We start from the raw sequence: 288,358 nt of genomic DNA, 5'->3' as shown, positions 1-288,358 counted from the left end.
TTGGGTCAGGGGTCCAGCCCATGCCCAATCAGTTTTGAGAAATGTGATGGCACCATGACTACTAAATACATTACTTACTTTTGCAGAGTCTATGAAAGCAGCACTGCCAAGAAACAGAGTGTTGGCTGGGCACCTAGTCACCCATCCTAATTGTGATATAGTAGCATCCAAAATGTGTGTGTGCATATATATATATATATATATATGCACACACACACTGGAAAAAGCTTAATGGCAATAAAGTGGTATCATATGTGAAAAATGGCTAATATAAAATAGTTATTGGCTTCTAAGCAATGAATTAGGCTTCTCACCCTTGGAGAGTCTATTAAAATGCAGATGACACAGCTCCCTCCAGAGATCTTGATTTCATGAGGTAGCAAGAAGGAATCAATACATTTTTACTTTTATTTTTTTAATTTGAGAGAGAGAGAGAGAGAGAGAGAGAGAGAGAGAGAGAGAGAATCTTAAGCAGCTTCCACACTTAGCACGGAGCCCAATATGGGACTTGATTCCACAACCCTGGGATCAATACTTTTTAAAAACCTCTTCAGGTGAGTCCATTGAAAGTGGTCCACATCCCTCAGTTTAAGAAGCCCTGGTTTCTCAGCTGAGTATTAACACACATTCAGGTGTAACAAGTGGTTAGCGGTGAAGAATTTCTTTGATGACACTTAGTTACAGTAATGTACAAAGACACCTGACTTTCCCATAGTGACTGGAACAGGTTAGGTAGTGAGAATGAATTGTGTCTTCCGTCTGAGCTTTGACTGGGATTTAGTGATATATCTGTGTATAAACAGTTCAGCAGCCTATTCAGGGAAAACCCAAGTGCTTTCATTTTCCTAGATGTAGTTCCTGTCTGAAAAATAAAAAGTAAGTTAATTATGAAATAACATGGTCATATTAATAATGCCATACCAGTCAGCACTACGGTGAAACATGCCAGGGTTGATTACATTAGCTTGCCTGGGAGGATTGATACTAAACTGTCAGGAGCGACATAAAAGAACTTGCAGCACCATTATTCCTACCTCACAGGAGCATCATCAGAGAGGATCATTTAATTCCTTTCATCCTTGTTTCCAGGGTTTCATACCTTCCCGAAAATGCTAATTTTAAAGAGCACAGATTTAAAATTTTTCATCCCCCAAGTTAAAAATATACTCTACCTTTGCAAGCTTGCTGTTTCGTGTGGTTTCAGAATGGTTTCAGGTTAGCTGTTGGGCCAAATATCTACCTTACAACACCCAGGGTTCAGGATGTTTTACTGGATGGAAAAAACAAAGCAGTTGAGGAAGAACAAAATTAAAAAGAAATTAAGATATGAGCTTTGTACAGCCAAGTACATCATCTTCTTTCCACATGAAGCACAGAGGGTGGTTTTTCCAGGCGCACACAGGAGCGTGGCACCTGTGTTCATTTAAATGATTACACATTCAACAAAATTTGAATGTGTGATGTGCAATCATTTGAATCACTCATTATGCATTAAAATAAACTGACACAAATACAACTCGTTCTCTGCTGCTTTTGAGAAACTAAGTAAATTAAACGAGAGAACGAAATGAAGGTGAGGCTAGGCTGAAGGTTTGACATACAATAGAGTCAGAAATTTCAGAATTCATGGTTTTTGACTGTGATCAGATAACTCTCAGTGCTGGCGTGCAATTAGAAAGGCAGCAAGAGGAAGAACTGTGTCTGTTCCTTGTCCTGGACCACCACACTTGGGGCTCCCAGACCACTTCTCTCTGGGCTTTGACACTAACTCAGAGGACCACATAGCAGAAAGGGAAACAGCAGGGAAAAACAGCTTTAAAAAAATCAAGTGTAAAGAATGTAGTCTGCCAGCAAAGTCCAGGTGTCCCCCCCACCCCCACCCCCGGCCCGCTCTCCCATTATAATTATTTGTGATCACTGTCTCTTCTTTTTTATGGCTAATGATTTCTATACCCCACTTGAATGGGGGCATCTGACCCTATCAGTCCACTGAAACTGTGTTTTCAAGGTTTGTCACTCTGACAAATCCAAATTTCCTTCTTACCTATCTTGACCTGTCAGCATTGGAGATGGATAACACCCTGCCTTCTACCTGAAACATCTTCTCTTACCTTCCACAATAACACACAGTTGTAAATTTCCTCTTTTCTCACAACCTTTTCTTCTGAGCTTTCTCCTCCTCCCATCCTGATCAGTGTTTAAATGATTGACAAGTGCCAGAGCTTGGTTTGGGATAATCCTCTTTTCTCTCTCTAGGAGATCATATCCAGTCCTATACATGCATGCAGATGAATCCAAACTTACATATGTAGGTCTAAAAGCATCTTTGAATTCCACATTTATATATCCAATGCTTACTTAATATCCTAACTTGGAAGTCCTATTAAAATCTGAAATTTAAAATGTGATGAAAACAGAACTCTTAAATTTATACCTACCTCCTTAAACAATATCCTCTCCATCCATCTAGTTGCTTAGGCAAAAAAATATGGGTCATTCTCAACTCCTGTCTTTCACTCTCTTTATTGCACATTCAATTCATTAGCAAGCCCATTCAAGACTACACCCAAATGTTTCCTAATCCATTGAGCTCCATTTTCCTTCAGCTATTACAGCTACCAGGTTTGTCTCCATCTAGTAGTAATTTTCTTTCCCCCCAATTTTCTCTATCTTTACTGATATCACCCTTGTCCATCACCATCATATTTTTCCTGACTACTATAATTACCTTTTAATTGACCTCCTAACTCTGCAACCAAAGGGGTCCTTTAAAAAACAATTAAGTTTTTACATTTCCTATAGTAGCTTCCTACTATATTTAGAATAAAACTTGAGCTTGTCATAGCCTACAAAGCCTTAAGAGATCTATTTCTGAGTTCCATGACCATATTATCTATAATTCTTAATTTTACAGAATGTTCTTTTAAAAACTTAAACCAGATTTTGTCATTCCCCAGATTAAAAACCTTCAAAGTTTAGTAATCCTTACCACATTGTACAATGTTATGTCTGTTAAGAATATTTTTGGCTCCAAGAAATGGAAAAACTAATTAATGGTGTCTTAAACAAAAAGCGATTAATTTTTCTCAAAGAACAAGAAATCCTGAGTAGGCAGTTGGTGGTATTGGTGCAGCTGTTTAATGATTCTTTTTTTTCTCCCATCGTTAGTATGGTGGTGTTTGATCTTGTGCCTATTCTCTTATGGTCCCCAAATGGCTCTTGTAGTTCTAGACATCACATATATTTCATCCATGTTCAAAGCAAGAAAAATGTAGAAGAGATAGAAGCTGTGACAATAAACCCATTCCTGCTCCAGGGCCGTTGCACTTATCATTTCTCCTGCTGGAATGTTTTCCCCAGATTTGCATATGGTTTGCTCCTTGTAACTATTGAGGTCACAATACAAATATCTCAGAGAGAAGAGTTACTTATCCAAAGTAGCACCTCTTACTTTAACTTCTGTTTGTTTTTCTTATTAAAATCTATATTAGTTTTCTAGGGCTGCTGTAACGAAGTATCAAAGACCAGATGGCTTAATGTCTTCCTTCAGGCTGCTGTAAGAAAAATACCATAGACTGCGTGGCATACATTACTTAAATTTATTTCTCACAATTATGGTGGCTGGAAAATCCAACATCAAGGTGGCCATTGATTTGTTTCCTGCTGAGAACCCTCTTCTTGGTTTGCAGATGGACACCTTCTGGTTGTGTCCTCACACAGCAGGGAGAGAGAAAGGAAGGAAATTCTTTCGTGTCTCTCCTTATAAGGGCACTAATCCTACCACGGAGGATTTTTCTCTTGTGCCCTATTATCTGCCAAAGGCCCCATCTCCAAATACCATCACACTGGGGGCTAGGGTTTCAACAGATGAATTTGGGAGGTACATATTCAGTCCATAGCATTCAAACAACAGAACTTTATTGTCTTATAGTTCTGGAAGCTAGAAGTCCAAGATCAAAGTGTTAGCAGGGATGATCCTTCCAAGGGCTGTCAGGGGAAGAGCTGCTCCAGGCCTCTCTCCTTGGCTTGTAGATGGCCATTGTCTCCCTGTGTCTTCACATTGTCTTCCCTTTGTAAGTGTCTGTATCTAAATTTCCTTTTCTTATAAGCACATCGGTCATATTAGATTAGGGTCCACCCCAGTGACCTCATTTTAGCATGATTACTGCTGTAAAAAAATTACCTATCTCCAAATAAGATCATGTTCTGAAGGATTGGGGGTTAATAATTCCACACATGGATTTGGGAAGAGGGCACAGTTCAATTCATAACAAACTCAATAAATATGTGCTGAACAAATGGGTAGATTTAAATCAAAGCCACCATTTACTGAATGTTTACAATGTGTCAAATGCTACCTGGAGCAATTGACCCTTTCTCCTTTTATTCTGACAATAATCTGGTGAAGAAGGTATTACATATGTTCTCTTTTAGAAATGGGAAAACCATAGCTAGAGATATAGTGAGTAGAAGAGCAGTATAGTTGGGGCAAGGAAGAAAATAAAGACTGGGATGTTGTTAGCAAAATACTGAGGAAACCTCATTTGAGACATTTTCATTATCTTTGGCCATATTAGATCATGATTAGACAAGAAGACTGCTATAGTGAGTTTAGACAGAGATCAGCAAACTGGTTTCTGTAAAATACTTATGTTAGCCTTCCAAGTCATGTTGTTTCTGTCACAACTTCTCTGTCATTGTAGTATGAAGCAGCCATAGATAATACATAAACAAATGACTGTGGTTGTGTTCCAATTAAACATTATTTATAAAGCCAGTGACCAGACAGATTTGGCCTATGGCCCATAGTTTGCTAAAGCCTTGGTTGAAGAAGTTTTTACTTTGATTTTCTTTCCTTTTGTTTTCCTAAAAGTAAATTAATTTTATGAATATAGAAAAGCTATGCTGACCTGCTGTCTTTGAGATGCCCAGGATTATCTTCCCTCTTCTAGAGAGAGTTGTACCGAACAATTTAAAACCCGAGAGGTACTCAGAAAGTCCACAACTGTCCTCTGAAATGCTCTCATCCTCTGGGAAATTTTTTTGTCACTTCATGTTACAGTGTGAACTTCTTTCCTTTGTGATGGTGGGAGAGAGCTGTGGGGACAGAGGAAAAGTCCAAGGGACAGAGATGCAAAAGCTAGCAATCCTGAGTTCCATTCCTGGCTGAAAGACGGACAAACAACTGGCTTTGGTGCCAATTACTTCAATTCTCTATGGGTTGTTTTGTTTCCTGAAGAGATCAGAAAACATCTATCTAAGGCTAGATAGTCCTTATTTAATCTTGGAGGTAATCTGGGTAAATATACTTGATAAATAGGCAGGGTAAGAGTAACCTGATTTAGGGGTGCTAAGAATTCTCCCCTGTTGCCTGAACATTTATGTATTTTCAACTTGTGAATCCGGTGTTCCTTGTCAGGCTTTGATGAGTTTCTTGTATTTTCTCTTGATTGTAGATAGACCTTAAGAACTCAGCCTAGGTTTTTGTTTTCGTTTTTTGTTTTTTTCCCCCTCTCTTCTGACATCTGCCCTATTCCATTGTAATCCATGGAGTTCTTCTTTTTTCAAGTCTGGACTCCAAGCAAGATGGAGTTTCCATCTACCCCAACATTCACCGCCCAGTAGTGGCATCCTTGTGGGCCCACATCCATCACATTTTATGTGCTTTACTTCTAAAGCAGCCTGGAAACAAGACCTAACAGAAGTGAACTTGGGAGTTTATATGATAAGATAAAGATCTTATAATAGTTGACCCTGCTCTAAGACTCCTCCATGTTTTCATTTTCATTTGAAAAAAACTTATTTTTTTCTTAATACAACAGTAACATGTGGCAACGTGTTAGATTAATACCCTGAAAACCCACCCAACTCAAAATTCCTAGAAATCCTAGCTTAAATATAACAAACATCCTTGAAACACACAGCTGAAATTGTAAGAATATAAGAGAAATCTCCAGGGTCAAAAACAAACAGGGACTAGAAACCTGGGTGGTTCATCCTGAAGTTTGTCCTGAAGAAACACTGACTTCCTAGGGAGTGTCTGTGAGTTCTAATAATCTGTAGGCTTTCATTTTAATGGTTGGACAGGAGATACAAGATGAGGCTTCAGAGCCATGCAGGATTGGAGAATTGAAACTTAGAGAGTTCTCCACAGCTGAGACCTCAAGGGATACATTCTGAAGGAAGAAATGAACTAGGAAAAAATCCACCTGCTGGCAAACAGAAATGAAAATGACACTTGTTTATTATGGCCTAAGCTCCAGATTAAAAAAAAATGTAATTAAGGCCTTCCCACATGTGGGTGTGGGATTTGAATTTATACTACCTGAATATCTAGGAAATCCTAGTCTGAGGAATTAAAGTGGTTCTTGTTCGAGAGGACTCCAGGGCACCTGGCAAAAGCAAATTCACATTCCCCATGAAGGTTTGTCTCCTTACTCAGATTCTACAGGATTCTTACAGATTAAATCCCAAATAAGACTTCATAGTTCAAAATTTCAAAACACATAGGAAATGGACCATTATGTATGACAATGTTAGCAGATACAACAAAAGCAAAACTAGATACCCAAGACCTTCTAATATGGAATTATTACATGCAGGATATAAGTAGATTTTAATATATCTTTTTGCCAGTACAACACTGGTTACTGTACGTTTAAATTCAAGTGTATGAAACCTCTAACTATGCCTTTCCACTTACTGGTGTTCTCTTCAATTTCTTTCAGTAATATTTGGGTTTCAGTGTATAAGTCTTTTACTCCTTAGTCAAGGTTATTCCTAAATAATAACATACTACTTCTACTACTAATAATAACATAATAATAATAATTATAATAATAATAACATACTTAGTCAAGTATGTTATTTGTTTTACAAATAGCAACTGATTTTTGTGTGTTGATTTTGTATCCTATAACATTGCTAAATATACATATTTTAATTTTCTTGTGTGTCTGTGGAATCTTTAGGGTTTTCTCCGTACAAAATCATATTGTTTGTGAACAGAGGTAATTCTACTATTGGATGCTATTTATTTCTATTTTTTGCCTAATTGCTCTGGCTAGGATTTCCAGTACTATGTTGAATGAAAGTGAATGAAATAGGTACACTTGTCTAATTCCTGATCTTAGAGGAAAAGCTCTGTCTTTCACCATGAAATATGTTAGCTTAGCTGTAGGCTTTCAGAATATTGTCTTTATTATGTTGTGGTAGTGACCTAATACTGCTAGTTTGTTGAGTGTTTATATCATGAAAAGGTGTTAAAATTTCATTAAATGCCTTTTCTGCATCAACTGAGAAAATCATAAGATGCTCTCACCCCTATTCTATTAATGTGATATTTACATCAATTAAAATTTTATTTGTTGAACCATCCTTGCATTCCAGGAATAAATTCCATGTGGTCATGGTATGTAATCTTTTTGATGTGCTGTTAAATTCTGTCTGCTAGTATTTTCTTGAGGATTTTAGCAGCAATATTCATCAGGGGTATTGGTCTTCAGTTTTCTTCTAATGGTCTTTGTTGAGATTTGGTATCAGTGTAATGCTGCCCTCATAGAATAGGTTTAGAAGTCTTCCCTCTTCTTCAATGTTTTGGAAGATTTTGAGGAGTATTGTTAATTTTTCTGTGTGTTTCTATAGAATTTGTCCACTTTATCTGAGATTATCTAATTTGATGTATAATTGTTCATAGTATCCTCTTATCCTTTTTATTTCTGTAAAATCTCTAATGTCCCCTTTGTGATTTCTGATATTAGTTATTTGAGGCTTTTCCATTTTTTAAGTCACTCTAGCTAAAGTTTTGTCAATTTTGTTGAACCTTTAGAACAATCAATTCTTGGTTTTATTGATTTTTCTTCATTAGTTTTTTGACTCTATTCTTTGTTCTGATCTTTATTATTTCTTTCCTTCTGCTAGCTATTGGTATGCTTTCTTCTTCCTTTTTTTTCCTTCCAATATAATTAACACACAATATTATGTAGTTTCAGGGGCGCCTGGGTGGCGCAGTCGGTTAAGCGTCCGACTTCAGCCAGGTCACGATCTCGCGGTCTGTGAGTTCGAGCTCCGCGTCAGGCTCTGGGCTGATGGCTCGGAGCCTGGAGCCTGTTTCCGATTCTGTGTCTCCCTCTCTCTCTGCCCCTCCCCCGTTCATGCTGTCTCTCTCTGTCCCAAAAATAAATAAAAAACGTTGGAAAAAAAAATAAAAAATAAATAAAATAGGAAAAAAAAATATTATGTAGTTTCAGGTGTACACTATAGCGATTCAACATTTCTATACATTATTCAGTGTTCATTGTGATAAGTGTATTTTTGATCCCCTTCACCAATTTCACCCATCTCCCAACCCACTTGCCCTCTGATAACCACTAGGTTGTTCTCTATATTTAAGAGTATGGGGGTTTTTGTTAGTTTATCTTCTTTTCGTGGTTTGTTTTATTTCTAAAATTCCACATATGAGAGAAATCATATGGTATTTGTCTTTCTCTGACTTGTTTCACTTAGGATTATACCCTCAGGATCCTTGGGGCAAATGGCAAGATTTCATTACTTCTTATGGCTGAATAATATTCCATTGTGTGTATGCACCCCACATCTTCTTTATTCATCTATCATTGGACATGTGGGTTGATTCCATTATTTGGCTATTGTAAATAATTCTGCAATATACATAGAGGTGTATATATCTATTCAAATTAGTGTTTTCATTTTCTTTCATTAATTACCTAGTAGTAGAATCACTGGATCATATGGTAATTCTATTTTTAATTTATTGACAAACTTCCATCCTGTTTTCCACAGTGGCTGCCCCAGTTTGCATTCCCACCAACAGTGCATGAAGTTTCCCCATTCTCTACATTCTCACCAATACTTGTTTCTTGTGTTTTTGATTTTAGTCATTCTGACAAGTGTGAAGTGATAACTCATTGGGATTTTTATTTGCATTTCCCTGATGTTGAGTGATGTTGAGCATCTTTTCATTTGGCTGTTGACCATCGTATGTCTTCTTTGGAAAAATGCCTGTTCGTGTCTTCTGCCCATTTTTTTACTTGGATTATTTGTGGGGTTTCATATATTTTGGGTAGTAATCCTTTATTGGATATGTCATTTGCAAATATCTTCTCCAATTCAGCAGGCTGTCTTTTTGTTTTGTTGATTGTTTCTTTTGCTGTGCAGGAGCTTTTTATATTGTTGTTTTCCCTGCAGTTTATTTTTGCTTTTGTTTCCCTTGTCTCAGGAGATAAAGCTAGAAAAATGTTGCTATGGCTGATGTCAGAGAAATTACCACCTGTTCTCTCTACTAGGATTTTTAAAGATTCATGTCTCACATTTAGGTTTTTAATCCATTTTGAGCTTATTTTTGTGTATGGTGTAAGAAAGTGGTCCAGTTTCATTCTTATGCATGTTGCTGTCCAGTTTTCCTAATGCCATTTGTTGAAGAGACTATCTTTTTCCCATTGTGTATTCTTGCCTTCTTTGTCAAAGCTTAATTGACCATATAATCATGGGTTTATTTCTGGGCTTTGTATTCTGTTCCATTGATCTCTGTGTCTATTTTTGTGCCAGTAATATACTAATTCAATTACTATAGCTTTGGAGTATATCTTGGAATCTGTGATTGTGATACCTCCAGTTTTGTTCTTTATAAAGATTGCTTTGGTTATTTGAGACCTTTTGTGGTTTGATAAAATTTTGTATTATTTGTTATAGTTCTTTGAAAAATGCTATTGGTATTTTGGTAGGGATTACATTAAATCTGCAGATCATTTTGGGTAATATGGACATTTTAACAATATTTGTTCTCTCAATCCTTCAGCATGGACTAACTATCTCTCCATTTTTTTGTGACATCTTCAATTTCTTTCATCAGTGTTTTATAGTTTTCAGAATATAGGTCTTTTACCTCCTTAGTTAAGTTTATTCTGAGGTATTTTATTATTTTTGGTGCAATTGTAAATGAGATTGTTGTCTTAATTTCTCTTTCTGATGCTTTATTATTAGTGTATAGAAATGCAGCAGATTTCTGTAAATTTATTATGTATCCTGCAACTTTACTGAATATATTAATACTGCTAATTGTTTTTTGGTGGAGTCTTTGGGATTTTCTAAGTGTAGTATCATGTCATCTGCATAGTAACACTTTTACTTCTTTCCCACCAATTTGGAAGCCTTTTCTTTCTTGTCTGATTGCTGTGGTTGGGACTTGCAACGCTATCTTGAATAAAAGTGGTGAGAGTGGACATCCTTATGTTGGTCCTGATCTCAGAGAAAAAGCTATTTTTCACTATTGAATATGATGTTAGCTGTGGGTTTTTTCAAATACAGCCTTTAACATGTTGAGTATGTATGTTTCCTCTAAACCTATTTTGTTGAGAATTTTATCACAAATGGATATTGGATTTTGTCAAATGCTTTTCTCCATCTGTTGAGATGATCATATGACTTTTATCTTTCATTTTTTAATGTTATGTATCACAATGATTAATTGGCAGATATTGAACCATTCTTTCATCCCCAGAATAAATTCCACTTGATTGTGGTAAATGATCCTTTGAATGTATTGTTAAATGTGATTTGCTAATATTTTGTTGAATATTTTTACATTTGTGTTTATCAAGAATATTGACTTGTAGTTTTCTTTCTTTTTTTCTGGTGTCTTTGTCTGGTTTTGGTATCAGGGTAATGCTGGCTTCATAGAATGAATTTGGAAGTTTTCGTTCTATTTTTTGTAATATTTTGAGAGGAATAAATATTAACTTTTTAAAAAATATTGGGTAGAATTCACCCGTGAAACAATCTGGTCCTAGATTTTTGTTCATTGGGACAATTTTGATTACCAATTAAATTTTTTTTTACTAATATGTTCATGTTTTCCATTTCTTCCTGATTCAGTTTTGGAAGATTGAAAGCTTCTAGGAATTTATTCATTTGGTCTAGATTGTCCGATTTGTTGGCATATAATTTTTTGTAGTAATGTCTTATAATTCTTTATATTTATGTGGTTTTGGTTATTCTCTTTCATTTCTTTTTTCTTTTTTTTAAGTTTATTTATTTATTTTGAGAGAGACAGAAACAGCATGAGTGGGGGAGGGGCAGAGAGAGGGAGACAGAGAATCCCAAGCAGGCTCTGCACTGCCAGCATAGTGCCTGACACAGGGCTTGAACTCAGGAAACTGTGAGACCATGACCTGAGCTGAAATCAAGAGTTGGGGGGCTTAACTGACTGAGCCATCCAGGCTCTCCTCTCCTCTTTCATTTCTGATTTTATTTAGAGTCCTCTTCCTTTTTTTCTTGATGAGTCTGGTTAAAGGTTTATCCATTTTTCTTACATTCTCACAGACCAGCTCTTGGTTTCATTGATACTATTTATTTATTTATTTATTATTTACATTCTGATCTTTATAATTTTCTTTTTCTACTAACATTGGGCTTTGTTTGTTCTTTTTCTGGCTCCTTTAGGTGTCAGGTTGGATTGTTATTTGAGATTTTTCTTCTTTCTTGAGGTAGGCCTGTACATTCCCTTTTAAAATTCCCTTTGCTGCATCCCAAAGAGTTTCGGTGATCGTGTTCCATTTTCCTTTGTCTCCAGGTATTTTTTTGTTCCCTGTTTGAGTTTTTTTTTTAACCCTTTGGTGGTTGAGTAGCCTGTTGTTTGGCCTGCACATGTTTGTGGGTTTTTTCCAGTTTTTTTCTTTTTCATTGATTTCTAGTTTCATATTGTCGTGGTCAGAAAATATGCTTGATGACTTCACTCTTCCTAAATTTATTGAGGCTTATTTTGTGGCCTAACCTGTGATATGTCCTGGGGAATATTCTATGTGCACTTAAAAAGAATGTGCATTCTGCTGTTTTTGGATGGAATGTTCTGTATATATTTAAGTGTATCTGGTCTAATGTGTCATTCCAAGCCACTATTTCCTTATTAATTTTCTGCCTGGGTGATATATTCATTGGTTTAAAAGGGGTGTTAAAGTCTCCTACTATTAATGATTACTGTCAGTTTCTTCCTTTGTATTTGTCAATAATTGCTTTATGTATTTAGGTGTACCTAAGTTGAGTGTGTAGATATTTATAATTGTTATATCCTCTGGTTGGATTCATCCCTTTATCATTATGTAATATAATGTTCTTTTTTGTTAGTTACAGTTTTTGTTTTAAAGTCTATTTTGTCTAATATAAGTTTTGCTGCCCCAGACTTTTTTTTTTTGAACTGGCTTCCTTTCTGAACTATAATTTTCTAGAGTGGTAGACTTCCTTTATCTTTTGTGACTCTACTGTAGGTTTTTGCCTCATGGTTATTTTATGTCTTACATATTGCATCTGATAGATTTAACACTTTACACTAACAACTTCAGCCACATTTTAAATCTCTGCCATTTTATTTCTCCTCCTTTTATGTTTTCATGTCACAAGTTACTTCTTTTTATATTGTGTATCTATTAACAAATTATTGTCGCTATCATTATTTTTAATGCTCTGTCCTTTAATCTTTATTGATTAAGTGGTTAACATTCCATCATATTATAACATTTAAGTATTCTGAATCTGACTATACACTTACCGGTATGTGTGTTTTGTACTTTTTCATATGTTTTCACTTACTAATCAGTGTTTTTCATTTAAGCTTGAAGAATTCCTTTCAGCATTTCTTGTAAGGCAGGTCTAATGTTGATGAAGTTCCCCAGCTTTTGTTTGTCTTTTAAAGTCTTTATCTTTCCTTCATTTCTGTTCTGCTGGGTAAAGTATTCTTGACTGTCAGGTGTTTTTTTTCTTTTTCTTTTTTCTTTAGATAATATATTCCCACACTCTCCTGTACTGTACAATTTCTGCTGAGAAATCTTTTGATAGCATTATAGGGGGGTCCTTTGTAAGTTACAAGTTTTTTTTTTTTTTTTTCTCTTGCTGTTTTTAAGATTCTCCCATTGTCTTTGATTTTTGACACTTTTATTGTAATGGGTCTAGGAGAAGATCTTTTTAAATTGATTTTGTTTAGTTACCTATGAGCTTCATGGACTTGGATATCCACATCTCTCTCCAGACTTTGAAAGTTCTTGACCATTTTTATTTTTTTATTTTTAAAAAAAATTTTTTTTAACATTTTATTTATTTTTGAGACAGAGAGAGACAGAGCATGAACGGGGGAGGGGCAGAGAGAGAGGGAGACACAGAATCGGAAGCACGCTCCAGGCTCTGAGCCATCAGCCCAGAGCCCGACGCGGGGCTCAAACTCACGGACCGTGAGATCGTGACCTGAGCCGAAGTCGGACGCTTAACCGACTGAGCCACCCAGGCGCCCCGACCATTATTATTTTAAATAAGCTTTGCACCTTCTTGGTTTCTTCTTATTTCTCCTCTGCTGGAGCTCTAATAATTCTCAAATAGTTTTTTTGATGGTATCCTATAGATCATACAGGCTTTCTTTCCTTGTTTCCTCTTTTTTATTTTTGCTCCTCTGATTTAGACAATTTTAATTGATCTATCTTGGGCCTCACTTATTCTTCTGCCTGGTCAAGTCTATTGTTGAAGCTCTTGATTGAATTCTTTTTTTTTCTTTAATTAATTAATTAATTTTTAAATTTACATCCAAGTTAGTTGGCATACAGTTCAACAACAATTTCAGGAGTATATTCCTTAATGTCCTTTACCCATTTAGCCCATACCCCCTCCCACAGCCCCTCCAGCAACCCTCTGTTCTCTATATTTAAGAGTCTCTTATGTCTTGTCCCCCATCCCCGTTTTCATATTATTGGTTCTTCCCTTCCCTTATGTTCATCTGTTTTGTATCTTAAATTTTTCATATGAGTGAAGTCCTATGATATTTTTCTTTCTCTGACTAATTTCACTTAGCATAATACCCTCTAGTTCCATCCATGTAGTTGCAAATGGCAAGATTTCATTCTTTTTGATTGCCAAGTAATACTCCATTATACACTCCATATACTCCACTTGCCATTTGCAACTACATGGATGGAATTAGAGGGTATTATGCTAAGTGAAATTAGTCAGAGAAAGAAAAATATCATAGGACTTCACTCATATGAAAAATTTAAGATACAAAACAGATGAACATAAGGGAAGGGAAGAACCAATAATATGAAAACGGGGATGGGGGACAAGACATAAGAGACTCTTAAATATAGAGAACAGAGGGTTGCTGGAGGGGCTGTGGGAGGGGGTATGGGCTAAATGGGTAAAGGACATTAAGGAATATACTCCTGAAATTGTTGTTGAACTGTATGCCAACTAACTTGGATGTAAATTTAAAAATTAATTAATTAATTAAAGAAAAAAAAAGAATTCAATCAAGAGCTTCAACAATAGACTTGACCAGGCAGAAGAATAAGTGAGGCCCAAGATAGATCAATTAAAATTGTCTAAATCAGAGGAGCAAAAATAAAAAAGAGGAAACAAGGAAAGAAAGCCTGTATGATCTATAGGATACCATCAAAAAAACTATTTGAGAATTATTAGAGCTCCAGCAGAGGAGAAATAAGAAGAAACCAAGAAGGTGCAAAGCTTATTTAAAATAATAATGGTCGGGGCGCCTGGGTGGCTCAGTCGGTTAAGCGTCCGACTTCGGCTCAGGTCACGATCTCACGGTCCGTGAGTTTGAGCCCCGCGTCGGGCTCTGGGCTGATGGCTCAGAGCCTGGAGCGTGCTTCCGATTCTGTGTCTCCCTCTCTCTCTGCCCCTCCCCCGTTCATGCTCTGTCTCTCTCTGTCTCAAAAATAAATAAAATGTTAAAAAAAATTTTTTTTAAAAATAAAAAAATAAAAATGGTCAAGAACTTTCAAAGTCTGGAGAGAGATGTGGATATCCAAGTCCATGAAGCTCATAGGTAACTAAACAAAATCAATTTAAAAAGATCTTCTCCTAGACCCATTACAATAAAAGTGTCAAAAATCAAAGACAATGGGAGAATCTTAAAAACAGCAAGAGAAAAAAAAAAACAACTTGTAACTTACAAAGGACCCCCCTATAATGCTATCAAAAGATTTCTCAGCAGAAATTGTACAGTACAGGAGAGTGTGGGAATATATTATCTAAAGAAAAAAGAAAAAGAAAAAAAACACCTGACAGTCAAGAATACTTTACCCAGCAGAACAGAAATGAAGGAAAGATAAAGACTTTAAAAGACAAACAAAAGCTGGGGAACTTCATCAACATTAGTATATATATTATATATATATATATTATATATATATATTAGTATATATATTAGTATATATATATATATACCACATCTTCTTTAACCATTGATCTGTCGATGAACATTTGAGGTCTTTCCATACTTTGGCTATTGTTGATAGTGCTGCTATAAACATTTGGGGTGCATGTGCCTCTTTGAAACAGCACACTTGTATCCTTGGATAAATACCTAGTAGTGCAATTGCTGGGTCATGGGTAGTTCTAGTTTTAATTTTTTGAGAAACCTCCATACTGTTTTCCAGAGTGGCTGCACCGGTTTGCATTCCTACCAGCAGTGCAAAAGAGATCCTTTCTCTACATCCTCACCAATACATGTTGTTGCCTGAGTTGTTAATGTTAGCCATTCTGACAGTTGTGATGTGGTATCTCATTGTGGTTTTGATTTGTATTTCCCTGATGATGAGTGATGTTGAGCATCTTTTCATGTGTCTGTTAGTCATCTGGGTGTCTTCTTTGGAGAAATGTCTATTCATGTCTTTTGCCCATTTCTTCACTGGATTATTTGTTTTTGGGGTATTGAGTTTGATAAGCTCTTTATAGATTTTAGATACTAACCCTTTATATGATATGTCATTTGCAAATATCTTCTATTCTGTCAGTTGCCTTTTAGTTTTGCTGATCAATTGAATTCTCAAGTTAATATATTCTACAGTTCCAATTTCTGTTTTGTTCTTTTTTATGTTTTGTTTGTTTGTTTATTAAATCTCCCAAACTTCTCATTTTGTTGTTGTATTGTTCTTTTGATATTAATTGTTTATCTGTATTATCTTGCAATTCTCTGATTATCTTTAGAAGAATTATCTAATATTCTTTGTTGGACAATTCCTAGATTCTCATTCATTTAGGGCCACTCTCTGGAGGTTTACGTTTTTCTTTTGGCCATGCCATTTTTATCCTGATTCTTTGTAATTCCTGTAGCTTTGTGTAGGGCGCTGCACATGTGAAGAAGTCACCTCTTCCAGACATTATGGACTGTTTGGGGTAAGGGAGGACTTTCATTTGCGTGTGAGGACACACTGAAGTGTGCTGTAATCCTAGCTTTAGTGGTGCAGGGGCATGTGGTGGCGATGGGTCTAAGGAGGTTTGATATCTTTTTGGCTCAAGCCAGTGGGGTCAATAGCTTTGAGAACTGTGGGGTCCTTGGCAAGTACTGCTAGTGATATGCGGTGGCTACAAGGACCATTGGAGTCCTCAATGATGCCTTTATGTCCATGGCTAGGGACCAGAGCAGGTAGCAGTGGTGGCTAGAGCCAGTGGTGTGCACACACAGCTGGGGGACCAGCTGCAGGTGCCCATAACATGTCAGGGGAAGGTTGCAGATACACACACACAGTGGTAGGAGCAAGAGTCAGGGCAAACTATAGGCTGCCCTGGCTATCAGTGTGATCTTCTATGGCTGCGCGATCCCCCCCTGGGCATGTACACTGCAGTGGAGGCCAGTGATGTGCATCAGGTCTGCAGTGTGCAAGTGTACAGCTGGAGGGGTTAGCCCCACATACACTCATGGTGGGGGGGGGGGGTCAGCCATGGGAATCTAGGTTGATGTTTGGTATTCCTGCAGTCACAGGGGCTTTGATTGGCTGCCAGTGCTGTTCCTGGGCAGGAGAAAGGATCAGGGAGGGACTCAGTTGACTGGTACCAGTGAATCCAAATACATGTGGGATGAAAACTGGTGAAATCTGTAAGAGGCCCACAGCAGAAGTGTTGGCGATTGGTTCCTTCTTCCATGTTGAAGGATTCAAGGTTTATCCATAAAGCAGGTCACTGTGAACTGTGATCATTCCTTTTGTGTGACTGCTACTGCTTTTCTTCCTTGTTCCTAGCCGTCCCTATATAGCTCATCCTATACCCCATCTATGTGGGGTAAAACTGAAGTGAGACCTTCATGTGGTGCCTCAAAAGGCTAGAAAAGCTGGTCAGTCACCCTATTAACATTTTTCCAGTGAGAGAAACTCTTTCTGGTTGTGAAATTCTCCTTTGGCATTGAGCAATGCTGGCTTGGGGGTGGGATGATGCAGACAAAATAACTCTGTCTTCCTTCACTTTTTGTGTAGTTATTTTCAGGACTTCTGTTCCACTTTGTTGCTAAGGTTTCTTGAGTGGACTTCAAAGTTCATGGTTTTGTTCATGGATAGCTGTCTAATTATTGATTTTTGTGAGGGGTTGGAGGTTGGGGTCTCCTACATCACCATCCTGGTGATGTCACCTCCATGTTTTTTGCATGCCTTTGGAATTTTGTTGAAAGTTGGGCATTTTAGTCCCTCAAACACAGCAGTATTGAGGCCAGGAAATTTGGAATTCCAAGAATCTGGGCTACAGAGTGACAGAAACCTCTCCAGCAGTCCACAGGGACAGCTTGGCGGGCCACAGGTGCATGATTGCAAATTGGGAGAGATAAAATGGGTGCCATAGGCATGGAGAGGAGGGATCCCCTTCTGTGGAGAGACAAAGGAAGATAAAGAGAGGCTATGGAAGTGTAGGATTGTACTTGGACAAGAGAAAAACCTCTCCAGACCATGAACCAGGGAATAGAAAAACCATAGAAAGAACCAATTTTATAGCTTTCAAACAGCCTTAAGAGTGATGATCCAGGGTTGTGGGACTTTCTCCAGACTGGGGCTGACTGCTCTGTACACCTGCCTGGGGGGCAGGGGAGCCAGCCTTTGGCTGGGTAGCAAGGTCAGAAGTGCAGTCAGAGAGAGCAGTCCCCTCCTTGAGTGCTATAGGAAGAAGGTATATAGTCACTCCAAGGACAAAAGACCCTGCAGGTGCCTGTGAGACAGAGAGACCCTTTGTCAGCTGGGCAGAGTGGCACAACGCTGGAACCAGGGTGTGTGGAGTGGGATCCTTTAAGACATTGGGGTTTGAATCCCAGTCAAGTGCCTGGGAGGCTGAGGAGACTGTAGAGCAGGACAAACCAGCCTTCTCAAGCCTATGGGGCACTGTGAGGAAGGCCTGAACAGAGTGGTCTGGGACACCAGATCCAGAAGAGAGACTGGCATGTCACCATTTCTGTCTCTCCATCACCAACAAGGTGGGGTTTCAGGGAATGGACAGCAGGTCCAGAGTGGAGGCAGGACCAGCCTACACCAAACCACAGCCCTCCATGCCTGGTGACTGCGTATCTAACAGAGCAAGAGTGACACTGACCAAACCAGATGGCCCCTCCTCCAGACCTGTGCAGCCACCAGTTCCAAAGCATCATCAGATAACGGTCCAGCAGTTTTGCATTTTCTGATTTGATTCTTGGTTAATTCCTATGTGTGTGTGTGTGTGTGTGTACATATATACATATATATGTATATTTATATAGATATACATAAACTTATATATATATATATATATATATATATATATATATATATATACACATATAAATTTTCTTTATTTCTTTTCTTCTTATTTCTTCCCTTCTTTCTTCTCTATTCTGGTTGTTGGTTTGTTTAAGCAGACATTTTGAATCTTCTCTTCTGTACCTCCTTTATTTTCCTCTCTCTCTCTGAATTAAGCCATATAGTTTTCCTGGTTCTCTACCTGGTCAATTTTTTTTTCTTTTCTTTTTCCCCACCCCTCTCATTTCTCTCTTTGTATGGGGTAAGGCTTCTTCCACCACCACCCCCCTTTAAAATTTTTCCAAGTTTATTTCAATGAACAAATCAAAGCACACCTGATAGAAGGTCCAAACCACCACTACGAGTAGGGAGATGAAGCAACCAGAGTCACAACAACAGAGAGAATGCAACACACTCCAAAAACACCTCCTGTAGAGCCAGACCCTGGACAGTATGTGACCCCTTTTTAATATACTAATGCTCACAGGTGCAGAACACATAACAAGCCATTAAAACATGGGGTGGCCAACTTCAGCTCAGGTCATGATCTCACAATTCATGAGTTCCAGCCCCAATTCGGGCTCTGTGCTGACAGCTCAGAACTGGAGCCTGCTTCAGATTCTGTGTCTCCCTCTCTCTTTGCCCCTCCCCCACTCACACTCTGTCTCTCTCTTATTGAATATTTAAAAAAACATTTAAAAAAATTTAACAAGCTATTAAAACATGTAAAGGACAGAAAACTAGCCAAAATAGTAAAACAGGAGGACTCTCCTCAAAAGACATTCCAGGAAGAAATGGCAGCTAAAAAATTGCTCAAAACAGATACAAACAATATATCTGAGCAAGAATTTAGAATAATAGTCATAAGATTAATAGCTGGGCTTGAAGAAAGCATAGAAGACAGTAGAGAATCTATTGCTGCAGAGCTCAAGGAACTAAGAAATAGTCATGGCAAATTAAGAAGTGCTATAAATGAGGGGCAAGATAAACTAGATCAAGTGACAGCAAGAATGGAGGCCACAGAGTGGAGAATAAGTGAAATAGAAGATAAAATTGTGGGAAATGATGAAGCCAAGAAAAAAGGGGGATAAAATACTAGACCACAGGGGAGAATTAAAGAACTAAGTGATTCAGTGAAACGTAATAATAGCCACATCATAGGAATTTCAGAAGAAGAAGAGAGAAAGGGGAAGAAGGTTTATTTGAACAAATTATAGCTGAGAACCTCCTTAATCTGGGGAAGGAAGCAGACATCCAAATCCAGGAGGTACAGAGAACTCCCTTTACAATCAACAAGAATAGGTCTTCACAATGGATATCATAGTGAAGCTGGGAAAATACAAAGATAAAGAGAGAATTCTGTTGGGAAAAACAGACCTTAACCTACAAGTGTAGACACATAAGGGAAGTAGCAGACCTATCCACTGAAACTTGGCAGGCCAGAAGGGAGTGGCAGGAAATATTCAATGTGCTGAATAGGAAAAATATGCAGCCAAGAATCCTTTATCCAGAAAGGCTGTCATTCAGAATAGAAGAGATAAAGGCTTTCCCAGACAAACAAAAACTGAAAGAGTTCATGACCACTAAACTAGATCTGCAAGAGATCCTAAGGGGGACTATGTGAGTGTGCAAAGACTACAAAGGATCAGAGACATCACCAGAAGCATTAAACCTACACATAACACAATGACAATAAATCCATATATTTCAATAATAACTCTGAATGTAAATAGACTAAATGCCCCAATGAAAAAGACATAGGGTATCAGAATGGCTAAAACACCAAGATCCATCTATATATGTTATCTACAAGAGTCTCATTTTCGACCTGAGGACACCTTCAGATTGAAAGTGAGGGGATGGAGAACCATCTATCATGCTACTAGAAGTCAAAAGAAAGCTGGAGTAGCTATATTTATATCAGACAAACTACATTTTAAACTAAAGCCTGTAACAAGAGATGAAGAAGGGCATTATATAATAATTATGCTGTCTGTCCATCAAGAAGAGCTAACAATTGTAAATGTTTATGCCCCCAACTTAGACCACCAAATATATTAATTAATCACAAACACAAACATTCTTATTGATAAGAATACAGTAATGTCAGGGGATTTTAATACTCCACTTACATCAATGGACAGATCATCTAGGCAGAAAATAAATAAAACAATGGCCTTGAATGATATACTGGATCAGAAGGATTTGATAGGTATATTCAGAACCTTTCATCCAAAAGCAGCAGAATATACATTCTTCTCTGGTGCACATGGAAAATTCTCCAAGATAGATCACATACTGGGTCATAAAACATCCCTCAATAAATATAAAAGAATTGAGATCATACCACACATATTTTCAGATCATAATGCTATGAAACTTGAAATCAACCACAAGAAAAAATTTGGAAAGCCTCCAAATGCATGGAGGTTAAAGAACATCCCACTAAAGAATGAATGGGTCAACCAGGAAATTAAATAAGAAATTAAAAAATATATGGAAGAAAATTAAAATGAAAATACAATAATCCAAACCCTTTGGGATAGAGCAAATACATTCTTAAGAGGAAAATGCATCGCAATCCAGGCCTATCTCAAGAAATAAGAAAAATGCCAAATACAAAACCTAACCTAACACCTGAAGGAACTAGAAGTAGAGAGGCAAAGAAACCCCAAAGCCAGCAGAAGAGAAATAATAAAGATTAGAGCAGAAATAAACAATATAGAAACCAAAAAACAAAAAGAAAACAAAAAACAAAACAGTAGAATAGATCAATGAATCTAAGAACTGGTTTCTTGAAGGAATAAAGAAAATCAATAAACTCCTAGCCAGACTTATCAAAAAGAAAATAGAACCCAAATAGATGAAATCATGAATAAAAGAGATCACAACCGACACCACAGTAATACAAACAATTATTAGAGAATACTACAAAAAATTATATGCCAACAAACTGGATAACCTGGAAGAAATGGACAAATTCCTAGACACCCACACACTACCAAAACTCAAACAGGAAGAAATAGAAAATTTGAACAGACCCATAACCAGCAAAGAAATTGAAGCAGTTATCAAAAATCTCCCATCAAATAAGAGTCCTGGGCCAGATGGCTTCTCAGGGGAATTCTATCAGACATTTAAAGCAGACTTAATACCTACCCTTCCCAAGCTTTTCAAAAAAATAGAAATGGAAGGAACCCTCCTGGACTTATTCTATGAATTCAGCATTACCTTGATTCCCAAACCAAAGATCCCACTAAAAAGGAGAATTACAGGCCAATATCTCTAATGAACATGGATGCAAAAATTTTCAACAAGATACTAGCAAATAGAATTCAACAGCATATAAAAAGAGGGGCGCCTGGGTGACTCAGTCAATTGAGCATCCCACTTCAGCTCATGTCATGATCTCTCAGCTCATAGGTTCAAGCCCCACATCTGTGTGTGTGTGTGGGGGGGGGGTGCTGACAGCTCAAAACCTGGAGCCTGCTTCAGATTCTATATCTCCCTCTCTCTGTACCCCTCTCCCACTCCTGCTCTGTCTCTCTTTCAAAATTAAAAATAAACAAAAAAACAGCATATAAAAAGAATTATTCACCATTTTCAAGTGGGATTCTTTCCTGGGCTGCAGGGCTGGTTCAATATTTGCAAATCAATCAATGTGATACATCATATTAATAGAAGAAAGGATTAGAACCATATGATCCTATCAATAGATGCAGAAAAAAAACATTTGACAAAATACAGCATTGTTTCTTAATACAAACCCTCAAGAAAGTCAAGATAGAAGGCACATACCTTAACATGACTGAAAAGCCCACAGTTAATATCATCCTCAATGGGGAAAAACTGAGAGCTTTCCCCCTCAGATTAGGAACGCAACAGGGATGTCCACTCTCACTACTGTTGTTTAACATAGTGGTGGAAGTCCTAGCATCAGCAATCAGACAACAAAATGAAATATAAGGCATGGAATTGGCAAAGAAGAAGTCAAACTTTTGCAAATGACATGATACTCTACATGGAAAACCCAGAAGACTCCATCAAAAGACTCCTAGAACTGATACATGAATTAAACAAAGTCACAGGGTACAAAGTCATAGTATAGAAATCGGTTGCATTCTTATACACCAATAATGAAGCATCAGAAAGAGAAATAAAGAAACTGATCCCATTTTCAATTGCACCAAGAATGATAAAATACCTAGGGATAAACTTAACCAAAGATGTAAAAGATTTGTATGCTGAAAACTATAGAAAGCTTATGAAGGAAATTAAAGAAGACACAAAGAAATGGAAAAACATTCCATGCTCATGGATTGAAAGAACAAATACTGCTAAAATGTTCAACAGTACCCAAAGCAGTCTACACATTCATTGCAATCCCAATCAAAATTGCACAGCATTCTTCTCTGAGCTAGAACAAACAATCCTAAAATCTGTATGAAACCACAAAAGACCCCAAATAGCCAAAGTAATATTGAAGAAGAAAATCAGGGCAGGATGCATCACAATCCCGGACTTTAGCCTCTACTATAAAGTGGTAATCATCAAGACAGTATGGTGTTGGCAAAAGAAAAAAAAAAAAGAAAAGAAAAAGAAAAACAAACAAAAACACAAAAACAAACCACCAGACACGTAGACCAATGGAATAGAACAGAGAACCTAGAATTGGACCCACAAATGTATGGCCAACTTCTTTGACAAAGCAGGAAAGAACATCCAATGGAAAAGACAGTCTCTTTAGCAAATGGTGTTGGGAGAACTGGATAGCAACATGCAGAAGAATGAAACTGGACCACTTTCTTACATGATACACAAAAATAAACTCAAAATGGATGAAAGACCTAAGTGTGAGACAAGAAACCTTGAAGACCCTAGAGGAGAAAGCAAGCAACAACCTCTTTGACTTCAGCCACAGCAATTTCTTACTCAACACATCTCCAAAGGCAAGGGAAATAAAAGCAAAATGAACTATTGGGTCCTCATCAAGATAAAAAGCTTCTGCACAGCAAAGGAAATGATCAATAAAACTAAAAGGCAACTGACAGAATGGGAGAAGATATTTGCAAATGGCATATTGGATAAAGCGTTAGTATCCAAAATCTATAAAGAGCTTATCAAATTCAACACCTGAAAAACAAATAATCCAGTGAAGAAATGGGCAGAAGACATGAATAGACACTTTTCCAAAGAAAACATCCAGATGGCCAACAGACACATGAAAAGATATTCAACATCGTTCATCATCAGGGAAATACAAATCAAAATCACATTGAGATACCACCTCACACCAGTCATAATGGCTAAAATTAACAACTCAGGAAACAACAGATGTTGGCAAGGATGTGGAGAAATGGGAACCCTCTTGCACTGTTGGTGGGAATGCAAACTGGTGCAGCCACTCTGGAAAACAGTGTGGAGGTTCCTCAAAAAATTGAAAATAGTACTACCCTATGACCCAGCAATAGCACTACTAGGAATTTATTCAAAGGATACAGGAGTGCTGATTCGCAGGGGCACATTTACCCCAATGTTTACAGCAGTGCTGTCAACAATAGCCAAATTATGGGAAGAGCCCTAATATCCATCAACTGATGACTAGATAAAGAAGATGTAGTTTATATACACAATTTAATACTACTTGGCAATGAGAAAGAATGAAATCCTTCCATTTGCAACAACATGGATGGAACTGCTAAGTGAAATAAGTCAGTCAGAGAAAGACAGATATCGTATGTTTTCCCTCATATGTGGAACTTGAGAAACTTAACAAAAGACCGTGGGGGAAGGGAAGGGGAAAAATAGTTTTTAACAGAGAGGGAGGCAAACTGTAAGAGACTCTTAAATACAGAGAACAAACTGAGGGTTGATGGGTTTGATGGGGGGCGGGTCATGGGAGAGAGGGGAAAATGGGTAATGGGCATTGACAAGAGCACTTGTTGGGATGAGCACTGAGTGTGGTATGTAAGCAATGAATCATGGGAATCTACTCCTGAAGCCAAAGAACACTGTATACACTGTATGTTAGCTAACTTGACAATAAATTATATTTTTTAAAAATTGGGCATTTTAAAAAACAGCCACTTCTCCCAGTCTTTGCTGACTGGATCCATGAGGGAGATTTCTCCTAATAAGGCCAGGGAAATTATGGTCTTAAATACCAATATTAAAAAATTACTGAAGGGGCGCCTGGGTGACTCAGTGGGTTAAGCAGCTAACTTCAGCTCAGGTCATTATCTCATGGTTCATGAGTTTGAGCCCTATGTTGGGGTTCTGTGCCAACAGCTCTGGAGCCTGCTTCAGATTCTATGTCTCCCCTCTCTCTGTCCCTCCCCTGCTCATGGTCTGTCTCTCTCTCTCTCTCAAAACTGAATAAATATTAAAAAAATGTTTTTTAATTAGTGAGGTAAGCAACACAAATCTATTGTATGTAAAATGATGCCTTCCATAAAATATACACAATTTGTTGAGTGAATTGTCAAATGAATCTAACTGAAGAAATTATGTAGGGAAAAATACAGACTAAACTCAAAGAAAATAGCAATAAGATATATTTAATATAAAATAAAGACATAATAGAGTGAGTCAGCAAAGTCAAAAGCTGGTTCTTTCAAAAGTTAATTTCATGGACAAACCTATGTCAAAAAATGGCAGTCAAATCATATCCTGCATACCCTGGTACTTCTTGCTTGCACTTAGGTTGAATGAAAATGAGAGTCAGCATTTACCTTTGAGAGTTTGTTTGAGAGCCCAAATTCAGGGGAGCCTGGGTGGCTCAGTTCGTTGAGCATCTGACTCTTGATTTTTGGCTCAGGTCCTGATCCCAGGATCATGAGATTAATACCCATGTCGGGTTCAGCTCTGAGTGTGGAGCCTACTTAAGATTCTGTCTCTCTCTCTCTCCTGCTTGCACACACACACTCTCTCTCTCTCTCTAAAATAAAATTAGATAGATAGATAGATAGATAGATAGATAGATAGATAGATAGAGAAAAGCTTAAATTAAAGTGCCCATATGCCCAGAAAGACTCTCCTTTACCATTTTCCCGTGAATAGGGAGTAACAAGGTGCTTAAATCATGATAGCCCTGCTTAAGCTACATTTTGGTTGGATCTGCTTCCAATGAGAGGGACCAAGTGGGTTTCAGTCATGAGAACCACACAGCAGATGTGCTCAGGAGTTTGTTCAATAAAGCATTTGTACATGGGGGTTAAGAGCTTCCCAGATCCACTTCATTAGCCTTTTACTTTGGCCTCTACACGTCCTTTAAAAAAATCATTGTGTCAACTTACCTCAGAACCCACCTGTAGCTGTATATTGGACTGTGACTCATTTCATTGGTGGAGAGGAGCAACATCTATAGTAAAGACATTTTCTCTCAGCTCACAATTAGGACTTCTACCCGCTCGGCCATTGTACCAAGCCAACATCTCCTGCTCTTCCCATCTTGATTTAGTATCTTGCACGATCAACTGTCATTTCCACTTTAACCTTATTTTACTTTCTTAGGTATGCTTTCTAAATCTCTTGGCTGGAAAAATCTGATACCAGGGAAGGTTAAGGCATTCATTCATTCATTCATTCACTCATGTGTTTAGTCAACAACTGTTTAGTGAACATCTCCTCTCTGCCAGGTCTGCTATAGATACAATAATGAATAAATACATTGTCCTCCTTGTTTGAAGGAAATATATTTCATGAGACTGTTCCCTGTGTATGGCTTGTAGGACCAACGTACACTATGTTTTGACAGCCTCTAAACAGCATCAGGTTTTGTAGTTCTGACCACTTTTTGCGTGCTAGTTCAGTATATTAATGGTCACATTTCGTCCCTTGGGACCCCAGAATTTCTAAGTAAAACAGCCTGTAATCCAACATATATACACAAATATGTGCTTAATGTGGCAGGATATACAGAGGAGACTACACCAGGCTTTATCTAACCATGCAGCCCAGGACAGACAGCTAGGAAATAAAGATCAAGAACTCAGCAGGTATCAGTCAGGGATAAGGGGTTTGTCTGAGCAGAAGCACCAATAGAGCACTTGTGTTGGAGCCCAAGCTTCAGTGAGGGGCCTTGACATTGACCAGAAGATGGATTTCACATGCACTGAGAGGAGAAAGTTTGCATTGGTCTTTTCTGCCACCCTCACACTTCGAGTTGTACTGCCCAAGTTAAATGTGAATGCCATGGTTGGCTCTGATTCAAAATTTTACTGTTATAAAACAGTGATTCTTATACTTTTTGGTCACCAAACCCCTTCATACTCTTAAAAAAGTATTGGGAACCCCAAAAAACTTCTGTTTGTGTGATTTGTATCTATTAATATTTAGTGTATTAGAAACCAAAACTGAGAAATTAAATTTTTTCCTTAATTTCAAAATAACAATAAGCTCACCGCATGTTTTAATGAAAAATAACTATTTTTCAAAATAATGTGAGAAGAGTACATTGTTTTATATTTTTAATGTCTGACTTAATAGAAAGCAGCTGGATGCTCATAACTGCTCCTGTGTTCAATCTACGGCTGTATCTCACGTTGTGTGGCCTCTGGAAACTCCATTGCATACCGAGAAAATGAGAGTAAAAAGGCAGATAATGTGTTTGTATTATTGTAAAAGTAGTTTTGCCTTTGTAGACATCTTGAAAAGGTCTCAAACCCTCCTAGACTACACTTTGAAAACCTCTGTTGTAGAATCTCAAGGCTGGCAAGATACTTTCAATGTATATCAATACTTCTCAGACTCTTCCACCCAAGTTCTAATGAAGAGAGAAAAGGAAAGGCATAACCCAGGGGTCTAGATGAAGCAGCTCAACAAAAGTATGAAATTCCTCTGAATTTTGTTATTTGCCATTACAAATTCATTAGCATTTTACATGCAATTCTATAACATACTTGTGTTTGTTTTAATATGGCCATTTCTTCCCTAAACATTGATACCCTCACCTCAAAGAAGATGCCTTGTATTCATCCTGTGGTTTTTTAAACTGCCTGGCACACTGAATCCAGTGTGAGACATTAGGGACTTCAAAGTGACATTGCCTGCTAGGAACAAATAACCCCATTTAATGAATTAGGAAGCTAGAGCCTAAGAGGTTAAATAACTTAGTGAAGATAAAGATGAACCAAATGAAAGGAAGCAAAATTTGTTTATTCAGAGCTTGCTATAGCAAAGGAGTCAGCCACTGTTTACTTGTGTTTTGGTAGAGACTTAAAGGCAGAAATAGGTGTAAGAAAGCTTTATAGTGGAAAAATGGGAAGACTTCAGGTGTGTGTGCGCTAATTGAAGGCTGTTGGTATGGGGAAGCTGGAGGTGAGCTAACCCAAAGTGGAGCATCCTATGTGGTTGGTTAGAGTACATATTTGGCTTTCTCTGATCGGTCCTAAGTTAAATGTAGGGGTAAAAATTAGAGAAGCTGTCAGTTATTAATCAATTTCCTGCCATTTGGGACTGATTGTTTTAGGGGTCATTGTTTAGCTTTCTGGACTGTCACTAGGGATTGTCTGACTTCCTACAAGTGTGGTTGGCTTCTTGGTATGATTATTGTGGATAAAGGGTTGGTTTCCCGGACCAGTTGTTATAGGTGTGGGTCAGAGTTTTATTTCTATATATGGCCTGGCCATTGTCTATTTGTACACTCATCTCTCAACTTGATGAAGCTTCTAGGGCTAGTCAATGGCAGATCCAGGATTTGAACCAAGGTCCTCTATTTCTAAATCTTATTTGCTTTCCCATACCCCACATGGACTTCCTGGAATCCAGATAAAATAATCAGTAGTATCTTGTACACAAATATTGCCTTCATTTGTTTCAGTGACTTTCTGTTATATTCTAAAGGTATTTGTTGTCTCTAATAAAACATATTTTTGGTGATGTCAACTATATTCTTGAGATACTTTGATGACTAGATTAAAATCCTAACTATACCCCAAAGTTTCTGTTCCTTTCTCTCATCATTTACAATGCCCAGAAAGGGAAGAGATGGTAGGGGAATAAATTTGCCCCAGGCCCTGGTTCACAGAAGACAAAGATTTGGTTTAGTTGGGATGGTTTAGCATGGCAAGACAGTTCTTGAGAAAAGAGAGACTGAAAATAAATGTTTGTAAGAGACTGGTCATCCAGGCTGTATTCCTCGGCTACGTTAAAGGTGGTTTGTGTCTTTCTATCAGGTGCAGTAGGTGGCAGAAAACAGAAAAACTAATATTAATCAATTAGGTGCTTGTGAATGAATAGACATGTTAAACAGGACAAGTTTTGGAAAACAATGATACTCTGGTGTTGTGGAGGCTAACAAATTATAAAGGTTTAGAGCTGTAAATACAACAGGAAAACCCAGGGAGAAAGCTCTAAAGAAACATGCAAGGACTCATTCCTCTTAGGAATTCACCATCAAGTGTTAGGGATTCTACTATTCACATTGAATGAGTGATAGAACTTCAAAAGCTGGTATGGACAAGTATTATCTGGGAAAACTTTTATTCTAGGTTTTCAGGGCAATCTCCTATATTAAAACAAGAATGGTAATGAAGTGATTTATCCTTGGGAAGAAGATCGAAGTCCCAAGAATATGTTACTCTGCCTTATTATTAATGAAGGTGAGCATTAATGTGATGGTTTGTTCTGGGTCCCAGTGAGGCTCCTGGTGTTGTATCTGCCTTACTGCCCCCAGTGAAGTGGGCAATTTAAACAATATCCTGGGAGCTGCTCCTTAATGTTTACTTTTATTTTCACGTACAACCAAAATGGAGTTTTTTTTCATAGTTACATCCAGCAGCTTTCTCGTAGCAGAAATGAGGGACAAGGAGCCTCCCACCACTTGCTGGATTTCCTACAAGATTTGCTCTTTTCCTTGTTTACTTCACTGTACTCATTAGACTGCTTGCCACCTCCTCTTCTAACCAGTTTTGGAAAAAGTGTTGCTCTGTGATTTTGATTTTGAAGATAGAGCCCCAGAATAGTAGATACTGATTGCTCCAAAGGGCCCAAAACACTGAGGGTAAAAATATGATTTGTCGATTTAAAAACAAATAGAGGACAGAAGGCCCAGTAGTGAGGTCAGCCTGTAAATCTTGGTGTGCTTGGCACTTGCAGCTTGGTCGGTACCACTGAGTAGGCAACTTATATGAGGTTTCCTTATTGGTAACAGAGACTCATCACTCTGACTCACCACAAGTGATACTGAGAGAAGAGGGCGTAATGGCAAGATATTTTGTAGTCATAAACATGCTTATCCATGCTGAACAAGGTTAGGGATCACAGTCTATCTGCTTCAGAGTTCTTGGTGCAGTGTGATCATAGCAAAGTGCCCACATGAGTGAATGAGAAATGAAGGGTAGGGTGAGGTGATCTTAGGGGTCCCTCCCAATAGATTAAATGACAAAATAAATCAAATCATGCCAGCATTATAAAAGATCCCATGTACTGAGCAGTTTTAAGAATGGGGCAAGGGGTGTATAGGGCCATCTACCTTGTTTTCTGGTAGAAAATGGAAGTGCTAGTCTTTTAAGAGCATTTGCAAAATCTGTTTCATAACCAAAGGAAAACATGTCCCCAAATAAAATGAAGTCATCATGGCCACAGCTTTTTACCCCAGGATTGTTTTCCTTCCAACTTATGCTCGAATGCCTTGTGGAATCTGAAGTCTCTGAGGTGAGGTCAACCCTCCTGTTTCCCTTACCTTGGGAATGTTGTCAAACAGCTTCCCTACTTTGAGAACTGCTATCAAACTCCTTGAATCTCAAGGTGCCTCAGCTCAAAGAGCATCTCAGAGGGGTGAGAGTTTAGACAGAAAGGAAATGAATATTCGCCAGTGGCAAAGATGAGATTCTTGCTCCCAGTTTTCCCTTCTGAAGTCTTTCATAGGTTCTCCATTTCCTATCAAGGCAAAACTCGTCTGTGTTAAGTTCACAGCTTTACACCTGGTGGTCCGATCTACTCTTCCAGAAGATTCATCTTCTATAATTACCAACCCTTCCTCCCCAATCCATCCCAATATGACTCAAGGGCTGGGGTCAGCCAAAGTAACACTTCACTGTGTTTTGTCCTACACACCCAGCAAACACTTCCCCCAACACCTTGTATTGGATAGTAACATAAAATAAACAAAGACCAACCAAGAGAGCACAAGTAAAGTCTATTCTGAGTTTGCTATGTAGCAAAGGAGCTGGCCACTACCAATTGGCTGAGACTCAATGGTAGAAATAGGAGTGAGAAAGCTTTATAGTGGAAAAAAAGGAAGGCTTCAGGTGTGCTCGTTGGAGGCGGTTGGTGTGAGAAAGCTGGAGGCAGGCTAACTAGAAGTAGGCCGTCTTATGTTATTGGTTAGGGTACATATTTGGCTTTCTCTGATTGGTTCTAAGCTGGATATAAGGGTAAAAATAGAAAACCTGTCAGTTATTAATCAAGTTCCTGCCATTTGGGGCTGATTGTTTTAGGGGTTATTGTTTGGCTTCCTGGACTGTCACTAGAGATAAAACAGTCTGACATCCTATAAGCCTGTCTGGCTTCCTGGTCTGATTATTGTAGTTAAGGGGTTGGTTTCCTGGGCTGTTTGCTACAGGTTGTGGGTCAAAATTCTATTTCTATATATGGTCTGGCCATTTTCCACTCTCTATTTAGTGTCCTAGTAACAAAGGGTAACAAGAGAGAATATGTTAGGTATCAAAAGATACCTTTGTGAAAGGTATCCTTTAAAGAGAAAAGCAGGAAAGAAAATCATAAAATAAGAAAAATAAAATAAAGAGAAGAACAGGAAAGAGAGAGTTTGTAACTCCTTCATTTATGGCCTCTTGGCCTCAGTAGGTCAGAAAACTGGAGTACATAAAAAGGAACTGGAATAAACTAAGTTTATAACTACTTTTCCAGATATTTTAAAGCATTTCATTAAGTTTGCAAGTGAAACCAGACATTCAAATTTCCCTTAAAAAGTGATGAAATTTGCTAAGTTTATGAAAACAATAGGATTTGGGTTGAACTTAAAAGTGTAAGGAGGTGTGCCTGGGTGGCTCAGTCCATTTAGCAGCCAACTCTTGATCTCAGCTCAGGTCTTGATCTCAGGTCGTGAGTTCAAGCCCCACGTTGAGCTCCACGCTGGGCATAGAGCCTACTTTAAAAAAAATTTAAGGAAAGAAGTAGCTTTTCTGATCTGTAGCTTTATTTTATATTATTTTTTTAATGTTTATTTATTTTTGAGGGAGAGACAGACACAGAGTGTGAGTTGGGGAGGGGCATAGAGAGAGGGAGACACAGAATCCAAAGCAGACTCCAGGCTCCTACCTGTCAGGACAGAGACCAACATGGGGCTTGAACCCACAAACTATAAGATCATGACCTGAGCCAAAGTCCGATGCTTAACCAACTGAGCCAGCAAGGCATCCATGACCTGTAACTTTAATACACTAAATATAATTATTAAACCCAAATCTCTGAAGTCTCTTTTGGGCAAAAAGACTACCCCAATGGCCACAACTCACACTTCCTGGGACCTCTGGAGTGGGCTGGGCTGGGTGAGAGTAGGACTTGGTTTTCCCGCCCAGCCTCTGTGAGCAGCTTGGGATTTTTCAACGTGTTGCACTGCTTTTATAATCATATACTTCCTTTGGAATAATTTTTTAAGAGCTACTTAACATTTATCTTCAATAAAATGTTGGCAGTGCGATAAATGTAAATAAACATCTGGCATAGTTCCTGGTATTTATCTGACCCCCACCAATTACACTGGGCCCTTGAACAGTACAGGAGCTAGGGGTGCCAAGACCTTGTGCAGTCGAAAATCCGTATATAACTTTCAAGTCAACAAAAAATTAATCACTACTACCCCGCTATTGACCAGAAACCTTATTGAAAGCATAAAAGCAGTCAACACATTTTTTAAAAATGTAGTGGACATACATTGTTATATTCTTTTCAGGTACACTACAAACTGATTTGAGAAATCTATACATTGTGCTATGCTCCCCACAAGGGTACCTACCACCTGTCAACATACAACACTATTAAAACATCAGTGACTATATTCCCTATGGTGTGCCTTTTATTTCTGTGACTTATTCATTCCCTAACTGGAAGCCTGTATCTCTCACTCCATTTCACCCATTTTACCCATCCCCTTCCCCCTCTCCCTCTGGCAGCCAACCAGATCTCTATATTTATAGATCTGATTCTGCTTTATTGTTTTGTTTTTTATATTCCACATATACATGAATCAGATCATTTCATTTAGCATAATTCCCTCTAGGTCCATGTATATTGCTGAAAATGGCAAGATGGCATTCCTTTTTATGGCTGAGTAATATTCTGTTGTACATACACCTCATCTTCTTTATCCATTCATCTATTGATGGACACTAAGGTTGCTTCCAAATCTTGGCTATTATAAATAATGCTGCAATAAACATAGGGGTATGGTATATCTTTTTGAATTAGTGTTTTTATTTTCTTTGGGTAAATACCTAGTAGTGGAATTACTGGATCATATAGTATTTCTATTTTTTATTTTTTATGGAACCTTGACACCGTTTTCTATAGTTGCTACGCCAATTTACATTCTCACCAACAGCGCGTGAGAGTTCCCTTTGTCCACATCCTCACCAACATTTGTTATTTCTTATCTTTTTGATTCTAGCCACTCTGACAGGTGTAAGGTGATACCCTATTATGGCGTTGATTTGAATTTCCCTGATGATGAGTGATGTTGAGCATCTTTTCATGTGTCTGTTAGCCATCTCTATGTTTTCTTTGGAAAAATGTTCAGGTCCTCTGCCCATTTCTTAATAAGATTATTTAGTTTTTGGTATTCAGTTGTATACATTCTTTATATACTTGGGTATTAACATCTCATCAGATATATTATTTGTAAATATCTTCTCCCATCTAGTAGGTTGCCATGGCATTTTGTTGATGGTTTCCTTAGCTATGTAAGAGATTTTTATTTTGGTGAAGTCCCAATTGTTTATTTTTGCTTTTGTTTCTTTTGCCTTAGGAGACATCTCTAGAAAATGTTGCTAAGATTGATGTCCAAGATTACTGTGTATGTTTTCTTTTAGGAGTTTTATGATGTTGGGTCTTACATTTATGTTTTTTAATCCATTTTGAATTTATTTTCGTGTATGGAGTAAGAAAGTGATCCAGTTTCAATCTTTTGCATGTAGCTGTCCAGTTTTCCCAGCATCATTTGTTGAAGAGACTCTTTTCCCGCTGTATATTCTTGCCTCCTTTGTCATAGATTAATTGACCACTATAATCATGGTTTCATTTCTGAGCTCTCTATTGTGTATCATTGATCTACATGTTTATTTTTGTGGTAGTACCATAATGTTTTTTATTACTATAGCTTTGTAGTATGTCTTGAAATCTAGGATTGTGACACCTCCAGCTTTTGTTCTTCTTTCAAGATTGCTTTAGCTATTCAGAGTCTTTGTGGTTTCAAACAAATTTTAGTATTATTTGTTGTAGTTCTGCGAAAAATATTGGTGTTTTGATATAAATTGTATTAAATATGTAGATTGCTTTCAGTAGTGTGGACATTTAAAAAATTTTGTTTTCATGTTTATTTTTGAGAGAGAGAGAGAGAGAGAGAGAAAGAGCTAGCGAGCACCTGAGCAGGGAAGGGGCAGAGAGAGAGGGAGACACAATGTGAAGCGGGCTCCAGGCTCTGAGTTGTCAGCACAGAGTCTGACGCGGGGCTCAAACCCACGAACTGTGAGATCATGAGCTGAGCGGAAGTCAGACGCTTCACTGATTGAGCCACCCAGGCACCTAGTAGTGTGGACATTTTAATGATATTAATTCTTCCAATCCATGAACATGGAATATCTTTCCATTTGTTTGTGACATTTTCAATTTCTTTCATTAGTGTTTTGTTTTTTAATTAAGTTTTTCATTTTTAATTCCAGTATAGTTAACATACAGTGTCATATTGGTTTCAGGTGTACAATACAGTGATTTAAGAATTCTGTATATTACTCAATATTCATCATAAGTGTACCCTTTAATCCCCATTACCTATTTCAACCATCCCTCCACCATCAGTTTTTTCTCTATAGGTGAGAGTCTATTTCTCAGTTTCTCTCTCTCTTTTCCTTTGCTCATTGTTTTGTATCTTAAATTCCACATATAAGTGAAACCATATGCTATTTTTCTTTCACTAACGTATTTTGCTTAGCATCATGCTCTCTAGCTCCATCTGTGTTGTTGTAAATGGAAAGATTTCATTCCTTTTTATGGCTGAATAGTATTGCATTGTATATATATATATACCACATCTCCTTTATCCATTCATGTATCAATGAACACTTGGACTGCTTTTCATATTTTGGCTTTTGTAAATAATGCTGCAATAAACATAGGAATGCATGTGTTGCTTTGAATTACTGTTTTTGTATTTTTGGCGTAAATACCCAGTAGTGCAATTCCTGGATTATCGGGTAATTCTATTTTAACTTTTTGAGGAAACTCCGTACTGTTTTCCACAATGGCCGCACCAGTTTGCATTCCTACCAATAGTTCATGAGGTCTCACATTTGGTCCTTTTTTCCTCTACATCCTTGCCAACACACGTTGTTTCTTGTGTTGTTGGTTTTCGCCATTTTTGATAGGTGTGAGAACATATCTCATTATAGTTTGGGTTTATATTTTTCTGATTACTAGTGATGTTGAGCATCTTTTCATGTGTCTGTTGGATATCTGTAAGTCTTCTTTGGAAAATGTCTATTTGTGTCCTCTGCTGTTTTTAATCTGGTCATTTATTTTTTGAGTGTTGAATTTTAGAAGTTCTTTATATATTTTGGATACTAACCCTTTATCACATGTGTCATTTGCAAATATCTTCTTCCATTCCATATGTTGCCTTTTAGTTTTGTTGATTGTTTTTTTCACTGTGCAGAAGCATTTAATTTTGATGTAATTCCACTAGTTTATTTTTGCTTCTGTTTCCCTTGCCCCAGGAGACCTAGCTAGAAAAAAGTTGCTATGGCCAATGTCAGAGAAATTACTGCCTGTGCTTTCTACAAGGACTTTTTGATTTCTTAAGTTTTAAAATAATATTTACTTATTTATTTTGAGAGAGAGAGAGAGTGTGTGAGGAGGGGCAGAAGGAGAGAGAGCAAGAAAATTCCAAGCAGACTTCATGCTTGATGCAGAGCTCGACATGGGGCTTGATCTTATGACTATGAGATCATGACCTGAGCGGGTATCAAGAGTTGGATGCTTAACCAGCTGAGCCACCAAGGCATCCCTTTCAAGTACTTTTATGGTTTCAGGTCTCACATTTAGGTCTTTAATCCATTTTGAGTTTATTTTTGTATATGGTGAAAGAAAGTGGTCCAGTTTCATTCTTTTGCACATAGCTGTCCAGTTTTCCCAACACCATTTCTTGAGGAGACTTTTTCCCATTATATATATGTTCCTTCTTTGTCGAAGATTAACTGGCCATATAATTGTGACTTTATTTCTGGGTTTTCTATTCTGTTTCTTTGACCTATGTGTGTATTTTTGTGCCAATACCATACTGTCTTGATCACTACAGCTTTATAATATAACTTGAAGTCTGGAATTGTGATACCTTCAGTTTTGTTTGCTTTTTCAAGATTGCTTTGACTATTCAAGGTATTTCATGGTTCCATAAAAAATTTATGATTGTTTATTTTATTTTTCATCAATGTTTTACAGTTTTTGGAGTATAGGCCTTGCTTAAGTTTATTCATGGATATTTGATTCTTTTTGGTGCAATTGTGAATGGAATTGTTTTCTTAACTTCTCTTTCTGCTACTTTGTTGTTAGTGTATAGAAATGCAACAGAATTCTATATATTAATTTTGTATCCTGAAACTTTACTGAATTCATTGATTACTGCTTTTTTTTTTTGGTGGATTCTTTAGAGTTTTCTATGTATAGTATGCCATCTGCAAATTATGACAGATCTACTTCTCCCTTATCAATTTGGATGCCTTTTATTTCCTTTTCTCATCTGATTGCTGAGGTGAGGACTTCAAGTACTATCTTGAATAAAAGTGGTGAGAGTGGAAACCCTCATCTTGTTCTTAATCTTAGAGCAAGAGCTCTCAGTTTTTCACCACTGAATATGTTGCTACTTGTGGATTTTTCATAGACAGCCTTTATTATGTTGAGGTATGTTTCCTGTAAACCCACTTTATTGAAGAGTTTTTATTATGAATGGATGTTGAACTTTGTCAAATGCTTTTTCCGTGTCTATTGAGATTATCATATGATTTTTATCCTTCCTTTTGTTGATGAGGTATATCATGTAGATTGATTTGTGAATATTGAGCCATTCTTGCACCTCCAGAATAAATGCCACTTGATCACGGTGAGTGTTTCTTTTAATGTATTGTTAAGTTCAGTTTGCTAATATTTGTTGAGGATTTTTGCATCTATGTTCATCAGGGATACTGGCATGTAGTTTTCTGTTTTTGTTGTATCTTTGTCTGGTTTTGGTACTGGGCAATGCTAGCCTTGTAGAATGTACTCAGAAACTTTCCTTCTGTTTCTATTTTTGGAATACTTTGAGAATAGGTATAAACTCTTCTTGAAATGTTTGGTAGAATGCAATTGTGAATTCATCTGGTCTGGGACTTCTGTTTTTCTGTTTTGGAAATTTGACTACTGATTCAATTTTGTTACTAGTAATTTGTTCAGATTTTCTGCTTCTTATTAATTTCCTTTTGGGAGATTGTATGTTTCTAGGACTTATCCATTTCTTCTAGGTTGTCCAATTTGTTGTCATATAAATTCTGATGGTAGCTTCTTAGAATACTTTGTATATCTGTGGTGTCTGTTGTTACTTCCCTTCCATTCTGGTTTTATTTATTTGGGTCCTCTACTGAGTCTGGTTAAATGGTCATAAATTTTATTTATCTGTTCAGAGAACCCAACCTAGAGTTCACTGATCTTTTCATTTCTTCCCTTCTTCCCTTCCTTCCTTCCTTCCTTCCTTCCATCCTTCTTTTTCTTTTTTTTTTTTCTTAGTCTTCTGTCATTTATTTTTAGTCTGGTCTTCATTATTTCCTTTCTTCTACTAACTTTGGGCTTTATTTTCTCTTTATTCTCTAGCTCCTTTAGTGGTAAAGTCAGATTGATTAATTGAAAAAAATTTTTTGCGGTAGGCTTGTATAACTATAACCTTTCCTTTTAGAATTACTTTTGCTATTTCCCAAAGATTTTGGACTATTTTGTTTCATTTTCATTTGTCTCCACATACTTTTTGATTTCCTCTTTGATTTCTTCATTGACCAATTAGTTGTTTAGTAGCATGTTGTTTAGCCTCAATGTGGTGTTTTTTCCAGTTTTTTCTTGTAATTGATTTCTAGCTTCATACTGTTGTGGTAGGAAAAGATACTTGATATGATTTCAACTTTCTTAAATTTAGGCTTATTTTCTGGCCTAATATGTGATTTATCATATAGATATATGTTCTATGTGGACTTGAAAGAATGTTTATTCTGTTTTTTGAGGGGTGGAATGTTCTGTATATAAGTGTAAGGTCATATGGTCTAATGTGTTATTCAAAGACACTCTTTCCTTATTGACCTTTTTGCCTGGGTGATCTATCTATTGATGTAAAAGGAATATTTAAGTCTCTTCCTATTATTGTATTCCTGTCAATTTCTCTCTTTTTATTGGCCAAAAATTACTTTCTGTATTTAGGTACTCCTTTGTTTGGTGTGTAGATATTTACAGTTGTTACATGTTCTGGTTGGATTGATCACTTTATCATTGCATAATGACCTTCTTTTACAGTTACAGTTATAGTTTTTGTTACAGTATTTGTTTTAAAGTCTATTTTATCTGACATAAGTATTGCTACCCTGGCTTTTTTTTCCCCCCCACCCCCACCTTCCCGTTTGCATGGAAAGTCATTTTCTATCCCTTCACTTTTAGTCAGTATGTGTCTTTAGGTCTGAAGTTAGTCTCCAGTAGGCAACATAAAGAGGAGTCTTTTTTTGTTTGTTTGTTAAATCCATTCTGTGACCCTATGTCTTTTGATGGAGCATTTAGAACATATACATTTTCTTTCTTTCTTTCTTTCTTTCTTTCTTTCTTTCTTTCTTTCTCTTTCTTTCTTTCTTTCTTTCTTTCTTTCTTTCTTTCTTTCTTTCTTTCTTTTTCATATAATTTATTATCAAATTTGTTTACATACAACACCCAGTGCTCATCCCAACAAGTGCCCTCCTCAATGCCCATCACCCATTTTCCCCTCTCCCGCACCCCCCCCATCCACCCTCGGTTTGTTCTCTGTATTTAAGAGTCTCTTGTGGTTTGCCTCCCTCTCTGTAACTATTCTTCCCCTTCCCTTCCCCCATGGTCTTCTGTTAAGTTTCTCAAGTTCCACATATGAGTGAACACGTATGATATCTGTCCTTCTCTGACTGACTTATTTCACTCAGCATAATACCTTCCAGTTCCATCCACATTGCTGCAAATGGCATGATTTCATTCTTTCTCATTGCCAAGTAGTATTCTATTGTCTATACAAACCACATCTTCTTTATCCATTCATCAATTGATGGACATTTAGACTCTTTCCATAATTTGGCTATTGTTGAAAATGCTGCTATAAACATTGGGGTACATGTGCCACTATGCATCGGCACTCCTGTATCCCTTGGGTTAATTCCTAGTAGTGCTATTGATGGGTTATAGGGTAGTTCTATTTTTAATTTTTTGAGGAAACTCCACACTGTTTTCCAGAGTGGCTGTACCAGTTTGCATTCCCACCAACAGTGCAAGAGGGTTCATGTTTCTCCACAACCTTGCCAGCATCTGTTGTTTCCTGAGTTGTTAATTTTAGCCACTCTGACTGGTGTGAGCTGGTATCTCAATGTGGTTTTAATTTGTATTTCCTTGATGATGAGTGATGTTGAGCATCGTTTCATGTGTCTGTTGGCCATCTGGATGTTTTCTTTGGAAAAGTGTCTATTCATGTCTTCTTCCCTCTCCTTCACTGGATTGTTTTTCAGGTGTTGAGTTTGGTTAAGTTCTTTATTTGCAAATATCTTCTCCCATTCTGTCAGTTGCCTTTTAGTTTTATTGATCATTTCCTTTGCTGTGCAGAAGCTTTTTATCTTGATGAGGTCCCAATAGTTCATTTTTGCTTTTATTTCCCTTGCCTTTGGAGATGTGTTGAGTAAGAAATTGCTGTGGCTGAAGTCAAAAAGCTTGTTGCCTGCTTTCTCCTCTAGGGTCTTCAAGGTCCTCTAGGTGTCTCACACTTAGGTCTTTCATCCATTTTGAGTTTATTTTTGTGTATCATGTAAGAAAGTGGTCCAGTTTCATTCTTCTGCATGTTGCTATCCAGTTCTCCCAACACCATTTGCTAAAGAGACTGTCTTTTTTCCATTGGATGTTCTTTCCTGCTTTGTCAAAGATTAGTCGGCCATATGTTTGTGGGTCCAATTCTAGGTTCTCTGTTCTATTCCATTGGTCTATGTGTCTGTTTTTGTGCCAATATCATGGTGTCTTGATTATTACCGCTTTGTAGTAGAGGCTAAAGTCCGGGATTGTGATGCATCCTGCCCTGATTTTCTTCTTCAATATTACTTTGGCTATTTGGGGTCTTTTGTGATTTCATACAAATTTTAGGATTGTTTGTTCTAGCTCAGAGAAGAATGCTGGTGCAATTTTGATTGGGATTTTATTGAATGTGTAGATTGCTTTGGGTAGTATGGAACATTTTAATAGTATTTGTTCTTCCAATCCATGAACATGGAATGTTTTTCCATTTCTTTGTGTCTTCTTTAATTTCCTTCATAAGCTTTCTATAGTTTTCAGCATACAAATCTTTTACATCTTTGGTTAAGTTTATCCCTAGGTATTTTATCATTCTTGGTGCAATTGAAAATGGGATCAGTTTCTTTATTTCTCTTTCTGATGCTTCATTATTGGTGTATAAGAATGCAACCGATTTCTATACATTGACTTTGTACCCTGTGACTTTGTTTAATTCATGTATCAGTTCTAGGAGTCTTATGATGGAGTCTTCTGGGTTTTCCATGTAGAGTATCATGTCGTTTGCGAAAGTTTGACTTCTTCTTTGCCAATTCGATGCCTTATATTTCATTTTGTTGTCTGATTGCTGATGCTAGGACTTCCACCACTATGTTAAACAACAGTGGTGAGAGTGGACATCCCTGTTGCGTTCCTAATCTGAGGGGGAGAGCTCTCAGTTTTTCCCCATTGAGGATGATATTAACTGTGGGCTTTTCAGTCATGTTAAGGTATGTGCCTTCTATCTTGACTTTCTTGAGGGTTTGTATTAAGAAACAATGCTGTATTTTGTCAAATGTTTTTTTCTGCATCTATTGATAGGATCATATGGTTCTAATCCTTTCTTCTATTAATATGATGTATCACATTGATTGATTTGCGAATATTGAACCAGCCCTGCAGCCCAGGAAAGAATCCCACTTGATAATGGTGAATAATTATTTTTACATGGTGTTGAATTCGGTTTGCTAGTATCTTGTTGAGAATTTTTGCATCCATGTTCATAAGGGATATTGGCCTATAGTTCTGCTTTTTTGTGGGGTCTCTGTCTTGTTTGGGAATCAAGGTAATGCTGGCTTCATAGAGTCAGTCCATAAGTATTCCTTCCATTTCTGTTTTTTGGAACAGCTTGAGAAGGATAGAAGCCAACTGGTCCAGGACTCTTATTTGTTGGGAGATTTTTGATAACTGCTTCTATTTCTTCGCTCATTATGGGTCTGTTCAAATTTTTTATATCTTCCTGTTTGAATTTTGGTAGTGTGTGGGTGTCTAGGAATTTGTCCATTTCTTCCTGATTGTCCAGTTTGTTGGCATAAATTTTCATAATATTCTCTGATAATTGCTTGTATTTCTGAGGGATTGGTTGTGATAAATTCATTTCATTTGTGATTTTATCTATTTCCGTCCTCTCTCTTTTCTTTTTGAAAAGTCTGGCTAAGAGCTTGTCAATTTTGTTTATTTTTTCAAAAAACCATCTCTTAGTTTCATTGATCTGTTCCACTATTTTTTTTTGGATTCTATATTGTTTATTTCTGCTCTGATCTTTATTATTTCTCTTCATCTGCTGGGTTTGTGGTTTCTTTTTTGGTCTGCTTCTAGTTCCTTTAGGTGTGCTGTTGGATTTTAATTTGGAATTTTTCTTGTTTCTCTAGATAGGCCTGGATTGTAATGTATTTTCCTCTTAGGACTGCCTTTGCTGCATCCCAAAGGGCATGGATTGTTGTGTTTTCATTTTCATTTGTTTCCATGTGTTTTTAAATTTCTTCTTTAATTGCCTGGTTGATGCATTCATTCCTCAGTAGGATTTCTTTAACCTCCATGTATTTGGAGGTTTTCCAAACTTTTTCCTGTGGTTGATTTCAAGTTTCATAGCATTGTGATCTGAAAGTGTACATGGTATGATCTCAAGTCTTTTATATTTATTGAGGGCTGTTTTGTGACCCATTATGTGATCTATCTTGGAGAATGTTCCATGTACACTAGAGAAGAATGTGTATTCTGCTTTAGGATGAAAAGTTCTAAATATATCTGTCAAACCCATCTGGTCCAGTGTATCATTCAGGGCCAATGGATGATCTGTCCATTGTTGTAAGTGGAGTATTAAAGTACCCTCCAATTACCACATTCTTACCAATTGCTTATGTGTGTGATTAACTGTTTTATATATTTGGATGCTTCTGAATTCGGTTCATAAACTTTTGTAATTGTTAGCTCTTCTTGATGGATAGACCCCATAATTATATAATGCCCTTCTTGGTCTCTTGTTAAGGCCTTTAGTTTAAAATCTAGTTTGTCTGATATAAATATGGCTACTCGAGCTTTCTTTTGACATCCAGTAGCATGATAGATGGCTCTCCATCCGCTCACTTTCAATCTGAAGGTGTCCTCAGGTTTAAAATAGGTCTCTTGTAGACAGCAAATAGACAGGTCTTGTTTTTCTTAATCCATTCCGATACCCTATGTCTTTTGGAGCATTTAGTACATTTACATTAAGGGTTATTGAAAGATATGGGTTTAGAGTCAATGTGTTATCTGTAGGTTTAATGCTTGTAGTGATGTCTCTGATCCTTTGTGGTCTTTGCAACATTCCACTCACAGAGTACCCCTTAGGTTCTCTTTAGGGCTGGTTTAGTTGTCATGAACTCTTTCAGTTTTTGTTTGTTTGGGAAAACCTTTATCTCTCCTTCTATTCTGAATGACAGCCTTGCTGGATAAAGGATTCTTGGTTGCATATTTTTCCTATTCATCCCATTGAAAATATCCTGCCACTCCTTTCTGGCCTGCCAAATTTCAGTAGATAGGTCTGCTACTACCTTATGTGTCTACACTTGTAGGTTGGGGCCTGTTTATCCCTAGCTGCTTTCACAATTCTCCCTTTATCTTTGTATTTTGTCAGTTTCACTATGATATGTCATGCAGAAGATCAATTCAAGTTACATCTGAAGGGAGTTCTCTGTGCCTCCTGGATTTCAATGTCTGTTTCCTTCCCCAGGTTGGGAAAGTTCTCAGCTATGATTTGTTCAAGTACACCTTTGGCCCCTTTCTCTCTCTTCTTCTTCTTCTGAAACTCCTATGATACGGATATTGTTCCATTTCATTGAATCACTTAGTTCTCTAATTCTCCCCTCATGATCCAGAACTTTTTTATCTCTCTTTTTCTCAGCTGCATCTTTTTCCATAATTTTATCTTCTATTTCACCTATTCTCCCCCTCCCTCTTCAACCCTCACTGTCACTGCCTCTTGTTTATTTTGCACCTCGTTTACAACATTTTTAAATTCATCATGACTATTTTTTAGTTCCTTGATCTCTGCAACAATAGATTCTCTGCTGTCTTCTATGCTTTTTTCAAGCTCAGTGATTAATCTTGTGACTATTACTCTAAATTCTTGTTCAGTTATATTATTTATATCTGTTTTGAGCAATCTTTAGCTGTCATTTATTCTTTAGCTGGAATTTCTTTTGAAGGGAATGCTTCCATTTTGTCATTTTGGCTAGTTTTCTGTCCCTTGTGTGTTTTAAAAGCTTGTTATGTGGCCTGCACCTGCAAGCACTACTATATTAAAGAGGGGATCATACACTGCCCAGGGCCTGGCCCTTCAGGAGGTGTGTTTTGGGGAGTGTTACTTTCTCTCTGTTGTGACTTTGGTTACTTTATCTCCCTACTAGTAGTGATGTTTTGGACCCTCCACCAGGTGTGCTTTGATTTGTTCACTGAAGTAGCCCTGGAAAGGAAAACAAACAAACAGAAAACAAAAACACAGAAACATACAAACAAAAAACCCAAAAACACAAAACCAGGAACACCAGCTACAAGTAAACAGGGTGGAGGTAGTACTTATCGAAGAGGCCTTATCCCATATAAAAAGTGAAATGACAGTGGTGGGGAAAAAGAAAAAAAATAAAAATTGACCAGATAGAGAAACTATATGGCTTAATCCAGAGAGAGAGAAAGGAAAATAAAGGAGGCGGGGAAAAAGAAAATAAAATTGACCAGACAGGGAAACTATATGGCTTAACCCAGAGAGAGAGAAAGGAAAAAAAAGAGCTGTAGAACATGTATTGAGAGAATGGATTAAACATGTCTGCTTAAACAAACCAACAACTAGAGTAACCAGACTAGAGAAGGGAAGAGATAAGAAAGAGAAAAGGAAGGAAGAATATATGTATATAATAAGGATTGTCTGAGAATTAAGCCAGACAATGCAACAGCACTGGTCTGAAGGAGGGTCTGTCTGGTTCCTCAGCATCCATCCTGCTCTAGTACATACACAGTTACCAGGCATGGAGGAGTGTGGTTTGGTATAGGCCAGTCCCGCCTCCACTGTGGGCCCACTGTCTGTTGTCTGAAGCCCCACTTTGGTGGCCATGGGGAGAAAAATGGCGACACCTCAGTCTCTCCTCCACTGACCAGGTGTCCCAAGCCACTCTGTTTAAGCTGTCCTCACTGTGCCGTGGCTCAAGTGAGGCAGTTTGTCCTGCTCTGCTGACTCCCAGGCCCTGGGGCTTGGCTGGGTTTCAAACTCCTGTTGTGTGTGCCCTGGTACTGGAGGAGTGCGGCTCCATGCCTCCCAATATATGGTCTCTGGCTGGTGGGCGCAGACAGTCTTTGTCCTGTTCCACATCACTCCAGGGAGGGGATCGCTTTCTCTTATTGTGGACTGCACCCCTGACCTAGCCACCGAGCCTGGGGCTGGCTGCCTTCCTCCCCAGGTGCTCGATCCGGCAGATGGCCCCAGTTTGGAGAAAGCTGTGCAGTTAAGAGATTGGATCTTTCTCCATCCTGGTCTGAGGTTTTTCTCTTGTCCATATACAGTCCTGTGCATCCCCAGCCTCTCTTTCTCTTCTCTTTATCTCTCTGCAGAAGGGGATCCCTCTCTATTCATTTTATCTTTCCCCATTTGCAATAACACACCTATGGCCCATCAGGTTGTCCTGGTGAGTTTCTGGAAGCAACTCTGTGTCTTTGCCTCCTGGGCTCTTGGAGTTCAAAGTCCTTTGGCTTCAACACTGCTTTGTTTGAGAAACAAGGGAACTTCAGATCCCCCTACTTCTCTGCCATGTTGGTCTCTCCTAGACCATTTACATTTAGAGTAATTATTTATAGGCTTGTACTTATTGCAATTTTGTTAATTGTTTTCTTGTTGTTTTTGTAGTTCTCCTCTGTTCCTTTTTTCTTTTCTTCCTTTCTTTCCTTGTGATTGATGACTTTCTTTAGTGTTGTGGTTTGCTTTTTTTCTTTTTTGCTTTAGCTTTTTGTATCTATTATAGGTTTTCAGTTTGTAATTACTGTGAGATTCATATATAACATCTTAAGTACATAGCACTCTCTATTAAGTTGATGGTTTCTCAAGTTCAAACACATTCTAAAAGAATTTCATTTTTATTTCCGCCTCCATTTTTATATATTAGTTGTCATATTTTACATCTTTTTATTGTTAGTCCCTTATCTAATTTTTTAGATAAAATTGTTTATACTATTTTTGTCATTTAACCTTTATACTAGCTTTATAAGTGTCTGCCCTACTACCTTTACTGTATGTTTGCTTTACTCATGACATTTTTTTCTTTCATAGTTTTGTTTGTTTGTAATATGGCTTTTTCTTTTCTACTTAAAGAAGTCCCTACATATTTCTCATAAGGATGGTTTAGTGATGATTAACACCTTTAACTGTTTTGTTTTTGTCTTTAGAAACACTATCTCTCCTTTAATTTTTCCTTAATGATAACCTTGCTGGGTAGAGTATTCTTGGTTGTAATTTTTTTCCTTTTAGCACATTAAATGTCATGCCACTTCCTTCTGGCCTGCAAAGTTTCTGCTGAAAATTAACTGATAGCTTTAACAGGTTTCCCTTGTATGTAGCTAGTTGCTTCTCTCTTGATGCTTTTAAAATTATCTGTCTTTAATTTTTAACATTTAATATAGCTCATGGTGTGGACTTCCTTGGGTTCATTTTGTTTGGAATTCTCCGTATCCTGAACCTGGATGTGTGTTTCCTTCCCCAGGTTAAGGGCATTTTCAGCTATTATTTTGTCAAATAAATTTTCTGTCTCTTCCTCTTTCTTCTCTTTTTGGGACCTTTATCATGCAAATGTTTGTTTACTTGATGTTGTCCAAGATCTATCTTGGCCTATTATTAAAAATTCTTTTTTATTAAAAAAATAAAAATTCTTTTTTCTTTATGTTGTTCAGCTTGGACACTTTCCATTACCCTATCTTCCAGATTGCTAGTCTCTTCTGCATCCACTGATCTGTTGATTCCTTCTGTGTATTTTTTAATTTAATTATGTATATATAATTCATTTAATTACATGCATGGTGCTTATTGTTCTATGAATAACATTTTATTTTATTTTTTAATTTAATTTAATTTTTTAAATTTACATCCAAGTTAGTTAGCATATAGTGCAACAATGATATCAAGGGTAGATTCCTTCATGCCCCTTACCCATTTAGCCCATTCCCCCTCCCACAACCCCTTCAGTAACCTTCTGTTTGTTCTCCTTATTTAAGAGTTTCTTATGTTTCATCCCCACCCTGTTTTTATATTACTGGTGCTTCCCTTCCCTTGTGTTCATCTGTTCTGTGTCTTAAAGTCCTCATATGAGTGAAGTCATATGATATTTGTCTTTCTCTGACTAATTTCTCTTAGCATAATACCCTCTAGTTCCAGTCACGTAGTTGCAAATGGCAAGATTTCATTCTTTTTGATTGCCAAGTAATACTCCATTTTGTGTGTGTGTGTGTGTGTGTGTATGTATGTACATATATGTATATATATGTGTGTATATATATACATATATATGTGTGTATATATATATGTGTGTGTGTATATATATATATATATATATATACACATACCACATCTTCTTTATCCATTCATCCATCAGTGGACATTTGAGCTCTTTCCATACTTTGGCTATTGTTGATAATGTTGTTATAAACATTGGGGTGCATGTGTCCCTTTGAAACAGCACACCTGTATCCCCTGGATAAATACCTAGTAGGGCAATTGCTGAGTCATAGGGTTATTATATTTTAGTTTCTTGAGGAACCTTCATATTGTTTTCCAGAACAGCTGCAGCAGCTTGCATTCCCACCAACAATGCAAAAGAGATCGTCTTTCTCTGCATCCTCGCCAACATCTGTTGTTGCCTGAGTTGTTCATGTTAGCCATTCTGACAGGTGTAGGTAAGGTGGTATCTCATTGTGGTTTTCATTTGCATTTCCCTGATAATGAGTGATGTGGAGCATTTTTTCATGTGTCAGTTGGCCATCTGGATGTCTTCTTTGGAAAAGTGTCTATTCGTGTCTTTTGCCCATTTCTTCACTAGAGTATTTGTTTCTTGGGTGTTGGGTTTGATAAGTTCTTTATAGATTTTGGATACTAACCCTTTATTTGATATATTTTCTGCAAATATCTTCTCCCATTCCATTGGTTGCCTTTTAGTTTTGCTGATTGGTTCCCTTTGCTGTGCAGAAGCTTTCTATTTTGATGAGGTCCCAATAGTTCATTTTTGCTTTTGTTTCCCTTGCCTCCGGAGACGTGTTGAGTAAGAAGCTTTTGTGGCCACAAAGAGGTTTTTGCCTGCTTTCTCCTCAAGGATTTTGATGGCTTCCTGTCTTACATTTAGGTCTTTCATCCATCTTGAGTTTATTTTTGTGTATGGTGTAAGAATGTGGTCTAGGTTCATTCTTCTGCATGTTGCTGTCCAGTTTTCCCAGCACCACTTGCTGAAGAGACTGTCTTTATTCCACTGGATATTCTTTCCTGCTTTGTCAAAGATTAGTTGGCCATATGTTTGTGAGTCCATTTCTGGATTCTCTATTCTGTTCCACTGATCTGAGTGTCTGTTCTTGTGCCAGTACCATACAGTCTTGATGATTACAGTTTTGTAATACAGCTTGAAGTCTGGGATTGTGATGCCTCCTGCTTTGGTTTTCTTTTTCAAGATTGCTTTGGCTATTCGGGGTCTTTTCTGGTCCCATACAAATTTTAGGATTATTTGTTCTAGCTCTGTGAAGAATGCTGGTGTTATTTTGATAGGGATTGCGTTGAATATGTAGATTCTTTAGGTATTATTGACATTTTAACAATATTTGTTCTTCTTATTCAGGGGCATGGAATCTTTCTCCATTTTTTTGTGTCTTCTTCAATTTTCTATAGTGTCTTCTTTGTGTCTTCTTCAAGCTTTCTATAGTTTTCAGTGTATAGATTGTCACCTCTTTGGTTAGATTTATTCCTAGGTATTTTATGGCTTTTGGTGCAACTGTAAATGGGATCGATTCCTTGATTTCTCTTTCTGTTGCTTCATTGTTGGTATATAGGAATGCAACCAATTTCTGTGCATTGATTTTATATCCTGCAACTTTGCTGAATTCATGAATCAGTTCTAGCAGTTTTTTGGTGGAATCTTTTGGGTTTTCCATATACTGTATCATGTCATCTGTGGAGAGTGAACGTTTGACCTCCTCCTGGCTGATTTGGATGCCTTTTATTTCTTTGTGTTGTCTGATTGCTGAGGCTAAGACTTCCAATACTATGTTGAATAACAGTGGTGAGAGTGGACATCCCTGTCTTGTTCCTGACCTTAGGGGGAAAGCACTCAGTTTTTCCCCATTGAGGATGATATTAGCATTGGGTTTTTCATATATGGCCTTTATGATCTTGAGGTATGATCCTCCTATCCGTATTTTCTTGAGGGTTTTTATCAAGAAAGGATACTGTATTTTGTCAAATGCTTTCTCTGCATCTATTGAGAGGATCATGTGGTTCTTGTCCTTTCTTTTATTGATGTGATGAATCACATTAATTGTTTTGCAGATATTGAACCAGCCTTGCATCCCAGGTATAAATCCCACTTGGTTGTGGTGGATAATTTTTTTATGTATTATTGGATCTGGTTGGCTAATGTCTTGTTGAGGATTTTTGCATCCATGTCCAACAGGGAAATTGGTCTCTAGTTCTCCTTTTTAATGGGGTCTTTGTCTGGTTTTGGAATCAAGGTAATGCTGGCTTCATAGAAAGAGTTTGGAAGTTTTCCTTCCATTTCTGTTTTTTGGAACAGCTTCAGGAGAATAGGTGTTAACTCTTCCTTAAATGTGTGGTAGAATTCCCTTGGAAAGCCATCTGGCCCTGGACTCTTGATTTTTGGGAGATTTTTGATTACTAATTCAATTTCTTTACTGGTTATGGGTCTGTTCAAATTCTCTATTTCTTCCTGTTTTAGTTTTGGTAGTGTATATGTTTCTAGGAATTTGTCCATTTCTTCCAGATTGCCCATTTTATTGGTGTATAATTGCTCATAATATTCTCTTATTATTTTTATTTCTGCTGTGTTGGTTGTGATCTCTCCTCTTTAATTCTTGATTTTATTTATTTGGGTCCTTTCCTTTTTCTTTTTGATCCAACTGGCTAATGGTTTATCAATTTTGTTAATTCTTTCAAAGAACCAGCTTCTGGTTTCATTGATCTGTTTATTTGTTTGTTTCAATGGTATTAATTTCTGCTCTAATCTTTATTATTTCCTGTCTTCTGCTGGTCTTGGGTTTTATTTGCTGTTCTTTTTCCAGCTCTTTAAGGCGTAAGGTTATGTTGTGTATCTGAGACCTTTCTTCCTTCTTTAGGAAGGCCTGGATTGCTATATACTTTCCTCTTATGACTGCCTTTGCTGTGTCCCAGAGGTTCCCTCTCTGTATTTTTTATTTCAGTTATTGTATTCTTTAAGATTTATATTTTATTCAAGTATTTACATTTTATCTTTGTTGAAGTTCTCACAGAGTTCATCAACTCTTCTATCTAGTCCAGTGAGCATCTTTATGACCATCACTTTAAACCCTTTATGAGGCATATTGCTTATCTGATTTCATTTAGTTCTTTTCCTGAGGTTTTGTCTTGTTCTTTCAAGAACAATACTAGAACTACTATTCCTGAACTACAGGGAATGATCTTGTACATGGTCATCCCTGTATAGACTGTATGCCTGGTGACTTTGGCTAGTTGGCTGGTGGGAACTGTGGTTTTTGTGGCTTTGGAGTGGGACCATGCTGGTGGGATGGCCAGAGGTGAAGTGGGCACAAACCAGGGCAGTCCTGGGGCCTCTCTGTAGAGGGATAAACTGCCCAACAGCTCAAGTGAGTGCAAGTTGGGGGGGGGGGGGTCCAGGGGCTCTCTGCACAGAGGGTGTCCCAGCAGAAGAGCTGATGCTAAAGTTGGTGCAAGACGGGGAGTCTGCATGTAGAGGGTGCCAGGGTGGCTGTGGATCGGAGTGTTCTGGTGAGCAGGGGCACTACAGCAGTGTAGCTAGGGCATGGCTGGGTAGGGAGTGGTGTCCCAGGGCACTCTGCACAAAGGGCCCCCTGGTGAGTTGTCTGGACCCAAAGTGAGAGCTGGGGGTGCCCTGGCAAGTCATCTAGAACCAGAGTGGTGTGAGCTGGGAGTGTTCTGGGGTGCTTTGCACCTGTATCACCTTTGTGAGATGGCTGGAGCTGGAGTGGGTGTTGACCAGTGTCCTACTGTGCTCCATGAAGGGGGCCACTTTGGTGGGACATCTGGGGCTGGTGTAGGTTTGGAGCTCACCGATATGGTAGGCTCACTAATGTACCCAGACCCCATCCCTGTCCACATTGTCAAGTGGAGGAGGAATGCCACTCATGGTGCTCACCAGCCTCTCCATCTCAGAGTTTCAGCAGCAACTCTATTGGGCAGAATTCTAGGACTGGATCCTTTATATTCTAGTTGCCCTTTTAAGCAGTGGTTTTCTGTGCCCCCTGGCCTTTGAGGCTGGTGGACTAGGGGTCTGGGCCTCGCTGCAGGCTGGCTAGGACACCCTGACTGCTCTTGTCTGTGCTGTCATGGTGGAGGGTGAATGCAAACCATGGGGCTCACCAGTGCCTCTGACCCAGAGAGAGTTCTAGCAGCTCCCCTGCTATTGGACAGGGTTCTAGGGCCGGTTCGTGTATTTTCTTGTTGCCTTTGTAAACCGTGGCCTTTTCTCGTGTCCAAGGGCAGATGAATCTACTCAGGGTCCCTCTGTACTATCCCTCCTCACTACGGTTTGCAATGAGGATGGCAGCTCCATTTGTTACCAGGTCATTGGGTCTCTTGCTATTCTCTTCGTGGTCTTTTGTTGTGAAAAAGTTCGTTCCATCAGTCCTGTTCTTCAGGAGAAATTGCTCTAAGATAGGTGTTGGTTTGGTGTGTCTGTGGAGGGAGATGAATTCGGGATCTCCCATATTGCCATCTTGGACCAGGACACCAAGCCCAAATAACAACGATTTTGTATGTTACGGTATTCTTAAAGTAAGCTACAGAAAATGTTAAGAAAATCATAAGGAAGTGAAAATACATTTATAGTACTGTATTTTTAAAAAATTATAAAAAAAAAATCTGTATGTAAGTAGACCTATCAAGGTCAAACAGGAGTTGTTGAAGGGTCAACTGTATTTAAGATCTCCTCATCCCCTGCAAACGAGAGGGGCTTCTTAGCTTACAAAAGGAACTTCTGGTCAGCCGTTTGCTGAACTTAAAGACTTAACGGTGAGAATAACATTAGTGCTGGTCTCAAGAGTGTCACATAAGGATCAGAAAAGACTTCTTCCTGTTGGTCCAGTTACAGAGTTTTCCTGGAAGCCCAATGAGATTTAAGCTGGCTAATTAAACAAATCAAATACATACACATATACATAGAATGAGTTAAAATCTGGGTATGTTGTACAGGATAAAAAAACATTGATTTTTATAATGAGATGTTCCTTTATTTTCTTTTCCGTAATTTCCCTTTCTGTACCCAGGGCCACAGCAGGTTCAGAGCCTTTCTGGGATTATTAGCGACTTGCCCTCTCTGAGGGGCACTGTCCCCTGCAATCATGGTTTTAGCATACAGAAGCCAACTTTATGTATTTAGAGAAAAATGCCTCTTCCTCCTTGCTGACGCAGCCTGACTCCGGCGTACCTGGTGTGGTGAGCAGAGGTGGGCTGGTTTTCAGCTCCCACCTGGTCTCAGGCTTGGTATCCTGGGCAGGGCTCAATCCCAACAACTGGTTTTTAGCAGTTGTGGCTGAAAACCCACACCCAATTTTTTTCCCAGAAAAGTCATGTTTAAAGTAAGTGTAGGCTGTGAAAAATATCATTTACACAAAAGCACACATTTGTTATCTAGGTGATGATTGAGATATATATGCTCTCCTTAAAAACACGAAGACAGAGTAGACCACAGTGCTGTTTTTAAAAATGAATTTACTAAAATGCTTATAATTATAAAAGAATATTAAAATGCACAGAAATTCACAAAACATTACAAACTTTACATCTTATGCCACAGTGTATGAAAGCATCATGTATATTTCAGTTCTTTCGTTAAGCTGCTCATACATTTTAAGTTTTCAAACATCTTAACATATAATAGGCACAATGAGAAAATGGTACAAGCAGTGTTTCAATAACAGAGCACATTCTGCCCATCCCCCCCCCCCCCCCCCCCCCAGTGAATTAATGTTTTCTGAAATCCAAGATGCACCCACGGATAATTACAAGGGAAGGCATTTGGTGACAGTTTACAAGATGGCCTTGCTTAGTTTTCAAACAAAAACGATAGCTTTCCCTTTCTATTGACACATCTAAAATATTTGAGGGATATTTAAAGGAAAATCTCCTGAGTATTTTGGTCTAATGCTTCAATGTTAAAATTCACAGGCATTACAAAAGGATATAAAATGAAACGTTCTCTAGTGGTTAACACTGGGCAGGTCTAGGGCTAGGTATTCCTTTCACAGGGGCACTGTCGCACACCCCCTTTTTCTTGGGGTGCTGCTGCTTACATTTACAGATCCAGCCCAGTGACTGCCTGCAGACACAGTCCCACATTTGTCTTCACACTGACAAGTCAGCACTAGAGTTCCATTAACACTGTGGTGTCACAGGTGACCCCGGATCCCCACTACCTCGCTGCTTAGGGGACTATTGGCAGTGTCACACGTATTTTCTGCCTTTAAAAATGTAGAGTTTTTCCCCCTCCTGTCCACAAAAGCACATTTTAAACTATGAAGGCAATTTACGAAAGATGGTTTATGAAAAACACACATGCACACTTTTTAAAGTTCTAGTTTATATACAAGGAGATAAGGCAAAAAAACATTTCCTTCTCTACGCTCCCATAAACAGTGAGTAGTTGGCAAATCCAACATGAGGAGATAGTCCTGCGCTTCAAAGAGCTGAGGTACGAGGGGCAGAAGTGACGCCACTCCGGGAGCGGCGTCACAGGTGAGCAGGGAAAGGAACAGCTGCACCCAGTCTGGGAAGGACGAGAAGCCGGGACGAAACTCCTTTCTCACTCCCTGTGCAGTCAGAGCGCGTGCGGCCTGTTGTGAGCACTCGTTCACATTGTTAACGTGATCAAGAAAGTTAGTGAAATGTTGTCCCTTGTCCATTGGGACAACGCAAAAGTTCAGGATACTGCTTTGATGAATCCTACATAAATAGTGATTTTGGTTTCTGGGTCTGTTTGAACATTCATGGCAGGCACTTAGAATCGTGGCCTTGAGTTAAGCAGCTCTATTATATCGAGCCTCTAAATCTGCTCGCTGCAACAGGTTTCCTCTGCTGCTGGGATTGAGTGGCTCGGCTCCTATGGCACTTGGGCATGTAGCAGCACCCCAGTGGGTGGCAGTCCACCCGGTAAGAACCCAGTGCCAGCCACCCTCTCTTACCCCCGGCACTCCCCCGTTACCAGTCAAGGGTGAGCGGTGAGGCCCCGTGTCTTGTCCGGAGCCTACCAGAGGGCCTTGCACCTGAAAGGCAGTAAAGCACAGTAAAGACTGCCGAGTTGAACCACCTGAAGGCAACATGTGCGTGGTGCAGGCATTCAGCGGGAAGTTACGTGCAGTTCAGGGAAGGGGTTGTGACCAAACCGCAGCCTGAGGGAGGCTGGAAGCTCAAATCAACACCAGAGTGTCTCTTCTGGATTGGGAGTGATGCGGGTCTATCCCTGCCTCTCTCCTCTGCCCGCCACTCCCCTGGTGCGTGCAGTTACAGACAAGTTACTGGGCTGGGAACAAGGGAATGGAGGCTGCAGGGAACCACCTTCACCATGGCACATGCTTTGGTATGCTCATCACTTGGATACCCGGAATCCTTGTGGAAAAGGCGCTCCCCACGCAGGGAACCCTGAGCGCCTCACAATTAGGGCACCGGTTGTACTCTTAAGCGCGTGTGCACAGCACCCTCATGTCACAGTGGCTGCACAGTGAGCGGTTCCTGGCGATGCCTGTGATCTGTGATGCTGCACCTCCTGGATCTAATGCATAAAAGGAAACTGGTGGCAAACGGATGGCCTTGTCCTTCCGGACCATTATGTTGATAAAAATGTAATTTTAAGAAACTACGTATCTTTAGAAGAGGTACATTAATTATTCTGGTCAATAGGAGTTACAATTCTATTTGAATCTATAACTTTCCCTACTTTTGTCATCTGACTCCCTTGAGATCTGCAAAGCAGTCAACACTGATTAGGCACAGAATGTTCTAAGAGTGCTCCTGGAAGATAAAAAGTGTCACTGCGGATTAGCACAAATACACTTCAGAACCTTGCTATCTTTATTCCGATCCATTAAGTGTGTTTCTTTGAGATGAAAAGATAGGCCAAATTGGAGACGGAAACTATTCCCTCTTACTAAGTGAGGTTTCGTTTTCTGTAGGGATGTGCTAACACACCGACATATTGTGAATTCTTGAGTCTATCTGCCACTTAATATGGCATTCAAACTGAAATTCTGAGTTAGCTATTTTTAATCACACAAAGGGAAGCATGTCTCATCTTTAACAAAAGTACTGTAAGGGAAAGAGAACTCTGGCACAGATTTGGCTAAGTGAAGAAATGAAACACTGCCTTAAAGGGGACCATGTGCTTGAGAACAGAAAGAAATGAAAATAATCAGACGGAGGGACAGAAATCCATTCTGCTTCAGAAGGGGTAGTTTTTAAGCACACGAAGAGACTTTTTCTGTGTTACTGAAATTCAAATTTATCAAAAAAGGGTAACATTTCTGGTTTTCCAGGTGATTAGTTTTATGCACTTCTTGATCTAAGCTTCGCACTTTCCAGTTCCTGCGTGGCTGGCTGAAACCGAAAAATAATCTATATGAAAATGGCAATAGCTAAGACTCCTATTTGCCAAAGTGTTTTCACTCAGACATCCTCATTAGTGATTCATAATATATTTTGACGGAGTTAAATTCTGTAAAGTGCTTCTCAGAACATAAAGCTCTTATTCTAATTTGGGTCGTAAATTGTTATCTACCACTTCCACCATCCTCTCAGCTATGACCCCCATATTTTTTGTCACATCTTTGAGGTGATTTTCGTGAAGAAGCTTTTGCGTTAGGTATTTTTCTCTCTTGATCTTGCTCTTCGTGCTTTTGGATACATCTGGAATTGCATAGGAGATAAAAAATTTCACAGAGTAGATGATGTGCTGTGGGAGAGAAGAAGAAAAAGGTCAGCTGCAACGAAATGGAGGGGAACCCAGAGTTCCTTCCCTTGCAGGTCATCTGGCAGCGGATCTGGACACGGGGCTGGGCATATCTACAGACATATCCAATCTCTCCCGCGCAATGTGCCTCCACCCACGAGCTCCATTGTTACTTTAAAAATTGCAAGAATACTATTTGATATGTAGAAGATAACGTGTCTAATGTCTCTGACACTCACCATGACACTGCCGATGCTGTAGTATTTTTGGAGACGTTCGTTTCCTAGCTCATTCCGGGAGCTCTTCCCCAAAGGTTAACACTACCCTATGTGTGAGTATATCTGTATCATCTTATTTTTGAGAACGAGCTTAACAAATATGTATATATCCCACAGGAATATATTGTTTAGTCTTGTTTGAGCTTTATAAAAAAGTATGGCAGTCTTTGGAAAATTGTTTTTTCGTTTAAAACTAGTTTCTAAGATTCATCAGTGTTATTGTACATTAACTGTAGTCCATTCATTACCAGTTCTGGTTAATATTCTCTTGTTTGCATACGCTATAATTTATCCATTCCCCCATCAAAACGTATTGCGCTTGTTTCTAGTGTTTGTATTAGAGAAATGATGTTGGGAATGTTTGTGCACTTGGATTCTGGAGGATATCTGTGAGAGTTTCTCAAGGGCATGACCTAGGAGTAGAAGTGCCAAGACTCTAGGTTACATGAATGTTTAAATTTCCAAGATGGTACCAAAGTATTTTCCAAACCAGTTAAACCAGCTTCCACACCCACCAGCAGTGTGTGATAGTTTCATTTGCTCTCTCTTTTTTTAAGTTTTAAAAAATGTTTATTTTTGAGAGAGACAGAACACGAGCAGGAGAGGGGCAGACAGAAAGAGGGAGACACAGAATCTGAAGCAGGCTCCAGGCTCCGAGCTGTCAGCACAGAGCCCAATGCAGGACTCGAACTCATGAACTGTGAGATCATGACCTAAGCCCAAGTCAGATGCTTAACCGACTGAGCTACCCAGGCGCCCCTTGCTTTATATTCTTGACAGCACTTGTTGTCATCAATTTTTTTTTTTTTAAACCAACACAGAGATTATAAAATGGACTTTCACTTTGGTCTTACTTTACATTTCCCTGATGACTAATGACGTTGAAGACTTTTTTATTTGTTCAGTACTCACAAATCTCTGACCCAGCAAGGAGATAGATAAGATACAATAAACAGAGTTAAACATAAGTAAGTTGTACATGGTGTTAAAGTGGTAAGAGTTTCTGTGTTATATGGGAGGCAAATTTCATACAGGTTTCATACAGATCAGTCTGGATATGCCTCAATGAGCAAAGACTTTAAGGAGGTGAGGGAAACAGCCATGCAGAAATCAAGAGGAAAGAGATTCGAAGCAGAGGGAACAGCCAGTGCAGAGTCTATGTGACAAAAGCCTACAGGCTATATTTCAAGTAATGGCAAGGCAGGAGTGGAGCGGGTGAGGAAAGGTGACTTGAGAGTGATAACAGAGCATGGCTAGACTGTGTGAGGCCTTGCGTATCACAGTGAGGACTTTGGCTTTTACTCAGTGACCTATGAAGGCAGTAGGGAGCCCAGTTAGCAGACTGCGGCCCTAAGTCAGGCCAAAAAATGGCCTAATTACCAACCTGGTGGTAGCAGCAGAGTTGGTAAGAAGTGTTCAGATCTGTGATGTACTTTCAAAGGCAAAGCCAACAGGACTGTATGTGGAGTAAGTGGGGGGACTCCCAAGAATTCTACCCTGAGCAAGCAGTGACATGGAACTGCCATGACTGAGAGGGGGCAGACTCACTGTGGACAGAACATTTAGGGCAGGACAGACAGAACATTCCAACTGAATTTAAGAAAATATGGGCACTTGGGGCAGTAGATTTATGTGTTAGATATCCAAGCAGAAAGGTCAAGTGGGCATTTGGATTCATGGGTTGAGTTCAGGAGAGAGGTGTTTCAGAGATATCTATATATCTATATACATATATTGTGAGTCACTGGCATATAGATGGCATTTAAAGCCAACGGACTGCATGAGATCATCAAGGCTGTGAGGAGAGAGAAAAGATGACAACCAAGGAATGAGCCCCAGGATCACTAAGAGAAGGAAGGGACTAGCAATGCAATTAAGAAGGGACTTAAGGTAAGAGAAAAGGCAAAAAAAAAAAAAGTGTTTTCCTGGGAGCCAAGTGAGGAGTAATAGTAACTTCAAGGAGGAGAGAATGATCAGTTTCTGTGTCAAATGCTTTGATACACTAGGTAATATGAGGGTGGAGAATATTCGAGATGAGAGGTACTAGTGTGTCTCAATTATGGAAATTATACAGTGAAGAGACAAACGATATTGTGGGAAAGAGAGGTTTTTATTTTCTATCTATTTCTGAGGTAGGTAATATTTATAGATAGGTGGATTTTCTATGTTATGTCACCCTGATATTTCTGGGATAAACCAATGTGGTCTGATGTCATCTTTAAGAAGTAGATTGCTAGATTCTGGGGCACCTGTGTGGCTCAGTCAGTTAGGTGTCCGACTCTTGACCTTGGCTCAGGACATGGTTTCATGGTTTGTGGGATTGAGCCCTGCATCAAGCTCTGTGCTGGCAGCACAGAGGCTGCTTTAGATTCTCTGCCTTTCCCCCTGCTTGCACGCATGCTCTCTCTCACTCGCTCTCAAAATAAATAAACTTAAAAAAAGTATATTGCTAGATTCAATTGGCGCATTTTAGGAAGATCTTTCCATCTATGTAATGAGTGAGACTGGTTTAGAATTTCCCTTTCGCTTTCTCCTGTCTGATTTTAAGATGTATAAGGAGTTGGAGAGTGTTTCCGCTTTCTAATCTCTGGAGGAAACGAAAACGATCTGTTCTAGGAAGTATGGTATTGCTCTCCTATAAAACCATATGGCCTAGTGTTTTCGTTATGGAAAGATTTTTCAGTAACTCAGAGTTTTGCTATAATTCTAGGTTTACAGTTATCTTCTTTAGCATTTTGAAGAGATTCGACTACTCTCTTCTCACCTCTGTGTTGCTGTTACAGTCTACTCTCACTCCAATTATAATTTTCCTGATCAGTCATCTGTCCTTGTTCTCTGGGCACTTTTACGATCTTATCTTTGGTGAGCTGCACTTCTGTCCCAATCTGTGGAAGCACGGATTTCTGTATTCTTCTTGATGTCTGTTGTGCTTTCTGCTCTGTGAACAGACACCATTTATTTGGGAAGAATTTGAGCCATTAACTCTTCAAACTGCCTCTCCTCTATGATCCATTGTTTTTTTCTTCTGTGAATCTTTTGAAAATTGCTTAATCTCTTTTCTGTATTTTCCACTTTCCTCTCTCCCTGTGAGGTGTTGGGAATAATTTTTTTCAGACCTATCTCCCAATTCATTCTGTTTTCAAACTTCTGTTTCTCAAAATTGCCTAGTACTTTTTTAGTTTCTTACTGTTTGCTCATTTTTGAATCTCTCATTTCTTTGTTTAAACGTGGTCATTCCTTATCTGATAACAGATACTCTTGAAGTTATTGAGGGTCCAAATTAGTTGCTTTTCTTTTTTTGGCTGAATCTCACTCCTGGTTTTTCTTATTTCCCCTGGTTATTGTTGATCTTTGGAAGTTCATATTTGATTATTTCAATCTGAGAAAAAACTGTGGTCTAAATTGAGGACACTTTTTTCTGCGGAGAATATACACATTTCCTTCTACGGTGAGGCAAATTGAGCACTTTGGGGGCCCCTGGATGAATCCAAGAGTCTCTAGCTCAGCTGGTCCACCTCACTTCTGACCCACTGCTGGGTCTCCTGAGCCTGTAGATGGCATCACTGATAACTGCACTTGTTCTATTTTGACCACCACACCTTTCCCCCTCCTCTTTGTGGATTCTCCTTCCTTCCAGTGAGTTCAAAAATGCAAAGGACATTTTCTTTTCTCATTAAAAAAACCCTTTATACTCATTTCATTATTAGCTGGAAATCACAGGAGTTAGACAGAATAACAGCCCAGGGGACAGACACAAAGGGGAAGCACAGTGCTTCCCCAACAGGTCTCTGCTCCACGGGTGGCCAGTGGGGGTGGAGGCAGGCCTGGGTATCTACGTGTGACGGGTGGGCCTGGCTGCTAGGGCTCAGCGGTCCTCCTCGTCCAGGGACTCTGAGTCCACCTGCACCCTCGCTCGCTCCCACACTCCCTGGCGGCGTGTGTCCAGCTGGGGGCCCTCCCACATGGCGACATCATGTAATGGCTCTTGCCCGGAGCCACACCACGGCCCCTCCTCGAAGTTCTGTCCTTCTTCCTGTTCCTTGTCCTCCCTGCTCTCCCCCTTCTGGGAGATTTAAGCTTATTCTAAATGTCTTGTAGTGAAATGGCCCCTCACGGTATCTAGTCAAACCTGATATCAGAAGCAGCAGTGTAAATACTTCGGCAACTCCATATTTAAATATAAACTAGTGATTCTTGCTGATATAGCAGATACTACAGGAAACCACTGATGCTGGTGAGCTAATGATGAATTGTTTCTTCTTCTGTTGATGTTTGTTTAATAGCTACCAAACAATACTAGAAAAATTGTCAAAGCCAGGCAGGCAGCCTATCTCACACTTTTTTCTTGCTAACAGATTCTCATTTTGTTCAGAGCAAACCAAATACCTCCTGCCCCAGCCTACTTTGCTGCTGGGAGGAACCGTGAGCTCTAGTTATTGCCAGTGTGATACAGGTGGAAGTCTGCTCTGAAGGCTTCTGGAAAAGCATTTTCTTTGCTGATGCAAAGGAACAGATACAGCTAGCCTCACCTTTCTTTCTCCTGTCTAGAACATAAATGTGTTCTCTGGAGCTGTAGCACTCACACTGCTGCCATAATGTGATGTGCCCTGAGAAAGTTTCTCGAGAGCAGAGATCACATCTTAGTAGTCTTAAATAAGACCCTTCACAGTCCATCATGCAGCCCCTGTGCCACAAATTAAAAAAAAAAAAAAAAAAAAAGGCACTCAATACTGAATTGAGAGGGACTGAATCCCCTTAGCAAACATGCGCTCACCTTTTCAAGCAGCCAATTTCATTTTATTAGAGCATTATGGGCATTCTCATGTTAAATTTGATTAATGCATGTCCTAAACTAATTATTAACAAGAGATAAGAATGTATTTGAAGTCAGAGTTGGCGACACTGAATTCTAACAAAAGGTCTGCAAATATACTACCTTATCAACTATTTCAAAGTAGACATCTCCTACCTCCATGACAATGATAAAAGCCAACTTGGCTGCAATCACGTGCCAGTAATAGATGTTGTGTTTATACTCTTGTGGGTGTCCAGGTGGGTACCGGAAATCACGATACCTGGAAACAAAATGGAAGGATATAAGGAGATAATTCTTCTTGACCAACTACTGTAAGCAAGGGCCCATTTCAAAAGAGGTCATATTTAATACAATGCTCTTTTAAGTTGGACATCATATAAATTTTCTCAGAGTTTAATTTGCTGACAAAATCCTGAAATAACTACTCCCGTAATACTTCACTTAACAGAAGATGGTAATGATGTATTCCATCTATGTGAAAACAAACAAAAGTGTTAACATTTTTTTTGCCAGTTTCATCCTTGCTTTCTCAAAAGAGTATAACTAAAACGATTCAGCGTATTTTCAGAAACAGGTTTATAAATTTATTTATATAACGTATCCTCAGGCTTCACTCAGCCACACGCGATCTCTCTCTGTAAAGAGTAGCACCCATCTGCTTGTTACACTTTTCAAACTCTTGTCCTTATGAGACGTCATGTGCTACTGCTGTTGGTGTCTTCCCTCAGGTAGCACATCTCAAATTTCCTACCTGTAATCTATTTGACCTAGAAGAGTCTAACAACTGTTTAGAATTATGTCAAGTAAAAGTAAGCAGATTCGATGTGGGATTCTCAAGAGGCTCTACAGTGTGTAAATTTGAAACACTTATTCGGGGCTTTTTTCTGGTTTCTTGGTTGTGTTGCTGAGAATTTGAACCAGAAAAGGGTTTGAGGAGTTGAGCTAAATGAGTATTTAGAGCCTCTTCTGGGTTAAGACTATGATTTAAAAAACAAACTCTTGGGGCACCTGGGTGGCTCAGTCGGTTAAGCTTCTGACTGGTTCAGGTCATGATCTCACAGTCCGTGAGTTCAAGCCCCCCATGTCAGGCTCTGTGCTGACAGCTCAGAGTCTGGAGCCTGCTTCAGATTCTGTCTCCCTCTTTCTGCCCCTCTCTCAAAAAATAAACATTAAAAAAATTTTTTTTAAAGGATTTTAAAAAACAAACTCTATGACCTATAGTGAACAAACTATCAATTAGTGATTTACTTGACATCTACTGACTACAGTTGACCTTAAGGCCATTACAATCAATGCAGAGAGCTCTGGAATACTTTCAGAGAATACTTCTGGGCTAGGCTGAGGTATTTACATTTCTCATTTTTGTATCTCTTGAAGTGAGAGTGATAGTTTGTCATCACTAAATACATCAGGTTGTGCTTGGATAACAGATTCGTCATACCAACTGAATGAACTTGTTTTTTGGAACTCCTTGCATTTCTTCATTTCTAAGATACAAACAAAACTTTTCTCTTGGATCAGTATCCCTGTAATCATTTGAAACCCTCATCTTTATATCATGTTTTATTGTTTCATTAGAAAGTTCTGACCTCTGTATTAACTTTTAGATCTTTTAAGTTTGGCTGAAAAGAAAGCTAGGAAAAAATGTCTCCAGCAATTTTATTTAGAATTACATTACAATAAAAGTCCTTTAAAAGATGAAGTGCATTTTTAAACACGTCAGCAGAACTTGCCTGCATGTGGTATGTTTTTCAAGCCCAGAATATGGATTTCCTTTGCTTCTGTTTTTGAAGTCTGCGATGTTGAAGTAGGAAAGAGTGTTGTTGATGTATCCCTCCATGGTGTAGTGGGTGTGGTCCCCATAGGGAGGGACGGAGAAGGACCAGTAATACACCAGGCGGGGGATCATGTCTGATGTGAAAGCGATGATCATGGCCTATATTGGGAGGAAAACAGTAAGGGGACATTAATTTAGAGCCTTTATAGCTAGGGTTAACAAATGTGCCAGAATTATAGTTTCATCAGTTGATTTTTTTAAAACTGAAAGATTCAGAAACTTTAATTCTTTCCTAATGGACATAGATAGTGAATGTCCTAAAGTCTTTGAGCAGCTGCTTTAAAGAATAGTTACTTCCTCTTGTCTTCAGTTCAAATAAGGGCTGTCCAGAAGTCCACCTACAATTGGAAAGCAAAAGCTGGCAAGTTGCCTGTTTCTTTTTTTTTTTTTTTTTAACGTTTATTTATTTTTGAGACAGAGAGAGACAGAGCATGAACGGGGGAGGGTCAGAGAGAGGGAGACACAGAATCAGAAACAGGCTCCAGGCTCTGAGCTGTCAGCACAGAGCCCGACGTGGGCTCAAACTCACGGACTGGACTGTGAGATCATGACCTGAGCCGAAGTCGGCCACTTAACCGACTGAGCCACCCAGGTGCCCCAAGTTGCCTGTTTCTTAAGTACAGCAAGAATAATTGTAGACCATCATATCCTGGATAACTCGAGTTGCTTGCATATATTATATATAAATTAGATTTTCATAAATTAGAATATTATACAATTCAATCAATCTTGGAACTCTACTAGATATAATTTTCAGCTCTCTTTTATGATTTAGAAGACCGTTTTGTAGAAGTAATATTAGGGTCAATATTATAATAATTTGGCCTTATACAATTCCTTTGTAGAATTTATAATTGAAATAAAACTGATCTTTTAAATCCCTTGACTCTTAAAAATAGAATATAAATTGAATAAAATATATTTCCTTGATCTAATAATGGTCTTCAAATTCATACTTTTTCCCCTAGAGTATCTTGACTTATTTATACAAGTCAACCCATAGTCTGATTTTAAACTCTCAGTATATACTTATGTATGTTGCTTCATTAGAAAACAAGAATTTTTTAAGTTAACTTTAAAACGTAGGAAGCAAGAAAGTATATTGGAGTTATTTCATTCATATAGTCAAATGTATGCCTATTTTATAAGATCTAGTGTCTAAGCTTCTAAGCTTCAAAAAGGCTAACTGGACAAAGTTACGAACATTATCATAGTTATGTTCTCAAATTAAAGGCATAAATATAGGTCAATTTTAAACGTGGGCCTGTGTCAGGCAGACCTCTATTAGGATGCAAAGCTATTATGAATTACAAATTAATGAATTTTCTCTAAAATTCTTTAATTTGGGCTTTAAAGTCTCCAATGTGTAAAACTGGCTTGAAGGAAGGAGCAAGTAAGGGATATACTTAAATCCATATTCTATGTGAATAAACAAAGTTAAATGATTCAGTGATTTATTGAGGCAGAAAGACAGGTTTTTGGCACAACGTGATTTTTAATACTATTCATCTGAACATGTGGTTTAGATGCAGAGAGACCACAAGCCAACAAACAAGGTCTCAGTCAGAGCAAGAAAAACAACTAAGGGGCTTTTCTATTGCAAAATGACCCCCACTAGTAGACCAGCTTTGTCATTTCCTCCCAAGTGTGCGTGTCTGCTTGTGGCTGGTGGAGGGGGGAGGGGGTAAGGCAAGAATATTTTACTTTACCAGATTTGAATAGTTTAAAATTTCCTGTTATCATTTAACTATAGCTTTTTACAGAATCACCTGCAGATGTGCTCCAGGAAGCTGCAAAAATTCCAACAAGGAAGATAATTCTCTTGTCTTCTGACAAGATATTTTTCCTCCTGAATTGAGCTGCTTTGAGACACGCTGCAAGAGTACAAATAAATGCAGTGTGCTTCATTTCCTATGCTGTTCTGAACACAATTTTCCATTTATATCAAACTAAATTAAAATTGGTCTTCAACGGCAGATATTGTGGCCTGATATGACCGTGTCAATTCAGCTTCTTTGCTGGGGACTAGCAGCTTTAAAATGAATGATTCGATGTCCATTCTCATCCCTGGTGGCTATTCTCTTCTTCCTACAGTTAAAAGCTCCCCTATTATAGAAAGTTAGCACTTGAGTGCCCAGTACATTTTGCAGGCACATATTAGGAGTGTGAGGGGATAATTTACATGTTTCATTCTTAAAGGCATATATACAAACATACACAGAACCTGCATCTTGGAAGCTGTAACAAATCCTAATAATATGGGAAAGAAAAGGATTGTCCACCATTCAATCAATGATCTAAAAAGCAGTTTTCCTACGGTACAAGGAAACGATGCCTAAGTTGTAAGAAGAAACAACTACTGGATAAGAACCAGCAGCACCAATTAGCAAGCACGCATGTGCCTGTGTGTGTATACACAGACACATCCACACAGAGTAGACCTAGAAACACAGCCAGTACCCCATCTGTGCTAATGGAGTGGAGCCATCCTGGGGATACTAGGAAAAGGTGCCTGACACAAGCAAACCAGAGTGCTGAGGACTGGGCAGTAAGAGTCATTTGAATTTTCTGGCTAGCTGAAGGTCAAACAAAAATGCTTTTAGTTTCAAACCTTGTTGCTAAAATTTTCCTAATGTACACAATTCCACGTTCCTGCCTTGCTTAGTGTTCTATAGCATATTTAATGTGACAGATTAATTCTTTCATGATTGTAACACAGTGGACGTTGAAGGTGTGGGTTACTTGGGTGAATAGAAAATGATACAACCTAGCAGTTGTTTTGTGTGTGTGTGTGTGTGTACAATTTGTAACTTTCTCCAAAAAGTAGGGATAACATACAATTCAGATAAACTGAGAGTTCTTGACGGGTGGTGACAGCTGGGTTCCAGATAACTTGCTTTGTTGTGTAAAACTGTAACCACAAGAATTGTAAAATTCTTGTGCCTTTAGTTTAGACACCTGTTGGAAGTCTACACAGAGTCACTATTACTGATGATGGATAATGATGATAAAACAGCAGCAGCTAACATTCCATGAGGACCAGGCTCTGTGTATTCCATGCATTAACTCACTGAAGTCCTTGGTCATCCTTTATGGTATATAATATTCTTAAAATATGCGATAGGGAATTATTCAATTTACAAACAATAAAATGAAGCTCTGAAGTGTTAAGGCCTGGCCCAAGGTCATGCAGCTGGGAAGCTACAATACTGACAGGTGGACTGAGAGTCTGGCCTGTGACTGAAATGTTCCCTCATCCAGAATGTTCCCTCATCCAGAAGACTGACCCACAGGCACTGAGTTCTGTTCTGTTTCTACAGGTGCTTGTGGGAAAAGACTGGGGACTCAGGGCAAGTGTGGCTTAACTAAGAAATGAAAACTGGGATATCATCTTTTGGGAATTGTCAGTGACCCAGGAGTAAAATGGGTAGTGAAATAAGGGAGGAAATAGCCCTAATTGTAAGCATATTTCTAAGGAAAGTGCTCATTCCCCTGCTGGGCTGGCATGGAAATTGTTCTCCCTGAAAACTCCCTGCTGGCCTGTGTTTTCAAAAAAAGGGGGGGGGGGGGGGGGGGGGTGCGGGGTGGGCAAAGAGAGACTGTTCAGATTGGTCCAAAATCTATACAGGTTGTTCTGTTCCCTCAGAGCTGGGACACATGCAGGGTATGAGGCTGCTTAGCTAAGGACTAGAGGGTGGCCAGCAAAGGCCAAGGGGACAGACGGGGTGGGGAGGAGAGATGGGATCCACCCTAAAGCCCCCCCCCCCCCCCTTGAAGAACCCTAGGAGACATGATTGGAACACACAAAGTGCGTGAACATACCTCATCATCAAATAGTCAATATTTTAAATTGATAGTTTGGAATATATAGTAAAATATGGTAGAAGGATAGTTCTTATTTGTGGGCAGTAAACACTGTAAGTGGGCAGATGTCTATTACAACAGCACTATTGTATAGCTCTTTTTATAGTCGCATCAGGATTAGTTGGTACTTACTGTTATTACTATTACTATGTTCCTGTTAAATAAAAACGTTAGCAAATGAGCAATGATAGTATCATGGTCACTCTTAGCAACTGCCTCTGTAAGAGCTCTTGACTTTGTAAATCATTAATAAATAATTACAAACACTTAAAAACATTAAAAAAATAATAACAATTACAGTTATAACAACTGTTTTTATACAGATGATAGTACCGGCATCTCCCTCCCATTAGAAAAAAATATCAAACATTTGATTCTTTAGGTAGCAACACTAATGCATTTTGGACTTTTCAAGGTCTTTACCCTGCGAAGCCTATGTTTACTCACATTGGTCACCACAGCCAGAATCGCTATTCCTTGCATGATGGGCTGCCAGGCTCCGATGCCTTGGGCTTTTTCTGGAACCATGCGTCTATACTGGGTAGTCATTTTCCATGCGTCCACTCTTATTTCCAATATATTGTTCACCAGAGCCAACAGGGGGGCCAGTGGAAAAGAGGCCACAAATAAGGTGACGAACCCAAACTGAATAACTGTCAATGGAATGGACACACATCATGGAGTGGTGGATGGATGGAAGGACAACGTATTTTCCTTTACTCTTACAAAGAAAGAAAAAGGCAAACAAACTAAATCCCAAAGAGAAAAGACATCCATGGTAATAACAATGTTCAACAAAAGACAAATATGAAATCTCTGGAAAGAAGACTAATTATAACCAGTTTCTATCACATGTATACACTTAACAGGAATAATAGACCTAAAATCTTTAATCAACTCAAGTTATTTGCTGGTATTAAAGTTGGGACACTCTCAGTATGTTACTCATTCTCTGTTGAAATAACAATGTTGGAAGATGATTCATGATTTTGGGTTAAAAAAAGAAAAGGAGTATTGTGGAAGTATCTAACAAGTTCAAAAGAAATAAGAAATGTACTTTTGGGAAGGCTATGTGTAGAGAATGTTAGAGGAAATATGCTGCAAATAGGCAAATAAGCGACCTTCCCTGAGTCTGCAAACGCCAAGTTGTCATGCCTTCAGAGAATTTGTAATATTATTACAAATCACAGAAATGTGACAAAATTATCTTAATAAGGCAAAATATAATCCTTCAAGAATTTTTATCTGGAAGTGGTTGCCATCTATGTGGTCATATTAAGTAAATATCCAAGTGAGGGGTTAGAAGTACTTTTCTCCTTGTAATTTAGGTGGCATTGCTATAGATGGGCGGCAGAGATTGGGGCAAGCTGTACCACAGGGAGGTAAAGGTTAGAAATAAGGCCAGAGATCTAAAAGAAATCTTTCAAGTAAACGAGTACAGATATGGGACTAAGGCTGTGAATGCCAGGAAGATTTACAGCCCCTTTACAGCTACTGCTCAGAACAGGGGCAGGGACCAATCAGGCGAGGAAGGGCAAGACTGTGGAGGGGTATGTAGGTAGAAGGAGCTGGCATGTTCTTCTGGTCTGAGAAGCCAGGGTATGCTGCAGAAGAACAGAGAGGGCTGGAAAGATCTGGCAGGTCCACAGGCCAGGCAAGAGCCATCGTCTTCAGGGAAGACAAACAATTACCGGAGTTGATGATATCATAGATGTTGACACCAATGCTTGGTATTATGCTGCTGACTGTGTCTATGCATCACCTACCCCTAAATGAATTCATCTGCCTGCTAGGGGCCAGGCAAGTAATAGAAATGTGTGGAGTGGGTGCAGTCAAATGTGGTAAACTGGCAAGTGCATAGCCTAATGAAATGGAAGGGACTGCATACAGTTGCCATGTTGGAATGAGGGTCCAATGTTGCCTGATCTTATTATTCAAGAGAAGCCAGAAATGAGGACTATGCAAGCAGTCAACCCAGTTAAAAATCCAAAACAGAAAAGATGTTGGACAGGGTTCCGGAAGATGGCGGCGTAGGAGGACGCGGGGCTCACAGCGCGTCCTGCCGATCACTTAGATTCCACCTACACCTGCCTAAAGAACACAGAAAACCGCCAGAGGATTAGCAGAAGGGAGTCTCCGGAGTCAAGTGCAGACCAGAGGCCCACGGAAGAGGGGCTCCTCCTGAAGTGGATCACCTAAGGAGAAGCGAGCTAAGCCTGCCCCTCCAGCCCCCGTGCACCTTGCCCACCCACCCCAGCTAATACGCCAGATCCCCAGCAACACAAGCCTGGCAGTGTGCAAGTAGCCCAGACGGGACACGCCACCCCACAGTGAATCCCACCCCTAGGAGAGGGGAAGAGAAGGCACACACCAGTCTGACTGTGGCCCCAGCAGTGGGCTGGGGGCAGACATCGGGTCGGACTGCGGCCCCACCCACTAACTCCAGTTATACACCACAGCACAGGGGAAGTGCACTGCAGGTCCTCACCACGCCAGGGACTCTCCAAAATGACCAAACGGAAGAATTCCCCTCAGAAGAATCTCCAGGAAATAACAACAGCTAATGAACTGATCAAAAAGGATTTAAATAATATAACAGAAAGTGAATTTAGAATAATAGTCATAAAATTAATCGCTGGGCTTGAAAACAGTATACTGGACAGCAGAGAATCTCTTGCCACAAAGATCGAGGGACTAAGGAACAGTCACGAGGAGTTGAAAAACGCTTTAAACGAATTGCAAAACAAAATGGAATCCACGATGGCTCGGCTTGAAGAGGCAGAGGAGAGAATAGGTGAACTAGAAGATAAAGTTATGGAGAAAGAGGAAGCTGAAAGAAAGAGAGATAAAAAAATCCAGGAGTATGAGGGGAAAATTAGAGAACTAAGTGATACACTAAAAAAAAATAATATACGCATAATTGGTATCCCAGAGGAGGAAGAGAGAGGGAAGGGTGCTGAAGGGGTACTTGAACAAATTATAGCTGAGAACTTCCCTGAACTGGGGAAGGAAAAAGGCATTGAAATCCAAGAGGCACAGAGAACTCCCTTCAGACGTAACTTGAATCGATCTTCTGCACGACATATCATAGTGAAACTGGCAAAATACAAGGACAAAGAGAAAATTCTGAAAGCAGCAAGGGATAAACGTGCCCTCACATATAAAGGGAGACCTATAAGACTCGTGACTGATCTCTCCTTTGAAACTTGGCAGGCCAGAAAGGCTTGGCACGATATCTACAGTGTGCTAAACAGGAAAAATATGCAGCCGAGAATCCTTTATCCAGCAAGTCTGTTATTTAGAATAGAAGGAGAGATAAAGGTCTTCCCAAACAAACAAAAACTGAAGGAATTTGTCACCACGAAACCAGCCCTACAAGAGATCCTAAGGGGGATCCTGTGAGACAAAGTACCAGAGACATCACTACAAGCATAAAACATACAGACATCACAATGACTCTAAACCCGTATCTTTCTATAATAACACTGAATGTAAATGGATTAAATGCGCCAACTAAAAGACAGAGGGTATCAGAATGGATAAAAAAACAAGACCCATCTATTTGCTGTCTACAAGAGACTCATTTTAGACCTGAGGACACCTTTAGATTGAGAGTGAGGGGATGGAGAACTATTTATCATGCTCCTGGAAGCCAAAAGAAAGCTGGAGTAGCCATACTTATATCAGACAAACTAGACTTTAAATTAAAGGCTGTAACAAGAGATGAAGAAGGGCATTATATAATAATCACAGGGTCTATCCACCAGGAAGAGCTAACTATTATAAATGTCTATGCGCCAAATACCCGAGCCCCCAGATATATAAAACAATTACTCATAAACATAAGCAACCTTATTGATAAGAATGTGGTCATTGCAGGGGACTTTAACACCCCACTTACAGAAATGGATAGATCATCTAGACACACAGTCAATAAAGAAACAAGGGCCCTGAATGATACATTGGATCAGATGGACTTGACAGATATATTTAGAACTCTGCATCCCAAAGCAACAGAATATACTTTCTTCTCGAGTGCACATGGAACATTCTCCAAGATAGATCATATACTGGGTCACAAAACAGCCCTTCATAAGTTTACAAGAATTGAAATTATACCATGCATACTTTCAGACCACAATGCTATGAAGCTTGAAATCAACCACAGGAAAAAGTCTGGAAAACCTCCAAAAGCATGGAGGTTAAAGAACACCCTACTAACGAATGAGTGGGTCAACCAGGCAATTAGAGAAGAAATTAAAACATATATGGAAACAAACGAAAATGAAAATACAACAATCCAAACGCTTTGGGATGCAGCGAAGGCAGTCCTGAGAGGAAAATACATTGCAATCCAGGCCTATGTCAAGAAACAAGAAAAATCCCAAATACAAAATCTAACAGCACACCTAAAGGAAATAGAAGCAGAACAGCAAAGGCAGCCTAAACCCAGCAGAAGAAGAGAAATCATAAAGATCAGAGCAGAAATAAACAATATAGAATCTAAAAAAACTGTAGAGCAGATCAACGAAACCAAGAGTTGGTTTTTTGAAAAAATAAACAAAATTGACAAACCTCTAGCCAGGCTTCTCAAAAAGAAAAGGGAGATGACCCAAATAGATAAAATCATGAATGAAAATGGAATGATTACAACCAATCCCTCAGAGATACAAACAATTATCAGGGAATACTATGAAAAATTATATGCCAGCAAATTGGACAACCTGGAAGAAATGGACAAATTTCTAAACACCCACACTCTTCCAAAACTCAATCAGGAGGAAATAGAAAGCTTGAACAGACCCATAACCAGCGAAGAAATTGAATCGGTTATCAAAAATCTCCCAACAAATAAGAGTCCAGGACCAGATGGCTTCCCAGGGGAGTTCTACCAGACATTTAAAGCAGAGATAATACCTATCCTTCTCAAGCTATTCCAAGAAATAGAAAGGGAAGGAAAACTTCCAGACTCATTCTATGAAGCCAGTATTACTTTGATTCCTAAACCAGACAGAGACCCAGTAAAAAAAGAGAACTACAGGCCGATATCCCTGATGAATATGGATGCAAAAATTCTTAATAAGATACTAGCAAATCGAATTCAACAGCATATAAAAAGAATTATTCACCATGATCAAGTGGGATTCATTCCTGGGATGCAGGGCTGGTTCAACATTCGCAAATCGATCAACGTGATACATCACATTAACAAAAAAAAAGAGAAGAACCATATGATCCTGTCAATCGATGCAGAAAAGGCCTTTGACAAAATCCAGCACCCTTTCTTAATAAAAACCCTTGAGAAAGTCGGGATAGAAGGAACATACTTAAAGATCATAAAGGCCATTTATGAAAAGCCCACAGCTAACATCATCCTCAACGGGGAAAAACTGAGAGCTTTTTCCCTGAGATCAGGAACACGACAGGGATGCCCACTGTCACCGCTGCTATTTAATATAGTGCTGGAAGTTCTAGCATCAGCAATCAGAAAACAAAAGGAAATCAAAGGCATCAAAATTGGCAAAGATGAAGTCAAGCTTTCGCTTTTTGCAGATGACATGATATTATACATGGAAAATCCGATAGACTCCACCAAAAGTCTGCTAGAACTGATACATGAATTCAGCAAAGTTGCAGGATACAAAATCAATGTGCAGAAATCAGTTGCATTCTTATACACTAACAATGAAGCAACAGAAAGACAAATGAAGAAACTGATCCCATTCACAATTGCACCAAGAAGCATAAAATACCTAGGAATAAATCTAACCAAAGATGTAAAAGATCTGTATGCTGAAAACTATAGAAAGCTTATGCAGGTAATTGAAGAAGATATAAAGAAATGGAAAGACATTCCCTGCTCATGGATTGGAAGAATAAATATTGTCAAAATGTCAATACTACCCAAAGCTATCTACACATTCAATGCAATCCCAATCAAAATTGCACCAGCATTCTTCTCGAAACTAGAACAAGCAATCCTAAAATTCATATGGAACCACAAAAGGCCCCGAATAGCCAAAGTCATTTTGAAGAAGAAGACCAAAGCAGGAGGCATCACAATCCCAGACTTTAGCCTCTACTACAAAGCTGTCATCATCAAGACAGCATGGTATTGGCATAAAAACAGACACATAGACCAATGGAATAGAATAGAAACCCCAGAACTAGACCCACAAACGTATGGCCAACTCATCTTTGACAAAGCAGGAAAGAACATCCAATGGAAAAAAGACAGTCTCTTTAACAAATGGTGCTGGGAGAACTGGACAGCAACATGCAGAAGGTTGAAACTAGACCACTTTCTCACACCATTCACAAAAATAAACTCAAAATGGATAAAGGACCTGAATGTGAGACAGGAAACCATCAAAACCTTAGAGGAGAAAGCAGGAAAAGACCTCTCTGACCTCAGCCGTAGCAATCTCTTACTCGGCACATCCCCAAAGGCAAGGGAATTAAAAGCAAAAGTGAATTACTGGGACCTTATGAAGATAAAAAGCTTCTGCACAGCAAAGGAAACAACCAACAAAACTAAAAGGCAACCAACGGAATGGGAAAAGATATTTGCAAATGACACATCGGACAAAGGGCTAGTATCCAAAATCTATAAAGAGCTCATCAAACTCCACACCCGAAAAACAAATAACCCAGTGAAGAAATGGGCAGAAAACATGAATAGACACTTCTCTAAAGAAGACATCCGGATGGCCAACAGGCACATGAAAAGATGTTCAACGTCGCTCCTTATCAGGGAAATACAAATCAAAACCACACTCAGATACCACCTCACGCCAGTCAGAGTGGCCAAAATGAAGAAATCAGGAGACTATAGATGCTGGAGAGGATGTGGAGAAACAGGAACCCTCTTGCACTGTTGGTGGGAATGCAAATTGGTGCAGCCGCTCTGGAAAGCAGTGTGGAGGTTCCTCAGAAAATTAAAAATAGACCTACCCTATGACCCAGCAATAGCACTGCTAGGAATTTATCCAAGGGATACAGGAGTACTGATGCATAGGGGCACCTGTACCCCAATGTTTATAGCGGCACTCTCAACAATAGCCAAATTATGGAAAGAGCCTAAATGTCCATCAACTGATGAATGGATAAAGAAATTGTGGTTTATATACACAATGGAATACTACGTGGCAATGAGAAAAAATGAAATATGGCCTTTTGTAGCAACATGGATGGAACTGGAGAGTGTGATGCTAAGTGAAATAAGCCATACAGAGAAAGACAGATACCATATGGTTTCACTCTTATGTGGATCCTGAGAAACATAACAGAAACCCATGGGGGAGGGGAAGGAAAAAAAAAAAAAAAGAGGTTAGAGTGGGAGAGAGCCAAAGCATAAGAGACTGTTAAAAACTGAGAACAAACTGAGGGTTGATGGGGGGTGGGAGGGAGGGCAGGGTGGGTGATGGGTATTGAGGAGGGCACCTTTTGGGATGAGCACTGGGTGTTGTATGGAAACCAATTTGACAGTAAATTTCATATATTAAAAAATAAAAAAAAAAAATAAAAAAAAAAAAATAAAAAAAAAAATAAAAAAAAAAAATAAATAAAAATTAAAAAAAAAAAAAAAAAAAAAAAAAAAGAAAAGATGTTGTTTATAATGACAACAAAAGTATAGACTATTTAGGAAAAAGTTAGTGAGAAATGTTAATAAGGTATGATAATGGTCTTAAAAAATAAAAACAAATAATGATAAATGAATGAATGGTAGGATGTACCATATGCTTCTTAATTGGGCAGACTCAACATGGGGGGACTTATATCAATTTTTTTCTGCAAAATATAATTTAGAATTCCAATACAAATTCAGTTAGTGATCCCAAATGGGTATTTTTTTTTAAAGCTGAAAGAGGATGCTAAAGTTTTTCAAGAAATATACACAAGTAAAATAATGAAAAGGAATGCTTCGACTGACAGGAGAGACATTCTGGAAGAGGATACAATAGGTCTACCTCTGAGAGATTCTAATAATGTATATTATTATGCTCTGGAATTGAAACAGTTTAGAACTAGTGCATTAATACTATGAATTAAACAGAATTGATGCAGATATTCATGGGAGTTTACTATATTATAAAAAGTGATGCTTCAAATGAGTGGATTCAAGTGTTGGAGCAATCAGCTACATCACTGGAAAAAACTGGTATGGAGTCCTCCCTTTTGACATCAAAAGAGAGATGGATTCACTGAAAAATAATGCACCAGAAAAACCAACATGGTATCATCTGTTTTGATATTCAAGCGAGAAGAACTTTGTAAGCTTTGAAATGAAGAACAAAAAAGACCTACCGATTCTGCAAGGCAATAAATACCCAATGTAAAAACAAAAATAATCCTTGCCTAAAACTTTTCCATGACCCTATATTGCTAATATGCTCTATGCTTACTTCTTCACTTTGAGTTTCTTGAAAAAGTACCTCAACTATTTCTCTGCTTATTCCCTCCTCAAAGCCCTACATCCTGCCACGGCCCTCCCTATGCTCACTATGCAGTGGCTGCAGATTTCAAAGCCAGGGTACATTTTCAGTCCTTATTTGTTTGATTGCTAGGCAGCTTTTGATATGGCCAAACATTTCCCTCTCAGTGGAATGCTTTCCCCCCTGACTTTTGTTTTACTTGAATAATTTTAAAAAGCGAAGGTGTGTGTGTGTGCACGCGTGCACGTGCTTCCACACACATGCATGCACGCACATAATTTCTTTTAAACGCTACCTGTAGTGCTCCTTCTACCTTTTCCCACTGTGCCAGCAATTAAGTGTGGTTTCAACTCTTGCCTCCCCACCCTGCCCGCTTATTTTGCATTATGCTCCTTTTAGTCAGTGTTCAAATTCCTCTTAAGCAACATTCTCACCTTCTAAGCTTTCCATGTTGGAGTAACTCTCTGCTACATTTCTTCCAACTGTTCTGCTATTCTTCCTTTGTGGATTTCTTTCCCCATTTACCCTTTAAATGCCCCATTTCCCCAGGGCCTAATCATCAATTCTGTGTCTGGCATGCCTGAATCACCCCCAGGGTCTTACCTGCAGCTTCTCTGAGCTCCTGGGGAATCCAACTTTCTAATGGACATTTCTACGGATCCATCCCATCGACACCTCACACTTGAAATATTCAACACTGAACCATTTCCTTGACACCAGCTCCTCTCCTCATATTCTACCTGCACATTCAATCTCCTGGAAATTATCTCACCAATTTTATTCCTCACCTACCATACTAGTCATCTCTTCAGCACTTGTCCAATCTGTTTCCCTGATCTCTATGCCCATACCCACTGCCTCTATTTAGGTGTGGGGATTACCTAGTTGTGTGGGTTACCTGGTGTAGCCTCCCAAAATATCCTTCTCCTACCAAAATATCTTCCATTCTGCTGCCAGAATGATCTGATCTTTGTCAACATAAACATTATATAGTTCTCTTGCTTACAAATATTCCCATGGGTAAGGATAAGTTCATTAAGGAGAAGTTCTAGTTCCCTGGATGACCACATGAGACCCATTATGACACAGTCCTTGCTTACCTGACATTCCCACCTATGGATCCTTTGTTCTCACCATACTTTGAACTGGCCAAGCTGTTTCATGTCCTTGTACTGTTAAATGTCCACCTCTTTACATGAAATGTCCATTCCCTTTACCATACTTGAAACAACTTCCATTCACTCTTCAAAATCCAATTCAAATCTCATGTGCTCTAGAAAGTCCCATCTGCATTGACTTTCTTAACAATCCACCAAATACTGACCACCCCTCACTTGGCTCTGTAAGGGCAGGCACCAAGTCTTACTTGTCTTGGTATCCCCAGCAATTGATAAGAGTATTTGGCATAGCAGGTGCTCCATAAATGTTTATCAGATGAATGAATAAAGAGGTAGGAGGCCTGCAAAAATGAGGAAATACCAATGCAGGTAGTGGGAGGAAACAGTGGAGATGAGGAAATGGAAGAACACAGGCCTGAGTCCTGGAGAAGTATAGTGGGGTGCTGAGGTGGGGTTAGCATTGGAGAAAGAGGAAAACGGGTGGGCACAAGGAAATGCTAAAGAAGAGTTGGTACTAATTCTAGTAAATTAGGTGGACAAAATAACATATGAAGGTCACTGTTTGAATAGATCTTTGAAAATTAACTTGGAGATGGAGGATGGTGAGGTCAAGTTAACAAGGATAGAGGAGGCAGGGCCAGAGACAAACAGGGCCCACTCCATCATTTTCTTGCATTTCATTTATGTCACCCGCTCCCTAGGAAGGCCTCACCAAGTTCACAAGAGACTGGGTGTCTGTGCTGTAAGTACAAAATGGTATCTTCTGGTTTTGAAGCTAGATTTTAGACTGACAGACTATCTCTCTATGTCCTGTGTCTGAATTCTCAGATGTTAAGACCAGACATCCGGGGAAGCAATTTGGTTAACAGACCAGGGTTACTTTAATAATCTCAAAGGATGGTGGGGAATTCACTAAAGATAACAGAAATTTCGCTCAAAAATAAAACCCAAAAAACATATGCCATAAAGAACTTCACCGTGTTGAGTTTGGTAAGTTCTTTATAGATTTTGGAAGCTAATACTTTATCTGATATATCATTTGCAAATATCTTCTCCCATTCTGTCAGTTGCCTTTTAGTTTAATCCAGTGAAGAAATGGGCAAAAGACATGAATAGACACTTCTCCAAGGAAGACATCCAGATGGCCAACCCACACATGAAAAAATGCTCCACGTCACTCATCATCAGGGAAATACAAATCAAAACCACAATGAGATACCACCTCACACCTGTCAGAATGGCTACCATGAATAACTGAGGCAACAACAGATGTTGGCGAGGATGAGGAGAAAGAGGATCTCTTTTGCATTGTTGGTGGGAATGCAAGCTGGTGCAGCCATTCTGGAAAACAGTATGGAGGTTCCTCAAAAAACTAAAAATAGAACTACCCTACGACCCAGCAATTGCACTACAGGCATTTATCCAAGGGATACAGGTGTGCTGTTTCAAAGGGACACATGCACCCCCATGTTTATAGCAGCACTATCAACAATAGCCCAAGTATGGAAAGAGCTTAAATATCCACCGATGGATGAATGGATAAAGAACATGTGGTATATATATACAATGGACTATTACTCGGCAATCAAAAAGAATGAAATCTTGCCATTTGCAACTATGTGGATGGAACTGGAGGGTATTATGCAAAGTGAAATTAGTCAGAGAATGACAAAAATCATTTGACTTTAGTCATATAAGGGCTTTAAGAGACAAAACAGATGAACATAAGGGAAGGGAAACAAAAATAATATAAAAACAGGGAGGGGGACGAAACAGAAGAGACTCATAAATATGGAGAACAAACTGAGGGTTACTGGAGGGGTTGTAGAAGGGGGGATGGGCTAAATGGGTAAGGGGAATTAAGGAATCTACTCATGGAATCATTGTTTCACTATATGCTAACTAATTTGGGTATAAATTTTAAAAAATAAATAAAACTAAAAAAAAAAAAAAGAACTTCACTGGGATGGTGGGGGCAATATTAACGTAAACTCAACTAGCAGTTGTATGTATGTGTTGAAACTACAAGCTCAGGTCACTTGAATAAATATCTACGAGTATTAGGTCCAGACAGTGGTGCTCCAGCTGAAGACTGAGAGATGCAAAGGCTTTGTAGCTACCTCGAACAGGATTAGTTAGCCAGGGGACAGGTATACCCACAACCAGATGCCATCAAGGCAGGAATCAAGTACTATTAATGCCTACAGAAAAGAGCGGCAAATCTGTGTGAAAAGCTGAGGGTTACTACTGAGGCTTGGCAGGAGTTCTTCAAGTAGAGAAGAGAATGGTGTTTCAGGCAGAAGGGAGATCTAGTCCCCTCCACTGGGCAGAGGGGACTAGAGCTGGTGGTTGGATACAAGGCTCCAGGCTCATTTGCCAGAAGATGTTTGGCTTCAGCAGCTAGGAGGCATAATTAAGAAGGTAGATGGTGGTGTCATTAATGAATATGGGAAGAAGCAGGAGGAAACTATAATGAGGCTATCGACAAAGGCACTCTATATTTATTTTAGAGGAACAAAAATAATTCAAGAGGCACTTGGAAATTCTCTCTCTCACAAAGTAAAATAACAAAAAATAGTTTCACTCTGGTATTGAATATGGAACAGACTGCTTTCAAAAATTAATTTTTCTAATTCATTAGGTATTATTTAGATAATAGGAAAACAATTTAATAAATCTAAAAAATATCTCTGTAATAGTCGTTATTCTATCCTTTCTTGTAGGGTGGGATGAAGCCGAATTATTTTGTTGGTAACTATTTTAATGAGACTATGAAACTCTAAAAGTCATACCAATTTCTCCCCAAAGCACAACCTTTTCCTATAACTTTTTCTCACAATGCTCTTTATTTGACTAATCAACTACAGAAAAATAACTCTATTTTTTCAAGGTATGTTTTCAGTGCTAAAATAACAAATGATATTCTGCCCCAGAATGTTGTTGTTATTAATGCTGATAATAGCTCCAATAAGAAATATTTACAATTATGACTCATTTTGGAATCAGAGGTAATTTTCTTACAGTTCTTTTGAAAATTAACAGAATAAATAAATAAATAGAGCTTCTACGTTATGTACTGAAGCTACACCCTTAAACGAACCTGGTCCCGAAACCTAACAAAAGCAAAAATGAAATTTAAATCAAACTCCAGGCTGCAAAGTATTGTTGACTGAAGGTGCTACAAGATGAACCTTTCACTCACTGAAAGAAGCAGATGTGTTTCCATGTTTCATGTATATTTTTAAAAGCGATTATTTTATATATAGAATGTGATTTAATAAAAACCATCCTCTATCTGCAGACTTGTAAACAGGAACTGCAAAGGGGTATCTTTGCAAACACACAAACCCCTCTGCATAAATGCACAGCCTGTCAACCAAAATGTTCTGCCTCCTTTCCTAATCCCCTAAGCTGAAAAAAATTATAGTTCAGTGCAATGGTTAGCTGAAAGGGCACAGATCTAAAACACATAAATCGTTAGCCTCCTAATAAGATATAAGTGTGTTATGCATAATAGAAAAGATGGTGTTTCCTCTGGAAATCTGTTTTGAGATGTGTCCACTTAAAGGCACCTAAGAGCTCAGGGTCAAGTCCAATGAACAGAAACAGAGCCCAAGCAAATACTGCACAAGTGGACAAAGCATTCAAGAAGGAGGGGACCTGTGCTAACTTCTTAATCCCAAACCAGCAAAATGGTTCTGAATTCAAGCCAGTGATTATCCATGAGGTCAAAGAACCAGGCAGAAACCGTGGGCCAGAAGAAATAGAGATGCTGTTACAGGCAGGTGGGAGGTGTCAGAGGGGAACCCTGTGATCCTGCCTGCCACGAAACAGCATATGCCTACAGGCTCTCTGTCCAGGCTTGCTTCAATGACTCATTCAGAAGTGTATCGGCCAACAGCTGTGCCTGCGTGGACTCCAGCACAAGCTGAATCACCTCTAATAATAGTTCTGAGTTCATTCTCAGACAACATGGTTAGAGTGCTCTGAGGATGGTGAGGAGGTATCTCAACGAATATTCCAGTCCACTGCTTCGTAATAAATCTTTAGCTTTGTACAACATACATATTGACAAGCATCCACACAGTCACCTTATCTGAAAGCCTGATTGTGTACTTTGATCTAGTGGAGAAAAACATGCTTCTCTTCATTTCAATATGCCAGGTAATTATGTGGGATCCAAAACATGCTCCAATCTAATTTTTACATCAACTAAAACTTCAGTAAGGACTTACTCATTTCAAGATATTCATAAAACAATCCCAGTTTGCCCATGGGCTGCAGGTGGTAGTCTTGTTCCCATCGCGGGGCTATCTTTTCTGCTCTGGAAACTGTGCGGCATCGTCCAATCAGGTTCTTGACCCAGCTGCCAAAAAGATCAAACTATCAATTAGAATATTATCCAATTACTTTGCAGATATCTCAAGCTAAACACATAATCCTCCCAAGAAATTAATTTCTTGGTTTCATGCTAAATTTCTTTTTGTTCCTTCTTCTTTACCTGAAAGTATTTTGAAAAGCAGCACTATGTACTGAGTTTTAAGATCATAACTGCTATTATTTTTTTCTCCCAGCTCCTTTCCACGTGGACAGTTGATTTTTTAAATGTTTTTATTTTATTTTTGAGAGAGAGAGAGAGAGAGAGAGAGAGAGCGAGCGCGCGCATGTCTGTACACGAGTGGGGCACGAGGGAGACAGAGGATCTGAAGCAGGCTCTGAACTGACACCAGGGCCTGATGTGGGGCTTGAACTCTGGAGCCATGAGATCATGACCTGAGCTGAAGTTGGATGCTCAAATGACTGAGCCACCCAGGTGCCCCAAGGACAGTTAGTTTTTAAAAAGACTTTCATTTGATCAACTTTATTTTTTCCCCCATTTCCCTACCATTATCCACAATGGTCTTTCCAGAATGAAGTCACCAGAGAAAATAAAATGAAGACAGACATGGTATGCGAGCTGGTAACAGTGCCCTGGAGAAGATCGAAGCAGAGTAAGGAGTGGAGTGTTGGCATTTGTGGTAGGGGAGTGGGGCGGTGGCAGGGAAGGGCTCTCACCAAGAGTGACATTTGAATAAAAATATGAAGAGGCAGAGAAAACAGCAACTACAGGACCCAGAGGCAGGAACAGGCCTCCTACATCTGACAGACAGCATGGAGCCTGGTGTGGTCCAGGCCTAGCAGGAAACCAGGCTGGAAGTTTTGAGGAGTGGGGAGCCTAAGAGACCACTGTGGAGATCTGGGCATTTTCTACTCTGGGGGAAACAGGGAGCCATTGAAGGGCTCTGAGAGAAAAGTGATGTATTTTCATTTTAGATGAAACAGGTCCAAGACCCTAGTTAAGCTGAACAAATCAAGGACCAGAAAAGCAAAATGCCTCCTCAAAGTCACAGTGCATAGCTGGCTGAAAACACAGCCTAGTGCTCTGCTCTATCAGACACTGGCCCCACAGAGTCGTCTCTTGTCTTATATGTTATTTTCTTTCTCAAAGCCTCCAAATAAATGTTTCCCCCTTTTCTATGGCTCTTTTTCCTGAAAATAAATTGAAGTCTGGCAGTGAAATGAGGTGTGCACCTGTAGCCTGAAGAACCGTTGTCCCCTAAGGCAACAGCTGGCTTGTGGTCTACTCGTGGAGTTCACCAGAAGAGGCACAACAGCAGCAAAGAACGTCAAATACAAATGTCTGGGCCAAGCTTTGGCTGATTAAACAATATACTTGTACAGATTTCAAATTCAGGAAATGAGAAGGCCTCACGCTACTGTAAAGACAACTGTGTGTGTTGCACGCACACCTGTGTGGCTGTGCACTCCCCATGCCCCCCGCGGAGATACGCGTTACAAATAGCTCATTATACTATTAGGTTTCCCACTGCTGGCTGGTCTGTGTCAACTTCACTGACCACTCCCCGAGGTTTACAAAGGGGAGATTTCTCTACAACAGACGGTGCCCCTGGTTTCACAATCTTTTCCCATTTCTTTCTCTTCTATGACATGACGGACACAGCAGGCGGCTGTGGAAAGTGGAGGGGACATGGTCTCAGACACCCCTGAATGTGAATCTACACTTCAATGCTTACTATTTAACTTCAGTCAAGTTCAAATAAAATGGGTGATAAAACCCTGTCAGGATAAAATTCTGTCAGGATTAACTAATTCAGAACAGGTACAATATTTAGCACATTTCCTAACACACCAAAACCCCCTTCACGGGATTTTCTTTTGTCCAGTACAGGCTAACTGGCTGAGGCTAGGACGACTGTAAATACAGCCTAAGCTACTTAGGATTCTGACTAGGGGACGAAAATGCTTGGATCGGTGGATCTCACGTCAGCACTTCGAATGGCCCAGAATGCTTGTTGCTGGTGCTATTTCCTGTATCCCAACCCAAAGCTCTGGCATCAGTCAAGTCTAAAGCATGGCCTGGGAACCTGCGGTTTTACACATGACAGAACCCTTGTGAGCCAGGTGGCATCAACGACGACACATCCATCACCCTTCAGGACATCCAACGAGATTCCTGGTTTCTACTGTTTTGTTTTTGGCTCTGCTTCATACTTCCAGCCTCAGCCTCTTGACTGAACTGTCTCCAAGCCCCAGAGAAGCAGGTCTTTTGCTATCAGGGCCCCAAATCCATTACAATTTGGACTGAGGATGGAACCTCTGTCCCGGCAACCACTCCCATGACCGGCTCGGCTGGTACTTCCCTCTCTCAAGATACTGCCTTCCTCCACCTGTAATAGGTCATATTAGAAGTCTTTCTGACTAGCTTTCTTTTCTGAGCTCCAGGCTCTGAGCCTTTTGTTCAGTCTTCCTGAGTTGAACCACTCATCTGTAGTAGGAAATCTTGGGCTGTCATCCATCCATCACTGTTGGTGGTCTTTTGGGTTTTCTAGTGGGTTATAATGGATTCTAGTGCAGAGATCTCAATCTTGACTGCACACGAGAATCACTTAGAGAGCTTTTTAAAAATACAGACGCCAGACACGGGTAGGATCTTTCTTCTGCTAGCAGGGTTTACAACACAATTTTCTTAGGAATTTACCATGCACATTAGCAATAACAGCATTGCAAAAGGTTACCCTTCCATAAGTCCTTATTATGTGTAAAGCATGGTATAAAGCACTTTACACCTCATTTTCTCTTTGTATCTTTATCATATTTAATCCACATACTACAGATAATCACAATTTCTGTGTAGAATATTCTACAGTATTTCCATTTGCTAATTTTGATTATAAGCATCCTTCACTATCTGAATCTATTTTACTGTTCCTGAATGTAAAGAGTGAGTATGGATAGTGAGGGATAACTGTATCTAGGGTTCTCTCAGTGTATCTCTGGTTCATCCTCTAGCCAAATCAGATCTTGAGAAGGGATAGTTTCCCTTGTAATAGCTCACTTTCCTGCTTTAAGTAGTGCATACCCATTGTAGAAAATACAGAAAACATATAAAGGATAAAAATTACAGCCCTCCATCATCTAAATGCCAAAGAACAGTGCTACTGGCATTCTGGATATTTAATTATTTTACTTAACATTTTAGCATATAAATTTCTCCAGAGTGAATGGCTTAATGCAGGGATTGTGTCAGCCTTTTGTCAAATACGGAACAGAATTCCCAGGAATGCCTCAAATATCAAAATACTAAGTGAGGCTGGGAAGGCCAAAGGGCTCTGAGCTTGCTTTCTGGGTACAAACAAACAACTCTGTTACTTTGCTGATGTGCTGTATCTGAAGGATGAGAGTCACTCATTCACACTAGAGCACGCCCACTAAATACGAGCTACCGATTTAGGTGCTAGTGGGACCCCAAAAGGAAGCTGGGTCACAGTGCCAGATGTGCTGCTCCGTTTGCTCCAAGGGTCCTTGCCAAGGACCTCAGGTGGTGTGGGGGTGGAAGAAGGTTAAGTTTGTGGTGACATTCATTTCACTGTGTTCGTTTTGACATATTTTAACAGTGTGAAAACAGTCACCGACTTACAAGGCTTTTCTCTCCATCCCTGTGTATTTTGGGGGTGAGGGTAGTTGTGGGTAGCAGGGATAACTGATAGATCTTTCACTTTGTGTGAAGAAAGAAAGAAGGAAGCTGGCAGCCAGACGCAAAGAAGCAGAGATGAGAAGAGCCCCTGTTGCTCTCTCAAGTGCTAACATCTAGCATTGCCAGTTTTCAGACAAGGGAAAGATAACTCAAAACACACTGCCCTTAAGTATTTTAGGCCAGGAGTAGAAATATCCAAATGAAAAGTTCAGGTCGCGATAATGTGCGACAGTAGTCGCACTTGAAGTGCAGGTATAAACAGACCACGGATACATAATACATCCTTTATTTTTAAATATTTCATGTGAATAAGTTTCATTTCATACCAATTTCTTAGTACCAGTTTAAGAAATCTACTCCCCCCCCAACCCCCGCTGCCACCCACCCACTATGGTTTTGAAATCAGAAAATAGCTCACTGACAACCAATTAGTCACCAAAATTTAGTGTTAAATAATTAGCCTACTTCCTTCAGAAAAATGCTTTTTAATAATCTGAGTTAAGCCTTTCCTCTATTTGATATATTTATTCTCATATATAAACCCAATATTTGTGCATGGCCTACTTTTACTCATTTGGAAAAATCTGAATATGAACTCGGTGAAGGTAAGGTTGTTTACTGAGTTGTAAGGCTCCAAAATAGTAATTTTATAGCTAAGAACAGAATCCCTTTTTTTATGAGGGGGGAGAGGGGAGAAGGGAGAGCTAGGGTGGGAAAGGGGGGTGTCTGTTTAAAGACAGACCCTGATACTTTACATTGAAGGTGGAGGATGAGCCTGGTGAAGAAATCTAGAAGGACACATTGATACCTAAAGGTTCCTGCTCTACAAATACAGAAAGAAAAGAAAAAAAGAGGTTAACGGTTCTGCAAAGAGAAAGAACAGGAACTTGGTAATGGGGAACAGAGAGGAGAAGTTAGGGGAGGGAAGAGAAAGAAAGAGAGGGAAGTTGTCTGTGGTGGGGGAAAGACAGGCAGCAGAGCCTGAAGCCTACAAAGCCTGGGGCGCCTGGGTGGCTTGGTTGGTTGAGCGGTTGAGCGGCTGACCCTTGACTTCAGCTCCAGTCATGATCTCATCACGGTTATGGGATCAAGCCCCGAGTCGGGCTCAATGCTCAGCACGGAGCCTGCTTGGGATTCTCTCTCTCCCTCTGCCCCTCCCCTACTCGTGTGCTCGCTTTCATTCTCTCTCTCTCTCTCTCTCTCTCTCTCTCTCTCACACACACACACACACACACACACACACACACACACACAAAATCGTTATATAGTGAGGTGAAAGACTTTTAAAAGATGGAGGTTTTTTATTTCAAAATAAAGTTGTTTTTCTGCCTCCGTGTCCCAAATGTTAGTAAAGACTGCTTGTGTGAGTGGTTTTAGAGGACACTGAGGAGAGGGACCACACTCTGCCTTTGGGTTGGCATGAGCAAAAAGTACAGATGTGGAAGGCGACACAGAAAGGAGATGAAAAGTTTTGTGAGCACAGAAACTCAGAATCAGAAATTATCTTGAAAAGGTTAAGTGTGATATGCAGAAAAATGTACCCCCCTCCCCAAATGTCCACGTCCTACTCCCCACAACATATGGATATGTTAAAGTCACATGGCAAGGAGGAATTAAGGTTGCAAATGAGTGGACTTTTATAGTTTCCTGGATCATGCAGGTGGACCCAATGTAATCACCATGGCCAATAAAGGTGGAAGAGAGAGGGAGGGGGATGGGATTACAGAAGAGTCAGAGACACGCAATATTTCTGGCTTTGAGATGAGAAAAGAAGCCCTAAGCCAAGGAATGTGGACAACACCTAGAAGCTGGAAAAGGCAAAGAAACAGATCCATCCTAGAGGCTTGTGAAAGGAACACATCCCTGGTAATACCTTGACTTTAGCCCACTGAAACCCCTGTCAGACTCGTGACTTCTAGAACTGTGAGATATTAAATCTGTGTTGTTTTGTGGTTTTTTTTCATTGTCCTATTACCATTAAGTTGGTGGCAATCTGTTCAGCAGCAATAAAAGATGAATATAATAAGCCCCCTGAAAATGTGCAGAAATTGAGATGGCCCTGGACTATTCGCTTTGATACAGGATAGGGCTTCAGTGAAAATTGAAAAGGACAGTGTGACCTACACCAACATCTGTTGTTCTCATTTCTTAGGGAAAGAACGGTAAGTCAAAACATTTGTGGTTATCATTTTAGATGATTATCTCTTAAAACATTATGTAATCCTGGTGCCTTAGGACCACAAGAGAACAGCTCTTCTTGAAAGCACATGGATTTGGGAGTCCTAGGATCTTGGATTTGAATCCCACAGTAGCCTCTTATGGATAAGGCAAATGTGGATAAATCATTTAACCTCTTTAAGCCAAAGAATCTTCATTTGCATAAGGGAGATAAAAATAAGAATTGTTTGAAAAATTAAATGAGAGAGATCTACAAAGCACTTAATACAAGTGGCTGGCATACACTAGGAACTCAACAAATCACAACTGTTGATTTTTAAACCATCCTATAAAGGGAGGAGAAAGTCCTGAGAAGTGAGGGGAAATAGTTCATAGTCAAAAAGGCCAACTCTCCATGGACTGGGATCAGTCAGCTACCAACAATGGGCTAATACGCATAAAGTGTAGCAGATGGAGATTTAAGTTAAACAGAGAGAAGTAGGTTTTTTAAAAACATAATTATTAAAAACTGGATACGTTCACACCGTTGGTTGGACCATCTTGTCTGGAGACTTTTACTAAATAGAGTTTACTCCATTTTAGAGGTAGGCATCCAGCTGTGTGAACACATAGGCAAATGATTTGGATGGGTGGGCTCTCCCATCCCTTATCATATCCCCAAGATTACACGACTTAATACTCACGGAAGTAACACCTCTTGTATGTTATTCCAGATTGCTTTTCCTCCCATGATTATTGTCAGCTGTGTCGTCAGTTCAAGGAGACAGCCACCTGGGTCACACTGGAATATTAAAAAGAAAATCTCATTTAAATTTTAGATGGGTCTAACGTGAAATTGAGAAGGATTAATTTTATTTTTTTCTGATATTTATTCTGCTGAGGCAAAAAGAATCTGAAGAACATACGGTGAAGAAACTCTTCACTGGGCAACTGGGAGAAAACACAAAGCAGCTTAAACGGTCAAGAGATTGCAGTTCTATACTCATACCTCTTCATTTCTGTATTTTCCCAGCCAATAGACTGGGTCTCCTGGATAACCTACAAATTTGCCCTTAAAGAATGCGATGTAGAAACATGAAGAATAGTAGTTGACAAACTGGAATAAGAACATCTTCATGGTCAGGCTGTTCTCATAATCAGTCTGGGTCCTTGGGAGTTCTGTAGTTAAATAAAGGCAAGATTTTAGAATTGTGAACAGCTTTGAGACCCTAATCGAAGACACTGATACATGAGTTAACATGTTAAAAAAAATACAATTCACACTGTTTTCATTTAAGCTGTTCTAAATTCCTTAATATAGCTGCTGTGTTAAGTTCACACATTGTTACAAGAGTCTGCCCCCTCCCCCAAGAATGCAATATCCCACATGGCAAAAATCTTCAAGGGTTCCTTAAAATTTACAAGCCCAATGTTTTCAAATGGGCAAAGGCTGTTCTCTCTCAGGTCTGAGTGGACAAAAAATTATTTTTGAACAGCCTTCTAAATGATATTCTTGTCTTCCTGAATTGCAATAAGGTAGGACTGTTGAAACAACAAACAAAACAAGGGGGAACTTGTTACGAGAATTTGGGGAAGAGGAAGCAGGTCATCCTCCGGGTTGAGAATTTAAATCAGTCTGATCATTTTCAGAAGATGACCACTGAGCAGACCATTCGGAGAATGACCCAGGCATATGCAGCATGTGGGGAGCGCTTAACTCTGGCCAGGAAGCAGCTGCCTGGGATACAAGCCAGAGAGAGAGAGAAACATTTATTACAAAAGCTGGAGCTGATGAGAACAGAGCTATATTAATATGAACAGCATGGGGGGAAGCCACACAACACTGTGATTACTTGTCCTCTCAGCAAAAAAGGAGCATATTTGCCACTGGAACCATGACCCTATTCCACTTATTTGTAATAAAGAGACTATTTACTTTCAACAATAGGGTACGTGATCTAATGTAATTGAAAATATTATTCAGCACTGATCTGTTTACACAGAGCTTGGACATTATAATGATTGTCTTTGCTTTGTCCCTTTTACTAATGCAAAGCTGTAGATAATTCATTTCCCACACAGGTTAGATAAAATATGTTTACACTTGAAATTTTCTAAAATTTGTAACATATGGAAATTGAAATGCCTAAAAGAGACAGTCTCTATTTCTCACCCGGTTCCAAAAATGTCTTAGAAATGACCTAAACTATAATAGGACCTTACCAAAATTAGTAATCATGATTGCTACTTTTTCATATATGGTGTTCAAAATCATGATGATGATAAAGCTGATGAGGGAAGCAGTGATAGACGTGGCCGTCTGTGGAGTAAGGTACTTCTGGATTGGATCTGTCCCATTAAAGTTCTTGGGAAGTTTTGCAGAAAATACAATGAACACTGAGAGCCTGTAGACAATGATCCCAATAACTGAGGCGATGATCAATAGGATCTGGAAGCACAATAAAGACAGCACTTCACTAATAGCACTATTACTTCACTAATAGTGTTTTTACACTTAAAAATTAACCCCATGCTCAAATGGACAAGGTGCACGTGTGAAGTGATGGGATATCCTAAAGTGATATTCTTTAGGATATGCATTCAAGTTTTTGCTCAGTTGTAATCCATGAAGGGGATAGGTTTCCTTCCAGCAGAGAACAGATCACCTGGTTCAAGGGTCAGCAGGTGCTACCTGTTGTCTTGGTCACCTGCAGGAGGTGAGATTCTGAACAGGACGGGGAGCCTGCAGAGGTGCCCTGAGGAAACGTGGAAATGGCCATAGGTATCTGCTGATGAAAGCTTCACACACGTCTCCCCTTGGATCTTAAGATCTGAAACTGGCAGTTATTCCTACCTGCTTTTGCACAAGATTCATTTCACTCATCTGTTGTTTTTGACTGCATAGACCAGTGTCAGTGAGGGGGTCTGAAGCACGGTTTGTACATGGTTGGTAGGATGTCACTTCCTCCCTAGGCACGTTTTCTCCGGCCACTGGGTAATGCACATTAAAGGTTCCGTGTTTAAACTGTTTTCCCTACATCTACTTTCTTGGACTTACTCCAAAGCATGTACTCGATGTGTCTGACTGCTTGTGAAGACTGTTACCAGAGACAAAAGCTATAAAAAATGTGAATTTCAGGGCCAAGTAAAACCTGCCCTGTTGTTTACAGCAACACAGAGAGGCTGGTTTTCACCTGTGGAGAGCAGTAAAGGGAGTGATTAACAGGCAGGGTCCTGGAACCAGGTTCCTGCATTCGAATCCCAGATATGCCTCTAGTTGTGGGACCTCGTGCAAATCACTTAACCTTTGGGACTTCAACTTCTTTGCCCACGTAATGAAGGATCCTAATGGGAACTAACTTACAGGACTGTTGTGAGGATTTAATGAATTACTCCAGGTAAAAACACTTAGAACATGAAGCCCAGGCAAACGAAAAGTACTATATTACATGTGAGCTGTGGTTATGGAGGCTGAAGTGTTAACAAGATGTTTTTCTTACTTTTAAAGTTTGCACAGAAGGCATTATATTTCCCCCAATAATTTTGCTCATTATCTCCTTTCTTACAGTTAGGGTTTAATGCTTGTGAAAGGAATGACATGTTTATGTGTGTGAGTATATGTGAAAATTCGCCAAGGCTGAAGAAAATGTATTAGAGAAGGTATATCCAGTCTTCCTCTCTGAGAACAACAAATGCGGGCCATTTAAAGTGTATATATTTTACTTTATTTTTTGAGAGAGAGAGAGAGAGAGAGAGAGAGAGAGAGAGAGAGAGAGAGGGAGGGAGGGAGGGAGGGAGGGAGGGAGAGAATGCCAAGCAGGTTCCATTCTGAGCACGGAGCCTGACATGGGGCTCCATCCCATGACCCTGGGATCATGACCTGAGTTGAAATTAACATTGGCTGCTCAACCAATGGAACCACTCAGGTGCCCCTAAATGGTACATATTTAAAAAATATATATCTCCATAAGGGTGCCTGGGTGGCTCAGTCGGTTAAGCATCTGACTCCTGACTTTGGCACAGGTCATGATGTCACGGTTCGTGGGTTTAAGCCCTGCATCGGGGTCTGTGCGGACAGTGCAGAGCCTGCTTGGGATTCTCTTCCTCTCTCTCTCTCTCTCTCTCTCTCTCAAAAAAAAAAAAAAAAAATTAAAAAAAATTAAAATATCTCCATAATAATTTTTAAATTATTAATTATAACGGCTGAGATTTTTAATTTTACTATTCAACTCAGCACATATTTTTAAAATCCTCAACAGCCCTGTGAGGTAAGTAGTATTGTATCTTTTACAAAGAAAAAGAGACACAGAGAATAAGACTTTGACCCAAATTAAGCAACTAATAAGTGAAAAGAACTGAGTTACTCCAAGACTCTGGAGTCACACTAAACTCTACACGGCACTGCTTCCTACATGGTTTATGAAATGAATTCTCATTCTTTTCAGAGCTTTTATAAACTTGGCATGTTTTCATACTTCTTCAGGGTACTTGACAGGTTCAGTATTTCTTCATAGAAGGAAGTCCTTATGAATCTTCATTCTTAAGTTCCTTACGAATCTTTCCGGCTATAACTTCAATATATGCTTATTAGGGAATATTTGAAATTACTCTATACTGGACACTGTTGTGTCTGCCGCCCTGAATCTGTTCCCAGATTTACAAGCAGACCCAGATTGTGCTTTGAGAGAATAATCTCTCCTCCATTTTCAGTCCTATGGCTTGGGCTGGATTGACTCCCTCCTCCCCTAGGGTTTACAGGTAGATCCTGATTGGTTTGAGGCAAATAGGTGTCTCATCCTATTGGCCTCAGCAAATGATTCAAGGATTGAGAAATATCTTAATAAAATTCAGTGAGATGTGAGGAGAGATCTGCTAGTGTCCATGGGAAAAAGAAGCTTGCTTGTCAATAAAGGAAGCTGCTAACAGAGACCTCTCTTGTTTTGAATGGAATGTGAGATCTGGAATCTTGCAGCCATTTTGAGACTATAAGGTAGTGCCTACACCCACCAAGCCAGGAGACCAGTGAACAGAGAATAATGACAGAACAAAACACAGCCCTTGATGTCATCTGGGCTGCAGTATCTATCCTTAATGGAAGTCATACCTCAGACCCGAGATTTTTAGTTACAGGAACCATTTATTGGTTCATTTTGTTGTCATCATTGTTGTTTATACCAACTGGAGATTGATTTTCTGTCACCTATAATTGAAAGACTCCTAACTATAGGGGCACCTGGGTGGCTCAGTTGGTTAAGCACCGGACTCTTGATCTTGGTTGGCCCAGGTCATGATCTCAGTTTTGTGAGTTCGAGCCTCACATTGGGCTCTGTGCTGACAGTGTGGAATCTGCTTGGGATTCTCTCTCTCTGCCCCTCCCACACACTCATTCTATCTCAAAATAAACATTAAAAAATTTTTTTAAATAAAGGAAAAAACAGAAAAATGTATCTACTAACTATATACAGGCATAATTCCTTCAGAACTATGCACTGTTTGCATATTAAAAAATATTTTATCTATTTTCCTTAAACCTATCATAACTAACATTTTCACATGTCGTCAAATATTTTCATGGACATACTTTCTTATGGCCGCACTATATTCTACTGTATGAAGGATTAGAAGTAGAGTATTTTGGCTCAGATTTTATATATACACAGTAAAACCTTGGTCTGAGAGCATAGTTTGTTCCAGAAACGTGCCTGTAATTCAAAGCACTTGCATATCAAAGCGAATTTCAAGAACCATTGGCTCAGTTGTGATCATGTGATGTCTGGCATCACGTTCTACTCATAATGCAAGATATCCCTCGTTTATCAAGTTAAAATTAGAAATGTATGCTCATCTTGTGGAACACTTGCAGAACAAGTTATTCGCAGTCCAGGATTTTACTGGATAATAATGTATATAAATAAATATATATATTATATATTTGTAATAAATCTGTATGTAACTAATCTTTACTAACTTTTACCATTTTGAAAGAGTTCCTGATTAAAAATTTTTACATGCTGAATTGTGGATTAAAGCACATGAATATTTTTGACTCTTGATACTTACTGTCATACTGCTAAGAAGGCCAGAAGCAGCTTAAAATTTTCATAGCTTAGGTATGAGAGCAGCTGATGACTGCACTTCATCCTCACAAACACTGAGCCTTATCACCTGATAGGTGAAACACTGTATCTCATTTTAGTGTGCACTGATTCAATTAGGATTGAGGCTTGACAGTTGCCAGGGTGTTTTTTCTTTTGTGAAAGGGTATTCATGTTCTCTGCCTCCTTGGCTCTTGAGATCTTTGGTGTTACAAGTGATCTGGACTTTTTGTGTATTGAATGTAGTAAACCTTTGCCCTATTGGTTAACAAAAATTTCTTCTGTTGTTTTAAGCTTAGGACGCTTCTGATGTGTGGAAATCTTTAAAGGTTTTTTTTTTTTTTAACGTTTATTTATTTATTTGAGAGAGAGAGAGCGAGTCCAAGTGGGAGAGAGGCAGAGAGAGAGGGAGAGAATCAGAAGCAGGCTGTTGGCACAGTGCCTGATGTGGGGCTCAAACTCATGGACCGTGAGATCATGACCTGAGCCAAAATAGGATGCTTAACTGACTGAGCCACCAAGGTGCCTGGATGTGTGGAAATCTTTAAATATTTTCCTCTGAAACTTCTTCCATTGCTGTCATGTTTAGAAAGTCTTTTTATATCTAGAGATTACATATTCACCAATATTTATTTCTAGTTTATGGTGTTACCTTTTGATTGTTTCTGGAATTACAATATATGTTAATAGTATGGTTTCCATCTTTCTCTCCCAAGTAGCTAACAAGTGTTCCGTCACCATTTATTAAATAATCTTTATTTATCCCACTGATTTATAATGCCTCCCTTCTTGTGTATTGTTAATGATAGGAGGTCCCATATCTGGGCTTCATGTCCTATTTTCTAATTTGGCTATTTTTGAGCCAATAAAATTCTCGATATATTACTAATTATTATATTACTAATATGACTTTATTAATAATAAACCCCAAATTAATTTCAAAAGTCCTGATAATCTAGGTATATTATCTTTTTATCTACAATAATTTAAGTCTTCTTTTGTATCTTTCAGTAGTTTTTACGTTTTTTCTGATAATTCCTATTATCCTTTTAAGGCTATTCCTAGACATTTTATTTTAGCTATTACTGTCGGAAAATTTTAGAATTCTTAATGCCTCCCATTTGGTCTCTTCACCAGAAAATGGAAAATCCAGAACCATTGATCTGATCTAAACAGATGAGGTGGAAGGAACTGAAAGAACCACTGTGAGCAGATAGATATTGAGAGTTGTTCCACATGGTGGCTGAGTGGTTCTCTGGAAACACTTCTCTCTATCAGACTACCAGTTTCCAGTACGCCTTCAGTTTCCAGGATATTTAAAATTAGATATTAAAAAGTCTGTGACTGATTTACCCAGAATAAGACAGCACTTGCACAGAGAGTTATACGGATACATTTTCCCCAGGTAGTGAAGGGCACACGCTCTTCTTCCTAAAAAAAAAAAAAAAAAAAAAAAAAAAAAAAAAAAGTTTAGTCAATCAAAGGTATACTCTGGTGAAATGATTTTTGTCCTGATTGGTCTCTAAATCCTAAGCTTAATTTTTGTAAAAATTAGTTTTCAAACAGCCTCCTTACTCATAACTGCATTTGGTTGTTGTTGTTGATTTCAAACATACACATAACAAGTACGTGCTCATTTTTAATGGTTTTTGAAAATGTGAGCATGAACAATGAACCGTTTGTCTGCTGTGATCTCAGCTCAGGAGTCTATCTGACAACGCTAAGCTGTAAACTACATTCCTGAGCTTGTCTCAGATTCTAGAAATGGTGGCAATGACAGCACAGAGCCCACGCAGGACAGTGAGTTCCACGGGTGTCTGCAAATACTAGGTACCTACTATGTGTTTCTTGGTTGAGCTTTATATGTCGATTTGACATAGCTATGAATTTTAAGAGTTTCCATAACTCATAAGAATATATTTAATTTTTAAGACTGGAGATTAGTACTTCTCAAGATTTACCTGGATTGTAAGAGTAGCTATAGTATAATAGTACCCACAAATACTTACATTTACTCTAGGCCAGTACTATTCTAAGTAGGTTCTGCACATTAACTCAATTAATCCTAACCACAACCGTGTGAGGAAGCAACTCTATCAATCCCATTTTATAGAGGAAGCTATGGCACAGAGAAGTTAAATAATTTGTTGAAGATCATTCGGCTAGTAAGTTGCTGTTTAGATTTGCAGTCTCATTCCTAAGACTTCATTACCACACTACAGCCTAATTGAGTATGCATTAGCAATGAAAGTAAAATGAGGAAAAAGATAAAGAAAAATGAACCTTCATCTTTAATTTTTTAACAAGCTACGTTTCAACGGAAATTTAACTTATTCGTTGGCAATTTTAAATTACCAAATTGTCTTTCTTCAGCACCTTTTCTGTTGCCAATATTATAAGCTTTTTCTACCCTAGTATTTAAAAGGTGTTTCAACATCTAATTTTATGTAAGTTTCTGCCTTCATTTCTGAATGTGCTGTCCTTCAACAGCACATGGTTTGACCCTATCCTCTTCCATAGTAAACAGTGAGAAATATACAAAATGGGAATCGCTGGAAGCTTGTTACGTTGTAAAAGACAAACGTCACCTTCTGTTGATAACTGAACCTCATTTTTTTTCCATTTATGAAATGAGGAGGTTGAACTGCTCCCTCCAGTCCCTTTTAGTGTCGGCATTCTGTAAATCTCTGATTCAATTTATAAAATCTATACTTGGGGACATTTTCAGATGCTCTTGTTAAAAGTATTTTCTTTCCAAGAATTATTTGTACTCAGAACTGACTGTCCTTATGCTGATGACTGCAAGAACAATCAGCTCTAAATTTTCTGTGTTGATGGAAAAGAGCACTAATGCAGATGACTCAAAAATTATCTTTCACTGGCTTTGGAATGTTTCTACCGAGAGGTAGAGCTTTGTTTTATTTTTATTTTTATTTTTGCAGTAGCAGAAGGAATTTACCTTTCCAATTATATAAAATGCCTAGCACAGGCCTAAACACAGTTGGACTTCAACAACTGTTTCCCTTCTTCCTCTAGTCTTTCTACAACTTGAGGATGACAGCCGCACAGTCTCGTGTGCGTCCCAACCAGAAGGTGGAGCAGTGGCTGAGGCTTTAGTGCAGCACAAAGGGTGGCTGGTCTAGGATGAAAAAGGGGCTGTAATAATGAAGGTGCATGTGAAAAATTGAGAATCAACCACAAAATCCAATGCATCCTTCCCTATACAATGAGCTCATGGAGTCTGATTTTTCTTTCCTGCATTTTTTACCGGAATGAAAGAAAGGACACAAACCAATGCATCTTTTCTTCTACATTTTAAGTCAGGGTCTAATTTTTTCCCCCCACTTTTACTTTAGATTAGGTCAATAAAACCTAATCTAGTAGGTGATACTATGATTTAAAAGAAAAACAAGGGGCGCCTGGGTGGCTCAGTCGGTTAAGCAGCTGACTTCGGCTCAGGTCACGATCTCGCGGTCCGTGAGTTTGAGCCCCGTGTCGGGCTCTGTGCTGACAGCTCAGAGCCTGGAGCCTGTTTCAGATTCTGTGTCTCCCTCTCTCTCTGCCCCTCCCCTGTTCATGCTCTCTCTCTGTCTCAAAAATAAATAAACATTAAAAAAAAAAAAATTAAAAAAAAAAAAAAATAAATAAAAGGGAAAAACAAGTTACTTTTTTTTTTTTTTTTTAAAGATGATGTTGATAATTTACTCAACTTGTGAAAACAGACTATAGCCCCGGGAAAGGTAACAACAAAGAAGGGTCACATTTATCTCCCATGTCCACTGTTCTAAGCGATACTTCTTTGGCTTGGCTGCACATTAGAATCACCAGAGAAGCTTTAAAAAAATCCCTGTGCCTGGAACACAGCCCAGGCCACCAAGTACCATCAGGGCACGCAGTGATGGGTTCCGGGCATCAGTATTTTTTAAGGTACCCAGGTGATTACAATATGCCACCAAAGCTGAGAACTGCTGTAATAAACAGGCTAGAGTGCATCGACCTAATGTCCACTTTACCTGAGTGATCTCGTTGATCACCACGTGAGTGCACCGGGCCTCATATTCTGGCCGGGGTTGCTCCTCCTGCTGTAACTCAACAGTGTCCCATTCGTACTCCAGTTCTGCCTGGCGCCGCTTCCAAAACTCCAGAAACAAGGTTACTAGCAGAGAGAGAACCGGAGCACGGGGACCGTCAACAAAGCTGTCCTGAATTATTAATCATTGTAATTACTCATAACACTTTTGTACACGGTCAATAAAATCTAATCTAGTAGGTGATACTATGATTTAGAAGAGAAAAACAAGTTACTTTTTTTTTTTTTTAAAGATGACGTTGATAATTTACTCAGCTTGTGAAAACAGACTATAGCCACCGGAAAGGTAACAACAACATGATGGTCAGAAGGCATGTGAGTGTGTCTAATGCTAGAACATCTGCTACCAGCATGTTGTTGCCAAGTAAAAAACACAAATAACTGCCATAATTCAAAAACAGTTTATGGTCCATCCATCCTTCAGCCTGTTCTTCCCTACATCCCTTTCCCTCTCTTCTTTCCTAAGAGCCTGGTGGGGGGGGAAACTTTAGTAGTTTCCCTAAATCTCTATTTACCACCACCCAAGCCACCCCGGATTAAAACAATATTCTTAAATATGCAAAAATGATGCTTTTCTCAATCTGGTGTGAAATATGAATGAAATAATTTTTAGAACACTTTACTATCTTTTAAGACCTGAAACTTAAAATACTAAATAAAAACAACATTAAATGTTGATTGAAAATATAGTTTCAGGGTAAATCCCATAGACCCTTCTTTCTTTTTTATAACATTTTTTTAATGTTTATTTATTCTTTGAGAGAGAGAGAGAGAGAGAGAAACAGGGGAGGGGCAGAGAGAGAGGGAGACACAGAATCAGAAGCAGGTTCCAGGCTGTCAGCTGTCAGCACAGAGCCCGATGCAGGGCTCGAAGTCATGAACCATGAGATCATGACCTGAGCCGAAGTCAAGACGCTCAACCGACTGAGCCACCCAGGTGTCCTTCTTTCAATCAGACTGGTACCCCTAAGCTCTTCCTATATAGAAATACTGGATTTACCACTGTTCCACACACAAGTATTTTTATGTGCGGAGAATAAAGAGAAACAAGACACAGGCCGTGCTTCAAGGAGCTCCTAGGTGTGTAGGAATGATGGTGAAATGATAGTTATCAGAGACTAGTGGGGGGGGGGGGGGTCAGGATAAAAGCACAGGTGGCTCTGGGTGAGTGACCAACGAGTAGCCGAGGCTCTCCCAGAGAAGGGGCCACTACAGCCACTCTGAGATGACCGACTTGGATTCGATCAGGTGAAGGTTGGATATTAAAGTCATCTCCCCTGGGAGCTGTGCATGCAAAGGCAAGGAAGCCAGAGACTCAGATACTTCCCAGAAACTGCAAATATCTGGAAATGAGTGCAAGGTATAATGAGGAAGGTTGGGGCAGCCAGTGGAGAGATCGCCGGGGCACATCACAAAGGACTCTATGCCTTGAAAGAAGTTCAGGTTGTAACTTAAAGGAAGAGGGGATATTGCAGGTGGTCTGGAGACTAGAGGCAGGGAGACCGGATTGCTTAGGTGGGGAGGTGAGAGAAGACAGCACATTTGGCAGGAAGAATGGTTGGAAAGATGCAGGTGTGTAAAAGGAAGGAACAGGTCTAGGATGCCAGCCATGTTTCTGGCTTGGGCAATGTCTTAAATTCTAGTGCCATACCTCACAATGCGAAGGGCTATAAGAGGAGTGAGTCCAAGAAGGCAACAGGTTTGGTTCTAACCAGGTGCCTCTGGGCCACAGAAAAGATGTCTAGTAGGTATGTAAAAGTCTACAACTTGGGAGAAAGATCTAAGATATGCCAAGAACTTTTTTTTTTAAGTTTATTTATTTTGAAAGAGAGAGAACGTGAGGAGGGAGAGGGAGAGGGAGAGGGAGAGGGAGAGGCAGAGAGAAAGAGAGACTCGTAAGCAGACTCCACACTGTCAGTGCAGAGCCTGATGAAGGACTCAAACTCATGAACCATGGGATCATGACCTGAGTTGAAATCAAGAGTCGGATGCTTAACTGACTGAGCCACCCAGGTGCCCCTGAACCGGATACTTTTTATAGTAGTAACTGAGGCCAGGCATGGATGAGATCACTAAATGAGGTGTAGAGGGGTGGGTCTCATCCTGGCTGCACATGAGAAGCACTTGGGAGCTTTAAAAAAACAACAGTGAGCCCAGGCACCATCCCTGAGTTTCTGATTATATTGGACTAGAATAGGGGCATGAACATTGTGTTTTGTTTTGTCTCAAAGGTCTAACATCAGTCAGAGTTGAGAATCGCCAGAGTGGAGAGCAGAGAGAGGCTGGTCTGACAGCCTGTAGATCTCAGGTGGGCAGCCAGAGATAAAGAAGGAGACCCCGGGAAGTGGCTGCTAGTGGCATGAACTGAGCACTCCCCAGTGGTGAAGACAACCGAAATCGGGAAAGCACTCACTTCCCAGCGGTGTTTGTTTTAACTTTACTAATTTTCCAGTAACAATGAGTGAGAGTAGAAATAACCCGGATGTTGGAATCAAGTTCAAATTCTGGTTCCGACAATTATCAGATATGTGACTCCTGGTCAAAATGTTCCAACTTTCTGAGCCCCCCCCTTCCCTTTCTGTAATATGGGGGGCAAGAAGACCTACCTCACAGGGCTGTTATGAACTTAATGACATAGGTAAAAGCCCTCACACCCCTCTACGGTAACTATCACTCTCCTCATTTTAGACACAAAGAGAGAGAGGCACAGAAAGGTTAAAATACTTGCCCGAGGTTACAGTTTTGGAGGCAGGAATCAAACCCAGGCATTCTTGGCTCCAGAACCCAAGCTCTGCTTCCTCACCATGTGGTATTGCCTCAAGCAATACCTAGCTCCTTAGCTAGGCGGGACATTGGAGGATGAAGTCTACAAAACCCTTGGGCATTAGTTCTCAGGGTCCATGGAGACATTGGTAACGTATAATAACCACTCAAGGTTTTAGACTGCTCATGGGCCACAGCACTGCCGATGCACATTGCTGGGGAGCCCAGAGCACCAGGGCCTCAGGTGACTGTGCATGATGTCAGAAAGGAACTTCCTGTCCTGTGTCTTTGGATCGCTCTTCCTCTGATGGGGAGCACTGCACCTATGTTCTCTGGCAAACCACACACCATGAGGCACTTATTGATTAGATAGACACAGGGCTCTTACATCGACATGTAATGGAGAAGAGGGAAGGCTGCCTAGGACCTTGGGAAGCAAGAACAGCTTGTCCTCTTAATCAAGGTATTATTACATCTAAAGAAAGTATGCATCACATGAAGAAGAGAGCCATATACAGCACTGGCGGTGCCATCCAGCGGTGCCCAAGGACAAGGGGTACAGTGTAGCACATGGTAGTGTTCTAGTCACTAGACGTTTACTGCTGGAGAGCAGGGATATTTTATGAGGCCTTGAAATGAGTTACACCTCTTTACTCACAAAGGTAGTAAGATAGATGAGCTTTGCTCAGCTTCTATTCCACGTTCCTAACTAAGACTAGATTAAAAACCACATGGCTTCAGACTTTCTTGCAGCTGGGGTTCCTGATATGATTTTATAAAATGCCCATCAGATGCATTTATGTGTCACTTAAATCCGAAACGGAGTTGAATGGAGGCAGAGATGGCTGCAGGAGCGGCATTATTGTGCTGGTGTGGATGCAGTGGGAACAGTAGACTGAGTTCTCGAACTAACTGGCTATAGCTGTTTCCTGATCCCCAAGTGTAGCTGGTTAGGATAATGCTTTCCTGACTCCCCAGCCCCCCCATAAGCCAAGTGTCTGGTGTTTTTCTGGACATCACTAGGCCCAGCCCAAGACTCCAAGGTGAAAATTAAAAACTGCAGCCATGCAGCCATGCAGCCAAGAGCCTGGAGCCAGGGAGAATCCAATGGAAGGAGGTAAGGAGCAATAAGGAATGAGGAGGAGCGGATATGTTAGCAACTGGTACTTCCGCCATGGGTTTAGGACTCCAAGTCAGTATGAACGGGTGGGCTGGCTTGGCCTAAAAGGGTGGACATTTTTCAGGTAAGTATATGGTTGGTGCTACATTTACTACAAAAGGCTTACAGCCCTCAACTTTTAGAATTCTGAGGGAGCCAAAACTACTAACAATACTCTAATAGACCTGGGCACACAAGAGATGCTAGAGGAATATGAATGGTAGTGAAATAAAAGACTTCACATGGTCCTCCTGCCTCTTTGGTTCTGCAATTTCTGATTTCCTGTAACAAGGTTCACAGCAGCGGTTATCATAAGGGCAGAGGTAACAGGAAAAGCAATATGATACACTTTAAAAATAAAGACTTCATCATACATACATATCCTTAAAGATGCACATATGCTGCTACAAGCAGTGTTGAAATGTTTTCTGCATTCTAAAATCTGATGAAATAAAGTCAGCTGAATATGCTTAAGTCAGTTCTATAAACATGGTGGAGTTGATGGTCACAGAAAGCAAAGTCAGCTAGGAAATTTGAGGTTTATCTTTGCAGTGCCAAGATTAATTTATAAATTTTTGCTTTATTTAAAATGTATTTCTAAATTAGGGCTGTCAACATGCATTAGGTTATATATGGAGTTCAACAGATGTGTCAGAATTTTATACTTTACAAATCAGTGCTGGTTTGTTAAAAGGACCATCACCCAGGTGTTCGGTACCTCTGCTCTTACTGGGGGGAGGATAAAAGTGAGATATTTAAAAAAACTTTTTTTTGGGGCGCCTGGGTGGCGCAGTCAGTTAAGCCTCCGACTTCAGCCAGGTCACGATCTCGCGGTCCGTGAGTTCGAGCCCCGCGTCGGGCTCTGGGCTGATGGCTCTGGGCTGATGGCTCGGAGCCTGGAGCCTGTTTCCGATTCTGTGTCTCCCTCTCTCTCTGCCCCTCCCCCGTTCATGCTCTGTCTCTCTCTGTCCCAAAAATAAATAAAAAAACATTGAAAAAACTTTTTTTTTTTTTTTTTTTTTTTTTTAGCATTTATTTATTTTTGAGAGAGAGGGAGAGAGAGACAGAGTGTGAGCAGGGAGAGGCAGAGAGACTGAGACACAGAGTCTGAAGTAGGCTCCAGGCTCCGAGCTGCCAGCACAGAGCCCGATGCATGGCTCCAACTCACAGACCACGAGATCATGACCTGAGGCAAAGTCAGACGCTTAACCAACTGAGCCATCCAGGTGCCCCAAAAGAAACATATTTTACAGTGGAGGGGTAAAGAGGATCTCGATGCACGAATTTGATCTTTATTCTATGTGTCAAATATTAGCTAGTGTTTGGTCTGTAGCCAAAACATAGGTAAATGTCTGCAGGACAATAACTTTGTAGGTAAGTTTGGCCATCTTATAGTTTACTTTCCCCAGGAGCGGCAACTAATCTGTAAACAGTGCCCGGAACTATTGGATCATCTGTTCTGGGATCCATTTGGTGACTTCTAATAGGCATAACCACTGTGAAAGCAAAACGCTCTCGAGGACACTGAGGAAGAACTGTTTCGTGAGCTGCATGTGTTCATGTGTCGTCTTCTCAAGATTAAGAGACCCGAGTCATGTTCCTCTCCCAGCTATCTATATAACCTGAGCTCTACCTCCCCCTTTTCTTACACAATAAAACTGGAAGCACATTTGTCTGTGAAAATGGAATTTTTTTCTTCTATGGTAGAACATTTATGTCAATTAAACATTTAAATGTCTGCATTTAAAGAAAATGGTAATTGCCTCATATTAATGATGCTATTCAAAGTAAATAATACAACTATAGTGTTAAAGCACCTACAGAAGAATTATATTCTTTAGGACTATATTTATTAAATAGTTTATTATTATTATTTACTATTATAATAGTAACATATACTTATTAAATACTCACTCATATAAAAGAGTATAAAGAAGAAAGCTTACCTGTAATCTCTGTGTTGTGGCTTCCCCCAAAACCCCAACCCCATGAAAGTCAGGGTGGATCACAGCTATGGGGACTATTACAATAATAGCTCCCAATGAACCATGTCTCCCTGTATCCAAGTCCTTGGACAGTCAGTCCTCTGACCTCCTCACATTGTTGTTGGCTTGGCCATGACCTACTTTGGCTGATGGGACATTCACAAACTTGATGCAACAACAGACTCAAAAAATGTCTGTGTATTGGGGTTTGCCCTCTCTTGCTTCTCTTTGGAACCCTAAAACCACCATGTGAAGAACCCTCACTGGAGGATGAGACACCATGTAGATCAAGACTAGCCAGCCCAGCTGAGCCCCATAGACCAAACCAGACTGGCGACTGCCAGACCATCTATCCCGGCGGAGCTGCTAGCTTACTGCAGATATCAGCTGAGCCAGCATGTGACTGGAGAACATCCCAGCTGATGTAGAGAATCATGAGAAATAATAAATGTGTGTTTTAAGTAACCATATTTTCAAGTAGTTTTTTATGCAGTAATTCATACATTGGTCTTCAGAGTTGTAAATGGAGCTCTAAGGGAGCTGAAACTTGGGGAATCCAAGGTCCTAAAAGTAGGTTACTTTGATAGCTTATATAAAACTGTGAAATGCTATTAAATTAGATGCCTATACGATCTCAGATTTGTTTTTTTTAATGTTAAGATGTAAAAGTAAACTGGAAAAAAAAAAAGGAAAATAACTTACCCCATACTCCCATAAATACTGCAAACACTAGGGTTCCAAAACTGTCAAAGATGCACAATTTCTGGAAAATACAATAATGACATATAAATTAATCATGTTTTCTACTCACTAGAATTCAGCAAATATGCAATGTTTTGTGTATTCTATAGTCTGAATTTCTTTTAAAGCAGATAGTACTATACACTTACAGATGGGATTTCTTATTGTTTTGAGAGCAAACAGCCTTTGCCGCATTTATCACAGTGCATTTTCCAATGGAATCTTTCCCCATCATGATAAAGAAATTGGCATAGCTGCTAAGATTCCACTTCATTTAAAGTCTCTATCAGACTTCTGAATAATGGCCTCTCCTGATAAGCTGTCATAGTGAACTTGAAGTAGGATAGCTCTAAAAATACACTGAACTCAACGCAACTTTTAGATTTACAATTTGCATCTTATCATCATCTCATCCTGGTCAGAGGGTAAGTTACTGAATTCTTGGTTTTCTTGTTGAGAAAAGCACACTGCTGGGGTTTATTCTGAGACAGCTCTGCCCAAGGACAGCTCTGCTTCCCCAAACCCAATTATGGCTTTCTACCATCAATGACAGAGGTTTCCATTAGATTAAGGATGCACAGGGGCTTTTGCTGACATTACAGTGGGTACAACAACCATGAATGAATAGATGATACACCTATACAAAGAAGGCTTTATTCACTCATTCTGCTAAATTTCTTTTTTTTTCTTTTTTTGCTAGTATTTAAATACTCCCTATATGGATTATTGGAAAATCCTTCAATTAGTTACTAATTTTTCACTAGCGAACATTTTTACATCTCTTAAAAACTCTATATATAAAGTATAAACGTACTGAAAAAAGTGGCAAATGTGCAGAATGTCAACTTTACAATAGATCATAGAGTAAAGAAGACTGCATAGAAAATGAAGCTATGGGATGAAAAAAAAAAAAACAAAAAACAAAAATCCAAACTCTTCAATTGCCAAAGAAAATTCAAAATTGCTTCTAAGGAAAACTCTAAGTAACTTTTTTGGTTGCCCTTTATAATATGATGTCAAGTGGGTAAATGTTCATCTATGTCAAAATATTATGTTATTTTCAAAAGAATATCCACCTAACCATCATCTTGTACATGTGTTTTCCAAAGCATACAAATGTCCCTCAATACTCTATCTGGACCCTGATCAGAAAGCATAATCCTGGACTGTCTGTTACCCAATGGTTCCTCCCAAAAAATCAGCTCAAGGAAGACAGAATTAATAAAAGAGTGGCCATTTAGGGAACACCCCTCTCTGCCTATTCTCCTCGTCCTGGCATTCCATGATGGACCAGTATTTCAAATCTTTCAGTTTTGACTCTTATGGAACCAAAACTGTCATTTAATGTTATGCCTTACCCCTCAGCGAAAATTATTATAAGAAAAATCTTATGCAAAACTATTCTGTGTGTTATAGGGCTATTACTGCAGATTCTGTTAAACCCTACTCTTTTAGGAATCATTGCAAGCTTCTCTCTGATACCTCCCTACTTGCCTTGACACCTCTAACTAGCTACTCCAGAAAGAAAAAATCCTACCTGTGAATTCTTTGTCCTAGTATGCTGAGAAAAAGCCAGTGGAAGCTTATTTGTCAGTGAGAGAAGAAAGAAAAAAAAAAAAGAAAGAAAAGAAAGAAAAGAAAGAAAAGAAAAGAAAAGAAAAGAAAAGAAAGAAAGAAAGAAAGAAAGAAAGAAAGCAGCAGCAAGAAAAAGCTGGTTTATGGCTTATGCCGAGTTCACTCCAGTCGCCCAGCTCAAGACAAGAGATGTGCTTTGTACTGTTACGAAAGGGAATTAGGTGGCCTGCATTAAGTTACCATTTTTTGCCATATTTGTGAGGATCAAGGACCCAGCAGAAAAAATAAGATGACTGGCCTCTCTATTTGCCCCATAGGCAGGAATCAGAGGAGCAGGTAAGCAAGGGGCCTTCTCGGCAAAAAGTTTAGCTTAGCTTACTTGCCAGGATGGCACAGAGAAGGAAAGCTGTGTTGAGTATCCCCAGTCAGCACGCTGCTTAAGTCACATGGAAGAGGGAAGGGAAGAGATGGTTACATAATGCAGGGCATGACCATTTTAAGCAGAAGAAACAACAAAAACCTAGAAAAGTGACCATTTGTTATGCTTTCTTCCTGCTAAGGAACAAAATCAAAATTTTATAACTGTATTTTATAAAAAAATATTTTAAGTTACATTTCCCTTTTATCTTGCCAGCCAAAAAGCTAAGAGCCTTATTTAATGCTCAATCACAAAAACAACATTAATCTTGATTACTTCCATAACTTTTCCCTCACTTTCTTGCTCCTAATTTCCTTTTTCTAATCTATTAACCCTTTTAGCATTCATGTTAGTGAATACTCCAGCTCTTTCCAAAAGAAAGAGGTAGAAATGAATACATAAGTATATGAATGATGAGATAGATGATTGAATCAGCCAACAGAGAAGCATGAAAAGCTCCTCTTTTCTTCTCCTTTTTAACAATTTAAAAATGTAATCCTTTTAACTCATATTCTTTTATGTGTTTCCTTCCCTTTGTAAGTCACTCTAACAAGACTCAAAGGATTCTTCAGGAAATTGGGATAGAATGAAAGATTCATTTTTTCCAAAACAATGGAAAAAACTGTGCACAGGGACAGATTTGAAAGTCATGTCCTTAATTAAGGATGGGTTGGTGGAAAAGAAGAACTGAGAGAAGAGATGGGGGTGTGGTGAGTGAAAGAGAATTTCTTAAGGAAAATGGAATTTCCAATTGTACTCTGTGGAGTATAGTTAGCTTCTGGTATTATCACTGGCATTTGCCTTAAATCCAGTGTCCAAGGATATGCACTAACTAGTGACCTTTATGAGTCAACATCGCCAGAAGGCAGCTTCCCTCCTGCTACCTTTAAGTCTTACTTTGTGTGATCTAGGGAAGATTTTTATAGTCTAGACTTGCATTGGTTTCTAGGGGAAAGGCACTGAAATCTATTTTAATTCATAAGTTAAGTGTAAAAATCCATGTGTCAACAATACCCTGCAATCATCTTAATTAAGTAGCAGAACATTTTTTTCAAACATAGCGCTCAATTTGTGAGTGAAGTGGTTGGTACTACCGTCAGCTGGTGAAGAACACAGTAATGGCAAGAAACGCAGATTTGCTGTCAATCTGGCTTTGTCATCTGCTAGGTAGGTAACTTGAGCAAATCATTTAATCTCTCAGATCCTCAGTGTTTTAATCTGTAAAATGGATGTAATAACTGTTCTGCCTATCTCACAGGGTTACTGTGTCAAAAGTGATAACATAAAAAAAGTGATCATATAAGTTCAAGAATTTTGTAAAATATAAAATTTAGAGTGACATTATAATAGGAACATATTTAGTTACAATAAGACTTAGATGGAGTAGGTCAGAATATTTTAACATCATTTAAAGATTCCTAAGCTTTCATGGTGGAACGAGGGGATAGAGAAAAGATCACAACATGGGAGAACAGTAGGTCAAAGTTGTCAGGAAAATTCTCCAAAGCAAGATGACCATCTTTCTTCCCAGCTAGAGTTTCAGGCATGCCTTTCCTTAAGCTACCTCCAGTCTCAATACTTGTCCTAAGCTTCTTGGATTTTAAGAAGTCCTATAGCTCAAGATCATCTGCATGCTTAAGGGAACCATTTGTGTTTTGTGGGAAGGTTTTGGGACAAAGTGAATATCTGTTCTCATTTATATACAAAGCTTTTCTTATGCATATTAATAGATAAGGCCTAAATCTGATAAGCAGGTTTAAAAAAAAAAACAAAACAAAAAAACAAGCTAGTTTCAGTACATTTTGAAAGTGGGAAAACGCTAGTACAAATTTCAGGTTTCTACTTATTTGAATTACGGAAGATACTTATAATAAGTAAACCTATTAAACAGTACTCATGAGATAAGGTGGGTTTGAGGTTTCTGCTTTGATTACTTCAAATACTCTAACAGTTTCAATGCCACAGCTCCTCACTGACCTGCCGGAAGATTTTAGATAAGGCTCTTAATCTCAATTTATTATTTGTAAAAGAGGAATAAATACATGCATTACATATCTACCTTTCAGAATGTTTGGAGGCTTAGTTGAATATTACCTTTCTGAATTTCACAGAGAAATAAAATAATTCCAGACCATGCTAAAATTATTAGAAGAAAAAAAAAAATCTTTCATTAGTTACAAATGTTTGGAATAACAAAAATTACCTTTGAGGACTCGCAAGTAATATTGAGTTTCCAGAATGGACAAAGCCTATCACACTGAGGACACATGATGATCTTGCCACCAATATCAGGATGACAAACTTCTTTGCTAAAGAAAAGAGAAAAATAAAATTTTTAAAAATGTTAATAAATATGACTTCCTTTCTAGCAGCATAAAATCAAACATCCATTTGTGATAAGAAAACTAAATTCTCATAAAACTAGGAAAAGAATTGAACTTCATTAATCTAATAAAGGCTGCTACATAAAACCTATAAAAAAAAACCATTATACTTAATGGTAAAATGCTAAAAGTATTTCCTTTAGATCAGGATGAAGTGTCCTGTTATCACTACTTCTTTTCAGTTAGGGCCTTGCCAGCACAGTAAGTCAAGAAAACCAAAGATAAGATGCTGGACACAGAATCGGTATTCAAAATATACATAGGGCCAGTAAAAGGAATTATGTCCCTAGAGATCTGCAACAATAAGGACTTAATCGTTTTAAATACCATCTTTAAACAGCTTAAAAAAATAAAGAGCCTAGGAATAAATCAAATTCAAGATGTATAAGATTTATAGGGGGAAAATGATAAAACTGTTCTGAACGAGTGAAAAAGATCTATATGAATGGACACATCATCATGTTCATAATTTGGAAGACTCAATATCTGAAGATGTTATTCGTCCCCCATTTGAGCCATAAATTCAATAGAAGGGCAAAAGGCTCAGAACAGTCAAGACATTCCTAATGAACAAAGTGCTACTGACATAAGTTAAGAAAAGCTGAGCAAGAAAAAAAAATAGAATTCATAAACAATCTTCTACATATTCAGAAACTGACTTAGGGCAAGGCTGGTCCAGCAAACCAGTAAGGTGAGAAGTGACATTTCAACAAATGGGGCTGCTGCAATCCAATATCTATATGGAAAAATGTGAAACTGAACTCCTAAATCCTATCACATGTAAATCAACTCCAAGTAGAAAACAGGAATGTAGCAGTAGGAACTTGTTAAAAAAAAAAAAAAAAAAAAAAAGGAGTTGGGGTAAGAAATTTCACTAATGAGAAACCAAAAAGTATAAATCATAAAGGAAAATACTGATATATTCAAAGTCGTGTAAAAGTGAGAATTTCATTAAAAGACCGTTAATGGATAATGGATGAGAAGAAAAAAACAGCCACAAACTGGTAGAAGTTTTGCAACACATAAAAATGACAAAGGACTCTTCACTAGAGTATTTAAATAATTCCTACAAATAAGAAAAAAAAAACTAACAAGCTTACAACAGGTTGTAAACTGCTCCCCTTAGGAGAAGTCATTAAGATGGACTCCTATGTGAATGGGACTGGAGTTGCAGAATTTGGTAGCCTTGCAAATAACTCAGTTAAAAACAAATGGGCAGGGAAAACACTTCTAGGATATCTGAATAAAGATCTTGGAAAACCTGCTCCTTCATAAACACAATGAGAACACTGGCAAAATTTGTCAAAAGTAACCTCTGCAGAACTCTGGAAATTAAACAAGGGCTTACAGAAATCTGAGGAGTAAAAACAGCTAAATCTCCATAAAAATAGTGAGCTTTGTCACCTTTTTACTTGACCTATCCCCATCCCCATATCCTTGGCCTAACGGTGGTGTTATTAGACAATAGCCCCATGACCATGGTAGCATAGCAGCCACTGAAGGAGGCAGAAGTGATCTGAAGCTACCAAAAACCCATCCCCAGAGAACTGTCACTATTTGATGAGTCTGGAAGCTCCCTGGAAAAACTCCATTCTCAGGATTTGTCATTTTTGACCTGTCTCAGAGCTCCTACTGTGCCAGCAATCCTATCCCCAGAGGGTCTGTTGAAAGCATTAGCAGAAATTATTTAACATTACAGCTGCCCAAGACAGCAACACCAGTAAGGGCTAACAAGGTGCCCACCAAAAAGGAAATTTCCTAAAAGGAAAAATTGGGTATCCATGGGAGGTATCCATGGGAGATTTCAAAAAGTTCTAACAAATTCCTAGGATTGTAGAAGGCCATGTGCACATGTAGGACCGTGCAGGTGGCCAGGAAAGACCTGAGAAAACCTTAATCCCTACTCTCTGGTTGGCTTTGAGGTTCTGCATAAGCAGGAAATAAAGGCTAAGGAAGAAGTGCAAACTGCCCACTAAAGTGCTGGGGGCATTCCCCACAGACACACACAGAGTCACCTGGCAAAGGCTCAAATGACTGGTTCCCAGCATTTAAAGGAATCACTATCCCTTAGCTGACAACTAAGCTTATTGAATACAGACTTCATGGCCATACACAACAAAGAATGAAGACTTTACAGAATTTGTCCAGGAAAGTAACTAAGTGAACAGCAACGGTGGCAGTGATGACAATAGAAGCAACAACTGCGAAGAGAGGGGAAAATAGGATTTCTAGATCTGCCACATTATAAAATTTAAAATGCCCAGTTTTCCACAGAAAATGACGAGATACACAAAGAAACAGAAAATTTTGGTCATAACAGGGGGGCAAAAAGGAGTCAATAGAAACTGTCCTTGAGGAAATCCAGAAGTTGGACTTATTGGACCAAAAACTTAAAATAAGCAATTAAACGTATGTTCAAAGAACTGATACGAATTCTGCTAAAGAATTAACTATGTGAGCATTGTACCATGCAGAGAATATCAATAAAGTTGTTAAAAAGAACCAAGTAGAAATTCTAGAGATACAAAAGTATAATTAAAATGAAAAGTTCATTGGAGAGGTTCCTCTGCAGATGACTGGTAGAAAAAAAAAAAAAAAACAGCTAATTCAAAACTAGGTCTACTAAGATTATTCAGTCTGAGTAACAGAAAGAAAAAGGAATGAAGAAAAATGAACCCAGACTCAGAGACAGGACACCATCAACAATACCAATATACACATAATGGGAGTCCCAGAAGGGAAGGGAAGGGAAGGAAAGGAAAGAAAGGAGTTAGAAAGAATATATGAAGAAATAACAACTGAAAGTTTCCCAAATTTGATGAAAACGTTAATTTGTATATCCAGGAAGCTCAGCAAACTCCAAGTAGGATAAACTCAAAGATATCCAAACATACGCACATCAGACTCAAGGTGTCCAAAGAGGAGAACAAAGAGAATTTTGACAGCAGAAAGAGAAAAGTGATTCTGCATGTACAAAGGGGTCCTGAGTTAAGATAAACAGTTGGCTTCTTATTGGAAACCATAAATACTAGAAGGCAGTGGGGTGTTATACTCAAAGTGCTGAAAGACTGCCCACAAAGTATTCTGTATCTAGCAAAACTATTCTTCAAAAAATGAAGGAGAAATTAAGACATTCCTCAATAAACAAAACCTGAAAGAACATGTTGCAAGCTAATGTGATCCACAAGAACTACTCAGGAAAGTCCTTCAGGCTCAAATAAAAATTACTAGACAGTAACTCAAACTCACCTGAGAAATAAAGAGCACTGACAGAGGTAACTACACAGGCAAATAACACAGTATAAATATATTTTTGCATGTAATCATTTTCTCCTGATGTAAAAGACAGTTGCATGAAACATTAATTATAGAACTATGTTGATGGGCTTATAATGCATAAAAGATGTAATTTGTATGAGAATAATAGCGCAAAAGAGTGAGGAGGGAAAGGACCCATACCAAAGCAAAGTTTCTGCATACTACTGAAAATAAACTGGCATTAAAACTGAATGAAATTGCTTTACAACAAGATATTAATTATAATCTTCAGGTCAACCACTTAAGAAAATAACAATCACAACAAAAGAGTAAAAGAAACAACAAAGAGGAATTAAAATGGTATACTAGAAAATATCTATTTTACACAAAAAAAGATAGTGATAAAGAAATAGGGAAGAAAAGACCTGAGACAAATAGAAAATAGCAAAATAGATGTGAATCCAATTTTATTAAAGATTACATTAAATTTAAATGAATTAAACATTCCAACAAAAGGCAAAAAAAGAGAATAGAAAAACAACAGAAAATCAACAAAAGTTGGTTCTTTGAAAAGATCAACAAAACTGACAAATCTTTAGCTAGACTAATCAAGAAAAAGAAAAAAGTTTCAAATTCAGAAGTGAAAGTGAAAGGAGAGACATTAATATTGACCTTAAAAAAGTAAAAAAGATTATAAGGGAATACTATGAGTGATTATATACTAACAAATTAATCTAGATGAAACAGAATAAATTCCTAGGAAGACATAAATAATTGAAGCTGACTCAAGAAGAAAAGAAGAAACAGAAAGTCTGAATGGATCAAGAGAAAGTAAAGAGATTAAATTAGTAGTTTAAAAGAACAACAACAAAAACTTCCAGTGAAGAAATGCCTAGCCCCACACGGCTTCACTAATTCTATCAACAATTTATAGAAAACTGACACCAATGCTTCACAAACCCTTCTAAAAATAAAGAGGTGGGAACACTTCCCAATTCATTTTGTGAGACCAAAATTACACTGATGTCAAAGCCACACCAAGACATCCCAGGAAAACTATAGACTATTATCTCCTATGAATAAAAATGCAAAAATCCTCAAAAAAATCCTAGCAAATCAAAGCCAGTAACATATAAAGGATTGTGATCAAGTGAGATGTATCCCAAAATGCAAGGATAGTTCAACACATGAAAATCAACTCATTTAATACACCGTTTTAACAGAATAACAAGAAAAACTAGGCATCCTCAACTAGATGAAGAACATTTATGAAAAACCCACAGCAAGTGTCATCCTTACTGGTGAAAGACTGAACGCTTTCCTTTTAAGATGAACATTGTACTGGCGAATCTAATCATGGCAACTACACAAGGAAAATAAACTAAAAGCCTCCAGACTAGAAAGAAATAAGTTAAACTATTTCAATTCCAGATGAAATATAGTGTGTATTAAAATTCTAAGAAACATACCAAAGAACTATTAAAATTAATAAGCCAGCCCATCGAGGTTACAGGACACAAAATCAATATACAAAAACCAATTATATTTCTATACACTAGCAATGAGTAATCCAAAAATTAAGGAAACAATTTCATTTGTAATAGCATCAAAAAAGAATAAAATATTTAGAATAAATCTGAGAAATGAAGTGTGAAACTTATACACTGAAAAATACAAAAGTTTGTTAATAGAATTAAAAATAATTTAATGCAATTCTTGCTTTTTTTAAAAAATGGACAAGCTGATCCTAAAATTAACATGAATGTAAGGGATCCAGAATGGCCAAAACAATCTTGAAAAAGAAAAAAAAAGTTTTCAATTTCAAAACTTACTAACAAAGCTACAGTAATCAATCTCGTGTGTATTTGCAAAAATACAGATCACACAGACATACAGATCAATGGAAAAGAATTGAGTGTCCATAAACTCTTACACTTATAGCCAATTGGTTTTTTGACAATGGAGCCAAGACAATCCAATAGGAAAAGAACAGTCTTTTTAAAAATGGTGCTGGGACACCTGGATATACACCCAGAAAAAATGAATCCTAGACCTAAATCTATAAAACTTATACATGATAAACACAAAATCCTCATGAATTTGGATTACAAAAGCTTTCTAAGATATGACACCAAAAGCACAAACAGTAAGGGAACAAAATATTAGGTAAACTAAACTCATTGAAATTAAAAACGGTTGTGCTTCGAAGGACACCACCAAGCAAGTGAAAAAGGCGATCCACAGAATGGGAGAAAACATTTGCAATGTATTTGATAAGGGATTTTTATCCAGGATAAGGAACAGTTAAAAACAGACAATAAAAAGACAACACAACTAAGAGAAGCAGAGGAGGAAGAGACGTTTCTCCAAAGATATCAAGTGGCAGATATGCACATGAAAAGATGCTCAACATCAGAAGGCATTAGGGAGACACGAACAAACCCATAATGACCAAACCATGTTATACCCACCAGGATGACTAATACATATGCATTTTTAAAACCCAGCAGAAACAAGTGTTGGTGAGGACGTGGAGAAATTGGAATCCTCATAAACTGCTATTGCAGATGTACAATGGTGCAGTCACCTCGAAAAATATTTTGGCAGCTCCTCAAAATGTTAAACATAGAGTTCCTGTGCATTGTTGCAGCAATTCCATTTCTTTAAAAATATATTCTCGAAGGATCTGAGAACATATTCTTCTACAACAATTTGTACATGAATGTCCACACCAGAATTAGTAATAATAGCCAAAAAGTGGAAACAACCTAAACTGACATGGGTGAATGGGTAAACAATATGGTATGATCCACACAATGGCATATTTGACCACAAAGTGGAATGAAGCACTGATCGAAGCTACAACATGAATAAACCTTAAAAAGCGTACGCTAAATGAAAGAAGACAGTCACAAAAGGCTACCTACTGTATGGCTCCACGTAAATGAAATGTCCAGAATAAGCACGTCCACAGAGACAGAGAGTAGATTAGTGGTTGCCAAGGCTGAGAGAAAGGGGGTTAGGGAGTGACTGTTAATGGGTGCGGATTTCCTTTGGGTGTGATGAGAATGTTGCACAATTAGATAGTGGGGATAGGTGCACAACTCTGTGAATGTACTTAACACCACTGTACACTTTGAAAGGGTGCACTTTACGGTATGTGAATTCTATCGCAATAAAGCTGTTATGTTTAAAGGGGACATAATGTTCAAACAGAACTTTTATACAAGAGGAAATACCTATAGTGTCCTCCACTTACACATACATATTTTCAAAAGCACACAGAAATATATTTGGTAGGGAGACAAATATATGTGATAAAGAATATACGGTCTATGTAAAGGAATGATAAAAATCAAAATTTAGGGTAGTTCTTATTTGCAAAGCGCAAAGGGAGGGAATGCAGTCAAAGGAAGCACTTTGCTTGGGTAACGGTAACATTCTTTTTCTCAAACTGGTGAGAGATCATTATTCCTTATACCTTCAATACATTTTCTATTCCTGGGAATCTACTCAGCATGGAATAAACTTAACTGAAAATATTTAAATGCATATACTTGAAATACTTTAAAAATATTTCATACAAGTAATTAAAGCCCCCAAAATTCTGAGCACAGGGAGTTATCCCCAAGACCCTCCCCCTGGATTTCTGTAAGTTCAACTGTGTGAAACTGTAAGAAACACATGGTGTGACTGTCAGGGTGATTTTATAAAATGAATTGTAATGAGAACAGCCACAATGCAAGAACCTTGTAAAAATGCTACTCTTGCACTTTGAAAGTATATTTTTGAGATGGCTTTTTTTTTTTTTTTTTTTTTTTTTTTGGTTGGAACAGTATATAAAACAATGGAGAAGCCAAAGACAAATTTAGGCAAAAGGTATCAAAATTCAGCCTTTGGCCCTGAACTCTTATTTTCAGCGAAGAGATAAGAGTACTTCAAAGACCATCTGCAGCTTTCTAGCTAAGAAGCCATAATAGGTACAAAACGCTCAGAATTCGCTGTTAAATAGAATGGATAATTATGCCTATACATAAGAGCTGCCATGTAAGCTTCCTGCCTCGGGAGCCAGGCTGATATGCTTGGGGCTAGAAAAATCTGGTCATCAGCTAGCTCATTGCTGGTGCCCAGAAATTTTGATCTGGCTGTCAGAGCTGGAGAGAGGCCAGGTGAACACAAGAAAATGCCTGGTTCAGTGCTGCATCCCTTCTAAAGGTTGAGACTACCAAAAGCAGAGGAATAATAACACAATTCAGAATAGTAATGGTGATACTCAGTGTTCTGGCATCCATTTCCCTTTAAACAGTGCAGCTGGTATTTTAATTCTAACATCAAGCATAAACTAATTGTTTATCACTTGTTTTTTTCCATAACACTGTAAGGGCTAATTTTCAAAAAGTAAAACAGAAACAAAAGTACTGTTTACTTGAATTTTTAAACATCTATTTCCTAATATATATTAAAAAGTTATTTCTAAAAAAGCACAAAAACACCAATTTTATCAAGTTTTGCTATTGAAACCCTGAAGAAATCAAAGCTGCTCTTGGCTCACAATCTGTAGGGCTGAGTGAAGCATTCCTCTGGGGGCCAGAAGTTCAAGGACAATTCTCCTTCCAGACCGCCTCTCTTTTTCAAACAAAGTATTGTCTTAAAAAATTGGAATGTTTCCTAAGGGTAATATTCCTGTCAGAAACTGGGCTGCATTATCTAAAAAAAAAAAAAAAAAAAAAAAAAAAAAATTTCCACTTCACTTAGTTATTATGCTCAGGACAAAAGGGATAGATCATCCAAGGCAGTAAGTGCTCTGTGAGGAGTTTTCTTTTACCAAAAACAGTCTAAGACCCTGAAACTATTTTTATGTCCAATCAACTTTTCGGCAGGCATGGTAACAAGGAATAAACATGACTTACCTCCATGTACAGTTGTTCTGATTAACATATCCATAGAGAAAGCAAGCCACTCCCACTACCGCTGCCAGGAGGAGCATCTGAGTGTAATATCCCAGCCATGCAAAGTAGATTCCAATCTTTTCTCCATAATATTTCCTGAAGACAGAAATTGGCTTTAGAAGTCACACGGAACCCCGCTGCAGGTTCATTCTAATATTAATGTCTGATTTTAAATACAGGAGGCTTTAAGCTCAAACTTCTTACTTGATTCATGCTTAAAAAAATACTCATTTTCATAGAGACCCCAAGTTCACTAGGAAACAAGTATTTTACATATCATAGAAGTACTGATCACTGGTCAGATTGGTGAAGCAAAGTTAATTAGAATAGGGCAAAGGAAGGAAAAAGTGCTAAACGGTGAGCAAATAGAGAACGTTACCGTCGTTCTTTGTAAAGACTATCACATTTGACACGTTCTCCAAAAGATTATTTTTAACATGCATGAAACAAGTAAACATGAACAATCTGCTCCCAGTTACCGGCTTTTGCTTATCTAGGGAACCTCCTTGGAACAAATGTAATGTAAATCACAAATTCTAACAAGAAAGTGACTGATCGGTCACTAATAATGACTGAGGAATCCCCTGCCCTGGACTCCTTACATCTAGCACTTCCATTTTTTCTAAGTTTTAAAAACTGGTCAGTGAAAAGAGGCCAGGGAGGCACAACTGGAAGAAAGGATGCAGGGCATGAAGTAGTGCCTGCCACATTGTTCCTGAGAGGGAGACAGTTTCAGTTAGGCATAAAGAAAGTGCACAGGGGTGAGGAGAGCACAGTGAGGTGATTGTTTTGGTGACTCTTGCTGATGCTTTCTTAGACTGATTCTCTCTTGGCTCATTACTGGTCCATACAAGCTGTAGATTTACTTAAGCTCTTAGCTTACTTAGAGGCCTATGTGAGACTTCCGGTTCAGTATGGAGCTGGGCTGAGGACCTTGGACTTAGCCTGGTAGGGACTAAGCTCTGAGAATAACCTGGAATCTTGGGGGATTTCACACAGGAACATCTCTGGGCTGAACCCGTGGTCACAGGGAAACTGTGAAACTAGCTCCATAGGTTGTAGCCTGCCTGAGTGTAGGCCACATCCCTGGGGATAAGGAAGGGCTGACACAGACATGGAATCAGGAGTCAGGGTGAACAAAGTGTTCCATTTTTATGTGACTGGGGCTTTGCCGTCTGGCTCAGAGACTGAAGGCAAATGACAGGCTCAGGGTAGTGCCTGAGAAAGAAAAGCTTGGCAATGGGTTTGCAACATCTTGGCTGTTAGGCTTTCTGAAATATGCTCTTATCAACCATTCACACTGGAAATGCCACATTTAAAAGTGGAAAGAATCTTAGAAATTACTGGTCCCTTGCTAGTAAAAATATTCTGCCTCATACAGAGCTAGTAAGGCAGTCCCTGCTTGTATACTTACCGTGACAGGGAGTTCATTATTTCTAAAGGCATCCACATTATATTGCAGGAAAGAAGATCAGAAAGAACTTTTTAATCTCAAACAGAAACCTGCCTCCAAGTTCTTGCTGAAAGGCTAGGTATAATAAGGATCCCTTCAAATGTGATACTCTGATCATTATCTCTCTCTGCCAAAAACATCCCAATTCTTAACACCAATTTCTAAAAACTGAGCTTTGATTTTTAATCAGAGTTATAAATATATATTCAGTAAGGCCCAAATTGTTCTAGTAATTGTCATGGCGGTTCATTGCTTAATTTTCTGTGTACTTACCAACAATTCAGCCCTAGACTTTTACCTAAGGTGTAACTTTCTCAGCACGTTCAAACATATGAGGTAGTCGATCAAGTTTCATCTCCTTGAGTAAATCCCATCAGATCCTCTCCAATCTGGATTAATGATTCTCTAGCCCTGCCACAGAGCTGTCACCTGGGATCTCTCTGTTCCTCTCTCATGCTGGGAATCTGTTTACTAAAGCCATGTTTTTCTCTTTCTTGGTGGAGCATTACCTTGCACATTTAAATTGTGAAAATTCATTGCACTTAAATTAACAGCTTGACCATACATGGAACTGGAAAGTGAAAAATCAACTCCCTTGGAAATTTGAAATTACTGCTCTTTTCTTCTACCTGCAGTGTTGTCATTGAGTTCAGTGTTATTTTGAGTCCTGCTCTTTCAAATGAAGCCTGTTTCTCTTTCTGAAGGTTCTCAGGATCTTCTCTTTGTCGTCAGTGTCCTGAGATGTTATGGTGTGGTGACTGGCTGGCTCTATTTTTATCCTCTGGGCTCAGTACTCAGTAGGATCCTTCCACCTGGAGACTCATCACATTTACTTCTTGTCCTGAGCGTGCTATAAAGCCACATACACATGAGTTGTGTCTTTCCCTACTGTTAGCTTTATTCATTATAAAGCAGGATTTGCACAATTGTAACAGGTTCAGGACTCCAAACTCAATGACATTTCACTATGCATTTAATTTGGCTCCATACATGCCACATGGGACAAGATACGATACAAAATCACACAACAAACAAGATACAATGAGGGTGAGAAATTAATGAACCAAATACAGTCAGTCGTGAGCGCACAGTTGAGATGTGGACCCAGCCCCTCCGAGTCACTTCCTGCTTCTTATATGCAAGCTGAGGAGGGTCTTTGTTATGTTCAGAGACCAATGGGCCCATTGCCTTTCAAATGTGGTCAGGCAAGGAAGAGTCCAAATCTGGAGAATCTGACAGTTCGCTGCAGAAGTTTTCCCTTTTTAAAGGAGTATGATCAGTCTTTTGAGCCTTTCCAGGCCTCTTCTGGTTCTAGTGATCATCAGTTCTTGGTTCTTCCATCATCTCTTGGCTTTGCTAATTATTGATTCTTGGTACCACCAGCATGTCCTGGTGCTGTCTATCCTCAGCTCATCACCTTTGGCTGTCTTCCTGATTCCCGACATCATCGCTTAACATGAGTGACCCCATCATGCTCTCTATAGTTAATACAGTTCTTCAGACACCTGATTTCCTCCCTACATTATCTCTGTTTTTGTTCCTACTGCTATTATTTGTTCACTGCACGTCCTGATCTTTTAATTTTGCACCCACCCCTTTATTTTCTATTTCTTTATATGTTTGCTTTATATTCTGTACAATTTCTTCAACTTCATTTTCTAACACTGCAATTGGGGTTTTTCTGATCTATCACATTTTTAATTTCAAGAGTTACATTTTACCTTTGGAATGACCCTTTCCTATACAACTCCTGTCTTTGCATTACGAATATCACAGCTTCTTTTCTCACTCTGAGGGTAAAAATGGCAGTTTGGGGGGAAATTTTTTTTTTTTTTTTTCCTGTGCAAAATCTTGTTTCCTCCAGGGGCGCCTGGGTGGCTCAAGTCAGTTAAGCGTCTGACTTCGGCTCAGGTCATGATCTCGCGGGTCGTGAGTTCGAGCCCCGTGTTGGGCTCTGTGCTGACAGCTCAGAGCCTGGAGCCTGCTTCGGATTCTGTGTCTCCCTCTCTCTCTGCCCCTCCCCTGCTCATGCTCTTTCTCTCTCTGTCTCAAAAATAAATAAAACATTAAAAAAATTTCTTGTTTTTAAATCTTGTTTCCTCCAGGTTGCTTTTTTTGGTTTGTTTGGTTTGCTTTTTGGGAAAGAACTTGTTTCCCTTTCTGGTAATCCCTGGAGACCATAGATGAAGGTTTAACAGCCTGAATGCTCCAGGGGTTATTAGAGAGAAGCAATGAAAGGAGCATATGGACCAGGGACACAGAATAGTTAAAAAATGTAGCAAAATATACTTAAAATAGTGGGGAAATTATTCTTTTACCAGAAAAACAAAAACAACAACCCCATAAAGAATGATTAAGAACCCATCAAACCCATCACCCTGCCGATGCTACAGGTTTAACGTGAAAGAAAATTAATCTGGGGCACCTGGGTGGCTTAAGTCAGTTAAGCATCGATTCTCCATTTCAGCTCAGGGCATGATCTCATTGTTTGTAGGATTAAGCCCCAGGCTGGGCTTTGCACTGACAGTGTGCAGCCTGCTTGAGATTCTCTCTCTCTTTCTCTCTGTCCCTCCCCCGCTTCTGTGAATGCTCTCGCTCTAAAAATAAATAAACCTTAAACAACAAAAAAAAAAAGCAAACTAATCTCACATGAATGTCAGCTTCAAATGTTTACACATGTACAATCATCTTCTTTTAAATTTTTATTCTATAGGATACCCAGAGTTGAGAGCAAAGTGCATCTTCATAATTGTAATCCAGTTAAAAAATGAAGAAGTTTGAGTATGACCAAATGAAATAACAAAATAAAATCCTTTATGAAATGAATCTAAGCAATGATCATTAACAGCTGCTATCATCACACACAAAAGGAAACAGGATCTTATATACCTTCTGGCATAAGTATGAAACTCCCATACCAAGTATTCTTGTACCAAGTAAAGCGCAATCTGATCAAATTTTTATTTATTTCTTTTTATTTATTGATTTTTAATGTTTATTTATTTTTGAGACAGAGAGAGACTGTCTTAACCGACTTAGCTGTCTTAACTGGCTTAACCGACTGAGCCACCCAGGCGCCCCCAGATCAAACTTTTAAATGAGGCTCAAATTACTTAGCTAAAGCAAATGCACAGAACACAGGAACAAGTCCAACGACACCACAAGGGAGAATGAAATCAGCAATATAGAGAATGGAGAACCTCCTCCACAAGTGCAAGAAAATAAGAAATAGGGGAAACTCATAGATTAGAAGACAATTGAGAGATACATTAATTGCAACATTTGGACCTTGTTTGAATCTCTGATTTAAACTAAAAAAAAAAAAAAAAAACTGTTTAAAAAAATAGTTTTTGTGACAATCAGGAAAATCTGAACACTGATTACTTGATGACTTTAAATATTCAGGTTGCATTTAAAAGAGACCCTGCCATTTAGAAATAGATACTAATGAAATATAATAATATTTGGGATTTTCTTCAACATGCTTCAACGGAAAGGGATGGGAAGGAGGCAGAGATAAAAATGAAACAAGACTAGCTATGGGTTCACAATTTTAGAGCTGGGGGAGGCATATACAGTTTTGCTGTATTATTCTCCTTTTGTAGATGTTTGAAATTTCCCATAATAAAATGTAAAACAAAGCAAAACAAAAACTATTCAGTGTTTGAAACTCTCACTTTTAAGGTCAAGTGGTTTTCCCAAGTAGGTGGGTACTGAGGTATGGTAGAAAGAATAGGCCCTGGGCCCTAGGCCAACCTGGGGGAAACCAGACTCTCCTCTCCTCGCTCTCCACATCTGACCCATAACCAAGACCTGTCAACTCTTCCCCTCTAACACATTCCAACTGTGCTCCCAAAAGCTCTCCTCTAGCCACCCTCACAGCTTACCCCCTGGGCTTCCTGCTTCCTGTGGCCCCCGTCATCCATTCTCCACACCATCTTTGCAAAATGTGAGTCAGGTAGAATTATTTGAATATCTAAAATATCACAACTGCTTCTCATTGTACTTAATGTCTAAATGCTTTTCCACACTCCTGCTACATCCTTCTAACCTGTGTCTCATGATTCTCTTTTCTCAAGTAGCACAGGTCTGCAATATCTCCTCAAACTTGCCAATGTCCCTGTGGCTTGGGCCACTGCACAAGCTGCCCCTACTCCTGGAATGACTTCTTCTAAATCCACAAACCTCTGGATCCTTTTCACTATCCATGTGTCCGTTCATGTCACGGACAGACATGCTCAAACAGAACTTTTTTCACCCCGTTCCCTTCACCTCATCTCATCACTGTTATTTTCTTCATTGCAATCAGAAATTTTGTTTACTTCCTTATTTTTATTTATTGGTTATTTTTGGTCTATCTCCAGCAGCCTTATCTGAACATCAAAAACTTCTAGAGAGCAGCTGACATTATTGCTTTGAGAAAAACAAGCGCTGAGCTAGTCATTACACCTTGTTAGATATAGTGAAATAGTATCTAATGGCAGATACAGGAAAGCCACGAAAACTTGTATACCTCACCATACAATTTAAGCTAAATCTAACATCTACTCCTGTGTAATGAAGAATATGGTGGGTCTTCATTCCCAATTCCTGAGACGTAACCTCTAAAACCTTGGATTTTCCTGGACCGCCTGGGTGGCTCAGTCAATTGAGCGTCTGACTTTAGCTTCGTCTCACAGTTCATGAGTTCGAGCCCCACGTCAGGCACTGTCTCTCTCTGTCTTTCAAAGGTGAATTAATGTTAAAAAACAAAACAAAACAAAACAAACCTTGGATTTTCCCAAGATAGGAATATCTTTGTTATTCATGATGAACCCTTGGGATTACACCTAACAGTTTATGCCAATGAGGTGACTCATGGAGGGCCCCTAGTTTGTGCTAATGGGATTACTCAGGATGCGGGCTGGCCATGCCAGGAAGACCAACCATGTGATTAGAGAGTTGGGGCTTTGAGCCATAGCATATTGGAAGAGGAAGGGGCTGGAGACTGAGCCACATGGGCAGTGATTCAATGAGTCATGCCTACATAATGAAGCTTCAGTAAAAACCCTAGGCAATGAAGCTCAGCGGTCTGGGTAAGCTTCCCCGGTTGGCCATACTCTTTGTATACTGTCATCCTTAGATGCCATTAGAGCAATCCTGAGTCCTCCCACTGGCATGCTCTCTACAACACCTCACCTGATAAGATCCAAGGGCTGCTTTTTGTATATACTTCGAGGATGAGCCCACTCCCTGTACAGAAGGTACCGTTCGTTCGGGCAGCTGAGATCTTCTGACTTATGGCTGAAGTTGCACTATGAAGCAGAAGCAAACAAGGGAACATACAATCACTATGTGTTCACAAATCTGTTTAGTCAATGTGGCACTCAGACTTCACAGGCATTTGTTTATTTGAATAAGGGGCCCTCACTTACTGGAAGATCATCTAATTTTTAGTGTTTTTCAACCAATGGTATTATTAATCACTTAGGGCCATTTGAAAATGTGGGTGGGGAGGAATGCTTGGTTGTTACAATCCTGGAGAACACCTCAGGTACCTGGTGGGAGACCCAGAGAGGCTTTATGTCCTATAAATGTGCCATTCCTAAACAGTTAAAAATTGGGCTATTCAAATGCCCAAATTGCCACAGTGCAGGAACACCTGATAATCCAGCACCCTCCTTAGATTCCCCGGGGGAACCAGGACCTTAACTAGTTAGTGCCAAGGTCAATTCTAAAACCCCAGCATCTTCGTACCCGCCCCCCCCCACCCCAATTCAGCAGTTATTCTGTGACAACACGTAGAATATAAAACACAAAGAACTTTGACATGTTACACATTTAGCTTATTCAAAGAAACAAAGATTCCTGCGTCTACATAAATTCAGTCACTCTTCCAATCTGACTCATTTTCCTTCCTCCTGTACCAGCTAAGCCTTCACATGGGTCCTGACCGCCATTCACTTCCCTTCCAAATACTACAGGAGGCCATTCCTTAGCCTGGATTTGGGATCACTGCACCTAAAAGAAGCTTTTGTGGAAAAGAACTGGGCATGGGCAGATACCAACTGAATACCATTGAACTCTGGCATCCCTGATTAATATTCATGACAGCTATTTGCAAGTGTCTCCAAAGTTCATGTCATGTTATAATCACTAATTTTTCTGGGTGCAAATTTAAAACACGTGGACTGTCAGGCCGGGCTGCCATGTTGGGTCTCTTAGCCAGGAAGCTCAGAATCTTCTCCACTCAGCTTGCTGTTCTCTACACACATGTATCAAGTGGCTCTTTTGTGTCCTAGTTTATTATCATATACAGTACATTTCAATAATGTCTTCATCCACAAGAACACGTACTACACGGTAGCAATGATCAACCTCACTCTTGGCTTTCTTGGTCTTAGAGATTCAGATAAAATGATCGTGAATGTAACAAGGCAACCGTGCACTATAATATTGTATTTAATTTATTTCAATGACAGAATTTATTTAAAGAGCTTCGATAGAACATCCCTGCATTTATGGAATCATTAAGGGTCTGAAGCAGCCACATTTTAAAATTTTCATTTCATGAACGATGTTATCGGCCAGAGAAGTGCTCTTGAATTTGAGGAGCTGCTGTCATCTCCGAGCGCAGTCCTTAAAAAATGTCAACACTATGCAGTACTGCCATCACGACAAGAACTCTGACAGATGCCTTTTTAAAAGCCTTGTGATATTCCAGGGCACAGCGAGAAGATATTTCAGGGGGAAAACGTCTGTGACAGAAAATGATACACAAGAAGATCTAACACATATTTTGCTTTAAAAGAACTGAATACTTTGCTGGTTGATAATAACATCTGTCAGTAATTAGGAAAGTAGCCAACGCTTACATTGTACTTACACCAAGGATGGCTGTAACATGTGACATGGATTAATTTCATTAATCCTCATGACAACTAACCCTATTAGGTAGGTATGATTATGATCCCCATTTTACTGATGAGGACACTGAAGAACAGAGAGGCTAAATGACTTTTATAAGGTCATCCGGCTAGACAGTGGGAGAGCAAGGCCCAGAGTCCATGCTCTTAACTGCTAAACTGCACTGCTTTCCACATGAACTATGGGACAGCTATGGTTTCATTCCTTCGTTCATTCACTCACTTAAACCAAGGGCCTTCTCTTTGCCTGGGATTCAGCTGTGAACAAAACACCGTGGTTCCTGCCCTAAATGAGCTTGTAGTCTTGCAATATACTATCTTCATTTTACAGAAGAAGAAATTCAAGCTCAAGAAGATTAGCCCTTCTCTCATTTCATTTTTGCCATTTGACTTACATCATGGAGAGGGAAAGCGGCTTTGTAGATCCCAGAGCTGACAAGTTTGTTAATCCCAAACTTTTTAACATTGTCTCTTACTTGATACTTGATCCGACAGAGGATGAAGTAAACCTAAAAAAAATTCCAAAATAGAATGCATGCTTTATTCTGTGTAACTAACAAACCATTTTTTACTATTGTAACTAGAATCTGTTTTCTTTGGGGGGGGGGGCAGTTTTTAAAAACAAAAATAAACCAAGCAAACCAGACCACTAATTATTCAAACAGCAGGTTCCAAATCACTCCAAGACAGCAACTGAACTTGGTTTAGACTTACAATGCGGCTTCTGGTGGCTGGATTGAAGAAAGTATCTCTATCTTGAATATAAAAATCATTCATCCGGTTCTTCTCAAATGGGGCAGTGAAAAACTCTTGCTCTGGTTTGATGATACTTTCATCCACTTGGAGGACTTTGGTAAACCAGCTGAAATTACCAAAGGCTGAGGTCCGCGTTTTAAGATCATTGGGTTTCAGAGGCAATTTGATGTGCATTATCTCAGCATACGTACATAACACTTCCCATGGGGCATGTACTTTTACAAATACAAGCTTATCATCCAAAATCTACATTGGAAAAACAAACACACAAACCAGGAAACCAAACAATTGTTTTCATAATTTTAAAACACATGGATTTTTCTTATGTTGCTGGCAGTTAAAACACAGGACACTGGGAAAAGTGGAGATAAAATAAAAACAGTCTTGCCCGCCATCATACATATTTGCCTTAAAGATAATTTCTTGGTTCAAATTATTGAGCAAGTAATTAAACACTCCTTATCATACTCCCCTCATAAAATTACTGTTTTTTAAAGTAGGATCCATGCCAATGTGGGGCTTGAACTCACGACCCTGAGATCGAGAGTCAGATGTTCTACCGACTGAGCCATCCAGGTGGTCCCCAAATTACTATTATTTTAAGTAAAGAAAAACAAACTTGTTAATTTGCCCATCATTCCATCCAAATTGATGACTAAAAAGAAAAACACTAGAATATTCATTGCAGTGTTAGTTTAATGATAATTTAAAATTTTCTAACCTATTATAAGATTCTTCAATGTATTATATATCTGTTAAATATCGTATTATGTGTTCATTAGAAAAAGATGTTGATGTAGAAATGCATTTACTACACATTAACAGGAAGAAAAGCAAATTATACAACCATGAAATAATTCCTTTTGAAAGGGAAAAATGTATATATTTTGGGTAATAAAAGAATTTAGGAGGACCACAAGGTTATTTATGGATGATTAGAATACAAAGGATTTTTATTTTTGCTATTCTTACATTTTCTAATTTTTTTGTAAATGATTGCTTTTTGTATATAAAAGAAGAAAACAATCACTTATACATGCATTCAGTATTACATTCTTTGGCTATTAAAAAAGATGTGCTGACTTTGATCAGAAACAAACACACCTTCTATAATGCAGATTTTAACAGACTCTCTGTCCCAGCCTACAACTAGGGCCTGGCTGCAGTTGCAAGTTTCAAATGCAAAAGACACGCAGGTTCCCAAGAGCAAAAGTCAGCCAAAGATTGGGAAGGGTCCAACACTTACCGATCTTGTCGCTTCTAACTGCAGGCCACCACAGATGAGGTTAGATTCATATGCTCTTCTTTTTCTCTGTCAAAAGAAATTGGAAACTATGTTAGGCCCTTTAGTTTTACCAAGGGCAGAAAAAGTCTTTTTTAAGAAAAACAAAACCAGGGGTGCCTGGGTGGCTCAGCTGGTTGAGTGCTGGACTCTTGATTTCAATTCAGGTCATGATCTCAGGGTTCGTGGAATTGAGTCTGGCATCGGTTTCTACACTGACAGCGTGGCACCTGGTAGGGATTCTCTCTTTCTCTCTTTGCCCCTCCTCAGCTTGTGCATGCATACATGCACTCTCTCTCAAAATAAATTTACAAAGAAGAAAAAAACAAAACCAGTTTGTATCTGAGAAAGAGATCTATCTGCTCAAAATGGCACATAAGCAATGAAGGTGCTCTGGCTGTTGGTGATTTGTGGGTATTAGATTCCAAGGTGAAATGCCACAGAGTATACTTAGACTCACTTATCACTCTGGAAGGCCCTGGTTGTCTCCATGGATTTCTGGCTATTTGGGATGCATATCTGTGGCTTCAGCACAATTCCAGAAACTTTTTTTTTTTTTTTTAACTTATAAGCGTTTTGGCACACAAATGGAGTTTGAGTCCCATTCACTGATGTTATTTACCAGTTAGCCCAGATCTGACATTCTAGACATATCAGACATTCAAATGGTCCAATTTCTGGATATGTATATTTCATCTCTACATGCCTTGAACAAATTCAATAAAATAACACAAACAAATTTGACAGAATTCAAAGGAATGTTTCTCTGCAAGACTGAAATGCACATGAAGATACAGTCCTCTAAATCTACAAAAGTTGGGAACTAATTCATCGATAACAGCTCCATCCACGTTACACAGCTATTTGAAAAGACGCAGAATATACTGTATTTGTTGATATTAAATTGTACCTGGCTAGGCTTTTGTCAAGCAGTGTCCTAAGCTGTAAGGAAATCATGTCGAGGTAGAGACTTGTTTAACCTTTTAAAAGAACACTTGTGAGGATGACACAGCTATACTGCTTCATGAAAGCAGGAAAATGAGTGAAGATGGGGTGAAGCATACAAACCCTGAAAGCAGACTGCCTGTGTTCAAATCCTGGTGCCATTACTTATCAGCTCCTTGACCCTTGGCAGGAAACCAACTCTCTGTGCCTCATTTTCCTCCTCTTTAGAATGGAGAAAAAAACCTCACTCTTCCTTTTGAGGGTCTCATGAGGATTGTATGATTCAAACCACTCAAAACACATATACTAGAATTAACATTTCTAGTCATCACAGAAAGTTAATTGGACCAATGCTCCCACCTAAGACAACTGAAAAAGCTAGATTAAAAAAAAAATAGATATTTCTTAGGGGTGGCTCAGCAGGTTAAGTGTCCAACTTCAGGTCATGATCTCATGGTTTGTGAGTTCGAGCCCCGCGTCAGGCTCTGTGCTGACAGCTCAGAGCCTAGAGCCTGCTTCCGATTCTGAGTCATCCTCTCTCTCTGCCTCTTCCCTGCTCATGTTGTCTCTCTCAGTCTCTCAATTAATAAACGTTAAGAAAAAATTTTAAAAATAGACATTTTTTGATTTCAGCAGTTAACAAGATAGGGGAATTAGTGGATCATGGCCTTGGTAATCCAGCAGCCAGGCGACTTTGCCCAGGGAGCACTGTTCACAACTTGCCGATTGTGAAGGGGCAGAGCAGTGGCTGAGCTGCTGTGCTATCAAAGTGCCTAGAACATGGAAAGTGGCTAATAAATAGAAAGGAGAGGGTGCTGTATGACAAAGACCAAAGGTGAAAAAAATATACCTAGTATTTGGCTAAATTTGAGTCCAAGTGGAATCCTAACATATTTTGTGGAAGTATGGAAACAGAACATTGCTTTAATTTTTACTTATTTAATAAATGGTTATACAGTACTTACAACATGGCAGAGACTGGTCTAAGGGCTTTCCAAATGTAATACTTTTAATTGCTTGTTACAATTTGAGCGTGCAATGGTCACTTAGAGAAAAACCATCAAGTGCTACCAACTTCCCTAAATATGAACAAGCGACCTGACCTACCATATCCCCAGCTTCAACTTGGGAAGCTCCTTCAGACTCATCCTGCTTCTACCTAAGCAGTATTCTTCAGTCTAGATCCTAACCCACATTTTCATTCTGGCATGGTGGTCCAGTCCTTGTACCTGACTGCACCTTTCTTTACTATTGCTTAAAAGCATTCTTCGATCCTGTAAACAATGTTCAACATAGTGCTTGCCACAGAGTATTTGCTCCATACATGCTTGTTGAAAGAACATATTCAACAAATGCTTCTTAATTCATTCTACAAACACTCCTGAGAGGCATCCTGTAAAGTACTGAAGAGTAAAAGAAGAATCTAAAATAGTTTGCTATAGGGGGACTATAGAGAAACCAGCACCCAGTGACCTAAGACCTTCCAATATGGAAGGGCTGAAACATTTCTTCATGTGTTTCATGATACTGTGATGGGCATTTGTTGTTCTTTATGGCCACCCAACATTTCAACTCTCCCCAGAGCCCATGTCCACTAGAGTAGATAAAAACTCAGACACTCTCCTTCCTGGTCTCCTGTGAAGTTCAGCTATTTGCATACGAGCTAGGCCTTGTCCATCAGACCAAGCACTCCAGACTCTCACTCTGAAGCTGGCAACACAAAGAAGCTGGGCCAAGCAGAACTCATCTTGCTGGGTATTGGGAGAGTGAATGCCGGTCCCAGAGAGAACAGAAGTAGAGGTTATGGCAGATTGTGGGCATCATTGCCGGTCAGTGCTGCTCCTGAATACCTGGTTTCCAAGCTTATTTATCTAACCCTTCAGAAGAACCTGTGAGCTCCCTAACATTCTTCGGAAGAACTCATTGTCTGCTTAAGTTAGAGCTCATTTCTGTTACTTGCCAGCAGAATCCTGATGGATACAGTAACCATAACTAGGGAAAACTTGTTAGCCTAAAACCTAAATCACTGTACAGGGGAGGGGGTGGGTATTCTGAGTAGACCAGACACTCTGACTTCTTCTCCTTCAGGGAAGATGACTCATCCTGAAGCTGTACAAAGGGCAACCCAGACTGTCTCATTAACAGGATCCATGACTGTGTCTTCTGTATCCTTTAGAAGTCAGTCAGGAAAAATTTCAGTTAGTTACAATGTGAAGGCTCAGGCCCAAAGATATTCACTCTTGTAGACAAATGTCTTTCTAGTTAGAAGAGCAGGAGAATCCGTCAAAAGAGGGACTTCTCTGGTGACTAAATGGCTATTTTAATAAGTGCTGGCATTACGAAATCACCTAACTGTGTTAACTGGCGTTCTTACAAATTCACAGTTACCACTACAGTTAGGTCCACTCCTTCCTGGCCCCTACTCATCCACCAGGCAGCTGTTCCAAACTTTCAAGGTAATCCTCACACTCCACGCCTAACTCTAGACTTGCACACTCTGCAAGTGACCCTGCCTCCTTCTTTGCAGAGAAAATGGCAGCCACTCACGTGAACCCCTGCTAGTGTCTTCCCTTCTACCTATCAATAGCTAGCTGCCATCTCCCCTGCAGTAACAAGACTACATCCTTTTCCTATCTTCTTTTGAGCTTTCAGCAGTATCTTCTTTCTGTTTATTCTTTCCTCTTCATTGCTCTGACTCCTCAGCCAACAAACACTTTAAGCGTTTCCCATCCTTAAGAATATTAAATCCTTCCATGGCCCTACCTACTCTTCGATTACCATCCCTGCCTCTAGAGATGTGTCTTTTAATCTTGAGATCCTCAGCACTTAGAACAGACCTATAAAAAACCTGCAATAAATGCCTGATGAATGAATAAATTGAGTGGATGGTGGATCGATGGCTGCCTATTATACAGGAATGGACTGAGTTGCTACTGACTGTAGCAACTGAGCTCCCCTTTCCTGAGCCCCCGCAAAATGTTCCACGAACTTTTACTTACAATTATTATAGAGTATAACAAAGAAGAGATACAGTTTAATTCTGGAGTGTGCTAGCACAAGATAGCTCAGGGACATCCAGAGTATCAAGTGATTTCCAGATACCTTGGAGTCTGAATTATTAGATGACAAAGGGGGATGGTTTAGAGAACTGGAAATGAACCAACCTCACAGAAGGGCGGTTCTGTCATCCAACATACCAAACACAAACCACTCCTGTCTTGGTTGTATCAGCTGTATCACCATGACTGTGGTGACGTGCTGAACTGCAGAAGACATGTCTCCTCCTCTATGGAATTCCTAAATTGATGCTACAACTCCTTAATGGCTTCATGGGACTCTCTCCTCTCAGATTTTACTCTACCAAATCGCCCCTTTAGCTCCTGCCAATTTGGTTTTCCATTTGGAAAATAATGGCATAATGGTTAGATGCAGAGTCAAAATTCAAACCCAGATTCTGTGACATTGGACAAATAACCTAAATCATACCAGTATCAGTGGCTTCATTTCAAAAATTGGACAAGAAATAGCTTTATCTCATGTTTCTTTAAGGATTGAATATGATCATGAGTAAACAGTCCTCAGCATCATGCTTGACCCATAATAAACCTTATAGACATGTTAGCCATATCCTCTTTTTCTGCCTTTAAATTTGTTCAACTTCCCTTATTTCATTAAATAAATAAATAAATAAATAAATAAATAAATAATAAAACTCTCTTTCCCCTGCAGGCTTTAGAGGTCCATCTCTCTTTTTTAATGCCTAATATCTAAACAAAACTAGTTAACCTCAATCCACTTGGCCTCCACACTGTGTGCACCAGTGACCCCCTAATCCTCCAGTGGGTCGCCAATAACATTGTTTTACTGGAACTCCAAGAAATGGACCTTAATGTTGAATTACTCAGCCCTCTTCTTGACTCTCCTGTATTGCTTGGTCATCCGGTCCTCAGACTACCTTTTCTGATATCTGGTGAATGTGTATATGTGCGAGAGAGAGAGAGAGAGAGAGAGAGAGAGAGAGAGAGGGAGGGAGGGAGGGAGGGAGGGAGGGAGAGAGAGGGAGAGGGGGAGAATGTCCTCTTCACTCTCTGAAAGTTGTGAATACATCTTTACACCTCCTTGCTTTTCCCTCATTTCTGTGTATAATAAGGGAGGTCACTGATAAGAGTATACAGCACATGTGAATATTATAGATGCAGAAAACCTTAGAAATACTTTTCTTCAGTCTCATTTTAATGGCTTGGTAATATTCTCTTGGAGAGATGTACTGTAATTTATTTAACAAATCTCAAATTGGTGGATATTTAGGTTGTTCCTAATTTTCACTATTATGAAAATCACTGTAGAACAGTCTTTGTGCATCCATTATTATTTCCTTGGGATAAAGTCCTAGAAGCAGAATTGTTAAATCAAAGAACGCATGCAATTTTAAGTTCTTTAATATGTATTGCCATACTGCCCTCCAGAAAGGTTGTACTAATTTATCCTATTTTAGTTTTTATCTAGTTCTTTACAAAGAACTCCTGAGATATTTACTTGATTTCTCTCAAGATAATTGGTAGACCTTGGAGTTGGTTTATAATGCCCTCTATTTTACCACTCACTATAAATACTTAAACAGCTGAATCAAGGATAGGACATTTTTATTTGCTTAAACATGTTAATCTATCACCTTGGAGTTACTTTAATAAGACAGTTCTTGTTATTTTCCTTTGGCAAGGCAATTCACAAAGAACTAGTGGAATATTTTAAAAATTGATCAAACCAGTTTTCTGGGTTTGTCAGGTAGCTAAAGTAAATTAGCATATGCACAGTATTTGTCAAATGGGCACATATCAGGAAGACTACTTAAGATTGCTTACATCTGTTTAATATAAAATCATCATCTTTGCTTCTCCATAGAATTTACACTTAGATAAGTAACAGCATTCTTGACATTTAAAAAAAATTAAGGTAGCGCTGTCGTCCATGTTAAAATGAAAGAAAGTTAATATTGCATACTGCCTGACATGGCCATTGTCCAATAAATACTTGTTGAAAAAGTGAAATATAAGGTCACACAATTTCTAACAAAAAGTGATCCATGTGCCTTGTTGGAAAGCCTTACATATGTGAACCTCAACTATGTGCCATGCTCTATAGTCTACGGTTTGTATTTAGCAGCACAAAATAACCAAACTAGACTCTTTTGGCTCTGAAAAATGCCCAGTCATACTTCAGACTGTGCTATAAATTCTTCTGTCTCTAGGGGAACAAACTCAGCGGCATTGTAACCTGGATTTTTTTTTTTTTTTTTTTTTAACCTACTTCTAGTAAAGCCAAAATGACTGTAATCATTGAGGATCTGTGTACATCATGAAAAAGATGGATGTGATTCTATTACTATTGGTGGAGAATGATGCTGGGGGATAAGAACCTCTATTCCACCCCAGAAACTGGAATTTTATTCGTATCTCTTTTGAGAGGTTAATACAGCTGTCAGAGAAATGAAGAATAAAAGCAATCAAAATCACAAAGGACAGACGGGCATAATTAAGGAAGCTTTCTGTCCCTAAGCACCTTAGATTACACATCTCATTTGGCTTAATAAAGTCATTGTGGGGAAGACTGGCTTGTGAATTACACAGCAATAATACTGATTGTAAACACCAATCTACTATTTTCTTTATGTCACCCAGCTTTTTCAGGATAAAAAAATAGGGGTTGTAATGCCTACAAAGTGAAATTACTGAACACACTGTAATGATAATAAAGCGCAAATCAGTTGGGATTAATGAAACACATGCATAGATTAATTTCACATATTCTTACAGCTTTGTTAGGCAAAGTACTGATGATGCTGTCAGAGTATTTTTCAACTTGCCAATCTTGGTTAAGCCTACAAAGATGAATGAGGAATAAGTTAAAGGTACTTAATTTGTACAAAAAAAATTACTGTCTAATTACTCTAAACGCTATTTATTAGTTATATATCATGTGCTCAAGGTTTGGTAAGTGGAATAAATTATTTAATTGGAATTTAATTTAAGCTCACATGTTGGTGATAAAATATTTAATGTGAGTGGACTGATCTGATGAGGAATTTACTCAAGTAGGTAGTGTGTATTCTCTAGGGGACAGAAAAAAGATGAGCATTCTAAATAATAAGCATGGAATAGAAGCAAATATTTAGCTGAAATTCACTTCAAATTTTCTTTATAAATTAACATTTTAGGTGTAATTATAAAAGACAAATGCTCTTTGTGGGTAACTTAGAAAACAGAAATTTTCTGAGAAGGGGAAAACTATCATCTAATAACATCTCACTGCTGAGATAACTACTGTAAACATTTTAGTGCAAGGTTTTCCAAATGTACTTACTTACACAAACAACTTGGAGCACTGGCTTCAAATGCAGATTTTTTGGGCTCTTCTCCTGGAGATTCTGACTCAGTAGGTACACAATGCTGTCTGAACAATCTACTTTCAAGGGGCAAAACAAGTGCCTCTTCTCAGACAAAATTAAGAAACACTGCTTTTAAAACACGCCTTCTCTATGTATATACAGCAGCTATTCTTCTGTGATGATTTAGCCCTTTCAAGACTAATCCTTACGAAAATTCAGCATAGTTCTTTTTCCCCATCTTATACCTTTTAAAAAGTGAGACACATGTGTATGTTTGGGACAGGGCAAATGACAGCTTCTTCCTTCAAACCTAAGGCCAGATCTCAGAAGGACCAGGCAGGGAAAGGAAAGGATTTTCTGTTCTCCACATCTTTGTGAGATGAAATGGAAGAATCAGGTTTTACTTATTAGGATTTCAGGGTCCTTCTTGTTTGTCTGTTCTAAGGACAGTCTGGGCCCAAGGACACTTCCCATTTTGGGAATAAGAAGATTTGGGTTCATTGCTCTTACGCTGAGTACTCAAAAATAAAACCAAACACGCTTATACCAGGCGACACATTTTGTAGCTGTGATGTGAAACTGCTGATTCTAGTTTACTTTATTCCTTTTAACCTGCAATCCTAGTATAAGCAAGGAGGGTGTAAAGAAAGGAGATAAAAATATAAAGGGCTCCCTACCTTAGTCTAAAATGCTAATGAGTTGAAGCCAAACCTGATTTTGCTCCCTACAATAGAAGAGAGGACACTTACCAAAAGTTATCTGGGAAGGTAAAACCAGCCAACAATGGTTACCCATCATTTCTTCTTAACCTATCCTAAGATGAGCCTCAGGTTTCCAATTCATGGACTATCTGCGGTGAACATGTCATTTCCAGGAATTATTTTATACTGTTCTGATTCTTCATAATCCCCTTCTGCCATCCCTTTGGCTCTTCAATTTGGAGAAGTTAGGCCAATGTTAAGTCTAGTCAATCATGGCTTCCCTTTTACGGGGCTCCATGGAATAAATTTCTTTCTGGGAGATTATCAAAACATTATGTTTCTTTTGGACAGTTTTATTTTTATTGTGTTAAGACATTAGACTATATTATTAATAACATCTCCCATTTTCTTTGGCTACTAGGAAACTCAGAGGCAAATTTATAGCTCAACACTAACTTCTGAACAGGACCTATGGTTACTTAAAAAGTCACTTTATTACTCTGACACCTGGCTTCATTTTATTTTCTTGGACTTTACATTTGTCACTCTGTGTTTCTCATCTAATTACTTTTCATTCTTGATATTATTTCTGTAAGTGACCTCAAATACTTTATAACAAATTATAAATAAACTATGTTAATGTAATATTAGCCTAAGTAAGGAGCTAATGACTGGGAAAACCATACATTGCGAGCTGAAGTCAATAATAAATGATTTTTGAGTTATTTATACTGTTATCATCTATTGGCCACAAATGACCATATATTTAATGCACATAAGACTTAATGAGGAGTCAAGCCATGTGATCCCTCAATAGATACAAAAGAAAGCATTTGATAAAATTTAAAATCCAGTTATAAAACTCCTAGCAATCTAGGACTAGAAGGCGACTCCTTTAACTTTTTTGAAGGAAAACTGCCAAAATTTGATAGCAGTTGTGATATTTAATGGGGGAAACTTTAGAAACATTCCCATTAAAATCAGGAACCCTATAATAGTGACTACTATGTGTTCCTGGTTTTATTCAAGAGGTCTTAGCCATTGCACCTAGCCAAGGAAAGGAAAGAAGTATAAAGATGGCAAAGGTAGAGCAAAACTCTCATCATTCATAGATAATGTGGTCTTTTTCACTTAAAAGATCCATTGCAAATTATTAGAACTAAAGAGAGTTTATCAAGTTTTCTTGGTAGAACTTATGAAAACCAATGGACTTTATACACAATAAATCACAAACCACAATTTAAAGTGCTTCTGACAATAACAACAAAATTTTAAAATAAAAATAGTTAAGGAGTGCCTGGGTGGTTCAGTAGGTTAAGCGTCTGACTTCAGCACAGGTCATGATCTCATGGTTCGTGGGTTTGAGCCCCGCATCAGGCTTTGTGCTGACAGCTCAGAGCCTGGAGCCTGCTTCAGATTCTGGGTCTCCCTCTCTCTCTGCCCCTCTCCCACTCATCCTCTGTCTGCAAAAATAAACATTACATTTTTTTAAAAAAAGAATAGTAAAAATGTACAAGATCAGGGAAAGATAAATACCATACGATTTCATTCATATGTGGAACTTAAAAAACAAGACAAATGATCATAGGGGCAAAAAGAGAGAGACAAACCAAGAAACAGACTCTTAACTACAGAGAACAAACTGATGGTTACCAGAGGGGAGGAGAGTGGGATGGGTTAAATAGGTGATGGGGATTAAGGATTATAATTATTGTGATGAGCACCAGGTGTGGTATCTAAGTCTTGAATCACTAAATTGTACACCTGAAATTAAAAATAAAAATGGACAAGATCTTCATGGACACTGTTATAAAAGTTTACTAAAAAATATAAGACCTCAGGGGTGCCTGGGTGGCTCAGTCGGTTAAGCGTCCGACTTCAGCTCAGGTCATGATCTCACTGTTTGTGACTTTGAGCTCCGCGTCGGGCTCTGACAGCTCAGAGCCTGGAGCCTGCTTCAGATTCTGTGTCTCCCACTCTCTCTCTCTGCTTCTCTCCAGCTAATGTTCTGTCTCTCTCTCTCAAAAATAAATAAACATTAAAAAAAAAAAAACTTAAAAAAATGTATAAAACCTCAGTAAATGGAGAGATATAATGTGTTCACTGTAGTAGAACTTTTTGATGAACTTTGAAACATGTCCAAAGAGATCTCTTCCGGCTTCTAGGCAAACATTTCCAGCCTCATGATAACTCATCTAAAACAATGGATAACAGTTTTAAAAAGCTCACAGGATCTGGAACCAATTAGTTAGCTGTCTCACATTATTTGAAAGTTTGGATACAATTTAGTTCGATTGCTCATTTCTCAAAAACCTCACATTCTATGGCGTCCACTGGCCAGATTCTTCTGCTGCATACTAAAGAATTCTTAAAGTCAGATATGAAATACAAATTTACATTTCCATACAAAAATTCTCATCTAACTTCAAGGAAATGAATTTTCTGTTAACTTTTAGGAATGGCTTGTGCAGATAAAAAATTAAATGAATAAAACACTTAGTCAGGATTGCTTATATGGTCTTTATGCTACCTAGACCCCTCCACCCTCTTTACCATCCCCTGAATTCTACCTTTACTTGGTCATAAACTCATATGTTGGAAGGGAGGTCAAGGGTCATATGAAACACAATTCAAAATAGATCGATTCTGCCACTTGTTCGCAGTTCTAGCAAAAGGAAGTGGAAGAAGCATTGCTAACAAAACTAAGCAGAAGGCGTTGGAGAAAAATATAGAAACTTGTTTTATTTAGAACATCTCTGCTCTTCATAATGTACATGGAACATATTTAGATATCACTAATCATGTACTATGCCACACGCTGCTGGCTACCTACTGAACAGTCAGTCACTTCCCCCTTCTTCACTGCTAAGAAAAGCCTGATGGTTTTCCAGGTATTGGGTGATCAGGCAATTTAAAAGATGAAAGGCTAATCTTCATGTGTCTGTGGTAATGATGGGAAGAAGTAATTCCATTGTCTTGCCAACAAGAAGTTTTGGAACAGACTGTGACAGACCATGAACTGTGAAGGCAAGTCTGCTTAGGGCCCTTCTAGGGAGTTTTCTTCCCCCTTAAAAAAGGGCATTCCCTCTTCTCACCTCCAGATGCCTTGAGTACAAGAGCCATCTTGTAACCAAGTGAAGTCAGTTTAAGAACAGAAACATAATGAGGCTGGCAGGGCAAAGGATGTTATGAGTTCAATTCCTGACGACCTCTTTAAGTCAATAAATTATCCAACCCAGAAATGGTTTTACCTCTAGGCTACACTTTTTTTTTTTTAAGAGAGAGAACACACATGCACATGGGGAATGGGCAGCGGGAGAGGGAGAGAGAGAATCCTAAGTGGGCTCCATGCTCTGTCTTAAAGCCTGACTTGGGCCTTGATTTCATGACAGTGAGATCATGACCTGAGCTGAAATCAAGATTCAGATGCTTAACTGACTGAGCTGCCCAGGTGCCCAGATGCTTTTATGGAGGGCTATTTCTTAAGTGAGAAAATTATTTCCTTTAGCATTTAAGACATTTTGAGTTCTTGCAGAAAAACAAAAAACAAAAACCAAAACCATTCAAACTGACTCAGTGCCCAGGATAGTGTAAGCTAAATGGGCAAGCATTATTGAAACAACTTATAATCATTCCCCATGCCTAATCTAAATGATTAACACTTTTTATCTTATTTAAAAATATTTTTAATGTTTATTTATTTTTGAGAGAGAGAGACAGAGACAGAGTGCAAGCAGGAAAGAGATGGTAGAAAGAGAGACACAGAATCTGAAGCAGGATCCAGGCTCTGAGCTATCAGAGCAGAGCCCTACATGGGGCTCGAACTCACAAACCATGAGATCATGACCTGAGCCAAAGTCAGGCGCTTCACCCACTAAGCCACCCAAGGTGCCCTGATTTGTACTTTTTAAAGGAAGGTGTGAAGTTCCTGAGGTATTTTCACTAATATAAAGGGACAAAGTGACATGCTATTTGGAGATTTAGCTAGAAAAAATATTTTCTCTTCTGTTCATGGGAAGATGTAGCCTTTTACTCCTCTATGTTTTGTGGCCCTATTACTTCTTTCTCCATTTCTAGAAAAGTATTTAACAATACTCTTTAGATCAGCCACTGACAAAGTCAACCTTGGTGTTGCTTTAGGAAATCAGTATGATTTACACATAATTTTTTTTTTCTCTCAAAGAAAACAGGATTTTGGAATTGCCTTTCCTTGGTGGAGTCCTAAATCCTGAATAAGGCCTGACAGAGGGTATGATAGAACTCACAAATGTGTTTCTGATTAATAAAAATGTGATTCCAAAGCTGAGCTTTAAATTCTGGTGGAGTCTAAGGAATATGTACAAACACGGTCTCAAAGCACTTCAAAGCACGGGTTAGAAAAACCAACATCATGGTACATCTATCCATGAGTTCAGAGACTGCCAAACTAATGACTTTTTTTCTCCTGATTTATGAGAGTTACCCTGGGACCTATTTCTGGGTAAAGCAAATGCAGCACTTATTAATAATGTAAGCAGCTCTAGGGCCCCTTCACCATGGCAGTGAAGCTCTTGTCTAAAACCAGAACTGTTTCCTTTACACTTTAATGGATTAGATTTGTTTAACTTACTTTACATAGTGCTTAGTGCAGTTCCACTGGCATAGGGGTGCTTAATGAATATTTGATGACGGTGACTATGACTGCACACAATATATCTTAGTGTCCACAGGAAAATGATAAAACACTCTAAGCTACATTCCTCTAGTGATGAAATCATATAATACCAAAAGAGGAGTCATGCCTTTTCATGCTAGCACACTGTTTTAAGAAAGCCGGAAATAAGAGTAAGGGCATAGGAATTACTATTACCTAATATGATTTAATATGTGCTAACAATTTATATCACATTTCTACATAATATTTTACTTAATCCTTACCATAAGCCTATGGACTAGGTATTGGAATTCCCATTCCCTGAATCTAAGTTGCCATTAGTGTGTGATGAACCAATATTTTACATATCCATAAGAAAAATTCAGCCAATGAAATTATGATATGCCATTTGTAAGACATACCCTGATTTTAAAAGATGTCAAAATGTAAAAATAATATCATCTCAAAAATGATAATGAGTATGATACTGACCAGAAAATTCATTCAAGTCATATAGCCAGTTAATAGGTATGGCCAAGACTAGCCTGCTGCCCACCAAAGATTCATGTTCCACTTCTACAATGTGGAGTTCCTACAGAGAAATGGCTGTCCAGCCAGAAAATACATTTTCCATTTTCCAGAGTTCGGACCAATAGAATGTAGCAAAATTGACGTCATTTCCAGGCCAAAGTGGTAACGAAGCACATCCTCTCCATCCTCTCTCTTAAATTATTATTTATGTTGATTCCTAGGATGATTTTAGAAACTACCTGTTGAATATGGCAAAGCTTCTGTGTCAGCCTGGGTCCCTGAATGACTGCAAGGGACCAAGCCTTACCCGTACCCCTAAACCCATATTGCCAAACAGGGATGCTACATCTGATTTGACATGAGAAATAAGTAAACTTTTATTATGTTAAGACATTGTAATTCAGAACTAGTTTATCATATCAGCTAGAATTACTCCAAATAATTGGAGTGGCAGAATTAGAATGTGAATGTTAAGTTCCAGTGCCTGCGTTTACTCTGTGATACCATGTGAATGCAAAACACGAAACTTACCCCTTCCAAAATAAACACACGAAAACAGGCATGATTGCTTCGTTTTAAGCAGGTTTCATCAGCTGGTTTGAAATAATGAGCAGAAATCAATAGACTTAAGAATGATGTATTTCAGAGAGAAAGTCCAGAGAGAATAATTTAAGCTCTGTATATGAATACCATAGATGTGAGAAAAACAAACAAAGAATGAGGGAGTTGTTTTCAAAGTGGGGAAAAGTGACCTATGTATGCTCTCTTCTTTTTGTCCTGTTTCAGCTTAATACAGTTTGGGTTCAGGTAAAGGAGATCCAGGTATGTTATAAGCCTAGGCTACTAAATGGTTTAATATCTCAAGATAAAAATAGTCTTGTTACTTAAGAAAACTTGAAGAAGAGGAAAGGGAAGGAGGAGCAGCTTGAATGGCAACGGATGAAAAGGAAGAAAAAGGAAGTGATAGAAAATGGAAGAGGTGACTAGCACAGGTTCTAAATTCAAGACAAGAATTTGAACCATGGCTCCACTATTTGTTGGTGACCTTGGGCAATCATTGTAACCTAAGGGTCAACTCGGTCATCTACAATGGTACGATAACAGAAGGCACCTCGTAGGTTATGTAAAAATTAAGTGAGACAATGCATGCAAAAGGCACCCAGCATCCATGAGTGAGAGCACACTGAAGGCTAGTGGTTACTACACTGGCTGTCATCACTAATCATCAGCGTCCCTTCCCAACCTAGTTGCAAATAGCCAAGTATGATTTTAATGTAAATCTCTTCTACAGATAGAAAATCCAATTCCTTGGAATAAAGTCTGCCTTTGGCTGTGAAACCAACTGAGGTTAAGAGCCTGAGGAAGTTTCTGCTTCAAATTAAAAAATATATATATATCCGTTAACATGCCTTGAGGGAATGATGAGCAGAGAAAATATGAAAGTATGTTTGGTATATCATATTTCAAATACCGGTTTCACTTTATTGCTTACATAAAAATAGCACTTTTTTTTTCATTTCACGATATTATAAGAAATAAAACGGAAAATAGCACACACAAAAAACTTACCCTTTGTTTTTCATTTGAACCCTTTTTATTGGTTTCTTTTCTACTTTCATCTTCATACACTAGAACAAAGTCGATTCTTCGCTGACCGTCATTAAAAAAGAGGGAGTCGGGTTTTCCATTAAATTCTTCCTGTGTAGGAAAACAAATTTTAATATAATTTTTTCAAAGTGTCAATTATAAGTGTTTATTTTCTAGCTTTAATAGATACATCATCGTGCTTACTGAGAAAAAGAAATGCACTGCTAGTTACTTAACTAAGAGGTCACGGTCACCATGATCTTTGCGAGCACAGTTTGTTCTGGGTGAAAGAAGTCCTTGAATTAAGCAGTTTATGATTATTCTACAAACACATGGGGAACTATCAGTATTATGTATGTAAACACAATCATCTCAGAATTATTCCCTCCTCGAACAGCAAAGGAGAATGTTTGCAAATAAACACAATAACCAGAGGTGCCTATCTGAAGTACGGAGGTTCATTTAGCAAGAAGAAAAATCTAAGACAAAGCACTATTTATGAAAATCCCATCCTTCCTAAGCCATATTTTCATGGCTTCTCTCTGGACCTCACCACTTTAGGAAGGTACCACTTTATAACCCTAAACATATGCCAGATGATGCATAAACACATTTTGTGTTTTGATAAACACAAAAGCTACAATGGTTGTTGGTATATGTTCCTGAATCCACAGAAGATACCCCTTCACTCCTACCAAACAAAACAAATAAATGACCCTGGCAGCAACGATAAATAAATAAGCCTTTAGTTCAGAGCATAAAAGCTTTATGGCTTAAAAACAAAGAAATAATGGCAGAACTCGGACCTACTAGAGTCGAACAACTTTTATTACCATGTGGATTTGGATAGAATTATTTTAATTTGCTCTAAGCAAAGACTTGGGTTTGTGTTTCTCACACAGCTTGTCAGGATGCTCATGTGAATTTTGTTGCTGTTGTTTAAGAATCAGACTACTTTTTAACTGATAGGTAATATTTAAAAATTTTTAACTTCTTTCTCCATTAAAAACTCATGGGGAGATTGCATTTTGCAGTCCTTTGGTGGAAACACTTAATCATTAGATGCGATTAATTCTTCTCTGCATTTACCATCAATTAATAAAAAAAATCACCTAATTTTACCAGCACTCCTTCCTCCTTTACTTCACACTTTTGAAAAGACAGATCTTTTGCTGAGGGTATACAGCCTGATACTTGTCATTCCTGTCTTTTCCACCATGGAGTGGGGGCAGGTTTCTTGCTAGTATTCAAAACGTATCCCATTTAGCAGGTTCCTTCACCTGTGGAGTGCATGCTGCTGGCCTAACTCAGAACACCCCCCATCACAGTGCCGTTTAACCAAGGATTCCAATCACAAATTAACACCCATAAACTTGAAGAGTATTTAAAGCTATACAAAAATGCTAAGCCCTGTCTTTTTCAATTCAGCCACAAAGTCCTTCAGGCTCCTTCCATTTCTCTTTTTTTTTTTTTTTTAATTTTTTAAATGTTTATTCTTGAGGGAGAGAGACAGAGTATGAGTGTGGAAGGGGCAGAGAGAGAAGGAAACACAGACTCCGTAGCAGGCTCCAGGCTCTGAGCTGTCAGTACAGAGTATGATGCAAGGCTCAAACCCACAAGCCGTGAGATCATGACCTGAGCTGAAGTCGGACGCTTAATTGACAGAGCCACCCAGGTGCCCCGATTTCTCTTCCTTTCAATGAGGATGTTACTATTGGTGACAATCAGGGCAGTTGCTAGAGGAAACTTTTACACAGAAGGGGGAAAAAATGAAAAATTTCCTTGCAGTGACAAAGGGGGAGGTGAACTGGGGTGGAATTTAGTCATGAAAACCTGGTCATCATTACAGATGTCTGAAAAGTATACAAAAGCCACTTGTTCTCTGTAGCCCACATTCTGTTGCCTTCGGTGGCATCCAGCAGGACTCATCGAAGGTCTGAAGGAGGAGATCTGGAATAAGACCCACATCTGCACGACGCTCTGGGCACTCTCCCTTGCATGGCCCTTGCTCAGCCACACAGGCTGGCTGGCAGCTCCAGGATAGTCTGGTCTGCGTGCACGTCTTTCCTGTGTGACAGAAGACCATGGTCCTTTATTTGGAGGAAAGCCTCAATGACCTGGCAACAGCTGTCTGTGTGAAATAACTAGGTCAAACTCTGATATGGTTTTACTGGAATGCAATGCTAGGGAAAAGGGCACCAGGTTTGTGCTGCTGTGAAATCCAGGTTTCCCATCGCTTGGCAGAAGGCTCTGCTAGGCAACTGGGAGAAAGGGAGAAACTCAGTGTAGGGTTGGAAAGAATACATAACAAAAAAGAAATCTGGCCTGGTCTGAATTTTAAAAGACTGACTTATAAACAAAACTTTTTTTTTTTTTTTTTTTTTTTTTTTACAGATGGATTTTTCAGTAATAATTCTACTCCAGGCCTAACTCACCCATCAGGACACTGAAATAATAGAGAACTAAAAAGTAATTCCTTTCTTACAGTTTTGCTTTATATGAAGTAAAATTTTAATAGTCTCTCATGATAAATACTGATACACTTCTTTAAATGACTGATTATTCAGTGATGAAGTATTCAAGTCCTGACCTCTATGCCTTTCTTGGTACCTACTCAAAACCTTATCTTTACTGTTTTCTACCAAGTCAAATGGCATCGAGATGAAATACAAAAACTCTGAAACCAGACGTTTTTCCAAAGAAGACATACAGATGGCTAACAGACACACGAAAAGATGTTCAACATGACTTATCATCAGGGACATACAAAGCAAAACTATAATGACATACCACTTCACGCCTATCAGAATGACTAAAATTAACAACACATGAAACAACAAGTGCTGGTGAGGCTGCAGAAAAAGGGGAACCCTCTTTCAGTGTTGTTGGGAATGCAAACTGATGCAGTCACTCTGGAAAACAGTATAGAGGTTCCTCAAACTGTTAAAAATAGAACTACCCTAGGATCCAGCAATTGTACTACTAGGGAGGTATTAACCCAAAGGATACAAAAATACTGATTCGAAGGGATACATGCCCCCCCGATGTTTACAGCAGCATTATCAACAAGAGCCAAATTATGGAAAGAGTCCAAATGTCCATCAAATGATGAATGGATAAAGAAGATGTGATACACACACACACACACACACACACACACACACACACACACAATGGAATATTACTCAGCCATCAAAAAGAATGAAATCTTGTCATTTGCAATGACGTGGATGGAGCTAGAGAGTACTATACTAAGTGAAATAAGTCAGAGAAATACCGTATGATTTCACTCATACATGGAATTTAAACAAAACAGACGAACATAGGGGAAAACAAAAAGAGAGAGAGAGGCAAGCCAGAAAATAGACTCTTAACTAAAGAGAACAAACTGAGGGTTACTGGAGGGGATGTGTGTGTGTGGGGGGAATGGTAATAAGGAGGGCGCTTGTTGTGATGAGCACCACACATTGTAAGTAAGTGATGAATCACTAAATTCTACACCTGGAACTAATATTATACTGTGTTAACTAACTGGAATTTAAATAAAAACTTGGAAAAACAAAAACAAAAATACCCTGAAGGCCAATCTTTCCTGTTCAGCAGCTTAAGTTTAAAAACACTTGAAGAGAGGTTGAAAATTTATCAGGTAAAATTATTTTAGAGATCATGGCTTCTGTATGGTTACTGACTTCCCCACTAGGACGACCCCACTAGGGTGTTAGGCAAATGTCTCAAATGTCGAGGAAGTAAACAGTCTCTAGCTGTTAATACGTCTTTCTGGAAAAATATCAACTAAAAATCCAATTACAGTTTGGAGTCTATACTATATTCTACCTGTTCATACCCAATGCCCTCTCTGGTTCCGAAGATGTTAGATCTCACCCACCTAGCATTCAGTTACTCCTGGGTAGCCACTTGACCTAACGCTGTACTGAAAGTTAAAGGCTACAGAGGTTAAAAAAAACCCCACCCACGTTCATTGTCAGTACACCAGAACTGGTGGCAACCACTGTGAAATAGTGACCTGACTACCTCTGCCTTTGGCTGCTGCCTTTGACATTTCATACTTGGGATGCAGAGGAGACATACAGGTCTGAGCAGTAACAGCTTGGCTGAGGAGAGCAGGAGAGGGAATAAGAAGGGAGGTCAGGTGTGATTCATACAAGCGATGTTTTCCAGGCCTCCCTCCTCTCAGCTGGCTTCTTTCCTCCTTTTATTTATGGGGCGGCTCCTTCAACAAAAGAGCCCCGCAGGGCAGGATCCTCCTTAACCAAATCATGATAAAAAATGCAAGCAACAAAATACTGTGCCCAGTGCTTTTAAGCTACAGTCGTGAATTTAAGAACATGAAAATTTTTTGCTCTTGGCTAAGAAGTACGAGTGGGTGCTGGTCCTGTACCTGGAGTCTGGTTCAGGCCTCCATGGTATAGGACAAGCGATTGAGAAAGAATGTCCTAGTGGACACAAAGACAGATCCAAAGATGGTAATTAATTACTTAGCAGGAAAATTTCTCATAAGTAATCTCTGAATGAAATGAGGCATTAGACCTTTCCTTGAATAGATGCTTCAGGCAAATGAAGGGTGACATGATGAGGTCTCTCTTCTAGGTGGGGAAAGAAGGACCAGGGTAAAAGAGGACCTAGGAAACAGGCATCACTGTTTCCTGAGTGTCACTGCTCTGTGGCATTTAGGTTAGTTCTAGGTGAGCAGCCTGTCTCACTTAGCACCCTTCTGAAATCCCTGATATCAGCACTTGGTAAATCCACAACATAACTTGCTGCTTAACATTTGTTCAATCTCATATTTCTCAAGTGTCCACAAAATCAGGTCCCCAAATAACCCTGCAAAACACAAGACTGGAAGTTCCATTTCACAATAGAGGCATCTAATTTCGAGAGCTTAAAATGCTGAACTTAAGTTATTTGTCCAAGATCTGCATAAAAAGCAGTGTAATTGGTATTTTTGCTCAAACTCTTATTTATGTGTAAGGGTGTTTGAAACTTGCCTTGGACAGCAAGTGATATTCTGATTGTATCTCCAGAATTTTCAAATAGTCTACTCCTGATCTGATATGGTTGTCATTTACTATGATACTGGAGAGTAGTCCAAGCTCATTTGGGCAATGGTGTCAACCTTTATACAAAGCAGGATACAAAAAAGTCTTAAGATCTAACGATAATAGTTGAGGAATTACATGACGAAAAATAAACAATATCAAAACACTCACAATTAAAGAGCAACTGATATGTAAACGTGGAAAAAAACACGTGGCTCTCTGTAGTCTTTAACACCTCCTTAAGTAAAACAAAACTAATTAACTAAATCCAAGAAGGACACAACAGGAAAAAAAGCAAACTTTAATCATGGCAGAGAACTAAAGTGAAAATATTGGATCTCTGATTTTTCAGTAAACTCTGAATCCATGCATGTAGCAAGTTCTAGGGAAACCAAACTTTTGAAGCAAAAGCCTTTGTGTAAATATTTAGATCTCACAAAACACAGAGCACAATGAAACTTTATTTGCAGGCCATACAGTTATAAATGAGATATACTCTGTTTTCCCTAACTGTGGGAGAGTGCAGGCAGATTCAAAGCATAAGTAATCGTGGGACATTTTTACTTTATACAATTGTGCACAAAGCGAAGAGACCAGGACCAATTTGTTCCTTTGAGGAGAGCTCCTCCTCAGCCCATAAGAACACGTAATAGTGAGAAAATGCAAAGTAGAAAGAAAAATGACAAGCACTGTCCATATGGAAGGATTGATGCTGAAGGTGGAAAGACTAGTATTGTGGGGAGCAGGGTTGAAGAAGAGGAAATAACCTGTTAACAGAGATAAAGAGACATATGTGGACACACAAGGGAGCCAAGGAGGAAACCAGCTCAGTAACTGGTGTATTACAGGGGATGAATAAGTGTGTTTTTTGACTGGACTCAGGCATCCAGGAATGTTGATGGGAGGGAAGTGCAGTGGACAGAGGGCCCATTCAAGGAGGAGGGGGTATCCAGAAGCGAGAACTCTAGGTTGGTTTTAGAGTCAAGCATGTCAGGATGTTCCATGAACATCCCTTGATGGTGACTCTGTAATGATCAAGGTGTACTCAAGAGTGAACCAGAATATTTGTACAAATCACAGTCTCTTTCCCCACTCTGTTATCCACACTATTAGCTTCTGAAGACTAGTGGCCGGGTCTTGTTCCAACCCTGAGTTCTCTGCTGAGCATTGCAGGTAGCAGGAGCTCAGTTTACTTTTTTTCTTAGAATAAAAATAACCTCTTTTTTTCCCCCTGATAATAAAAGTAATATATACTAACTGCTAAAAAATTCTGAAGATGCAGCAAAGTAAAAAAGGAAAAAAAACAGAAGTCATACGTAATCCAACCTCGTAGAGCTGAGCTTAATATTTTGCATCCTTTCAGGTTTTCCCTCTCTCTCACATACACACTCCCCAAAATGGTACCATACCCTACATACTGTTTTATAAACATCTATCACATTTTTCTAGCTTGATATTAAAGCTCTGAGTCATGCTTAATCACTACAATATAAACATTTCCTCCACTGATGAACACATAAATTGTTTCCAATTTGCTGCTTTTATAAACACCGCTGCAATGAGCATCCTTGTACATATGTATCTGTGCACATGTTCAATTACTATTTCCTTAGGCTAAGTTCTAGAAGCAGATTTTAAGCGGCACGGCTTTTTCAAGAGCTTTTGATGTATACAGTGCCAAATTTTCATCCGTGATATTTATAATAAATGAACACTTCCACCAGCAGAGCACATGAAAGTCTCCTTTCCCACCCTTACCAGATTTCTGTTAGTTTCACTGTCTCCTTGAGAGTCAAAATATTTTTTTTCATTTGTACTTTTTAATTAGGGAGCACCAACATTTTTATGGGTACTGCCCAAATGAATTACTGCTTTTGTGAAATGCCAATTACCATTCTTGACCTAAATGAACTATCTCATTATTTAATCTCTATTCAGTAGATTCTCTTGGGTTTTACTGATGAGATCCTAAAAACCATGCAGGCAAATGGGGTGAGTTGATGAATGGCGATATAAAAGGGGTCCATAAAATTACCAACTAAATCCCAAAAAGGAAAAGGGACAAATATTTTAGGGTACTGTCAATCAGTCCTGGGTTCAACAACGTTGACATGTCTGAAATTCAGACATGGAATTGGAATGTGCTGATACAAATTTTAGAGATCACTGCCCCAGGTTGACATACTTTCCCTTACAGCTTCCATGCCACCTTTGTAACTACCACATATCAGTTATATATCTTTACTCAAAACTTTTTTAGAGCTTAATACTTATTTAGTTTATAAGTGATTTTTGTTGAAAGTCAAAAATTGATGTACAAATTCCTAAAAAACAGTCTTGCATGGCTATAACCAGTTCCCAAATAGCTGAGCTTACTAGTTTCCATAATTTGTCCACAGGGATATGGTTCACTTATAAATATCATTAGATTGTGCCTAAAGATGCTGCTGCTCCTTTTTATTTTATTTTATTTTTTTGGTTAAGGGAATGTTCACATGCCGGCAGCCTCTTCATTTGGTACATGCATTTTGCTTTTGTTTCCTTTTGCTTGTGTTAAACTCTGGAGTTCTATTATTAGAACATCACATTTAAGGTGCTGGATGAGTATAAAGGCCGTAATACCTTAAGCATAATTATTGTTAAGTACTTCCCTGCAGGCCATGCCATGGAAACAGTAGTTTGATTAAATAAAGTTCTCATATGGCTTTAAATATTCTTAAAATTTCTGAAGCAAGTCTGACGAAATATGAAAATAGAACTTTTAATGACCTTTAAAATAAGACTTCCTTAAAAGGAGTTAAGTAACTAGGGTTTCAGGAAGATTGCAGGAAGATGCTCAGTTAGCAGCGTCCTCCTAGGGGAGGGACTCTGCCTGAACCTTTTCCTCAATCCCACAGTCAAATGTGAGACAGGAGATTGGGATTTTTATTAACAAGACTACACGGATGGTTGGTTGGTTGGTTTTTGCTCTCCTGTTTTCCCACCATTTTAAAACCCCTGTTTAGCCTTCTTTAAAGGTGATCTGCAGAAAAGAAGAATAAGAAAAGTCACAAAAGAAAAAAAAAAACAGTGTGAAAATGCCTATAGTGGTTATTTTCATATTCTTCCTTTTCTAGAAGAAGCCATCACCTGTTTGCACAGTTCTCATCTGATAATGGTAACAGTGGTGAACTGTGAGAGAGATTAAGCTGCAAAATATTCCCAATAAAGTCTTAGATAAAGTGATAGACATGATAAAACAAGACAAGTGATGTATGAGGATATTTCTGAAAGGGAATGATTATCCTCCTAGAGGCTAACCTCTTAAGGTTTCAACATCCCCAAAGTGTCCTGCTTTTGCTTTAATACCACATTATGTATTTAACATTCTTAAATATGTTTTGAATCTGTTAGCATCTTCAGTTTGTACTACCTCTTGAGGAAAAATGTTGTATAGGTTTTCCCACCTAGGCAGGATGGCTGTCCTAAATTACACTTTTTGGATGTTTAAGAAATAACTCCCAATCTTCTATTCTGGAATCAGAACCAAAATAATACTGCTACAACCAGATCCCTCATGATTTAGTGGAGTTTCACAATATTCCATCTACAATGTTCAGATCATTAGTCTCAAGGTAAAATAGTTTTCACGTGACTTCATAATCACAGGTTTCCTTCCACCTTCCCTCCTATTCCGCTTAGTCAACCACACACTTCAACTGGCTTTCACACATGTAAGTACTTTCAGTACTTGGAAAACTACCCAGTTATGATGAAAAAATATTTACTGGTAGTTACCATATCCATAGCTATGAACTACTCACCTTTCTTAGTCACCTGAGTCACATGTGACCAGGGTGACTGGTCCCTGAATATGCATGCTTGTGAATGAAAACCTTATCCCCTAGCGGGTGATTATAATCTGAGAATGAAAAGAAAATGGAGATTCAAATTGGCCATTCAGACTGTCAAGCTGAGGAAGCTAACAAAGGTATCACCGAGGGTGTAACTGAGGCAATGAATCACACTCTTTACTAGGATCATGTATAATTCTTCTTTTGCAGACTCCCTTAAAGTTATAATCCGTCACTCCCAGAGGCTCTTCATCTTTCACAGGATGTTTCCATTTCTAGTCTAAGAATTGCCCCAGGTTATTTTTAGCTTTTCAGTTGCTCTGTGTTTGCACCACTAGAGTCCTGTCATCAACAGTTATCCCCCCATGGACTGTTATGTCCCATGTCCATAATCTTCTCAGACTACTTCTCTGACAACTGATGTTTACAAACTCATTCAAAGCGAGAGAAAGAAAAAGAAATCAGAGCATCTAGTGCCCAGCAAAGCAAAGAATTGTGACATTGCCTATCAGCTGGTTGTTTTATAGAGATAGAACTTTTTTTTCCTTTAACTCACTAGTAGTTTACAAGAATGGCTGTTCTTTGTGGTATGAAAATGAGAATACACAGAGGTTTCCAAAACAAAATTTAAAAAACCACAGGACTCATTCAAAACAATGGCACAAATGGGGCACCTGAGTGGCTCAATCGGTTAAGCATCTAACTTCGGCTCAGGTCATAATCCCACCATTCATGGGTTCAAGCCCTGTGTCAGGCTCTCTACTGACAGCTCAGAGCCTGGAGCTTGCTTCAGATTCTGTCTCCCTCTCTCTCTGCCCCTCCCCTGCTAGCACTCCGTCTCTGTCTCTCAAAAATGAATAAAAACGTTAAAAACATTTTAAAAATAATAAAACAATGGCACAAAAGTTTGAAACTGACTGTAGATAATAAATAACACTTTACAAAACTTCTTCCAGCCCATTGTTGGGAATTTTCAAGAAATAAAGTTCTCTCAGGAAATGTATTTTTAAATAAACATTATACCAATTAAAAAAATGCTACTTTAGCCTTTTTGTGCTCTAAATTTTCTCAAACACAGTACACAGTATTTTTTGAGATCTTTTAAAAGGATATTGAACATAACTTAGCTATTATTATTACTGAGGTAAACGTGAAGGAAGCCCCCCAATAAGAATAAAGAACATAGGCTTTGTTATCCAGCTGAGCCCATTTCAAAACACAACTCTGCCACATACAAAGCAGTGTACCTTTGTGTATATATTTTATTTCTTTAAAAGTATTCATCTGTGAAGAGGAGAAAATCATAGAAATGCATGGTTATTGTGAAGATTAAGTACAACGATACATGAAAAGCAATAGCAGAGAGCCTGGAACGCACAAAAAATGTGAGCTGTTAGTTTTCTCTAACATGTGACAGTTCTTTATTAATTACTAGCTGTGTTGCGTGCATTCACATAATCTATAATCCTGAGGAATTTGCACCCACATCTTGCTTTTTCTGACATTACTCTGGTTATGAATAGTCATTTCGTTTGATATCACTTTACCTATTTTTTTTTTTTAATTTTAATTGTAATTTTTGAGAGAAAGAGTGAGAGAGAGACAGAGCAAGAGTAGGGGAGGGGCAGAGTGAGAGGTAGACATAGAATGGGAAGCAAGCTCCAGGCACAGAGCCTGACACAGGGCTTGAACTCACAAACCCGTGAGATGATGACCTGAGCCGAAGTCAGAGGCTTAACTGACTGAAACACTCTCATTTTACCTATTTTTAGTAGGTATTTCACTACCCTTTTACTTGTTGCTTCTCATCTGCTTTGAATTGGGAAACCAGAATAACTGAATTTATTTAATTTGAAATTTAACCTTGGTACTTTGGTTTTCAATGTCAGAGTCTTTTTAGCTTTCTTAAGGTTCTCAGTAAAATGTGACTGATGTAGAGTCCTATCCTATCAATGAACAAAATATGTGAAGGATTAATAGATTATCATTACATTATATTCTTCTCCCTGTGATATAATGATTTAAGAATCATCCACGGTTCCTGAAAATGCTTCACAGGCATAAAGGCGAAATGGGTATCCTATTAATGAAGGTGACTTTTGGACCCCACCCAAGGGTGGGGGACTGGCTGCCATGTGATTAGAGAATTGGAATTTTCAGGCCCCCCCATCACCTCCAAGGATGGGGGACAGGCTGGAGTTTGAATTGGCCGATGGCCAAAGACTTAGTCAATCATGGGCATGCAATGAGGTCTCCACAAAAACCAAAAGAACTGGGTTTGGAGAGCTTCTAGGTCAGTGAACATATGGGGATGAGAGGAGGGTCGCATACCCAGAGAAGACACAGGAGCTCCATGCTCTTTCCCCCTACCTTGCCCTATGTATTGCCTCATCTGGTTGTTGATTCATGTCCTTTAATAAACCGGTAAATATAAGTAAATGTTTCCCTGAGTTGTGTGAGCTGCTCCAGCAAATTAGTTGAACCTAAAAAGGAGGTTGTTGGAAGCCCCAATCTGTAGCCAGTTGGTCAGAAGCACCGGTAACAGCCTGAGGTTTGCCACTGGAGTCTGAAGTGGGATGTGGAAAGCAATTTTGTAGGACTGAGTCCTTAACCTGTGCAATCTGATGCTATCTCCTGGTAGACAGTGTCAGAATTGACTTGAATTCTCTGATACCCAACTGGTGTGCAAGAATCACTTAGTGTTTGGGCATTGGGGAATAACCCTTCACATTGGAATTGGTATTAGGAACCCTAAAAGACTCTCCCACTGTCAACCTCTTTCAAAAAAGGTCTTCTGATATCTGGCATTAAATAGAATGAAAATAGTAAGATTAATGAATTATAAAGAAAGAGAGAAGAGAATCAGGCCAGAGAAAGAAGAAGTAAGAAATGTACTAACCACTGGGACAAGTGTAATTGTTATGATTTTAATATGATATTTGGCACAAAGCCTCCTGGCTCCAGGTCAAAAAGGAAATGTGTTCAATGATCCAGTTCTTGATATCAGAAAAAAGGGAAGCATTCTGATTTTGGGGAGAGGAAAAAGTCTCAAGTGAGACCTTATATAGAAACACCCAGTTTTGTTCATTTCCCTAACAATGTCCTTGGCAAGGAAATGGGGTTATAAAATATAATATGCAAGTAACCTTTGACTTTTTCTTCTTTAGTTCTCATATCACTTCTACTTTTGAAGCAATTGGTCTACATTTCACTCTGGTCCATCTACTGCCATCTCTCCAGCCTGTATTTTTTTTTCCCCCAATGTTTTTACAGAGAGAGACAGAGCGTGAGCGGGGGAGGGGCAGAGAAAGAGGGAGACACAGAATCCAAAACAGGCTCCAGGCTCTGAGCTGTCAGCACAAAACCTGATGCGGGGCTCGAACCCACAAACTGGGAGATCATGACCTGAGCTTAAGTTGGACCCTTACCCAACTGAGCCACCCAGGCACCCCTCTCTAGTCTGCATTCTTGACGCTCACAAACTAAGTTAATATTCCAATCAGTCTCCTTGCATCCAGTTGTCCTGATTGTCAAATTTACCTTATACACTTTCGCCGTATGGATGGTCCTAAACCAACATGTTCATGTCACAGGATTCAAAAACCTTCAATTACTCCCTGTGACTTCTGGAAAAAACGCAAACTTTTCTGATAGGTATTCAAGATTCCCCCGTAGTATCATCATATCCCATATTTTATAAATAATCACTCACTCTCCATTCCTAACCCTCCAACCCAAACATCCTTTCTCATCAGTGTTTTGGCCACATCATGCTGCTTCCTGCCTCTACTCCTTTACTCACATGATTTCCCTTCCTAAAATCCCTTTCCCTTCTCTTTCCCACCTATCAAAATCTTAATTCTGCTTTAAGGTCTAAGTCCGTTCGCTCATGAAGCCTTCCTAACAATGGGTTTCTGTTTCTTTCTTTCTTACACTACTGTCTATGCCAACGCATGTGTGTTCTGAGGACCTCTGGGAATTCCTGAGACTTTTTCAGGGGGCCCATAGGGTCACAACCATTTTTATAATACTAAGATGTTATCTATTTTCCTCACTGTGTTAACACCTGCAATGATGGTGCAAAAACAATGGCGGGTAAAATTCCCAGCATCTTAGCAAACTCAGCAGTGGCACCAAACTGACTTACTTGTCATTGTATTCTTTACCACTGCATACAGTAGAGTCACTTCACTTAAGAATGTTCTTGATGAAGCTGTAACAATGACTAACATTATTAAATCCTGACCCTTGAGTACCGGGCTTTTCAATATTCTGTGTGAAGAAATGGAAGTACCCATAAAGCACTTCTCATGCACACTGTAGTATGATGGCTGTCTTGAGGAAAAGTGCTTATATAATTTTTCAGTTGCCAATTTTTTTTCACAGATACCACTTTACTTGACAGATAACTAACAAAATTCAGTTGTATAGACTTGGATATTTGGTAGATATTTTGCAGAAAATGAACAAAGTGAAACTGTCATTTCAGGAAAAACAACTGACAATATTTATTGCTTATGATAAAATTCAAGTTTTCAAACAAGTATTAGAATTTAGGACAACTTGTATTCACCACTGTGCACTTCACAGCTTCCCAATATTCCTTAGCTTCACTGGGTGAGACTGGGGCTGTGTTAACAAACGTCATTTTTTTCACCTTGTATAACAAAATGGGTCAACATTTGTAAGAGCTACTTAACTCAGTGAACCAATGTTTTCAACTGCCCTGTGAATAGTGATAAAAATTAGGCTTGGGTAAAGATCCATTCAAAATGCAAGACAGGTTTTTAATATACAAAAATTTGTTGATATGGTTTCACATTTCATATTACAACGAACCTTTAAGATGCTACTTACCTGTCAAGTTTCAATGTGGTATCAAAGAATATCTAGAATTACCTGAAAAGACTATAAACAACTCTCTTTTCTGACCACCTATCTGTGTAAGGCTGGGTCTACTTCACATACTTCAACCAAAACAACACACTGGAACTTTTAACTACAGAAACAGATATTAAGAATCCAGCTGCCTTCTCTTAAAGAGATGTGTAAAATACATGTGTAATGCTCTTCTTACTATGTTGTTTTAAAAAAAAAGTTATTTTCTATTAAAATGTTTTATGTTTATATATATTGAGTTTATTAGTTTTAAGTAAATTAATACATTTAATTTTTTTCAGTTTTAAGTTCTACTATAGTAAATATCAATATACCCACATGAAAAGCTCTTTGGGGTCCATACTTTAAGAGTATAAAGTGAAAGAATATAAAACCTTTAGAACCACCATTTCACACCATTCATTCTGGCTCTTAATTTTCCATTATATAAATTATAATAATAGTATGATACAATACCTATAGAGTACGTCATCTATTTTTATGTATGCATATTATCATTTTTATTGGATTATAACAATAAAGAGAAAAAAAAATCCTGCTTTTTCTTTTTAACTTATAGCCCCCAGGAAAGTAAGCCAACAGATAGATACTTGCTATATTGACTTGAGATCACATTCAAGTCAAAGTGTTTAACAGAACCATGTTATACAAGTTTGGTTGGTTTCCAAAAGCTGCTCCAGAAGGCTTGAAAAATTTAAGACCACATTCCATCCCAATGCAGTTGTCAGGTTCTTTATTCCATTAAAGTTTTTAATCATTACATTGTATTCCATTGAAATAAAGTACTTCCCTTCTCTCTTTACACATGTGGCCCCCACTCCCTAGAATCTCTCCCTTTCCTTAGCCAACTCCTCCTTATGGAGCCCTTCCTTGAGCTCCCTGGCTAGCTTAGCTCTCCTCCTCATATACCCTCAGAGCACCTTATATTCCTCCTTAAATGTCACATCTCACAATTTTAATTGTGTAGTTATTCGTGTAATTATTTGATTAATGTCTGTTTCTCTCACTAGAATATATGCCCCAAGGGATATTTCAGTGATATTTCCCAATAGTACCTGCTTAATAGGGTTATAGAAATACTAAATGGATAAATATTATTAAATAAATCAACTGAAATTAATTAACCCTTTATCCTGTGATATTTTGTAATATTACAGATAAAGCAACAGGGGGGAAATTATGTTACGCATCACAGAAGAAAGTATCTGATTTCTGCTTTTCAAGGAAGTGGTTAGAGAATAGAGACGCGGGTGGCAAAAGTGGCGACGGGACTGTGAGAGTCCAGGGAAGACAGGTAGTGACCTTGTCTGAGGGGGGAGCAACAGAAGTGAAGACACAGAGACAGACAAGCTGTAACTTACACTTAGAAATAGCAGGTTAGGGGCACCTGGGTGGCTCAGTCGGTTAAGCGTCCCACTCCTGACCTCGGCTTAGGTCATGATAGCGTGGTTTTGTGGGTTCAAGCCCCAAGTCGGGCGCTGGCGCTGACCACACAGAACCTGCTTGGGATTCTCTGTCTCAGCCCCTCTCCCACTCATGCTCTAAATAAATAAATACATACATACATACATACATACATACATACATACATAAATAATAAATTTAAAGAAACAGCAGATCGGGAACAATATCAGGAGGAGGAGTCTGAGGTTTCTGGCTTGAGCAGCTGAGAGGATGGTGATTATATTTTGTGCATGTACCAAAATGCACAAAACTGAAAAAGCAGTATGGGTAGGAGGGGAGACCAATAAGAGTCTGTGAGATTTCCAAGCGGAGATATCAGGGGCCTGAGGCTGAGAGGAAAGAGCTAAGACTGTGAGTAGAATCTTGGGAGCTGTTAACACAGAGGTCTGCGGTAACTGAAGCTAGGGAAGCCCGTGTGAGGACAGCCGGCGAGAAAAGAGGAGCTGCGGACATCTGCCTGACAGGAAGGGTTTAGGTGGACAAGGGGAAAGCAAGAAGGTATAGAAGTGGCCAACCCTAAGATCAGCGTTGGTTCCCTTCTCCTCCATTTCCCATCTCTCTCCCTTCTTTCCCCTCTTCCTGCACTGCCCGCCCTGCCTGGGACGGTACGACTAGTCTACTAACTGGACTGCTTGCCTTCTTTCTCTCCTTCCAGTGCATCCTGTATACCCCCTGCCAGACTGACCTCTGTACAGCTGCACTGTCCAACAGTAACTACTAGCCACACAGAGCTACTTAAATTAATTAAAAACTCCTCTGTGGGGAGCCTGGGTGGCTCAGTCGCTTAAGTGTCAGACTCTTGATTCTGGCTCAGGTCATGATCTCATGGTGTGTGAGTTCATGAGATTCTTGCTCTCTCCCTCTCTCTCTCTGCCCCTCCCCCGCTTGCATGCATACATACACGCTCTCTCTCTCTCTCTTAAAATAAATAAATAAACCTTAAAAAATTCAAATTCAGTTCCTCTGTATCACTAATCACATGTTAGGGTAGGTCACTGAGAGGACATGACCGCTGATTGACCCAGGAGCTGGACTCCAACAATCAGAAGCTCCTCACCAACCCCCCCCGCCCCCCCCCCCCCCCCCCCCCCGCCTCAGCTCCCCCCTCCCACCCACCATCCTTGGAAAGTACATTCCACTTGCCTTCACTGCTCCCAGAAGCTGCCCCAAGGACACAACCTTGAGATAGTGATGCGGAATTCAGACCATCTGGTCCATATACATGACTGAACCTAGTTAAGGCCTCTATAGCAACTTTTAAGATACTGGCAGGCGGGGGTGGAGATCTTCCTGCCTTTAGGTCCACGTAAGAAAAGCCTCATAAGTTCCCCTGCTCATTAAACTGTCCACCTCCTGATATGGAGTGGCGTCTTTCTTTAGTCTCTCCTTCTCTTCAAGTACGGCGTCACTTTCAGATTTTACCCAGGAAGGTCCCAAGGAGGTTTGGAACTAACACCCTTCAGGTGTCTCCGCAGCCGCACGTGGCTAAGGGGCTATGGTGCCGGCCACCACAGAGACAGAACATTTCCATCATACCGAAAATTCTGTTGGGACAGTGCTGCTATAGCATTGCTTTGTCTTTTCAGCTCAAAAGTCCAATACAGCTACATTTAGCCTTAAACTAACTTCATCTCCTCCCACTACCCTAGATCAACTGGATACAAACTGGACACATCTTCCTCATCTCCACTTCCATTCATTTGCCCATGCAAGTAGGATACCCTCTGTAATATATCCACTGTGGCAGTCAGGTTTGTGTGTCAGCTTAGCCAGGCTACAGGACCCGGTTATGAAATCAAACACTAATCTAAGTGTTGTTGTGAAGGAACTGTATACATGTGGTTAACATGTACAGTCAGTTGACTTTAAAGGAAAGGATATTATTCTCACTGATCTAGGTGGGACTCACCTAATCAGTTGATGGGTCTTTAAAAAAAAAAAATCCTGAGGCTTCTCTGAAAAAAAAGAAGTTCCACCTATGGACTGCAGCAGCCGCCCCTGCCCTTCCTGCCAGCATGCTCTGTGGATTATACCCCACAGCTGCATAAACCAATTCCTTCAGCTAACTCTGTTTAATAAATCAAGGGCGCCTGCGTGGCTCAGTTGGTTAGGCGTCTGGCTCAGGTCATGATCTTACGGTTCATGAGTTCGAGCCCCATATTAGGCTCTCTGCTGTCAGCACAGAGTCTGCTTCAGATGCTCTGTTCCCCACCCTCTGCCCCTCCCCCACTTGTGCTTTCTCTTTCTCAAAAGAGTTTAAAAATAAATGCATCTGTTTAATAAATCTCTGTGTATGTATAGATACATACAACTATACATACACATTTCAAAGTGTGCACCTGTGTGTACCTATGTGTGTGTGTGTGTGTGTGTATGTGTGTATATATATATATATATATATATATATATATATATATATATATATATTACTGATTCTGTTTTCTGGATTGGTATACCTTTCGGTACAGGTTTCAGTACCTAGTGAAATGTACCCTTCAGGGTGGAGCTATATACCACCACCTCCTTTAAAATTACAAACCTAGGGGCACCTGGGTGGCTCAGTCGGTTAAGCATCCGACTTCAGCTCAGGTCATAGTCTCACTGTTTGTGAGTTCGAGCCCCATATCGGGCTCTGTGCGGACAGCTCTGAGCCTGGAGCCTGCTTGGGATTCTGTGTATCTCTCTCTCTGTCCCTCCCTTGCTTGCACTCTTTCTCTCTCAAAAATAAACAAACATTAAAAAAATTAAAAGAAAAAATTTTAATTACAAATTTTTCAAAGAAAATGGCTCTTAAAACTAGCTGTACATTAGAGTCACCTTCATAAACTTTATTTAAACACATTCAGGTTTTAACCAAGAGCAAGATTAGCACATAAAGGTCAGCTTGGACCTTCACTTTTCCAAAGAGCTCTCTGGGGAGTTCTGATGCACAACAGAGCTGAGGACTGCCATCCTAACCGAACTCCTCCAGCACTTTTGCTGTGCGTGCCTTTGGAAGTCACCAAACACTGCACACTGCCTGATATTCTCTCCTTCAACCAACTAACCAGCAGCGGTTGCAGGACTAACATTTGTCAGATACAAAGACACTGTGCAGGGGCCAGAGGCAACAGCATACCCACTCCTGGCCTTGAGGGGAAACGTTGAGATATACTGCTTGGTATTCCTCAAAGCACACTGATTAATAAATATTGAATGAATGAATACATGAAAATTTCACGGCAAAATTTAGTGAAGCTGATAGCGGTTTATTCAAAATAGTGCATAATTTAAATAGCTCTTATTTCTAGTTCAATTGAAAATCCTATTAGCAAGTGTTAGTAAGTGCCCAACATATTTATTTATTGATAAGACTGTACTGTTGGTATTTTACAATATTGCTGAGTAGGATTAATTCTCAACCCACTGAAAACTTGGTAGATATCTAATGCCTGTAACTACTTTCTCGGAAGCACTGAGTCACAAATGCCCGTGTGCTCTTCTACGGAGAACAGAACCAATTTCTGATGACAACACCATCCGATTTCAGTTGAAAGGAAACAGGAAGGGGTACAGCTGGGGTTAGCAATGTGGGGCTGTGGTCATCTGAAGGTTGGCTATCCCGGTGCCTGCAATCTGTATTGCCGGCTATAAGTATCCATAAATCTTAGATAAGGCTTCTCACTATATTATTATTTTATGAATATGCTTTTAAGATAGCTAAAATGCTTTTCAATCACTGTGCATGCAGTCACTGAACAACACCCCAGTGAGGAAATCTGCTGATTTTTCTGCTTTTTCACATAAGGAGACTGAGGTCCTAAAAGAAAAAGCCCATAGGGGACTGAGAGCAGAACCGGAACAGGGCTTCTAAATCCCTCGAATTCTACCTCATGCTCAACTTCCTGGGGGGGGAGGGGACCTTTAGAAATGACTCTAACAAAAAAGAAAAAAGGAAAAAAAAAAAAAAAAAGAAAAACACTTTTCAAAGTCTCAGAAGTACCTCCTCTCATTCACTTTTCTCTTCTTCAACCTTCTTACTTACTTATGTCAAAAGACAGTGTATTTACTTTTTAAAAACACTTAAGACTGTCTTAAAAATCATGAAATGGTGGTGATACCATTAGCATCACTGAATAATCTGTCAAAATTTTCATTATGTGTTTTTATTTTAAGGGATTTGGACTTAGCAGTCAAATTTTACTCCAGCTGCAAGTATCGTCTTGATATATTCTAATTCATACTAACACTGTAAAGATCTATATTATTGGTTTGCTCATTATAATTAATGAAAATGCTCTTTGGTCGTTATTACAATCTATCAGGTCACATTAATCTACATTTCAAAAAGTGCCTTGGGAGAAGGAACTGTAAATGCATTTTCCTTTTGAAGGGGCCATTAGAATTTTTTTTTGATTAAAAACCTATCTTACAGGTTTTTGTTTTTTTTTAACCAGAGACAGATTTAAGGAATACATTTGAGACTTATAGTAAAGATGCACTTTTTTATTATTAATTTGTCAAAACAAGGAAAATTGCAATTAGCTAGTAGGACTTCAGAAATAAAGGGATTTTAAATGATCTTTCCAGAGCCCTCAAGCCTTTCAAACTAATTACAAATTCAAAATATGGGGTTTGTGGTACAGAGGGAGGGATAGCTATAGTTGAAATCCTACAGATCTCTCTCCTTTTCAATTTTCAGGAATCCTGTGAATCCATTCTGTGTATACATTTCTGCCAAATTCTGTGTTTCTCTTTAAATTTTTATTACAACTTCTTCCATTAGTGCTGTTTTTTAGGTCATGGCAGTCAGGTTATTTACCAGCAGACTCTCAACTTTAACTTGATTCTTTTGCTTCTGTGGGCTTTTCTGACCATTATTGTGGCATGCTTCTAGATGACTTATAATCAAATGAGTTCCATGGTAAATACTGATATTACATCTTTGTTCAGAATGCCCAGGGCTCCCTGCTTTCCTCATGCCTGTTTTTGTCAAATTAATGTTGACATTTCCCCAGATAATGGATAGATCACTGAATTTCAAATGGGATACTGCGTGGGGCAAGAATTCACAAGGCATTTCAGTGGAGGCTTTCTGAAAATAGGGGAAAAAACAGTAGAATGAACACTGTTACAAGGAGGAAATTTGGCTGATGATGACAACAGGTTGAAAGAGGGGGGGAAATAAAACAAACGCAACTCAGATTCATCAGTGAGCCACTTACTAGGGTGTTATATTCCCAGAAACATCCTGTCTTTCTGTCATTCCCTGCTTGCCATCAGCTACCAAGTCCTGCTACACATAAAACATGTATGTTCTTCCTTCCCATCCCCACTGATACATCCTGGTTAAAGCATACATCATCTGCCTAGATTGTTATCCAGTCTGTCTATATTTAAACTCCTCTGAAGAATTAAACATCTTTCCACTAAAATGAAATGTCTGCCTATCTATACCTCCAATTCATAGATCTTAATACTATATTTTGCAACTCCATCCACCAACTGCTATTATCAAATATTTAAACTTGATGTCCTGCTTTGCCTAAGTGTCAGGATCTACCACTTGTTTTTCCCCATCAACATGGCCTCCCCTCCTTAAAATGGAGGGCCCAAGTGGCTTTACCAATACTGAATGGGAGAAGCCTAGTACTTTCTTTGTTTTGGACACAAAGGTGCAAATACAACCTAAACTTGCATAAACTTTTTGACATTGTTATTACATGCTTGATTCATACTAAGATTTAATTAGCCAAACACCTAGCCTTTTCACATAATCAGTCATTAACTTCAGCTCTTATGATTTGTACTTAGGCAGCACATATTTGTGAATCAGGAGCAGGCCATTACTTTAATTCATATTGATTTTTGTCTCCTCTAGAAATTGATTTCCAGCCATTGTTCCACAGTCTTGGTACCAAGATCAATTGCCCAGATAAGTATACTCTCACTAGGTCCACATTTCTTCATTCTGTATTTAAATTCAATTTTGTTCACACCATTTGCTAAACTCAAAACACACAAAAATGTGTCAACTATACTCCAATTTTTAAAAACACAAACATGTCTGTGGCTTTCTCCTGTTCTACCATTATAATCACCCTCATTAAAAAAAAAAAAAAAAGGTAATGTGCTCTGACATGACTTATTTATATTGAACTTGCACTGGCTCCTGATGACCTTTCCTTTTTCTAACATTCACAAACCACCCACTTAAAAATCTCATCTTGTGATATTCCTGGAGAGTAATACTCCGGTGTCAATGTCTCCATTTATCAGAATTTAGTTTATGTCCAACTTCTACCCTAACTCTACCCCTTCTGGAAAATTGTCACATTTGTCCCTCTATTATTCTGGTAATTGCCCCAGCCCTCACATCACCTCCATTAGCAACTGTGATTCCACGAGCAAATTCACCTGCTCTTTCAATACCCTGGTTGATATATAATTTTTCTAGCTAAGAAATTTAAACTCATTTGGAATAATGATATACCTTCCTACAACAGTCTCATGCAACATGGACTTTTTTTTTTAATGTTTTTATTTATTTTTGAAGGAGAGAGAGAGAGAGACAGAGCATGAGCAGGGGAGGCGCAGAGAGAGAGGGAGACACAGAATCCGAAGCAGGCTCCAGGCTCCGAGCTGTCAGCACAGAGCCCGATGCGGGGCTCGAAACCACGAACCGTGAGATCGTGACCTGAGCCAAAGCTGGACGCTCAACCGACTGAGCCACCCAGGCGCCCCAAGGACTTTTTTTTTTTTTTTTAATGTTTATTTATTTTTTAGAGAGACAGAGAGAAAGAATCTGAAGCAGGCTCCAAGTTGTCAGCACAGAGTCCGAGATGGGGCCCAAACTCAGGAACAGTGAGATCATGACCTGAGCCAAAGTCAGACACTCAACAGACAGCCAGCCACCCAGGCGTCTCTAGCATGGACTTCTACAGCTCCTTCCCAGGACTTGAACCTTTCAATCTAAAGTTCACCTTCACTAGCAGAAAAGACAAAAGGAATATGGAAGCTGATAAGCTTTTGTCTGTTATCTCATACCATTATACTGTCTTCCTCAAATTCTGGACAGAACACTGCTTCAGAATCTAAATAACTCAAAACCAATCCTCTCTTCCACTCATCATGCTAAGCATTTTTTTCCACAAGGTTCCACTCATGCACTCACTCTGGACTTGAAGTTTACTCTAAAATTTTAATAATAATGGAAAAAATAAGACTGGAGTGTTTCAGCGAACTATTATTATGGGATGAAAGTTTTGTTAGCACTCTGAGTTAAACTGGCTTTAGTTAGTCTGGCTGGCTGGACCCAGAAGTCCAATCACCATTTATGACTGTTTCTCTGGGAAAATACATTCTGCATTCCAAAGAAGTGAGTCAGAAAGATTTTTGACTGAGACTTTGTATGCTGGACTGCCGCCTATTCTTGTTCCTACCTTCCAATCCTAACAAATCAACAAATGTAGCTTTGGAATCAGCCACATAAAGCAAAAGAGTACATCCCCTTCCCTCCATATTCAGGCAAAGTACACATTCCCTCACCTTTTGCTCTTAAATGTACAAAATGCTTTCAAAGTTGAAATGCCATGTGAATTGCTGCCATAGCAAATGGGCCAACTGAGCAGTTCTTACTAGCCTATCTTTGGTCTTTCTTCTTTTGAGAGTTCCTTTTGCCAAATCACCATTCCTTTGTTTGGTTTCCTTTTTTGGTTTAGTTCCTTTTCTTTTTTATTTTGGTGAACTTAGTGCCAAAAGGTACAAGGCAAAGCCATCCTATTTCTTTGTAGAAGATACAAGAGCACAAATCCAAGTAAAGAAATGCTTGAGCAGAAGGGTCCTGGCTTATTCCCAGTCTTCCAGATCCAGAAGATCTTGTGAGCTTGAGGCAGATCTTGGTACTTCAGTTGGATTTCTGGGATTAGCCAGAAAGACTCTGGACAGCCCATAAAATAAACTATAATCTCTCTCAATAGCCCCAGCATCAATTCATTTGCCTCAGGGCCATTTAGGCTAGAAATAACCAAAATGACGTCTGGATTTGGGAGGAGGGGTGGGAGGGGATGAAGGTGGGAACCCACCTTGAAATAAAACTTGATCAATCACTCTGAAACAAAGCCTGCAAACAAAAATATGCAGACGTATGGGGAGCTGGCTCTGATTATTCTTTTATACCTTTCACACTCGGGGCAAGAAAGTAAGGTTGACATTCACCTCATTCTATATGTTGCTTCCAGACCATTAGTCCTCAATGTTCTTGGGATGAAAATAGTTCCCCTTAGGTCCATGCAAGCAGAGTATGACCCCAGAGTTTCCTAGAGCCTATTGTCTCCTACCTGCCAGCTGACGCTCCCGGCCCACAGAAAATCTGGCCCCTGGCTCACATTTCCCTCTCCATTCCAAGTTTTCCCTCATCCAGAAGGACATCTGCATCCACAGACATGACTGGGCCACCTTGACCCCTTAGTAACTTGACTTCTTATCACCAATGATGTTCTCCCTTTCATGCACTAACTTCCATGGTCCCACCCTAAACCTTGTTATTACTTGACAAATTGCCTTTCCAAAATCACTTACTCAGGAATCCCCCTTTCTGACCACCACTAACATCCTGACCTAATTGCACAATGACCTCAGAGGCCCTGTGACATTTTCTAACCAATCTGCAGATTTGCATTTCTTTCCCTCCCCTCCTTTTGTATAGTTACATTTCCCAGCTCATCATTTTAAAAGCACTCTTGCCAATATTCTGCTCTTTCCATCACAACCATCTAGCAAAGCCCTAACTTGGGCTGAATCCTGCTACCTGCTTTCGTGGTGTCTGAGTGATGCTGGAGAAAGCACAGCAGCACAGGTTGGTTTAGTTGTAAATTCAGGTCACTAGCCCCACACAGGCCCTCACCACTGCCCAGACATCCTAGAACTTTTCCTAGGTTTTCCAAGCCAGCTTGGTCTCCCATTTCACAACTGGTTCAACGTGCCAACTCCCCCCCACCTCCGCCCCTGCACTCACTGTTCTCTTCACTCTCAGCAGCTGAAAACGGAAGCTGTTGGATGAGAACTCCCTCTGCTTCTCTCCAACAAATCATAAACCAGCAGCATCCACCTGCTGCTCCTGGATCTTTGGAGATGCCGCTCCTCTGATCGAACGTTGACTCCTCCACATCTACAAACCATTCCACAGCCCATTTCAGACCGCTCTTTTCTCTAGGTCAGTTGTTCTCCTCACATGGACCCTTCTTATCAATATTTAAATCTGTTTACGGCTCCATCTGACCCACAGAAGGAAATCATCTCTGGTTCTCCAGAGTCTCCTCTGCTTACTGCGCTCTCATCCTCCAGCCCTTCACAGTCAAACTCCTAGAAAGAGAGGTACTTTGTTTCTTCTCCTGCTCATTGCATAATCTGCTCTAATCTGGATTAGAATGGCATTCCCAGCACTCCCTAGAAAGAGCTTTAGGGAAGGACACCAGGGACCCCAATGCTTTTTCAGTATTCATCTAACTCACTGGTTCTTAAATGAGGGCAATTTTGCCCCCAGGGACATTTAACAATGTCTGGGCATATTTGGTTGTCACAGGTGGGGAAAGAACCCTGGCATCTCATGGGTAGAGGCCAGGGATGCTGTAAACACCCTACAATGCCTACGATGCACAGACAGCCCCCACAACATAGAGAAATCCAGCCCAAAATTTGGTACTGAGGGTGAGAAATCCTGATATGACTGAATCCCTAAAGCTACTCACCACTTCCCTCTGTTTCTTGGTTTTTAGCCTGCCCCTCTTCAGATTGCTCTCCTACCTCTGGTCATCTCATTTGGCAGCCATCTACTCATTCCTGAGTCACTACCCCTCATTCCTTAAAGATTTAAGCCCTGCCTCACTGTTAACCTCTCCAAGACATCTCTCCTGACATAATTCTTGGGGATTTCCACATGCACATGTGATCCTTCCACCACCCTGTCCTTGCAACTCCACGTTGCCCCAGCCCCTCATTCCAATGCTCATATCCCAGACCTTGTCTGTACTGGTTATTGTAATTCCTTCCTCAGTGAGAAAGACTGGATTCTCCAACCAACACTTCCTATTTTTCCAGTTTACTCTCTCCAATACCCCAACTGCAAAAATTATCAAGCCCCACTAAGGTCTAACTCTCCTGATCCTATTGTCTCACCCTGCTCCTGTCCCTGGTCCTCTGCTCTCTTGCAAACACCCTGAAACTCTCTTAGCCTTGTCTTGCTTCACTGAACTGACTTGGGAGAAACCCCCAAGTTGGTGAAATCAAACTCGTTGCCTACTGTACACCTGTTCCCCAAAGCTGGACTTGAATGGGAAAAGCACGCACTCATCATGACCAGCAACCTCAAGTGGGCTCTCAGTGCTGCCAGGAAATTATACTACATTTCCCAGAACATTCACTCTCAGATGACTGTGTCACACCTTCTCCTCTCTCTCCAGGTCTCTTCCTCTCTTCCTTCCTCAATCTTAGCTAATGTCTTGCTTCTCATTTCACGGGTAAACAAGAAGCAATCAAGAAAAAACAACAAGATCCTACTAGCGAAACTACTGAACTAATTCCACCTGGGTCCCCATATGGTGTTTTTATAAGAATGAATGGTCTCTACGGCCATGAAGGGTGTCCAACCTCTCCACTTCTGGACCAGATTCCACTCCTTTCTTGCCTTCTCAAGGATGTCATTCCAGAAATTTTTCCTTCTCACTCCTGCATCGTCAGGTTTTCTCTCCCTACTGGATTATTCCCATCACCTTACAAACAGTAATTCCTGTAGTTTGTTTGTTTGTTTTTGGCTATACACAGCTGGTATAAGCCTGGAGGCTGAACACCACATTGAGAGACTGTCCGCCCAGCCGGGCCCATCGGGCAGCATTCTGGGGCTTGTAACACTTGCTTGGTGGGCACACAGGCAGGGAAAAAGGGTTTGGTCATGCCCAGGAGTCCTGGAGGCTCCCTGGCCCAACGTCCTGGGCAGTGGCACCTGGGCTCAGCTTACATCATCCTGGGTCTCGGCAGCACACTCGGGCAGGACAAAGGCTGCCTGGTGCACATCACAGTTGTAGTATTTCAGCTGCATCTGTTCTACCTGCTTCTGTGTCAGCTGCTGCACGGCCTTCCAGAAGTTGGTGCTCAGATTTTTGCTGCCCAGCATGAAGCCTGCCTGGCCACTGGGGAAGGTGGGGACAGTGCAGTAAGCATAGGCCACCACAGGGAAGAGTGACCTACAGAACTGCCGCATCTCCTCGATGAGGTCCAGGTAACAGGATTCCTTGAAGAGACTCTCGGCAGGGCCTATGGGGTCTGAGGAGTCTGTGAGGATAACACTGACGGCGCCCTGGTTCTGTTCCATGAACTCAAAACCGTCGCCCATGTATAGGGTCAGCTTGGCGCTGGAGGAGCCCATGGCCAGGCCCAGCAGGAACTTCTTAGAGACCTGAATGACATCCTCATCAATCTCACACCGGACCACGGACTCCCCAGAGGAACGCTTCACCACAGCCTGCAGGGCACCCCCATCCCCACACGCAATGGTCAGCACCTGGCATGGGCTGGGATGGCTGCAGGGGAGGCGCAGGCTGGCTGCCATCTCCTGGTAGGAGAACTCCTTCCTCTGTACACTGGATGACACCATCCAACAACAGCATGTTGCCTCAGCTCTTACCGCGGAAGACAGGATATTCTGGTAGGGCTCCCAGGCAGGCAGAGCACGGGCCTGGAACCAGCTCTGCCCGCCATCCTGGCCCTACAATCTAACCCAGCTGGTGGGGCAGGGGCAATTCCTGCCATCTTAATACTAACTGTACACAAAAACAAAAAAAAAGGCAAACAAAACCTCTCTTCATCCTAATCCATAATAACCTCTTGCTCTGCATTTGTGTTCAGAAAAAAAAAAAAAAAAAAAAAAAAAAAAAAATGGAAAGTGTTATCTAAATGCTATGTATCCAGTCCCTTTTCTCCCATCCTGTTTTCAATCCTCCCTAGTTTTGGAGCCCACCTTTCAGCTGAGCCTTCTCTTGTCAAGGTCTCCTCCACACCGCGAATTCCAATTTCCCATCCTCATCAGCAGATTTGGTCGCTCCCCCCCCACCCCCCCGGACTTTTTACTTCCCTCATTTGGCTTCCAGGACTCTCCTCATTTTCCTCCAGCCTCACTGGCTCCTCCTTCTCAGACTCCGCTGCTGCTGCTTCCTCCTGTCTCTGACCTGTGAACACTGGAGTCCCCAGGGCTCAGTCCAGGGTGTCTTCACCCCGCCTCTTGCTGTTCTCATTCAGTCCACAGCTTTCAACACCACCTGTGCGCTAATTCCCACATCTCTAGCTCTCTTTAACTCCAGACCCATATATTTTACTGCACGTCGACATCTCCATTTGGATGTCTCAAATTTTCCATGTTGAAAACAGAACTTTTATTTTCCGCCGCCTCCCCTCCCCTCAGACTGCTCCTTCCCCGGCCCCTCCCAGGTCAAAACCCATGGAGTCATGCTTGACTGCTCTTTCTCACACACCTCACACCTGCTCTGTCAACAAATCCTATTGGTTCTTCAAAACATACTGAGAATTTGAGTATGTCTCACTAATGCCATATAAGTCACACTCAGGGCCAAGCCACCACCACCTCTCAATTGGGTTCCTGAAAAGTCCCATTGGTCCCCCTGCTTCTGCTCTTGTTCCTCCATGGTCTATTCTCAACACAGCCAAAGCGGTCCTGTTAAAACACAGGGCAGGGCAGGTCAAGTCCCTCTTCTGCTCAAAACCCCCCAGTTTATCCTCCCAAGGCTTACCTCAAATGATCTCCCAAGTCACAGTGAAACCAAAGTGTTTACAGTGAAGTCCCCACTATCTACGATTTTCACCACCTTTCATTCTGCTCGTCATGTTGGCTTCCCTCCATTTCCTCAAACATATCTCAAACTCCTACCTCAGAACCTTTGTCTATGCTCTTCCTTCTGCCTGGAATGCCCTTCATCTAGATTTCCAAATAGTCTGCTTCAGCACTCCTGCTTTCAGGTCTTTTGACTCATCACCTTCTGACCACTCTATTGCTGAGAAATCACCTGAACACTCTATTTAAAACTGTAGCCAACCCCCACACCCCTAACACACACTTATAATCCTTACCTTACTTTTCTCTAAAGGACTTACCCTGTTATGGCATGTTATATATCTTATTTATTTTGTCTTTTACGTCTCTCCCACCAAAATGTAGGCTCCACAAGTATAGGGATTTTTTTTGTTATTCACTACAGTGCCTGAAATAGATTAACATTTTAATTTTTAAGGATCATATGTCTTTTCATCTAGTTAAAGACAATCAAACTTGAATTTCAGGAAATCAACTGTATTTTTTGTAAAGTGGTATATTCCCTCAAAAAGGGAACTAGTTACACGAAATCCCAAATAGGATAATGACTCTTCAGACCTCCTTCTCTCTACTTAACCACAAGTGTGAAATGAAGGGGACGTATTTTTGTTCCACTTTGATCCTCATCTTCCCGAGTCTATGTTTTAGCTTAGTCTTCCTAAATCCTGTGGTCTCTCATCATCTTCCCTGGTTTATTCCATGATAATCCTAATATTCTTTTGCCAGCCCAAACTCCTATAATCTACTCCAAATTTGGCAGAAGCTAAACCAAGGAAAACCTCATCAACTGGTATGAAACTAGAGCTCGTTAAGAATCGTCCTGCCTCTAAAAAGCCAGAAGAGTTATACATAAACCTTAAGTTCTGGCAAGGCTGGAAAAGGGGATATTACTAGTGAGAACCAGCTCATAAAATATAATCCCACAGCTTTGCCTTTCCTTCTCTGTGCTTTTGTGTGGACCACAGTTTCCATCCAGCCAGCTACAAGCAGATTCCTCGCCGGTCCACAGAGTTCCTCCCCTCATCACATTCTTCACTCCTTGTGTACTCAAGTCAATCATGCCCATTAGCATTCCTGGGTCAGTACCAGCAGAGTCAGGGTTTCTAGAAAGGGCCTTGACCATTACTCAACCTTTTCCCTACATTCCCCCTACTCTTTTCCCACTCCTTGGGGATTGGAAAAAACCTGGGGTCCTCTGGGCCAGCCATGACGGATGAGCCTCTGGACTAACCCCTCAGATTGCCTTTGCTCTTAAGCAGACCTGAAATTAACAGCACCAGGGGAAACCTAGGTTGCAATACTACCACAATGCAGAAAAACCTTTATCTGTTCCATTATCATGTGGATGGCTCCTCATCCTTGTTTTTTTTTTTTTTAAATGTTTATTTTTTGAGAGAGAGATAGCACAAGCAGGGGAGGGGCCAAGGGGCAGGGGACAGAGGATCTGAAGCAAACTCTGTGCTAACAGCAGACAGACCAATGCGGGGCTTGATCTAATGAACCATGAATCAAGAGTTGGATGCTTAACGTACTGAGCTAACCAGGTGCTCCCATCCTCATTTTTTTTTTTTTTTAATTTTGGAGAGAGAGAGTGCATACACACACACAAGCAAGGGAGAGGGCCAAAGAGGGGGAGGGAGGGAGGAAGGGGGAGGGGGAGGGGGAGAGAGAGAGAGGGAGAGGGAGAGGGAGAGAGAGAATATATCTCAAGCAGGTTCCATGCTCAGCATGGAGTCTGATACAGGGCTCAATGTGAGACTTGATCCCATGATAATGGAACCATGACCTGAGCTGAAATCAAGAGTCAGATGCTCAGCTGACTGAGCCACCCAGGTGCCCCTCTTCATTCTTGGTTCAGCCTGCCTAGTTCTGCAGACTCTACTTCAAAGTCTGAACTCTACAAGGTTATCTGTAACCATTCCCCAGCCTCACTTTGGCCAAATTCCTTTTCCAGAGGCTGATGCTTGTCATCATGAAGCCAGTTTATTTTCAGGACACATGTCCCTAAACGATGGCCACCAATCACAGGGTTCCAGAACATCTGGCCATATCACCATTTCCTTGACTAGATCTCCCTTGAACTAATTGCTCTGAAAATTACAATGTTGATTAATTATAGTTCATCAACAAAGAGAACAGATGTTAGAGAAGATAACAATAACGTCAGAGGAAAAAAAAAAAAAAACCACAGCATGGAGCTGAACACCTTAAACTTATACAGTGCTACATGTCAATTATATCCCAATACAACTGGAAAAACAACAGTGTGGGAAATATTCAGGATAAAATATTAAGTTAATAAAGCAGATTATAAACAGGTTTTCACTGGATTTGAACAAAATAACAAACCAGGATCAAGATGGTGTCCTACCACAACGAGATCAGCTAGTTACTCTCTGTTCAGCATTCAGCCAGGCCCCTTACACCTTGAGCCCCACCCACACACCCACCCCACCTCCAGGTGGGGCTACGTCACAAGCTTTGGGGTAGCAAGAACACAGGCACTTTAGGTCCGCATCTCTGTTCACAGCCTAGCGTTTCAGATACTTTGGCAAAACTCACTCTCCTCGGTCTGCGAAGTGGAATGAGAGGCGGAGAGGAACAACACAGGTACGCAGGGGACCTGTCATCGATGGACAAACCCTGCAGGGACCCGGAGGAGCGTCGGGGTGGGCCCTTCCGAGAAAGGCGGCCTGCTGTCTTGGAGACACCCAGGAGCTTCACAGTGGCATTTATTTACCCATGATTCACGCAGGCTATCAGCAACAATGGCTTTGCCTGACTAGTCACATTACAGACACCTGAGCTGTGAAGGAAAGCTTTAATGTGCTTCTCACGCCGGTAACCAAGGGACCCCGACCAGCACTGCTCACTTAGGCCTTGTTTTAAACGAAAGAACAACAGAAATCCTGAAGGAAACAAATAATGATAAGCATTTTGTTCTCCACGTTGGCCAGACTATATAAATACACTCCACTGTATGAAAACACTAGGCCTTGATCCTTCTAAAATCTGAACGACTTGAGAATAAGGTCTGAACAAGCACGGTCTGTGCCTCACTTTATTTCAGCTCACCTCCGCAAACGGAAGGTGCACCTTCCAAATGCCAGACGGAGAAACAGCACTGATATTTCAGCTCCTTTTACCACCTTCCCCACCTTCTTTCTGTTTTCAATTTTGCTTTGCGCCAGGCTCCCTCTGCTCCTGGGTTTGTACTCTTGCCCCTGTTTCTGATTAAAATTTTTTGGTTTGGATCAGCTTACCTGGTTTTGTCCTGGCATCTGCCCAATCCACCTGCCTACACACTGGAACCACCCGTTCTCACGGATGCTGCAACTTTCTGCCTACAAAAAAGGCTACCCTTAAACATCGTGCTGGATTCCCTCGAGTACTCGGTTCCCAAGGCACTTTGTACATCTCCTGTTTGTTTTCCAAGGAGACAGCAGTTTGGGAAATACACGTTTACTGGGGAACTGGAAATGCAGGGGCTCCAGTGATGTGATGAGAAAATACCAGCAGCCATGTACATGTAACCCAAAGATGTGGCACGCAATAAGCATCAGATGTGTGAACATCTATAAAACACCAGAAAATCACAGACTCCTTACTACACATGGTAGGACACACAATTAGAGAAAGAGAATAGCTGGATTTAGAAATCTTGTTATCAACCACACATATAAGGAAACCATGATTAACAGCTTTACCTGCACTAATGTGGTCTAATGATTCTAGATATTCCTGAAGTATGACAAGGAAAAATAAAAATATGGGGATTTAACTTAAAAATCTCCTTTCAGCTTGGGTGTTCTCAGACCCATTGTTAGGACAAATCTTTCAAAATAGAAGTATATTCTGCACTCCTCAAGTTCGACTCCTGACTATTCTCGCTTAGGCTTCACCCTTGGAAAGGAAAATGCAGTAAAGAAGTTAATGCTGAAGGTTGAATAACATCACCAGTGTAATTACCAGTGTAGACTATCTATTGCAAAGACATTGCTGAGGCACACCAATCTCAAACATCATTATCTACTAAAAGCTGTTCTTGAGAAAAATACTTTTATTTTTGCACAGGGAATCAGTGTGAACTATATAGGCGTTTACCAAGCACATCGACACTTTACTGCACACAGCTCTTTTTAGACTACCTATAGTGCTTAAAGAGTACCAATAAGAAGCAGTTAGAAAATGAAACAAGAAAAGGCCAGCTCCACGAGTCTGTGCCAATTTCACATTCAAATGTGACATATCTGTGTCAATTCTGCTTTAGGGGCTCTAACTGTAGAAGTTAGAAAAACTGCAAAGTTGCTCTGCTACTTTAAGATACGGGAATATTGGTGAGCGTTCACAATTTTCCTTCACTGAAAATCTCATTGAATATAACAGGGAAGTCATTGAATACTATGTCTTTCTATTATATCCAAGTGCTTTTCACAGTAGGCAATCTGCTGGTACACCACAGGAGTCCCACACTGTGAAATAAAGTGGCATTGTGGATATAGTTTTATGGGCGATCCCTTTTCAGTCCAGAGCACTGCCTCGTTTCCTTACTCTTGGTTCAATTGAGTAGGTAATCCATAAAGAATGAGTGAGAAGAGGAAAAACACATAATGAGTTCTTTTTTTGTGTGTCTTTATCAATAATACAATTGTGATCTGCCAATTACTAGAGTGGCGACCGTATATCACACTTTGAAAAGAAAGCAAAAAAAAAAAAAAAAAAAAGATTTTTGCATTGCTAACATGGTAGCTAAACCATTTACAGCAAGGGGCAAAAATAAGTAAATCTAGGTGGATCCTGGCATGCTTTTCCTATACATTTGGGGCAATAATATGGTACATGAGTCAGAGAAACACTTCTTCCCATCCCCCTCTTCAAATGAGCCTAATATAAAATCTATTTAGTAAGGACATTCTGCACAAGGCATCCTATGTGCTTAATTTTCTTTAAACAAGGCATTAATAAAACCACAGTAGCATCTAATAAGATTTTTAATTCCTCGAGGGTAGGAACCATGGCTAATCTTTAATGAGTCTAATTTAGTGAGAGCATTTAGTTCCCCTCTTGGTAGGAACAACCAATAAAATATTCCTAGCCCTAGAAGATACATCTATACAGGTTGTAGGACTGTAGGCTCCAGAGTGAAATGGGAATCAGACTGGTCAATGCACCTATATGTGCTCAGTAAACACTGGTTTCCAGAGTTGCTAACAGCAGAAATGGATACCAAGGCTATTAACGAACGAAGGAGGAGTCTGGGCAGTAACAATGCTACTTTCCTGCAGAAAGAGTTCCCATTTGCTATTTACAAGCAGTATGAAGAACAAGCCTACAGAGCATGATGCCAAGGCACTGTATGTAGTTCAGTAACTTGTCCCCCAGAGAACTGGAGCTTTAAATACACAGCCACTGCAAGTGAGACAGTGCCAGATCTACGGGCGCCAAAGGCAAGATTTCACAAAAAACCCTTTTCTCCATTTTGTGAGAAATCTCTCGCTAACCAATTCAAATTTAAGATAGAGTAGGAGTACTTACAAATTCTGGGGTTTGGAAATCAGGCTGACTTTCCAGTGTTCCAAAACTGGAGACAACTGTCTGTTCAAGGTTTTCCAACACTAAAAATAAACAAATAAATAAAGCATAACTTTCACTGGCTCATACACTTTTTTTGCCTTTAAATCATCAGTACAGGCTTAACAACTGTATTTAGCATTTATGGCACACCTCTAAGTTTACATTATTTAACACTTTCAGTTATCAGGGACCCTCAAAATCTTCAGTAGCTATTTCATCCACTGGACAAGGCCATGTTTCTACGATACTCAGTCTTAAAAAGCTGTAGGCTCAATCTATGCAAAATCATTTACCTTCTACATGGAAGGACACAGCAACTATGTTTACAACTATGTCACAAAACTCTAGCTTAGGAACATTTCAGCCTGTTGATATTCTTTTTTCAACTACATCTCAGGGAACTGATGTGGAGTCATTTTGGGGTAGCAATTTTCTGTTTTAAAATCTGTTGAATAGCACGGATAGAAATACACCGGGAGCCAAATAAAATTTTCTAGTAGGGTATATTAAGAAAATGAAAAAGAAACAGGTAAAATTAATTTTAGCAAAATGATTTCTGTAACTTGATATACCTAGATTACCATTTAAACATGTATTCAGGGGTAAAAAATAGTTTCAAACAGAGAGGGAGGCAAACCATAGAGAATCCTAAATACAGAGAACAAACTGAGGTTGATGGGGAGGAGGAGGGGAGAGGGGAAAAATGGGTGATGGGCATCGAGGAGGGCACTTGTTGGGATGAGCACTGGGTGTTGTATATAAGCAATGAATCACGGGACTCCATCCCCAAAGCCAAGAGCACACTGTATACACTGTATGTTAGCCAACTTGACAATATATCAAAACAAACAAAACAAAACAAAAAAACATATATTCAAGAAGAGCCACTGGGTGGCTCAGCTAGGTAAGTGTCCGACTTCAGCCCAGGTCATGATCTTGTAGTCTGCAAGTTCGAGCCCCCCCGTCAGGCTCTGTGCTGACTGTTCGGAGCCTGGAACCTGCATCAGATTCTGTGTCTCCCCTCTCTCTCTGCCCCTCCCCTGCTTGCACTCACTCTCTCTCTCTCAAAAGTTATTAAATAAACATTAAAAAAATAGCAAAAAAATAAACATGTATTCAATATAAAATTTATTAGTGAAATAGTTTACATTTTGTATACTAAGTGTTAGAAAGCCAATGTGTATGTTATACCCACAACACATCTCAATTTGGACTGGCCACATTTCAACAGGTTAACAGCCACATGTGATTAGTGGTCACTGCACCCTGTGGAAGGGATAAAGGAAGCAAATCCAGAAGCTGGGCTGTTCTGTGAGACACCAGTCTCACCTTGTCTACAAGTTCCTGATATAAATAAAAGGGACTGTTCCAGATGAAAAGATAAGGAGAAAACAAAACAACCATTTGCAGTGCATGCTTCTAGACTGTATCCTGGTTTAAACAGACCAGATATAGAAGACTTAAAAACAAATTAGAAAAATGTGAATATTGATTGTGTTGGATTATATTCAGGAATTATTAGTATTGATAAGTGATGAGGGAGCATAAGGCAGCCTAAGGGCAAAGTACAAGCTAACAGCAGCCACCCCCCACCCCAGGGGAGATATGGTGATATTCCTCAGGCACTCCTGGCTGCCCAAGGACAAAAGAAAGGAAAGGAAACAAATGGTTAACTGACAGAGATCACAGTCATGCAGGCCATGAGTCTCCATGACTCTCCATGAGTCTCCATTTGTCTCTCTACAAATGTCTTGGTAAATTATAAGAAAAAGGTAATCTTATCAATAGACTAATCTCCAGTAACCTATAGACTCAGTTTCCTGGAGCCCCAACATCACCCTCCATAGTGATATGGGGAACAAAGGCAAGAAGGAAATGGCAGAAACCATTAAATTTCCTTATAACCTACAGCCCACTGACAAATACTTCTGACAGAGTAAAACGTTTCTCCAGGAACCCCCTACCATCCTGATGTTAAGGCCTTACTAGAGGAAAAACAACCTTAGCTTGACAACAGCAAGGCCTGAGGTATCTTCCGAGTCCTCTTTACCGTATCAAAGTCCCTTTGGAAGCCTCCCTTTGGTCTTTACCTCTCTCAATTCCATAGTATAAAACCAGTCACTCTTCACAATCCCAGCACAGCTCTTTCTACCCACAGGTCCTGTCCCCATGCTTTAATAAAATCACCTTTTTGCACCAATGACCTCTTCAAGGATTCTTTCTTGGCTGTCAGCTCTGGACCTCATTATCACCCCAAACCTCATCAATAAGTGTAACAATGTAATCTGGGCTATGTAGGAAAATGTTCTTAATTAAAAGAACTAAAATATTCTTAAATATGTAAATGTGATTAAATAAACATTAAGCATTTAAGTAAATTAAATAAATGTTCTAATTTATCAGCAGGTCTAGCCTCCTCAATAAATCAATCACATAAAAAAGGCAGAGATTTAAATAGCCGAAAGAATATAACTCCAATGTATGTTTTTCCCCCCCACATCACCAAACAATTAAACTGAATTCTGATGCTATCTACCTGAAGATAGCATCAGATTCCACAGGTTAAGGGCTTAGTCCCCCAAGACAGCCACCAGTAAGTCCCAGGTGGTTACCTGCCTGTGCTTCTGACTGAGCGGCTATAAATCAAAGGCTCCCACCACCCTCTTCTCAGGTTGATTAATTTGCTAGAGCGGCTCACAGAACTCAGAGAAACATTTACTTACATGTACCAATTAATTATAAAGGACACAGATGAACAGCCAGATAAAGAGGTACAAGGGCAAGGTATGTGAGAAGAGACACAAGGCTTCAGTGCCCTCTCTGAGGCCACTACTCTCCCTATATCTGTACACATTCACCAACCTGAAGCTCCCCAAATCCAGTCCTTCTGGATTTTTACTCAGGCTTCATTACTTAGGCATGATTGATTGATCACTGGCCTTTGGCAACTGAATGAATCTTTCTTCTCTCACCTCCTTGGAGGTCAGAGGCTGGGACTGAAAGGTTCAACCCTCTAATCTTGTGATGAGTTCCCTTAGCAACCAGCCTCCACCCGGGGCTACCTAGAGGCTTTCCCAAAGTCACCTCATCAACATAACAAAAGGCACCGATACCTACTTCATCACTTAGGAAATTATGTGAGTTGTGTAAGCTCTGTGCCAGGAACTGAGGAAGACCAAATATATATTTCTTACTATAAATCACAATATCACAAAAACCATTAGCAATATGGGATACTCAACTGAATCCTAATTTGGACAAGCCAGCTGGAAAGGACATATTTATCAAAAATAGGAAGACTGAGTATGGAATAAGCATTAAATTATGTTAAGAAATTACTTTTAATATTATGAAGTGTGATGTTAATCTTGGCTTTGTAGTGACTTTTTTTTAATGCACACTAATTTAAAAAAATCCACTAGAGGCTTTTGTGAAGGAAAAGGTTGAGTCCCTATCAATCCAGAAAAATTCCTTTCAGTGGCCCAAAAGAAACCTTACCAGGAAGATTGATTAAAAGATTTCTAAGTAACATAATCAAAACATCAGCCAACAATTCAGCTACCAAATAGTTAGGTTTGGCACATCACTAAGATGGCACATCTTAGGTTTGGCACATCTCAATATCTAGATTAGATTTCAGATTTACTCAGAATCTTGCCCACTGTATCTGATCACTGTATACTTATGCACTGGGAAAAAAAAAAATGCCAGTAGATAAAGACAACATAAACAAGTGATTAAAAACTGACTTCATCACAGGATCCCTAAAAGTAAACCAAGGCAGAAACAAGAAACAGATCAGGTGAACCAAGGCTTACAGAACTTCAGGCAATACCAGAATTAGGGTGCTTGCCTTTGAGAACCATATGAGAACTATGGCAGTTACTGCACAGCCTGTCACACTTAGACAACTTGTACCTTAGCAAACTGGTTTATTCCAACATCAGAACAACAGTGGTCCAAGATAATTACCTTCTTGAAAGCCGCCTCTAGAACTTGCTAAAATGTGTTTATACTAGTGGCTATGACACTCTTTCAAACTGGTGTTTTGCAGCTTGGTTTACATTGAGAAAAAAAGCTAACCTTTTTATAATATTTAGATATGGAAAAATTATGTATGTGGTATTTAGGATACATTGGTGTTTTGGGAGAGCCAGCAAGTCAATGAAACATAATAATGCAGATATTTTTTAAAGGAGTATTGTAAATCTGATGGAGTGATCCGACTTTTGCATCTTATCTGGATTACTTTACCATTAGATGCCCAATTTATCTATCAGGAATCTGAGGTCAAAAGACAGGATGGAGCTGCTATGGATTTTTCTTTTCTTTTCTTCCTTTTTCTTTTTTTCTTAAGGGTAGGCTTAAGAAAGTTTGCATTTGCCTAAACACAGAGAAGAAACAAGATGTATTGCCCAGATGTTCTATCAAAGTAAAGGTATCTATGCAGTGTGAAAGGGTTTGTGAGAGAAAATATAGAACTATTTATAGTGTTAGCTATTCTGCTGGTAATGGAAACTAATAGATTCACTGCTTCATGTCAACACAAAGGAGAAACTGTAAATTTGAATGAATAAAAACAGAAATGGCTTTAGTGAAACATCATCTAGGTAGAACAAAGATGCAGCTGCTGCTCTCGTGACCTAATACAGTACTGAGAAGCAAATGATTTATGATGCTAATATGATAATTATACCTCCACTACTGAGGGCTCCCGTTACTGTTTGATAGTCTCATTTCTGGTAATCTAACACAGCTGAAAAAGTTCATTTCTCAGCAAAAATAGTCAAAATCAAGGTGACACTTTGAGGGCTTTTTGTGAAAAATAGGGCAGAATCAGGGAAAAAACATTCTAATAAGGTAAAAATGTTAATTTTATTTTTTTCCTTATGTCAATCATTTTTCATGCACTGTTTTGAAATGTATCTTTAGTATTGTCACCATGACTCACTTTATACAACCCAAGTACCACCTTGAATGGCTTCGTGATTAGTTCATTTAATTTCAAGCATTTGGAACATAAAAGTATGTTTTTGGGACCTCTATTGTATGTAACTTTCATTAAAAAGCTGACTGGAGAACTGAAAACTAGTTATTCCAGTATCATGAAAAAACTTTAGTCTTGACCTGTCAGTGGAATTTTGTATGGATGTACAATGAAAAGACAGCTGAAAGTCAGGTTCAACTGACATTCACTACGTTGTTTATAATTTTACACAGCCGTTGTGCTGTTAGGCCCTGGTGAAGAACCAGGCAAGCAAGTTTCCCTTTTCTTGAGAAAAAGAAATGGAGACATGATGAATGTTAATTTTAAGCTAATTATAAGCTAGACAGATTTATGGAGTGCCAAAGGAATACTGTGGAAAATACTATACACACACTTAGCAACTGGTTTGTGTAGGTTCAAGTCAAATAATTGAGGGTTTGGGGCATAAGAAACCCACTAAATTTCTACTTTTCCTAAATTTTATAATCACATCACAATTAGTTAAAAGCAAAAGAATAGCATATTTTAAAAACTATCAATACAGTTAGTATAATAAGGTTAAAGCAATGTGGTCATTGGTGGTACCAGTCCTGACTTATTCGGCAGAACAAAATGAAGGGCCCACTATCTAGAAGTCTAGTCACATTAATGGGTTCATAACAACAGAGTGGAAACCTCACCAGAAAGCTGCAATTCATAGGAGTATTTGTCTATCAATTAGAAGAAATGGAGTAACTAACACTTTTTATTTCATATGCAAAATCAAGAACTTCTACAGCTAAGCCAGTTGGAGACTTATTTAAAGTGAGGGATAAAAGGAGCCATTATCTATAATTTTAAAACATAGACCATCTATTATTCATCAGAAAACACAAAAAAAGCCTTTCAGGAAACTCATAAGTAAAATACAAAGTGCCTGATAAGCAGTGCCCTAGCAATAAAAGTAATCAGAATTAGGCATTCAACACTTTATCTAAGAGGACAGGCATGGAAGTCAGTGGGTCTAAATGGTGATTTGTTGCCACTGAAAGGATCAGACACAAAACGAATGTAAGAGAGACGGCAGATAAAAATAGATGAATCTGGTGCAAAGGGCACTGGACATGGTTTAAGGGGACAGAATGAGTTCAAGTCCTGATTCTACAATTTAACTACATTCCCCTAGCCATTAACTTACTCTCAGTTTATTTATCTGGAGCTGGTAGTAAAATTACTTTCCCTTGTTATCTCATGGGGCTGTGAAAAGGATACAAATGACAATTCAAAAGCATGTTGTAAAAAAAAAATACAGCAGCATATAACCATAAATTAAGTTCATGTACACAGACCCAGAGATATGAAAAAATGTAAACAGAAATCTCCTGAGTGTCTTATTTTGTGCCTGGCACTTCTAAATGTCTGATCTTATTTAATCCTATTTTTGTCTTTGTTTTCACAGATGATGAAAATTTGAGGTTATGAGTTGCCTAAAGTCAACTACCAGAATAGACCAGAAATGACACAATGAGAATCTGAATCTGTCCACTTCCACAATTGAACATCTTTTTGAATATACTGATTTGTCTCCTGGGCTGCTGTGAATAATTCCAAGGGGCTCACCACTGCTAAATGTAACCTGATAAGGAATTAAGATAGTATTGCACATATAAGTCAAACAAGTATTAACAAATAACAGACTAATGTATCTTAAAAACTAATGACAGAATAGTGAAATTTATTGATAGAGCCAGCACAATTAGAACTAATGGAAAAGCTCCACAAAATAAGTAAACAGATACAATACTCAGGCAAATGGCTAAAGACAGGCATGTGTCAAGGATGGAACTAGGTGATAGGAGTACAAACATCAAGATGAAAAAAAAGTACAGAAACTGTCTTCAGGAATTCCATAATCTAGTCAATGTACAATTAAAGAAATATCAAAGGAATGGCCCATTCACCTTGAAAATGAGGATATTTTCATACATCCTGATTGGGAAGGATGCCTAATGATGTGCCAGGCAGTCCTGTACCTGAAACTCTTCTCCCATTTGTCTAGAAGCCTCTTAAAACTGGTCTCAGCACATATCTGATATTTGACCTGAATGCTACTACCCAACCACCACTATTTTTTTTTTAATTTTTTTTAACGTTTTTTATTTATTTTTGAGACAGAGAGAGACAGAGCATGAACGGGGGAGGGGCAGAGAGAGAGGGAGACACAGAATCTGAAGCAGGCTCCAGGCTCTGAGCCATCAGCCCAGAGCCTGACGCGGGGCTCGAACTCACAGACCGCGAGATCGTGACCTGAGCTGAAGTCGGCCGCTTAACCGACTGAGCCACCCAGGTGCCCCAACCACCACTATTTTTAAAGTTAACTACACACTTGAGCCACCGTTTCCTATCACTTCATACTTTCCAGGTATTATGTGGACCCACCTCAACTTACAACCCACATCATCGTCATCCTGTGGTAGCCATAGTTGGTCCCCAGGTTCCAGTACCTCTTTCTCTGGCCTCAGTCTAGCGGGATCTACTGTATTTTGGTGACAATTAGGTAGGGGAAAATCTATTTCCCATATTATCCAGAGGTTGTAAGCCTGTAGCTTACAGACCCTGTTGTATTAAATGAGATTCTAAAATGGGGCCAAAGAGTCACCATAAATGAAAAGAAAGTTAATAATGAAACATAAAACATAAAGGCAGAAGAGTTTCTTTCAAGGCTAAGATGGCTGTGTTTTACCACACAGGAGAGTGGACTTGAACTGTAAGACCTCTACACAGTATAACTCTGTGGCTTCAGGCACACCACTTAACTCTAAATTTGTTTTCCCCGTCAATAAAAGTGCAAATTATAATTCCTACATCACAAGGTCATTGTAGAGAACAAATTAACTGATATATAAAAGTGACCTGAAAAGTGTGAAGTACTATATAAATATTGGCTATTATTATTTTTTTACTTCAATCTTTAATAAATTCTGGCATTCTTAACCTTGTTAGGCACCAATTTTTCCTCCTCACTTTTTATCTGGACTATTTGCTTTTTTTAATAATAAAATAAATTCAAATGTAAAAAAAAGATAACATTAATTCAGCAAATTTTTTTTAATGACCTCAATGTCCTATGCACTGTTGGCTACTACTTACAATGAAATGAAAAGAGATAGGACTCAGGAAATGTTTCCTTATTTTTCCGAATCTGGATGGATCATTTTTTTTACCCCAATTTATTACTGGCATTTCCACTCAATGATGGTAATATTTTAATGGGGGAAAAAGTGACATTATCCTCAAATCATTTCTGCAATGCAATTTCAAATTCAAGTTGATAGTTTCTATTAGAGTTCTATCTTTCCCCTCTTACGGCAAAAGTGCTCTCCCTCTCAGATGATTAGCTGAAGGGGAAAGAAAATGAGGCAAAGGAAAAAAGTCATTCATGAAGATGCCAAGTTTGTTAGGGTAAGCAAATTTTGACTCTGTTTGAAACTCAGTCCTATCCATCAGGTGATTTAGAAAATTACTACATATTCTTCCTACATTATGGTAAAAATGGCCTTGTTCTGAAGGTTCCCTCTGTTGGGCTTGCCTTTTCTGATTAACGTATTGTATTGGCATCAATTCGACTGCCTAAGCCAGAGCGGGAGCCATTCTTCACTTTTCTCTTCCGTCACTTGACGTTTCGTGGGTCACCAGATTTTATCCTTTTTATATTTAACCTCATCCTAAGGATATTCTATCTGGTATGCACATCCCTTCACCCTCTCCCCGACCCATATACACATTTTACCCTTTCTTTACCTTTTTATTTCAATGTCACCATTTAAGTACCAAGTTAAGTTACTTGCCTCGACTTCATGCTCCTATAGTACTTTGCATTATCTAGTAAAACCCGTCAGATCACTATAGGTGTCCAAAAACTCAACTGCTGCATTATTATTAAAACACAGTATTTTTCAGTTGGTCCTCTAGACTATGGAAGAGAGAGAAATAAAAATGAATGATTATAAACAAATTTGCAGCTTACACTGAACAGGGTATCAAATAATCCCATGGCAGTTACTCATTCACAATTGGCCACCACCACAGAAGACAAAATCTGGGGAAAACATAAGGGTCCACCCCCCCATCACAGTGTATGGTCCTGACTTGTTTTTCTTCACTACTGGACCATGAGCTCCTAGAGGAAAAGTCATGGTCTTATTCTACTTGGTCTCCTCAGAATTTGAAACAATACCTAGTATATAACAGAGGCTCCATAAGTGAGTGAACCAATAATGGAATGAATTATAAACTCTTTGTCATTCTAGAAAAGTTACTAGTGTTCTTCAATTCTTCAGAATGTAATATAGTTATTTACATAATGATAAAAGAGTTTTTGCACTTCCAGAAACATATTGCACTGGGCCACAGGGAGGTATGTTCACACTCAGAGCAGGCTAATAACATACTGTCCCTCCAAGATAATATTCTGCAAATATTTTAATGATATTTATGAAAAGGAGGATCTCTGCCTCTCCTCCAACCTGCCCACTGCTCTAGCAATGCATCAAACAGGAATGTGCTTCTTCCCACAGGACAAGGGACTCCACAGAAGAACAAAAGAGGGACAGTGTGAGAAGTAAGGGTGATGATTCAATTTCAGAAATACCAAACAAAAGCTGTGCTGTCTAGTTAACAATAGGTTTACAACCTATTGGAAATATGTACGAACACCGCTACCCCACAATGGAGTCCCCAACCCTTGGACACTTCACTTCCTGGTTCTTCCCCTCTTTGTTTCACAGGCTTATTTTCACGGGCTTTACAATAAGCAGGCACCAAAGAACCGAAGTCCCTGCGTCACCTCACAGAATGTACATTTGTTCCAATCAGACTACGTTTTGCCTTACATGGGCATAGGCAACTTCCGGGCAAGGCTGTCACCTCTGTAGTACTCAGCCAATGAGGGGAGGCTTGCACACTAGGAGATAAATTGTCTGCTGTAACTGCCCCAAGTATGCCTATCATCAGACACCCGCTCTTGCAAGAACACTGATTAAGCCTCACTTCACTGTGCTCCGAGTCTCCATGTCCCTTCTTTGGTTGGGTCGGTGGACTTACTTCTCACACAGTTCAGTGAGGGCATCTGATGCTAGGGCATCTCACCCTTCCAGCCCTATCCTGGTGGCAACCCTAAGGATTTCTTCCATCGACACATATTATTATTATATTATCCCCGAGAAGAGCTCTGATAAGCATAATTTTCTTCGTCTTGTTATATTTCTAGGATTAGTGTTTTAGCTCCTCTTATGCACTGCCTCTCCCTGTTCCCACAACCCTCCCTCAATAATTCAGCCCCAAAAATATACCTGGAAGTTAAACTTGTCTCCTTTTGGAGAGCTGGGAACAATCATCACATTATTCATTCTCACATCCCACCCAGATTAGCTAATGCTTTTACAGAAAAGCCCAATGTATGTCACAAACCTCTCAGATTCCAACTCATTAGCTCCTTTACCATCTTAAAAATTTTTTATTGTAGTAACATACAAAAAACAGAAAAACTGCCATTTTCACAATTTTTAAGTGTACAATTTTGTGGCATTAATTCTGTTCACAAATTGTGCAACCATCACCACTATTTCCAACACTTTTTGTTAATCACATCAGAGACCTCTGTAACTGCCAAGCAGTAACTCCCACTTCCCCCTGTGCCCAAGCCATAATAACGTCTCATCTACTCCTGACCCTATGAATTTGCCTCCTAGATATTTCATGTAAGTGGAATTATATAATATTTGACCTTTTGTTTCTGGCTTATTTCACTTAGCATGATGATGTCAAGGTTCATCGTGTTGCAGCATGTGTTGGAAATTCCTTCCTTCCTATGACTGAATATTCTACTGTGTGTGTGTGTGTATAATAAACCACATTTTATTTATCATTCCTTCCTCTGTTGATGGACACTTGGGTTCTTTCCACCTTTTGTCTATTATGAATAATACTGCAGTGAACAATGGCATACAAGTATGAGTCTCATTTTCAATTCCTCTGTGTATATACCTAGTAATGGGATTGCTAAATCATATAATAATTTTATGTTTAGCTTTTTGAGGAACCACCAAATTATTTTCCACAGTGGCTCTACTATTTCACATTCCCATCAGCAATGTATCTACTTTATTGTTGCTCATGATTTGGGTGTCATGTCTAAGAATCCACCGCCAAATCCAAGGTCATAAAGATTTACCCCTGTTTTCAAGAGTTTTACAGCTTTAGCTCTTATATTTAAGTTGTTGATCCATTTTGAGTTAATTTTTGTATATGATGTAAGGTTGAGTCCAACTTCATTCTTTGTGCATGTGGAAATCCAGATGTCACAACATAATCTGTTAAAAAGGTTCTTCTTGGTGCACCTGGGTGGCTCAGTCGGTTGAGCATCCGACTTCGGCTCAGGTCATGATCTCCCAATCTGTGAGTTCGAGCCCTGCGTCGGGCTCTGTGCTGACAGCTCGGAGCCTGGAGCCCGTTTCTGATTCTGTGTCTCCCTCTCTCTCTGCCCCTCCCCTGTCCATGCTCTCTCTCTGTCTCAAAAATAAATAAGAACATTAAAAAAAATAAAAAAATAAATAAAAATGCGAACCAGGAAGAACACCGACCTGTTAACAATAAAATTTAAAAAATAAATAAATAAAAAGGTTCTTCTTTCTTCACTGAATGTACTTGGCACACTTCAAAAATCCATTGGCCGTAGATGTATAGATTTACTTCTGGACTGGTCTAGGTGTTTACCCATATGTTATTACCACACTGTTTTGATTACTATAGTAGCATTGAAGTAAATTTTGAAATCAGGAAATGTGAGTCCTCCAACTTTGTTCTTTTTCAAAATTGTTTTGGCTATTCAGGGCTCCTTACAATTCCATATGAATTCAAGTCAGCTTTTCCATTTCTGCAACCTTCACTATTTTAATAAATACTTTTTTAAAAATGTAGACTTAAGAACATGAGTAATAATCATATAACTGAAGAGTGATTTTACTTAATTTTACCAATTTGATATTGTTTTTTAAAAGCTTGGCTAAGACGGTTTATGTTCTATAAAGGACAAGTGGTATTAATTATAGAAATATGTTCCAACAATTGGAAAGTTCCAATCTTGGAAAGCTATTACTGTCACTTCACAGTTCAACTGGTCTCCTCCTAAGACCCTCAGGGTTCCCAGCTGAATGCTACCCTAAGTTTGCAGTTAGTTATAGTTCAGCTAAAACCTGGTTCTAGTCACTGACCTGTCAGTTCCCAGATTATAGTGATTATACATGCCCTGGGGATCAAAGAAGATACCCCACTTAAATTTTTATTGTCCTTAAACTTAAAGCACATTGAGTTGTAACTCCACGCTTAACCTATCAGACTAGGTCTGATTTCAAAATCAGTTTCTGAAGCCTAGGAGGGATGAGAACATATAAATGCAAGAAAAAAAAAATTACAGGTCCATGTACCCTTATCCAAAATCTTTGATGCCCAAACACCACTGTGTTTCAAAATAACCAATATGTATACACTATATGCACTCTCAGTGGGATCTGGGACAGCACCCCTTACTCAAACAAAGTCATGTTTTGCAGCCAAAAATATGAGCAGTCACTCTAAATGGGATAAATAAAATATATTAACAGTCTCATGCTGGTGGAGGTCGGGTTCCTCCACCAAATGAGTTCAGATCTGTCAGGTGTTTGTTTCTGAGTATAGCTGACACACAGTGTTATGATCTGTTAGGTTTTATAACCAAATGAATTACCAAAAAATTTCTTTTCAGCACTTTCTATTAAGTTTATTTATATATTTTGAGAGAGAGAGAGAGAGAGAGAGAGAGAGAGAGAGAGAGAGAGAAAGTGAGGGGAGAGGGGTTCATAGAGAAAAGGGAAAGAGAGAGAGAATCCCAGGCAGGCTCTACACTCTCAGTGCGGAGCTGGATGAGGGGCTCAAACTCATAAACCATGAGATCATGACCTGAGCTGAAGTCGGACACTTAACCAACTGAGCACCCAGGTGGCCCTCTTTTCAGCACTTTTTAGATTTTTGAATTCTAAATAAGGAACTGTGAAATTTTAACTATTAAGAATGTATTTAGCACACAAAACAGAAGAACTCAAAACCTGATTACACAGCTTGTCATATATACACAGAGCAAAAGGCTTGCAACTGCCTGAGAATTAAGGACTAGGAAGAATCCCATGGGTGGCCATCATCTGTCATCATCTCGCAAGTTGAACGTTTACCAAATCAGTATCTTCCCAGTAATCGGCTACAAAAAAAAAAAAAACTCAGAATGTGAACCTTAACTTTGCTTAAAAGGAAAACCAGGATTTAAATTATCAGATTGACAGAAAATAATGACCAATACCTAATATTAGCAAAGGAGCATGGAATACATACAGATTTTGCTAATGTCAGGTCGTATGAGTTTCTGGTTGGCAATTTGGCAAATGTAGCAAAACCTTTAATATTAGTCATACTCTTTGTCTTACAATTCTATCTCCAGGAAACAATTCTTGCTTAAGTCAATGAAAATATAGCTACTGATAATATATAGTGCAATTATTTAAAATAATTTTGTAGAAAAATATTCACACAAAATTCTAACAATGTACTTTAATGTAAAAAAAAAAAAAAAGCAGACTATAAAACTGCATTTAGGGGCACCTGGGTGGCTCAGTTAAGTAAGCGTCCAACTTTGGCTTAGGTCATGATCTCACTGCTCGTGGGTTCAAGCTTCCTATCAGTCTCTGTGCTGACGAGTCAGAGCCTGGAGCCTGCTTCAAATTCTGTGTCTCCCTCTCTCCCCGCCCCTCCCCTGCTCACATTCTATCTCTCTCTGTCTCTCAAAAATAAATAAAAACGTTAAAAAACATTTTTCACTGCATATAGTATATGCCGAAAGAATTCAAAGCAGGAACTCAAACAAATATCCATATACCCTGTTCACAGCAGCATTATTCACCACAGCCAATAGGTAAGAGCAGACCAAGTACTCACCTGCACATGAATGGATAAACAAAATATTCAATGCAGTATTATTTAGCCTTAAAAAGCAAATTCTGACACATGCTCCAACATGGATGAATCCTAAGGACATGATGCTAAGTGAAATAAGTCAGTCACAAAAGAACAAATACTTATCTGATATCCCTAGAGTAGTCAAATTCAGAGACAGAAAGTAAAACAGTGGTTGTCGAGGCTAAGAGGAGGGAAGCATGGGGAATTGTGTTTACTGGGTATAGCGTTTCAGTTTTCTATGATGAAAAAATTCCAGAGATGGATGCTAGTGACCGTTGTACAACAGTGTAAATATACTTAACACCGCTGAACTGTGCATTTAAAAATAGCCACAATGGTAAGTTTTAGGTGATGTGCCCTCTCCACAGTGAAAACAAAGTACTGTATAGTTTTAAAACAACAACAACCACCTGCTAATAATTGTGGATGAAATTGTACAGGTTAGCAGGTGCTGGGGGTCCTAAGACAGAAGAGCAGAAACAAGATCTATCATATGCTCTACCCTCCATAGCTGAAGACCTCTTTGAAGGCTTGAGTCCATACCTGCTGTCTGTGATGGCAGGTGGAGAGGGCTTTCACAGGGCTAGGGCTCTTATCACCTTGCCTATATTTCACCTCTCCCCTTTGCCAGGAGCCATTTTCCAATAAACGGAAGTGTATATAAAACAAACAAAAGGGGCACCTGGGTGGCTCAGTCAGTTAAGCTCCTGGCTCTTGGTTTCAGTGCAGGTCATTTTTGATGGTTCATGATTTCAAGCCCCACAGTGGGCTTCATGCTAGCTGAGATGAGCCTGCTTGAGATTCTCTCCCTCTTTCTCTGCCCCTCCCCCATTCGCATTCTCTCTAAATATATAAACTTTAAACAAACAAAACCCTATATATACTGTATGACCTAAATTTCTGTGGGGTAAGAATAAATTTAAGCAAAAGATAATGGGTAATGGGATATCAAGTGTTTTCATTTTCTTATTATTTGTCTACATTTTCCAATTTTCTACAGTGAATAAAAAACATGAACGTGTTAAGAAGTAACTCAATCTTAACTACAAGCCAAGTTCTTGATTGTCACCCTCCAGTATACCTTCTCCCCGCCAAAAAGACTTGCTATACCCAAATCTCCTCCATCTCAGTAGATGGCCCCCAAATCAACCAAATTAATCAGACCAAAACTATTGGAGTCATCCCTGGTTCCTTTCCCCCATACCCTTGCATTTAATTCCTCAATAAATCCTGTCAGCTGAATTTTCAAAGACTACCCAAATTTTAATATTTAAGTTACTTAAAAAAAATTATGTTTATTTACTTTTGAGAGAGAGACAGAGAGACAGAGAGACAGAGTGTGCGTGGGGGAGGGGCAGAGAGAGAGGGAGGCACAGAATCAGAAGCAGGCTCCAGGCTCTGAGCTGTCAGCACAGAACCAGAAGGGTGGCTTGAACTGACAAACCATGAGATCATGACCTGAGCCAAAGTCACTCAGCCAACTGAGCCACCCAGGCATCCCTGATTTAAGTTACTTAAATAACAGACCCAGAAAGCAGCTACTTGTCACGATTCCCATAGTGCCTAGAGACTACCAGCTAACACTTAAAGAGTGTTACATTCCAGTGCTTGTTTTATAGCTAAGTTCTTTTAATAAATATTATATTTACCTTTACATCACCAAGGAAGAGGCAGAGAGAAGTTGCATATTTTGTCCAAGATCACACAGCTGATGAGCAGGAGAATCAGAATTGGAACCTAGAAGCTCATAAACTATGCCTGTAGCCATATGACACTGCCCCGTGGCCTTAAGAAGTTGCTCTTTCGCATTACTCAGGTCTCTGTTCAATATCCCTGCCTCAGAAAGGCTGTCCCTGAAATCCTAACTTTTCCAGCTCTAAAGAAAAGCCACTGTTCTCTGCCACCTTGCCCTGCTGTACTTTCCTTTAGTAACTAATAATAGCTTTATTATTATATATTATGAGAGTTCCATGAGGAAAAGACTTCTCCTTGTTTCTAACTGAATCCCAAGCACAGCCGAATTCCCTAGAACAGTACCTGGGCCATGTTAGGTACTCCATTGTTATCTGCTGAATGACTTACCAAATGGATACATAACTTCTATACAGCTGGCTGCTGGAGTCAGACAGACCTGAGTTCAAATCCCAGACCTACCACTTCCTAACTATGACTTCAAGCAGTTTATTCAACCTTTCTATGCCTTGAAGTCTACACCTGAAGAATGGGAATGACAGTACTTACTGTTGGGGTTGTTTTGAACATGAAATAAGTTGTGGCATGTGAAATGTTTAGCATGGTACCTACACATATAAATACTAGATGAATATTAGCTACAAGTATTATATAATGAAAGGGGGGGAAATGCTATGTTTGAACCTTCCTGAAGTTCTTTTCATTTTTTTTAAAAACAGTTACAGCCTTTGGACTATGCCAATAAATTAGAATGCTGACAGCAGTTTATTAAATGTTCTGTTACATCAAAAATTAGGAAAGTGGGGCACCTGGGTAGCTCAGTCACTGAGCGTCCAACTCTTGATTTCAGCTCAGGTCAGGATCTCAGGGTTATGGGATCAAGTCCCGTGTCGGGCTCTGCGCTGAGCATGAAGCCTGCTTAAGATTCTTTCTCTCTCTCTTCCTCTGCCTGGCTTGCACATGAGCTCTGTTTCTCTCTCTCAAATAATTGATAAATAAAAAAAAAAAAAACAAACTTGAAAAAAATTGGTTAAGTGTTTGTAAATTCAGTCTAATACAGAAAACAAAGAGGATTCAAGAAACATGTAAATCCATTTTTATGCATTCTCTACTGTATTATTACTTAAATATTTCTAAATCATGCTCATTACTTAAATTTTGGATGTATGGGCATATTTTTTAAGCTGCTGGTTAAATAAGGAACTGGAAGGACAAAAATTCCTTCCAAATGGATTAGTTTTAATAGTGCCACATATTATTTTAGGCTAAAGAGACCTGAATGTCTATATGGTCAAGGTGATTTAAATTCATATTTGGCCACTGTCCCTTGTGCTGCCACTGCTCAGCAGAAACACGACAGAGTCAAGTGCAACCCTAGCAGCAAAGACCTCATCCTCTTGCTTTTTACTCTTCTACAGCCCAGTGGCCTTCGGGGAAGTGAGCACTCAGACCCTGCTCCAGTCGTGCCCTTCTGCTGAAGCAGTGGTGGGAGGGATGGCCATCCTAACTGCCGAGGATGCAGGGAATGTGCTATGAGTAGGTAGCCGTTTGAGGGAAACAGACCCTGGATGGGGAGAGAGGAATCACAGCAAGAAGCGCCCCTCAGACAAGCACCCTCCAGACGGTCCTAGGGAATGAACCCAGGCCCTCTGCTCCACAGAAAAATAACCAACTCTGTGTGTCTCTTTCTTTCATTACACTCTGATTCTGTAACTTGAAATACCAGCTGGTAAGGATCTCCCAGTACTCTTCCCATAGATGACATGGGGCACAGTGATGGGGGTGGGGAAGCAGGCAGAACCAAACAGGAACATTCCAATCCTAATTTGGAAACTCTTAATTTAATGGGCTGGAAGGCCATTTCTTTTAGAATCCCATCAGGGACTTCAATCATGTGATTATCCTCCAGCTGGCCAGATGCAACTAAAGAGGTTCAAGTGTTTCTACTCTAGAAAATACCACACAGTAGTTATTTGAGATTGTAAAACTAAACAGATCACCTGAATGTAGCTAAATCACCTTAGAGTTACGAGGTATTTCCAATTTTTCAAAATCTGCATTTAACATGCTAATTACAGAAATACTAATACAAATGACACTTAGAGCAGATTGCCTTTCCCTAGGGAGTAATAATCCTGAGGATTGTTCCAGGATCAAACGTCTTAAATTACCAGTCCTTTGTGAGTTCACCTCAAGCCTGCTTTTGTCCTTATCCCCTCCCCTTTTTCTGTGTACCAAGTTTATATAAGCATCAGGCTTTCACACAAAATAAAATCAATCATTTCTGCAGCATGCAACATGAGCTAAGCATTATAGGTGTTAGAGATGTAAAAATGTTAAGACATTCACATATGAAGGTTTTAGATTAAAAAAAACCAAACAAGCAAGCAACATACAAGTGACCATCCAGGGAGAAGAGATGCCACACAAGGCTCGGAAGGTGCTCCTGAGCCAGCCTGGCTGGGGGGTTGGAGGAGGTAGGTGGTCCCTACACCAAGTTCTGAGCCATGTACAAGACATAAGAGACCATCTAAGAGGCTGCTAAGAAAATCCAGGCTGGAACTAACATAATGATGGTGGTAGTGGGGATGAACAGAATTAGACGGAGTCCAGGGATATTAAGGCCTTAAAATCAACAGGCCCTGCAGGTGACTGGAGAGGAAGGTTAGAGACGCCCTGTCTTGGGAGTCCTGCCTGACCTGGGCAACTGGGTTCGCCAAGCAAGAAGGGCTTTTCAAATCTCCAACTTCTCCTTTACCGGTTTCAGTAAGAAATCTTAACCTTCTGATTTGTAGAAAAAGTACAAAACTAGATGCTTTCAGAGAGAAACATCATGAAGTTCCACTGCCAAATCAACCAAACTACATTCATTTATTCATTCAACCACCAAGTATTTGGTGCCAGCACCCATCAAGGTTCTGGGGCTGCTGCAGTGATTGAGGACCCTGCTTCCCACCCTCTCCTCCTTGGCTTGAAGATTCCTCCCACACTTTGGTTCCCGTTCCCACTGGCTTCTTTCTAGAAGACATTCATTACTTTTTCCTGTGACTCCAACCTGCTCTTCATTTGCCCCTTGTTGACATTTTTCATGCTCAAAATTCTTCCAGCTAAGATAAGGGAGAGGGAGAGAGAGGAAAAGAAAAGAAAAGAAAAGAAAAGAAAAGAAAAGAAAAGAAAAGAAAAGAAAAGAAAAGAGGAAAGGAAAGGAAAGAAAAGAAAAGAAAAGAAAAAAGAAAAGAAAAGAAAAGAAAAAAGAAAAGAAAAAAGAGAAGAGAAAAAGCCCCTCTCCTTGGGCACTGTGACAGTATCAAAATGTCAAATGCACATGTCCTTTGTCCCCACAATTCCACTTTAGGAACTTATTCTACAAAGATTCCTGTACACACACACACACATATATAAGGAATGCACAGGTAAATATGTACAAATATGTTTAGTACAGCATAGTGTGAGAAAGCAAAGATTTCCAAATAAAACTCAAAAATTTGGAGAATATACTACAGCACAATAGCAGACTATATACATCTGTTTTATGTGAAGAAAGGTCTGAAATACACAGGTAAAAGTACAAGCTTTAGCAGACTCTATGGCAATAAGTCCAATTTTTGGAAAGTAAATGTGTATCAATGTATGTATGTGATAGCACATTCACAGAAGAACCTGCAAGGATATACCTCAAACTATTAACGGTGGTTATATATGAGGGAATGCAATTATAAAGATTGTTGTCAGTCATATTTGTATTTAATTTTTAATTTTTATTTTTAATTTCAGAAAGAAAGCAGGCATGTGAGCAGGGGAGAGGAGCAGAGGGAGACAGAATCCTAAGCAGGCTCCACACTCAGCACTGAGCCCAACATGGGGCTCGATCCCATAACCCTGGGACCACAACCCAACCTGAAATCAAGAGTCAGACGCTCCACTGTGAGTCATATTTTACATGTTTTAAACTTTTACAATGAGTACATATTGCTCTGATAACCAAAATAAAACAATAAAGATAAGAGGCTATCATAGAAAGGAAAAACAACTTGAATCAGCCTTTTCCACTGCACCTACTACATTACAACACAGTCCAAAATCCTTAATACTCTTGCCAGGGCTTTAGATGAGCTGGCACCCCTCTCCCAGGGACTCCACTTGTGACCACCTGCCACCTGACTCTGGCTAAGGTCATCCACGATTTTCACGTGGCTGAACCTAACATCTGCTTTACATTTGTGCCTTATTTGACATCACAACAACCTTTGCCACAGCTGACTGTAACCGTTTTTGAAGACACCTTCTCTTGCTTTTCTTCCCTTAGAGGTTCTTTCATCTCTCTGGTCCCCTCTGTTGGTGCATCCTTCCTGATTGGAGCTTGACTTCTGAAAATATTCAGGTGGCCACCTGTGGCCTGCTCCTCTGTAATCTACCCACGGCATCTGTTGGCAGCTTTAGACTAAAGGTTCCAAATGCACTGCTCTATTTCAAGTGGTCTCTTCTCAACTCCAGATTCATACATCCAGCTGCTTATGTGACTCCTCCACCTAGAAACTTCCAAGACATGTCAGACTCACGGAGCATTCACACAGGACTTAGGTCTATACACACGCACAGAGCTACTCTTTCTCTATTATTTCCTGTCTCAGTAAATGACGCTACTATCCACGCAGCTGGGTAAGCCGGAAACCTGGGTGTCATCCTGGACTCCCCCTTCTTCTTCATCCCCACAACCAAATATTCACCAACCTATCATGCTGAACAGATCTTGAGTCTGTCTTCCTCTCTCCTCCTTACAATGCCAAGCAGCTCTGATCTGGGCTGGAGCAGAAATTCCCTGACCGATCGCCTGCCAGCAATTTCCACCCCCTCCCAATCCTTTCCCCTTCAGTAGCCCAAGTGACCTTTGTAAATTAAATTCTGAAAACGAAATTCAGTACTCTTCTGCTTTAAACCCTTTCGTGGCTTCCCATTAGGAAGCTATTTTCAAATTTATGATCACAAGCATGTGTTCTTTCTGTAAAGGGGGAAAGTAAGAACGACAATTTTTAATTTTTTTTAATTTTTTTACATTTATTTATTTTTGAGAGACAGACAGAGACAGCGTGAGCAGGGGAGGAGCAGAGAGAGAGGGAGACACAGAATCAGAAGCAGGCTCCAGGCTTCGAGCAGTCAGCACAGAGCCCGATGCGGGGCTCGAACTCACGAACCGTGAGATCATGACCTGAGCTGAAGTCAGACACTTAAATGACTGAGCCACCCAGGCACCCCAAGAATGATAATTTTTAAAGGACTCTGGTTACAAAGAGACCATAAGCATCGTGCAAGCCGGGGTTATATCTGTTTAGTCTGATGTTGAAGCCCAGTGCCTGGCCAGGTCTCTGCACATGGCTGGCTCTAATAAATATGGACTAACCAGATGAATGACTGAATGAATAAACCTAGGCTGGCCACAGAGTTGAGGAAGGCATATTTTTGTTGTTGCACCTTGTCCTGTAAGATGAAATATGTATTCATATTACATATATCACATACTCATACACACACACACACACACAAATACTGATGGAAAGAGTGAAAGAAAAATACACAGGAGGGGTCACTGATGGAGAGAGGCACAGGCAGAGGGGTTAACCTTAATCGGGGAGCCAAAGTTAAGTGTAAACATAAATTTATCTGTGCATTACACATTGCACACACACAGTTTCTTTTTTGAGGGAAGAAAAGAAGTTGAGGCAGCATCCCCTGAGGGTTTCTATTCCCTTTGCGATTTAAAAAGCAAGATGATCTACAAAGAATGAGGGAAAAGAGTGTGAAATATGAACATGAGAAAAGCAGTGAGAGTCGGAAATCCTTTCCAGGACTGATATGAGCGTCAGCTGGCTAGGTGTGCAGGGCTCAGGTTCTGTTCTGTGGTTTTTTTCCAGAGCTCTGCAAACGCTCAAGAGTCTGATTTTCTTTTTGGCCTCCTGTCCCTAAGACAATAGTTCCCCAGAGTCAGTATAAGAATTAAGCGCATCCTAAAAGCCTGGGAAACTCTAACAAAACAATTCCTGTGTCCCACCCCACAGAGATTCTGTGTTAGCAACAGGGGGCAGGGGTGGCTCTGGTGTGCAACTCAGTTTGGGAAGCACTGCCTTAAGGAGCCTCACCTTGGTCTCTGGCCCACAGGGTCACTGGCCTCACAGATCACATTTTCTCCTCAGTCACCGTAATGACCACTGCTGAGCACACTGGGTTACTGATCAAAGCAGCCAGTCAAAACCACAGTGACATGCAATGTCCACTCTGTCTTTCCATCTAACAAGAAATAGCAACATGGAGGAGAGAGAAAATACAGATGTGGCTATCATGTACTCACACATGGCTTCCATAGGAAGGACAATTTCCTGGTGGGGTGCTACCAAGAATGGCCATCCCTGCTAGAACGTAAAAGGGAAAAAAAACAGACCTCTTTCTCTATTATCTTCCCTGTTCTTCTGGCTCAAAACTAACACTTTATCTCCCTATCGAGAACATGGATCCAAGTATGCTTTGCAGCTGAGCTATCAGCTGAAAATAGTGCAGAGGAAAACAAAATTCAGAATTTTTAACCTTTTAACAGTTTCTTGTTCATGAAATGTGGGTTGCAATTTTACTTGAGACTTCTAAGATACCAGAGTTACAGAGACTAATACAGGGAAAAGCTGAACTTGTGCATTTCTTCAGCTGGCTACTGCAACTCTGTTTCCTAACTTGGTGTTCAGTTACACATGATTATCTCAACTTCTTACAAATAAAAGCAATTTTTGGGTACAAAGAGATCTCAGAGTCATCTACTTCAATGCCTTGGAACGACAGACAAGAAAACAATGAGAGAGAATGCACAGGATTAAGTGTGAAATCTGGGAACAGAACCCAAATTTCCTAACAACTCATGGTCCAGGGAGCGTTCCACCACACTCAGCCCCAACTGTATGTAAGAAAAGAACTAGAGTCGGTGAAAACAGAGATTCACAAGTGTGATCAAATGCCTCATAAACAACAAAGAAAAACACGTCAAGTGAGGATTTCATTTAAAGGTGGACTATGAAACACCTGCACAGAGTCCTGCTTCAACCTCAACGCCACTGGAAAATAAACAGATATAAAGAGAACAGGAGAAGAGATAGTAACACAATTTTGGAAGCCGGAGAACAAATAGACTAGTGGCCAATGGCTCAGCAGACTGGAGAAAGCTCAATCCAAAACCAGGACTATCTAGAAGCAATTTCATTTAAATTATAAACCATAAAGGGGCTGAGGGACTGGTAGCATCAGGTTCCTCTGGAAGTGGGGGTGGAGGTGGGGCACAGAATTGGCTGAAAGTCCATTTAAGAAGTAGAGAGACCCAATTCTCTCCCTCACTCCTTGAAGTAACTGCCTCCAACCCCCCATGCGCCACCTAGAAGATTGGTCTGAAAAGAGTCAGTAAGGGATTTTTGGACTAGAGGATTCTAGGCATAAGTGAGGATTGGGATTCCATACTGAAGAGAGATTACACGCTACAATTGTTACTGAATGTTGAGACACCCTAGCCTTGTACTTGGCTTTCTCACTAGTCATCTTTTTTTTCTGGAGAATCTGGTCAGTTCAAACAAACAAAAAATAAATAAACAAAAATGAAAAATGAAAAACATAAAAATACTAACATTAGGATTTCCTAAACAAAACAAAAACAAATACCTCAGCCACGTCATCCTAGAATGAAGCTAAACACAATATGCTATCAAAGAACCTCCAGTCATCCTTTTAGATAGCTAATCTAAAACAGGAGGGAACAATAAGACTTTCTGGATATTAGGTAAAACACCTAACAGAGAAACAACAAAGCAACTTGGAGGAGAGAGAAAAATCACAGGAAGAAGAAAGTTTAAAAAAATTCAAAACTCTAGCATCTTCAGATATCTGAGAAAAAGTACATTCATGAAATAAGGACAAGATATTATTGGAAAGAGAGAAAGAGAAATAAAAATATTAAATCTTAGAAATTAAAATGATGGCAGATTGAAAAGTCAATAGAAGGCTTGAAAGACACAATTCAGGAAATGGCCAAGAAAGGTGAATAAAAAAACAGAGATGGAAAGCTGGAAAGATGGAAAGTTTGGGGAACAATTCACGATAGCCAAGTCCAAAAAATAAAGTGTTCATCATCAAAGAAAATGGAGGGGAAGTGATTGCAAAGAAAAGAAATTTCCCAGCATCAAAGGGCATTTTTCCCCCCAGGACTGGAGGACATCTTTCACCCAAAACTAAAGGACGCTGTTTTCCCTTTAAAGATAAGACAAGAATGGGGAGAGGGAAGGGGACCGGGTTTCCATAGTGAGGAGGCTGAGTTTCCAGCACATTAAATGCAAAGAGAACAACTATACCAAGGTACATCATAATGGAATTTCCCAAAAGAGTTTTTCATACCAAGGATTTTAAGTCTAAATAGCAGGAACTACTCAAGAACAACACTGGAAGGCAGAGGCTTCAAAATTCTCAGTAGAGATGATTTCTGCTCAAGAATTATAAAGTTAGTCAAGCTGTCAGTTAAAAGCCAGGGGAACAAAGGCATTGTCAGACCTGCAAGTCTCAAAAACTTAGCTCTTCTTACACCTTTCCTCCATAAGGAACTGGAGACTGTGTGAAGCAGTAAACCAACAAAGAATAAGTCATTAAGTTCCAGAGACCAGTGGCTCTGATACAAGAGAGGCAAAAGGAGTCTGCAGGAGAGCAGTGAAGGGGAAGCCCTAGCTGTTTGGGGGCCAAGAAAGCAACCTAGACAGAGACAAGATCAGAAGGGTCTGAGAGGAACTGACTCCAAACAGATGAACTTGGTGCATTCACTATGTGGTCCACTGAGAGATTTACAACTGGGGTAGAGTCTCAGGTTGAATATTCCTAAATACATCCAAAATGAAGAGATTAAAAAAAAAAAAAAAGTCAGTACAGTATTCACTGTGTAGTTTTGTGAGGAAAAGTAATCAAACTACATTCCAGGGCTCCTCTGTGGAAAGTACGACATAGTTCTAACAAAGTAAATGCTGCATATTGATCTTACCAAAATTACAATACAATTACAATATTGGGAGGATGGGGGTTGGGAAATTTGCATGAGAGGGGAGAGGAGCAGGTGTAGATGAACCCGGGCTAAACTTTTTCATCAGTAGATAACCACTGAAACGTTAATTTATGTTAATTAAAGATATAGAAGTGATTGTTAACATAATCAGCTAAAGTTAAAAATACTTGCCTCTCAGGAACAAAAACTGGAGGGGGACATGCTCTTTTTCACAACAAATCTTGTATTACTTACTTGTCTACTTACATAAACTTTTAAAAAATAATTATATACAACACTTTGCCAAAAGTAAAAAAAAAAATTTTTTTTTTCCATTTACAAAAACTGGAAGTGAGGACTCATGTCAAACATCTCACAACAGGACACGTATAAACACAAGAACGCCACTTCTGGCACCTATTATGTGCCAGGCACTGTGCGAGATGCAGAAGACATTAACAGGTAACAACACAGAAAAAGTCCCTTTTCAGGAAACTGATGTTCCATAATAAAACTAAACGTAAGGGGCACCTGGGTGGTTCAGTTGGTTAAGCGTCCAACTCTTGGTTTCAGTTCAGGTCATGATCTCCTGGTTCATGAGTTCGAGCCCCACATCAGGCTCTGCGCTGGCAGCATGGAGCCTGCTTGGGATTCTCTTTCACCCTCTCTCTCTCTGCCCCCACCCCCTCGTGCCATCTCTGTCTCTCTCAAAATAAATAAATAAACTTAAAAAAAAAAACTAAATGTAAGACAGGATAGGAATGTATCTACTAGAAGCAGCAACACATACAGCTTGAATGACCCTGAGAAATTTCACCAGAGTGAAGGGAAAAGACCCCAGATCGCAGCAGAGTGAAGAGGAAATGGGTAGTATACCTACACAACATTTAGGGATTCTCCCTTAACAAAGATAGAGAAATGGGGTGAGAGACGGAGAGGGATATTAGGGTTGAGGAAGGTTCTTTAATTTTTAATATAGGGGTATCTGAGCATTAATTCACTTATTCCTTCAGTCATTCAAAAGACACTTATTGAGCATCACAACAGTGTTCCTATGCAGCTTATGACCTACTGGGGGACAGAGGCAATAAACAAAACACACAAAGTTAATTTCAGGTAGAGATAAATGCTCTGAAGTCAAATAAAGCACGTGAAGGGAACAGAGAGTTAACAGTGCTATTTGGGATATTGGTGAGTAAGGGAGGACAGCGAGCTCTAAGGGGTGGCATCTGAAGGAGAACTGAATGAAGCCCCAAGAGCAAGAATCCTAGACAGAAAAGGGTTGGGAGGTGAGAGCAGGTGGAGAGGAGGATGAGAAAAGCATTCCGGGAAGGAGGGGGACACATCAAGGGACAGTGAGGAGCCAGTGTAGCTGGAGCACCATGAGAGACAGGCATAGCAAGAAGACATGGGGACAAGGAGGTGGCAGGGGCCTTACAGTACACGGTTAGGAGCCTGCACTTCATATGATTTGTAGAGAAGCCACTGCACCTAGTATAAAAGTATAATACAGAAGAATCCCCGTGGCTGTTGTGTGAACTCAGACCATAAGGTAATGAATAGAGGCAGGAAGAGGGCTGAGGAAGTGATTCGAAGTCCCAGCAAGACATGGTGAAGGCCTGGGTTTAGACTCAGGTACGAGTTGGGAGATGAGGAGTGCTTGGGCTTAGGATAGATGCTAATGGGTCTGACATGAGGTGTGAAGGAAAGGCAGCGATCCAGGAAGACTGTAGGTTTGAGGGATTGAGCAACTGGGTGAAGTCACTGCCGAGATGATGAAAAGAGGAAGAAGTGTAGGTTTAGAAAACAAACCAGAAGTTGGTTTTGGAGATGCCATGTTTGCAAGAGTATAGCCAAGTGGAGAGGTAAAGCAAGCAGCTGAAAAGCCAGGGAGAGACAGAGATCGGGGAGGCAGATATAGAAGTCATCACCAAATAGATGGAAATGACTATCACCTAAGTAGTGAGCTGAGATGGGAAGCGGCCAGAGCACAAAGCTGTTGCCACTCCAACGTTTAGAGGCCAGGACTAGGAAGAGAAGGATCCAGCAGAGGGGACAGAAAAGACAAGCGCGGTTGCAAGCAGAATCAAAATGGAGCAGCACCACAGAAGCCACGCACAGAAAGAATTTCAGGAAGGAGGGAGTGGTCAGCTGTGCCCAGTGCTGCTAACGATAAGCATGAGCTCCGTGATCAAGGGCCAGGGCCTCCATGACTCATGATGAATGAACAATGGGCTGTGATAACATATCTTATCCATAAATGCACTCAGACTACTTAATAAACTGGAATAGTAACCTTCAGTTCATCTAGAACACCAACGCTCTGTTTCCATGAATGCCTCATCACACAGCCAGCCCTCCCTCCTTCAGGATTCTCCTGGGAAGCAACCCAGGAGATCCCCAGGCCTGAGAAATACAAGCAACTCTCGTGGGTAGGCTTAAAAGAAATGGGGTAGCAGACCAGTGAGCACAGCAAAGAGAATCAGGTATGCTTGGGTAGGACAGAACCATTCCACAGGTTTCTATATTTTTCTAACTCACAGCCTGTGAGAGGAAAATTAATGAAATCATTCCACCCATCTTCCATAGTCCTTGAAACTGCAAAATATCTTCAGTTTCTGCCACTTCCGATTACTGTTTCTAAACCCCTTTTCTCCCACTATTTGTCATATGATGCAGCACCTGACTTTTTTTTATTATTATTATTAATCAGGTTTACTAAGGTTTAACTTATTATACACGGGAAAAAAATATACCCTAAGTCTGATGCGTTTTGACTAATGTGCAGTCATGTAACCTCCAGGACAATTAAGATACAGAGTATTTCCATCACCCCAAAGAGCCTTCCCTTGCCCCTCCACACTCAATCTTCTCTGCTTGCTTCTGGTCCTTGGCAAGCAACCATCCGATGTCTCCCTACAGTTTTGTCTTTTCAGAATGTCATATACACGGAATCAAATCATACGCAGCCTCTTCTATCTGGCTTCTTTCACTAAGCAGAACACTTTTGAGATTTATCCATGCTGTTGGCCTGGATCAGTAATCTGTTCCTTTTTGCTACTGAACACTATTCCATTGTGTGGATGTACCATAACCTATCCATTTGCCAGCTGGTGGACATTTGAGTTATTTCCACGTTTTGCTAATTATGAATAAAACTTCTATAAACTTTTACTAGAGGGTCTTTTGTCGACATGGGTTTTCATTTCTCAAGTCAATACCTAGCAGTGGGGTTGCTGGGTCATGTAGCATCTAGCATCTGTCCACTGAGAATAGCTAAACATCTACTGAGCACTTACTTTCTCTCACACAATGTTCCAAGCTCTTTATATGCCTTATGTTATTTAATTCTCAAAACAGCAAGTTTAATCAAGTTATTATTAGCCCTGCCTTTTTGATGAAGAAACTAAGGCACCAAGGGGTTAGGTGACTTGCCCAAGATCACACAGCTAGTAGGCAACAGGGCCAGGCCTCTCAAACCCAGGAATCACATGGCAAAGTGCAAACTATCAACCATCTTGCTTTGCTGCCTCCCTCAAGTCAAATGCGTGACATCTGAGAGATGAATTTACAAAATTCTGCCTGTGTTTGGACCAAAAATGGTCACTGCTGACTATTCCTTTCCCCTCTTCAAATCATGGCAATGAATACGCCTGAACTCTACACCACTGCAACAACGGCATGCCGTTTTAAAGTCAGAACTTTATAGAACATTATGAAGAAGTGCTTTTAACCATGTCACAGAAGCTTATAAATGTTAACCTATTAATGTTCAATAACAACTGTAAAGGAAGCTGAAAGTCAGCCCACTTCTACCAGTAAATACTCTCCTCTGGAGACTTTTCCATTCTCATGACTAAGAGGTCATGTTAGTAAGAAAATTACAGGGACCTTGGAATCAGACAGACCTGGATTTAAATTCTGGCTCTGCTCCGTAGTGGACAGGTGCATATATATGTCCTCGCACATAAAAGCTGGTGTGAATTAAGTCCTAATTTGCAGGGTAGTCCTAAAGATTTGATGACACAACATGGTTGAAACACTGAACACTGTGTCTTATGTGTTTAATAAATCTCCTCTCCCCCATTCCCCTTCTCTTCCACAGTATACTGCTGAGCCTCTGAAATTAGCATGATAGAGGCGGGTTCCTTAGCAAAATTTTATCAGTCTATTCATTTTCCACCCAAATAACAGCAAAGGAGAGACATGACAGAAGTGCTTCTCTAAAATTTCATATTTCACCTTTAAAAAAAAAAAGTCATGCAAAATGTAGCACTTTATATTCCACAGTATAATCAAAAATATTTTAATATAAAAGCATTTTACATTTCCCTCCAGCTAAATGACTTAACTTTTTCCTGAAATTTTTAAGAATATTTGTTTAAGGAAGATTCCCGACTATATGGTGGCTTCACTTACCTGCGGCCACACTGCCACTTTCCTTTTTCTTAAGTTTTTTTTTTATTTTTTTATTTTGAGAGAGAGACATTGTGAAGGGGGGTGGGGTAGAAAGGGAGACAGAGAATCCCATGCAGGCTCTGCACTGTCAGCACGGAGCCTGACATGGGGCTCGAACCCACAAAACCATGAGATCATAACCTGAGTGGATAAAGCAGTAGCCTAGAAGTCTAAGACTTCAGAACGAGCCCACACACTCCCATCATTCTCTCCTGGCTGCAACGTCTTAACATCATTTTCACATTTACCCTATAACTCAGTCCAGTTTATAGTCTAGGCTCCAAAAGTTTCAAATTCTCCACATAAGCTTCAAATTCTCTGTTACTCCTGTGTGCAGCCTCCTGGCCTCTTCAACTGAAGAGATACTAGTTGCAATCTGCTTTCTGAGACAAATCTCTGGTACAGCTACAAGAATAAACACAAATACTGCAAACCTGGAAATGTTTTTCAAATAAAAATAAGACACTGACCAAGCATGACCTTAAGTAAAGTGGGATGACAGAAGACAGTTTTTTTTTTAAATCAACTGAAAAGAATTTAATGTCTGAATCCAGAGAAGCTAAAGGATTTAATTCAGCTATGCTAACAGAATGTGGCTTCTCAGAGTTTTATATGCAGTATGATAAAGGACATAATTTAATCCCTAAAACATATTTCCATGAAATAGCATTATTTTCCTCATACAACTTTTTGTCTTAAAATAAATGCCACATACTCCCTTCCACTGATGCCATACACACTCATAAGTACGTTATCCAAAAGTCCCCAGATGTTTTAAGTAACAATTTGTGAGGTCACTGAAATTTTATTTTCATTGTTATCAAAAGCCCCGTGAATTCTTTTTTCTCCAAAACCTCTGTTCTGGAAGGTAGGGATGGGGAGTCCTTGTGTATGAGATCTTGACCCACAGGACAGTGGGCCCTAGAAAAATAAATGACTTTTGCTTTCAGAAGCTATTTTCAGAAGGTAACATATAGAAATGGATTCTCGTTAGCAGTCCATGTGCACTAACTGAAAAATAAAGAATCAGGGAACCTCGACTCAACAAATTATCTGGGAGCCTACACCTTGCCACCACGTTACAGAAAGGACGACTCCTGTCATCCCGGAGTTGACAGTCTTAGAGGAGAGCTCGAGGCGCTGTTCAAATATAAAAGAAGGGCATCTTACCCCGACTGGATGAGTGGAGAGTATGAGGAGTCAGAAAAGGCCTCCTGGAGGCAGGAACATCACCTGAAGGATGAGGAAGCATCAATAAATACAACGGACAAATACCAGGGGGTGGTGTCGAGCAGCAGAGACCAGTTGGAGGATCAGACCTGAGTCCCAAACTTGCTCCTGAAACAACTGGGATATGACCATGTTTTTCTCACCTGTGACATGCGACAGTTAGATTATGTCAGCTTGCCTTAACCCTTGCTGTGCATCAGAATCATCTGGGGGCTTTCAAGCAATACTGGCTCCCTCCTCCAGAAATGTCGTTTCAACTGGGGGGGCATCTGTGTTTCTTTCAATAGCTTTCCAGGTGATGTTAGTCTGCAGCCAGAGCTGGGAACCCCTGGATGAGAGGTCTCTCATGTCTGTGGTTCTCAGCATCTAGAGCACAATAACATCCACTGGGGAGCTTTTGAAAAATCCCAAGGTAGGTTGCATGCCAAACAGTTAACCCAGAATCTCTGCAGGTGGGACCCAGGCATCTGTAGTTTTTAAAGTTCCCAGGCTGATTCCAAGGTGCAGCCAAGGTTGAGAGAACCACTGCTCTATGTCCCCTTAATACATTTCCTATTACAGCCACTGAAGGATGGGGAAAAAAAGGAAAGAGAAACTTTTAAGTCTCTCCCTCTCTTTTATTTCAAATTAAAAAGAGAACTGAATGTCAAAGACCACTGATGGATTTTAAATGGCATTGTAGTGGGGTGCCTCAATGGCTCAGTTGGTTAAGCATCTGACTTCAGCTCAGGTCATGATCTCACAGTTTGTGGGTTCGAGCCCCATGTCGGGCTCTGTGCTGACAGCTCAGAGCCTGGAGCCTGCTTCAGATTCTATGTTTCCCTCTCTCTCTGCTCCTCCCCTGCTCATTCATTCATTCATTCTCTCTCTCTCTTTCTCTCTCTCAAAGATAAATAAACATTGAAAAAAATTTTAATAAGGTTGTAGCACACAGTAGAGTTGATTTGGGACATGTACACAATTCATGCCGATGCAGGGCAGGTAGAAAATGCCCATTCCAAAATGCTCTCAGTTCTAAATTTAAAATTCAGTGGAATACATATAAAATGACTCCATGGCGTGTTCTCTGCAATACTGAGTTAGAATTTGATTTGCATGGCTAACTAGAATATGAACATTACATTCCCTACCCCCAAGGTTACTTAAATCCACTTATTAGGGCAATGGTGAACTAAACAAACAGTAATTAGAAACACTCCAGACTACCTTTTAACTCTGTTGCTAAATTATATTTTTCTTGCACCAAAGCCCATACACACAGCATGTCCACAAGCATCACACAAAACCAAAACCTCAGAAATATTTACATTAATAAGAGCATAAGCTCCTGTGGGTCTTCACATTGGATTCTGCCGGGAAGTAAGGCCTGCTTTGGAAGAGGGCTGTTCATTACTGTTATTTCTCACATCTGGGTAAATAAAGCACTGCCCACATGTGGTTAGAAATCCCAGGAGAAAATGAATTCTCCATGGGTCTGAAAATGAAGAACACCTCTGATAGACTGCCTCATTTCCTGAAATGAGTCAGAAATGAAAGTAATTCTTCAGCAAAGAACATCTGCACCGTGGCACAGCTTACAAAATAATGCCAGATGATACCCGTGGCTGAGAGGCCGGGCCTGAGGACGGAGGGAGGGCCTGGAGAACAGGACGGGTGGCCTCTGCACTGCATTTCCTCTCAGAGTCGCCGCTGCTAGCTTAGAGGGTCTGCAAATCCAATGAGCGGCCAGGCATCTCAGTCTCAGCTGTAAATCTTGATTAGCAGTAAGACTGCTTACATTCCATTAGAAAGCTGGCCCCTCTCCAAAGGGTAGAAGCAGCCAGAAAGGATTCATGTGCCATCGTGGGCACGGAAACAGCAATTCTTACAAGAAAAACTGTTCTACTTAACTAAAAATAGTTTCTGCCTGTTCATGATTCAGATAGACCTTTCTTCCGTAGGAGGAAGGGCAGCGGCGTGATATGACCTAATGCTGCCAGGGGAAGCCCCTCCTTCCACATTATTCAGGAAGGACGTTGTGGCATATGGTCAGGGGCTGGAGGGTAAGAAAGACTGAAATACCTTTCACAGCAACTAAGAAGGGCCAATAAACAGGAAGGTGAAAAACAAAGGCTTGCCTTTACCCAAACCGAATGCCAGTTGTTTTTATTAGGTAGCTCATCCCTCTTCTCTCCATAATGTGTATTTAAAAGGAATCCAAATCCATTATTTGTAATGGAGGCAAGGATTGGGGAAGATACCTAAAAACAACTTAAATGCCCATTGAATGGTCACTAGTTACATTAAAATACAGGACATATACAATGGAATACAATGTAGTCATACAGAGGGTGTGTAGATACCGAGAGATCTGTGTTTTGTGTGATACATTAAGATCAGAGAAAAAATGTACCTGGACTCTGCATAGTAAACATTTGTGTAAATATATTTAAAGAGGTTGCCTCATTCAATTTCCTTTTATAACCTTGAATACAGTTTGAATTATCTTTTCATGTTCTTACCCTCCCTCTTTAACAATAGGCACTAGCTAGGTAGAAGGCTATTTTTGGTTTCTTCTTTTTACTAGTCTCTATATAAAATAAATGAAGGTTATTTTAAATAGATGTTATGTGCTAAATTGTGTCTCCTCAAAATCCTCAAAATGCTGAAGCCTTAACTCCCCATACACAGAATATAACTGTATGCACCTTAAAGAGGTGATGAAGTTAAAATGAGGCCATTTGAGTGATCCCTGATCCAAGCTGACTGGCTTTAAAGAGAAGATCCAGACAGAGAGACCCCACACGCAAAGATATGCACACATAGAGAAAAGACCGTATGAGGACACAGCGAGAAGGTGCCAGCTGCAAGCCAAGGAGAGAAGCCTCAGAAGAAACCAAATGTGCCAACACTTTGACCTTGGACTTCCACCCTCCAGAACTATGAGAAAATAAATTTATCTATAAACCAACAGATGAATGAAGTTCAACTAACACAACATGGGGAGAGGCACCCATAAAAGTATTTAATGTGTCAAAAACCCACAATGTCTGCTATGATGCATCCTTTGGCATGCATCATAGCGGACAAAGAAATCAGGGCCACATTTGGCACGCAAAGACATCGGGGTTCACTGTGCCTCTGACATCAGAGTCACCCCCCTTTAAGTGGCTTGTGTCAGGAATAGAACAGGTTTCTAACCTCCCTAGTCAGGACTCCATTTGCTCATTCACTTACCATTTATGGTATTTTTAACAAGTCCCATCACTTGAAGGACTAGCACTCAAGATATTTATTAGCGTCTTTTAAAGGCCTGGTTCATGTTCAAAAGGCTTTCTTCCTGTGCTAATAACTAGTGAAGAGGAAGGTATCACAGTAATATTATTAATTCAATTAAAAAAAAATTTTTAAAAAAAACCTTGGTGCCAGAGGTTTTTTTTTTAAACATCCAGAAAAACAAATGACATGCCACTTTTGTGTGCCAACCTAATTTTTTATACTTTAACACATGTGGTCTCAGACCATCATGCAATATATTAAAAATATGGTGGCCCGGGGCGCCTGGGTGGCTCAGTCGGTTAAGTGTCCGACTTCAGCTCAGGTCACGATCTCACAGTCTGTGAGTTCGAGCCCCGCGTCGGGCTCTGGGCTGATGGCTCAGAGCCTGGAGCCTGCTTCCGATTCTGTGTCTCCCTCTCTCTCTGCCCCTCCCCCGTTCATGCTCTGTCTCTGTCTCAAAAATAAATAAACGTTTAAAAAAAAATTTAAAAAAAAATATGGTGGCCCAATGCTGAAATTTCTTTATGACATTTTATAGATTTTTTTACAAATTAACCTTTTCTTTAAAAATAGAATTTAAAAATCAAAGATATATTAAAATCACAGACTTTGCCTATAGAGTCTATAACCGAGAAGTGGGCTAAGATCCAGGCACATGAAAATAAGATTAAAACTTGAAGATAAATATTTGGTACAGTCAGTTCAGGCTTCATTCAGAGAAAGGTGGAATCAACTTTTGCCTTGAATGGTACGGGAAACTTTCACCAAGGGCAAATGCTGTAAGCCAATCTGGGATTAGACACATAAAAGTTAAGGAGAAGTGATGTATGTGCACATCTATCTTGCTACTAGTCTAAAGTTTTGAAGGTAAGAACTTTACCTACGATCCTAACGGAGTGTCTGGCAAATAATAGCCATTTGCAGGAGAAACAGCTGGGGAAGTACACTTTTGTGTAAGAATCTAGTGCAGATTCTTGTAAGGAGGTTGTGGGGCATAAAGTTAAAGAAGTCGGGGTCAACCTGTACACATGTTGAAATCTGGGCTTTATCCCTATGCAGTGTGGACTCTTAGAAGGTGTGTCTGGAGGAGAATGTTATAAAGAACACAGATGGCGCCAGCAGTGATGTGCAGAAGGGAACAAGGTGGTAGGGGAATGACAAGGATCGATCAATCAAGAGGTGTCAGGGGGTTAATCAGGTGACCTCTTGGGGAGTCTCAGCCTCCCAATGTGTGAAATGGGCATCATACTACCTATCTTCATAGGACTGTTATGAATCCTAACAGGACATAACACATGGCTTGATAGTAAGCATTTAAGGAAATATCATTGCTATTACATTTATCTCTCTACACTGAAAGATATGGAAGAAAATGAGAGAGAACAAGTGTAAGGTATTCATCTAGGGTGCGTCTACTTAGGCTCTCCTCAAGTGCCTTAAACAGTGATAATGGCTGTCATCTTTTTTGGAAGTGGAGTGTGCTATATTTATTCCCTAGTTCTCCAGAACTTAACACATCGATCCAGTAGACCCAGGAGGAACAGATGTCTGGAATGGTCTTTAAAATCAAGACACTCGAAAATGAATTTTTAAGTTGTTTTTATATAAAAGTAACTAACAGGCTAATGCCAATCAGTTTTGAAACACTAAATTAATGGACTCAGCTATAAGTCCAGGAAAACCATTTTCATAATGAAAATGCCAATGCCTTTTTAATTAAGGACGGAATTGCCAACATAAAAGACTTAAGATAAATGAGGAATCATTCCTTTCTCTCATAAATGAAAGAACCTGATAACTCTGTGAATTATTTTGAGCTATGGATTACCAGAAATTGTTTAGGATCTAAGCTACAGAATTTTCCAACTACATAATAATCACTTCATACTGGGGCTGACAGCCTCAGCCCAAATTTGGTGCTCTGGCTTTTCAAGTTCTTTTTTCTAATTATTGTCAGGGGGCCGGCCTCTGGTCCTATATTTAGAGTCATTAGATATGAAGCTCTACTGAAGATAATGGCACTTTGTCAAACACAAAGCAATGTTAACTTTTTTGTAAGTTTGACCTTACAAGATTTACTATACATAAAAAAGTATATGCACATGTATATAACGATGTGTATTTGTGGTAAAGCTTTACCAACTTAATTGTTATCTATCGGTCATCATAAAATAAATACATCAGAGATCTGTGTACTATTTCGATTCTCAATATTAATGGTCTATTTAAAAACTATTTACTCTTTGGCCCCAGACCAGGTTTCCATATTTACTACATCACCGGAAGGTGTACTACTTAACATTAATAAAAAAACAAAACCCTACAAAATTCCTCAAAAGGGCTAACACAAAGGGAGCAAAATAAAACATCACTGGGTACTTTTGCCAGAGCCAACAGGGACTTTCCAATAAACACCTAGGCCAAGATGAAGACGGCAGTTGGCAAACAAATTAGTAGGCTAAGACCAACACAGAAAAAGGCATGCAAACACTTCAGCAGAACGCGATGACTATTGATAGACATCCACCAACACGTATATGTATGCAACACTGAAGATGAACAGCATCTTAGAAGAAAATGGCAGAAAGCCAAACAGGAATTTAAAAGAAAGAAGAGAAGAGCTCCAAGGACAAGAACAGAGGCTAAGAAAACATGGGGCAGGTTATGGAGTAAACCACAAGAGAACTCAAGAGAGATTTCTCTATCTACCCAACTGGTTTCCTTCAGAATGTTTCTTAAGTTTTCAAAACCTCAGAAGCTTCATCTATGGTCTGAACAGGGAAGATTATATACTATCCAAAAGTCTCTTCCAGCTGATAATAGACCAAAAATTTCTGTTTAGATGATAAACAGATACTTTGTTTTTTAATAGGCTTTTTACTTCACAATGAGCTTCAAGTCTGCAAGTCTGAATTTCACAGAAGGAAGCCAAACTCTGTCAGCACACACATAGAGCACAGCCCTAAAGCAGGAGTCAGACCAAGGCCTTTGATGGGAGTCAACCAGCTGGACAGTTCAAATGTCATCTGTGACACTAAATGTCAATCTCAGCCATATTCCCTTTGCCCCTGTCCTCCTTAGCTCTTCCCAGTTGGATACACTCAGTTCTCAGCCCCAACTCTTCACATAATCCTACAAGTCAGACATACATTTATTTAAAAAGGTCAGTAGAGCTCACAAGATGGAACAGGCAAGGGAAATGCTTGGTGGCAGCTCCCAACCTTTAGAATGGTGAAGTTTGGGTTAACAATAACCAGTGCTCCAAAAGAATACCTCTTACTTTGCTGTTGCAGTAAGTAGTTCAGTAATTCCACTTTTCGAAACGTTCATAAAATAATCTGAATGTGAACAAATATTTACACCTACAAATATCTCACAATATTACTTATAACAGCTAAAAAAAAAAATCTGCTACACACTAGATCTACAATAATCAAGGAAAGATTGTGTAAATTATACCTAAGTTAGGGGCTCTCTTCCCATTTGCACCCCCGGCCCCCACGCTCACCCTCTGCAGGACTCCAACTGCCCACTTCTGGCTACTTCCTTCACCAGGCTTAAGGTCCAAGAAGAAGGCAAAAACCACATTTGGTTCACTACCTTAGCCATAAAGTCTACATCATAGTGAGCACAAAAATCAGCATCTGTTGAAAGTTTGGTAGTAAATGCTTTCAAGTAAGTTATCTATGGCTGGATATTATGCAGTTTTAAGTGTGGTTTGTGAAGCATTTTTAAATATAGAGAATACCAAGGATAAAAAAAAAGCTGTGGAGATGCACAGCAACGATGGCTACACAGAACAGTGACTATCTAATATTCCTGAATTACACATTCGAAGATGGATAAAATGGCCCATATCACGTTATGTATATTTTACCATGATGAAAAATAAAATAATTAGGGAATGCTTATGAGGCAAGTTAAATGAAAAGGTGGGGTACCCTAGGTCTAAATGACATGAAATTACATCTGTGTTTCTAAAAGGCTAGAAAGTAGCATACTAAGGTACTCATGTTTGGTTTATCCTAGGGTGGTAGCACTAGGGGGGTGGATGTTTGCTTTATTTAAAATTTTCCGTGTTTTCCAAAATATCCACAAATGCCCATGTATAATGCATACAATCAGAAAAAGATATGGACAGCAAGCGTCAGGGACAGGAAGGTTTGCTCACCAGCAAACTCAACGTACATGGGAATCATTCACCTTGCTAAGATCCTTGATGTACTTACATACCACATACCACCTCTGCTTGCCTTCACGGTGGAGATCATCCACAGGCATGCCAGTGGAGGCAAAATTTGATATTTATTAGATTGAAATGTATTTTTCTTCTTTTTCTTTTTGCTATGCCAGAAAACATGCACTACAGATTTGCTACTCCGTAAGTATCCTTTGCCTAGGCTGAGAAATGGCAATAGACGCTTGTTTTGGACATGTAAATGCCAAACTGGAACAAACACACAGTTATACTCCGAGGCGAAGGTTTTCAGGACCTGGGACAGGCCAGGTCTCTCCTCATGGAGAATGAGGCATCCAGACAGCCTCAGGAAAACTAGACTCATTGTATCTCACAGACAAGTTAGAAGCAAGGCCTTTGCAGTCACACAGACTTAGGACTGAAGTACCATATAACATAGACTGAGGATTGGCACCTCCGATTGTCACCTTGCATGCTCCTGGCTTCAGATTCCCCATAAATAAATAGGGATGGTAATACCTACCCCTCAGGCGTTAAAACGGTATGATGTCTGTAAATCAGAGATGTTGGAAAACCCAGAGCCTGTTGTCAGGAGATGCTCAGGCAGTACCCCTAGTTTCTTTTCCTTTCCTTCTTTACAGCAAGTGTCTAATCTGGGAAAGCAACAGTGTAAATGAATTGAATGTCTAAAATGACCAGCTATCTGTAACTAATAAAGGTAACATGATAGAGATATATCAAGATATTTTCAATAATCTTCAAATACACTCCATTTCAGAAGCCCTCATGATATAGTTCAGAACAATTTTCCTGTTCTTTGTTCCTCAGTAATTGGAAAATACTAATCACTATTCTCTGTGTACTTCATACGCCTGAGACCATGAAGCACCCCTTCAGTTCCTTCTTTGACATTCTAATTTTTAAATCTTCCATTCCTTTAAACACATCTGTGACTCCCCCGAGCCCTCCGCAAGCTCCCCACACACCCTGTTAGCTGGGGATCCTCTGAATGCCTCTGAACAGAGCTGAGCATCACGCAAGGCAACCAGCCGCCTGCTTCATGCCTGGAGTGCTGAGCTTTGAAAAATACAACTACATAATCATTATGCTTCTGAAGGTTACTTGACTTTGAGCCACAGATGAGGGTGTGTGGGTGCTCCTGAGGCAGATCCAAGTGTGACCAACAGTGCCCGCTGTGTCTGCTCCAGTAACCTTTGTCCTTTGCTTTGCCTGTGCTGACCAAAACTGGTTAGCAAGCTGACGGCATCTGATATTGCATCAGACTCAATACTGCACCAAATACCTCCCTTCAAAAGAACAGCCCCTGTCTTTGCAAAAGATCTGCTCCCTTCCTTGATTAGCGCTTTTACTTGAGGGCCTCCTTAGGCAAAGGATAATGGAAATCTTCAGCTGTTTGGGTTTGTGTGTATGGGTGTGTGCAGGCTAAACCATGAACTCTACTACCTTCAGGCTAGAAAGCTCAAGTTCATTCTTCTAACAAACATGAACTGAGCCAAACACTAAATGCTGGGCATTCAAACATAAGACAGTCATGCCTTATACAAGAAAAGAGTATCAACAATTACACCACCACAGTGCAATATGTTCTAGAACAAAGGTATAATAGAGGGTATTATTATAGCTGCACAGAGGGGTAGAGAAGGAGGACCCTGGATCTGCTAAGAGTTGGATGCTAAGGATTCCAAGAGGATTCTAAGAGTTGGATAATTCACACATCTCTTTACTGGCCAGCTCTGAGGAATGAATGAGCTGACCCACAGTGTCTCTGGGGGGGTTAATGCCATTGCAGTCTTTTAATGCAGTCCATTTAATACCATTTCCTCCAAATTGCTTTGGTTACTGTATTTGCTTTCTTGTTCTCACATATTCACCTCCTTACTTTATTTTCAGAATAAAACATATGGTGCTTCCATTCTCTCCCCAGTCTTTCAGCCCCATAATGTTTCCTGCCCTGGAGAGTTGCTTTGACTCTCAGGGAGAGAACACTGTAATGGCTCAGTGGGAGCAAATGAAGAGACAGGAATGAGCCTGCTTGGTGAAAGGAGCGAGAAGAGAGTGTGTGGGACCATTACAAGAAGTGCCTGCATGACCAGGCTCTCAGTGGCTCCAGCAGGTAACTGCCCTGTAGATGCCAGGAGCATGACCACCAGCTGCAGCATGAGTCAGCTTATCTGCACATCATTTTCTATCCTCCACCCCTCACTTCCCCTATTTCCTGTGCTATAATATTTGTCAAACATTTTTAAACCTTTCATTGGCCGTGCAACTGTCTGGGAAAATCAGGTGAAATTCTCCAGAAAAATTCCCAGAAGCACATAAACATAAAATATGGTATCCAACTTCTGGGGATTCACAAACTTCCGAATCACTGGATACTAGGAGGGGCCATACAGTTCAGTTTGAGTATTTTTGAGCTTCTATGGTGCCAAGCACCATGGTGACCCACCTCAAACACAACTCGTCATCATTCTCCCACACCCTGCCTAGAACACCTGTCCCCACGTGTTCTGCCCAGGAAACATTATTCAGCCACTTAAGCATCACCTCTTGAATGAACACATTCATGAACTCTTCACCCTAATTCACCTGCCCCCAGAAGGACTACCTGCACCCTTCTTTCTGCCCTACTGAACTGTGCAGGTACTTGTATCAGAGATCCTACAATATTTACTGCCTTCGTGTATTTATCCCTTTCTCCTCCTGCTAATTATAAGCAACCTGAATGTACGGACTATAATGTAATCAACTTTTGCTTCCAGATTCCGGTAAAATCCTCATTCAGGAGAAAAACACCACACTGAGGAAAACAGACACGGGATCAAATACTTTTAACACGGTGCTCCTAATGCTTCATCTGATGAGTGACTATAAGCTAAATCTTCAAGGAGAAGCTACAGGAAATAAGACAAAGCCAGGATTGGACATTACAGACAGAGGAGAGAGCAAGGCATGCAGGCAAGAAACCATATGTACAGGGAGTAAGGTAATTCAGGATTCATGGTGACTTCAAAGGTAGGCAGGAAAAAGTCATAATCAATGAGGAAAGAGAAGTAAAACAGAATGAGGTTATGGAGGGCACTGAATGAAGTGTAGGGGAATCTGGATTTATTGCATAAAGGTGGAAAGTCACTGAGAAATTTCTGTTTAAAAAGTGACAGGGGCACCTGGGTGGCTCAGTTGGTTTAAGTTTCCAACTTCAGCTCAGGTCACGATCTCACAGTTCGTGGGTTCATGCCCCGCATCAGGCTCTGTGCTGACAGTTCAGAGCCTGGAGCCTGCTTCAGATTCTTTGTCTCGTTCTCTCTCTGTCCCTCCCCAGCTCACACTCTGTCTCTCAAAAATGAATATTAAATTTTTTTTTTTAAAAAGTGACAAATGATAGTTATAGAAAATGGAGAAAAGGTACAAATAAGAAAAATCTGTAACCCCACCATATTGAGACAACCACTATTACTATTCTTTCATCTTTATATATTATGTAAACATGTATGCATGTGTATGTGGCTGTGGTTTTCATGTTCTTTTGCCTCTGCTAATATTTATGAAGCATTTCTGAGGTACCAGACATTGTGTGAAATATACTACCCGCATTCTGCCACTATGCCATTTAATCCTCACAAAAATTCTTAGAGGTGGTTCCTACCATAATGCCATTTTCAAGAGGAAGACATAGTAAAGGGCAGGGGGTAAGTGCACAAGACCATATGTACCAGAGCTGAGGTTCAACACCAAGTTTCCTTACCTCAAAGGTGATAATTATACTTCAGTTTCTCATATTTATTCTCACACATTTATTTTATAAGATAAGTGAATCACTTTATCTAATTTTCTCAGAAAACTCCCTTTGGGTTCTTGATTAGCACTGTAGTAAACTGAAAAAAAAAAAAAAAAGACTACAAAGCATCAACACTTTCCTACTGTCACCCCATACGGGGAGCACAGAAAACGCCCAGCATTTATTTCTTTTTGTAGTCTTGGTAAAGTTTACAGTTTTCTTCCTCGTAGGTTTGTAAGTGTAGGAGGGTGGCATGCTCACATAGGTTCTTTGGACAGATTAATCTGGCAATAGTATTCGGAAGAAAGTGATTTGAGAAGACTGGAAGGCTAAAATACAAAGAGATATGACCACAGTCCAGGTGAGAGAGAGGAAAGCCAAGGACCACGGTAGTGATATTTGCGACTGAAGGAAGGGAATGGACTCAGAAACACGTAAGATAGAATTTAAAGGTCTTGGGGCACCTGGGTGGCTCAGTCGGTTAAGTGTCTGACTCTTGATCTCGGCTCAGGTCATGATCTCACAGTCTGTGGGTTCAAGCCCCGTGTCAGGCTCTGCACTAACAGCACAGCACAGAGCCTGCTTGAGATTCTCTCTCTCCTCTCTCTTTGCCCCTCCTCCCACACATGCTCCCTCTCTCAGAATGAATAAACAAAAAAAGAAAAAAAATCAAAAGGGCTGGATGTGGAAAAAAAGCAGCAGCAGGGTGGTGTGAGAAGAGAGAGGTCGGAGGGGAAACTGGATGGTAATGCCATTCGTTCAGAAAGAGAACACAGGAAGACATGTGTTTTGAGTGTGTGCCTATTGGACACAGGAGGATAAGGGGTTCAACCGTGGACATTAAATCACTGAGCACATTCTGAGTGCCGACTTTATGCCAGTGCCTGGCTGAGTCCTGGGGAGTCGGCAGTCAAGCCACTGAGGTCATCACAGGACAGGTGGAGTGGGGGTAACAGAGTGAAGGAGAAAGAAGGAAGTACAGAAGGGAGGGCATCCCAGTGGAAATGGCCTGGGGGCAGGGAGGTCTCTAGAGTCGAAGAACAGGCCAGAACCTCTAAACTGCAGGTGTGAATGGGAAAGCCCTGAGAAAACAAGGACAAGAAGAGAAGTGGACTGAGGTTCGTACTCTAAGTAACACGAGCATTTTAAGCAGAGCAGAAGAAGCAGGAGACCAAGAAGGAACAGTCAGATGTAGGAAGAGGGCCAAGAGAGCCAGATCACAGAAGCCAAAAGGGGAGTGGAAGAAAATAACAACCAATCTTGAGTTCATATTGCCCTTGGACTTCTCGGGAGGAATGACTTTTTTTTTTTTTTTTTTTAAATTCAAAGGTCACTCGGTCTATTTTAAAAATTAAACAAAATCACATAAAAAGTCCATGATGAGGGTAAGAATTTACATCTCCTGGCTGTGCCTCTTAGAGTTTTATCCACCAGCCATATGGAGTTGATGATTAATATTCAGTAGGAAGTGAATTTATAATCAGGTGCCTGCCATTCAAATGTGAAAAGAAATGTTTTCTGCTCAGTACACCCAATAATACATTAATATATCTCCAGTTTAAAATACATTTATGAATAATTTTATACATTTTATAAATGTCCTGGCAAGAATGATAATAGAACAATCTATTTTCACTGCTACATGAAACAAAAAAGAGGAATGAAAGGTTCAGTTAATCAAGGAATTTAATATGCTTTATAATAAATATCAAACAGTCATTACTTTGGCTATCCAGAGGGTGGCTGAGGTCAAAAGATGATTATAATAGCAAGAGTTTGTGCCCATATTTATTCTCTGTCAGTTGCTTATATTTGCATAAGAAGTTTCCTCTATTCATGAATTTTTTTAACCACATTAAAATGCTAGAAATCAAATTTGTTTTTCCTGATTTATATATGGGCAGTAATAATAAGATTTTGTAATGATTAACAGTAGTAACAAATAAATGGAAAACACTAGCCCTTCCAAAGGACCAGTGCAATGACAGACAGATATGAAAATAAATGACCTTTCTAAATGTGGTTTAGAAAGCCAGGAAAGCACCAGAATCTGAAATGATTACCGCGGCAGAGTTTGATGAAGCCAGGAAAGGCAAAATAGTGTGGGTTCTTCCTTTTTTGTCATCTTTCTCAACACTGTGCATGCATGTGCATGTGCACACACCTACTGACAGCATCCTAATCAGAAGATGAGATGCAAGAACTTCCAGATTACAGTGGAGAGACTTGGGCCACAGGGAGATGCCAGAGATGTTCATCCAGGAGGAAGTCACGGAGTCACAATTTCACTTCTTAACGATCACCCAGAACTGGGAGTCACCACTAGGAGAGACTATAATTCAATAAAACGAAAATGACTTTGGGGTGATTCTTTCTAAATTGAGGAGAATCCTACGGTTTCATGATGGTGGTATCCGACGAGTAATGTCCATTTCAACCTTCTCCAGCAACACTTCTCCTTTTATTGGAGGAGAGAATTCCAAGGAAGAGAGAGAATGTGATAATGATGGCTAATCTTCTCTACGTTTTCAAAGGTGAACAACAGGAAGGGCTTCCAATACATCAAACACTCAAATAACCAGAATAATAAAAGCAGGAAAGGAAGGAGAGGAAAAAGGATTAAACAAATAAATGACACAAGGTAGATACTAGAAAATTAAGAAAACCGTGGTAAATAGGAGTAAAGTCTTATTGAGCTTGGTAATCTAGACATGCAAAAACTATGATCACTTAATTCGCCAGTGTTTACAATGTAAGAGACGCTACATATGGCATGTTTAAGTAACAAACTAGCTTATTCTCAATTACAAACTATGTTAGGGAATTAAAAATTTGATGACTCAAATCTTAATCAGGGTTATTTTAAAAAGTGATTATTTTATGGCGTCGCATTCGGGTAAAAACACATAATTAAACAACAGAACCAGGAAACTTAGCTTTATGCATTCAAATATATTGACTTTAGGGGTGTCTGGTCGACTCAGTAGGTTGGGCGTCTGATTTTTGATTGCACCTCAGGTCATAGTCTCACGGTTCGTGGGATGAGGCCCCCTTGACACAAGCTCTGCGCTGGCAGCCTTGACCCTGCTTGGGATTCTCTCTCCCCTCTCTCTGCCCTTTCCTGTGCTTGTACTTTTTATCTCTCTAAATAAATAAAAAATTAAGAAAAATAAAAAACCAAATATGTTGAGTTTCTTTAAGAAGAACTTGGTCATAATGCATATTTCTACCTCACTTTCAACTGATGATAACTAGTTCTAATCTTCTGTATTTATGATTTTGGAAAATTTCCACAACTCATTTAATTCTAAGTAAACCTAATGAAAAAAGTTAAGTATCACCATTTTATGCTCCCTCCAAAGTGTGATAAACACTTAATTAGCCAAATTAAAAACGGAACAACAGGGGCACCTGTGTGGCTCAGTCGGTTCAATGTCCAACTCTTGATTTTGGCTCAGGCTATGATCTCTTGGTCATGGATTGAACCCACATCAGGCTCCATGTGGAGCCTGCTTAAGATTCTCTCTCTCTCTCTCTCTCTCTCTCTCTCTCTCTCTCTCCCTCCCTCCCTCCCTCCCTCAGCCCCTCTCCAGCTCATGTTCCCTCTAATAAAACAAAAACAAATTATGCAAACTAAACCGTACTAATGTTATTTTCCAAAAACAAACTTCAGATGTGATGATAGAGTTGGTTCTATAACTACAAGCAGTTGTTGGTATCGATGATGCCTTCAACAAACTTGCCCAGTCCACCATAGACCTGTCTGCTAGGACAGGGTACTGCACTGTGGTCAAGGGCATGGATGCTGGAGACAGATGGCCTCAGTTCAATTCCCAGCTCAGCCACTTGCTAATCATATGACTTTGGCAAGTTACTTAGTCTTTCTGTGCCTCAGTTTCTTCAACTGTAAAAATGGGATCATAACAGTGCATACCAATCTAAGTTGTTGTGAGGAGCATACGAATGAATGTGAAGCACTTAGGAAAGCCCCGGCACACAGTACATGTTCAATAAGGCTTGGCTTAATATTATCTGATTATAACTATCATCATCATCATCCTCATTATTATAGCTGTCATCTATTTCGTGGGCTTTCCATTCAACAAAAATCAATTCATGCCTGAGTGCTCAGGGCTAACCAATAATAATATAATACCATATTTCAGCATACCGTAATTAAAATTTAAGACCTATGCGTGCTTTTGGTGAACTATAAAAAGACAATTACTAGCCCCAGGCTAGTGAGGGGTAGACACAGGACTGGACCAGGAAATTCCCACGTATGAGTGTTCTGACTCATGTTGATGCTCCCTCTCATGGTGACCCCTAATTTTAGCAGGCTTTTAGCAAACTACAACAGCTGCAAAAATAAGCCAATAAATAAATAACCCACCAAGGTAAATATTTCCCCATAGATGACAGTCAAAACAAAGAAGATATATTCAAAACATACAATTATGTAGTGTTGTGGCCTAGATTCCTTGGACGCCCATGACATTGGTGTGAAAACATGGCAGAAAAAAATCATCCTCACTGGGCCAAAGTCATGATCTAGCAGGTACTGCTTCCCCGGCAATAATCATCAACAATGTCCTCATCCTCCTCTCTCCCTTACTGACTCACCGTCAGGAGACGTGGACGAATGTGTTACAAATTTGGGTTTCCAGAATCCTGGAGTAACTTTTCCCTAGCTCTCCAAATTATAATTCATAAGTCTTTCCCTACTGCCTTCTCCTTTCTGTACCATCCAGCACCTATTAACTTCCATGATCACTTATAAGATTGATGAGATATCTGGAATTATTACATGGAAACCTCTGAAAATCTTTTGCAAATACCTAAAGCATAAACCAAACGTTTCTAGCCTCACTGTAAGGGTTACTAATGTACAACTATGGAATGAGCAAGTTGGGGAGGGCTCTTGGATATAGTGTAGTCCAAACCTTTCATTTTACAGATAAAAGAACTAGGATATTGATGATCACCGATAACTAAAATAACAACTAACTTCGGGCACCTGGGTGGCTCGGTTGGATGTCTGACTTTGGCTCAGGTCACAATCTAACAGCTCATGGGTTCAAGTCCCACGTCGGGCTCTGTGCTGACAGTTCAGAGCCTGGAGCCTGCTTCGGATTCTGTGTCTCCCTCCCTCTCTGCCTCTCTCCCACTCAGGCTATCTCTTTCTCTCAAATATAAACAAACATTAAAAAAAATTTTTTTAATAACAATTGACTCAAAGTAATCTAATGCATTCATGTGGCTTGAAAATAACACCTTAATTATACATTTTCATGTTCTAACATAACAAAAGGTTAACCATTGAGGTTGTTAATGATATTGTTATATCTTCTAACTTACAATCATGAACAGACTTGGGATAATATTTAAGCTTTTTAAATCTTGAGCTTCTTCCATTGACCTCGATTTCACATTTCATTGTTATTAATGGCATCAACATGCCTTTCATAAATTAGCTCAAACAACGAATAATTTTATATATTTAAAGATTTCTGAATTCTATTTGTTTCTTCTCTGCAACTAGAGCCGTGGCAGGAGGCTTGGAGGGAGATGAGAAGCAAGCTCTGGACTCCCACTGACTTCAAATGGGAATGCCCAGTAGGAATGAGCAGGAAGAGGATAATCTGTAAAACTAAACTTCTTTTCCTAAAATGTGCTCTGCTTTTAAAAGGATGAACATGTCACCTTACATTTACTAAATGGAAATCTTCCATGCTTATATGTTTAACACGATAAGTGAAAAGGAAATTCAGAGGTAAGTAAATAATCTTATTTTTCAATTTTGTAGACTCAACTTCTATTTCTCATACATGCATTTAGTTGGTGGAATCAGCCTACGAAGCCTACAAACATTTTATGGGGGTAGGGAGGGCCATGGTAATAAAGATGATTGTTTAAAATATATGTAGCAAGTCTACAAATGTGCAAACACTCAGAGGGATACAACCCCAGACCAATTTTAACCAGACAGTAGGTGTTATGTAAGGCCAGAGCTCATTCTGATTAGTTGGTGCCTGTATTGGCACCATATGGACTGTTAAAGATTTTTTTATTTCATTCTCGATATAAACCTGTGCCTATGTAATACTTATGCAATTAAATAAATGTGATGTTAAACAGGCCAAATTATAGAATGCTCACTACTTCCTGTAAGGATCTTAATTGAGGTTATGCCTCAATCTACCGAATGTCTACAGAACGCCTCCGGAATATCTCACTATCAATATAGCGAAGAAATTTTTTTTTTTTTTCACAGAACAAGGAAAAGCTATCATTTTAAAAAATAGACACAATAAGCCTTTAATAAAGCAGTATTAATTATGTCAGCACCTGCAGAGAGTATGCAAAAACAATACAGTGGTAACTTTTTTCCTGGAGGAAGCCTCAACGGAAAGACACCGAGGGGCGCCTGGGTGACTGATTTGGTTAAGCGTCCAGGATGCTTCCTCTCCCCACACCCCCCCATCACACCCCCCCATCCCACCCCCCCACCCCCCCGCCACACTCTCTCTCAAAAAAAAAAAAGGAAAAAAAGACAAAAAAGACATTGATTCTCAAATGAGTCAAGAATTAAAGTTCCCTATTGAGTGACGGTTTCCACGAATCTCCAAAGTTACAGAAAGAGATTATAAAGATCTTATCCTTACTGTGACTTACCTCTCAGAGCTGAAATTTATATTTACATTTAAATGTGTCAATGACCAAACCACTATATTTAAAACATAATGAAATGTAAAAAAAAAAAAAAAAAAACATTAAAAAAAAATAAAATAAATGCTGATTTCCCCCCACCATCTCCTTATAGTTAACATTGAGATTCACATAAATGTGAGAATTGTTCTGACTTAATAGAAGGGTAAATTACCTACTGTGAAGGCTGTTCCCAACCTGTATCCAAGTATACCGCTTTATGTAATTATGTTCTAGCAACTCTAAGCTTGATGGACCTGGGTAACAAAACTCCTTCACAGCAGTGAAATGAGAATTTAATGAGAACACCGATTGTCAGCCAAATTTCAGCATGTGCCCCTAAGAAACAATGGAGAGATGTCATTTCTTATAAACTGCAGCTATTAAAAACAGTAGTTTAAAAAATTCCCTAGGCTTCAAAAAAACAATTAAGCGTCTTTGGAGATGCAGATATGTTTATGTTTAGAATTTTCTGACCACTTTCCTGTAATATCTGCTTAATAATTTCTTTAAAACCTTTACACCACCACCTGTTATAGTCAAGATAAATACAGGTCTCCAGGAGAGATTAGCTCAAAGCATTTCACATAACTTCAAAATTATGGAAAGAGAGGATGAATCACATCAGGCAGTTTGGTTGTTTAATCATAAATTACTGTTTTCTAACTGAAATTATTTTTTGTGCGATTGTCTATGTGCTCTGCCAGTTGATGTCAGCATTATTATCAGCTTCTTTATTTCAAGCAACCACTTATTGGAAATGAAAAGGCTGGGAAACGTCCTATGCGCTTCACCCCAAGTCAGGTCATGGAAAACGCTCTCAACGAAATGGGGCAGCCACTATGGGATACATAGGGACGTTCCCCAAAGAATTAAAAACAGAATGATCCAGTAATTGCCCTATTTAGTATTCACCCAAAGAATATAAACATATTCATTTGAAAGGATATAATGCACCCTTATGTTTACTGCAGCATTATTTACAATAGCCAAACTATGAAAGCAGCCCAAGTGCCCACCAAAAGAAGAATGGATAAAGAAGATTTGGTAAATACACAATGGAATATTATTCAATCATAAAAACAAATGAAATCTTGCCATTTACAACAACATGGATGGAGCTAGAGAGTATTATGTTAAGTGAAATAAGTCAGCCAGAGAAAGACAAAAACCGTATTTCAGTCATAATGGAATTCAAGAAACAAAACAAAGGGGAAAAAAAACAAACCAAAAAACAGATTCTTAACTATCGAGAACAGAAGGTTACCAGAGGGGAGGTGTGTGAAGGGATGGGGGAAATAAAAGATGATAAGAGTACTCTTATCTTTTTTTTAATTTAAATTTTTTAACGTTTATTTTTTTTTGAGAGAGAGAGAGAGAGAGAGAGAGAGACAGAGCGAGCATGAGCCGGGGAGAGGCAGACAGAGGGAGACACAGAATCCCAAGCAGGCTCCTCGCTCTGACCTGTCAGCACAGATCCCAACATGGGACTCAAACCCATGAGCCGTGAGATCATAACCTGAGCCGAAGTCAGACGCTTAACCAACTGAGCTACCCAGGAGCCCCAAGAGTACCCTTATCTTGATGAGCACTGAATAATATACAGAATTGTTGAATTACTTATATTGTATACCTGAAACTAATATAACACAGTATGTTAACTGCTAACTACACTTGAATTAAAATAAAATAAAATTGGAGCGCCTGGGTGGCTCAGTTGGTTAAGCGTCCAACTATTGATTTCGGCTCAGGTGATGATCTCATGGTTCATGAGTTCGAGTCCCACACTGGGCTCCAACCTGACAGTGCAGACCCTGTTTGGGATTCTGTCTCTCTCCCCCACCACTGCTCACACACACTCGCTCTCAAAATAAATAAATAAACTTAAAAAGAAAATGCTCTCAAACTGTACTTTTCAAGATCTCAGTATTCTTTATATTAAATAACAATTTTAAAAAGCTTAAGTGGTGGTTGGGGGACTCTGAGCCATAGGCTGAACAAATAAAAGTTTAAAATATCAACTAATAAGCAAAGACTACAGGAGAATGGGCAAGAAAGAAGGACCAGAAGGATATTAATTTTGGTCCTAGAGAATAAGGATGACTTTTCCATCTTGTTAAGAGTTTGGAAGGCTAAATTTAAAACAGTGCGCTTTACACAGCACAGTTGAACAAACTTCACCATACATGGTGAATAGGACTACAGCAACTTTAAAATATCACCATTAATTTGTGGAAACTCCTCTCCTTAGGTGGTAGAGGCTCATATCCCCTCCTCTTGAGTCTGGACAGGCCTACGACTGCTTCCTTCAATGGAGTACAATGGAAATGGTGCTTGTGACATCAAAGGCGAAGTCATTAAGAGACCATGCAGCTTCTGTGTTGTTCCCTGGAATGCTACTCTCTGAGCCCTGAATTGCCATGGGTTACTCTCACTACCCTGAGGCCAGCATGCTGAAGAGGCTGCAAGTAGGCACTTGAATGAACAGCCCCAGCTAAGCTCAGCCTTCTAGACACCTCTACCTAGGTCAGAGAAACATGAGTGAAGCTTTTTTGGACCAGAACGCCTGCCAACTCAATGCTACTCAGCCAAGCCCTGGCTAAATCTTTGTGTAAAATCAAGAGATCTAATAAAATCGTTGTTGCTTTAAGTCACTAAGCTTTAAGAGAGTTTGCTATGCAACACAGAATCACAGAATTTGAAAGGGACTTTCAAGATCTGCTGGTGAAACACTGGTTGCTTTGAGGAAACTATGATCCAAACTGGTTAAATATCCAAGGTCACTCGTTAGCAATCATGATAAAACTAGAACCCAGGTCTCCAGGCTCCCAGCTCTGTTCTTTCAAGAGTCCATCTTGGGTTTCATCACAAACCACCTCCACCTTTTTATTGTTATGCGTGAACTCAAAAAGTACCAGTCCATGTTCTTACAAGTTGTTTCTTCTACCTATTTTTTTAAATGTATTTATTTTTGAGAGAGAGAGACAGTGTAAGCGGGGGGGGGGGGGAGAGTGAGAGGGAGGGGGGGAGAGAGAGAGAGAGAGAGAGAGACAGACAGACAGACAGACAGACAGAATGAATACCAAGCAGACTCCATGCCATCAGCACAGAGCCCAATGTGGGGCTCGAATTCACGAAACCGTGATATCATGATCTGAGGTGGATGCTTAACCAACCGAGCCACCCAGATGCCCCTCTTCTCCTTATTTTTAAAAGTTAAAGAGGGGCACCTGAGTGGCTCAGTTAGTTAAGCATCCCACTTCAGCTCAGGTCATGATCTCATGGTTCCTGCATTCGAGCCCCACATCAGGCTCTGTGCTGATGGCTGAAAGCCTGCAGCCTGCTTCGGATTCTATGTCTCCCTCTCTCTGCCCCTCCCGTGCTCATGCTCTCTCTCTCTCTCTCTCTCTCTCTCTCTCTCTCTCTCTCAAAAATGAACAAACATTAAAAAAATAAAAGTTAAGGATAATTCTGACCTATTTTCTTTCTTATGTCTTTATCTTAAACACTTTCCTTCAGTGGAACTGGGAAAGAATTACTGTTTGGAAAGCATGGAATAAAAGTTCTGACCAACATTTGCTGCAGTCATGTGGAAAGCAGTGTTAACCTCAAACCCTATGCATAAGATTTCACCTTTTTGTTCTCTTTTCACATGAAATATCTTCAGGTAAACTTTGGTGTTACTTTCTCCAGTACTTACACAATCAATATTTTATCCCAGCTTCTTTAAAAAAAGCATGACCTTTTATTGGATCTAGTAACACGGTTCTTGAGTTTCATTTCTTTAGTTAGCTGAAATACATATTAAAAGCAACACCGAGCTTCCCAAGCCTTTTGTGTGAATGTTTACAGGAAATGTTTCAGATGTCTGTTAGGCTCCATATGAACCTGAAATTGCAGATTAATGATCTGCTAGGTAAGAAGCTCTCTCGTTAATAAGTACCTTAGTCTTTTGGATACCGTGTTCATTAAACTGTTAATTAATAAATAAAAGATGACAATTCCAAAGATCAAGAAACAAGTTCTAGCAAACATTTAAAAATAAAAGTGGTTAAGATATAGGCATTCAGGCAACTAGCACGTTTTAAGTATCTAAAGGTCAGATGACCACAAACACCTGAATGATTTGGAGAATTGTCAATGTCTAACATTTTCCACCAGAAGCGGCTTTACTCTAAATTTACATGAAATATTATCAAGAAATTTGAAAAAACAAGTTTATTACTTGATGGATGTCCTCTTCTTCCCTAAACAAAACTATACCTTTGATATCCTATCCTCCACACAAAAAAGAGACCCCTGAAACGCCTCACAATAGGAATGGCTTGTCCTGCCAATAGATTTGCCCTCAGAAAAAATTTATTTTTCAAATGCATGACTGTACTCCTGAGAACTGAAAGAGTTCTATTACATTACAAAGGATTTTCTGAATTTGGAAACCTTTTATACACTTGCAGAATATTTAATAAACCAAATTCAAAATGGCAGATTATAATCCAAAGGAATAAACAGCTCAGAAGAACTGCTCAAAATGAAATGCTGATCACAACTTAAAAAATGGTATTTGTGAACATCTTATGAACAGGATACAAATTAAGCAAATTTACGATACAGTGTACTCTTTCCTATTATCAGATAATCACTTTTTAATCATGCATTTTTGTGATTCTGTTTCTCTGATATGTAAATTGCAGCTTCAGAAACTAAGTTATTGTATTTATGAAGCATTCAATGACCAGGGTGCCTGGCTGGCTCAGTCGGTTAAGCATCTTTAAAGTGACTTTAGCTCAGGTCACTATCTTGGAGTTCAGGAGTTCAAGCCTCACATTGGGCTCTGTGCTGACCGTTCGGAGCCTGGAGCCTGGAGCCTGCCTCAGATTCTGTGTCTCCCTCTCTCCCTGCCTCTCCCCCACTTGTGCTCACTCTCACTTGCTCGCTCCCTCTCTCAAAAATAAATAAAAACATTTTAAAAATTAAAAAAAAAAAAAAAGCATTCTAAGACCAGGACATTATAGCAGTTGGGATGACGTCCTCTATCAACCTACAATTCAAAATCTTTCAAAGCAATTTAACATCTACTCTATCATTTTGTTCTCACAAAAAGTCCTATGTGGTACCACTGATACATATTATTACGATTTTAGGACAACTTTTAGACAAGAAAGGTTAAGCTACATCACCAGACTACAACCCTGACTCAGGGTAACAGCTTCCAATTCTGCAGCAGACTCATCCCAAAAGAAGGAGGTATTATACATGACAGGTCTTATTTTTGGCTAAGGCTGGCCACATGGGCCCAAACCAAATGTCCTTGAATTGGAATAGCGTTCTAAGACTGAGTCAGTGGGACCATGTACTAGTTAGTGGCACAACGCTTTGTTTAAATGAGTTTTGCCAGAGTCTTCCTCCATATTCCTTCAGGTCAACTGACTCCCAAATTCTTGGTTTTGTTTTTTTCTAAAAAGTTTCATAATCGTGAAATACACTTGCTTTATCACCTCATGTATATTCCCTATAGACACAAAGAAAATTCAGCTGTACTACCTGGTGGAAAGTTTCTAAACTGGGAAACAGAAGAGTTTAATAGCAAAAGTTCAGGGTGACTTAGCATTTCAGTTTCGTCATCCATAAAATAGATGTCCTGCCAGCTGTACGTAGTTGTATAAGAATCAAATAACACAAGTACCCTGTTAACTGTAAAGTACCACAGCCATACAAAATGAAGTTATTACCATTATACACACAGGTCAGAAAAAAAGTAACTCTACAGTAGTATTTATCAAACTTTTTCCTTCCATTAACTCTAAGGAGTACTGTCATATCTAAATCAGCCTTCTGCCTAGGAAAAATTAATAGGATTTTCAAGTGGATGAAACAAAATTAATGGCAATGAGATTCTATAGATTATGAAGATTCATAATCCCCCAGTTTATTAATCAAATATTTACACTGCTCTTATCGTTCATGTTTGTACCCATGACTAGACTGTCTAGGAATCAGCTTAATGATTGAGCCAAAATTCCAATCCTGCCTTCACCATTTACTTGCTGTGTGACTATGGCAAGTTACCTAATTTTCCTGACCCTCAATTTTTATCATCCATAAAAAGGTTATTAGCACCTATTTAATTGCATTAACTATTAAACATGCGAATACATATGACATATTTATAATTATACCTGGCACTTAATATAGGTTACTCTTTTTAGGCACCTTCTTAAGTTTTTATCACTGATAGACATACAGCAGATGCCTAAATCCTGGGTTAATGGATTTCACTAGAAAGTAGGATAGAACTGGGACACCAGTCAGTTGAGTGCAGGACTCTTGATTTTGGCTCAGGTCATGATCTCACAGGTAGTGAGATCTAGCCCCATGCTGGGCTCCTTGCTGGGTGTGGAGCACTTGAGGTTCTCTCTCCTCCTCCCTCTGTATCTCCCCTACTTGCATGCACACACACGCTCTCTAAAAAATAAATAAATAACTTAAAAAGAAAAAAAACAGAAAGAATAGAACTGACCCATGTGAAGCCATCTGGTCTAGCCCCGGTTGAAGCAGCACTGTATCCAAGTCAGACCAATCACTGCCTTAGCTATTTTTAAACATTCTTAGGAAAAAGTCTATATTTGGACTTCATCAAGTGTTTAACAATCTGTACCACTAGGTTAATTATAAGAATGAATTCCCTAATTCCACTAGGATTCCCTCTCTACCCATTTCCACATCTGGCCTCTCTACATTATAGTCTACAAGTCAACTTTCTTTTTCAAAGCCCAGCAACCTTGGTCTCATTAGTTTTTCCTAACAGCAATATTTATTTTGACTTGAATTCCCAAGTGTAGAAATATTTCAGGCACTATATTGACCCAGGTTAAAAAAATCCTGAAGAATTCAAAAAGGATTACACTGGAAAGTACAAGAAAACCAAAAACCACAAAGTAAACTTTCAATAGGTTTCAGTCGTGGCTCCAAGGAAGGTCTCTAATTCAACAATTCTAATCGGAACTATTTATTATAAAAAGTAAATATATTCATTTTTATTCATTCATATTATAAAATTATGAAAATTGAGCCCCAGTATAAACTGAATAAAGTCACCTGAGGAATAAAATCAATTAAAGACGTACTGTGTACTTACATTCAGACAGACTTGGAAATTCAGTGCTTTAAGCTAATTTCCCTCTTGATATTTTCAGCCCTAATTCAGTAACACAAGTAATGCTTATTAGCAATATTAATGTACCATATGCCATCTCTGTCAACTTAATAATCTTCTTGGTTTTTTTGACTAAAATGTCAATCTAACTTCTGGAATCCTACCCAAGAGAATCCATGGAAAACTACTATGAATAGATTCATTCTATAGCCATAGTAATTAGCCATGGGGCCGTTCATGAATGCCTGTAATTAAGTTCTTGTACATATTATAATAATGTTATTTGAAATCATGAGATTTGCATAGTTTGGCTAGTAGAAACAGCTACTATTCCCAGGCACTATAGTAAGTCCTTTAAGTGCATTATCTCATTTTATCTTTATAATGAGAATGAATGGCTGAGAGAGATTCAACAACTCATTTAAGGTTACACAACCAGTACGTATCAGAGGAAAGATTTTAATTTTCTCATGCTAACATCAGAAACCCTTCCCAACAAGCCTTTTCTACTGCTTTGTATTAGTGAAATAATTGAAAAACATTTGTGGTAACAGTGACAGAGCAGATTTAGCCATAACTTTCCTAGAAGGAGCTGCCAACACCACCAATTTAATGAAAGAAGAGGACTCTAATGAGGGCCACCCAAAAAATCAGGTATTTTGTTTTTAAGACAGAGCAACAGAATATATCTGATGTCTCCAATTTTTACATTAAGAAAAGCAAATATAAAACTATTAATTCTGAATATTAAATGTTGCATTTCAGTACAGTGAACTGACAGATACATTTCGCTGCCATTTTAGTTTTAGAAGGCAATAATACAAAAGTTCAAAAGAAGTGTGTACAGTCTCCTTTGTCACTGATGTGGTTAAAGTGACTTCTACAACACCTGCAACTCACGATCAGGATGGTGGATGCAGGGATGGGCTTATAATCCCATGAGAGCTAGTTGCTGAGATTTCTAGGGAAGAGGAGTTACCAGAACTCTTTCTTCCTTTGGATGACATGGTGAAAGGGAATTAACAGGTGGGAAACCACCGCTGCCACTTAGCTGCAAGTACAACGATGGAGCCAGTGGGAATCCCTGCCATGAAACCTGAAGGCAAAGCTCGGTCCTTCAGCTCAAAGTACCTCTGAACCTTTCAGTTATTACACTAATAAATTCCCTCATTATCAAGGCCATTCAACTTGGCTTTCTGTCCCCTGTGACCAAAGACTCCAAATTAAAAAAGCAACGCACACATCAAGAAACAGAAAAACATAACATTCTCCGTTCCTTTTCTAGTCTTCCCTCACTACCACCACCTCAGGAAATCCATTACAGTGCACACATTGTAAAGCAGGTGGTGGGCCTCAGGAATTGTCAGTGTGGTTGCTGAGGAGGACAGCACAGGAAAACAGACTTTCAGTTTCAAAGGCAGCAGTGTGGATTAACAATTTTACACCACTCTGCAGCTGACAAACCTTAGCTCATGAGATCTGTATCATAATTGTCCCAGTTTTGGCAGTTCAGTCCTTTTGGATCAAGGAACCCCTTAAGAATCTGAGGAGAGTGATGGATTCTCTTCACCAGAGACCTAGAAATATCCAAATAAATACAGTTCCCATACAGTCTGGGGACTGAAAAACTCTCCTGCCCCCAAGCCTACACATGAAGATCTACAGACCCCAAGTTAAGAACCCACATAGGACCAGTGCATGGGCGCTATGAGAAACAGATGTGGAGTGACCAGCGTCTTTCTGATCAGTTTCTCAAAAAGGTCATCCTCTATGTCTAAAGCTCCCACAAGTCCCCTCAAAGATGTTTCACAGATATTCGCCTCTAAAAAGTCTTTCATCTACTCACCTTCTAATGGTTATAATAAAAATAAGGCAGGAATCATGAAGAACATGAACAGAGACTTTTACTATTCAAAAAATCAAATGTGATTTTATATTACTACTATATTTCCCTGTCCCATCAATTTTTAAGTTCCTGGGAAAGCTTTGCATAGCATTTATATTATACTATATAAAGTATCTGTAATTATTTCTATAAAACAAAGGACAAAGGGCCCTTGGTATAATCTCCCTTTATACACAATTCCTACGAGAAAATGAGCTTTAAGTTATTTTCTCTGTACTGCACATTTCCAGTGGGTAACTTGCTACAAAGGAGAAGGCAATTGTACTATGTCTGACTCTCTCCAATTTAATCAGCAGTAATTAATTATACTAAAAATTTATCTGTAAACATCTCTAATAAGACCTAAAAGCAGGTAAATTGAATCACGGCTTTAGATATCAGGAGCGAGATACGTAGAAAAGTGAAATGCTTTAGTCCAGGTTGTCATGACTAGACAAGACTGAGAAAGGGGTAGTTTTAGTTTTTTTTAATTTTTAAAGTTTATTTATTTTGAGAGAGGAGAGAGAGCATGTGTGCACATGCAAGAGAGAAAGGGGTGGAGAGAGCAGAGAGAGAGAATCCCAAGCAGGTTCTGTGCTGTCAGCACAGAGCCTCACACGGGGCTCAATCTCACCAACTTTGAGATCGTGACCTGAGCCGAGATCAAGGGTCAGAGGCTTAACCGACTGAGACACCAGGTGCCCTAAAAAGTGGTGGTTTTAAAAGTTCAGAATGCATGACCAAGGTAACTCCTATATGCAACAAATTCACTCAGACTTTAAAAAAGCTACAAATTGGGGCGCCTGGGTGGCGCAGTCGGTTAAGCGTCCGACTTCAGCCAGGTCACGATCTCGCGGTCCGTGAGTTCGAGCCCCGCGTCAGGCTCTTGGGCTGATGGCTCAGAGCCTGGAGTCTGTTTCCGGTTCTGTGTCTCCCTCTCTCTCTGCCCCTCCCCCGTTCATGCTCTGTCTCTCTCTATCCCAAAAAAAAAAAAAAAAAAAAAAAAAAAGCAGTTGCCTCTAAAAAAAAATAAAAAATAAAAAAGCTACAAAGCAATTTATCACAATTATTTTATTATTTAAATTGTCCCTCACTCCTACTGGATAAATTAACATGGGACACAGAAGGCACAGGTAATGGATTTTCTACCTATTTTGTAAAATATTGATTCGTATATTTTTGATACACTAGTTGCAGATTAAAAGTCAGAAGTCATGGGGCACCTGGGTGGCTCAGTTGGTTGAGCGTCTGACTTTGGCTCAGGTCATGATCTCATGGTCTGTGGGTTGGAGCCCCACGTCGGGCTCTGTGCTGACAGCTCAGAGCCTGGAGCCTGCTTTGGATTCTGTGTCTCCCTCTCTCTCTGCCCCTCCCCCACTCATGCTCTGTCTGTCTCTCTCTCTCTCTCTCAAAAATAAGTAAACATTAAAAAAAAACTAAAAGTCAGAAGTCGCAATCGACTTTATCATCTCTTTTTTAATTTTTTTAATGCTTATTTATTTCTGAGAGAGGGAGAGAGAGAAAGAGACAGAGTGTGAGCAGAGAAGGGGCAGAGAGAGGGAAACATATCTGAAGTAGGATCCATGCTCTGAGCTGTCAGCACAGAGCCTGACACAGGGCTCCAACTCACAGACTTCAAGATCATGACCTGAACCGAAATCGGATGCTTAACTGACTGAGCCACCCAGGTGCCCCTACAATCAACTTTACTGAAAGACATGTGAAACACTGTAACCTTACTTATTTTATAAAGTAAAATTTTCAGAAGGGAACTTTTCTGAATCCATTCTGAAGAGTTCATAAAGCTTAGTAAAACAAATGATAGTGGCATATGCTCGCTCTAGTCACACAACAAGCCTACAGTTCACCTAAGCAGAGCATTTACCATTTTTTTCCCCTTAAACTTTAAACCGGATATCTAGGTTCTATCACAACAAGGTTAGGGCTGTTTTGCCTGTGCAATCACTTAGAACTAATTTCCCTCTCTGAAGGATTACAAGATCTCTCTTCCCTTCATATACAGTCTTCCATTTCCGAAGACGGGCTGGCCAGGTAAAATGAGAACTTTAGTTAAGATCTACAGTTTGGAGCCTGCCTGGGAGGAATGAAGCCTGCCTCAAGGGCAGACCAAGGGTCTGGGAATAAACCCAGGGCAGGAGCCAGGAGGAAGGCCACCTGAGAGAGGATGTGGTAACCGAGAAATGTAGAGACAGGCAGACTAGTTCAGGAACAACACCAGCATCAGGGAGAGAAGGAAAAAGGCAAGACTGGTGGTTCTCCTTGTGTGATTCCCTGCACATTTTCAAATATTGGAAATTCTGAATAGGGGCCTTTTTTTTTTAAGTTGTGTCTGTACAAGATTGAGAAAATATCTATTTCCCATGCTGAATAACAGGGAGGGCTGGCTTACAGCCCTCCTGAGAGCTAGCTTTGCTCAGATACCCTGCTGCTCAACTAGGTCACTCCCCAACCTTGGGGAACTGCTTTTGAATAGAATTGTTTACTTGGAGGCACAGATTACTACTATGCCCGGGAGGCAGTTCTCTCACATTCCAGTAAACACTTGATCTTTCTTATGTGTCAGGTTGAAGTGAAATCTCCTATCTCTTACTGTAGGAAACTGTATCCCACTCTTACAGCCCCACTTTCAGCAGCCATGGCAGCATAACTAAGTTAGTGGCATGAAAATAAACAGAGCATTTCGTTCACAATTTAGGGTCTAAGATTTAAGGTACCACTAGTATAGCAGCTAAAGAAGAAAACAGAAGTAGAGCTTGAGTCATTAAATCTGGAGATACAGGGACGCTTGGGTGGCTCAGTCAGTTAAGGATCTGACTTCATCTCAGGTCATGATCTTATGGTTTGTGAGTTCTAGCCCCGCATCAGGCCGTCTACTGTCAGCACAGAGCCTGCTTTGGATCCTCTGGCCGCACCCCCTCTCTGCCTCTCCTCTCCCACACCCCACCACCCTCCCCACCCCCACCACTCAGGCTCTCTCTTTCTCAAAAATAATAAACAAATACAAAACACCTGGGGAGACAGGCAGGCCATTACCAGGGTCTGTACAAGCACGGGCAGGTAGCACCCCCCAGGGAGTGAGGAGGCCTTCACATCCAGGGAATGAAGGCAATTAGATGACACTGCTAAATAAGACAGGACCTGAAGAATAGAGAGACTGGGATCCTAAGCATGTTTCTGAGACAGGAGTTTGGGCAACTGGGAAAAAAAGACAGGCCAAATGACCAAAATGGAAAAACAAACACAAGGTTAGTGCTGGGCTGCTACTAAATGCTGAAGTTTAAGATCCTTCTTGCCTAGAGTCAGAACTGGTTGCAGAGACTGCTGTTTGGCTGAGCCAGGAGGTGGAAATCAAGGAGGTGGGGAGTGGGGTCTGTGAAGGCTGGAATCCAGGCAGAAAGCCTGCTTTAACCCAAGCCGTGAAGATGACTAACAGTGGAAACCAGGCCCAAGAAATCATGAGTCATCCTTAAGGGAAACAACGTCAGCGTCAATAACTTCTCTGGGAACTTGGAGCACATGTGCGCAAACAAATATTTGGAATCTAATATCTTGTACCAACATTGAACCACTCCCTCATTTTGGATAGGTCACCGTTACTTTTCTATTCTCAGAGCTTTTCAGTTACCAACTGAGGCTAATAATATCTGTTTGGAATATTTTTACCAGTCAAAAACATCAATAAGAGCTGACCTTTGGGAAAAACAAATGACTACACCTGAACTCCTTGCATGGAAGGAAAGCATCCACAAAGAGTCCACTTTGGAATGGTATCACACTCATCAGTAAAATCGTCAGTAGGCTAATGCTCAGAATGAATGTGCATTCTTGTTGCACAATCACAACACAGCAATTAAAATCTAAATTTCTATAAAATGAGATATGAGTTACTTTTCCTCACACATTCCTTTCCAACTTAAGAAAACATTTGCTCATTTCCTATCACGGGCAAGGCACTGTGTGAACTGCTAAAAGAATTATAAAAATAACTAAGACCAAAAAATATTTGACATTAAAGACAGAATTAAAAGGTTAAGAATCATTAGGTTGTTACCTATGAGAGATGTACTGCTTCACAATTTAATCCAAAATGTTTTTCCAGATATTCTTATATGTAAAATATATTGGAGTATGACTGATACCCACAACATGGATGAATCTCCAAAAATAATAGAAGTCAGGCACACATTCTATAGGTTGCATTACATGCATGTCAAGAACAGGCAAACCAATTTATTGTAGAAGTCATTCCGTGTTCACCTGGACTGGGGGAGGAAGGCAGGACTTGAAAGAGCAAAGGAAGTGTCCTCTATCTTGTTGTGGGTAGTGCTGATAAAAAGTATGTCAAAAGTTAGCAAGCTGGACAGTTAACTATGCATTTTCCTGTCTGTAAAATAGGCCTTTTAAATGTTGAAAAAAAATATCACAGGACTAAACAAACATTAGAAGGATGGAGGGCTCAGGTAAAAGCATGGCAAAGGGTTAATGGTAGTATCTCTTCTACTTGATCTCTGTGGCATTTACAAAGAAAATATTCCCAATTTGGAAGGAATGAGAGGCAATGGCTAAAACAGTTTAATAATGCAGTCACGGTGCCTGCTGGACTTCAGTCATGTATGAAAGATCCTAACACATAGAAGAAACAGGATTTTTAAATAGTAAGTGAAAACAGCATTCACATCCATTTCTTTCTGCCCTAGCAACTGAAAACAAAACAAGTTTTCATTTGCATATTCCCTATTACTTACTCCATTACCAGGGTACTCTGGCTATTTACAGAGAAGGACTTGTAGAGGGTGATTCTCTGGTATTAGGATTTCTCAAGAGGAAAATCCCTGAGGGAGCACACCAGGGTCCCTGTGGGGCTTCCCCACCCTCACAGAAATTCTGATTCATGTCTCAGGGGCTTGGTTAGAACTCCCAGCCAAAGTCAGTCACTTTGAATGAGTCACATCTCTTAGCAAAGCAGGGCAGGATGGCTGGAGAACCAGTTCCTGGCTGAAAATCCAAGGAAGGTGTTCTTTGCTAGCTCCCTGACCCATTCCAGTCAGGAGAGGAAAAGGTGGAGCATGGGGGGTGGGGGGGGTAGATGTACCTGCTCCTTCTTGTTCCTCCTCCACCTCTGTCAACACAGGGAAACTGCACAGAATGGCTGCAGCCCAACCTCTCAGCCCCTTCTTTAACTTAAGAAAGGGAGAATAGCGTGCTAAATTGAGCTATAAAGGAAGAATTAAAGGAACTGGGAGTGACCTACTGGATTTTGTGGCTTTCCAACCCAGTGCTAATAGTTTGGCCAATGTACCAAGAATAAAGGGGCACAGGACCAAACAGCAACAAAGCTACTCGCTCGCTTTTGCAAGTGCACTAACAGCTGTAGAAATCAGTAATGAACAAAGCTTCCTCAGGGAGGACTGCCCCGGCACAGCACAAGTGGAGTTGTGAGCCTGAAAACATTTGTGGTGTTTTACACATTCATCTAATGTACATCTTGAGCCTTCTCATAGACCTACTTTCTTAAGATTCCAGTCTAAGGCCATGTTATTTTTAGAGTTATGAGAATAACAGCTGCACATGTCATCCCCCAGTGACGGCAACTGGCTTTGGAAACACCCAAGTCCTGTTCTCAGCTGTGCCATCCTGCTTGAGTCTCTTTTCACAATCTTTAAATATAATTTGCTGGTAATCTGTTGGCATGTTTGTCTTGCCTGCCAGTCAGCCTACTCATTGAGGGCAGAGGCCATTTCTGGCTTGTGTACTGCTGAATTCCTAGCACAGAGCACAATGCCTGGCATGTAGACGGTGCTGAATAGACATTAGGTAAATGAATGGATTTCTGCATGCATTTTGGGGTTTTATCACTTACTACAAAACAAGCTTCATTAAAGATGGAATTCTATCTAGTTCTGTACCCTCCGACCTTAAATAGTACATGACCCACAAGAGGTCTTCAGTAAATATTTTCTGAATTAATAAAGATTGCGAGAAGAGATCAATCTAGTACTCTGAGTTAAATGAAATCTCTACGCACATGACTTTTTAAAAGAGCAATAGTCCTGATTTATGAAGACCACTAGTAGCAAATTCTGCAATCAGCCTTCAAAGGGATTTTTGTATGGGTGCCAAATAACTTAGCCAAGATTGTGATTGAACTCTTCAAAATAAGTATCCTGGAGTATGAAACAAGCCACTAGCCACAGTTTAGGCAACTGTAACTCTCAGGAAAACCATGATTACCCCATTGCTCAAAAGGCATTTGCTGTGTTGCTTGCCCTTAGAGTAGATGACAAGGCCTGTTAGAAATGTTCACATCTCCTCTGTGATTTGTAAGCTGCAATGTGCTCATTATAGAAGTATGCACCCCACAGGTACTATATACTATTTAAATTTAAACAGACGAAGGAAATATGGGACAGTCTGGCAATCTTCTGGATGGAATACAGGTTGAAATCCATGGGCAATAAGAACTGCAATTCTAAGTGCAGTAACCAAAAGATGAAATTTTAACTTTAATTGGAAAGTCAATTCTATCAACACTTAACTATAAAGCAATTTTAACTCTGGTTGGGGACAAAAACAGCCTTCCTGGGGTGCCTGGGTGGCTCAGTTGGTTGAGCATCTGACTCGCAATTTCAGTTCAAGTCATGATCTCAAGGTGTGGGATGGAGCCCCACATCAGGCTCTGCACGGAGTGTGGATCCTGCTTGAGGTTCTCTCCCTCCCTCCTCCCCACGCTTTGCTTTTCCCCCTGCTCACACACTCATGCTCTCTCAAAAAAAAAAAACAACAAAAAAAAACAGGCTTCCTCCTTTCATCTTGCTTCGGTCTACCCAGATGAAATGGCATATCTAACTTTTTTAGGGCTGATGCTGCTGGAAGGGGTCTGACGGGGTTAAGTTCTGACAACTGGATATAGGCTGAATCATTCCCAAACCTCAAAAACACAAAAAGAAAAATGTTATTTCATATACCTATTTTGCAAATTAGGTAGGGATTATTTTATTTTATATCACTAAATTCAAAACAATTCAAACCATAAAGTTAATGATTTCTTTGTGTGCTCTTGTCTTCAGTTGTATCATTTGGCTCTGTACCATTTATATCTTAACAGTTTTTATTGACTTCAAATTTTCTAATAATACTTAATGAAGAGAAATTTTAGCCCTGTGGGCAAATTAGACATTTTAGAATTTCTCCATTTAAAATAACTGACCATTCAAGTGATATTACATATTTTAAAACTACATATTAAAGGTTTATTTTATCAAAATTTCACATGCTCAATATCAAGAACACCACTCTTTAGACTGTAATACAAGATATTTTTAAAATCTTAAGTTTGCTAGATTAAGAAATGTTATTTCTTTCACATTTTCTCTAGTGTAAAGACTATCAAAGTAGCATTTAAATTTCTATTATGAACCTTTATAGTATATTCTTTTACCTTTCTTACTAAAATTATATACATTCCAAGGGATGATACACTTATATTGTGACACTTATCTACTGGAAAACTCTAACTAAAGTTACGCCAGTCATTTATACTGTATTTCCCCATTTTTGGTTGTTTTTTAATGACTCTATTAATTGTTGGTCTACTATGTGCCAGGAACTGCCCCTTGTCCTTTCATATACAGTATATTAATATATTTAATATACTAAACCTTCTAACAATTCTGTAATATAAGTATCATTCCCCCTTCTCTATTATCTCTATGACATTTTTCTGATCTGGAAACCAAGGCTCCAAAGTTATAAAGACCTGCCCAAGGATCAGTCTATATACAAAGGCCTACGTTTCCAATCTAGCACAGTCCTTCAATAATCAGTATGTTTCGGGGTGCCTGGGTAGTTCAGTCAGTTAAGCATCCGACTCTTGATTTCAGTTCAGGTCATAATCTCATGGTTTGTGAGCTCAAGCCGCAAGTCAGGCTGTGTGTGGACAGTGTGGAGCCTGCTTGGGATTCGCTAGCTTGCTCTCTCTCTCTCCCCATCTCTCTGCCTCTCCCCTGCTCACGCTCTCTCTCTCTCAAAATAAACTTAAAAAAACCCTCAACAATACATTTTTATTATCAAAAATAAATATCTTTCATCCATTTAGTCATTCAGTAAGAATTTACTGATCTCCTGGCATGTGCCCAACGCTGTGCTGCTCAATGAGGGGACAGTTCTCAACATGCTCACAGTTTAATGAAAAAGACAAAAACAGGGGCACCTGGTGGCTCCGTCAATTAAGCATCCAACTCTTGGTTTCAGCTCAGGTCATGATCTCGCAGTTTGTGAGTTCAAGCCGCGCATCAGGCTCTGAGCTGATAGCGTGATGTCTGCTTAGGATTCTCTGTCTCCCTCTCTCTGCCCCTCACCCACTTGCTCTCTCTCTCTCTCTCAAAATAAATAAGTAAATAAACATTAAAAAAAAAAAAAGACAAATACAATGAGCTATATAAATGGAAGGTACAGCCTTGGGAGAAAGGTTAAAACCTCTAGTGGAAAACAAGAGAGGTAAACCTGGGTTGAGATACGAGTAAAAACAGCTATCCACAATATTGGCATCATTAGCATCTAATTATGGAGGCTTTCAGTGTGTCAAGTATCACAACCCTACAAAGTAAGATTTTTTTTAATTGTGTCATTATTGACACAGTCACCCTAGAAGTCAGTTCTAACAGTAGCTCCACTGTGCAGAGGGGAACATTATGTTAATCACTCAAGGTCACACAGCTAGTGAATGACTGGGCTAGATTCTGAATCACCTCTGTGTAAAACTGAAGTGTAAACGGTAGGGGTCTTTATCTCTGCACAAGCCCATCTGTCCTATGGGAACACTGGGCCAGAGGTCGAACACAGGACTCTAAGGAGAAGGATGGTCAAATGAGGAGCAGGAAGAGGAGCCAATGGAAGATAAACAAAAAGGAGCACAGGCCAGCAGAGAGGCCCATTTCTTCCTCACCATAGACAGCCACGGTATGAGACGCCAGTCCACACCCTCAACCAAAGTAAGGCAATCTATAACAGATAGATGGCAGAAGTAATCTTTCAACATAGGAAAGAGTCATCCTTTTCTTTTAAGCTCCAGTATAATTACCTCTCATCAAATTCAGGTTTTCACCTGTAAATCCAAAGGCATGAAAAGAGCACTTTGGGGGCACCTGGATGGCTCAATCAGTTAAGCTTCTGACTTAGGCTCAGGTCATGATCTCACAGTGTGTGAATTCGAGCCCCATGTTGGGCTCTGTGCTGACAGTTCAGAGCCTGGAGCCTGCTTGGGATGCTGTGTTTCCCTCTCTCTCTGCCCCTCCCCCCTCCTCAAAAATAAACATTAAAAAATTTTTTTTTAATAAAAAAAGAAAAGAGCACTTTCACCTGATCCCTAATACCTAGACTTATCCAGGGCTTTGGGGGGACAGGGTGGACCCCTCAGACAGGGAAACAAAGGGCCAGGTCTCTCCCCTTCCCCTTCAGACCCACATGGATGTAGCTTCCCAAGGCATCCCCAAAACCATCAGAGAGTGGGGTTTGGGTGTGCTAGAATAACAAGGTGGCTGAGAAGGTCCTCGCTCAGGACACAGGTCATTTCCAATTCTAAAGACATTTAGAAAATGAGGGGCCAATACTGACTGCCTGCATATACAATGGTCAAGAACTGGGGTGAGGGCAATGGGAAGGATGTAGAGTCAAAAAAATTTTTTTAAATATTTAGTTTGAGATTGAGATGGAGGGGAGAAAGAGAATGCGCAGGGGAGAGGCAGAGAGAATCCCAAGCGGGCTCCACACTGTCAGTGCAGAGCCCAACATGAGGCTCAATCCCACAAACTGTGAGATCATGACCTTAGCCAAAATCAAGAGTCAGATGCTCAATCTACTGAGCCACCCAGGTGCCCCATGTCAAATGGGCTTTTAATATAAAGTCAACAACCATGCCCACCATGTGCCACATGACTGCCCTCCCTTCACTGAATGGAGAACATCTCTGAATGATCTTCCATGTTTCCACATCTCAGTAGTAGCACCAGAGTCATGGAGAACCCTGACCACTGAGAATCTCATCATTGATCTTCCTCTCCTCTGTTCTACAATATTCAATTGGTAACACAAGCTATTTACTTCTTACTTAAATGTCTCCTTCCTCACTTACAGCACATACAATTATCTGGTGACGCACAGGAGCACACATATGTGGGCTAGAACTGCCTGACAGCAATTAGAGAATGGGATAAGCCACAGGTACTCCCGATGGAAAAACAATTCCTGAATTTATGAAGCATTTACTGGGAGCCTACTAAGTGTCAGCCCTTAGGATTTTTTGCTAAGATTCCCTGAGAGAATTTGGAGGACACTGTCCATCTGTCTGAAGATCTGTGAGAGGAAAAAACACACACAATAACTATCTCTTTGCAGAACCCACATGCTATTCTTCAACTCCTTTATCTTTATTTTTTTCTTCAACTTTTTTTTTTTTTATTTTTTTTTTTTTTATTTTGGGGACAGAGAGAGACAGAGCATGAACGGGGGAGGGGCAGAGAGAGAGGGAGACACAGAATCGGAAACAGGCTCCAGGCTCCGAGCCATCAGCCCAGAGCCTGACGCGGGGCTCGAACTCACGGACTGCGAGATCGTGACCTGGCTGAAGTCGGACGCTTAACCGACTGCGCCACCCAGGTGCCCAACTCCTTTATCTTTAAACACATGTGCCTGCAGCACAGCCACTGTCATGATCATCCTTAACCTGACACTTAGTGGGCATTTTCTGCACGCATAATGTGACACAAGCAACACAGAACAGACAGCAATGTTTATGAGGAAAGGACTTAGAGATCTCTGAGGTTAAGGGTAGCCATTTCTTACACTGGAATTAAACTAAGATTATCTTTTTAAAAAAATTAAAACAGCCATTTCCATGACTGCTTTTAAATACATGAATTCATTATGATGGTGACACTGTAAGTGCCACTCATGGAGTGTGACTGGAAATACCTAGCACTGTACATATACCTTGCATCCTCCTAGCAGCCCCATGGGGCTGAAGAAACAGGCTCAGAAAAGCCAAGAAACTTGCCTCAGGTTGGCAAAGCCAACCACAAATTCAGGTCTTCTGACTGCCAGCCCTTCCTTTCCCGCTCCCCATTTCTCTTCTCCTGGTCTCCCAACTCTGCATCAACACTGCTTTCACAAACTCTTCCTCCCCCCGCCCTCCTCTTCAGGGATTCACTTTCCACCCTTTCTCTTTAAAATCTCCTACCTTTCCTAGGTAGCATCTACCATCAGTCAATTTATGCTATTTCTTCATTATTTGTATCACTGAGAAACAATAGTCGGTCTTGTTGATTTTTCTTTTATTACTAAGAGGATCAGGGGGACTGGGTGGCTTGGTCAGTTAAGCCTCCGACTTTGGCTCGGGTCATGATCTTATAGTTCCTGAGTTCAAGCCCCGCATCAGGCTCTGTGCTGCCAGCTCAGAGACTGGAGTCTGCTTCAGATTCTGTATCTCCCTCTTTCTCTGCCCCTCCCCCCACTCACACTCTATCTCTCCCTCTCTCAAAGATAAGTAAACATTAAAAAAAATTTTTTTCTTAAAAGAGGACCTTTTACACAAATTAAGCATCTAAGACTTGTTTATGTAATAAATAACAGTAGGAAGAAATAAAATGATACAAATGAAAAAAATTGTATAATATACCTATTATATATAAATTTGTAAAATAATGTTAAAGGTCTGAGTTTTATATGTCAGAAGGGTGTATAATTCTTGTTTAGAATTTAGTTTTCTTAAAATCTAAGCACAAATCAGAGGAAAAAAAACATACTTAAGGTTGTGTCTATATAATGCCACAAGAAAAATTTAGCCATCATTTTGTCTGTGCCAAGCCAAGGATTATTTTTCAAATATCTAGATAGAATGGAGAAATCGTAATAAATTCAATTATACAAATACAATCTCAGTTTATATAAAACAAGCTTTATAAACAGGCCTATAATTTGCATAATTGCACTTTGCAAAAGAACATCTATTTGCACGCCTGACCAATGGCTAAAGTTCTGCCAATGTTAAAATTAAAAAGATAATTTTAAAGATCCGTATCCTTTTCCTTCCAATTTCAAGTATTTGTATTTTTAAATAATGTGGGAAACAGTAGAGTTTCAATGTCCTAGATTAAAAGCATTAAATATAAAACAACATCTGGGTTTCACCAAAGAATATATTTTCTTTCATTTGGATTTTTACCTACTGAATAACTGCCTGCAGCTAGCTCTCCCAGTCAGCATTGGGACCCGTAGCCAGAGCAGTAGTAAAGACCATGACAGAGAAAGTTGCCTATCAACCCTTCGACTAGTCTCCTATGCAAACGTTCCATCTGATATTTTGGCTGAGGAGTATTTGAATTGCTCTTTGGTACACATCCACAATATGCTATTGTTGACATTTGCATCCAGTATTTCTTCAATAGGCTACTTCTTGGGATGGAGTCTAATTAATTTTAGCTGCAGTATTATAAAGCAAGGCAAAACTAAAGGAAGAGCAGTAATAATGATAACGACTTGAGACAATCACTTGATTGCACGAACTTTTCACAGTCTCTGTCTTTACATGAGTTACCAGTCAAGAAGTACATTTCCTTGGTTGAAAGCAATTGGAAATGATGTTTTTCTGTTCTAAAACTGGTGATTTTTCCACAGACTCAGGCCTATATCACAAAGCGGATCAGTGTATGAAAAGCGGATCAAGCTGGGGCGTCCAGGTGGTTCAAAGGGCTGAGTGGCTCACATAAGAGCTCTGCTCAGGTCATGAACCAGGGTTCATGAGTTGGAGCCCACCGTCAGGATCTGCGCTCACAGCATGAAGCCTGCTTTGGATCCTCTGTCTCCCTCTCTCTGCCCCTCCCCTGCGCTCTTTCTCTCTCAAAGATGAATAAATGCTAAAGAAAAAAAAAAAAGCAGATCAAGCTTTAATCTACAGCATACGAAGCTTCCATTAAAACCTTAAAACCAGTCCCTTAGCAAATGTTTGAGTATCTACTATGTGAAAAGCATTATGATATGCAGGCTGTGAAGTACAAAGGTGAGTAAGATAGCACTTCTCCCTCTAAGACTATATAAGCTTTACCTTCAGATGTATGATTGAATCAGCTAGAATACAAAACACAAAACTGATAAGCACTGACAACAGAAGAAAACCTCAATTATTAGCTGGAGTAGAAATTTTTATTAAAATGTAATCATTTTAATCTAAACTGCTACAAACACCCTTTGAAAGTTTAAGACCAACTTTTAACTTTAAGCTAGATTGCGAGGTTCTTAATAATGTATTATAATCTCCCTTCAAGAATGTCAGAGTTTAAATATCTGACAGAAACCTTCACAGGAGCTTTTGGTCTACATTTACTGGTTTCCAAAAGGAAAACAAACACACACACACACACACACACACACACACACACACACGGCAATCAACATAAGTGACTATTGAAACTACTGGATAAAAAAGAAAGGAATGTCATGTGGAACTTTTTCAGAGCTGTTTGTGTCAGGTTTAAAGAACAATGGGAATTATAAAAGGAGACGAGAAACCTTTTGGAAAGCAATTCTTGGACTTGAAAGTTAGAACACATAAGATAAATCGTGACTAAGGACTTGAAACTGAAAGTAACAGGTTTATAAAAAAAAAAAAAAAAAAAGGACAAAACTATACTCAAAGAAAAAAGTGTAAGGATAGTTTACTTTGTTTTGTTTGTTAACTATCATTCTCCCGGTAGAGAATATAATATGTATCTATGATCCCCTTGCCAGAGCAAATAAGGCAAAGGTAGCACCAAAGCTTACTTTCTAAGAAATCACATTTAAGAATGCTGGAGCCACGCTGTCCTAGCCCCAGCCCCTTATCTCTTTCTCATCCCTCCCAGGGCTGGTATCTGGAGTCCCTGCAGCAAGAATCTCCTTGGTACCACCACTACCCCGGTACACATCTTGATTACAGCATTAATCACAGACTTACTGCAATTATCTATTCATGTCTCTGCCTCCTTCTGAGATAGTGAGGTACTGGTGGGTCAAGGACCCAGGAACCTGGCAGAGTAGGTACAATCAACATTGTTATAACAGATAGTAGGGAATCTCAAAGTGCCATGGAAGGGAATTCTACCAGGGCCATAAAACCACTCAGCAGAATGTTAATCAAATTATTTAAAAAGAGCAATTCACTTGATTCTTTCAATAATGCTTGGCTTGGCTTCTACTCAGTAGCAAGCCCCATTCTAGGCATGAGGGACATAGCCTGGAACACAAAACACACAAGACACCTGCCTTCAGGGAGCTTATGATATGTTAGAGGCAGGCGAGGAAGAGAAATTGTTTTTTAATTATAGCAACGAATGTCTACAATGTTTGGGATATTTTGCATGATCTCTAGAAGGCTCAGATGACCTAGTTCCAATGCAAGAAATTTACACTCTAGTTGTGCAGATAATGAACAACAAAGACAAAATACAAAGTGAGTGCTGATTGTGTAGCACAGAAAAAGAAGGGGTGCGACAATTCATTAGTGGGCACTTTGGACAATGAAGATCAGTAACAGTTTTCTGGGTTTTGTGACAGGCTCCTCCTGAAAAACAGAGGAGGTAAGTCTGGTATTACCAAAGAAAGGAATTGGTCTGAGCCAAAGCAGAGGGGAAAAGTATTAAGACTTGCTGGAACAATAGAGGTTTCCCCCTGCACACCTGCCACCACTTTCTACCTAATCACTCAGCTGAAGTCTAAGAGTCACGCTGTTTCTGGAAGCCATGGGTCTGATGCCTCGGAGATGTCACCTCTTTCCTAAACTCTCAGACCACTCCCCTCTATTCCCATGGCCACTACAGGCATTTCCAAACCCGACTGCTAGAAAGACTTACTTCTACAATGTCCCCTCTCCAATCCCATTTTCCAACATGCTGCCAGGGAGATCTTTTCCTAAGGCAAATTTGATCCCATCACTCCTTTCCTTAAAATCTTTCAGTAGCTCCAAATCCTAAATCCTTAAAACATACAGAGGCTTCTTCATGGTGTGGCCCCTGCCTGCCTCCCTAGCCTTGTAGCGGCTGCCTTCCACCACAGGGAACTACGTGGAAATCCAGACTCTCCTTCTGCTATGCCACTGCAACCGCCTGGTCCTTCAGTACCCAGCCCAGCAATCTCTTCTGTGAAAATGTCTCCCATTATCCTCCCACAGCTGTGTACATACCTCAGTAATAGCACTTACTGCAAATGGCTGGTTCCATCGAACCTACTTCTCCACGGCCAAGGGGTGCAACACTTATTTTTAGTTTCCCAACACCCAGCCCAGCACCTAATCCTGGACCTGGCACAGAAAGTTTTCTCAGTTAATACTGATTAAGCAAAACTGAGGCTAGGACCACATTTGTAGGTGATTAAACAAACTTTATAGTGAAGGGATAGAAATCATGAAGAAGTCTCTGTAAAAATGCAAAAGCGAGAAGGGAGCCAATAAGGACACTTGAGAGATACAGCTGGACCATAATCACTCAGAGGTGATGGGCTTCTTCTTACAACTCCCCAAATCAATGACATCCCCATCAGCTGTGGGGATCAGAGAGTTAAACTCTATCATAAACAGACTGGGATCCCAAAGCAACCAGCCAAGCATCTAAACAAGATCTTTTTGCCTGAACTACATGACTTATTCCTGAGAACACTTTTTCTCTCTAAGCGAAGTCTGAACCATAGAAATGCAAAAACAAAACAAAACAAAACAAAAACAAAACAACCACACACATACGCAAAATAAAACAGCACACAAAATATCTACATTTTGGCTGTAAAAGAGTTTTCTGTCACTTTCTACATGAACAGGAAGAAATGTTGCATTCTACTCACTGATTAAAGGCCGGGAGGAGGGAGAAAGGCAGCCAGGAATGCTCTTCTGCACACCAAGTGCACAAAACCTGCCTTGCCATGTGATCTCCACCAGCATGAGTGAAATAAGGGCTAAAAGTCACATATTTCCTGCCACCAGTGCCCAGGGATCACAACTGCATTCGGTTGCTGGAGCTGATTTTAGAAAATAAGTGGTCTTTTGAAAAAATGCTCTTATACCAACAGGCTGCCTCATTCACAAACCTCTGGGACCAATTTCTGGTGGCAATGAGTTAAGCAAATATGGAAAAGACGCTCATAGTAACATTCACCATCTTTGACTCTTTAGACAGGTTCATGTCAAACAAGGAGGTAATCCTTACACTTAAAGCACTGAATAGTGCTTTAAAGGTAAAGGTAAGCAGAAACCCACTGTCGGGGGCGGGGAGCCCTAAGTCCCAGTCCACTACAGGAACACTTCCATATGTATATGTAAAACATTCATATGATATAACCAGGGACCACATCTAGTTTAAAAAGATTCTCTTTTCATCCTTTGTAAATTAGCCGATGATAAATGTTTTACTCAGGAACTATGCCAAAAATAACTCTATTGTTCTGAATTATAAAGTTAATATTGATAGAGGGATTACGTAGAAATCTTCAGTACCTGAGTGGATTTTAAATTATACAACTATCAGTAATGACAATCAAGTACTAGGAGAAAGATGTCAACAGCTTAACCATAGTTCTGCATATGAAACTAGGGGCACAAGTTAAAATTATAATCGTCATTTCACCACGACCTCCCCTAAGTTGAAAATTACAATTATTTTGTAAAAGGCTATATACCATCAGCCTACTTCTAACCTTTAAAAAAAAGACTTACCTATTTTACAATGTCATAAACTTTCTATTGACATGGTAAACATTTCCACTTGATATAAAATCACTGCAATCCACATTGAGTTTGTATAACAAACAAAAATTGTGGAGACCTACTTAAATGATATCTGTTGCCTAACATAAAATAATGTTGAAGTGACCCCTACACACAGTAAAGTAATAATATCAGCAGCCCACAGAGGGAGGGGTGATGGAGGGATAGAGATACTTAACTTTCTAAGTATTTTTTAAAAATTTTTTACGTTTATTATTTATTTTTGAGAGAGAAAGACAAAGCACAAGCAGGGGAGGGGCAGAGAGAGAGAGGGAGACACAGAATCTGAAGCAGCTCCAGGCTCCCGAGCTGTCAGCACAGAGCCCGACGCGGGGCTCGAGCTCACGAACCACGAGATGAACCTAAGCTGAAGTCAGATGCAGGCACCCCGAGATATTTAACTTTTTAAAACATATTTACTGGTTGACTTGATAGAACCAGCATAAATTACATCTGTAATTAAAAAAAAATAAGGGGCACCTGGGTGGCTCAGTCGGTTGAACGTCCGACTTCGGCTCAGGTCACGATCTCGCGGTCCGTGAGTTCAAGCCCCGCGTCGGGCTCTGTGCTGACTGCTCAGAGCCTGGAGCCTGTTTCAGATTCTGTGTCTCCCTCTCTCTCTGACCCTCCCCTGTTCATGCTCTGTCTCTCTCTGTCTCAAAAATAAATAAACGTTAAAAAAAAATTTTTTTAAATAAAAAATAAAAAGAACCAGCACACCTGGTTGGCTCAGTTGGTTCAGCAATGGACTCTTGATTTTTGCCTTAGGTCGTGATCTCATGGTTCCTGGGATCAAGCCCTGAGTTGAGCGCTGTGCTGACAGTGTGGAGCCTGCTTGGGATTCTCTGTCTCCCTCTCTGACCCTCCCCCGGTCATGTGCGTGTGCTCGCTCTCTCAAGTAAATAAACTTAAATAAATAAAAATAACCTATTGCCACACACTTAAGATAAATTTTATGATGCCTCATCTGGTAAACACAGACTAGACCAAAGTAGTTTTTTCTAAACTGAGATCTGTTGATGGCACAGTGGAACAAAGATCAGAGTCTCTTTATTTCAGTTACCATTTGGGTTTTTACCCTATTTGTTCACAATACTCAGTATAAACAGTGATGATACCTCACCATAACAGGCAAGAGTATTTTCCTATGAAATGGACTGTGCTAGTTTACTGTAACTTTTTACAGTCTGCTCCTATGATTTATATTTTTATGTAACTATGATTTACCAGTAAAGTCTGTTAAATAGTAGCATTATATATTATCTGACTGCTGGTGACCAGGTGGAAAGGGGATTAATCCACATAGGTCTTGCAAGTCAGAAAACCTGGTTTTGAATCTTTACTAGCTATGTGAAAAGCTAACTAGGCAGATCAACCTGTGAGCTTCAGCTTTCTAATAAAAAAACACTACTTGCTCCCTCCATCTAATAAATTGTTCTCAAATGAGAACAATTATGCTAAATCGTGGAGCATAAGCTCCTCTATTCAATGTGTTCCTCATCAACGAGGAAATTACCACGTTCTCTTGATTTAAGTGAACAATACCTATAATAGCCAAGATATGAAAACAACTGTCCATCTACAGACGAATGGATAAAGATGTGTGTGTTTGTGTGTGTGTGTGTGTGCATATATATAATAACCACCACCAGCACCCTCCTCAACCTCCTCACCCTCGAATGTGGGCAATGGAATATTATTCAACCATGAGAAAGAAGGAAATCCTGCCATTTGGGACAACATGGATGGAACTTGAGGGCATTATGCTAAGTGAAATAAGTCTCACAAAGACAAATACTTATAGGTGAAATTGAATGGTGGAGGGGAGAAGATATTGGTCAAAAGGCACAAACTTCCAGCCATAAGACAAGTCCTGGGGATGAAAGGTACAGCACAGTGGTTATAATTAATACTGTATCATGTAGTTGAAAGTTGCTAAGAGAGTGGACCTTAAATGTTGTCACCACAAAAAGGAAACAGTAACTTTGTGAGTTGATGGAGGTATTGGTTAAAGCCATAGTGGCAATCATTTTGCAACATGTAACCGTATCAACTCAACATGTTGTACACTTTAAACTTGCAAAATATTCTATGTAAACTGTAGCTCAATACAGCCGGAAAAAAAAAAAAAAAAAGAAAATGATAAAGAAAAACCACACCTAGCTCCTAGAATTAAGTTACTTCTAAATTAAGTTACTTCTAAAGCACTTTAGAATAGGACTTCAGGATCTGAGCAGGAACTGTTTCGCTTTAAACTGATTTGGCGTGCAGGAAACAGACTCGGAGTCGCTGAACAGACCAGCACGGTAATTTAATTGCCAGTCTTCTGGAGAGACCCAATATGTCATCATTCCCTGACAGTGATGTTCTCCCTGCTCCTCCAATTGTTTTCCCCTTCCCCACCTCCTCCAATCCCTTTTGTTTGTTGCTGTAGTTATTTCACTCTTAAACAGCTCTCCCTTCGTTCCGTCTACAACTTCTAAACATTTTTAACTCAAACTAGAAATGATACACCCCAGGCTTGCCCCACCCAACCACTCCCCACCCCGCCAAGCGCCAGGGCCCTCTGGACTTGCAGGAAATGTTCAGAGATCCCCCCCAGCCCCACCCCGGACAAGGGCTTCTTCCTCCAATCACTTCCCCCGCGGGCTCTGCGGCTGAAAAAAGGATCCCGGGTTGCCACCCGCGGCCACAAATCAGTTACCGAGGCGCCCCACCCTCCCCCCAGAGTGGCTCCTTGCTTTCACTTTAAAGCGGATGCAGGTGGGTCACACCCCCGCTCTCTGAACCGGGGCCGGGTCCCCAGTGCAGGTTCCAGGCGAAGGAAATGACCCAAAAGTTGCCGCTTCAGAGTCCACAGACTTCCCCGTATCCAGCACGAGTGCTTAGACGCTGCGTCCGCGGCCCGCCCAGATCCTGCGATCGGGGGCCCGTGCGCGCCCCGCGCCTCCCCGGCCTCCACGGGGCGCCGGCCCGCTGAGAGCCGAGCGGCGAAGCGGCCGCATTGCGGCCCCGGGACGGCGGTGCGGGCTCCCACCTCCCCGGCGCCCGCTGGTCCCCGCTAGCCGCCCCCGCGCAGAGCGCAGCGCCCGCGCGCAGTCCCCAACTTCTTCCGGCCCCGGCCCAAGCCGGAGAACCCCAGCTCACCGATATCCCCGTCGTCGTCGTCCTCCTCCTCCTGATCCATTTCTAGCAGAATGTCCCTGGTCATCATTTGCATGGCTCCCCCAGAAGGCGGTTCCGAACTTGGCGCGAAGTTGGGGGCCCCCGGGCTCCGGAACGCCGCGGCTCTGGCGGGGCCCTGCGTTCCGGCGAGGACCGCGGGGTGCTTCTGGCTCCCGGCTCAGGGCCCGCAGTGCCCAGCCCGCGCTCCTGGAAGCCAGCCGAGGCGGCCGCCGACCCGAGCCCTGCGCCCCAGACGAACCACTCGCCAGCCGAGCGGGGCCCGGCCACTGAGCATGCCCAGTGAGAGAGCCCGGGCTCGCTGCGGAATGATTAAACTTCCCCAGGGTTTATTGGGCTCTCAGAAGGAAGTCGGGACGCGAAAAGGAGTAGTCGGCGCTCGCGTTCTGCCCGCGAGTGACCTCGGGGAAGGGGGGAGGGGGGAGAGCACGCGAGGGTGGGAGTGGACAGGGTTCCCCGAATTCTGTTCTAAGGTCATATATGGACACATACTGGGGCTTGCTTTCTTTGACGTGTGTTACTGCCTCTGCAGTAAACGCCACTACGGCTCAGGTGAAGAACCCTGAAGACGAGCACGCCAGAACGGGGTTAAAGGCTCCGTGGAGCCAATGGAGGATCTTCAAGCATCAATTACTCTGCTTCCAAAGTGAGAGAACGTGTATTCCACGGGAGGCAAGGGAGAGGGAGATTATACAGGAAAGAGGCAAACTCGTAGAAAATAAGCAACAGAAGAAAAAAGACAAAGAGTGAGAGAGAGGGATCTAAAGAAGCGTGTTCACAAAAGGCAGGAAGATTTCCGCATAAAGAGAGGTAGGAGGCGAGAAAAGCGCCCCCTACCCCCGCCCGCGGGAGCACACGCAGGGAGTGGTCGCAAGAGGATCATCCTGCAGCCCGTTTGGACCATGAAAGCTCAGTCCAACGTATCAAAAATGCAAACGAGGCCAAAGAACTCGACAATGGTTAGGTGCAAACTCTAAGCCGGGGGGGGGGGGGGGGGGCGGGGACTATAATAACCAGAGGAAACAAAGAAAGTACTAAAGTAAAATTGAGGCAGAGTGGAAGAATGTATTCCCGGAGACCAAAGGAAGCAATAAGACAAATACAAAGGGATTTCTACTTTTAAGACACACGGGGGTACTTTGAACTGCAGGTTTCTGGGATTGTGAGTCTGCAGAACTGTTTTCAAAGAAGCTGACGAATTCAGATGGGTCCATTTTGACTTGTCAAAAGGGCTAGAAGTTATATTTGAGATCCTTGTTGCGTTCATTGTCTAACACTTCCCATAGAAACTTGTTATATTTTTTCCACTAATGTAGCAGAATTATTATTATGATAACACTAAGTCTACTGTGCATCATATTCTCCCATATACTTATTTTTTGAGTTTCTGTATGAAAGAAATAAAGCATTGAGAGCAATCATAAGTGGAGAACAGCCATGAATATGCACCATAAGGCATGTGGAAATTACTTTTAAGAAAATATCCAGTATCTGAAGGGGGGAGGGCTGGGAGAATAAAGAAGAAAAAAAGAACGAGAAGGAGGGAAAACAGAATGTTTTCTCTTAGTGAACTCTCTCCCCAAAGCTTTATGGGACCTACTAAAGTAGAAATTCCCAACACATTTTAGTGACATGATCAGTTATCACAATTTCCATTTAACAAATGTGTACATAGTGCTTTTTATGTGCCAACCATAGTTTTTTTAATGTTTTATATTCATGCATTTAATCCTCATAACAACCCTAGGAGCTATTACCACGTTTACTCAAACACAGGATGACTGAATAATCCAAAATCAGTCACATATAGGAAGTAAGTGGCAGAGCTGGGGTTCTAACCCAAGCATCTAGAATCTGGGCTCTTGGCCATTTTATAAACCACTTCCAGAGACATTCTGAACCCGTTAAAAAAAAAAATCACTTTTTTTCCCCCATCAATTGTAAGCTTTTAAAGTCTCATCAACTTTCTGCCATAGTTCTCTCCCCAAATGGTCTGGTTTGTATGGCCTAAGACTGCTCAAATTCCATTAGTAGTTATAAAACTCTTGTGGTGGATTTTGTAACAGGTCCCATGAGTCATTTGAAATTCTTCATAGATTTTAGGGTTTACATTTTTGGTGCTTTATAAATGTTGCAGAGAGACATTGCTGGCCTTATTTGTATAGGTAACTGTTGTTGCTGGAAGGGAAATTAATTATTTACTTAGGTTACCTATGAGTCGATCATTGGTAAATTCCATTCTTTCATTCAATCTATTTTATTTCCTGTAGCTTCTCTCATGCAATATTTTTTTCCCAACTGAATAATATATGCTTCAAATATAATCAAGGTAATACGCCTATGTAAGAATCACACACTTGACCCTGAAAAACTATCATTATGTTGTGAATAGTTATTGAAATAAAATGTGCCTAATAATATGTGGCCAGGTTATTGGATTTGCAAAGCTTTTCCAAATCAGGGGAGGTAGACCGAGTATTTTCTCCTTCATTGGTCTTCTGATTAATTACAACTTTTGCCTCACCACAGGATGCCCTTTCTCTGCCCATTTCTTAAATGTTGTTGCTTCTCTGGCTTTGATCCTGTCCCTTTTCCTTGTCATCTTTCCCTATTGAAGTCATTCAGTCTTACAAGTTTACCATCTTTTCCAAACAGGGCCAGTTTCATGGGCATAGGAACAGTTCAATTACAGAGGTTCCTGCGCTCAAAGGGATTTAATGCTTGGGGTCTTAATGCTCTGTGGTTGCCAGCTTAAAATTCTTAATAACATTATCTTTGAATTTTTGTTTTATATCTGGAGTTCAGTGAGACAGAGAAGTGTGCTAGTTCTCATACAGTCCTGCCCCACACTGCCTCTCTGCCTCCCAGGGATAGGGTCTCAGCCTTGCCCACGCTCCTTTTTGCCCTACCCAGGACCAGGACCACTAGCACCAAGAGGACGTAGGCACAGGCATAGGGAAGTTCGGGGTCATGTGCGTGCATCCATGGTGTCGTAAGGTGGGGCAGGATGGCAGCTGTTCCTGCCCTAGAGTGGCAGTACCACAGTGCACCCGCTGGGTGACCAGCGAGAGTGAGCCTCTTGCCCATCCTCTACCTAAGGGCATCCTGCATGGAAGTTGCAATCTCTTGGAGGCTGTCCCTTTAATGTGGTTTGGAGCCTAGAGTCCATGAGAAGGGGAGATACTTGGCTCCACTTCCCCACCTTCAGCCAGGGCGTGGTCTGTCAGTCCTACAAATTGGTGGGAAGGGGATCTGGCAGCTGGTGGACCTCATGCGCTCTTTGAACAAGGAACCCTGCAAATTTTCATTTGCACTGGGCACTGCAAATTGTATAGCTGGTCCCGATTTCAAGGTCTTTGTTTCCAGCCCAGATCTCTCTTCTGTGTTGCAAATGGTATGCTTGCTTGCATGCTGGATATCTCCACTTGGCTATTTCTTAGACATTTCACATTTAGTGGGTCCAACATTAAATTTATAATTTCTGCCCCAATCCTCTTTCCCAAAATTTGGGAATGGCACAAACTAGTTACATAAGCCAATAATCTGAGAATCATTTTCACTTCTTCCTGTTATCCCCCATGTCCAATCACTTACTTAATCTTATTACATATACCTCCCAGATATCACATCCTGTATCCACTGTTGCTTTGGTGCATAACTGCATAGCATGACATTTTAGCTGAAGCATGATGGAAGTAAGAGATTAAGACATAAAACTATCTAAGGGAATTAAGTTTTAGGCAGAAGGGAAAGCAAATGCAAAATTCCCAAGGAGAACCAGCAAAGAGGTTCTAGTAGCTGTGGTATAATACATTTCTACCAAATTTAGCACCTCACAGCAACAATAAACAGGCATCATCTCACACAATTTCTGTGGATCAGGAACTCGGGAGCAAGGTAGTCAAGGGGTTCTGGCCTAGGTTCTAACTTGTAGTCACAACGTCGGGCAAAGCTGCAGTCACCTAAACACTTGACTAAGGTTCGAAATCTGCTCCTAAAATACTTCACTTTTGAATGGTGCTGCTTGTTAGCAGGACCTCAGTTCCTTCCTACACAAGCCTGTCTGTAGACCACTTGAACATCCTCATGACACAATCCTGTCTTTCCTGACGCAATGACTAATGCAAGAGAGTGGGCGAGATAGAAGCCACAACATCTTTTATGACCTCACCTTGGAAGTCACTCATTGTCATTTCTGCCACTAGTGACACAGGTCAATCAGTTCTACTTCCTGTGGGAAGGGTGTATACAAAAGCATGAATACCAGACACAGGGATCATTGGGAGCCATCTTGGAGACTGTTGGTCCACTATCACTGTTGTATATATCATTCTTCATTCTTAGTTATTGAGAACAAACTATGCTGGCCACTTTCCTGGGTGTTGGGAATTCAATAGTAAAACCAAAAAGCAAAAACAGACAACATCTCTGCCATCATGACTTTCCACTCTAGTGGATAGAGACAAATAAGTAAGTACATGTCAGGAAATGATGGGTACTAGTGAGAAAAATGCAGCAGGGTGAGAGTCATAGAGAGTGATGGTTGGGAGAAGGACTTTATAATGAATTGTTAGGAGAAGACTCTCTGATAAGGTGATATTTTAGCAGAGATCTGAAGAAAAAAATGTTGTTTTAAAGAAACCAGTTCTTTAATTCAAGTAAAGGATAATGGCCTTGAACCAGAATGGTAGTGGTAGGTGTGGATAATAGGTATGTTTTGAAATAAATCTGAAGAGTGTCTGAGGTACTGGATATGAGTCTGAGGGGGAAAAAAGGGAGTCAAGGAGTCAAGGGACTCCAAGATTTTGACCTGAGAAACTGTGAAAATGGAGTTGCTATTTTTGAGATGTGTAAGACTACAGGAGAGTAAGAGGGCGTGGGAGTTTGGTTTTGGACCCATAAGTTTGAATTTGTGACTAGACATCCACATGAAGGTGTCCAGCAGTCATGGTCTGGAGCTTGGAGGAGAGATCTGCACTAGAGAGAAACTTCGAACTAGCCAGGACTGCATGAAGGTTAATCTATGTAAAGAGATAGGATCCAAGTGTTGAGCTCTAGGACTTTGCCCTCCAACACTTGCATTGGGAGAATGTGGAAAAACCAGTAAAGCAGACTAAGAAGGAAAGCATGTCCAATGAAAAATGAGGAACAGGAAAGGGTGAAGTTTGGTTAATTTTTTTTTCAAAACCAGAGGAAATGATCTTCTATGTCAAATGACTCTGATAAAGTGGCTTTATAAAGACTGCAAATTCTCCTGTAGCTCAAATAGCATTCTTTGAGTATGAAGAAAATTTGTCATTGGATTTAGCAGTGGGAGGTAATAGGTGACATAAGCAGTTTCAGAGGAGTGTGATAGGGGACAAAAGTAGTTTTTACAACATCACAAAGCAACTCTCCAATTCTCAATGGACATTGACTGGGTTTCCTACAGTAAACTCAATTCTGACACTGGAGATAGCATCAGATCCACAGGTTAAGAGTTCAGTCCCACAAAACTGTCTCTCTCTCTCTCTCTCTCTCTCTCTCTCTCTCTCTCTCACACACACACACACACACACACACACACACACATACACACCACTTCAGACTCCAATCACAAGTCTTGGTTGTCACCTGTGCTTCTGACCAATTGGCTATAGATTGGAGGTTCCCACAACCCCCAACTCAGATTTGATTAGTTTGCTAAAGCAGCTCACAGAACTCAGAGAAACATTTACTTACATATATCAGTTTATTATTAAGGAGTTTATAAAGGGTACAGATGAACAGCCAGATAAAGAAGTCCATAAGGCAAGATCCAGAAAGTTTCTGAGCACAGGAGCTTCTTTCCCCAAGGAACGGGGGTGTACCACCCTCCCAGAACGTGCATGTGTTCACCAACCTGTAAGTTCATCAAATCTTGTTAAAGAGTTTTTATAGACTGTAATCTGCAGCACCCTCCTACCCCTTTCTCAGGGACCAGTGGGTGTACTGAAAGTTTCAACCCTCTAATCACTTAGTCTTTTGGATGACCAGCCCCATCCTGAGGTTATCTAAGGGCACTACCCCAAGTCACTTCATTAGCGTAAGCCCAAAAAGGCTCCAAATGAAGGACAAAAGACACTCTTATCACTTAGAAAATTCCAAGAGTTTAGGGAGGTTTGTACCAGAAACTAAGGACAAAGAGCAAATGTATTTCTTGCTATACCATGGGTTCACAGGAGAACGAAGGAAAAAGAAATGGTAAAAATGACTATAGACAACTCTTTTGAGAATCCTTGAAATTCTTTGAAACCCATGATCTCTAGACTTCTATACTCATTTCCATTTGGATTCTCATAGGCAGCTAAAATTAAATGTCCAAAATCAATCTCCTGATATTCTTCCCAAACCCTGGTCTACCAATAATCTTCATCTCAGATGATCAAAATTCCAACCTTCTGATTGTTCAGTACCCAAAGCCTGGCATCATCTTTGATTTCTCTCTTTCTTGTTAATTCCATATTAACTCCATCAACAGATCTATTAAAATATATATATAGAATTGGACCATCCACACCACATTCCCTATTAACATCTCATCTGTGACATCATCCTCTCTTACTTGGATTGGTTTTCTAAATTCCTTACTTCCACCTCTGTCCCCCGCACAGTCCATTCTCAACACAGTAGCTCAAGTGATGCTATGAAACCATAAGCCAGATCATATTCTCTGCTCAAACCAGCAATAGCTCCCCATTTGAACTGTAGGAAAATCTAAGGTATTTTGAAAGCCACCCTATTTAAATTGCAAAATCTCCAGAGCTACCCCAGATGACTGTGCAAGATGTTTACTGTACACAGGTGCCTGGGCAAGGGGAGTAAAATGAGGCCTGATAGCTAGCTCAGCCTCTACCCGCCAAGCCACATGCTTTGGTGGAAGGTCTCCACAGGCTTCTACACAGGTTGTCAGGAACCCTGGATACCACTACACATGTACTCCCCTTCCTTCTTATTTTGCTTCATTTTCTCCTTATTACCTAGTTCCCTCTTATATACTACATCATTTGTTTACTTACTCTCTGTATTATCTGTCTTCATCAACTAAAGGATAAGCTCCATGAAAGCAAGTACTTTTGTCTTTTATTACCATATCCCCAGCACAGAGTAGGTACTCAATACATATTTATTAAATTGAATTGAATTTTTCTGTAAAGGGTAGTAGATAAATGCAGTAGTAGATAGAAGGGTATGTAGGGCCTACAGGAGGTATGTAGAAGAGAGAAGGGAAAATTGCTGTCGAGATGTCCTTGGGTAGGTAAAAGTGATGAGTTCCTGTAAACTGGAGATAATGGCTGTAAAAAGCAGGATAAAATTGTATCATGAAAACCATAGGGAAAATATAGTATTTGGATATAGATGCAGGCATATTGGTAGGTGTATTGGTAGGAGCTGTGGAAGCTGTCTTTTTTTCCCCAAAATGTTTATTTTGAAAGTTTTTAAACATACAGAAAAGTTGAAAGAATAATGTAACAGACAGCTATACATCCATCCAAGCTTCAACAGTTGTGAACATTTTGCTATATTTGATTTATCTATTTGTCTCTCTGTATATATTTCATTGAACCATGTTAATGTCACAGACTTCATGATATGTCATCCCTACATAAATAACATATTCACATAAAAGAGATTTAACAATATTTCCCTCATATCAACCCATTCCATATCCAAGTCTCAGAGAGTTTAATAGTTGGGTTTTTCATACAAACACCCAACCACATTTCACATGCTGTGATTGGTTATATTCCCTGACTTTTTTTTCCCAGTGACTTTGACTTTGACTTTTTCAAGAGAACAGAGCAGCTGTGGATGATTTCTTCTGCTTACTACTGTTTTTCAAAGTCTAGTATTTCCTGTTAACTGGAAACATTTTAGTAAAACATTTTTGGCCAGAATCTGTCATAGAACATGCTGTGTTCTTCATGTGGCATTACAGTAGGAGGTGTCCACTGACAGACTGTCCTACCATTATTGGTGTTAAGTTTGATCGCTAAGCTACCTGGGGAACACCAGATCTTTCCATTGGGTTGGGGTTCAAAGCTGGGCAGTGTGACTCCAGCATCTGTGCCTCTAAACATTTGCTGTTGTTGAGATAAATTTCCAGGCCCCAAATGAAGCCACTCCTGTCTGGGCTGTCATGTCAGCAAACCAAACTTTTGTGTTCCTATAAATGCTCTGCTTGACCAGAAACACAGGACAGTTGACCCTTGAGTAGCAAGGGGGTTGGAGTGACAATCCCCTCTGTCTGCACTGCTGAAAATCCATATATAGCTTTCGACTCCTCAATAACTTAACTACTAATAGCCTACTGTTGACTGGAAGCCTTACTAATAACATAAACAATTGATTAACACATATTTTGTATGTTGTATGTATTACATACAATGGTCTTATAATAAAGTAAGCTAGAAAATATTAAGAAAACTATAAGAAAGAGAAAATGCATTTTACAGTACCGTACTGGATTTATTTTAAAAACCCACATATAAATGAACACACATAGTTTAAATCTGTGTTGTGCAAGGGTCCGCTGTATATCTACTGAGCCAATCCCCAAACACCAAGAAAACTTTGGGCACCATATTTATTTCCTCTTTCCTTCATCTTTTTGAATAAGGTCAGCTATGCAACCCAAGTCATTCATAATCTCTTTCTGCACTGCCACTTCTAATGCTCTGCAAAACTCGCTCTTGCCCCAAATACCTTGGGAAATGTGTTTGTAATGCACTGTACTCCCCCAATCTGTGCACTGTTTTCCCTTGAATCAAACTCTACTAAGCTGTTAGTTGTGTCATTTGACAATATATTCCTCCTCAGGTACGAGCACAGGTCTTTTTTTTTTTTTTTTAATTTTTTTTTTAACGTTTATTTATTTTTGAGACAGAGAGAGACAGAGCATGAACAGGGGAGGGGCAGAGAGAGAGGGAGACACAGAATCTGAAACAGGCTCCAGGCTCTGAGCTGTCAGCACAGAGCCCGACGCGGGGCTCGAACTCACGGACCGTGAGATCATGACCTGAGCCGAAGTCGGACGCTTAACCGACCAAGCCACCCAGGCGCCCCCGAGCACAGGTCTTAAGAACAAAGAGTGCGGGGCGCCTGGGTGGCTCAGTCGGTTAAACATCAGACTTCAGCTCAGGTCACGATCTCACAGTCTGTGAGTTTGAGCCCCATGTTGGGCTCTGTGCTGACAGCTCAGAGCCTGGAGCCTGCTTCAGATTCTGTGTCACCCTCTCTCTCTGCCCCTCCCTGCTCATGCTCTGTCTCTGTCTCAAAAATAAATAAAAACATTAAAAAAATTAAAAAAAAAAAACAAGGAGCGCATGCACAAGCAGCAAGACTAGGATTCAAATGTACGACTCCAAAAGCTGATTGCTCCACCCACTCCATGAAAATGCCTCATCAATATGGAATCTTAAAAAAGTGCCCTTGTTTTTATATAGTGATAATTTTTTTAAGGCTTATTCATTTTTGAGAGAGACAGAGTGTGAGCAGGGGAGGGAGAGAGAGGAAGACACAGAATGAGAAGCAGGCTCCAGGCTCTGAACTGTCAGCACAGACACTGACACGGCTGTGAGATCATAACCTGAGCCGAAGTCAGACGCTTAACAGACCAAGCCACCCAGGTGCCCTAGTATTACATAATGATAAAGGAGTCAATCCAACAAGAGGATATAACAATTATAAATACCTATGCACTCAACATGGGAGTACTTAAACACATAAAGCAAATATTAACAGGCATAAAGGGAAAAATTAACAGTAATACAACAATAGTAAGGGACTCTGGCACTACACCTACATCAGTAGATAGATCATCCAGGCAGAAATTCAATAAGAAAACAGTGGCTTTGAACAATACATTAGACCTGATCAACTTAACAGATATATATAGAACATTCTATTTAAAAACAGCAGAATACACATTCTTTTCAAAGGCACTTTGAACATCCTCTGGGATCAATCATATGTTAGGTCACAAAACAAGTCTCAGTATATTTAAGGAGACTGAAATCATATCTCACATCTTTTATGACCACAATGGTATGAAACTAGAAATCAATCATAAGAAAATAAAACAGAAAAAAGGACACAAACACATTGAGGCCAAATAACTTGCTACTAAATAGTCCATGGGTCAACGAGGAAACAAAAAAGTACATAAAGACAAATGAAAATGAAATACAGTGGTCCAAAATCTTTGGGACACAGCAAAAGCAGTTCTAAGAGGGAAATTTATAGTGATACAGGCCTACTTGAAGAAACAAGAAAAACCTCAAATAATCAATCAAACCTGACACCTAAAGAAGTAGGAAAAAAAAGAATAAACAAGGCTCAAGGCTAGTCAGAAGACAGAAATCATAAAGATCACAGGAAGAAATAAGGGGAATCTAAATTAAAAAAAACAAACAAGAAAAGATAAATGAAATTAAGAGCTGGTTCTTTGAAAAAAATCAACAAAATTGATAAACCTTTAGCTGGACTCATCAAAAAAGAGAGGACGCAAATAAATAAAATGAGAAAAGAAAGAGAAGTAACAACCAACACCACAGAAATACAAAGAATTAGAAGAGAATACTATGAAAAATTATATGTTAACAAACTGGACATCCTAGAAGAAATGCATAAGTTCCTAGAAACACACAATTCCAAAGGTAAATCAGAAAGAAGTAGAAAAATCTGAAGAGAGTAATTAATAGTAACAAAATTGAATTGGTAATCAAAACAAATCTTAAAATAAAAAGTTCAAGGCCAGAATGGATTCACAACTGCATTCTATCATTTAAAGAAGATCCAAAATCTATTCCAAAAAATAAAAGAGGGGGGAAAGCTTCCAAATTCATTCTATGAGGCCAGCATTACCCTCATAACAAAACCAGACAAAAACACTACAAAAAAAGAAAGCTACAGGCCAATATCCCTTATGAACATAGATGCAAAAATCCTCAACAAAATATTAGCAAATTGAATTCAACAATACATTAAAACAATCATTCAACATGATCAAGTCGGATTTATTCCACAGACACAAGGATGGTTCAATAGTTTGAAATCAACATGATACACCACATCACAAAATCAAGTATAAAAATCATAATCATCTCCATAGATGCAGAAAAAGCATTTGACAAAATCCAATATCCATTCATGATAAAAACTCTCAACAAATTTAGAGGGAACATACTTCAACATAATCAAGGCCATACATGAAAAACCCATAACTAACATCATACTCAGCAGTGAAAAACTGACAGCTTTTCCTCTAAGATCAGGAACAACACAAGGATGTCCACTCTTACCACTTTTATTCAAGGTAGTCCTGGAAGACCTAACCACAGCAATCAGACAAGAAAAAGAAATAAAAGGTATCCAAACTGGTAAGGGAGAAGTAAAACTGTCACTGTTTGCAGATGACACCATACTATACATAGAAAACCCTAAAGACTCCACCAAAACTATTAGAAGTAATAAATGAATTCAGTAAAGTTGCAGAATCCAATATTAATATACAGAAATCCATTGCATTTATACACATTAATAACAAAGTAGCAGAAAGAGAAATCAAGAAAACAATTCCATCTACAATTGTGCCAAAAATAATAAATACCTAGGAATAAACTTAACCAAAGAGGTGAAAGATCTGTATCTAAAAAGTGATAAAACATTGATGAAAGAAACTGAAGACAACACAAATAGAAAGATATTCTATGCTCATGGATTGGAAGAACTAATGTTGTTAAAGTGTCCATACTACCCAAAGCAATCTATAGATCCGAAGAAATTCCTATCAAAATAACAATAAATTTTTCACAGAACTACAAGAAATAATGCTAAAACTTGAATGGAATTAGGAAAGACCCTGAATAGCCATAGCAATCTTGAAAAAGAAGAACAAAGCTGGAGGTATCACAATCCTAGATTTCAAGATACTACAAAGTTATAGTAATCAAAATTGTGTGGTACTGGCACAAAAATAGACATATAGACCAATAGAATAGAACAGAAAACCTGGAAATAAACCTATATGTGTATTGCCAATTAATCTACAACAAAGGAGGCAAGAACATACAATGGGGAAAAGACAATGTCTTCAATAAATGTGGCTGGGAAAACTTGACAGGTATATGAAAAAGAATGAAATTAATCACTTTCTTATACCATATACAAAAGTAAACTTTAAGTGGATGAAAGACCTAAATGTGAGACCTGAAACCACAAAACTCCTAGAAGGAAACATAGACAGTAATTTCTTTGACGTCAGCCTTCACAACCTTTTTCTAGATACGTTTCCTCAGGCAAAGGAAATAAAAGTAAAAATAAACTATTGGGACTACATTAAAATAACAGGGTTTTACGCAGTGAAGGAAACTATCAACAAAATGAAAGGCAACCTGCTGAATGAGAGGAGGTATTTTCAAATGATATATACCAAAAGGGTTTAGTATCCAAAATATATAAAGAATTTATGCAACTCAATACCAAAAAAACAGTCTGATTAAAATGGGCAGAGTACCTAGACATTTTTTTCAAAGACATATACATGGCAAAGAGACACATTAAAAAATGTTCAACATCACTATTCATCAGGGAAATGCAAATTAAAATCATAATGAGATACTACTTTATACGTTTTTATTCTAGCCAGAATAAAAAAGACAAGAAATAACAAATGTTGGAAAGGATATAGAGAAATAGGAAGCCTCAGGCACTGTTGGTGGGAATGTAAATTCGTACGACCACTGTGGAAAACACTATGGAGGTTCCTCAAAAATTAAAAATAGAAATACAATATGATCCAGAAATTCCACTATTGGGTATTAACCAAAGAAAATGAAACACTAATTTGAAAAGATATATGCACCCCTATGTTTATTGTAGCATTATTTACAATAGCCAAGTTATGGAAGCAACTCATATCCATATTGATGAATAGATAAAGAAGATATGGTATATGTATATGTATGTATATGTATATGTATATGTATAATGGAATATTACTCAGCCATGAAAAGGATGGGATCTTGCTATTTGTGACAACATAGATGGAACAAAGGGGTATTATGCTAAGTGAAATATGTCAGAGAAAGACAAATACTATATGATTTTACTTTTAAGTGGAATCTAACAAAACAAACAAACAAACAAAAAAGCAGAAACAGAGCCATAAATACAGAGAACAAACTGATGGTTGCCAGAGGGGATGGTGGGGGGAAATTGCTGCAACATGGGTGAAGGGAAGTGGGAGGTACAGGCTCCCAATTATGGGATGAATAAATCACGGGAATAAAAGGCACAGCATAGGGACTATAGTCAATGGTATTATAATGGAGTTGGATGGTGACAGATGGCAACCACACTTGTGGTGAGCACAATAGAGATGTTGCATCACTGTGTTGTATACCTGAAACCAATGTAATATTATGTGTCAACTGTAGTTTAATAAAAATTTAAAAATAAAAAAAATGTAAGAACAAAAAGGATAAAGAAACTGAGAAGAAATGAGACTTTCCTACTTGGTTTGTTGGTGGGTTGGTTGGTTGGTTGGTTATGAAATTAAGCAGAGGCCCCAGTTTTGTCCATAGCTTGCTTTTAATTGCTATACATGATGGAAAATGTCAAATACCCCAAAGTCTACGTGCCCACTTCAAATACTATAAAATCTAAGTCATTGCTGTGGGAGGTGGGGGTGATGGGCAGAAGCAGAGTGTGTTTCTGTAACAATCTCAAAGTTATGTAGAATTTAATTGCATTTAAAAATTTTTTGTTGTTTATTTCTGACAGATACTGAGAGAGAGAGAGGGAGAGAGAGAGCGTGTGAACTGGAGAGGGGGAAAGAAAGAGAGGGAGGATGACAGAGGATCTGAAGTGTGCGCTGTGCTGAGAGTAGAGAGCCCAATGTGGGGCTTGAACTCACAAACCACGAGATGGTGACCTGAGCTGAAGTTGGACGCTTAGCTGACAGAGCCACCCAGATGCCCTCATTTTTAAAATATCTAATACTCTGCAAGACGAGATGAATTATGAAGAGCAAATAACACAAGTGTCTCACACTTAACAATGAGAAATAGCTTTCTGTTACAACTAGAGAGAAGTTTAGGGAAGTTGATGATTGCCCATGTCTGTTGATTTGCCATATAGTCTTTCATTTTCACTGCTGTTTAATTCACAAATAATTTGTGAGTAAAAGTGAAATAAAATCTCCTTTTCTAGAACATTGCTGGATATTTTTACCATCAACAGGAACATGACTATAGTCAGTTCACAGAATTATCTTAGCCTTTTTGGCACCATCTGTTTCATTTTCTGAGATTGCCTGGCCTGTCCACAAATCTGAAAATATTTACTATTTGACCTTTAACAGAAAAAGTTTATCAACACTTGGGTTATACTGTCCCTTCTTTGAGTGTTACTTTTTTTTTTTTTTTTTTTTTTTTTAAGAAGGCTGCAAACCCAGCACAGAACCCAACGCAGGGCTTGAATTCAGGACCCTGAGATCAAGACCTGAGCTGAGATCAAGAGTTACATGCTTAACCAACTGAGCCACCCCGGTGCCCCCTGGATGTAATCTTTGAAAGCTATATTATACTTCTGAGATGGAGTTGTTTCAGCAGGTAAACAATCTGCACAAATGGGTATTTATGAAGAACCACTTATTTATGTGTTGATTTTCATTCACTATTTTCAGCAATTACACATTTTTTCCCCTATAGCTTATCGTGGAGGAAATCACAAATGACTTTATAGAATTAGCAGGCAACCTGAAGGGGGTCCTCCACAGTGATGTTTTTGGCCAGTGTTAAATGTACCTTGGTCTGAGTCAGGACAGGGACTAAACGGTGCCCAAGAATGGAGCTCTGAGTCCAGCCCAACATTACATTTTCCTCCCAAACTGGCCCCTGAGGCCCCTCAGTATACGTGTGGGCAAAGGGACTAAATATGTGGGTCTCTGCTCTTTCAACCAAGCCTTTGTGCTGTTGGGTCCTGCCTCATCAGTTTCCATCCAGCCTGGGGAACATGCACGACACCTTTCTTCTGCTCACTTAGTTTCCTGGCCTAGATTCTGGGTGGTGATGCCTGTCTTCATCATTCCACATGCCAAACTGAGCCGGTCCTCCTCTGGGTGCATTCCATTCCACATCTTCCACAGACTCGTTCAGGAATCCCATCAGCTTCTCTCCAGTGATGGTCTCACTTGGCAACTTCTGCCGCAGTTCTGGGCTGCAGCAGAGCCCTGAGCTCTGTGACTCTGAGATTCTTCATGCAGGACATGTTTACCTCTCTGCCTTGGGGTTTTATTAGGGGAGTAACTCTGTACAGATATCTCTGAATTATCTTCATTGGCACCTCTGATTGGATATGAAAGGGTGTGAGACCACCTGGCCAAGGGGGGAGGCAGTAGCAGGGACAGAAGACCTTGGGTGGGCACAGTGCTCCCAGCTGAGAATAAACCAGTTTGTAGACTGAAAACTATATTTTTGTTGTTTTCATTGTGGTAAAAAAAATATGTAACATAAAATTTACCATCTTAACCATTTCTAAGTGCAAGTTCACCAGCGTATATTCACACTGTGTAACAGATTTCTAAAACTTTTTCATCTTGCAAAACTGAAACTCTACATTCATTGAACAACTTCCATTTTCCCCTTCCCCCAGCTTCCGGCAACCAGCATTTATTCTATTTTCTGTTTCTATGAGTTTGACTACTTTAGATGTCTCATATACATGGAATCACATAGCATTTGTCTTTTTGTGAGTGACTTCTTTCACATAATATAATGTCATCAAGGTCTGGAAACTATCTTTTGATAATTTTGATTTTCTCAGTAAAATAGAAAACAAAGGTAACTGGCAGGGAATGAAAATGTAGAAGGGGGATCAGGCAGAGAGAAGGACTAAAACAGTTATCAGAGATAGCTGGGAAGGAAATGGACTAGGGAAAGAGCATAGGATCACACCAAAGACCCATGCGAGGTTGTAGGTTTAAAGCGAAACCTACTAGCACGTTCATATATTTTTTCCAGGCACATTCCACTACTCAGGTCCAAGCATCAAACAGGTGGACAGTTGGATAAAACTAGAGTTGGGTTTTGCAAGGTAAGTTCAACAGAGAGAAAGAAGAGGAGAGCGTTGATGGCATGGCTTTTAACAATTACCGGATCCAAGAGATAACATAGTGAGGAGACGACTGAACAAGAGTTGTAAGATCAGAAAGTTGAATACTTGGGGGGTGTGGAAGTATCAGAATTGCTGGAGCTATTTCTCCCTTGGAGTACTGCTGAAGCCTCCTTACTAGTTTTCTTATTCTTTTCCATTCATTCTCCCTTTTATGGTCAGAAATGATCCTCGTGTAGTGAAAACTGATGAGGTCATTCCTTTCAAATTCCCCACAGACCTCCCATTAGACTGTGGATAGTGGCAGACTTTTTCATGATTTCAGGCCTCATTCTCAACACCTCTTCAGCATCTTCTGTACCTCTAGCACCTCCAGTTACCTGAAGGTTTTATTCGCTACCATAACTCCAAGGCTTTGCACATGCTGTTCTCCCTATTTGGACCACATCTCTCCATCTTGAATTGGCTTTCACTTATTCATCAGGTCTCCACTTAAATTTTATTTCCTCCTGGAAGACTTCCTTGATTTTCCCCCAGTCTATATTGAATGCTTCTCATTCATACTTGCAGAGTATCCTGTATTTTCTCACACCAGCATTTAATATACTTCACTGTTAATGCTTACTTGTTTAGTTATATTTTAATTCTCTATACATCCTGTTGACCCTATATGAATAGCTATATTCATGAATAGCTATATATGAAGCATCAAAATCACAGTTTTTTTCTAATATTTAAAGCCTACATAGAAGGTGATTCTTAAAAGTGATTCAAATTCCTTTTTGAAAGTCTTCTCTGGGCTTCCCAGGATGTCTCACTGATCTGTTTGCTCCATAGTCAATAGCCAATCCTGTTCTACCAACCCTCTAGCCTTCTGTTCTACCCCCTTCCTTTCCTGAGGCTTATTTCATCCAGTGTCATGACTTAAAAATATCATCTAAATCTGTATCTCTAACCTGGACATCTCTTGGGTGCTCCAGATTTTTATGTCCACCTGTCTATTCTACATTCCTACTTGGTGAAACAGACTTATGAATACTACCAAAACACCATTACCCAAGTTGTCTCCATTTAGGGCAGAGCACCTCTGGTAGATTGTATTTTATAGATAGCTGCACCAAAATACTTATCCCATTTCCCATGCTCTTCTTACAATGTGACTGACAGTGTGCCATTGAAAAGTGGGTTCTGTGATCTCTGTTATTGGATCTTGGCAGGGTTTGTGACTTCCCTGATCAGTGGAGCACAGAGGAGGTGATGCTATGTAACTTCTGACACTGGATCATAGAAAAGGTAGAGCTTCCTCTGCTTGGCTCCTTATCTCTCTCAAGATGCTCACTTTTTGAAGCCAAACACTATGCTGTGAAAAAGCTCAGACCACATGGAGAGGTCATGTGTACATATTCCAGCTGATAGCCTCAGGTAAGGCCTGAGCTGACATCCATCATTAACCATTAGACAGGTAAGTTGAACAGACCTTTAGATGGTTTCAGCCTCCAGCCCTAAAGCCTTCCAGCTGAGGTTCCATATATGGAACAGAAACAAGCCATCGCTGCTAGGACCTGTCTGAATTCCTGGCTCACAGAAACCACAAGAGATGATAAATGATTCCATGTGGGGGTAATTTGTTACACAGCAAATGATAATTAATATAGTATAACAGCTAGTCACTTTCTCAGGCCAAAATTTTATTTTCCTCTTTCCTCATTCCACTTTTTTTTTTCTCATACTCATATCTACTCTATTCAACAAGTCTGGTCCATCCTATCTCCAAAATACATCAAGCATGTGACCCCTTCTTATCTCCCATAATACACCATGATCCAAGTAACGATTATCTATGGCTAAGGCAATCAGAAAACTTCTAACTGATCTTCCTGACTTTGCTCTTTCTTCTCTACAGCCCATTCTCCTTTTGGTGGCTAAAGAGATCCTTTGAAAATTTCTATCTGAATATATTCCTTCCCTGCTTAAAACTCTCTACAATTGAACATACTTGAACACTTCCAAGATGTTTGATGCTATTAAGGAACAATTGTGAGTTTTTAAAGTGTGATAATAGTATTGTAATTTCTTTTGGTATGCATATAGAAATATTTATAGATGAAATGATATAATTTCTGGGATTGTTTCAAAATAATAGAGAGGGTGAGTAGGTAGGGGTATTGACCAAACAAAGCTGGGCAGGAGCTGAGAATTGTCTATGCTAAGGACAAATGCTAGGTAGGGGTCAGTATATTATTCTTTCTATTCTTTGTATGTTTTATAATGTATTTTTTTAAAAAGGGGAAAAAGCCTTTCAGTGTCTTTCTTTCTGTTCTGCTTTTGTTCCCTTCTTTTCCCTTATTTTTTCTTTAAGAAAGTTATTAGCTTTCTTCTATTTCCTTCCTCTGAGGTAGCTATGGATGGCAGGGCCTGAAGGGGTGGGACCAAGGAAACAGAGCTGAGGAAGTAGCTGAGGGCATGTAGGGGAGATAGAGTTCCAAGGTTGAGAAAGCAGTGATGGGGTTAAAAGATTGGTTACACAAAGGAGGAATGAGCAAGTAAGTAAATAAGGTACAAATATGGACAGGGGGAAGGCCAGAATAACTGCTGTGGTTTTGATTGGAATTGGAGACATTAGAAGTCATGGTAGACAGACAGATAAAGACATAGATGCAGATATGTTATATGTTTGTCATATATGTATATGCTATATGCATATGTTGTGCTTGTGTATGTGTTTCCTACCTCAGTCCAATGAAAGGATCTAGAAGCAATAACATCCTAGGAGCAATGACCACACTTAGCATCTGAATCTTAGTTTCTAAAACCATTCTCCACTACAAGGAACCAGGGGTCTTGGAAGAAATGGCTGATTCCAGGGCCGGGGCAGGGGAAGCACAAGAGGAGCCTAGAAACTTTTCTTGGGCCAGAAAATAAGAAAGAACTTTAAAAATGATGAAGACATATCAGAAGAGCACAGGAGGTAGCCTGAAGGGGCTCTCAATGGTTAAATCTGGACAACTTAAGCATCCAAAGAAATGATGAAGTAGAAATTGTAATCCATCGAATATAATAGGAATCTATGGGTCTATACAGATATGAATGGATGAATGAATAAATGCATGAATGGGTAGGGGGAAAGGGAAAACTCTTTCTTACATTAGAATGCAACTAATAAATTTTGAAGGAATGAAAAAATTGGGAAATCACCACTTGGCAACCATCATTATAATGGTTCAGACATGAAGCATCAATAAATGTTAAAACCAGGGGGGTGAAGGTTTATTAAGGAATGGTATATTTACATAGTCTCAAAGCCTTCTCCCCACAAAATAATTTATTTTAAAAGTAAAAAATAACCTTATAATGGAAGAATCTGATAGATACCACCTTAATCAAAATTAACACCACTAGAAATCAGACAAATTAACATTATGTGCCTCCTGAGAATACAGGATAATTTCTGTAAAATTCTTACCAAAAAGGCATAGCCTGAATAATTATGAGGAAACATCAGAAAAATTCAAACTGAGGGTTGTTCTATAAAATAATTGGTCTGCGACCTTGAAAAATGTGTAGGTCTCAGAATACAAGAAAGACTGAGGAAATATTCTAGATTGAAGTAGATTTAAAAGATATGACAATTGGGACGCCTGGGTGGCTCGTCAGTTGGGCATCTGACTTCGGCTCAGGTCACAATCTCACAGCTCATGAGTTCGAGCCCCATGTCGGGCTCTGTGCTGACAGCTCAGAGCCTGGAGCCTGCCTTGGATTCTGTGTCTCCCTCTCTCTCTCTACCCCTCCTCCACTCATGCTCTGTCTCTCTCTGTCTCAAAAATAAATAAACATTAAAAAAAAAAAAGATATGACAATTAAATGCAGCTCATGATTCTAGATTGGGTCCTGTAACAAAAGAAAAAGAAATTTGCTATAAAGGATATTATTATTAGGACAACTGTCGAAGATAAGTGGGATCTCTTAGGTGATAGGATTATATCAATATTAATTCCCTGATTTAGATAATTGTACTATGGATTTGTAGGGGAATTTAGGCAGAAGGTATATGGACGCTCTTTGTATACTTTTGCATCTTCTTTATAACTTTGAAAGTACCTCAAAATAAAAAGTAAAAACAAGCCCCAGACAAAAGCCTCTGGGTGCTCCCTCACCCCGCCATGCTGCCCTGCCTTCATCTCCTTCACTCTCCCCTTGTTGGAACAGTTCCCACCGCCCCAGGCATTCTCTGAATGCCAGCCAATTGGGTTCCATGTCAAGGCCTTTGCATTTGCTGTTTCTCTTTCCTGGGAAGGCTCCTTCCAGTCCTCACAAGGCTCCACCCTCCTTTTCATTCAGCTTTCAGCTCACATGGGTTGCATTAAGCTCTTTTATTTCTCCACTGCACTTGTGAGACTTGCTTCTTTACTTGTTTGTTGCCCATCTTTCTTCAGTAAATGTGAGCTCACTGAGGGCCAGGACTTTGTCTTCTTTCACCTCCCTGGACCCAACAGGTAGGATAGTTCCTGGTGCATAACAGATGCCTATTAAGTATTGCTGTCTGACTGGTTTCATAAACATTTGTTGAATAAATGACATACTGAACCTCTAAGTAGGTCTTTGGCTTTAGTATTCTAACCCTTTGACATGACTTGGTTTAAAGACAAAACTTTTATTTATTTATTTTTTTAATGTTTTTTAGCATTTACTCATTTTTGAGAGACCAAGAGACAGCATGAGCGGGGGAGGGGCACAGAGAGAGAGGGAGACCCAGGATCCCAAGCAGGCTCCAGGCTCTGAGATGTCCGCACATAGCCTGAGGAGGGGGCTAGAACTCATAAACCACAAGATCATGACCTGAGCTGAAGTCGGCTGCCCAACCAACTAAGCCACCCAGGCACCCGTAAAGAAAAAAAAAAATTTAAAGGGAGAAGAAGAAAAAGGAAATAGAGTTTGGTGACCAAGTACATTAGGGACATGTTCCACACCCTCTTTGGGATTTACAAAGCCCCTCAGAAGCCCTCCTGAAATAAATCCTGCTTATCTTTAACGAAGCTGTCTTAACTGTATTTAAGCATGGGATCCTCTTTTATTTACTTATTTTAAAGAAAACCTTTTTTTAAATGTTTATTTATTTTGAGAGAGAGAGAGAGTGTGAGCAAGTGGGGAGGGGCAGAGAGAGAGGGAGACACAGAATCTGAAGTAGGTTCCAGGCTCCAATGTGGGGCTTGAGCCCACTAACCCTGAGATCACAACCTGAGCCAACGTCGAATGTTTAACCAACTGAGCCTCTCAGGGCCCTTACTTATTTTTTGATGTGAGGCTATAGAACACTGTCCTAGGATCTTTCTATAGTCCATGCTCTGGTAAGAGAGGCAAAACAAAACAAAACAAAACCACTATGGTATATACATATAAAAAAAAAAATCTCTAAACACATTAGTAAGTGTCGCTCGTTTGACTTGCTAGTAAGGCACTGTTCACTGCAAAGTGGGGCCACCTCATTCTTGATAATCAGATGTACCACGTTCCTCCCTCCTCCAGCAGCCTTCCCAGGGAAGCTGTCACTGGCTGCTGTGCCGGAGGGGCATGAGAGCAGCTTGTGGATTCTATATCTGCTCTTGACACCAGGGGAAGGGCTGCGTAGGCAATGAGGGATTTTCGTGTATTTCTTGCATTCCAGGAATGAAAGGTCTGTTAAGTAACATAATTTCAAGGCTTTTTTTAGCCACTAATAAGTCTCTTGTCTAGTCATTTTTGTAAGGTATAGTGTTCCTAAATAATCCTAAGTGTATTATTTTACACTTTTGAATGGCTTTCCAGACGATTCATTCCTTTTCTATGCGTGGATTAGTAAGTATGGATCACTAAGGATGTTTATTTTACAACCAGTTAGTACCATGTGTAGCCCTTGTTTAGGACCATGTTTGTTTTCACTAGCCTTTGGAACCACCCCATCTCCTCTACCTTCCAAGTAGAAAATTGATTACATTTTAAAACTGGGCATGACAGGGGCGCCTGGGTGGCTCAGTCGGTTGAGCATCTGATTTCGGCTGAGGTCATGATCTCAAGGTTTGTGAGTTTGAGCCCCACATTGGGCTTTGTGCTGTCAGTGCAAGAGCCCACTTCGGATCCTCTTCCCCCCCGTCTCTGCCCCTCCCCTGGTCACATGTGCTCTTTTTCTCTCTTCTCTCTGCAAAATAAATAAACATTAAAAAAAAAAAAAAAAACTGGGCATGAAAAGAAGAGCTTACATCATTTCTTCTTTACAAGGAACTTCTGGGACCTAAATCTGCTTCCCTTCACTCTCCTCTCCTGGGCTGCACCCACCCTGCCCTACCTACCCTTCCCTGCTGCTCCCGCTCCGTCTCTCTCACATGATAGCAAGAAAATAGAAAAGACACAATATTTTTTACCAAAGGCCTACCATTTCCAAAATGTACTGGCTTCATGATACTTTTTCTTCACTAGGTCAAGAATTTAAACCCCAGTCTGGTCCCAAGTTCTCCCCCTCCACAAATGCATTTGTGCTCCTTTATTATCTTTCCTTATATGTTTTTAAAAAATGTTTATTTATTTCTTTTGAGAGAGAGTGTAAGCAGAGGAGGAGCAGAGAGACGGGGAGGGAGAGAGAATCCCAAGCAGGCTCCATGCTGTCAGCACTGAGCTGGACGTGGGGCTCCATTCCACAAACCACAAGATCATGACCTGAACTGAAATCAAGAGTCGGACACTTGACTGACTGAGCCGCCCAGGCGCTCATTTTCTTATATGTTTTAATTTGGGAACAATTTTTTCTATCAGGATCTAATCTAAACCTCAGAAGACACAAAGTTCAAGTAAGGGCAGAGTCTCCTTAGTCTATATATGTCACCACCACTGGAGTGGATGTCGGGTAGTCTTGATTTCTGTAGGGGTGTCCATCATCCACGTGGAGATACAGTCCAGGCCCCGGGAAACAGTCTGGACTGAAGGCATTTTCTCCGACTATCCTCTGTGGTTACAGCTTCGTACAAAAGAGTATCCACAAAGTTTAGACCTGGGATGGCAAAAGCATCTTTCTTCCTCACGTCTCGAGGCAGAATCAGGAAGGAAGTGACACGGTTTTCAAATGCTCACCCCGAATCTACCTTTGTGATTCAGGCTAGAGAAAAAGAAGAATAAGTGGTAGAAGGGGTTAAAATGAAAGGATGAAGAGAGAGAGAAAAGAGTATTAATTAAAAGTATTAAGTGATAAAAAAATATTAAGTGATCTTGTCATAGATATCTGAGACCAAATCCAGTATTTGCAAATAATAACTGCAGAAATTTCCTAAACCTGGGAACACACACACACGCACACACCCAATGAAATGAATAAATATTAATTTATTTTATTGTGAGTGAGTGGATCCTGAGAAGACATATGGAAGGATGGTCAATTATAAGTTTCTGTTTTGCAAGTCAGCCAGTAGTTCAGGGATACCATAGAGGAAGCATTTCTGAATCTAAACAGAGAACATCTGGAATTTTTTCATTCCTCTGGAATTTGTCATCTTCATCTGCTTTTTTTTTTTTTTTTTTTTTTTGAGAGAGAGAGAGAGAGAGAGAAAGAATCTTAAGCAGGCTCCATACTCAGCTCAGAGCTCAATGTAGGGCTCAAACCCACGAACCATGAGTTCATGACCTAAGCCGAAATCAAGAGTCTGATGCTTACCTGACTGAACCACCCAGGCATCCCTCCCTTGCTTTTTTTAATATACCAATATCTCTGCAAAAGCATCCAACTAAAACCTAGTCAGCCAATATCCTTCTTATCAGATAGTTGCCCAAAACAATATGCCTCTAATTCATAATTCATAACGATCATCAACTGACCCCTCTGCACAGGGGACCTAGTTCTGCTTTCCCCTTGCTGAAGAGCAATGACTTATCTTGTTGAGGATCAGGGACTCGTACGCTGCTATAATAGTGATAATGAAACTGTGAAAGGCACTGCAAACCAGCAAGAGTTAGAACGTGTTAGCCCTGTGGGTGGCTTCTCTCTTCCTCTCCTCTCTAGTGTAAAATACACCCAGGGCTGAAGGCCGAACAGCTGTTAATCTGCCCATTTAACAAGGAGTCTTTAAAGAAATTTATTTAAACTTTTTCCTCCCATAGGGATCCAAAAGTTCTAGCTATGCCATAGATTGGTAGAATAAAATGAGAAGGGTGCTTTAGCTCAGTTTCTCCCCTCTAAGAAACAAGGAGAGGGGAGAATTACCACAGCTGCAGGGTTGTGCAGTACTAGCCAAATTTTAAAATATAAAAACATCTCCTCTGACCGTCCCCCACCCACCCCCCGGCCCCTGTTTCCTTCAGATTGTTTTTCTCCATCCATTGGTGCACAAATATCTTACTTGTCTCCAAGTCTGCCCTCAAGAAAGAGTACTTATCCAGGTTCAGGGTGAAAAGACCTCAAAATGTGGATCCAGTGAGGCCTGGATTTGGTTCGAATCTTGAGTCGGCTACTTACAAACTGGGCCAGTGTAGGCAAGTTACTTCACTCTGTATGTGAGTTTCCTCCTTCCGTGGGTGGGGTCACAGGGAGGGAAGGAAGTGATGGAGATAAAAACAGCTAACTCACATTTTATATCAATGTTCTCCTTACTCAACAAATATTGAATCTAAATATGTGTGTGCACTTGGGATACAATGGTAAACGAGACTCAGAACTGGCGCTCAAGGAGTTTATAATCTGATGGAAACTCGTGAGTGCCTATTATATACAGACAGTCCCTAACTTATGATGGCTTGACATGATTTTTTTGACTTTGTGATGCTGCAAAAGGGATACATACTCAGCAGAAACTGTACTTCAGATTTTGAATTTTGCTCTTTTCCCAAGCTAGCGATATGGGGTATGATACTCTCTCATGACGCTGGGCAGTGGCAGTGAGCTGCAGCCACGGGTTCGGGAGAGTAAACAGCTCATATGCTTACAACCTCTCTGTGCCCGTACAACCATTCTGGCTTTCACTTTCAGTACAGTATTCAATAAGTGGCATGAGCTATGCAACACTGTAGTATAAAACAGGTTTTGTGTTAGATGATCTTGCACAACTATAGGCTAGTGTAAATGTTCTGAGCATGTTTAAAGTGGGCTAAGCTAAGCTCAGGTGTTTGGTTGGTTGGAGGTATTAAATGCATTTCTGACTTATGACATTTTCAACTTATGATGGATTTATTGGCATCTCCTATACAGTACAAATCATATTCAGCTACTTGACATTCATTCTCTTATTTTCTATAGTCACTGAAAAGGTATATGAAACATATGTTCCTAAATGATTTAAGGGAATAGTACAAATATTTATCATACACCATTCATCTGCCAGGCTGTGGTCCCTCTCCCTCTGCCCCCCATGCATTTTCTCATGTAATCTTCACAACAGATGCGAGGTAAGCATTATCCCCAATTTACAGAAGAAGAAACTGAGATCCAGAGGGGTTAAACACCAAGGATGCTTGACAGATCAGTTTTTGAGATTATAGTCTGAGCTGCTGTAATGAGGACACCAGAAAGAATAGTGGCTTAATTAAGTTGATGCTTTCTTAACAGCTCCAGTGTGAGCATTCCAGATTGTCAGAGCAACAATACTCCATGAGGTCATTTTGAGATCCAGGTTCCCTTTCTAATATTACTGCCATGGCAAAAGCTCAGTCACCACCATGTATATGTTCCAGCATATGGGAAGGAAAAACAATAGTTAGGGCAACTAGCTTTATCCTGAAGGAGATGACCCAGAATTTGTGAAAATCCTGCTTGCTCACACTCCACTGACCTGAACTTAGACTCATGGCCATACTTCACCGTCCAGGAGGCTGGAAATGTAGTCTGTGACTGGGCAGCCGTGTGCCCTGCTAACACTTAGGATATTCTCTTAACCGAACATAAATTGACAATGAGCACTTACAGCAGTTAGTAGCCCCTGGCCCAGTAAGTAAGTGATGAAGCAGAAATTCAACCTTAGATTTGCTTGAATCCAATTACCACCTCTTAGATACAGGAGCTAGAGAATTCTGGCTCTTCTTTAATTTGTCTTCAGTGCCTAATAATAATAATAATAATAATGGCATTTTATTATTATAGTTTAGGATCAAGCAATTGAAATTGTGTGTCAACTTCTCAGAAACATAGGGGTATTATTTTTTTTTAAGTTTTCTTCCTATAGATGCTAATATTTTTTCCCTCAGTTTTCTTGGAAATATCTCGAACTTTTAGCAGTCTGGCCTTGTGATTCATGTGAACCAGTTGCTAAATGGGTTACAGAAGAAAGAGAGAAAAATATAGCTACTTTAAAAAAAAAAACCCAAAAAACCTGTCATTTCCTTGCCAAATCTGTAAGAGGTGATATTTTAAAGGTAGTAAAGTGCAGCCGGTTATAGGTTTCGTTAAAGTTGGCTAATGTAGGAGAATGAGCGAAATGTCATTTTCCCCCTCTCTCTAAGGTTTCTTTTCCCCCATCACCCTAAAAACAAAGAACCTTAAAACTATATTTTAGGATGCAAAAGGAATAGACCAAGTTTTCGTATTCTTGCTAAAGAAAGAAATCGTGATTAATTTCTTTTTCTTCTTTAAATTTATTTTTAAAAAGGGAGAAAAACTGTCTTTTTAGTTTAGAGCAGAACAAATGTCATGTGCATGTTTCTCTAATGTGGTAAGCTTTGTATATTCTTATTTTTTGTCACTTTTATAAGTAAATGTAACTCTTCCATGTCGTGATATAAAGGGCTAGTGGGTAACTCAACATTCTAGGTTCCTTTAAAGCTTCTCATTGTAAAACGCGCACTTTTTCTTTCCCCCCTCTGCACCCATTGCATAATCACTAACTATAAGGTAGTTGTCTGAACCGGTTGCCACAAACCTTTTCCCCTTCTTTCACTTTATCTTAGTCCCTGAAATCTTGTCTCCATGATCTTTGATCCAATCACTCCAAAATGCTTTTTGAAAACTTGCTAATGATCTCCTAATTGCCAAACTCAATGTTTACATCGTCCTTGTACTCTTTGCAGCCTCTGATACTACAGACCACTCCCTTTCTGTTTGAAACTCTCATTTTTTCAGATCTGAATTTTGAAACATTTTTGCCCTTGAGCCCTCTGTTCTCTCGCTCCAGCAGCCCAGACCCATTAGGGCTTTTCTCTCCCACTGCTTCAACTAGAACCTCTACATTCAGATGGATCTACCTCTCTAGCTCCATTCTTCATGAGGTCCAACCTTGTATTTCCCAAGCGTTTCCACCTGAGCACTTCTCTGTGGCTGGCCCTACTGAAAGCAACAGGTGTGACAGTGCACGTATGGTCTTTCTCCCCAAAGCCAGCACCTTCTCTGAATTCCTAGTTCGATCAGTGGTACCAGCCAACTCTGTCCTGGCTAGAGAATTTGATAAACTTTTTTTTTTTAAATGTTTATTTTTGAGAGAGAGAGAGAGAGACAGAGACAGAGTGTGAGTGGGGGAGGGACAGAGAGAGAGAGGGAGACACGGAATCCGAAGCAGGCTCCAGGCTCTGAGCTGTCTGCACAGAGCCCAATGTGGGGCTTCCTGAGCTGGAGTCAGACACTTAACCGAGTGATCCATCCAGACACCCTGATAAATTAATCTTGATTAATGCACCCATCATTGATTCTTTCTTTTTCTTGTTTTCAAATGTTTATTTATTTATTTTTGAGAAAGAGAGGGAGAGAGAGAGAGAAGGAAGGGCAGAGAGAGAGGGAGACAGAATCCCAAGCAGGTTCCACACTGTCAGTGCAGAGCCTGATGCAGGGCTTGAACTCAGGGATCGTGAGATTATGACCTGAGCCAAAACCAAGAGTCTACGCTTAACCGACTGAGCCACCCAGACGCCCCTCTTTCTTTTTCTAGTACCCACATCAAAGCAGTCACTGAGGACTGTTGGCTCTGCCTTCACACTGTGTCTCTCATCTATCACTTCTCATCCTTTCCACTTTATCTGCTATCACTATGGTTTAGGATTTACCATCTCATCCTTGGAGGATGGGAAGAATGAACTTGCTAACTTGTCTCCTGTCTCAGGTTTCTTTCCCTCTCTTGCACTCTGCTTCTACCCAAATCCATTTTGCACTCTGCTTTCCCGTGAATTTTCTGTAAACACTGCTTTCATTCCACCAACTCCTCACTCAGGAAAACCTCCTTAGCTCCCTGATGACATCCCAATACCTTCCTCTTCTTTTTATTTCAACATATGCCAGACAGACATGTTTCTAACTACTGGGCAAACATGCCTATTTCATCCCATCCCCAGATCCATCTACTTCTCTCCACACCCACAGCTACACCACCTTTTCCCGGGATGTTACCTCCTAACTGGCCTCTCTGCTTCCATTTTTGTCTTGCTACAACACCCTCCTCACAGCCAGAGTCGTCTTTTAAAAGGTAAATGGCTTCCATGATAGCTGATCTCCAATGAACCATGTCTCCCAGTTTTCACACCCTCATGGAATCTGAGTGCCCTGCCAATCATTTCAACCAACAGAAGGCAGCACAAGTGACAATGTGCCAACTCTGGGCTGAAGCTTTAAGGAGTCATGATAACTTCTGTTTTTGTACTTTTAGAAGACCTGAGCTGACATGTAAGTTGTCTACTTATCCTGGTGGTGAGATCTCATGGGAGACTCTGAAACTACACGGAGAGAGAGGGAGAGGGAGCGGAGGGTGAGGGAGAGAGAGACAGAGGCTTAGCCGTGCCGGTGTCCAGCTTAGTCCAGCAGTATAGTTATTTCTGCCAAGGCACTGGACAAATGAGTGAGTCACCTTGGCTGCTCCAGCCTAGTCTAGCTCTCAGATAACTACAGCCCCAGCTGACATCATGTGAAATATAAGAACTGCCCAGCTGAGCCCAGTCAACTCACAGAATTGTGAGATAATCAAATGGATTTAAAACACTAAGGTTTGAAGTGTTTGGTGCATAGTAATAGGTAAAGAAACACGATTAAATCCAGCTCCTCCTTAGAGGAGCCTACAAGGTTCTACATGACCAGTCTCCTGCCTACGTCTCAGACCTCATATTCTATTCCAGTCACTATGTTCTGCCATCCTGCCTTGTGTCTGTTCCTCAGACACATTACCTTAGCATGGCCTTTAGCCAGACCCTCTGCCTGGTAATGCTGTCCACCTTCCCAGACAGCCTTCCCAGGACAGCCCATCAGAAGCTGCTCTCTTTTCATTCTCCCTTCTCCACCCCCTCTCTTTATCAAGGCATATTATTTGCTTCAAAGTATGACTCTCTGAAAAAAATCTCATTTGTTTACGTGCTTATTGCCCAGGTTTCCTCCCTGCTTTCTCTAGAACATAAGCATCAAGAGAGCAGACACCTTGTCTATCTCATTAGCTACAAGGACATTTACCACGAAGCTTATGAGTCTTATGCTCAGGGACCCCCACTTGTACGTACCTCTTCAAAAGTCCTATATTTAATTTTGTATTTGTAATTTGGTATTCTTTTTCTCAAAGAAGGCTTCTCAAATTGTTTGAACTTCAGATCCCGTGAAACTCAGACCCACCTTTGTTAATTACTGTATTCCTGGGGCCTGGAATGGTGCCTGCACATAGTAAACAATAAATGTTTGCTAACAAATGAATGATGCCTGGCATTTTATAGGAATTCCTAATAATGTGATTACCCATTCCAGGGAGGGAATTTCCATTCTTCTCACATCTGCTCTGCACTTTGCTCCCATGTTCATCTTCCTAAAATACCACCTTCCTCCTGTCACTTCCCTATTCCAGAAATCTTCAACTCCAACATGAATGGAGAATAAAGTTCAAACTTCTAAGCCCGCCAATCATTCAAGGCCTTCTTCTATCTCCTACTTGTTGCCTTCCTAAACACCTCCATCAGAGATAACAGATGTTTTTACTGCTCCATGAGCATTCACACCCCTTCCATCCTCCTAGCCTTCACATTAGATATTCACATTGTTTGGAGATCAACTTGCCTTCAGTCTTGGCCACATGGAAACTTTCTCCATGAAGCCTTCCCAGACTTCACCAGACCTGGTGGTCTCTCCTTCTTCTGAACTCTTCAGTCATGTCATCCGTTTACTTAGAACTGCCTTCGATTGATAGTTACCTTCTCTTGTCTCTGGTCTTATCTGTGCATCTAGGCTGTACAAGCACTCTGCCCAGGGACCATATCCTCATTGGAACCATTCCCAGTTTAGAAGCCCCAGTGGAAATTGAAGAGGTCCTTGGGAGGCCCGGGGATTGTATATTTGGAGCCAAATGGGAAGAAATAACAGAATTTCACAGCTTCCCTGGAAGCAAATAAAATCACCAGAAATGTGAAAAGAAAAGAAATAAAGTCATGAAAAAATGGCAATATAATACTTTAATGTAAGTTCTTAAATCATAAATTCTTCAGGGGCAGTTCTGTAATAGTACCTGAGAAGTGCCTTGTTTGGGGGAATTTACAGCAATATTGCACTCCCGAAGAGATGGCAATACAGCAGTTGGTAATGTGGTGATCATGGGGGTGGTGATAACGATGGCAATGTAAAGACGGCTTTAGTTTGTTAAGGTGAATGAGACATTGGTATTGCTTGATGGGGTCCTGCATGAGCGGAATTTACTCCCGTACTGCTGTCTATGTTAGTAATGCCAAAGGAAACAAAGTTTTTCCAAAGGAAAGTATAATTTGTGTTTCATTTTTCAAAATGGCTACATTTTCCCCAAGGCATAATGGAAGAGTCTTCTTCAAACAATACACTTCTAGAAAAGAAAGTACTTTTAGGAAATGGGGAAGAGCTTTTGTTTCCTGCTAGCATCAGGCTTCTTTGTCTTCTTTTGTGTGTGTTTCAGTGATAGGCGAAACGACAGTCCTTTAGTAGAAGTTAAAATTATAGCCCTAAAAAACTCTACTCAAATACAGTATTTTATTTCAGTTTAGACTCATTTCCAATTGTGCTTAATCTTTTCCAGGCTTGTTATTGCTTTCTCTTACAGTTTCCACTGTGAAATGACATCTTTAGTCTCTTTTGCCCTCTATTGAATTGCCCTGGTAATAACAGTAACTAGCAAAATGTTAGTTCTCTAGCATGTAGGGGAAGACATAAATATTTGATCTCAGATCAGTGGTGTGTGTAATTGTTGCTATAGAGAAAATCTTTGCTGCCCAAATCTGGAGGCCGATTAAAATTTAATTTCTGGGTCTTCTCCATATATATAAAACTCAGAACATTTCATAGCATGTAAGTTAACCCTTCCCTGTTCCTGTGACAAACTATTCTCCATCTTCATGGGGATGGAGCAGGAGGAAATGAAACTCACTCACAGGAATAGGATTTAGATGTTATAGAGTAATTTATTCAATGAACACTGAAAAATTCTGGAAACAAATATCAAGGGGAATTATGGGTTGTCTTCTCTAGATGCCATAAAACATAGGGTAGACTCTCATTTGTCTGCATTTCCTGTTATGATTTTTCAGAAATTAGGAATATTCATAGGAAAGCAAAATAATAGGAAAAGATGCAATTGATGCATTAGCTTGCCTTTAAAAACAGTTTAAAAGCTGGGTCAATACTAAGAAATTGAAAAACTATGGCTTCACAGTATGTAAATGCTATTCATAAGTTATATTTACAGAATTCCAACTATAAAAAGAGCACATAAAGCAAATGTTCTTAGGGCAACAGTGGCAGAAGTATAATATATGAAGCTTTTCCTCCTAATACTTACATCACAATTGTAAGTGGGATTTAGCTACTGGCTGACTCATCTCATTATATCCAGATGAATGAAGTACTAAAGAAGTAGATAATCCCAAAGCTTAATTTTATACATTAGTTTCAAAGTCTCTCAGCTGTACCCAAAGCTGTTATGGTAACACAATTAACTGTTCTGTCTTCTATCTCTTAGTTTCCCTCCTTCCCTTCTGAGGGAGTGGGACATAAACCTAAAGTGATAAATAGTTTAGCGGAGCAGAAAGATAGGTGAGCCTAGAGGGCTAGGTAGACAATCTGAAATAAGTCAAGATTGACCAAAGTGTAAATATAAAAAGCAGTCTAATGAGATTTTTAGAAATCAGATTTTTTCATGTTGGCTTGTGCCATGCAACTAATTTACCTACCAGGACTTAAGATAGGCGAGGCCAATGTTGTTCAATCCAGGACTCCAATCACCTAATTGCTGTGTGATTGCTTAAACTTCAGCAAGTTTTTTTTTTTTTTTTTTTTTTAATCTCCTAGGCCTCAATTTCCTCATTTGTATAATGAAAAAGATAAAACTTCATAGAGTTGTTCTGAGGGTGAAATGAGACAATATCTATGAAATACTAGGGAGAGACTTGGCCAGAAGAGACTTTTGATTAATATTAGTCATTAGCATCATCATAATGACTGTAATTCTCAACATTATCTTTATTATTTTTAGCGTAAATAATGAAGATAATAGTAACAGCCTTAACAGGGAAAGTTTCCCTAGACATTTGCCGGGAAATAAAGTGGAGATAGGAAGTCTGAATTCTGTGCATGATCCTTCCCAACTCAGTGTTGTGTTTGAGGCTGTGCCCCAGGACCAGACAGGCTCATAGGATTCCTTGACATCACCCACAGGACACTATCTGGTCCTATGTTTCCTGTATACTTTCTGAGCAGAATTCAGAGCTTCCCAGGCAAATGATCAGCCATGGGTGCCTTGAGCTGTCAGTTCAGTAGTTCTTTGTTTGACGCATGACTTGTCTTGATTTGGGCCAAGAATTAGAATGAGGGAACTATTATTTGACTTTTTAACATAGGAAACTGTGGCATAGCCCTGGGCCCAAAAATGTCAGACAGGATGAAATTTGTATTGTCAACAGTTATGCATAATTGTGTTTTCTATTATTTAAAATTTTTTTTAATGTTTACTTATTTTTGATATTTTTGAGAGAGAGAGAGAGAGACAGCATGAGCAGGGGAGGGACAGAGAAAGAGGGAGACACAGAATCTGAAGCAGGCTCCAACTGACTGAGCCACCCAGGCACCCCAACAGTTATGCAGAATTCTGAAGTAATAAATAGCAATAGGTTTTGAATACAGGAATTTACAAATTGGCTATAAGGTTCTTTTTTCCTTTTTTGCTCGGGGGGCGCGGGTCCTGACATGGAATTGCCTTATCTTTTGGGGGTAGGGTGGGAAGATGTGTTGAAATATATTTTCTACTCAAAGAAGCATTCGCTCCTCTTTCAGATATTCTTTGTAGATGGTACGTACAGGTAAAGAAGGGGATCCTGAATTTGGAGGAGACTATGTCAAAGAACAAAGAGATGGTCTATGAATATGTGTCCATGGAGATTTGGGAAGTTTGAGTAAGCTGGCCATTGTGGAATCCCTGAGAGGTAGGGTTGGAAAAGTTTCCTTGGAAAAGTCGCCATTTTACCAGTTATATTGTAATCTCTCTGCAGAAAGCCTGAATTATAAAGAGAAGGAGAAGGCTGAAAATAAAGAAAGCCGAAAGAATTCAATTATTTTTCTTTTTCTCAGGAGAAAAAAAAAAGGAATCTAAAGTACTAGTATGAATTAGTATTAACTAGTATATCACAACTATGTTGTCAAGGAGTGGGATGGAATAGTAAGCTTTTAAGATTTGGATGACATTTCACTTGGAACTATATCCTTTCCTCAGTCTTATTCCCTTTATCTGTCTGTCTGTCTGTCTGTCTCTCTGCCCCCGCTTTCCCTCACTCTCTCTCCTTTAAATTTAATTAATACCTACTGAATGGCTGCTATGCGCAAAATACTATGTTAGGCACCTTGGTCACCTAGGTAAAGCTAGAAAATGAGACACCGTCCCTGGCCAGCTCAGATATTACGGTAACAGGAAAGAGTATGTATTTTTCACTGCAACCTAATTAATTGGGATTCTAATATATGCATCAATCTGAGATGATTCGGTTAATGTGAGTCTCCAAGAGGCTGATTATCTAGACACATGGGCCAAATTAAGTTTCTGAACTTACTGAGAGCCAAATCATGGTCCCTGGAGACCCACTGAAGACACTGTCACCCTGGGCATTGCCTCTGGGTGCTCAACAGGCATCTGTCTCTGAGAACTCCAGCCCATTCTTATTACTTTCAGCAGGAGGGTGCATTCTTATACCAAGTCATAAATACCACCATAGACACCCTTGTTGAAAAATATGAAAAATAAATGTCAAATTTGGGCTTCATTTTTAGTGGCAGTGTCTGTTGACCAGCCCCTGAGATTCCTCATGGTATGCGTGTGTAAGTGTGCGAAGGTAAAACAGCAGGGAAAGGGTGCCAGCAACAGAGATGAATGTGAAGGGGGTTTTTTAAATCATGAAAACCGGCATTAAAAGGCAGGGGATAGAATCCAACAGCCAAAGAAAGTATAATTAAAACAATGATTTCATAACATCAATCACGCTCTTTTTATCCCAAATTTCAAGAATTCATCGTATAATATTTTTATTATTTTATATTCTGAAATTACCCAAAGCACTGATCTAAATCTAACCATGTGATTATAAATTTCCTGAAAAGTCATGAAATACTTCACAAATTATTCATTTACTCAAGATTAAGTGTTACACTGGCTATTATATTCTCTAATAAATCCTATTATCGATTATTTGTACAAATGATTTACACATTTAACTACATTTTTAGCTTGCCGCTTATTAAGTCTTAAACCCTCAAAAGATGAGATTAAAAATTGCCTGGGATAATATATTTTACATGAATTAAATGATTCAAAACCAACTGCAAAAGAAGCAAATCCAATTGCATCTGTTCAGAATTGCTAAATAAGGTTCATTTATGTGGTTTAAAGTTGTCCTCTATTTTTATTTTGCAAGTTTTGCCCAATACTTTGGAACTACTTGTTTTCTTTAATTACTCTGACCCTACAGAGGGAATGGGAATAAGGTAGCGCAAACATATCCTGACACACTAATGTAGAAAGCTCACATTGGACTTTGCTAATGCATGCAAAACATGTCCCTAAGGCTTCCTTTTTCTGCTCCTTTCTTTTTCCTGCAGTACAACTCTGGAAGGGATCAATAGATTGTCTCCTTTTGAAGGCCATGACTCCAGCTGAAAAAGACTTCAACCACGAATAGATATTTTTTTTCTTTGTGCCTAAGGAATACATGCTCATTAATAGAAAAAACAAGTTTCATTTTAGCACTGTGATCCATTATGGTGATAACAGTCATAACACTACTGCTAAAAAGTTAGCTATGTCACTTAACTAATCAGCATGTATATATAATAAAATAGTTCTGCTGAAAAATTGGCTATGTGAACTGACTAATCAGTATGAGTATAGGCTTATATTAAATACTTAACCATATTATAACACCACCCTGGTATGGAACACAATAAGTCATTACTTATATTAGACGCATGAAGGCCACAAAAATAAATATTTGCAAAGGACACAGGCAAGTGCATTTTCAAAACAGCTAACACCCAAGTGCTCACTATGTGTCTGGCACTCTGTCAAATGCTTTATGTGTTAACTCGTTTAATCTTCATGACAATTTTGGAAAATAGATACTATTATTTCCCCCATTTTAGAGATGAAGAAGGTGGAGTCACAGAGAGATTCAGTGCTTTGCCCCGCTTGTGCAGAGATAGGAGTATTCTGATCCCTGAGGCGATCATGTCTTCTTACAAACTAATGGGATGATATTTACCTGCATATACCCTGCCCTAAGAACTGACCATGTCACATCCCACATTAGGTGTAGGAAGAAGCTGGAGGGCTGAGGGAGCAACACACTCCTGGCTGTACTCAAAGGCCCTTCCTTATCCTGACACTTGCTGCGCTTGGACCAAACCATTGTGCCCAAGAATGGAGAGTCCCCAGGAAGCTCCAGCTTCTTTCACACAAATAGACCCTTGGTGGCCTACCCTTGTACTCCCAACCAGTGTCTCCGTACAGTATGCCTTCCAAGTGGGTCACAGTCTTAACCAAATTCTAAAAACAGCTGTTGCAAAATTGTGGCATGTTTATGATTTGGAAAGTGAAGCTCAAAGAGCTTACCTGACAATCATGGGGACGGCCAGTGCAGAGCAGTACCAGAGCCCAGGCTCCTGATTCCCAGTTCCATGCTGCCTCCTAGTGGTCTACTGTTAATAGCCCTGCTTCCAAAGGCACCACCAGGTTGAAATGCTCTTTCCTTCTCTCAGAAGAGGAAACAGAAGAACAGATCAGCTAACTGATTCACAGAAAAGCTCAGGAGTTAAATCAGAAAGAAATCTTTTTAGACCAGGTTTCAAACTAGTTCTTCCAAATATTTTGAGACAGGATGATCTTATCAAAAATTCTTCTAATTTAACTAAAATGTCATGATTGCAACACAAATAAATCTAAAAGGCCCATTTGGGGATCATAAGGTACTTCAAAAAGTGACAAAAATAAATACAGAGATTTTTAAAACACACTGAAACATGGTAATACATGCCACCAGCAAATTGCTTTCAAGGGTCACCTTAGAATCTT

General features: G+C 39.7%; 2 protein-coding genes across 3 annotated transcripts; both read right to left on the bottom strand.

Annotated features, from left to right (window-relative positions):
- Window positions 1-52,634: 52,634 nt before the first annotated feature.
- On the bottom strand, window positions 52,635-252,133 carry ANO6 (anoctamin 6). Of its 2 annotated transcripts, XM_042946303.1 has the most exons (21): window positions 251,721-252,133; window positions 204,712-204,774; window positions 174,299-174,378; window positions 140,634-140,762; window positions 125,834-125,899; window positions 124,546-124,833; window positions 124,227-124,340; window positions 122,105-122,220; window positions 115,435-115,569; window positions 107,086-107,191; window positions 102,851-102,911; window positions 96,165-96,307; window positions 93,505-93,582; window positions 88,280-88,505; window positions 87,066-87,235; window positions 86,761-86,858; window positions 80,100-80,230; window positions 66,759-66,964; window positions 62,344-62,546; window positions 60,764-60,869; window positions 52,635-55,519 (listed from the first exon to the last, which is right to left on the bottom strand). In XM_042946303.1, the coding sequence occupies exons 1-21, from the start codon at window positions 251,791-251,793 to the stop codon at window positions 55,313-55,315; spliced, it is 2,799 nt and encodes a 932-aa protein (XP_042802237.1). In that variant the 5' UTR covers window positions 251,794-252,133; the 3' UTR covers window positions 52,635-55,312. The 2 variants fall into 2 exon arrangements, with proteins under 2 accessions (XP_042802237.1, XP_042802239.1); XM_042946305.1 differs by lacking the exon at window positions 204,712-204,774 and having other exon boundaries at window positions 251,721-252,132.
- Window positions 165,512-167,749, bottom strand: LOC122224453 (spermidine synthase-like). The gene has a single exon (XM_042946306.1). The coding sequence runs from the start codon at window positions 167,531-167,533 to the stop codon at window positions 166,889-166,891; it is 645 nt and encodes a 214-aa protein (XP_042802240.1). The 5' UTR covers window positions 167,534-167,749; the 3' UTR covers window positions 165,512-166,888.
- Window positions 252,134-288,358: the final 36,225 nt, after the last annotated feature.

The sequence above is a fragment of the Panthera leo genome, chromosome B4, assembly GCF_018350215.1.
Source record: "Panthera leo isolate Ple1 chromosome B4, P.leo_Ple1_pat1.1, whole genome shotgun sequence".
Lineage (NCBI taxonomy): Eukaryota > Metazoa > Chordata > Mammalia > Carnivora > Felidae > Panthera > Panthera leo.
This window is presented reverse-complemented; position numbering and strand designations above follow the sequence as displayed.

What these genes read in the sequence shown, in the direction of transcription:
- LOC122224453 (XM_042946306.1), bottom strand. Translation starts at nt 167,533, where the DNA reads ATGGTGTCATCCAGTGTACAGAGGAAGGAGTTCTCCTACCAGGAGATG.
- ANO6 (XM_042946303.1), bottom strand. Translation starts at nt 251,793, where the DNA reads ATGCAAATGATGACCAGGGACATTCTGCTAGAAATGGATCAGGAGGAG. An exon ending in AGTTAGAAGCGACAAGATCG is followed by an intron (nt 124,834 to 125,833) that starts GTAAGTGTTGGA and finishes TTTCCAATGTAG; the next exon opens with ATTTTGGATGATAAGCTTGT. An exon ending in CTTTTATCATTGTCATGGAG is followed by an intron (nt 55,520 to 60,763) that starts GTAGGAGATGTC and finishes TCTCTCCCACAG; the next exon opens with CACATCATCTACTCTGTGAA.